Source organism: Carassius auratus, chromosome 4, assembly GCF_003368295.1.
Source record: "Carassius auratus strain Wakin chromosome 4, ASM336829v1, whole genome shotgun sequence".
In the NCBI taxonomy this organism is placed as follows: domain Eukaryota; kingdom Metazoa; phylum Chordata; class Actinopteri; order Cypriniformes; family Cyprinidae; genus Carassius; species Carassius auratus.
In genome coordinates this window covers 24,341,342-24,578,550 of record NC_039246.1, presented here as the reverse complement: position 1 = coordinate 24,578,550, position 237,209 = coordinate 24,341,342, and the positions used below count along the sequence as shown (strand labels likewise).

Genomic DNA, 237,209 nt, shown 5'->3' with positions numbered 1-237,209 from the left:
CTGCTTCAAATATCTCTGTGTTGTGAACTTAGCTATCGGCGCGTATGCACATCAAGTAAACAACATGCGATGTTGTCATCAAACTGCACTTTCCGCATGTACAGCCAAAAAAACAAAAAAAAAACAAAAGACGACATAAAGTGGAACTTAGTCATTTTCCAAAACCGCTAAGCAAATATATACAGTTTCAGTACATTCCACATAGAGACGTCATTGCTGATGCTGCTCTTGTTCAATTTCAGCCTCTGGATCTGATTCTGGATCATAAATATACGCTGAATCTGACTGTTAGCCATGGTTTGTTTTGGATGTTTTTTTCCTCACGGTAATGTCACAGCTTCCAAACGCTCTCAACGCAAAAGCCTACTGGCGCTCGTGATTCTTTAGTTCCGCCCACACATCACACCTCCAGTCGGTCGTGTTTTTCCGGGAAAAATCGGTACAGACTATCTTTCTCTTATGAATATAATTAAACTAAAGACTTTTTGGAGTTATGAAGGATGCAGTACTACTCTATAGGTACTCAAGATTAACAGGATATTGAGTGAAAACGAGCATTTCACCCCCCCCCCTTTAAATAATATAAACCATATTTTTAGATAATTTTTTGTTTGGTACTCCACTTACACACTCAGACTATTTAATTGTATATTTTTATGCTACACATATTTTTTTAAAATCTGAATGATTTTGTTAATCATTGTCACGCACTTTTATGATAGTCCCTTAATTTTCTCAGTGAATGTCAAATGAATGTCAATCATCAAACAAACTTTACAGGAGTTTGATATGCCATCATTTGTTGTTTCTCAGAGAGGTGAGTGACTATTCTGCTTTCTGTTTCTTTTAGCTGTATGGTTTCTTGGTCAGACTTTATTCTGGTATCATACAGTTAGCTGTTAGTTAAGTAAAATTGCTTTTCAGTTCTTCTTAGTCTGTGGTCTGCAGAACCGTGGGATGAATTATCACATGAAGAGAGTCATGTAAAATATAAGTTTTTTATTAAGCAGTTTATATTAAGCAACACCATCAACTCAAAAGAAAAACAAGAAAAGTAAAATCACAAAGATAAAAATGAATAATTGTTTCTTTAACATAAATGGACAAATAGGGGATAAATAAATTAATAATAATATTAAGATCAAAATTAAAAAATAAGGAATAAGAGCAAACTATTTGGATACTTTGGGGTGATTGTTCTGGGAAATTAAGTGATCATCTTAATATTTGATATAGTGGCCTGATACTTTTGTGAGAACACATCTGACTTGGCCATAATTGCTACTGATCTTAAGGACATGTCCAAGAGCTAAAATGAAATAAGTGCTGTTTTTGTTGTTGTCATGATCACACTAGGTTGTTTACTGATCTTTGACTAAACTGTACATCTAAAATTTGTAGTGTTCAGTATCAGCTGTGATACAAGATTCAGTTTATATAATTCCGTGGTTTATGTTTTTTTCCAGCATTTTTCTATATGTTGGTTTACATGACTTAGATTTGCTGGACAAAAGTTTTTCATTTATAACATTTGTAAATATTTTTACATATCTTATTTTCTTTAAACCCAAAATATAATAATAAAAGATTATGCCAAACTTATGATAGGACCATTGTATCACCATGGCATATTTCCATTTACTGACAAATTAAAAACATTAAAAATAGGAAAGGTTTGTTTATGCCATTTAAAGTATGAACTGTATGTATTTTAGATTAAACCAAGATATCACCCTAGTGATTTGGTGAGGACTTTCTCACAGGCTGTGCAACTTGGTTGCTGGCCTCTTATATGATGCATATCCTGTTTTCTTTCTCTCTCTTCAAGAGATGGCGTGGAGGGCCCTGGCAGCGTTGTCCCTGCTGCTGTGTTTCAGCTCATCTTGCTGTGACGATACTCAAGATTATTTCTTGTCTGAAACAGTCATCAACAATGTCGTTCTGGACCCTCAAACTGGACGAATTTATGTGGGTGCCGTTAATAACATCTATCAGCTCAACTATAAACTACAGCTGGAGAGCAGTGCTGTAACAGGCCCTAAGAAGGACAACCCACACTGCACTCCACCCATCACTGCACAGTGCACTGATGCAAAGGATATGGACAACATCAACAAACTCCTGCTGGTTAACTCCGCCAACGGCAACTTGGTTGTTTGTGGAAGCCTTTTCAGGGGCATCTGCTCTTTGTTAAACCTCAACAGCGTGGACAAACAGGTGTACTACAGTGACACTAAAAAGGAGAAGACATACGTAGCCAGCACAGAGGAGTCTGTTACCGTTGTGGGAGTAATTTCTTATTTTATAGATGATGATACTAATGCAAACCTCAGTGTATTTCTTGTAGGGAAGGGCTATGGTAGCTCAGACAGTGCGAAACTCATTAGCACCCGATTGCTGCAGGAGTATGGAGAAATGGATGTCTTTGAGAACATGGTTGATGCTTCCACTGTGCAAGCTAGTCCTTTTGTCCAGCGTTACCTCCACGACTTTCGTCATGCTTTCAGAGACAATGGCTACATCTACTTTTTGTTTTCACGCACTCTAGGCACCAGCGATAGTAGGAAGATCACATTTATAGCACGTCTGTGTGAGAATGACCATCATTACTATTCTTACACCGAGCTCCAGCTCAACTGCTCCGTCAAAACTGAACAACAGGAGAACACATACAACAAGGTCCAAGCAGCATATCTGGCCAGACCAGGAGAAGTTTTGGCTAGGGAGATCATCCCTTCGAATCTCAATGATAAAGTTCTGTTTGCTGTGTTCAGCGCGGATGAGGATGGTGGCAATTCTGCCTTGTGCATGTATCCGCTCAGCAGCATTAATGCCAGGCTTAAGGAGGTGATTGAGTCCTGCTACATAGGAGAAGTTCTGGAGGACGAGAAACCAAAGACTGTTTATTCACCCTACATCTCCAAGCCTGAGGCCATCTGCAAGACCAAAAGAGACGTGAGTTATTGTGTTATTCCAATTCTGGTTCTATTTTGTGTGGGCCTTTTTTGAATGTGGTATGTGTTTTCACCCAACAGAAGGAAATGGTGAAGGGATATAAGTGTGGTGCAGAGTTCCTTCCATCTCCACTAGCCAGTAAACCTGAGTACGCTCTGGCTGTCAAACCCATCTACACCCGAAATGACATGCTGACAGCTGTAGCTGTGGCAGTGGAGAATGAGCACACTGTGGCATTTTTGGGAACCAGTGGAGCAGATGTCTTAAAGGTGACAACAAAGGTTGTTGGTTCAAAACAATAATGGATGCTTATGATATACAACCACTTGAGTAGTGCACTTAATCCCAAGACTTACTTAAACTTAATGTTCATGTAATAGAGTGTATATTTGAAGAGTTTAGATGCAAAAGCCTCTAAGTGTCCTTTGAATTTTTATTATAAAATCTCTAAGGCTCCTATGTTTTTGTTAAGTTATTTTATATTAATTAATGACAATGAAAAGAACCTGTTCATTGCCATTAAAGTGAATTACTGAACCTATTAATGACTATCATTAATGGGAACACACTTTACAAACTCAGGATCGAAGCATTAGTTGAAAAAGGACGTTGCTAATCAGTATCACTACTGATTACTGAACCTACACAGGAGACTGAGAAAAATGATAATTAAGAAGACCTTGGTATCTTAACTCTTCATTTGTAACTCTCTTATAAAATAAAATATGTATGCTACACTGCTTATAAATGCTTTTAATTTTTTGATTTCAGGTGCATCTTGACCCTAGCCACCCTGACCTTTATAACAAGATTCCAGGGGAACACACAGACGGTGGGGTGAACAAAAACCTCTTTTTTAATTCAGCTTTGGATCATTTGTACATCACCACTGGAAGAAAGGTTTGTTTATGAACATGTCTACAACATACAGATCAGGGGCCTGTACCATGAAGCCTGATTAGCTGGCTATCCAGGTAAGTTTGCACCAGTCCTGGGTTTTAGGTACCATAAATGCGGCTTGACTTTTAGCTGCATTCATTGTCATAATGACAACTGCTCCAGGGCAGGTTTTGTTCTGAAATTGAGATTGGACCAATTAGATGTGAACAAAGTGACACATGTCTAATGCAAAAAAGTTACTCACCCTGTTTCTCTTCATCCAAATTAAATAATAATGAATGATAATTATTTGATATGATTTATATAATTGTTATAATTTTAATTTATAATTAATAAATTACAAGCAATTTAAGTTTAACAATTATTATAAAGCATTTATTTTAAATGAATATATTAATATATACAAATCATATGTAATATAAATAAGCTGTAGAATCAATAGATTATGATCTAATAATGACTAATAGTGAACTTACATGTACGAGTCTCCATATATTCATTCATCAACTATACAAACTATATTCACAAGTTTCACTTGTGACTGTACTGATAGAGCAAGATCATTTCATTTACAGTATTTGTCCTCTTTCATAGACAAGTACCTTCCTCAGTGTAAATGTATTTAAATTCCTCATTTTCTTCAATCTTTTAACCTTTACAAAGAGTTTTGGAACTCGCTGGCTTTCACACTTGCTCTGAGTTGCAAGGCATGTGATTTGCCTTTGCTGTCACACATTAATGGGAACACACTTCACAAACTCAGGATTGAAGCATTAGTTGAAAAAGGAAGTTGTTAAACAGTATCATGTTATTAACAAAGTGGATTGGTTTTATCTTCTCAAAGCTAATCTTGTAACTCTGAATTTGTTCAGGTATCATCATGGTACAGGCCTCATGTTGAGTAAGCAGAGATCATTCACTGGTTGAAACCTGTTTGAGTAATGCAGGTTTGCTAAGCTACTGTAGAATGAATACAGATGTCTTGAAATATTACACATCTCTGTGTTATCCCTAAACTCTGTCATCTGCCACAAAAATGTAACAGCAGGCTGGACTAAACTATAAACAGTTTTTATAATCAATTGCATCAATTGGGTTAAAATTATTTTTATAATAAACAAAAAAAGCAAAGGCAAATAATACTCAATATATAAAATACCCTTCCACTGCATTGTCCTGGAGGAGTCCGGCTTTGCCAGGGTTAGACAGAACCTATGTTTGTTACCCAGGGTCCCATGCTTTGGTAGTGTTGCCATTGAAATATATTTATAGCATTGACATTTTTTCTTATTTGGAAGTCAATATGACTTCATGACTTCTCAAGGAACAAGGTTACATAGTAACTTGAGACATTTTATTATCTTGATTGTCTTGCTTTTCTTTTGCTAAGATCACCAAAGTCCCAGTACAGGCCTGTGAGCAGAAGAATGACTGTCAATCATGCATCTCCCAACGGGACCCATATTGTGGCTGGTGTGTGTTGGAGGGCCGGTAAGTCTTTTAGACTCATTTTATTACCAAATACACAACTTGATTTGAAAATTCTTGCCTGGTGAAGGACAGGGCAATGACCCACTATGGCTTCTTCCATCCTTAATAACCAATTTTTTAAAACAGGTAATTGTTTACAAATCCCACTGTGGTAAATATCTGTGTGCAGTCCAGTTAAAGTGAATGGAGTATGGCTCATTACCTGTGTTTGTCTGCTTTGCTCCTGCAGTTGTACTAGGAAAAAGGATTGTGAAAGAGGAGAAGGAAACTTCGCCTGGTTGTGGAGTCCAAAACAAACATGTGTATCTATTAAGTCCTTTGAGCCCCCCAACATCAGCTGGAAGAAAACATATAATTCACAGGTACTAAAGCATAACATGAACATGTACATCATCATACACTCTGTGATAAAGTCTGCCAGTATTTCAAACCCTAAACTCTTAAGGATTGACTCAAGCTTTATATTTTCTGGCTGTATTGTAATAAAAAAATTTTCTAGAGCTGACATAATAAAAAACCAAACAAGGCATCTGAAACTATCAAACTATCATATCACCTTTCATACATTTCTAGTCTGTCTCAAGTGGTCATTTTTACAATTTGATTTCCAGAACTGTAAAAGTTACAGAAATCAATAAAATGGTGAAAAAGTGATTGACAAAATGTAATAATATCTATAATAATAATCATAATCAAGTTTTAAGTGTTTTATTTATTTACTTTTTCATGTTTGTTTATCTCTAAATATCCAGTTTTTAAAATCCCTCATCCAATAATCCCAAACAGCTAGAAAGCTTAAACATTATATTTAATGTTTAAAAGGTTTGATAATTGGTATTTTATATTTTATTTCCCCCTAAATCCTTATTTTCTGGTTTAAACTTGCAGGTGATGATTGACATCCCCTCCCTCCCCAGTATCAGCAATCCTGCTAGATTTACATGTGTATTTGGTGACTATTGTAGTCAGGCAACTATGGAAAATACACGGTTCATCTGTGATCTCCCGCTCTCTGAGTACATACCGCCCATACCTGAGACACAAGGTAAGAGCATCCTGCTTGCATACTGTGAAGCCTTCCTCTCGTTGCCTCCTTTACCCTCTGTCTTTGTATCACAGAATGCCTAAAAATGACATAAAATATGAATGCTTTTTCATTTATTTCTTCATTTTTGGAAACTGATCAGATCCAACAATAACACTGAAGCTGAATATATTGTCAGATATATTCAGAAGTTTGCATGTGTGTAGATTTTGTGGCAGTGCCAGTAATGATCATGATGAATGATGGATTTGAATTGGCATTTGGTGCATTTGAGTTCTACAACTGTGCAGACGTGGTGAAGAGATCGGAGAATACACCGTGAGTATCAGGCAGTGTTTAAGACATGTGTCTTCTGTATAGCATTTCTTTAGATTAATCTTTTGACTGGGTGGTTGTGTTTCCTGCAGATGCATTGCATGTGTGACCAGTAAGTGGGGCTGCCAGTGGAACATTCAGGATCACACATGCAGTGATAGAGATGACACTGTCAAGGGTGATCATATAATACAACACATGCAGGTGAGTCATGTTAGGAAGAGTGCATGCATATGTAAATTAATATGCCTGTTTGTGCTTTAATATATGGTGAGCAATCATCTTTTGGTGACAAAAAATGGACTAATAACAGTTTTATAAAATATATATATGATTCTTGCAGGATGATAGGTGTCCGCAGTTTGAGATCCCAGAACCTCTTCTTATTCCTGTAGGAATTAAAACCCCCATCCAATTTCAGGGCAAAAATCTGGATAAATATTTGGTAAAGTACATGCATTACTTAATATTGTACATTCTGTGGTTGTTACACCTAGTATAATAGTTTTTTAAAATGCATTCAGGTAATATCCTGGAGTATATAGTATGTAAATATTAGATTTTTAAAGATATGTAATGGCTAATGTACAGTAGTTTGGACAAAAAAAAAAGCTGATTGGGATTGCATTTTATCTTCTTTAAGGGGGTTATTTTGGTATAATGACCACCTGGCTGTGTGTTATCTGGATTTTTACACTGATTCTTATTAATTACTGTACATACATTAAGGTATGGTATTGAATTATTTAAGTTAAAATGGTTTTACAGTCCATAAAATATTGCAATATATGAATTTATTTTTCACAGGTGTTTTACACATATTCGATATACACATTTCATTGAGAGGTGTTTTAGTAATTGTCTGGGACCTTAACAGATGTCCAGTTAAATTATGTGTATATTAATTTGACATTTGTCCCTAGTAAAAAGCATGTCATTTCATTATTCGCTTAATATATTTCTAGCAACAACTAGATATTGTATCACATAACCATTTAACAATCAGAATCAAATATTTAGGAGAAAAATTAAGATACCGAAGTACAAACCTGATTCCAAAAAATCCACAATTTGTTTGTAAATATTTACCCAATATCTCCATGAGGCATGATTTTTTATAGTCAAATACCGGTTTTTAGAGTCTACGTAAACAGCGATACTCTTTCTTGATGTTTCTCAGGGAAGTACCTTTCAGATTGGCACTGAGCTCATGAAACAGGTTGGCGAGGTGACTGTGGTGGCTGATGAGTCAAAGTACAGATTTGAGGGATATAAGGTCAGTACGCTCCACTTATTCCTCCTTCTATTATGTCTCCCTCACTTTCTACTTCTTCTCTGTTCACACATCGATTTGTTTCTGGAGTTTGAGCAGCAGCCAATATGGCATTCCCAGCTATTGAGCTGCTGGCGGGGTAGGGCTCAGTCCTGTGTGTGCATAACAAACACACAGTGATCGGGTTCACAAAGACATCATGTTGGCAGGGGGAGAATTTGCTCCAGCTCACAGTTGTTCCACATGCAATGATGTGTTTGTGTGTCTGTTTCTTAAGTGACACCTTTCTACTGTTTTTATGGCAGTTTGAATATGACAAAGAGCCAGAGGTGAATGTGACATTCTACATAGAGGATAAAAGCATGGACCGGAAGATTGACAGCACCCTCAGAGGTACATTTCAATGAATTTGTATCGTAGTTTACAAGACCAGGAAGTTGGACTTTATCCAGGGGATTTTTAAAGTCTGGAAAGGTTGTATAAAAAACATCTAATGAACATCTTAAAAAAAGCATGTTAAAATATTTAGTAAATTTATTTTTGAAAACTTATTTCTTGAATCTTGTTTAAATATGGTACATTGACACTTTTTAAGAGGCCAATATGTATAAAAATATAGTACTGCCAGCCTAAATATTCTGAGCAGTATTTATCTGCCACAGGACAGAATGTGACAGAATCAAACTTGATCAATAAATGAATAATTAAATCACCACATATAACAATAAACATTCTAATTTGCATAAAAAGTGATAAACAGCAGTTTATTTAGCTACAAATCAAAAGGTTTAGGGGATCTTTTTTTGAGTTCAGTTGTTTGAAGTGTTTTTTGTTGAAGATCATGAAATCAGTGTTCATTGTTGTTTTGTTTCCTTCATTTTTGTACTCAGTGGTGCTCTACAACTGCTCTGTTAGACGTGAGGACTGCAGTTTGTGTAAGAACGCTGATCAGAAGTATAACTGCGTGTGGTGCGGCACAACAAAATCCTGCATCCACAGAGACCTGTGCACACAGGAGGAGGGTCAGTGTCCTCCTCCAACGATCACTGACGTGAGGCCCATTCTTCTTGTCTTTCTTTTCTCAGTTCTGTCACTCAACATTATTTTGAATGTATCTAATACTAAATTCAGTTACGCTTCAAGCTAAGCTCAAAATGCATCCAAAAAATATCTAATTTGCGTGATGTCAGCTAATCTCAAATGCAGTTAATAAATTTCTACTCTTCGTCTTCTCTAGAAAACACCATTTCTTTTCATCCTCTTCTCCATTTTTCATGCCTAAATGATATATAGATGGCTGCGCTGGTAGGCACAAACTCAGCCTCTCACTCTAGTGTTTTGTTGAATCCATCTGAGACTCTAATGATCGTGCCGCCTGTCCCTGATCTGGCAAAATATTTTCTTTCCAAAGCAGCTGGATCATTTAAGGGAACAATGGTTATAGGCAGGCATGCACATAAGTGGTGCACAGGTGTGCATGCACAACCAAAATAATAATAATAATAAAAAATGCTTTTCCTCCAATTTTCAAGCAATCCTTTAAACTTTTGTTAGGTTTTTCATGTATGTTTGATTGGGCGATCAAGCAAAACTCTGCAGGACAGTGGATCTCCAGTACGGGAGTTGTCCATCTTTACTCTAGGTTATAGTTTTGAATGTCATAAGCCTCTTTTTACTTTGCTTTTCTGTTATCATTCCAGGTTGTTCCTCAGGAAGGGCCGATAAAGGGACAGATATCTGGCACAACAAAAGGCAGTAACTCGGGCATCAAGCGGGGCATCATTAAGAGAATCACTGCAGGTGAAGTGCCTTGTTCTCATTCGCCAAAAAGATACTCATTCTCTAGATACTGCATGAGATTTTAAGCGTTTTTTTGTAGCAACAGCTGTGTGTGTGATGCTTCATAAATTTGTGATATTCTTTTTTCATTTATTATCTTTTATTGTTTAATCAGTTTATTATTATGTTTAATCATAATTCTTTATAACAATTCATACTCATTTAATTGATTCAAACATTGATCATTCTTTACTGTTATATTATTTCAAACTATTTTTACATTATGGTTTAGTTTTATGTTGTATGCTGTGTTGTCTTTGCATGAGTCTCCATTTCAAGTTTATAATGTCACTGTACTATATTTCTATTGCCAATAATTGTGATATGATAAAACTGGTTGGATTTCTGCTGGTCTGCAGGTTGGATGTGTGCTGGTCAGACAAAGTCTGACTGAGCTTCGGAACAGATGCAATTAAGACTATTCAATAAACTTGTTTCTTCTGCTTTCTGCTCCTAATGGAGTTTTGCTTACTAGACAATATGCAGTAAAACACTGATTTTTAGTACCAGACAACACTTGCTGTTAACAGGTTTTAGGTACCAGAAAAAACTGTTCATGGTTTTTGAGTATTAGAAAAAAAATGATATTTTCTAACAGCATCAGGTGTCCAGGGTTGATTCCAATATGCTTGATGTGGAGACTAGACTTGTCGGCAGGATGTTGATATGATCACCTTTTTTTTTTTTTTTTTGAATGCTTTGTCTTACGGGTTTGTAATGAAATGAGGATGAGTAATTGTTAACTTAATTTACATTTTTGGGTGAACTATCTCTTTAAACATGAACAAAAAACATCTAAATTTATGAATCCCATTTCAATTCTACTTCATTAAACTCAAATTGACAACATAAAAATGTCTTCAGGACACAAATTTAGATTTTTTTATTAATTCTGAGAGCACTCTGGCCCTTCAAAGACAGCAACACAACTGCAGTGTTTCCAGACCCAGAAATATAGCAAGGACATCGATAAAACAGTCTATTTGACATCAGTGGCTCAACTTTCATTTTGTGAAGCTAATGAGACTTCTTGTGTGAAAAGAAAACAAAAATAACATAATTTATTCAACAATTCTTCTTCCTGAGTTACCATCTTCCACCATTTTGGAGAGTACCACGATGCTTATGCATGATTTCCCCAGAAAGTAATTGATGCAAAGAAATTTCAATCCGGGTCAGACGGTGGGTGGTTTTTCAATATGCAAATTTATACAAAGAATATAAAAAGTGATAATACAAATCATTACTTGCAAACACATTATTAAGTATTATAACCAGCTTCAAATATAGGAAATGCAAACCCAAAATTAATATAGTTTAAAAGCAATCCATATATGATAGATTGTGCCCATCTAAAATTAGTAAAATTATTATAATTATCAAAAGTACTCCAACTGTTAAGAATATATGTATTCAAATAATAATACAAATTATATGACAATGCTTAGTATATCAAAAGTCAAAGTATCTGAGTTGAATAAACCTGTAGAATTTCAAAGTATTCAAATGAGCCCGAAATAAAGGATAAAGAAAAGATGAGAAACCGAAGTTCAGTTAGATACAGAGAGACTGAGAGGGGAGGGTGTCTGCATCTCTTTATATATTTTTTCTTATAATTAAAGCTGAAGTCATGTCTCCGGTCTATACAAAAATATCCAAATATGTATTGCAGACGGTTTCACTTCCAAATTTGAGATGGTCAGAACGTCCTATGGTTTTAATGTTTCGATTTTATCTCCCTGCATGGACTAGGGTCAGTCAATACAGAATGGAGAGCCACTGCATTATCTATTTCTGCCCCTTATATTTCTACAGAGAGCCTCTGAGGCCTCATGAGAAGATTGTTGTTCTAGAAGTGTTGTGCTGTTTAGCACGTATCAGATCAACACGTGACAGAAGTCAGAATTTCGATGCACCAGTAATCAACGTAATGCTGTTTACGTTCAGGAGAAAGTGCATGCATGCTTTATCAATGTCCATATGTTTCTGGGTCTGGGAACATTTCAGTTGCATTGCAGTATATGCAGGGTCAGAGAGCTCTCAGATTCATCAAAATCGGATGAAATCTGTTCTAGTTCTAGTGTTCTAGTATAGTTGTGACGATCCTACTTTTTCTGGGATCTTTGACTGAAAAAGGTAAATTAAGATCAGTCTGTAATTACTTTTTGCAGCATAGATAGGGTCTAACATACATGTTGTTGTTTAATATTGCTGTTTAATATAAAGTGTTTCTCTAGAGACCAGAATTAGGAAGCCCTCGCCTGACATCTCCCCCATTAACCACAGGAAGCAGCCCATGAGTGAGCCATCGAAGGTTAGTGAAGTACTGACAGGAAGCCTTTTACACGTCTCTCAAGCATCATGGGTAGCCTATTTATAAAGTCAAGAATCAGAAGAAATAAAGAGAAACAAATGAAGGGTGAACCTGAGAAATTAACAAGCGAAAGAGTGGGAACGTACAACATATACCTCCATTAAATAATCTCCCTTGCTCTCTGTGTCTCGATGAGGTATAACCATATAAAAGATACTTTCACATAAACAGCCCTATACAATAATCAGACCCAGACCCAGATATTACAGTTCAAACCAGAATGAAACACTCGCATCCTTTAGAACACTAAGGTGACCAGATTTCAGAAATCAAAACCAGGGAGATTTCCTATTTCAGTGGTTAAAATACAAATGAAATCCCTCTTGTCATTATCTACTAATTTAAAAATGGGCACAATGTTTTTTTTTTTCCTATTGTTGTGGGTTCCATTCATTAATATAATAATAGTGTTGGGTGGAGTAGTGTTTGAGGATCAAACTTACAATACCCTATTTTTTTAAAATATACAATTCACCAAAAATCACACTGAAAAATAGTAGTAACTGTTGCAAATAGCCTGGGGTGTAAAAAGTCCACTCCCTGGTAAGTAAGTAAGTAAGTAAGTAAAATTTATTTATATAGCGCTTTTCACAGATAAAAATCACAAAGTGCTTCACAATAAGGTGTAATACAATAACAATATAAAAAACAAACAGGAAACACAACAAACAACCATTAAAAAACCTCAACTAACCAAAAGCCTGCATGAAGAGAAGAGTCTTCAGTTGTTTTTTAAAAGAATCAACAGAGTTTTCACAACGCAAAGAAAGAGGCAAAGCATTCCACAGCCTAGGAGCGACTGCCTGGAATGACTGGTCCCCTCTAGTTTTAAAATAAGTACGGGGAAGGACTAATAGCCTTTGGTCAAATGACCTGAGACTCCGCTTAGGGGTATGAAGCTGTATCAGGTCAGTGATGTATGTAGGGGCTTGGCCATGCAAGGCTCTAAAAGTGAGGACCAGGATTTTAAAATGAATTCTATACTGGACTGGTAACCAGTGAAGTGCTATTAAAGTCGGCGTGATGTGTTTTCTTTTCTTAATGTGAGTTAAAAGCCTTAAAGCAGAGTTCTTGACAGCCTGGAGACGATAAAGCTCCTTCTTATTCAAACAGGTAAAAAGGCTGTTACAGTAGTCTAATCGAGAGGAGATTAATGCATGAATGATCATCTCCAACTCACCCTTGGTCACAAATGATCGTAATTTGGAAACGTTCCTCAGTTGAAAGAAACAGTTTCTAACTAATTGTTTGGAATGCAGCTCCAAGGTCATAGCTGACTCGACAACAACACCTAAGCTCCTGAGGCTCGGTTGGACAGACAAGAACATAAACATGATTTATAATTAATGTAACATACAATGCTCATTTAAACACGTTTGGAACATTTCAATTAAAAAAGGTGTCATCACCAAAACATGAATTGCATTTAAATTCTCTTCACTGATAGAATTTGCCATTTTGTGCATTCAGCCAGTATATTACAGCTAACAAATATATCAAATTGGGCAAATGTAAGCTCAAGTGCTTCATGTGGGACACCTAAAGTACATATTTTGGCTTGCTATTAGGCTTGAGAACAGGCAGTATAGTTAAGTGGCTTGGATTTGGGAAAGTATCTTATTGTTTGTAAGATCTCTGTTTCAAGTCTTACAGAATTACATGAATGGTTATGGATCTCTGTTGTACTTAGAATAGTGCTGGTGACATTTTGTCAAATGAACATGCTGTCACCTAATGGTTTGACATTCAAAGTACACTTAACTTGCAAGCACTACATCTCATGTTAAAAACTTTTTTATTAAATCTTATTTACTGTACGTTATTAAATATAAATATATTAAACTAGATTTTCTTATATTTTCATTTCTCATTTTAGTTTTATTTAGTTTGTCATCTTATGTGCATTTTTAAATGTATAAATATTTCTATAGCTTTAATTACTTATTTAATTTTATAGCCATTTTAGTAGGCTTCCTCAACTACATTTTTATTATTTCAGGTAGTTTTCAAAGTAACATTCCTAAAGTTCTTTTTAGATTAAGTTTTTATTATATTTCTATTTTATTAGATTTTTAATTTATTTATTTAAGCATGATTTCAATTACTGAAAACAATTTTTAAGTCACTGAATAACTTGATTTTCTGATTTTATTTTTTATTTACAAAGCCTTCTTGAAAGCCTTGACACTCAAGCTCTGCTTTATAGTAACAGGAAACCAAGGTCTCTTTTAATTATACTAGCAATGAGACAAAAAGTGAGTTTCCAAAAGTGTAATTATTTGCTCACATTTCCTCACAAAAACCAATGTTCTTGTTAGCTGGTTATTCAGTGTTCCATAGCCAATGCAATTTGTTATCCTGGGGACAGTAGCACAACCCCATTATGAAAAAGTCAGTTATTTCCAACTTCTGAAGGTTATCTGAAAGAGCGTTGCCCCAATTACAATTTCAGAAGTTCCCATTGCATTTTTCTGCTCTGTGAAGCCTATTATTTGATACCAACCAGCCGTAAAACCACAGAAATGAATGGATCTGATGTAATCACCTACTGATGTAATAGATTATAGAATCAGGTTTTAATCATTACAAAAAACAAAGAGCTTCCTGTTATGTGTGTATGTGTGTGTGTGTGTGTGTGTGTGTTTGTAAGCAACACTCCAGGCAATTAATCAATCAAGCGGGATTTTTGAAAGCCAAGAATTGATGTAGCTCTTGAAAGAACTTCAAAACAATTGTTTAAATAATTGTCCTTTGAGCATAGTGAGAACATTTACATTGTTTGCATTGGGAATAAACTGGGAATCTGATCAACCACTGTGGACGCTCTGGTACAGTGGCTTCCTGCAAAGAGTGGCTCTCAGTCTTCATTAGTGGCTTCATTATCTTTCTCACATCTCTGATCACTTGTAATCAGGTTGATGCTGAAAACTGGCTATTGCACGGCTCAAGTTGCCAGCCCTGATGGGTCAAGGATACAGTTATTTGATCACATAATAAATAAACACATACTAATTAAAATATGGTAAAAATGCAGAATTATTTTTACATTTTTTTGTAATATTTTAATAGATATATTAAAAAAATCTGATTTTAATAATTCAAACCTAAACTATGTGATTTACATTTAAAAAGTGACAATTATATATTTAAATTTTTAAAATCATCTTTATATTTTATTTCTACATATAGAAAGAGACTCATATATAATTATATAATACAGTATTACATAAAAAAACATCTTTAAATATATGTAAATTAAACCATAAAATAATTAAAACATTTATTTTTGTATTTCTGAAATTAGCAAACTTTGTCCTTTGCCTTGTTCCATTTGGCTGAGCCCAGGGGTGCAGAATTCTAGGTGATGGTCCCAGGACTTTTGGGATTGATGGTGAGAGCACCAGATGGCTCATTAGTGGCACTACACCAAATTAGCACTGCAGGGAATACCAGATACCGTCCACCAAGCTAAACCAACATCTCCAGACGCTAAGTAATAGGATTGCATGCAGTTTATACACAGACAATCGCACAAGCTCATGCACGCGCACACACGGATACGTGCATGGACCACGCACTCATTTCCACACACACTCTCTGTCGCTCACACAAGCAAGTATACACACCTCTTTGATTAGAGCGAGGTCCATGCAATAACTCATATTGACAGCCATCCGACCAAACTTGGCTCGGTGCAACAGGGAAGCAAATCTAATCATTGCACGCGCTAAAAATAACTCCGTTATTTCTCGCTCTCGCTCACTTTTGTTCATGTTTATCCCCCTCCCTCTTCACGACTCCTTCTGTTTGCTGTCTCACAGCATTGTCTTTCTCTGCCAACTGACAGCGTAACTGTTTCTGCTCATCTGTCTTTGCCGCCATTCTGGATGTGCCAAATTCAGCTGCTCACAGACGGGTGCAAAGAAAGTCTGTTTTTTTTTTTTTTTTTTTGTTACACACGGACAAGGTGAGAATATCACTGAGGTTAAATTTTACTTTACGGGATTTCGAGGTGTGGTAGTCTCTTGGTGGGGGTTACACACAGCTCAAAGGCCCCATGAGATTATATATTTTGTGTTGACATTATGATTTCAAACAGTAGAGGGCGCCAAAAGAATGCATCACGAAACCGTTTCATTCGTTCTCAAGATATTTATTTTTTGCAGTGTCTACACGTCAAACTCAAGTTATTAGAAGTCAACACGTGCCTCAAAGTATCTTGAAAAGACTTGAATCGTCACTGGAAGCTGAAGAAACTACAAGTGAGCCGCAATCAATATCTGTCCTTCACATCAGAGTCGCTCAAAACATGCCCAGTGAAGTATAAAATGACCTGCTCTGTGTCTGTACGGTCTTGTTTATGATTTGCCAGATGATTCAGTCATCTATTTCTTAGCCTTTAGTAAAAGAGGTGTGACAGATCCACTCCGAGCAATAGAAGTACGGGACTATTTGAGAGAAAATTGAACAATGGTTGCAGATGACAGCAGGCTCTGTGTTCCACACTCGGGCACAATGCCATCTCATTCCCCCTGACAGCTATCATTATTCTCATTTTCTTTCTGTGATTTTCTGTGTCTTTCCATCGCTGCTCCTGTTTTATTTCTCGTGTTTTGCTCAACTTTTCACTGCATTTTACACTGTAAAAGGGTTGAGAGAGAATGAGCCAGGGAGGAAGGGAGAGAGAATAAATGAAAAAGCAAAGCATCTCTGTCCCTACAGGCCTTGGGGCAAAGACCGCACTCTTTTCCTTCAGACAGACTAATTTCCATAGTCATGAATTATTCAAATCATTCAGCTTTGACACTCAGTCCAACTACAACATACACACACGTGCAAGTGCACTTTCGCTGCGATAACACACTGGGGTCCAAAACAAAATTTTAAAGAGACACTGCATTAATGATGTTGCTCATGTTATCCCGACTGTCCTCTGAAGGCAAAGCCACGAAAACACCTTGCTTCCACTACCTGTTGAATTTGGAGGGTTTATGAAGGTCAGTCTGTTAAATAGCTCTAATCTGGTGGAATTAAAGACTATAAGGTTCAGTAATTAAAAATAAGATGAAGTTTCCTGAGTCAATTGTTTAATGCAAATTATTATTATTTTTTGCACTTTTTTATATATTGAATTTACTATTTTGTTATTGCTGACACCTTTTTATTTTATAATTTTGCTTTTTATTGTATATTGCTTGTTTTTTTAATTTGTACTCTCATTTTATGTCTTCAATTTTTCTTTCTTTTCTCTTTATGTATTGCAAAAATTACTTGTCATTATATCTGTCATTATTCTAAACCTGTATTATTGTCAATCCTCCTCCTACTCAGCCAAACATTAATCTTCAAAATAGCAGCCAATCAAAAATATTGGACTAATGAAAGAGGTGGGCTTAAATATGTTGTTACAACACAATTTTCTACATCCATCCTCAAAATCTGTCCTTTGATTATGATTTACAATTGGTTTGACCTTAATCTCTGTCACAGCATGAGCCAGATTACTGCAAATCTCAAATTTACTGTAAGTGGGAGAGGAAAAGATCATTATTTTATTCCAGCTCAGGCTCCACAGCGGGGGCCCTGTGGGGGGCCTTAAGGGTGTTTAAAGCAAGGTTAGAGCAAAGTACTATCTCTGATCCCTACTTCCACTCTGGAAAATGCTCTTTTTGAACACCTTTGAAGACTGAAACATGCAGGATGGATCTGAAGGGTCTAAACATATCATCTGGAAGAATGTCTCATCACCATCAGAGATAGGAAGTAGAAACAGATTTTTATTCAATGCAGACTCAGCAATCACAGTGTCCATACAGTTATCAAAGTATAAAATAAAGACAGATATAACAAAATAGATATAACAGAGAGAGAGAGATAGTTTGAAAAATGATGACAATGTCTGTTTAAATGCATTCTTTTATTGTACTGTATATATAATGCATTTAAATATTTATCAACTTTACTGAAACTAAAGCATTTCTAGTAATATATTTTTATTTTATTTTATCATGCAATTGTTTTTGTGTATTGATGCTTTATCAACAATGTATGCCATAAAATACAAATTAATTTCATTTTGAAAGTATTGTGTGTGTATGTATATATATATATATATAAAAATACTTATAACTCATTGCTATTTTATTAGATTTTATTATGTTTGATGTCATTGCATTGAAGCCTTGAAGTTGATTCCTGAACATTTATTTAACTAAACTCTCATTTAAATTTATTAACTTTGCTGACACTAATATTTCTGGTACTGTATTTTTATTTTGTCATGAAACTTTTTTTGTGTGTATTGATGCTTTGGCAACATTGTATGCCATACAATTGAAATGTATTTTATTTTTGAATATTGCAGCTATTATTTTATTTAAAATCATTGAAAAATATTTATTTTATTTAAATGTAATTGCATTGAAGTCTATATTAATCCTTTAAATTGAAATATTTTATTACATTGTCCTTTTAATTATGGTCAAACTGTCATAGTACCATGTATTATTTTGTTGTGTGACTATTTGTGTATTGATAATTTGACAAAACTGCATGCCATGAAATTCAACTTAATTTAACCTGTCATATTTTACATTGTATAGTATATTTTATTGTATTATTTCTTTGTATTTGAAAACATGAAATTGAAAGTGTGTGTGTGTGTGTGTGTGTGTGTGAGAGAGAGAGAGAAGAGAGAGAGAGAGAGAGAGCTCCCTCTGGTCAATCGGGGCAGGTCCAGATGAGCCCTGAGTCCTCATACTTCAGCTGTGAGGACTTCTACGTCACTGGCTTTCCTTCAAAACTCACACAGGTATCCCTGAACATTCATACTTCACTCGCACCTGGCGGCTTATCTGAAGCTCAGCCTACAGGGCGTGGAAAGACAGGGATTGTTTTCGACGCTGGATTCCCAACATCGCCCATACTTCTTCGGATTTCCCTAACAAAGTGTCCTGCCGCCCCGGCTTTTCGCAAGGAATACTCTGTTTTTCTTCTAGCCCCAGTGATCCGCTTGGAAGTCGAATGATGTAAAGCTTTGATCGAGATCCCTTTCTGGCAGTTTCCGAACAGAAACCCTGATCTGCCATCGCCAGTTGGTTCTCAGAAAGGTGAGTGAGCGTTCAACTTTCAGTTTGTTTCAACCTGCGTGGTTTACATTTATTAACCGCGCATGTTTGTAAACGTTTAAAACAATGTCTAGTCGCTCTATTTCGTTGAGTCTAACGCGTTCCTCCTCCAGACTTGAACTGTTATCGCTACATGTGTGACATTCTTCCCAATTAAATCAGATTGAAGCAATATAAGTGGATTCGGAGTAACCGCCTTTGAAGCTTTTGTAACAAAAACATCGAGTCTTATTAACATACAACTTTTGTAATGTATTAGTTCAGCTTTCGTTGATTGTTTATGTAAATTTAGCGATAAGAGCACGCGCGGGGGTCGCGAGAATTTGGAAAGATACGTGACGTCGATAACAAAAAGTACCAGTACTGATATTCTTTAATAAACATGCTGTTTACATGGTTTTTCCAAGATTACCATGTCACTGGGTCCAAAGCACACGACTAAAACATGACTAGGCTATGTGAAAAAGAAAAACCTCATTTATTTAAGTGCCACATTGAGTTCTTATCGGTCGGTTTGTGCAGCACATATTTGCCTTCAATCTTAAAGGCAAGTAAAGTCTTAAAGAAACAAGATTTTCAGGTTTACACATGACATGTTATCATGTTGCTGATAACTCAAGCTCTCCTTTGCTCGTTTGCATTAGCCGGATGTTTGTTCCCCTTAACACTGTGCTTGCTGATGCTTGACATATGCTGTCCTAATAGTGTAACTAGCACTATCCCATCTAAGATGCTCTTTGGTAATAAAAATCAAAGGATTAATGATGGGATATTTAGTAATACCTGTTGTGTTTGTTTGAACGTGAACCATTTGTCACGGACTGCGGATGGAGCAGAAAGCAGAGCTACAGTATCTCTGTTCCTTTTGTCATCACTTACCTTCATTTCATTTTCTCCTGGCTTGTTTATACTCCCAATTACACCCAGCTCTCATATTATACAAGCTGTTGTGATAAAATCAACAATAATGAGGTAATCATATTTCCCTCTGCTCTGTAATTGGGTGGCTACGTTGCTGTTGTTTGTATTGCAGTGAAGTTCATTGCTGGCAGTGTTACACAACTGATCACTTCGAATATTTAATGGGTTAATGGCATACTTTGAAGCTTTGCTTAACTGGTGGACCTTTTACTGGAAAGTTCAAGTAAAAGTTAAGCCTACTTTTGAAGTGATGCCCACCCAGCGACAACTTGAACAGCTCATCTAGATGGCTATTCCAAATGGATATTTATGACAAACAGCATCTGATACAGTGAAAAAAGGCATAGAAAAAAATTTTCACTCCGAAATTGCTTATTTTTTGCAATTCATTAAAGTAATCTGCATTTTTTTTTTTTTGTATTTACACAAATACAAGTTCAAATACACAGTGCTATTGGGAAATATCTCTACTGTGTTTGCTTTAGCCCTAACCAAATTCCAACTGCATAAAATCTAAATCCTGGAGTGTTTTTGATTGCATTCATTTCAGTGAGCTTGCATGGATTTGATGACTGTGATAAGTGTATTAGCTTCTTTAATAGGTATTATTAACAATTAACGTTTATTGCCTGATATCCGAGTAACTACTAGGTGGAAATATCCATGAACTGGAAACCTAATTTACCCTGATAATATTTTTAATAAGTTGTATTTATTATAGTTACTGAATATATTCAAACAGCCGCAAAACCTTTTGATTCTTCCATATGAAACGCTCCTCTTGCTTGAGCGATTCATAGCAGGAAGTCATCTGGCCCCCTCAAGGTCAAAGATCAATGGTCAAAAACAGAGGACATGGAGAGAGAGTACGCGCTTTTTACCCCTCTTTCTTCCTCCATTCTTTGTCTCTTATGAACGATGGCTGTGTTTATTTGTGTTTCTTGTTGAGGAACACACACACACACACATGCACGCAGTACACAGTGGCCACATTCATGCATGAGGACTTTGTGTGTTTGTGTTTGTTCATGTTGCCCACAGGACATGGAGCTGGCTTGATTAAAGAATCATGATAATCTTTTGAAACCCTCGTCTTCCTGTTTTGAGTCACTGACTTATGTATCAACAGGTCCTTTGGTCTGTGATATCAGTGTTGACTGTTATGAGAGTGATAATGCTGAAAAACTGGCATTAAGAGAGTTTGTTGAAAGTGCGTACAGTAGCCTATGTGTCCGTGTTTGTGGTTTTGTTATCCTTTTCGTACATCTTCACCGGGCTTCCTGGATAAGCCCATCTGCGGTCTGAATGTTCACTCAGTCCTTTTTACTTCCCGAACAGCCCACTCCGTTATGAGCTAATCAAAATAGCTTTTCTTTCTGCTGTTCTGCATTATGTTTCCCAAAACATACTTGGCGCAACGTTTTTTCTTTTTTATGAAAGTACTTTTACAGTTGCCCATAATTATGTAACTAATGATTAATTTTCTATTTGTGCTGTGGGCATGATTTCTGAATAATATAATAATATGCTTGGTCATGCATAAACAGATCTCAGAACAGCAGGTCTATCTTAAAGGGAAGGTTCACCTAAAAATGCAGATTGATATTTTAATTACCCTCATGTTGATTTCCAACCCGTATGAGATACTTCCGTAGAACATTTTGAAGAATGTAGTTGTTGCTCTTTTTCATTTAGTTACAAAGAATGACTGAAGGTTGCAAAAGCATCATTAATGTGTCATAAAAATTACTTTTGTGCTTTTATTTTTAAATATTCTGAAGCCATGCGATTAGATTTTGAGTCAATCATTAAGTCTGTATAATGAACAGGATCAACCGATTCATTGACTCAAAAGACCTGTACAGATCATTCAGGCTGGTTTAGTGAACTGGATCAAGCGATTCATTAAAACGATTCGACTCAAAAGCATGATTCACTTATGAACTGTGATTAAGGCTGATGTCCCTTTGAGGTCAACAAACCTTTGTAGTCCTGTATGCCCCAGAACAGCCTTCTGCAGGTTGCTCTTTTCTGTCAGCTGTTGCAATAGAAGCAAAGCATCATGTCAGTCTGAGAAAAGCACTTCAGACTTGAATCCTCATATACAGTGACGCTAATGGATTTCTATGGGCGCTAATTTAGACCTATGTCACGCTGATGGATCTGCTATGGTAGATTGTGTGGAGAATAATGAAAAAGCAGCACAAAGGCCGATGTCTATTGAGAAGCTACTTAGCCACAATGCCTGATACAACCTCGTTTCCCCCCTCCATTCTGCTTTATGTAATTCAGAATGTGGCTTTTGGACATCATATTTAATGATTGGGAATGAGGTGGAGAGGAAGTGTGAGATGGAGACATGGCAGGGCATGTTATGATGTCCTAGAGCTCATGTCTTCTGGGGTTGGAGCAGCAGACTCATTTGCTCGCGTTGCCCTTCTTGTTTGTTATCAGGGGACAAATGTTATGTTTATTCAGACTTCAGTGTAGGCTGTTGGCCTTGAATGCCTTGTGCATTAATGGTCACCATGAGAGATGTTATTTTGTAGGATCATGGGAATTTGTGCCTGTGCTTCTCCTAAATGTTGTTTATATTCAGTCACACACTTCAGCAGTCATTGATTTGTGTATAGATAACCACACAGGTGTCCTTCCATACTAAGAAGGCATACACCTGCTTTTCGGAGAGAGGTCTACGATGTAAGAGCTGTTTCGCTCCGAGTTAGTGCTCGATCAATATGGGTTTTTCATCAGCTGATGCCTAGAGAGCAGGGTAGCTGATGTAATGCTAATACAGTACGATTGCAATTCCCAACGTATGTTGGTGCCTTATCGATTATTCACAGATTTTTACAATTTTATTTAAACGTCATCGTATCTAATTATTTTGGCCCTAAAATGCAAATTTCAACAAGGCAACCCTGCCAAAAAACGTATATATTTTAACCCCGGGAAGCCTTTTTTGATCGGGGAACCTCCTGGAAACGTGATTGGGTTAGTTTTGAGAAGCAACTGGGCAGGATTTGTTGTGAAAACCTGGCAATCCTGATCTGAACGCATGTGCTGGATATATACTTCTAATTACAGGAGCATCTACTGATGAGATGCGCATAAAAATCACATCCGATTTTTTTTGCACAGCCCTATTTCTGACAAACTGGATCTGTTTGGCGGCCATCCGTCCTCTTTACAATGTCTCTGTGAATAGGCATGTCTGCTTTGTGTTTTTTTGACCATGCTTGTCTTTAGTGTGTGTGTGAGGGTGGGCAGAGTGTCTAAATTTGGTTGATTGTATTAATTAATAACTCTGTATCAGCCTTATGCCGAGAGTGACGGAGTGAATTGTCACAGTAATGTCTCTGGTGCATTTCAGGGTTCACTCGGGATGGCCTCTCTGCTTTTAAACGGTTTTGTTTAGGAACCTGTCGCCAACCACAGATCCATTAGCTGCCCTTGTGTGCCGTTTTGGCAGGTGTGTACATTTCTGTCAGACTGGGAAAACTGTGTGTGTGTGTGTGGCCAAACATGTGGGTGGTGTCAGCAGGTGTCATTGAGTGTGTGAGGTGAGATCACACTTCTTCTCCTACATCTGAGTGACAGCTGTAATTCTCTTGGGGACACACACACACGCAATGCCACATCCCTCAGTCTCCTACAGTGTCCCACAACACATATGGAGCCCCCCCACAAACCCTGCAACCTGTCGTCCTGTCTGGCTGTCTCTTTCTTCATGGCTAATGTCTGACAAAAGCTCATAATGAACCAAAATGGCCATTAAGATGATTAATTGCTTCATTCATTCATCTATTCACCACCTTTATTAGCCTGAAAAGTGTATTTAACATCATGCCACGATGATCTGTACCTCCCAAGACCATTTCTAATGTAATCACGGTCCCCATTAGGGTTTATTGTTTGTTCTGGAGCAAAACGTCCCGCGTCTTTTACTCTGAATTCAATCGGCGAGCTCTTCGGGGTCCGGTTACGCTTCTATGAACGCTAAATCTCTTTCAGCTCGAAACATGAGGACTTTGACCCGGGTTTTACAAGGTTTTAGAATCCTAACAAAAGTCCATTGACTGAGTGGTTATTGAGCAAGGTGCTTGTCCTTACAGACTCGCTCTGTTTTGAGAGGCCTCCAAGAATGAAACTATTGGTGTTTTGAAGACCCTCCAGCTGAGTTCTCCCTTCCAGCGTGCTTTTTATTCGGGGTCCTGAAAAAGCAAGAACATGTATTCGGCTCTGCCCTAATGTCAGTCAAGTGCTTCTCATTTGCGAAACTTCAAAGCAGATGCTGTTTTCTGCATTTAGCTCCATCTGATTTGGATGATGAATGCACTTGCGTAACGGTGCGACTGGATGAACCGTGCAGGAACTCAATGGTAGCCACAGCCGTGCAAAAATGGCATGCACGGTTTATATAAACACATCCCTTTGAGTCATGTAGGTCTAAATCTTGAATACACAAAAACACTTGGAACCGTCCCATGGTCTTAGGCTCGGGCCAAAAACGAGGCCCATGTGAATTGACATATGGCTGATGCATGGAGTCTTTGTATGCTTTTCCAGACTGTTTCCAGAAGTAATTTTTAACACCGCCAGATTAATCTGTGCTTTATCATTGTGTTGCAGTGTAATTATGGATTTTGAAAAGTTACATATGGTACAGATATATCGTACAGTTTAATTTGATATTGCGGTACTAGCTCGAGGTCGTGATTATACGAAGTGCTTCTTAGAAAATGTAATGCAAATATTTCTAAAATCATCCTCTTTATCAGATGCTTATTATACAAAATTACAGCAACAGGGTTGACATCTTGAGATGTAAACCTATATAAGATAAATTTATAATCTCAAATATATTTATATGATACAAATATATATTTATATTATAATTACTTATTTTAAATGAAATTTGTGGTATATTTACAAAACAATTGCTGTATTTCTTAAATGTGGGACACAAATGTACCTCATTTTATAGCAACCCCATAACCTCTTTTGGATATTTTTTATAAATCTCCCTGGTGGCGTATGTTAACAATTCAAACATATTTTGCCTTTAGTTTTTTCCTGCTGAATGGAAAAGCTTCTTAAAAGACCTGTTAGTTGGCCTTTTGTGTCTATATGATGTGTACTGGTGAATTGCTCCTCGATAACATTGACACAGTGGGATTTAATTCCTCCACGGGCATCAGCAGTGCTGCTGTTAATCCTCAAACAGTCCAATTTCCTCACACTGAGCTTTAATTTTAATTATCATCTTTAAAATACTGCTAATATTTCGTCCTGCTGTGCTGTGCCAGTAGCCCTGAGCTGTAGGATATTTCCTCTTCCCTTTATTCCCGGGATCAGTAATATTAATTACGGAGGCAGGCTGATTCCGGGGCTGAAGGCGTGATGATATATTTGTGAATGGAAAAGATTTTAGAAGTTTGCCTCTTTTTTCCTGTTGACTATGAGAGACTCTAATAACCACAAGCATGTTGCGGGCATGGAATGATGGGATTAGTGTTTGTTTAAACATACCTTCTTACATGTGTTTATATTCGGCAATGTGGGGGGAGAAGGGTACATGAGTAACAGCTGGAGGCCAAGGTCATTTAAACCTCAACTGTCAAATCATGAATAATTGAAGGGGCGGAGTCACAGCAGGACTGGTTCTTATTGTCACATATGTCCACTGTGTGCTGTCAGAATGGAAACTCCCATAGATTCCTGACAGGAATGTGTCACTTCCGCAGTTCTGGAAGTTTGGAAAAACAACCGATGCAATAATGTCAATGAGTTACATGACCTGTCATCTTCCTGATTAGGATCAGGTAAACATTAATGATAAACATGGCTTCTTTAAGACCGATTAGTCATTTAGACAAGATATCAACTAATCAATATTGAAAATAAGTTGTGTTACTCATCCCTTCTGTGAATCGTCACTGATTGTTTATAAACTTAGTTGATTTCTGAAGGGTGACAGGAAGAGAGAGAGAGAGAGACCGAGCGCTGCTAACTTGGGAAGTGAACGACCTGTTAACTGATTGACCTCCACTTGCCTCCAGTTGAATTTTAATGGTTTGTAAATCACCCCGTGCTTCCCCCGGAGCGACCTAGCACAGTTATGGACTTCCAAGAGTGTGTGGTAAGTATGTGCTGCAGTGTTCATTTTGACACATCAATGAAGCACACACACAGAGCGGTTACGCACAGGTCAGAGATGATTATGCATGACCAAAGTAACCTGCTCCCACCCAAACAAATTTGTGAAATAAAATACAAAAATAAAGCAATAAAATAAATCCATATAACTATATAAAAGTTCACTTTCAACAAATACATATAAATACAATAAAATACAATGATAAAAATAACAAGCAATAGAAAAAGATACATAACTGTATCAAATTTAAATTAAACAAGTTAAATAATAGTTTTCTAGTTTTATTCAATTCTGAAATCTGTTGAGTCAGTGTAATCAATATTGGGTATATTTTGTTGGTTGCTATAGTCATGATATTGCCATAAGACTTCTTCATACAACAACTGAGACCTTTGTATGATATTGCATATATGCTGCATGCCGGACAAGAAAAAAAAACTATTTGAAATCCAATCTCACCATTCAGAACGAGTATAGTCCAAAATAATCAGAAATGAAATAGATTTTAAACCACATAATATGGATGTAGACTGGATCAGATTTTTTGTGTTTTCTGCTCTTCAGACTGTATAAATCGCAGCCATTTAGAGTCGATTATAACAAAATATGATATTCATGTCTTTTAGATATGGTTAGTAAAACCAGTAATAGCACACAACTTCTTAACAAACCACATAATTGTAGAAAGCATAATTGTACAGTTCATTTTTAAAGCATAATTGGTGCAGGACGAGTTATATGCTGAATTTTAATACTTACATTTAAGGTTTGTTCAAATCTATAACCCTAAGTATGACAAATATTAGTATGTAATAATTAGTATTTATGTTTTTGGGACATGTGCCCTGTTGAGCTCGGAATCTCCTCTTGCATTTCCAAACTGAGCTGGATGGGACAATTTGTTCTTAACACAGACTTACACACTTCCTATTCCCATCAGCTTCAAAGATACAGTGAACAGATGATGTGGAGCGTGTCCACGTATGCATGTGAGAAAGGAGGAGAAATATGAGTCAATGCGTAAAATGGAGATTTAACCGATTTCACGTATAAATGCTCACGCATAAATAGCATAATTTTGTTGCGTGAATCTGTTCTGTGTATGTTTGTGTGGTCGGACAGAGTCTCTGTTTCAGCTCATGAGCTTAATTTCCTGTGCGCTGGCTTGCTGCCCGTCTGATGTTGGCTGGATGCCTTTCTCTTTCCTTCTCTTCCTCTCCCTCTTTTTTGCTCTCTGTCATTCCCTTTCTCATTCTCGTTGCTTGTTTCCAGCTCTGACCACAGCAGCTTTCCCAGAATTCCCTCACAGCGTCCCAGCGTTCATCAAAGTGGCCCACTGCACCACTAGCTATTAAACAGAACAAAATGTCACAGTCCTGCTCTTGTAGGCCTGACCTCATCTCTTCCTTCACACACGTATAGAGGAGATTCTGTTTGACTGACACATTCAGCAAAAGCATAGCAACGTTTTGGGCTGTAAAGTTCTATTTTTACAAACAAAGCTTGGTAGTACTGACCTACTACTGACTTCAGATCATTAAAACGCTCACGATAGTCATTCTCTCCTTCCTTATCTTTGTGTTCTTCTTTGCATAGTCTGTACCTAATGCCTCTTATGGGGTAAAACACTTTTAAAAACGCCCTTTTTCTCTCGTCCTCTCTTTTTCGCTTTTGCTTTTTCAGTGTAGATGAGACGCATAAATAAAATTTCATGGTTAAAGAAAGCATATTTTCTTAAATTTTAAGGTTTTTTTGGAATTTTCACTTTTTGCACTAGTTATGTTCTGAAGGACTGTTCTGAAATGCCAAATCATCATTATTAACATTAAACAAGGGTGTGTTGAATTCTCAGTGTTGTCAGACGGGGAACTTAATGGCGTTAATGTAAACTTTTCTTCTATGGTTAGTTTTCTCTTTCAGTTTTAAAAAGCCAGTATACGGTCATGGCCTAGCCTAGCCACATTTTATAGCACATTTTATAGAGAATCTTGTGGAGAAAGTAAGTTGAATTGACAATATGTTTATAATTAGCTGCCTGAATAATAAGTAACCTAGATATTTTTCATCCAAACAATGAACTAGTTGATTATTGGCATTATGAGACAAAATAATGTTTAATTGGAGCAAATAACAACAACAGGAAATAAGCCTGAAATACACTTTGCCCAAGTATGTGAAAGCGTCAGTTAATTTATATTGAACATCTTGGACATGTCTCTTATTGTAGAGAATCTTGTCAGTATGTTTATAACTAATCCTGAATATGAAAACTAGGCCATCTTGGTTTTGGATTAAGATAATAGGCGTACAAGGGCAGCAAATACCTATTTACTAGAATGAGGAATGGCTAAAAAAGCAGCAGTAATTATTGTTTATTTTAAATTATGATAAAAAGCAAGACATTCAGGCTGGCCTAGCTAATATGCTAGTCTGTTTAAGAGTAAACAAACAAACAGTTTCTTTATCCCGAAATCCATTGGCTCTTTTAGCTGAAAGGCAGCATTTTCACAGTAATTGTTGCAGTTTTTCCCAAATACTTTTGTGCAAGTTGGGTAGACACTACTATTACTGATAATAGCACATCTGGTTTCATTGCACATTTGAAGATGGCTCTAGGAAGACTGAGACTTGTTACTGTGACAATAACACAAGAAAGCATATCAAGCTTGTAAATTGAACCGTCTCTGTCAGTAAAATAAAATAATCATGTCTTGCAAACTAGAGTACATTTCTATCTTTGAAGTTTTCACTAGTTGGAATGTCCCATATTTCCCTACCCCCTCTTTCCCTCTCTCTCTGCTTTCTTTCTTCTCAGCATGCTGTCTGTCTAGTGAGCCGTACAGACCAGAGCTGACTGTAAATTCCTCAGTTTAATGTAACTAATTAATCCTAGTCGGTTGCATAGTACAAGTAACGGAAAGTACCTTACGGAGTCAGGTTTTGCTTTCATTTTTGACATCATAGCGGTTTGATGATGTGGTTACCATGACCTGGGAACAAGGCCAGAAGATCTAAAGCATCTCTCATCCCCTGAACCGCCTTTAGGAAAGACAACCCTCAGATGTCAAACAAACCTCTGACAGCTACTCAGGATGACACAACAAACGCCAAAGCTAGATACAATGCTATCACTAGAACACGCGTTCAAACGCATAACAAAACTCAAGATAGTGAGCCGGTTTGCTTTGCATCGCCATTCCCCCTTTCCGCCAGGCTGTTGCTTAAGCCCTCGATCGACCTCTGGAACACTGGCTCTTATCAGGCTGTGGTCGGCGCGCATCCCGCCGAGATAAGCGCTCCAGCCGGCTTCTGTCAACAAGAAGTGCATGTGTTTGTGTCCATGATCACTTCTCTTCGTTTGTAGCATGGCCTTCCTGTAGTTAGCCTTCCTGTGTAATAAATGCACCGGTCACTGCGACCTGTTTCCCTGCAGTCTGCTCTCTGTACGTCTCCAAGGGCTGATGGGAGATTATCATAAGGAGTGTTTCAGTGCAACCCAGGCACAGATCAGGAATGATGCATGAGGGTCCACACACCAGTTGCCCTCTGAGCCAGTTTTAATCAATTATAGAGCCGCACTGTGTGTGAGTGTGCTATGGCTTGTCCGACAGAGCAGCCCATGTGCTCTTGGGACTCACTGATACTCTTGCTTCACAGATTGGATGCTGGGTGTAGCCCCCATGGCTCTTTCATAACCTTTCTGTCTTTTGATCAATAATGTAATTCAGTGTGTTTGGTATGAGTCTGAATCCAATCTTAACCTGCTCCACCCTGGCTTAACAAGGTTCCTCTGTTGTGTCCTTGAGCCACCAGGATGCATGTGTGTGTGTGTGTATATATGTCTCTGTGTGTGTGTATATATGTCTGTGTGTGGGGGACATATATAGTGGGATTGGGAGAACAAGAGCAGGGCAGACTCTCATTAATACTTAAGTTGTAGTCACAGACCTGTGATATGGCAACCCAAAACACACACTAACACTATGATATTCTTAATGCATTTTTCGTTACATGTGTGTTTTTTTTTTTCAGAGTAGTCAGGTGTTAAAGCAGAGCTTAGGTGGTGTTTAGGCACAAAATGTTGCATCTGAAACTTAGTTTACTACTTTATACTTTCATGTTGTTCAAAACTTGTAAGACCTTCGTTCATCTTTGGAACACTAAGATATTTTTGCTTAAATCTAAGCGCTTTCTAACCCTTTGTAGACAGCAATGCAACTACCACATTTAAGGCCCAAAAGGTAGTAAGGACATCAAGTAGACCATGTTACATCAGTGGTTCATCCTTAATGTTACGAAGCTACAAGAATATTTTTTGTGCACAACGAAAATAAAAATAACTCCTTTTTTTCTTGTCAGTCGAATGTAATTTATTTATTTAAATACAAACATTTAAATATGCTCATCAAAGAAAAGATTCAAATCAGTTTGTGCATAAATTTTGTTTGTATTTTATAGATAAATTAATAGATCTAGACAATAAAGTCATTTTAAGCATCCATTAGAAAATTTAATTATACATGCATTAAGAAACAATCACTCAGAAAATGATTTAACAGGAATGTTGTTCTAGGAATAACATCTGAATAACATACAAATGTTCATCCAGGAACACATACTTGGCTTTACAATAAGCATTTGTGCAGTGGATTGTGGGTGGAGACCATTTCAGCTTCTCATGTTCTCACACTGTGGCATAAGTAATATGCAGTTAGTCTCAACTTTATTAGCTCAGAGTGTCTCTTTTCTCCATCTCTAGAATTGCTGAGATAAGAGCATCTGCAGGCACGAGGTGTGAGTGTGTGAGTGGAGGACGAGAGTGCTGAAGTGATTAGAGGCTGATGTACCCTGTCTGTTCCATTATACACACTGACCTCCACACACACACACACAAATCAATTCTCCTCACACCAACTGGAGTCTTAACCGGATTTTGTGATGATGGTGTCTGTCTCATCACACCACAGAGCAGCGTTTTCTCCACTCGAGTTCCTTCCCCAAACCTTTCAAAACCTTCATCATCGTCATCATCCTCCTCCGACCATAACAGCATTTTGGTCCGACCTCTCGGAGATTAGTCTGCTGGAGCCGACGCTGTTTATATAAGAATTTTCTTGTTTCCATTGAGATTTATTTTTCTCTCCAGACCTATTTAAATGTCTCCCACACGCAAAAAAAAAATTCAATATATTTTAGTGAACCTGGAACCAGTGGGCAGTGAGATTAGACTCCACGCCTGCCAGAGCTGTCAGCTTTCAAACTTCTCCATTAGACCAGCAGCTATCATGTCACCATGACGACCGTCTGTACCAAAACTCTCAGCAGGGTTCTGGCTCCGCCTCCTCCGGTCTGACAGGTTTAACCTTTGGCCTCTCTGTCTCTTTTTGTTGCTTTGATAGTCACAATTGCGGTGTGTTCATTCTGTAATTACAGGGCTTGTCTTTTTCTCTCCGAGCGGGACAGAAGATTGTTTTATGGACATCTGAGGAATGTGATCAGCTCGGATCACTCCCACACTATTGTTCATTCTGTACGTATAAGTCCAGTTTTGAAGAGGTACGCAGGCAGAGGTGTGTTTAGGAGCCGTGAACTTCTGTTGAATGGCATGCATTCTTTGGCTGCATTCCACAGACCTACTTGTCATTTCCTGCAATTATGCTTCTTTACAAAGAGGCTGCGTTTCACAGCTTTTCACTCTCTACTCCCGTGTCATTGAAGCTTTATGCACTCAAACAAGCACCTTCACCGACTCCATTGCTCTCATTAAAGCCAGCCTGTTCCCTTTTATACATTCACACGCATACACTTCAGTCTTTCAGGTTCAGTTATGAGCTTGTTTTTCATTGTCTGACACTCTTGTCTGTAAAAATGTTCAGAAATTATAATAGAAAAAATGCTAAAAACCTGTAGGTTGGTTGTTAGTTTTTAATGAGTAATTTTAATGAGCCGAAAAGAACACGCGTCTCACCTCTGTTTATTAATATGCACTGGCTACCAATAGCGGCTTGCATAAAACTCAAGGCACTGATGTTTGCCTATAAAACCACCACTGGCTCTGCACCAATTTACCTAAATTTATTACTTCAGAATTATGTGCACTCTAAAAGCTTGTTTTCTGTAAGTGAACGTTGTTTTATTGTGCTATCCCAAAGAGGCACAAAAAAACCTTTCACAGACTTTTAAATTAAATGTTCCCTCCTGGTGGAATGACCTGCCCAACTCAATCCCAGCAGCTGAGTCCCTAGCCATCTTCAAGAATCGGCTAAAACACATCTCTTTCTTCTTTATTTGGCCCTCTAACTCTAGCAATCTCTATGCTAATCCTATTCTTTAAAAATAAATAAAAACAAAATGCCCCTTTTACTCAAAACACACTGCAAGATTTTAGTAATCCTATAAGATAACTGTATGTCACACTGTGCGAAATGGATCTAATAAACTTGGCTACGACGTGTGTGTAGACTGTATGATGATGACGACATCTATTGATTTGTATGATACAACACATGTTTCTATAGAAGAATAAAACGTCATCAGTATGCGCTAGTGGTAAACAAAACAAGCATAATGAATAACACTTTTAGCAGTGGCAACTGTTTATTCTATTGTAAATATGAAATGTCTTTTATTTCTGTGGCAAAGCTGAGTTTTCTGCATCCCAATCCTTTTTCATACAAACCCATAAGACCTTTATTCATCATGACCCTGCATAGACAACAATGCAACTGGCACGTTCAAGGCCCAGAAAGGTAGTGAAGACGTCGTTAAAACATTAGCGGTTCTAATGTAATGTAATGTCTTTTAATTTTAGGTTGAATTGTTATGTCGGTGAATAAAATATATTATCAAAATACCATCCAGAAATGCCTAAAACACCATATTTTTCAACAGTGAATTCCTAAACATCTAACATTCATCTGTATTTGACAGCATGGACCCACTGTTATTTTTCTGTCTGTCTGAGTTGAGCTTAAGCAGCTGTCACAGTTTCTTAACTATGGAAAGTATTCTGCATCTAAAAATGACTTCTGCAGCTTTCCAGTAACAGACCTGGCCGAACGGCACGCCACAAGTGTCTCTTTTGTCTACTCAACACACTGCCAAGTCCACCAGACCTGCCTGATGCTGGATTTTGTGTTCTATTGGTATTATAAAACAGATTCTGCATTACATTTGTGCTTGCTTAGCATATTATTGAAACAAACTGTCGACAGACTTGATATCAAGTACATTGTGTTCAGTTCCGACCTGAACAGACTGAAACCTCCCATAACACAAAAAGCGATTTAGTTTCTTTCTTGTTTATCTTTCAGAGTTTGCATAAAACACAATGGCCAGGAAAAACAGGTCTGTAACTGTTTATTCCAGATATAGTTATATAGCCTTCACTCTGAGAACAGTTCAATTTTATGGACTCCGAGTGGAACCTGGCACTGATGATCGAGTAGAGAACGGACGAGTGCTCGCAGACGAATCAACACGTCTGTGTTCGGAGCGGCAGACAGAGTGTGAGGTCTTAACCGTTCACCTGCAGAGCTAATCATGTGGCACAATAACAAGAAATTCACCACACACACACACTCAGAGAGGCAGACGTGCAGAGTCCGGCCCACTGTCAGATATTACAGCTGATAAATGCGGTGAGGTGTGCAGCACTACTGTACATCTGATTGAGGTTGATTCATGTCACTGCCGTTAATGACTTCGTGAATCATGTTTCCCCAGGGCTATGATAGCTCACCTGATTGCTCTAGTGTGTGCATGTCTGCGTGTGTGTTTATACGTGTGTGTGTGCGCGACCCTGTTTAAACAGGGATGTGGGTGGAAGCCATTAGCAGGTGTGACTATGCATTACCACTTTAATGGACCATTGAGAAATAAATGACAGCCTGTTTTCTTTATGTGCATGTATTTATGGATGTTTTATCATTACCTGTGTCACTTGGAGAAGCGTCTAAATGGTTATTATATTTTCCTCATGATGTTTATATGAGCCTTTTTCATTTTCCTTCATATTTTCTTTTTGATTTTCCTCGACTGCATTTTTTATTTTGCCCTAATGGGTGAATAAAAACATGCTCAGGTCACATTTCACATAAACAAAAAGGGTCATTTTATATATTATTAAATAAATCTGTAATTAGTCTGAATGTTTATTTGTTTATTTATTCATTTTGTCATTTATTAATTCACTGTTATTTGTTAATTATTTGTTCTCATTATTGTATTTTAACCAGTGTTAATTTCGTTGACTAAATATTTTCGTCATTAATTTCGTCACGAATATATTTTTGCGGACGAAAAGAAAACGAAAACTAAAATAGAAGGCACTGATGGAGACTAAAACTATGACTAACTTGATTGACATTATCGTCAACGAATAAGGGACGAGACGAAAATAGACTGTGACGAAAATCAAATCAGCAGATGGGAGAGATGCGAGGAATGAGCAAAAGAACCGGCAAAACGGAACAGGCGAGACTGCGTGAGAGAAGAGAACCAATCCGAGCCTGACTTATTGAGACGTGAAGCGAAGGTTTTCAGTTTTTAAATGAGCTCCCGGGAAGTCGGCATTCGAAGAGGTGATGTCTAAAAGAGCGACAAAATGTCCACAGCTCACTTCACGTTTGACGACGAACAAAACAAAGTGTAAAGCACGCGGAGCGCTCATTCGTGGCAAGAACACAACCAATTTGAAAAGACATTTACAGACGAGCCACCTGGACATTTTCTCAAATGTAATTTCACAACGATGTTCTTTTGTTTATTGAGCTAAGCAAAATCGGAAGACTGCAGTGCGTAGATGTTGTAGCATTAAATATTACGAACTGAAAAGTAATGTAAAATAGCCCCTTCTTCAAGTTAGATGAGAGCACAATACTAATACGTAATATTATGATACATACATTTGATTAATACCAATGTTTAGTATATTTTATAATGTTCTACTTGTTGACAATATCACACATATTTCTATATTAGTCATGTGAAACGTGAATGTTCAAATCCTATCATTATACATACTAATCTAGCAATATTGTAGTATTTAAAACATACAATATTGCTAGACAAATGAATACCTTATAAAATCTTGTTACTTTTTTTATCCACCTAATTTACTTTAAATGTATGCACTTATTGTTCAGCTCAGCTGTAAGCTTTAAGGTCCTGGACCTAACTTTTATTTTTCTTTTATTGATGGTCAATTGGCAGCTAGTTATTGTTTATATTATCATGACAGTGTTTGTTGCTGCATAAAAGCTTTTGAATCGAAATAAAGACACAGTTGTGTTGAAATAAAGTTGAATTTGTGTTTTATATATTTTGGTTAAGTTGTTTTCCTATACCAGCTGTAAAAAATTGTCTAGTAAATCTGTTATTGATTTTAGTCTTATTTTAGTCGACTAAAATACCAAGCAATTTTAGTCGACTAAAATAAGACTAAAATTAAAACAAATCAGATGACTAAAACTTGACTAAAACTAAAAAGAATTATAGTCAAAAGACTAAGACTAAAACTAAATTAAAATTTCGTGTCAAAATTAACACTGATTTTAACTGCATTAAAAGTGCTAATACTTTGTTAATGTATTTAGTCATTTACTACAATAATGTATAAATTTATTTTATTATGCTGAGGGATGTTTTTTTTTTTACACTTTACATTTATTTTCATGATATTTAAACACATTTTTGCCCAAAATTCTCATGAACAGAATGAGTCTGGGTGTTGTACATTTATTTATAATTTCATCATGATAATTCTTTATAAAATGGTGCTAATACTTAAAAAAAAAAAATCTGTACAAAGGCAGTACATTAAATGTATAATGTACAGTAACGCATGAATGCTTCATAAATTCATAAAGTTAATCATTCATGAATAAGTTATTAACTATTTAATTTATTTTTAATAAATTAATGAAATGTTAATAGAAGTTAACTTTTTATCACATCTTAATTTAATAGGGTGAAATAACACATTACGGTATATTAAGTGTTTTATATATATATATATATATATATATATATATATATATATATATATATATATATATATATATATATAATTTTTTTTTAAAAAAATTTTTTTTTCTGAGATTCACCGTCATTTATACAAAACATACAGGTGCACGAGTGCATGTGGTCACATGTTTTTTTTTTTGCCCTGAATTCACAGTAACATCCTCTCTATCTCTTTCTCTCTCTCTCTCACACACACACACACACACACACACACACACCCTACAAACAAAGACACTGGGCATGTTTCCCTGATCCGTAGAACGATTTTTCAGCATTCATGTCCCAGCATGCCGACACTCCCCATGTCCATTACTGTATAACAGAAGCACAACTGAGCTTCACAGGCTCATCTCTGCTTAACCGCCTCATTTTAATACTCTACTCCGTTGCAACCACCATATGTATCTGACAGCCAGAGGCCAAAACAGTCTGTATTATTTCAGAGAGGCTAAATGTTGTCTGCCAGCCATATTTAACCCTGAGGTGAGAGCAAATTCTATAATGTGTTTGTGCAATGACAAACTAAATATAAGGACTTGAGAAGTTGTATAGCAGAGAAATACACAAACTGATATTCAGCAGATAACTAGATATGTTCTTCAGTGAGTCCGTGTGTGTGTGTGTGTGTGTGTGTGTCTTTTCTTTCAATTCCTCGGCCTTAATTAGTTAGTGGCCGGCTCACAGCCCGGGACGGAATGTGAGATATTTAATAAGAAGCCAACAATGGAATGGCGTTTGTGGCAGGCAGCTGGCCAGGAGGCCAAATTATTAAACTGGCTTCGTGAACTTGATTATGTAAATTAACTTGGAGTGTTCGTGTGTGTGCGAGAGAAACTGGTTGGGAGGAGAAGTGAGACAGGACGAGAGAGGCCAATGAGTAGTGTAATGCATGACATTGCATTTCTGAATCCAATAAATCAAGTTTCCCTAGTGTGATACACCACTGTAAGTCATTCTGTTAGAGTTCATTTAGTGTGTATGTCATTCTAAACGGTCAGCTGACCAGCTGATGTCTGTACCTCACTTCATCTGTTCATTTGCATACTATCCACACTAAATATTATACAAGATTTAAGAGTCAATGCATCCCAAATGGCAGTATACTGAAGCAGCCATGCTGCCGGGGTTATGTAACCTATTTTATGATAGATTTTTGAAGTGCCAATCATCCTTTTTGGGCTATTATTGCCCATAGCCCTTTGGGCTACTGGATAAGAGGAGTTTTTGAGTGAGTGACCTTGAATGCGAGACCTGCCTGAAAACCTGAGACCTGAAAGCTTCCAGTGCTGTTTTTTAACTAAAGATGTGACCCAATACTAGAAATATCTTCCATGTAAATCTTGCTTTGATGTCCTGTTCAATCATGATGAACAACAATACTGTGAAATATTATTACATCTTAAAAGAGCTCTTTTCTGTTTTAATTAGTTTTTAAATGTGATTCATTCCTGTGAAGGCAAAGCTGAATTTTCAACAGCCATCACTTAATTCTTCAGTGTCACATGATCCTTCAGAAATAATTCTAACATGCTGATTTGCTGCTCAAGAAGCATTTCTTATTATCAGCGTTATTTTTGTGGAAACCATGGTTTTTGCAGTTTTTATGTATTTGTTACGTCGATGATTTCTGTATTTTTTTTTTAGAAAAAGTGTACAAGAACAGCATTTATTAGAAAAATCATCCATGTCTTTACCATCACTTTTTCTTAGTTTAATATATCCTTGCTGAATAAGTATTAATTTACTTAAATCAAGGATCTTACTGACCCAAACTTTTCAACGGTGGTGTATGTAGCATATTATTGAATAATTTTGAAGGTCATACATTTAGCTGGATGCTAAAGCTGCTATGCACATGTAAATAGTAAAAGATCACAGGCTCTGTGGTATTTTTTGACATTGCAGTATAAAAAATAAAAAATGATTGTAGTATATAAAGTATTATGAAGGAGCACAGCCACATATCACTTCCCAGAATCAGAGCTGCTGATTTTTTTTCTTTTCTTTTGTGAACCCAGTGCTCCTCATTCTCAGACAGATCAGAGGCCGATAAGCAATATGCAGGTAAATTAAATGGGCCTTTTACATATGGTCGTGTATTGAGGTATGTAACTGAACACATGCATGTTTTTGGCTCCGCACACCTGATTGCTGTTGAAGGTCAGGTAAATGATAAATGGTGTGTTGACACGTTGGCAAAACAACCAAAGCTGTGGAAGATCACATGACCACAGCTAGCTAGAGCGAATCAGACTCCTCATCCATGACTAATGCTGAACATCTGTTTAATCAACAGTAGCGTCAGCTCTCAGGAGACCTTACTACAGGAGGAAAAATGTTTATATATACATTTGCGTTATAAATGTATACAATGATATATGAATGAATATATTCTGTGCAAGAGCCATTGAGGTAATGTGAAGGAAGCTGTTGAGTTAAGTTCATGTTTGATTTATCCCTGCGTGTGTGCATATCTGAGTATATTCTGTTGGTTTATTAAGCTCATTGTGCCCCTTGATGAGGTTTTGTTCATTAACAATAGGCAATGAGTATATGAACCTCTTGAACTACTGGATTCACTAGCCAAACAATGACTGTGGATGATCAGAAGCCTGACAGAGGCCGGGGCAAAGTGCAAACAGAAGTAAACACTACAAGTATGGACTATCGTGGTTTACAGCCAAATCTCCCAAGTTTTTATATCCTCTGGGAGAAATCTCCGGGATCTCTCTGCATGGTCATGCACATGATTGGGAAATACCCACTGCTGCCAAATATTCCACATACAGTAGAATGTATGATTATGTTTCTTCATGAGTGTGATTGTCGTTAATCTACCCTCTTAGTAATTAATATGTGCCTTGTTGCTGATATGAACCCTATTACAGCTGGTATTAACATCCGCATGGGGGCCATTCACAAGTGGGCACTGGGCAGCTAAATACAGGTTTAAACATGGTCTGAAATTTTCTGAGGTCCAATCACCCAACCCACATTTGAAGGTATTGTGCATGTGACCCATGTGTGCTGATGGACTGCCTACTCACCTGTCAATCACCTGATGTGCTACAACTAGGGTGTTATACTTTGGTTACATAAATTGTAAGTTATGAAAGTGTCCATTGTGCTCACCAAGGCTGCATTTATTTGCTCAAGAATACAGTAAATCAGTTTAAAATGGATGATTTAAAATGGATTTTTGCCCCCTGTCTTAAGTGCCACATGATTCTTCAGAAATCATTATAAAATGCTGATTATGCTTACATATTGCAACATTCCTGCCTCATTGCCTGTTTTAAAATCAATTTGAGTCTCCTGTGGGTTTTATAATTGCAGTGTTTGGCTTTTAGTTCCTGCCAATGTAGAGCATATCCAAAACACTCCAAAATGGTAAGTTATTTTAGTCAGAATGCTTCCATAGAAGGAATGGAGCAGCTTGCCAGGTGTAGGAGCAAAGCTTGAGCCTCCACATTGAACCCACACTGCCGTGCAAAGTCAAAAGACCATAACTTAGATTTAGATTTACTAGATTTAGTATCATTTATTTATTTAGTATCACTATAACGATTTTGTAAATGGTTATCAGCAACCAAATATTGATAATGTGGAAGCTACTGCCTTTTGCCTTGGTGTGACTTCTCACGTTTTGCAGACAATGCAAAGGCAGAGTACATTAACTTCAAAATAGGGGAAAAAAATCAAGTTTGAGCTCAATTTTTAAATTAAGATAATTTTCATTACTAAAACATCTCATTGTTAAATTTGCAGTGTCCTACCTAAAATTTATTTGGCTGGACAAGTAAAAAACTTTAAAGTTGTTTTTCTCAGTTTCACACTCTGGTAAATTCTTTTGCCTTTGTAGGGCAGCATATATTCACTAGAGGCTGACATTTTTGGGGATTGGGAAAAAATCACTAATAATCATGGGATTGGAGCGGGACAAGAAAAAATGTCAGCGGGAGTGGGCGGGACTGGGAATACACTTTGATCCCCAACTTTATACACACATATAGCCTTCCTTTTATATAAATAAACTATAAACTAGGGGTTTGCGATATGACAATTTTTGATCTTGGACGATAAAAATTTCTCCACGATCTGCTTTTGAAGAAATATCGTAGTATCGCGCTACAGCGCAAATACTGCAGTTCTGGCCCCTCCGTCATATACTGAACAACCCCACATGCATTCACAGCAGTGTTAACTCAGCACTAGTGTTACTCTCCTTTACATGTGCTTTTAAAAGTTTCATTCGCGCGCTGCTCTGACCTGTGCTTTTTCTGAGCGCCGCATACACCCATGTGAGCTTAGCAATGTGATTCTAACTGAAGCTAGGAGCAGATTTTTTAAAAGTTGGAGCGTCGTGGTTCTCACTTGCTCCAAGCATGCTCCACCACCGCTCCATCACGAGTACAATTGGATCTCTCCGATCAGAAGGTTATAATGTCGGCAATAACCAAACAAGAAGTTAAAGGCTATTTCTTAAGGAGTTTGTCTGTTCCTTTTACTGAATATTTTCAGGGTTAAAGCATGATTTAAACCGATTCAGCACACTCATACGCAGTTGCTTTTAAAAAAAGTAGTCTTACAGTGCTTCTTCATCTGTATCTGATTTTGAATGAGCAGAAATCTGTAAGAAATGCATTGGAGCGTGGAGAGAAATTGGTGTTAAAATACTACGTCATTTTTAATCCTACAGATAAAAGTAATCAATCTTTCAAATCCGTATACGTTATTTGTGTGCACTCAGAATTACAACGCTGTGCTTCTGTAAAATAATTAAAGCAAACAAGATGCAGTTTCCATTCCCGTGTTACCCTCTAATATCCTACCTTTGGAGTGATCCTGCAACCTACTGGATATAAACACGACTTTTAATTGGCTAGAGGACAGAAATGCTGGAGTTTGAGTGACAGGGCTTTAAAGAGAGTTTTCCTGTTTAAGCGCAATGATTGTGCAGAAAAGACACTGTGCCACACCTAGACCATTTGGAGGGCTATTTGAGATCCAGAGAGCAGGCTTAATAGAAGAAAGAGAGGGATGGAGAGGTCAATCAGAAGTCAGAGAAAGGGATTGTGGGAAGTTGGACTTGGGAGAAAGAGAAATAAAGTGAGAATGTAGGCAGAACAGAAAGAGAACGGTAATAAGAGAGGGGTGGGGGGGGGGCAGTGGAGGTTCTTTTGGAAGTTCCCCAGAGAATCCCAGTCAAGTCTTGTTTCTGTGAGCGAGGGCTTCTGCCTCTGGGGAATTTGATTGACAGTTCCACAATAGTGTCCGCATATCTTTATCATGCCTGCAGACCGAATTCTAGAATATACTTCCTACTGTGACATCACAGTGCACCGTATGATCTGATCGGATATTTATAGATTCTGTAACTTTTTTCTGGTCGTAGAGTTCTCATGGCTTCTGATAGCCAACTTTTAAGAAATGCATGCTCAAAAAAGTTAAGTGTGTGTGTTTTTGTCATTTCATTTTTTTTATATATATATATATATATATATATATATATATATATATATATATATATATATATATATATAAGAAGTTAATGCCATAGGGGAAAAGGAGGAAAGAAAATAAATACAATAAATAGGGAAAAAATAAATAATTAAAAACCACATCTTTTCAGATTATTTACAAATTTAAGTTGTTAGCCTCAACTCACATTGCTTCTAATTTGACACTTAAGATCATGCCATTATGACTGATCTTTATTTGCTGGTTTTATGGTCCTGTAACCCAAGACACACCAATTCAGTGACCTGACAAAAAGCCCTCAGTGAATGCAAACTGCACACAATAAAAAGTGGTTAAGAGTAAACCTCCTTCATACACAGCCAGTTTACGCTCTCAGCTTCCAATGATCTCGCATTTGAGCTCATTAAGTTTCTTAGAGCCAATTGGAAATCAATGTAGCCAGTCATTGTGGACGAACTTTTCTTTTGAGTCCAATTTATGTCCTCCTTTATCAGTTTCACAGACGTCTCTGTGGACGAACTTTTCTTTTAAGTCCAATTTATTTCCTCCTCTATCAGTTTCACAGACGTCTCTTTTGCTAGCCGGTTTCGTTTTATAATGGAGTGAAATGAGTGCGCTCAGGTGCAGTAACAGAATGAACAAAGAGTTCCCTCCCGGAGTTAAATCACACACGTACGTTCACTCACTCACTCGCTCTCATTAGCTCTCTGTGGTGCCTTTGTCTTTTAATCAATGCAAAGAACATAACTACAATTAGCAGCTTTCCCATATCGATCCCAGCTGAATTAACAAGAGAGATGGAAGAATCGTGTTCCTCATGGGTTTTCTTCATCATGTGCATGCTTGGAATTTATTTGTGGTTGTGTCTATATGCTGTTTGTCAAGTAGACATCATACTGTAGTGTCAGCTTGTGAGTGTGTGTTGTTGTCATCGGTGCGGCACACACTTCATCAGGTTGTCGCGGCTAAACAGTGATGAATGTGTGTATGCTCTCTGCTTTGGTTTGATTGAATGCCCTGCTCTAAAACAGGGGCACACACACGTACGCACTTTATGACAGCCAAGATGGAAAACTGCAGTTTGAAATGTAATGAGGAAATTCAGACACAAACACGAACACTTTTGTACCCCTACACCACAGACCGTAAAGACACTACTGACCTTACTACATTTTTCAACAGTGTGACAGTAGCGCTGAGGTTTTTAAAGTGGTTTAATTTTACTAGTAACAAGCTACTTTTTCTAACAAGTAGTGCAACAACGTTCATGACAAATTGTGCAAGTAGTTCTGCAGCTGAGCGAGATGAGCGAATAATCAAATGCACTGTACTTGAAAGTCTTTAAGCATTTCAATCTACTCTGTCTGGAATATTTTTTTGTAACAAAATAAAAAATAGCTAACTATTACACTGTTAACAATTTTGTTTTTTTGCACAACCAGCCAAATGAGACCATAATCAAACATGCTCTACTCATTTAAATCATCACCCATTTTCTTCATATATTTTATAGCAAAATAAATGTTAAATACTGCTATGTAGCAGCCTATGTGCTAACTGCTATTTACCAGTATCTATCTGCTCTCATTATGTAAACAAATAAAATTTAAGTTTTTAAACTATTCAGCTTCTTTTTTCATAGTAGCTTACTATTTTTCCAAAAGTTAGTTTGACTATATTTGAACCACTTACAAATCAGTAGCTCAGATTTTTTTCAAAGTGGTATCACACTTCCAGTAACAAGCTACTTTTAAACAATTAGCAAGGTAGCATGACATAATGTTTGAAACATTACACAAACAACCTCACTACCAAGCAAGATGAGGTAGTAATCAAATGTGCACTTCTAGAGTTGGTTTTCTTTTTTTTTTGTATCTAAAAAGTTAAATACCTACTACTCAAATGCAATCACAATGTTAGCAGTGAAAAGGTGGCTTAGTTTGAAGTTAGTTTATGCTAAGTGATATTATGCTCTTTTTTTAATTGAATCATAGAATATAACAATGGTATAATTCAAGAGCTTGTAGTTAGCTACTTTTTGTTAATAGCTTATAGCTAACTAAATCTTTTTAATTAGCTTTGACCTGTATTTGAACTATTTTAGCAAGCTACAATTTCAAAGTAGCTTCCCTAGCATTGTACAAAGCAATAATAGCTTAGCCAGGTGCAGGTACTGGAATGCACAAAATATATTTAAATATGTGTATAACATGCACAAACATCACACAAAGACACTTAATTTGCTATCTCCACACGTATACCCGGCTCTTGCATTATCCTCCTGTGTCATTGGTTTTTTTTTTTTTTTGAAACTCAAGTTCATAAAAACTGAATTTTTAATAAGTTGTTTGCGCTTAGTGTTAGACATGACTGCACTGCTGTTTTAATTAATAACCCCAGCCTTCCCAACGAGGTGGAACACAAATGACACTAATGCACGCAGAGAGAGAGAAAGATGTAGTCGGCGATTAGAAGCAAATACACTTCCTGTGTGTATTCGTGGTTGTGTTGGAGATGTCACCACATTTATCAGTCTATAATTCAGTCAGAGCGCCAGATAAATACAGAGAGAGACAGGAATAGAGATAACCAGGGCTGCGGTGGAGTGTGTGGATTGGGGTGTACTCTAAAAATTGAGGTATGATGATACAATCACAGCGATACATGTAGTTTTGATTCTCTATTTGGTGAAGATGTTTTCCATGAGTTACCACATTTAGGAACTTATTGACAAACAGATCTCATCAACTTGTGAATTGGACATAATATGTACATAATATGCCATTACAAGTTATTCAGAATAAAATTTGCAGACACAGATCGTTTGATTTTCTTAAAGGGATAGTTCACCCCAAAATTAAAATTCTGATTCATTTACGAAGCCTCAAGTTGTTCCAAACCTGTGTGATTTTCTTCCTTCTATTTCTTTCTATTAAACACAAAAGATGATATTTTAATGAATGCTGGTAACCAAACAGTCAACAGTAGCCATTTACTTTCAATTGCATGCAAACAAAATTAAAATATAATATTAATATATTATATTATATTACAATATTGAATTGTTAATACTATTGTTTGATGCAACTGCATGCTATATTTTTATATGAAAAACTTTTAGTGCTTTTATATAGTATTAAGCCCTTAAATGTCAACTACACATCAGATTGGTTTCTTGAAATTATAAAAAAGTAAAAATATGAATGGTAATTTAATGTTATACTAAAACTAAGATTAAAAAAATGGGAAAAACCCTTAAGATAACATCCATATAACATAAGTGAACTTTATACGATCAATTGCCACTTTGAACGATTACGTAATTGTGGCATCCATAATTGTAATTGCAAATAGAAATCTTTCATTTTATAAATAAAAAAAACAGTGACTAATAGTTTCAATATTTATCTGATATTATATGCAATAACAGATACAATAATATTTGATGTTAAAATCATTTTGAAGTAAAAATTAGTATCCAGCCTGCAACATGTTCCAATCTCATTATCACTCCATCTCCAGTAATTTTCACTCTCTGTGGTGTGACTAAAAAAGGAATCCCTCACAGGAAATTATTACATCTTAAACTGTGATTCCTGCATGGAAAGTTATAGTGCTTATATGTGTGTGTGTGCTTTAATACTTGAAAGCGAGCGGGATGTTTTGTAGAAATCTCTCCCAGGCCTCTTTGTCGCAACCTTTTGCCCCCAGTCCTCAGGCGGTGGGGTGAATCTCTCACTCTCACATTCTCTCTGAACTTCTCAAATAAGACTGGGCTCTCTGGGTGGTTAATTGGACAAGTTTTGCTCAAGGCTTCCTTATAGGTGGCTTTCTGAGATCTTCCTAACACACACATTTGTTTTCTGTCATGCTGGGGACTTTTCATTGACTTCTGTTGAATTATTTATTTATTTTTATTAAAAAAATTTTTGCCGCTAACCCTCATGGAAAGTCTTTGTTTTCATGAAGACTTTATTTAGTATATTTATGAACCTGTTTTACTCATGTGGACTACTGGTGATGTTAATAATTTCAGATTTTAGTATCCTTTTGGGGACATTTAGTCCTCTCGTTGTGTGCTAAAACGTGACACACACACATTGAGAGGATAAGAATTGGTGTTTAAGACGCTCTAGTGAATCTGCCGTTTACTATTGTTTTGGTTCCATCATCTCACTAATGGAAGTAATAACCAACTCCTTTATTACCGAATGCAATCAATGTTTAATTAGAGAATAACACTGTTGAAGTGTGTGCTTGTTTTCCTGGGCATTTATGAATGTGGTCATGTGAGTCTCAGAGTCGGAGATGTTTATAATTTGTTGTTCTCTTTATCTCTGGTTCCTGCTCTCTGTAGACATTTGTTTAACTCCGTTCTAATGGAGACCATACAGACATGAAATCTGACAGAGGACGTAATTCCAGAAAATTCCAGCCAGGGAGTCTGTTCTGTTCTCTCTAATCAAGACCTCCTACTCAAACCTTGGCACAATCAAATCAGTCCTGAGTTCTGCTTTTTCCAAACCTGGGATAAAATCTGAAGAACAATGCAATTTGCTTGTGATTTGATATGGTTAACATTTAAACCGAAAGCTGCTGCTGCTGCTTGTGTGATTTATCAATTTTAACCATTGATGTAAGATTTCTTTAGGAATAGGATAGGACATTATTTGGCCGGGATACAACTAGGTCTAATTGAAAATCTGGAATCTGAGGGTGCAGAAAATTGCTTTTAAATCTGTCCAAATGTAATTCTTAGCAATGCATAATACTAATAAAAAATTAAGTTTTGATATATTTATAGTAGTAAATGTATGAATATATAATTTTGACCCATGCTATGTATTTTTGGCTATTGCTACAAAAAGACCTCTGCTACTTATGGCCAGTGTTGGGTGTAACGCGTTACAAAGTAACGCGTTACTGTAATAATATTACTTTTTTCAGTAACTAGTAGTGTAAGGCATTACTCGTCTGAAAATGGTAATATTATTACAGTTTTCCCAAGCTAGTTACTTGCGTTACATTTGCCAGTAGCACCTTCATCACACACAAGGCACACAACACAGAGAACAGAAGGGAAGGGAAGGAGGGCGTGAATGGAACAGTGATTGGTCTGGGTTTGGCACGAGGTATCATTTACCATCACTGATTGGTCGACAGCCGGCAGCAGAGCGGCACGCTCAGACAGATGGGGAAAAATGGAAGCGTCAACAACGGCAAGCTCTTTTTCAGAGGAAGGTTCCCAGCAACAGAAAGCTAGTTTCGACGGGTGGAGATTCAGTAATTATTTTGTAGGAGTGCTCCGATCACGATCGGCCGCTCGTTAATGCGCATCTCAGTAAAGCCGGTTCTCTAATCAGCGGTTTATTCCATCAGGTGCGTGAACCATATGTTCATACAACCGTGCCAATAAACGCTGAAAATGAACGTGGATTTGCGCATCTTCTCAGTTAATAACGGCTCTGTGTAGTAACAGCTGCTCTATGTGAAATCACGCACCTGATGGAATTAACCGCTGATTAGAGAACAGGTGTACTGACGAGCAGTAATATAAGTGAGTTGTGTAAACAGTGATTTATGTGACTTCAATTATTTCTTATTAAACTGAAATCGAAAAGTAAAAAGTATTTTTGGGAAAAACCACATCCTGGTGTTAGTCTTCATATGCTGCTGAATAGTGTTAACACGGATATAGAAAAATAAGGAGTGCAAGAGATTGATTCCTAATGTCAGTTTATTTTTAATTAATACTACAGTAGTTCGGTTCCCTTTACATCTTTAACTACCCGTTAATTTATCAATTGAATGGGTGACCTATCCTCATTAATAGAGCAAACATTTGTCCCCCCTGAGAGAATTGGCAGGAGCCGCCACTGATAAAGACCCTAAAGAACACTCCTCCTTTGTATGTTCTCCCTCCATCTGATGCATCTCAGGCAATCATAGAGTAATTAAGAAAAAAAGATGTAACTAGTAATATAACTAGTAATATAACTAGTTACTTTCTCCAGGGAGTAATAAAGTAAAGTAAGGCATTACTATTTTTGAGAGTAATATGTAATATGTAATATATTACTTTTTTGAGTAACTAGCCCCAACACTGCTTATGGCTGGTTTTGTGGTCCAGGGTCACATAATTCCTCAAAATCTCTCTCTTCTTTATATATATTGTGTACATATTTCATTTTATCATATCAGATATCCTGTCCTTAAGACATAAATGACTTTACATGGATTTTGCATCATGAAAACTTTACTGAATGGATTCAGAATCATTGAAGAGAGAATCACTGTTCTTTTTTTCCTCCCACCCCTAGTGACAACCAGACTTAACTGCCTTGTTTTTTTTTCAGATTAAATATAGCATCTAGTCTGAAGTCTAACGATTATGTTTGTGTGAAATCAGTGTTCTAGACTCCTTTGTTCAAGTTGACGTTGCCCTCCAAGGTCTTCTTACTCACTCTAATAGCAGAAACGTCAAAGCTGGTCTGAGATCAGCTTTAAAGGGCAGCATCTTGCTACAGCAGGCTGTCAGGCTTGTTGTTTTGGCCTGAGGGAAACATGATCTGCAGTTTGCTCAGTCGGCATCGAGTGCTCTAAAATTTTGAAACTGACAGCTCGTTTACACACGTGTGGCTAGTTAAGCGTGGGACTTGAGCGTTTTTGGTAGAAGAAAAGCAGTGTTGCCATAGCACCTCTTCCTGATGCAAGCTCTGGGTAGTTGATTTTTTTTTCATGCATATCCAAGTCTTATTTTAGATGTTAATTCTCAAAAGAGCAATAGTGCCATCATTTCTCTCACTATAGTGTTAATACATGTGGCTTGTTATGCGAGATTCATCAATTGCTTTTATAATTTAGTCAGTCAATCCAACATATATGTATTTATTTACATACGGGAAAAAAAAAATATATATTACATCATGGTAGTAAAATAAGTTATGCAGTTTCATGTTGGCTTCAAAGGAATAGTTCACCCAAAAAGGAAAATTGGTATCATTTATTCACCCTCATGTTGTTCCAAAACTTCTGTGGAACACAAAAAGTTAAATTTTTTTTAATGGTTTTATTTAACATGGATGCATTAAATTGATCAAAAGTGGCATTAAAGACATTTATAATTGTACAAATATTTCTGTCAACTTTTTCATGAAAGAATACTGAACAAAAATGTTTAATTATTGCCACAAAACTATCAAACAGCACAGCTGTCTTCAACATAATAAGAAATGGCTTTTGTGCTCCAAATTTATTTATAATTTTTTTTTGTTGCTTATCAAGAAATGTTATATGACTCCTTCTGTAACTGTAACTTGAATGGTGCGTTTTCCTTTTAGGCTTCAGTCACTATTCGTGGTAATTCCATGGAATTCCTCCTCCTAGAAACCAAGTCAAACCAGTTTAGAACAACATGCGGGAGAATAAACTTCCTTTTGAAGTTTTCGCTCTTGATTACAGTGTTACTTGGATGAAAAGGGTTTCTTTAAAACTCAAGCAGGACTATAAGGTAAAAAAAAACCATTGTGCTAAAAATGTATTACAATATCTGGTGTGCAGTGCTACTGTGTTTAGTACCTAAAAGTTCACTGCATTCCGGTGTAGCTTCAATTCACAATTCAGGATCCTTATGTAGGTCAGATAGAGTTAATATGCTAGCTAATTTTGCATGGCTTCTTAGAACTTTGTTTGTGAGCTTTGAATCTTCGGTGTGGTTTTTACATTTCAGAAGCAGCAGGTAAGCGGACTTGACTTCCTGCCGTCTGTTTACCAGAGATTTAATAAAGTGTAGCTTAATGGAGTGTAAGGTTTGCTTTCTAAAACGTTTCAATTTTTGTCTCTGCTGAGCAAACGAGCTGTTAATGGAGGAAGCTTTGATTTCCACACCTAAATCCTGTAGATCTGTTGTTTTAAAGTGTGTGTGTGAGAGAGATATCTGTGTGAGCTGTATTGTTACGGTCTAATCCAAGGCATGGAAGTTTGATTAGCCTCCTGTGCACAGATGGGCTCTTCAGTGTGATTACAATGCTATTCATTAGATTTCATCACATCTTTCCTCTTTCTCCTTTCTTTCACATACACCAGCTCCCCTCTTCCTTATCTTTCTCAGACTCACCTCTTGATTAATCATGGGAGAATGACGGGAGGTAGATGTGACTGATGTGAAGAGGTAATTGCGTCGCAGGTGTGTTGATATGGGGACTGTTAGAGATGCAGTGACGTCGTCTTAACCGGTTGATTGTCAGAAACTCAAAGTTCTCACGACTGTCACCACCAGCCATCTGATCAAGATTATTTAGTTATTACTCCACTCTGGGTTTTCTGTGTCACTCAATAGCATTTACCACTGTAAAAGCTCTTACTTGGATAGTTCACCTAATAATCTAAGTATTGTCATCATTTACTCAACCTAATGTTATTTTAATTCATACCTGTATAACCTTTTTTTTCTTCTTCTTTTTTCTTGTTTCTTTGGAACACAAAAGTATGTATTTAGATTATTATTATTTTTTTGTCTTTTTTATTTTTTATTAAATTAAAATAATTGTTAAATTAATTAGTTTAAATTTAAATTGTCATTTACTCAGATTTTCTTTTCTTTTTTATTTATTTATTTTGCTGTGTTTCCTGGTTTACTCAGTAGCATTTTCCTGTAAAGTTACACATATATCTAAAGGGGTAATACATTAAAACTATTTAAATTTTTTAATATCATATTTATTTGATCAATAATCCATTGACTGGTGCACAGACAAATACACCTTCAAAAACAGTTGCTCATTCAAATAGTTTAAAGGCCAGGGTGTGGGGAGTTCCTGCAAACATTGAAAAGATGAAAAGTTTAAAAAGAGAGTTTAAAAAGGTTTTCCTTTGTCATCTTACTGGTCTCTATAACAAACACTGGAAGTCTGTTTCCTATTGTATTTTATGCCATTAGAAACGTAACCAAAAACGGCAGAACTATTTATGCTTCAATACCATTGCCAAATAGAATTCAGATGTCTGTTTGTACAGGAGCATTAGAGCATGTGTAAGAGCCTCGACTGACAGGAAATGCATAACAGCACCATTCACATTCCTCCGTGCACGAAACAATGACAGAAAAGATTTTAATCTAATAGGAAAGCTTCGGATTTCTTGATTGGTTTTGTTACCGCAAAAAAATTATTCATCACAAACATCATTTCGATTGAGGCTCATGAGGGGTTCTTCATGGTGGTTGCCAGTCATTATAGAATTTTGTTTTTCTTGGTGGGTGTTGTGCTGGTTTTTCTCAGTCTCGCTCTGTAAGCTGAATTATAGACCCATGGTTGTAACGTTCCCTCTCTGCGAGCCAATCTCTCTAGTCCATAAATGTCACTGATTAAAACTGCTGTTGGAATTGTTGCATGGATCACTTGGTGCATGATGACTCTAATCAGCTTGTTCAGTTCATTAGGGGCTGGAAACATAATAGTTACAAATATGGGCCATCGGTAGGAGTTTCAGTGGTTCAGATACACGGAGTGTGAATTGAGTGTTCCTGAGACCCCAATTCTGCTCCATCAGGCTTGTGATTTGTTTGAAATGTGTGTTAATAGGGTGGGGAACTGAGGACCAATTCTCATTTAAAACAAGTTAAGTTTCTTTTAAATACTTGAAACAAACTCTTTATGTTGCGTTACGTTACTTTACTTTATTAGTAAATATAATAGAAAAATTAGAAAGAGATAATAGACAACTCCGCTTTCTTTTGAATGCAACAACACATGACGCATATGACGGAACAAGTGTAGTCTGATTCAGAAACACATGACTCTTATGAGTGGTTATTTTTAGTGAATTACCAAGTAATTTGACTCAGTCATCAAAACAGGTTAGTTTCAGTTTAGTTTTTTCAGATAATCACTTCTCAAAAGTAAAAAAAAAAAAATTGGAATCATTAATAAATCTTTATGATTTCCATATATATTCCCCTAAGTTTTTTTATTTTATTTACATTTTATATATTTCAGTCTGAACTGAATGTAAAAATATTTGAACGATGATAAATAGACCGCTCCTCTTTCTACGGAATGCAACAACATGCACACAGCGCAACCAGTGTAGTCTGATTCAAAAACAAATGACTCGTATGAGTGGTTATTTTTAATGAATCAATCAGAGTGGTTACTAAATTATTCCTTTAATAAACCCTTTTTAATAATTCCTTTCCTATTAGTATTTGATGACAAATATTACGTTTTACTGGCTGATCTGACCCAAGAATTTGTAAAGTTCTGTATTGTGTTTAGTTTGGTTTGTGTTTTGGTAAAGTCCTATGAGGAAGCCGAAGGTGCCACATTCCATGCCTTTACTTAGTCCTTACTGTCAAGTATTATTGAGTTGAATGTTGATCTGTAAACAAGGTCAAGAAGGCTGCAGATGGATTCCCAAGATGGAGTTGTCATTTATATAGGTGTTATGCTTGAGAATGTGGTCAGAAAGTAAGAGTTTCTCAGTGTTAGGTGCAGGAAGATATCAAGCTGTAAGGGGAAGTGAGGTTGGGCACTTATAGATGACCTTTTCATATTGCACTGTTTGAATGGAGCTTTGAGGTCAATCAGCTGAAGGGGGGTATTAAAATATGAAAATGATCGGATTATTGACTTTAGCTCTGCCCTCTTGTCTTTTTCAAACTAATAAGAATGCTAGCTCCTGGTGCACGCCGTCCCGAGATTGTCCTTAGCACAGTGGGTAGTGCTGATCTCAGCTGTCCTACAAATCCATTTTTCTAGCATTGTGTTTACAGGACGGAGTAAATAATTTACATAACCATTTAAAGGTGGTTTGTCTAACTTTTATGATACTTTCCTATCTTAAATCCAAGTTGGCGGACAAACTTTATGGCAGGCTTTTTTTATTTTGAACATGATTGATGACTATCTTGCAGTTCTTCTGCAGATTTCATTTTTTTTTTTTCTCGGGTGCTATCTAAAATCAGTTTTACAGTTTTTCTGAAATACAGTAGATGGAGGCAGGGTATTGACTTGGCAAACCGGTTCTAGATCAGCGAAATGCGGGGCATCTTGCAGCTCGGATGAGTCGCTTTTCACGCTCTGAGACAGCGGAAAATTGCTTCCAGTGATTCCACACCCACTTCCCTCTCATCTGTTGTTTTGCGTGACATTATCTGGGAAGCTGTTGTGTAATTACCAAGTTTGCAGCTAACACAACATCTGTCACATTTAAGTAAATTTACATTTCTCCTTCTTGACACAGAACATGTCTATTGATTTTTTTTTTTCCAGAAATATTTTAGGTTAAAATTTATGGAAGTATACAATTGTATTTTATTTTGGATTGTTTATTAAAGTTTACAGGTATGACGTAAGACATTTAGATTAATGAGGACAATTCAATCACAGGGCATTCGGGTCTCTAGAGTTCAGGAGGAGCTCTTTTTACAAGCCAGTTAGTTAGTCCTACAGCTGCGGTACTCCACCGAGATGTGAACGACACTCATAGATACTAGCGGAAGAAATGGAGACAATATTAAAACCAGACACAAAATGGTTACACCTCCACATCCACATGCAGCTGTCTTTTGAGAACATGTAATTTGGGACCGTTTAATTTAACGTACACCTACGTACAATCTCACACACCTACAGCCTGTCCCGTGCTAGGAGCTCACACACTCACACACATTTACACAATAGCTAATGCTCACTTTCAGAAACAAATCGCTCTCCTCCCATGTACACCTGGCTGTCAGGTGGAATGTCAGAGGAAGACGTTTATATTCATTTAGGCAATGAGAAAAGCTCTATTATGAGTGAGGTGAATGAGGGAGGCAGGGTTTGACAGCTCGGGGTAATGACTACCCTCAGCCCTCTTTTCTAGCGACAGCACTGTAGACAGGTTCATTACATTACCCTATGTCTCAAATCATCGTCTGATCTGCCACATTTTAATAAAGATGAATATCTCCCCATTTCAATTTTTCCTCATAATAAATTGTACATAGATAGAGCTGTAGGCTGCGATGACATGCTGTTTTTGCTTTTCTTTAGCATCTTTTATTTTGCCTCCTTTAGATCCGACAATGGCACTGGGCTGACTGGTTTTGAGCTATGAGTATTTAAGTGGTTATGTTTCTGCGGTGAAGGTAATGAATGAATGGCGATATGAATAGATCGACTTGTTTGAACAACTACATATTGAAATGCACACAAAATGATGCATGTAGAAACCGAACGCTTTGGTTTGGAAACTAAAGACCGGTTGTTATTCTTGGTGATAAAATTTTTGCTCTTTGAGGAAGGAATGTGTGTTTGTGTGTGTGTGTGTGTGTGTGTGAGGACCAGACATTAGAATGAGTTCACTCCCTGTTGCTGCCTTCAGACACTTTCCTAGCCAAGAAAGTGCTCCATTTGAGGTTTATAACTGTGGCACTATCGCAAATCTCTACACACCAGGGAAAACTTTTTTTTTTTTCGTAAACACTGTTAAATCTGACCTTTGCACTCCCTGCGGTCCTTGTCTTTATGTTGTTGATGAGTCAGACATGGACTGTCAAATCTCTGCCCTTTTTAAAGTTCTCAAATTTTATAGGAATATTCTGGGTTCAAGGTTTGTTGTCACAAAAATTATTTCAGCTTTTTTATTCGTTAAAAAAAATGAATAGATGTTGCTTTTGCAGTAAAGCGCTGGGGCAAGACGGTGTGCTGAAATTAACATTAAACACACATATATCCACAACACTGAAACAACCACAACTGAAAAAGAGAAAAATAAATCAAAAGTGGTCAGATATTGAATGACTAGTCAACTGCTCATTCAACCCCTAATGGTTGATGACGATGTGTTTGAAAAATCAGTTTGGGAGATGCTTTAACTTGAAGTGTTCAGGCTGAATAGACCCGTCTCCTCGCCCCTCCTTCACTTGGCACCAAGTCCCCAAACAGACCACAGAGGAATCTCAAACATCCTGAACACAACCAGATGTGTAACCTCAACCCCCAACCCTCGTATTCCTTCCCTCAATCTCACTCCTTCCTCAAGTCAGTCTGTTCCTCTTATTCGTGGCCTGTCCTGACCTTACAATTCGGGGCCTCTTATAAAAACAAACCATAGAGTAGTAGTGATGCTTGCAGGTCAGTGGCACTTTAAGACATTGCAGTTCATTGAGAGCAGATGATCAGTATGACCACTGGGCAATCATTTTTTTGTGCCCTTTTTTCTTTTCCTTTCTCTCTTTTGGATTCTAAGGACATTTTTTTTTTTTATCTTTGACCGATGAGCAGGCCCAGAAAGATTCAATGGACATTACTTTTTTAGGTGTAAAGCTGCAAAATAATGCAGAATAGTCAGTTTGTGTCAAATGGAGGTTAAAGTACTACCTTCTTATTAGTAGGTTAAGTAAATATGAGCAGTTTAAACCCTTTTCACTGTGACCAAAAATAATGCTAGAATAGTAATATCTAGTTGGCTGAAAAAAATGTGACTTGTTAAGAACATTACTGCCATAGAACTATGACTGGATTGATTTACCACTTGTGTATTGTGTAAATACACTGTTGGTCACACTTTTTTTTTGGAGGTACCTTGCTGGGCTGGGCAAATTTGATGAAACAAATGAAAGCACATGATATAAAGCAAATCAAATAAAAGCAAATGAAACTAAGTGAAACCAAACAAAAGCTGACAAAACAAGATAACTGAAACGAAACCAGAAAAAAAAAAACTAAACCAAACAAAAACAGACAAATTCAAAAGAAACCAAACAAAAAGAAATCTAGTTAAATCAGGTGAAAACAAATGAGACCGGATGGAATGAGTCGGAACCAAAGAACAAACTAAACTAAACCAAAAAACAAGCATACCAGACGAAACCAAACAAAACTTAAAGAACTTAACAAATCTGAAAGTTACAAAAGCAAATGAAACGGGGCAAAACCAAATGAAACCAACAAAAGTAAATGAAACCTTACAAAACCAAACCAAAGGTCTTTAGTCTGAACCTGAAGTTTTAAAGCTTGCATAAAACCTTTTCTATAATCTCTACTTTTTATTTTTATATTTATTTTAATGTTTTTTTTTTTCAACAGTCTATGTAGTTCCAAATAGTTCTTTAACCTTTTCTCATTTTCTCTCTCCCTCTAAAAGGTCCAATCTCTGTATGGCATGTGTGTCTTATCTCAGTAAGTTTTCTATAATTTGTAAGGTTTTGTAGGAGCCATGTGGTCATTGCTCTCTGTCTGGCAGAGTTCTCTCTCACTCCTCACTGGGGCATGAGGCGTTATGCTGTGGATCATTTCTGTACTTCCTCTCCTCTCAGGCATGACAGGCTTTTTCCTCTGAACATCCAGCTCACCAAAACCTTGACCTATTGATTTTAAAACCTCTCAAAAAGGCCTCACACAAACTAACTCTAAGTGCAGCAGAGAGTTCTGGGTAGGAGAAGGGCAGATTCAGGTTGCCTCTGTTGATCTGATGTCAACACAGAGTCAGAAACAGACCTGCCTCCCCAGCTGTCCGACACAGACCTGTTCTTATAACAGAGATTATCTGGTGATATAAAATGTTAGATAGAGAAAAGAGAAAAATTTTATTTAAACTTGGAAATGTGTGGTTTTAAGATTTTGTACATTAAATTAATAAGAAATATACAATAATATGCATTAGTATATTATAATAAGGTATGAATTAATGAAAATGTAATGTATTTTACATCATAATGTTTTTTTTTTATTGTTTTTAGATAATTATATATTTTAATAATGAATGATTTTTATTCATTATCATATTATCAGCAGCTTGTCAGTGAACAACAGCTCTGTGTAGTTAATGTTTCTCCACGTGAAATCACGCATGTGTATAATATAGCACAACATAGCAAAATAGAAGCATTTTTTTTCACTAGTGGTCTCAGATGTTGGTCTCAGACCCCCCCCCCCACTATATATTGGCTCTCAGAAGTGAATCTGTGTCATTGTCATATTCCTCAACATTTCCAGAATGTCTGTTATGGAGCTCTGTTGCTCCCTCTCTTTCACTCTAGTTCTTTCATGTTTGGAACATGAAAGTGAAGTCAAAATTAATTGGGTTAGGGGCTGACCGCCGTGGCCGGTGTTGCGTGACAGGGCTGACTGACTGTCGTCCTACTGAGGCAATCTCCAACACCCTTTAAAATATGCAAATGCATTTAATTTCATTGGTTTCCCAATGTTATGTTTATATTTAATGCCCAAACTTCACATTTACATTCAGTTTGTTAAATTATCTAGTAAATCTATCATTATACTCTTTTTATTTTTTTTAGTTCATGGTGCAAATGCATTTAAGATCTCTAATTTAAACCCCCAAGACCTCTTTGAACTCTTGTTTTAGATCTGAACTATTGTTCTTGGAGTTGAGACCCATGTGATGGTGAATCTTTTATTTCTATCATCTCTCTCTTTCTCTGTGACAAGGCATGTGTGAACATTTCCGTGTGTCAGTGACTCTGCTTGGCATAAGTGCCTCTGTCATGTCCAACGGAGCGTTATGGCGTCAAGACTTTGTTAAGAGAGTTTGTAAATGTGGGTGTATTTGTAATACATGTGTTTCTGTATGTAAAATACTGTTTACATCTATTCATTCATCCCCACCAATGCACATTGAAATTAGCCTCTTGTATAATTATGCAAAAAGATTGCTTAAAAAGGTCATTAGTGAAGTTAATGTTCATAATAAGGTGCTTTACTTGATTTTTAATGTCCTTTTGTGTGGAATTTCTCAAAATTAGTTAGTTGCCTACTTAGCGTTTTAGGATACAAAAGCTCATGCCTTATAAGATTTTTTAACAATTCAGAGGCAGTATTATATGCATCTTTGGCGTATTAGAAAATCTCACTATGGTTTGCAACCCTCTCAGTGCTTAGAAAACGTTGTTGTTAGCTTAGCAAAATGCTAACAGTAAACAAATGGAATCAACTGTGAATTAAATCTCTTGTGTGCTACGTGAAAGGCACAGTGTGTATTTATATAGCATGCAGAGTTGTTGCCAATGTCAAGTATTTGAAATCAGTCAAGTATGAGGAACATTTCATTTAGCGTGCTGTCATACAAGGTTGTAGCCTATGTTAGGCAGTAAACAGCGAGGTGGCTCATTAGTTTGTACTTGCACAGCAAGAAAAGTGTTGTCTAATTAAAATGTCCATCTCAAAGTCAAATTCGTCCTTGCAGTTTTCTAAAGTTTCAGTAATTATAATTATGCTTGTAATCAAGAGAAACAGTTCCCCTTCAGGAAAAAAAGCAGTTACACCCTTCATCAGAAAAGAGTGTAATATCCAAAACATCTGTGACTAAACAGTATTCATGGAAATCTTTAGGGCATTTTATGTGGTATTTCCCACCTCTCTTGTGTACAGTCATTTTCATGACACACAAAGAACTTGTGGAACATGCTAACACAACTTTGCCCCTAATGCTTCAGTTTTGTGCTTTCAAGTGAGCTGTTACCATGTAGAATTGTGTGTTGCAGTTTAAATTAAACGTGTAAACAAAACCAGTAATAATTTCTATATAAGATTAAAATTTTTTGTTTTGACATAGCTCACTGCTCGTTCTGCATTGATAGAAATATTTTACATATCTCCACCATCCCAAAGTGAGAATGATTTTAGATCAACTTCCTAATTTATTCTGCTCCAACTTCTAGGTATGAAGTGAGTGCTACACTCCAGGCAGGAAAAGAAGACAAGGATCATTTCTTTTCTGTGATAAAGCATACTGCACACGGGGAGCACATAAGGAGCCACATTTTTATTTCCGCCAGTGTCTGCTAAACTCATTTAAGGCCCCAGGCCGTTGGATTGTTTTCTGTCAGGTAACACATCTCCTTGCTGTGCCTCACTCAATTCAAATGTATCGCATGCCTTTCCCCCAGTCAGGAAATATGACCAAGTAAGGATCCTTTTAAAGGCCATGGCTTCCAATTCCAGACTCTCTTCAGCGTCTGGCCTAAAATAGGGTTAGGCCAAGCATTACTATGCTCCAGTCTGGACTAATAAACCTCCAAAAAGTCTCTATGAGCATCAGACTTAGTTCTGCCGTCAGTGCTCAGAGAATCCAGGTCAGTTGATGTGCAGAGCAGAGGGCTGGCCTTCCTGGAAGCCTCTGTTCAGTTGCCTGAGGCTTTTCCTCCAGCTAGAGTTATTCAAGTATCCAGCACACGGTTCATGGAATACTCTAAGAGAATGTGGATAAGTAGTAAATCTTGTCTTTACAGTATGGGGGTTCAAATGGGAAGACTTCCTGCTTTATTTAGTTTTATATTATTTTATCACTCTGAATTGAACATGCAACTATTAGACAATAGATAGACAGCTCATCCTTTTATTGAATGCAACAACATGCATACAAAGCAACCACTGTAGTCTGATAAAAGAAAAATAAAGAGACTGTGCTATTATTTTTTATGAATCACTTCTGAATCATTCGGAGTAGTTACTTAATCCATCTGGCTACCTAACCAAAAAGAGCTGAATCAAGATTTTTATTTTATTTTATTTTATTTTATACATTTTTCTTATTTGGTTAATTATTTATATTTTATTATATTAAAAAATATATGTATATTTATTACATTTAATGATATTCTTTTTTTTGTTAGCTGTGGATTTGTGACACTGCTAAAATTCTTGTGGTTCATTGCACCAATTACAGCTAAATATAGATGGATATTGTGGGTGCTAAAGTTTTGATCTGAGCATTATTTACTAAGACTATTGTGTTGAATATGTGGTAAAAATTACTTTTGTGACATAAAATTGCTCTTATTGTGATTATGTAAATAATTGTATGTGGAATTGTTGTATGTGGATCTTTCTTTTTATGCTTTAGTTGAGTTCTGCCACGGTGCGTCACAGGGAAAGGTGCTAATGATTACCAGTTTCTATATTTAAGGTGGATTATTCTGCATTTGCTTTGTTCTGTTTGTCAACTGAAAAAAAAGGCGGATGAGGGTGTTCTCTGCAAATATCAAAGATTTATAGTGCTTCAGAGTAAACAGAGAGAGTTTCTGCCTGTTCTGTGTAAATGATCATAATGATGAAGGCTTGTTTCCGCACCAAAGGAAAGCTCAGAGGGCATTACCACACCAGACATGATCATTCACCAAACATGGTCTAAAATAGAGCTGGTGAGAAAATGGTGCCACCTGTAAACCTTTTTTTTTTTGGCAGATGGAAGAGAACATAGTTTGTGGGGAAAGGGTAGCGAGCCCTTCTGCTGCTTATTGGCCATCTGTGTTTGTGTGTTTCTAGAGCATATGGCATTATGCAGTAGACATTTCTGGAAAGTCAGGCAGGGATCTGGTGAAATGACAGAGTGATTTTGTAAGACGTTAAGAGTTGAACGTGAAATCCATTACAGAGCCATGTTATTTTAGTTCATATGGCTGTTCCGAATATTTACTTTGAAAACAAAAAGGTCAGAGTTTATGTCACATTTTTCCTGATTGATTTTTTAATACATTTTTTGTACTTTCTTTACTTTGTACAGGCAGCACATTTCATATTTAAAACTAAACATCCCACAAAAAATGATAGAAATGTTCTCATGGCCACCCTTACTTTCATACTCTACTCAAATGTAGGCCTAGATCAGATTTTCGAAGCAACATTACTAGGTCAAGGGTCTCAGGGGCTGGAATGCATTACGATTTTTCATCTCTAGGCCTTTTTTGATGTTCAAGATCAGTTTAGATGGCCAAGTAAACTGTCTAGTCAGAGTTTTGATCTAAAACTGATCTGCAAACAGCATTTCAGAGTCTATCTGCCCGAGGGAGGTTCATGTTAGTGTATGAAATGATTAAATATTATTTGATGCATCTGGAAATGTGACATTGCAGATCACATTTATTTCACGTAGTTTATTCGCTTAAATATGAATGCTGACAGAAATATGTTGCTGTCAGGAACTCTTTTAAGCAGTGGAAGTAGAAATTAGTTCAGACTACTGCTAAAAGTCTAGAAATGTTTTTTTTCACCCTACAAAATAACTGATTGACCAGCACTAGAAACATGTCTGTTCTGTCAATGTACAAATAAACATGCTTAAAACTGCTTCCGAATGCCAGTTTGTTTTAGCTAGTAGTCTAAACATACCTACACTCAAATTTCACACAATCAGTTCCACAAATGATTCTTTTCCAGCTCATTTCAAAGATAAATTGAGTACCTGCTGATGGACTGATTTTTACGAGTTGTTGAGTTTCTTTCTACTCTGCATACCTGTCAAGCAGGACCAAAAGTGTGTGTTGGATCCTGATCAGGATCTCGCAATGAAACCCTCCAATGAAAATAAAATACAGGAAATGAAAACACATCTGCTTCAAATTCCCACATCTACCAGCTTTAACGGATCAGTTAGCCTCCCCAAAACGAAAATTCTGTCATTATTCATCCTTGTGCTTTTCCAGACCCATATGTTGTGTGTTTTTCAGTGGAACGCAAATGGAGATGTTTTGAAGAATGTTCATGTAGCCCTTTTTTTCATACAATGTCAGTTTTTTTTTTTTTGTGGTCTATTAACCTTTTGAGGAAAAAAAAATAGTATAAATAAATAAATAAAATAGAAATTGGGACAAATAAACACCATGAAGATTGTTTAGACAGATAATTTCGGGTGAAATACTGGTATACATGATTAACCGGTTGAATTTTGTCAGCTGGTAGAGATTTTGGGCTATTGTCTCTATCGTGGTTACATGCGTACGTAACATTGCTGTGCGATCACGAAAATGTATAATTTGCATGCATTTTTTACATTTAAAATGGATTAAAAACAAGCGATTTTAATCTGCTGAAATGCAATCATCAGCGAAAAAGAACTTGGTTCTCTATATGTGCACTGAAAGGCTGTTTCTGAGCGCTGTCATAGAGACGTGTGCATGTGAAGATGCTGCTCATAGAGTGCAGGAGAATTGAATGAAGTTATTTTTGTCGCTTTATAGGTCTTTAAAGGTTAAATGCACACACTTGTGTGTCAAAACACCTGTCTTTGCAAGTTTCCTGCATATATGCAGTAATTTAGGTCTTAAGTGAAAGCAAACAGATGAGAAGGAAAACAAATGTGTGACAATATATTGAATCCTTGCAGCTCTTAAAGTGACAGCAGTCTAATATTCCTGCTGTCTGTCATTCATGTTAATCAAACATCAAAAGAGAGAAAGTCTCTCCCTGCACTTGACTAAATCACACTTGTAACTTGAAAAGAAAAATACATTTAATTTACACTGAAGAATTTGTAGTGTTTTTATACATTTGAATACTTTATACAATGTATGCAGCATTTCTCATTTATTTGCTCTACTAGTTTTTTATTGTCCTATTGCTTGTAATTAGTTTCTTATTCTTATTTTAAGTGCTGACTTCTTGTCTTCAGTGAGATTGAGTTTTATTATTATTATTATTATTATTATTATTATTGAGGCTAGTATTAGTTTTTAATAGAATTATGAAATTTATCAAAAAAATTATATGAAAATTTAGGAATAAAAATTAATCACTCAGTGATATATAAGATTTTGGTCATATCAGCAACCTCTAGCGACAGATATGACTAATTTGCTGTATTTCAAGTCTTCTGATGCAATATGATTACAAATAGTTTTGTTTAGTGTTCCACAGAAGAAAGAAAGTCATAAGGATAGCAAAAAAATGAGGGTGTATGAGTAATGAAATAATTTTCTCTACAACAAGGTTTTAATTCAGCCCTTTTGTGCCAGGGAAAGGTGCCAGTTGACATTTTCTCTCTTTTAAATTTCTTTTCTTTTTCTTTTTACAAGCACAGTGAGGATAACCATGCTTTTAACTAGCATGGTTTAACAGATAGTATGCGGTGTGCAGAGCATGGATGGTGGTTAGCATGTGCTATGAGCCACGTTTGGGTGTCACCGCTTAAACGAAAGCAAAGATGCCTCACCTAGTCAACCCGTGTGAAGTGCTGTCTGCTGCCATTTCACGAGAAATGGATACCAAAATGTTTTTTGCAGCCCTATAATTCCTTTTACACAGATGCATGCACACTCTTACGAACTCCTCTCTCGCTCAATTTTCAGTTAGTCTCTCTCATAGGAAATTAAATTAATTTCCTCTGTTGTGAAGCATTTCCATGTGTACCATCAAACGTTTTATTTTCAGAATTGCTTTCTTTTTTCTAAATTGCCCTCCAAAAATGCACACACACTCACACTGTTCCTTATCTTCATCTTCACACAAGCGATATTGAAAAGTGGAATTTGACTGTGTTTGACTGTGTCGGTCACTCTCTCTGCACCAGTCCCAGGTCTCGGGCTCGTTGTCCTCTCGTGTTAAACCGTGTCGTCTCGCTCCGGCGCTAGAGTCGCAAGGTTCTGGGTTGTTGTTGCCATGGGAGCAGGTTCCCGAGCGATGCTGCCAGCTCTTTCCAGCCTCGAGCTTTGCAGTGGGTGTGTGAGAAAGCGGGCATCATTGGAGCCTGGCCCAGTCGCTCTCTTCTCCTTTTTTCCATCTCCCGCTCGTTTAGTCTTGATATGAGTCTTTAATGCCCCGGTTCCCATATGCCACCAGTTTACTTTGCCATTTCGTCATGGGAGTTGTGCCCTAACATATTCGCATACAGAAACCACACTCCATGTATCAACAGTGGTTATTATTGATGTTTGTGTCAGGGGCTTGCTTAGTCAGTAGAATGTTGTTTTATGGTGCGTTTGATTCTGAGAATAATCATCAGACCATTGATTACATTAAAATCTCTTGCTGGTATGCACTACAAAAAAGTCATTTATGTTATACTATATGCAATATTTTATTTAAAAATAAAATCACCAAGGCTGTATTTATTTGATCAAAGATGCAGTAAACGGTAATATTTTGAAATATTATTGAAATTTAAAATAAGTGTTTTAAATGTTAAAATGTAATTCATTCCTGTGATGGAAAGGCAGAATTTTCAGTATTTTCAGACGATTTCATGGTTAAGAAACATTTCTTCTTATTATTATTAATGTTGAAAACAGTTCTGCTGCTAAAAATTATTTATTTATTTTTTTTGAATTTGAAAGTCAAAAGAGTGGCATTTTTCAGCATTTACCAAATCTTTTGGTGACACTTTATATAGTAACCAATTTTCAATAACTAGTTTTTCATTAGCATACCTATTATTATAATATTAGCTGTTTATTAATATGCATAAAGCACATATTCTGCATGACCATACATCCCGAATCCTGCCCAATACTTAAACTTAACAACTACCTTATTAATAAGCAAAGTAGGAGTTTATCGAGGCAAAAGTCGTAGTTAATGTTTTGTTAAAAGTAACAATTAGACCTTAAAATAAAGTAGCCAACCAACCAAAAACTACAACAACAAAAAAACATTCTAAATGTCACTTTTGATGATTGCATCTACTGCATCTTTGCTCAATAAATGTATAATTTTTTTTTTAAGCCTTAATAATGTTTAATACAAGTTTATCTTGTTCTAAGACCGTGTTAGGATGTTGTACGTACTGGAAAACAAGACCAAAAGCGCAAAATGATCCATCGCTAGCCGTCGGCTGTTACATGCTCAGTCATGTCCTCACAGGTCAACAGGGTCTGAATGTGTGTGATTGTATGTGTGTTCTGCTCACTGTTATCACATTCTCACACACACCCACCTGTAAAAAGATGATCTCTGAACCATGCGGTAGCTTCATGAAGACTTGCAGCAGTTAAGATCACATTTATCACTTAAGGTGGCTTAAGGTTTCAGTGCCTGGGAGCCATAAGCCCCAGAGATGGAGTGGCTAGTCGAGACAGGAAACGTGGAGCTCTGTGATTGTATGTGTGGCTGCTTTTTGATTCACGGTCCTCTGCATTCCTACACGGTCGGATGTGAGTCAGACTGAGATTGCTTTTTGGTATTAATTTGATCTTACATGAAAGTGAAAAAAGTGAATAGTGACGTGACATACAGCCAAGTATGGTGACCTATACTCAGAATTCGTGCTCTGCATTTAACCCATCCCAAGTGCACACACACAGCAGTTAACACGCACACATACGGCGTGAACACACACCTGGAGCAGTGGGCAGCTAGGGGTTCGGTGTCTTGCTCAAGGGGCACCTATTGCCAGCCCAAGATTCGAACCCACAACCCTAGGGTTAGCATTTAAGCTTTCTACTAGGCCACGACTTCCCTAAAGAAGACAAATAGGTAATGATATTATTACCTATTTGTTGCCAAACATGCTAGTGCCTTTGTTCAGTCTGATCCATTCTGTGAATTTGCAGAAGAAATTGTGATTTCAAGGCTCTAAAAATTGTCTCTGCACCCTCCCCTTGCACCTGCTGGTCTTGACCCAGGAGCTATTATTGATAATGTTCTCACGCTGTAGTTTTTGAAACAACTCAATTCAAAGCCAAACTAGATTGCCTCTATTATAATCAAGCGGTACTGGAATAGCTCAATGTGACGCACATTCAGTAAATGGACACACTTGCCTATTTTTGACACTGTGCAATTAGTCCAGCCACTTTATTTTCCCTGTTGATCTAAAATGTATGCATATATTTTTATTTATTTAGTCTTTATTATATTTAACATATTTGAATCAGTTTGATATATTGAAATATATTATTTAGTAGATGTATATACACATGCATTTACTTAATAAATGAATGGATTAATATAAATGTTAAAATGTATTCTAATTTTTATTCATTGAATAATCATGCATAAAAAAATAACATATTACATATGAAAAAATAAAATTGTTTTATATTTTTGACTTTTGAACTGTAGTGTAGTCCGTGTTTAAATCATGTGTAAGAGAAATGAAAGCCACCTCAGAAAGATCATTTGGGCTGTAACCGTATCCTCTGAAAGGTCAGAGTTCACTCACAATAGGTCACAATAAGTCCTGTTTGGAAGAATCTCTGGAATGTGAGGGTCTGAAGCTCAAGCACAGTTGAGTTTCGGTTTGGCAGTATTGTGCTAATTGTTGATGGTGTCAGTTGTAACATTACCTTCTGTTTTCCTGACCGTTTTGACCTCACTCACACACACCTCTCTGTCAAATCATTGTGGCTGTGTGTGTGTGAGGTCACAGATTGCGGTGGCTCCACCAGTGCTTCCATCCAGAGTCGACCTTAAATTTGTATTTTTATGCATATGTGTGTGTTTATAAAGCGTTTGGTGGTCTACAATTGTTTGCAGACTATGTCTGTGTGCGTGTGTGTTCTTGATCATAAAGGTCATCTTGTGGTTCGGTGGTTGCTTCCAGACAGTGTGTTTTGCCTTTTTGTATGTGTGCACGGCTTCTTCATAACTTCCAGCCATAAACTTTCCCAGCCGAGTCTCCGAGTCCATCCTGGCTGAAGATCTTTCCCGACATCACATCATGCTCACCCTCATTCTCACCATCCTCCTCCCTCTGGATCTGATTGGATTGATGCTTGGATGAGGGAATGCCAGCAAAGGATCTGCATTTTTAACTTCCGACCCTGACGTCTCTTTCATCTGTCAGTCAGCGCTGCGCAGTTGCGGTGTGTGTGTGTTTAATGAGTGGTAACTGCAGGTTTTGAAGTTTTTGCCAGTTTTTCGGTGGGTTTTTCACTGCTGTGTTGTGCGCCAGGAGCAGACCGACTCTAGCTGCAGGACAGATTACTGAAACAGCCCTTCACTTCCTTCTGGGAAATATTTTTAGGAACGCTCGGGTTCTGGCACGTCACGCCTCCCGAGTTTTGAACAAAATTCTGAATGTTTTGGACAACTTACTCCTAAAAGCTCTGATTACGGACAGCCTTTGTTCCTCACAGAGGCTTTTTTCCTGGCTCGCTGGCTCCTAAATGCCTCAACGCTGAGTTTATGGAAAGCCCCTTTTTTGGACTTTGTGCAGTTTGTTGATGGAAGTTTTTGTGTGTTTTGTCTACATGCATGGATCATATCATGCAGTTTGGCTTTTAGAAAAAAAGAATGACTTGCCTTTTGGCCATGAACCTGTACGTGCATGTTTGTGGGTGTGTGATTGAGGAGGAAAGCGACAGAAAGGGATCAGAATTCAGAAACACGACTACACACATCTGCTTCTCATTGCTCAGTCCACAAAGGAGCCAAAAATGATGGTGACTGCTGGCAACATACACGCACTGAAAACAGTGAAGGAGAACATACATTGGGGCAGCAGTGAATGTAGCATGACGTTCAAAGCCCATCTCTCAGCCCACACCCAAATCCCTTTGACCCCTGACACCGGGCCTCTGAAATCATCAAACAGCCCAGGCAACCTCAGCATATGTGGAAGACATCAGAATGAATGGACACACACACACTCTCATGGGAGGATGTTGGCAGACACAGATTAGACATTATTAACAGCGAAATGAAATGAGAATAGAAAAGAGTGGATGTTCTAGTGAAATTAAATAATATAAATATTAAAGGATACTTTAGTTTACACAAAAATGAAAATTCTGTCATTTACTCACTGAAACACATGCACACACACACATATGGCTTGTAGCTATTGAATATATATATATATATATATATATATATATATATATATATATATATTAACTTGTTTTCAACCTACCATTGCCCTTTTCCCCAAATTCAGAAGCCTGGATTGGAAAATTATTTACATGACCATTCTATATTGTGAATATAATCAAAGCTAAATGGTATGACACCCATAGGATTTTTGGAAACTAAACATTATTATTTTTCTTTAAAGAGAAGAAGCAGAATTAGGGAGAATCGATAAATTATTAATAATTTACTGCCATTTATTAAATAATCATGCAATCCATAAAAAGTGTCTGAAATCAGATTGAGCATTTTAAATGTATTGTATATAAATATATAATTGCTATTATTATTATTATCTCTTTTCTCTTGTAAGTTTTTTTTCACCCTTTTTTTCCACTACTACAAAAACACAAAACATTAAATTTCACAATAAAAGTATATTTCCCATGGCGTAGTATTTTTTATTACCAGGATGATATAATAGAGACTGGGTGGCAATTACATGTTGTCTGTGGTTTAAAATAATAATAATAATAATAGACATTGTACTGTACTTAGATTATTGGTGTTTCATTCAGATCATTGTCACAGATTCAGAGGAGTTGGCGTATGTGAGCTCATCTTATTAACACAATGATCGCTCTGAGAGAAGAGAGACAGGTGTGTGAGTCCGCATACACGGATAAATGCTCTTCCGCTTATGCATGGAGGGACTCTTGAGGGACTCATCATCTGTGACGTTCGCACTAATGAAAGATGTCTGTCGTTTAACCTCATCACGTTGTTCATCTGTAAGCCACATTCTCTCTAGGTTAAATCCGGCTGTTCTGCTCTTGATGTTGATTACTGTAATTTTCATAACACCACAGTAACCACAGTGAGTCGGGTTCCAAATTGAGTCCAATAATTTTTCTTTTAGTATCGACTTGGTTCCATGGCTTTTGACATCCCCAATTCTACCTCATTTCGGTTATACTGTGAGCTTTATTTGACTCACTTTGGCAAAGCCCGTCTCTATTGTTCTTTTCTGTTTACAACACCCGCTGTTAGAAAAAATAGGCCATGTCCAATAAAAGTTCCTTCTGCATGTGATTCAGCCACATACACACACATTCACAGGTATTCAAAGTAACCCAGACAAGTCTTCATCGTCATCATTCCTCCTGTATTGCTCACTCATTGACTCAGTACTTGACCGTGCTCCGTTTTATGTCAGTATTCAGCAGTTTAAAGTCTATTGTGGTCCAAACTATGCCCTTTTAATTCTCTCATAGGTTTCATTGCAAATTTAGCATTTAAATCATTGAATCAGGTTACAGAATGGGTTAAGCCGAGGCATAATTGACTTTAGCCTCGTCTGAGTGCCTGGCACAGAATCGGGAATGTGCTCATTGGTTTTTTTTGTGTGCGCTTCTCCGTCCATTTAATGTAATAATGCCCTTTGTTCTTTCTTTCTTTATTGTAGTGTTTCTGCAGCAGCATTCAAGAGGATCAGAGGACACAAAAGAGGCGGAGGAGGGCAGAGAGAGGGAGAAAGTGAAAAGTAAGTGGTGAATAAGGAGATGTAGGACTGTGTTTGGCAGTAAGGAGTGGGGATAGGCGAGTTGATCTACATTTTCATCTACATTAATTTCGGTCTTAGCTTTAATGTTTTGTGCTTTTAAAGGGATGAATACCAAGGTGCAAGTTTTCAGAAGAGGGTTTGGCATGCTGACAGATGCGCTTTAGCATGCTGTTAGACTGTCAGCGGTGTAAACGTTCACAGTGAAGTTTAAAGCATCACTGCTGCGTCCATCCAGAAAGCACTTTAACACATTCATCACCTTTAGGAATGAATTTCAAAACAGACCCCAAACTGAACAGCAGTGTAGATCGATTGTGATCATTTGCTCTGTTTTTGAAACAATGCATCCTATGCATATTCTGTAGAAATAAGCAATGCATCCTATGCATATTATGTAGAAATAAGCAAGTCGGATCTCATCATGGTTTAACTTTATAGGGCTTGTCAAGTAATTGTTTAGAAAAATCACCACCAAGTTGATTATGAAAATGTAGATTTCCACATTCCTTTTGAGGTGCAGTGGAAAAAAAGGAGTAATTTAATAAAATAAATAGCTTTTCCTTTCTCTACTTCACAATCTGAGAATCAAACTAAGTAGTAGAGAAGGCGCCTGAGAGCGGTAATTTCTCTCGAGATTGTCTTGAAGGTTTCTCTCGCCACTCCCTGATCTCCTGCCCTTGACTCACGTCTGCTATTGGCTGCTTCGGTCTCTGCTGTCCTTCAATAAAGGATTGGATCCATGCTTTTTATACAAAGAAGGTCAATGAAACATGAAACCAGACCCTCCAACCACAGGAAAAAAATGCATGCGCTTTCAGTACTCTAAACACACTCTGTCTTTCCACCCTCACCTTATTGCATTTATATTGAAGCCTGAGGCAGTCTGGTTTTTTTTCATGAGGTGGCGAGGAAATTCTGATTGCGAAGCAGATTACGAGCTGCTCTTGATTTTGCTATGAGATCCCGACACCTAGTTTTTCTTTTTGCTGGTTATTAAGCAGGAACGGTGGACACTGAGCTCCTATTACAGAAAGAAAGTATTAGCTTCACATACATAAAGAGAGAGCGAGACCTTGGTAAATGCTGCTCTGCTATCGCAAACCATTTTTCATAAAGCCTCAATGCGGATTTTGCCTCAGTCGCTGACAGTGATTAATAGCTCATGTCAGTCACGTCACTATGATAATAAGTGTGTGTACGCGTTTGTTTCTCAGTAGGTGATTACACCCAGGAAGCGCGCGATATTGTGTGTATATTCTGTCTTTTGCAATGCTTGGAAGGTTTTAGTAATGCATGTTCACCAGCTAAACTTTCACCTTTACATAGAGATAAACTCGCCGCTTCAGGCCATTTCCTGAGGCGTAAAATCGTTTTTTGTACTGTCAGTGGTATTGATGTGACTGAGATGAATCAAAAGTAGCTGAATCAGAAGTTTTCCAGTAGTAGCTGAAAAAGTGTTTCAAAATGTTTTGAAAGAAGTCCAAGGCTGCATTTATTTGATCAAAAATACAGTGAAAACAGCAATATTGTAAAATACTACTGAAATTTAAATCAATTTGAATATATTTCAAAATGACATTTACTCCTGTTACAGCAAAACTGAATTTTCAGCAGCCATTAGTGAAATATTACTTTACCTTTTTTTTTCATATTCATAAATGTCACTTTTTTAATTGAATCGCTATATAATTTCTGTATATCTGGTTGTTTAGCATTGAAGCATTAAATCAATATTATTATTGTTTTACAACCAATGGCAGACAGAGGAAGTGTTCTGAAAGCCTTAGTACCATGTTTCTGTAAATATAACATTATCCTATTCCTATTGCACCTTCTAATATAGACAAACAAACAAAAAAATCAGTGGGCCAAAAAGCCTTGAGCAGTTTATGCAAAAATGTGTTCTGCTCCTGGTTTATTAATCAGGCTCAGTGTTTGTAAATCTAATTGTAAATGTAGTATTTATGGTTTAGTTGATTAGCATACAATTATCATTCAGATGGCCAGGGAAAAAAAAAAAACTGTATATTTGGCTAAGAAGCTTCAATCTCCCCCGTCTTGATGAATGTTTAACAGCTAACAGTGGGTTTTGAATATCAATCCTCTTGCTGACGTATGATAGAGAACAAGTGATTATTTCAAACCTGTCTCCATTCGCCTCTAGATTTGGATGAGGTCTGTTTGTGAAGTGCCTCTGGAGACTCAAAGATTTTAGTGTGCACTCATGTATTTGTGCCTGTCTAAGAGTAGAGAAATGATGTGGGTCTGTGTGATTACTTCTCGTCAGCCACCGGGCCATACATCATTTTACACAGAGGTCAAACCACCGTCACCTCCTGTCCAACATGCTTATTTGCTGTAGGTCTTGTCGTTATTAGTTTTAATGGTTTATTCAAACAGCCGTGTTGAACGTAAGGTCTTCGGGGCCCCTCTTGGAGTTTAAATGTCAGGGAACTCTGTTTGAGCAGAAGTCCACTTTCTGAAGAGATTTTGGAGCCCAGAGGGCAAGTAATAACAAATTTACATTAAGTTAACTTAAGTGCTGAGAGACTACCGATGATTTACACCCCAGTTTCACACAAACACACTCAGGATGTGATGGAGACGCGGTGACTGGTGTGTTGTGCTTGGAGCATTGCCAAACACTCCTGTGCTTTGCATGTGTATGAGCAGGATTCAAAATTAACTCTCGAGATGAGTCAAACTATCCCTTTGGTGAAAAAGTACAACTAAATGGCTTGTATTTATTTGTTCATGCTTATTTACATACTTATTTAAATGTATTAAATACATTATTTACCCGTTTACTTCTTTATATAATTTACTTATTTATTTTAAATTGGTTTTGTATTCATTTATTTACACATTTGTTTTTTATTTACTATTTGTTTATACTTTGTTTTATTTACATATTTATTTATTTTAATTCTGTATATATTTGTTTACTTTTGCTTTTAAATAGGTATTTGTTTATTAACATTTACTTATTTACTACTTTATATACTTTTCTTATTTTGCTATATTATTATCCACTTTATACTATGTATTTCTTTACGTGTTTCTTTATTTACTTTATTAAATTATTTATATTCATTTATTATTGTGTTATATTATACTTGTCCACTTTTTACTTATATATTCATTTAGTTTTGTTTAATTGGATTTCTTTGTTTACTTTATTTATATTTATGTTTATTTATTTATTTATTTACAGATTTGTTACATATGTATATGTATCCATGTGTATATTCATGTTTATTAACATTTCTCTTTATTTTATATATTTTATACACATTGACACACCTTCATAAATATTTATTTTATTAGCTTTATTTAATTTTAATTTGAGAATAATGTAAAATACAGATTTATGACTATAAAGAAATATCTATTGACTCAAGTCTTCTCATTTGCAATTAGCAGATGTGGCAAAAATCTTGGACCGTTTGCGAGTATGCATTTTTGCCAGCACTCCATTTTGTTAGGGGCTCAGTTGCATTGTTGGAAGTCATAGTTTAGCCAAGTGACTCTGATAAAGTGAAACTCTACAGAGCTGGAGAATTACGACCCTTGTGTAATAATAACGGACACAGTCAGATGTATTGCCCCTTCCTGAAATTATCGACCCTCTGCTGTGGAAGAATTATGGGCGGTCTCACCTGTCCTCCCCCCAGTTCATAATCTGTGAGAAAGGGAAGCCAGAGCGGAGGGGACAGAGAGAAAACTAGCAGTTTGCAGGAAATAGACCCAAACCCTGGTCATAGATCCAAACCAAGATGGTATCAGCAAAGACGCATGCTACTCGCTTTTCAGAAGCTTTTTTCGTCAACAGATTTATTCTCTACATAGACAGCATCCTAACTTAAATAGATCCTCATACATGACTGATTTACAACACTGTACATAGCAGCATCTTGTTTGCCTCCTCCTCACAGGAGAGTTGGTTGCAGTCGAGTTTGCTGTTAGCATTTTGCTAAGCTAACAGCATAACAATGTGTAGTATACACAGATATAAAGTACTGTTTAACACTTTTAATTACTTTGAACAGTTTTTATCAGTACATGTCTAAATGAAATACAACTTTATTTATTATTTTTTAATTGAGATGCATTCTGACGCTGCATATCTACATCTGGCTAAAACAAAGTATCTTAGCAGGCATCTTAATTAACATCTCTATCTTTTGGCTTGACAACAGCTTGAAAAGTCGATGCGTTAAAATGGTGCTGCAGTAGGCAGCTCTAGGTTTTGGAGCAGAGTGAGAGTTTCTAGTTTGATGGATATATTTGCTCTCACAAAGCAGTAATGGTTGTGATCTCTCCCAGAAGTCTGCACTGCTGTAATCTATCCCATGATCCATGATCTAGCATAGAGGCCATGACACGGCATGCCAGCGGAGGAGATGAAGCACTTCACTGGTTTTGGATGGAGAGGGGAAGTTGTTTTCCTTGAGATCCTGACAGAAAGTAATACTCTTTGCTTTCTGATCTGAGTTCAGCCTCCATGAAGTTTTTCAGACCTGTATTTGGCTCTGGAGTCGATCCTGCATCATAGTTCGATTTAAAGCTTTCAGTGCACCAAAGGAGGGAGAGCATCAAAATCTCGTCATGCCTGGCAGGGGTAATTTGACCCAGAGGAGCTGACGGAAAGATTGGAGGGAGAGCGAGTGAGAGTGCGGTGAATAAGTGAAGGGCGATGAACGGGTAAATGAATTAGAGCTGGTTTCTGTCTGAGCATTTGCTCGGTAAAACATATTCACAGTGGAAGCCTCAGTCATCTTTGATCCTAGTGGATTTACCACAACAAATATACCAGTTTTGATCCTTTCATTTAAAAATTTGGAAATCATTTTTACACATTGGCATGCATTTAGCAAGCATTGCCCAAAAACCCTTAGTATTAAACTTCAATATGAAATTTATCCTGAACTTTTTGTGCTACAGACATGAATTATGCTTCCAATATATACCGCATTTAGGGGAACATTTTCATAGCCTGAGGCTACGCCAGGTTTCACTTTCACAGGATGATAAAAAGCTGGGGGTGAAAACTTTTAAACAGAATGAAGATGTGTACAATTTGCTTATTTTACCTAAACATCATATTTTTAATTTAGTACTGCCCTTCAATAGCTATCAAAAAGTATTTGTTTCCCAGAAGAAAAAAATAGTCAAATTTACCCTGATCTTAATGCATTGTGTTTCCTTCTGGAGCATCAGCGATTGTTTGAACCTTCTGTAATAGTTGCATATGAGTCCCTCAGTTGTGCTCAGTGTGAAAAGATGGATCTAAAAATCATTGTTGGAGAGGGTACAAATACACAAAAATAATGGAAAACCATTTTGTGGGACCTGAAGGATTTTCTGAAGAACAGCAGATAATTTAACTGTTCAGGGACAAACAAGGAACTCATGAACAACTAAACTAAACCAAAAAACACAGCTGTGGATCATTCAGGTAGCAACACAGTATTAAGGTTATTTTTTTTCTCTGTATGTAATCATTTTTTATGTGAAATACCTTTTTCAGGTCAGTACTAAATAACAATAACATGCATTTTGTACAATTCCTCATTTTGGTAAAATAGTGAACATTTTGCAGATTCTGCAAGGTGTATTTAAACTTTTGACTTCAACTGTACTTGACTTTAAAATGGCTTGAGCATTTAAAGTGGCAGATGACATAACTGAAACATGTTAAAAAGCACTTAGAACACATTAAAAGCCACTTAGCAACACTTTTGATTCATTGGAGTGAGTTTTGCACCAGCAAGCACCATTTATTATATTGAAATAATTTGCTAATGTATGATATCCTTTCAGGCCATATGACTTCTATGAGTAAACAGCCTCTTGTCTGTCTACAACTGGGTCGATAAAAGAGAGCACTGAGCAAAGCAAATCAGCAGGCCTCCGTTAGCTGTTTTGACACAGACTTTGGCCTCCAAATTAGGTTTTAATTGACTTGTAAAATTGTTCCTTGTTTGAGTTTTTTTTTTTTTCTGACTCAAGGTCACATCAGGTCTTGGTGTCATGACAAGTGCTTCTCCCCCTTCTCCTCTTTTCCCTCTGTCTTTGACAGACACAGACAGGTATGACACTTAACGATTCTGTTGACCTTTCACTATGTCACTTGGTATTTTGATGATAATACGGTTGTGTTCCCTCACTGTGACAATGTCTTTCTGGAATCTCCTGAGAAACAATTAGCTGTCAGATACGGTGAGGCTGGCCGTGTCCCAAGTCGCCCGCTGAGGAGTTTCAGCTCTGACAGAGTATTGATTCTTCTTCCTTGACCATCTTCTTCCTCCTCCTATCTCAGACATGCATCTTCCCTCCTCCGTTTATTTCCACTGGATGCAAAGTTAAAACTGCAGAAGGGAGGACAAATCTCTCTTGTACACGCTCTTATTCTGTCTCTCCTTCTCTTGATTGAAATATTGTTTCTTTTAGAAATGATTTTCTTAGCCTGGGAAAGATAGTGGGATCCAGGCACATGTCAGATATGTTAAAAGAAAAAGTTATGAGAGCAGAACCAGAGGAAGACGGATCCTTTCAGTTGTACCGATCCTTGACAGAAGTACAGTTATTCTGCTAGTCATCATTTCCGGGGCTTTGACAGATGTCTGAGTACTCGACTGCAAGCTGTCATTAAAGCAAAAGGGGATACTGCAAATACAGTTTTGAAATTCATTATACATTTTTCACTTCAATTTTTCACTTAGGTTGTCGTATATGGGCTAAAATATAATATAATATAATCCTCACTTTTTTTTTGCCCTTATCAAACTTTCAAATCCCCATTAACACTGACACACAAGTTTTTACAAATCCGAAATTGTGAAATCTCTCTCTGAAATAGCAGTAGGAGGAGAGCAAGCCAGTATAACCTCCCTCACTTCTTCTGACAGTCTATTAAAAAATGATGGTGCTCTCTGTGTGCTGCAGGCTGTGTGTGTTAAACCGTCCACCTGCTTCCTGAGGTTACTTTAAATCATAGCATCTTTTTTATTCATTGATGCTCTGTGTGGCTGTGATCACATGCCAGGAGAGTGTTCATGTTATGCTTTTAATTAAATTAAATCCATACTCAATTTTCATTTCTATAATGTTTCATATTTGAAGCGTAATATCATAACGTAAACCCAAAGGTCAAAACCAGATGGTGACTCTGCATGCACGTGTTTTTCATTGCTGATGAGATCACAGGCCAGATTTCTCAGCGGTTGAAACTCGCGGGCTGTGTATGTGCGTGAGTGTTTGGAGGGAGACCAATATGCACACATGCTGATTATAGTAATTGTAGACTAATGGAGATCGCTGCCACCACCAGTTTGAACTTCACTGCAGTCATCAACCCCTAATCTCTGGTGCAATGAGTCACAGGTCTCTGTACCGGTCTCTAAAGTGTTTCGCTCTCTCTCTCTCTCTTTCTCCTCTTTTTGCGAAGTTGTTTCTGCATTATTCCCCATAAGCTGAATTGGTTTCTCAACAGCCTATTAAGAAATTATCAGAGCATTGCAGCCAGAACAGAATCCCACGCAGCCGGTACAGAGCTCCAGGCGGCTTGAAAATGCCCTGCTTTCTTATATCTGCTGTACGGATCAGCAGCAGGGTGTTTAGACCATAAAGTAGGCAATTGTGACTCTCAAACTAGCTCTTTCTCATTATCTCTAGCTTATCTGGCTCAAAATTACTCAAATATTTGGAATGCAAACTCTTTTTTTTTGGTCCTCTCTGTAAACACGTTTGTTGCTTATGCTGGGTTCTGTTCACATCAGAAAGTCGCAATTACCAGCTTCTTATTTAATGTTTGAAATTCCTTAGAATTCCATCATGGAAATTTGGATGGAATCATACATTGATTTAGACGTGGTTATATGCCATTAAGCAAACATAGCAGCACTCAGGGAGCTAGACATGCACTTTTTAAGCAGATTAAAAATAAAAAACATAAAAAAGTAAATACATTTATATCCCATTTAGAAAACAAATTGAAACCGGTGTGTTTAATAAAAAAAATAAAAAATACAACTTTAAATGAACCTTCACATTCGGTAATTTTACACACCTGCATAGCAAGTGCTAGCATTTGCCATTTTGTTTTATTACACATCTGTCATGTGTTGTACAGATGAATGCGGTGTGGTAGATATCAAATAGGAATATTGCATTTGCCGATTTGAATGGAACAAAACATTATTCCTTCCATTCGTTTGGGGAATTTGAAAAGAATGTGTATTGTAATACAGATTAGAGATTTCCCCCTTGCCTCATCACATGAGCTAGCATTAGCGATTAGCCTACTCACACCAGCTTAAACCACACAATGGCTCAAAGGAAAATAACCACTTGCCTTTTACAGTTACAGCTAAATTTAGCAGATAATATTACCGATTTAATATGGCGTGTGGGTTCTGGCCAGCTCTTTGGAGATGTGTGTGGTTATTTTATTGAAGAGAAAAGCTGGCATGGGTAATTCTACTTGGTTTTGTGTCTAAATCACATTGACTCATCCACACTTGGGAAGCCAAAGCTGATTTTCCTCCTTTCTGCTTAGAAGTGTGTGAAAGGGAAAATGCAGGAAAAACCAGGTCATACCAGCCTAAGGTGGTCAAGCTAGTCAAATAGTGAAGGCTGTGTTTTGAAAAATGGTTACATTTGGGTTGCATTGCATGAACCCTTTGTACTACAGGGTAAATAAATCATGAAGTCTGAATTCACAAAGAAAGAATTTGCTGTGCAGTACAGATACGAACTGTCATAATGAGTTGTTTTGATCGACAAATCTTGAGAGAAAGCATTTAAAATCGCATCCTAAGTCACAGTTTGGATTTATTGGTAAGTTACTTGAAAAAAAAAAAACCCTTATCTGAAATTTGCATATTTGGGTCTTAAACTATTTAAAGTATTTTTATAAATAGTATTCTGTTTTAACTTTTAATATTATGCTGTGTTATGTTATATTATATTATATAGTCAAACAGTGAAAGGTGGTAATTAATATAAAATGTATTATAATTTACCCTATTCAAATTTCCCGTTTTACTCCTAATTTGTTTCTCTGTTCAATCTCTGTGATCTCAAAGTTTGTGACACGTCATAGATCATGGTTTAATATTTTTTATTATGTTGATGTGTTTTCTTATAAACTAGGACTACCACACAATTCTCTCTCTCTCTCTCTCTTCTAACAGAAATTATTAAATTTTTAAACACGTATACATATTCAAATGCACACACAAAAAACAAAACGCAACTCTGCATTCCTGTTCCAAACATGTCAGTTTCTCTGATTGTGTAATCCATCCTGCCGGCTGAACCGGTTCTTCTCCGAACCATTCATGATCGAGTCATAAATTAAGAAATTGCATCTCATACAAGCGTCTGCTTATCTTGCTCAAGTATAAAATGAGAGTGTCTTAAGAGCATATTGTTTAATTCCTAGACTCCCTGGCCACTCAACCCCACAATGTTATTACAAAAAGAGTACAGTTCTAAGCAACACTCAATCGTTTGTCTGGCTGATAACTTCAAAATCTCTCCATCTAAATCGGTTGTGCTTTTCCAAACATTCACAAAAACACCCACGTAACGGTCACTGTGTACACGACTGCTTTTCTATAAATGACTTTTTCTTGAATAATCAGAACAAAGCCCTTAAAGCCACATGCATCCACAAAACGAATCTCCTGCTTTGTTATTATAGGAGTATGAACGAATGAAATACCCTTTGATACAGTTTTAATTTCAGCTTTTGTTGTTGCTCTTACAGTTCAGAGGAGCACTGGAGGGCATTAAACAGAGACACACAAAAGATACAGACACATAGTCTGAAAGACTTAATACAAGATGGACAGATAGACGGAGAACAAGTGCACATTGGGAGATTGAAAAGAGCAATGTGCTCTCTGGATGATGAAACATGTGTGTCATTCTGAAAGAGTGCGTATGCGTCTTGATACAGTGGCATGGGTCTTCAGGAGTTTCCAGGAATGAATCGTGTGTGTGTGTGTGTGTGTGTGTGTGTGTGTGTGTTTGTGTTTGTGTTTGCATGCATATGGTTTTGCCTGCATTAAATAGTTTAGGACCATGCATTTTTTTTTTTTTTACCTTTTTTCACCTCTTTTGTGTCTTATTTTGTGTCTCAAAACCTAAGGTTGTTCCAAACTTGTAGTTTTTAGTAAAGTTTTTTTTTTTTTTTTAAGCACAATATGTATTTTGAAGAATGTTGATAACCAAGCTGTTGACGGTATCTGTAGACTTCAATAGTATGGGGAAAAAAAAAACATTGTGGAAGTTGATGTCTAACGTCAACTCATAAGTGAGGTCCAGATCAATCAGTTCCAAAAACAAATACAAAACTTACTAACGGAAAGAAAACAAGTTGTTAAAATATTAAATAAATTGATGATTTAACATTTTTAACATGTACATTAAAAAAAAACATGGTTGAAGTTTTCAGTGTGTTAAGGGGGGAATAAAAAACCATCGTATGCTTTCGCAATAGATGTCAATAGTTAGCTCCCTGATAGAAAACGTGTGTTTCTGCAGTGAATATGGGGATTGCATAAGAAATTGAATGATAACAGAAAAGTTGTGGTCTGTTTACTGTCTACTAGTTAAAATATTGCCTGCATTGCAACACTCACGCACATCTTTCAAAACACAGACTCTGGCATCTAAACGCTGTAATTGGTATTGCATTCATAATGTGGCACGTTCACCTTTTAGAGGACCATAAATCAGCAAACATCTTCCTAATACAGCTCAACATCAATCATGCACTGTTCGTTTTATACACGGGCAAACGCACTCTCAGTGAATGCTCATCGCTTGTTTTAAAAGGGCTTCGGAAAGGCTCTTCCATAATGCTGTGGTGAATGTGCTCGTGGGTGGTTTTTGCTGGCCAATTATGAACCACTTCAAAATCAGAATCGGCGCTCCGAGTATGTAGAGCTGACTGATTAAGGTGTGTGAGGGTCAGCTTTTGCCTACGCGGAGAGGAACAAATGGTCCCCCAAGGATAGTATAACCTCAAATCAACTACATTATGTGGTCCCATGAGGAAAACAGCTTCATAAACCGTAAGTATTTTAATTTAAAATGCAAAAATGCAACCAGGGTACAGTGAGAGTTAAATTTAGGGATAGAGGATAGAAAACATCATTAACATGGCATAAAAACAATAGAAATCAATGGAAAACCCCCATTGTGATGTATTATGTTTTTGTTTCAGAACTCCATTGAGGAAAAATTATTTATTATATGTCAGTGGTTCTTCTGAAGCACAATAATAGTATATTAAATAATAAATAAATATAAATAAATATTAAATAAATAAATAAATCTATTAATCAATCATTTATTTTACTGACCTAGTTGAGCAATTATATTTTATAAACATATATTTGTGTCAGAAAAGAGATATAAATGATCTATAAATAAAATAAAAATATATAGTTTTAAATAATAATAATAATAATAATAATAATAATAAAATCATTAATAATGTAAAAAAGTTTGTGTATTACTATACATTTAACATAATGTAAATATTCGATGTTGTGTAACTTGTAAATAATTATATTTATCTTTTTACACTGAGTAGCCTTAGTGATGAAAAACGAAGGCATACGCTGCAGAACATTACCGATTTGTTTATAATTTTTCATCTCTTTCTAACTGATGCTCCCAAGACTATCACAAGTCATTCTTGCAATTTCAGCAAATCCTCATTTATATTAGCCGGCTACATACATTAACTTGGTGACACATTTAAATCCGCATAATTCACAACAGCACATTCAATAAATCATAGAAAGTTTTAAGCTTGCAAGTCATAAAAAACACATGCACAGGATCATCATGCGTATGATGGACAGGAACTAGTCTGTCTGCTGTCTCAAAACCTGGCTCATCTTTATTATTGAGCCTTGTTGTTCAGGAGGTTAGTTTTTGACACATTTACAATAGATTCTCCATTGTTAAATGACACTTTCTCATCTAACAGTAAATGCTCTCTGAACTTAGTAATATGTTAAAGTCAATAATAGAAAGTAAAACCATCTTCCAGAACTGAATTTGCTCAGGGTGTTCAGTCAAACTGAAGCAGCTCAGCAGGAAAAGGGTTAGCTGGGAACGGCGATGCATGTTTAGAAAGTGAGAACTGACCACAATATTTCTTATTAGTAGGATTTCCTGTATAAAGCCCCTTAGGCATTAAGTGGGTCATACAGTGGGGTGGCCATAGCAGATTTATGAAGTATTAATGCCTGCAGCTGTGGTTGTTGGAGTTTATTCATTATGGTAATTATGTTGGCTTTTTAAGCCCTCTGTAATGAGTGTAGTGGCAGGAGGGTTTTGACTGCATGTTCTACTCTCTAAGTACAAGAACTATGAATATGACGGCTAAAGTCCATTCATGAGGGCTAGGCCGAATAATTTGCCCTTTAAAAATGCTATCTAATCCCCATAATCCACAGAGTTCACCTGATCAACCGAAGCGGTGCAGTTCAGGGTAAAGTAGGCCACAGTGTAGTGGGGAACAGGTTTTTATTACATCTTGGGGCCTAAATATTCCCACAAGTATATGAAAACCTAAAACCACATATACATTATGAAGAGCAGCCAGGAGGAAATCTTAATAAACTAAATAAAAATACTAAATAAAGTCTTAATTAAAGCACAAGGTTTGCATGACAGAACTAAATCAAGATGTTGCTATCTAAAATAAATAAGTTGTTGCATTTCTTTTTCTTTTGATGTACCTGGATAGATTTTTCTTTTTCATTATAAAATATTTATATATTTCAGTATTGAAAAAAATCTTTTTAATTATAGATATTATGCAAAATATTATTTAATTGCAGCAATGTTTTGTATCCATTTTACTATCCAGTTATGCAATATATATAAGCTTTACAGTATATCGGCCTCTGGATTGGCATTGGACAAAAAAAAAAACATAAATGCATGTAATCACAGCAAATAAGATGCATAGATTATTGTATTTATGTCCAGTTCTGCAATATTATATATATTAGCTTTACAATAAGCCTACTCTGCATTGGCATTGGACATAAAAAAAACATAAATGTTAAAATAAATGAAATCATAGCAAATAAGATTTACAGAATATTGCTAAATTAAAATATTAATATTATTTACTTTAGATAAATGTAGTATGTCTAATGTTTAAAAATATTTTTCATTGTTGTAAACACAATTACAATTTAAAAGATTAAGTACATTTAACAAGAAAATAGTATTTTTTATACTTAAAAATTTCACGTTTAACTTAGTTTAATTGAGTTTAACTCTTTATTATATTTGTGAAATTTACTAGTAGTTTCTGATTGAAAATAGTTGTAGTTTATCTGTGTAGTTTAAAAAATGTTTAATATCCATCGATTAGTCAGATTTGTGTGACAGACACATGTGAAACTGCTACTTTTTTTAACTCAACTGTAAAGTCTGTCAGCTAATATTGATAATGTCAAAATATCCACTGCTTATTTGCCCAGTATGTCATTCTATCAGTAGTCAGCAATTTTTTACAAATAAATTCAGCTCTGGGCAAATTGAATTGACCCCTATGTGATCTTTCTGACAGATTTCTGTTGTATTATTAGCTCCCAAAAGCCCTCTTTAGAAGTAATAATCACTTTCTCTCTCTCTTTCTCTCTATCTCTTTCCCCATCTCTCTGAAGACCTCTGAATCTGCCAGCCCTGGTAAAGTTATCGACTTTTACCCACAATCCTGTGCAAAAGGTAGACTTTTCTGTAGAAAAACTCTGGGTGTCGCACCTAATAAGGTGTGTGTGTGTGTGTGTGTGTGTGTGTGTGTGTGTGTGTTGGCCTGCGGCATTAGAGTCTTGGCTAATTAAACCCCAGTGTAATTTATTAATACAATGTGTTCTGGATGGAGCTGCCGGTTGTGTGTTTAAGTGAGAGCAATTAGGAAACCTATCAAGTGGAAAAGATACGTTATCTCTGCAGTAAACTCCATAGCTGGAGGGAAAACTGGGAGAGAGAGGGATGGAAAAGGAAGGATAGATAACAGAGGAAGCTTTTCCTTGCTTCACCGCTTCTGAGAAAACTCTTCGCCCCCTAAACTAGTCAACAAACTCTTCTTCCACTCGTTTAACTCTTTAACTGCAGGATTACACTGCATAGTTCTACTGTGAATGTTTTGTTTGGCTGCATGCTTGATTTTGTGCACCTGCTACTGTTTTGTCTAGTCGAAGTCAGTGGGGACAGAAACAACATTCATGTCTCAGTTTAGTAGTTTCAGAGTTGTTGACACAACAGTTTCTTGCAGAATTTCATACATTTTTTTTATTCCACTTAACATGTTAAGTTTTCACCATATTAACTAGTTTTTTTTCAGTATAGTAATATGGTACATTTCAGTCATTCAATCAGAACATTTCTAAATGTTATTATGCTGAAATCTTGTAGAAATGTAAAAAAAAAAAAAATTATATATATATATATATATATATATATATATATATATATATATATATATATATATAATTTTTTTTTTTCTGTAGCAATGTTTCATATCTTATTACAGTACCTGAAGCTGTTCTTGTCTAGTTGAAGTCAATGGGAACCAAAATAACAATTAATATAAAAAAATTATACCGAACTTTGTTTTTTTCAAATTATTGTAAAATTATGATTATTTATTTATTAAATTTTTTGGGGTGATTTATTTATTATGGTAATTATGTTCTGTAATGAGTGTAGTTGCATGAGGGTTTTGACTGCGTGCTCTACTGTCCAAGTACAAGAACTATTAATATGACGGCTAAAGTGCATTCATAAGGGCTAGGCCGAATAATTTGCCCATTGAAAATGTTTTTTGATTTAAGATGATTTAACTAGAGTATTCAATTACTCAACTACTTAAAAACATATACACATATCACTTCTCAACATCGTTTTTTCTGGTTCACCACAGTCATACATTAAGTAAAAGAACTCCAATAGAACATACTAGACTATTCAAATCTTTTCACATAATTTCGTGTTTAATTTGACATGTTACTTCTAGTGTTGAGCTGATGGTCCAATCCCACACCCCCCTCCGCCCACTGCTCTCCCCCACTGATGTCATCGTCCATCGTGATGTTTCACTATAGACATCATCCAATGCCAAATTTGTAATCATCACCCAACCCTAATTACTTCCCATTTCTGTGTAGTTATTTGAGAAATTTACTAGCAATTTGTGAGATAAAACAGTTTCAAAGAAAATATATTTTAGTTTGGAATGAGATTAGGGCAAGTAAATAATTTTTGGATGAACTCTCCCTTTAATTCAAAAGGACCATCCACATACTGTTGTCCATGTAGTTTATTCACCATCTGTTCATTCATTTTGTTCTCCTCCTGCTTCTAAAATGCTTGTTTTTGCTCTTCTAGCTGCCAAGCAAAGCCAAGTTAGCCAGCCAATAGTCTGGAATGTGGATCGCTGTGTTATTTTACACTCCCATCAGGGGCACGATCCCACCAGCGGACACAGCCACAAAGACGGCCTTGTCGTGGCGGTGCCGAGTCGTACTTGGCTTCCTCTGTCTCTAATTGTCTCCCTCTCTTCCTTTCCAGCAGTCTCTCTCTTAGTCTTTTGTTAACATGCTAGCACACGCTCAAAATCGCTCACAGCTAGCTCTAAGTGGTAACCATCTACCCTAGCATTACTTCAAGGGCACTCTAAAGCGAACGGTTCTATTCAAATTTGTTATATTATCAACAACCTGCCAGATAAAAGTACTTAAAATGACGTTGAGTACAGCAGTGCACGTTGTAAACTATTCACATTCACATCGAGGTTTCAACCGGGCAAAGTCGAGGCACACAGGGGTGCGAAGACAATCCCTTAACTTTGTGTGTGCGCGTGAATATTCTAGGTAATGGCTCGGGGGGGTCCTCTTTGTATTCTTAGCTTGTTGAAGGCGCTGAAGTGGAGAGAATTATAGATTGGGCACAATGAGCAGTCAAATTTAATCAACATGCCTGCTGTTCTCCATGAGCCACTGGGAGAGATGACACAGCTCCACACCACTGTCTGCGTGTGTCTGTGGGCATACGTGCATGCCATGAGTTTGTGTCTGTGTAGCAGACTGCGAAAGAAACCAAACTTGTCAACATTTGTTAGTGTTCGAGTTATTCAGGTGTGAATCAGGCGATGCGAAATTGGATTTGTGGATGAGTCGCCTAAGACCATAGAGCGGTTTTCATTTAGGGAAAGGATCAAGCCACTGTAGCAGTTTAGAATATACTCAAAATTACTTTCTTTCTTAATTCTTGTTGCATTCGTTATGTTGACCATTAGCTGTCTGGACATTTTAAGGAAGTTTTTTTTTTTTTTTTTCGAATTAACTGATGCCAAAGGACCCACTTTCTAAATATAATGGAAGCTACTGACATTATTTTAAACATTGAATTAAAAGCTTCCAGTGATGCTTCTAATTGCTTTAGCTGTACAAAATGTTATGGCACTTGATATTGCAAAATTATACTTTTTATTTCTATAATCATAAACACTCAAAATAGCTTTGCTATAAACGGCACTCACTGTATTATTGTGGTGAATGAATCTAAAGTCTCGCACATTCACTGGAAGTAGCTTTCTTCTATCTTGTAAAATAAGGATATATTTTCATCTAAAATATCCATTTATACTGTGAGAAATACAAGAAGTGTGATATCAATGACATTAATGTCAATAAAAAATATTGGCAGCTCTTTATATTAGAGAACACATTATCTGTGAACTAAGAGTTTCTCTTCAATAAACTCGTAATTTGCTGCTTATTAATAATTAGTAATTTGTTTTTTAAGTTTAGGTATTGGGTCGGGTTAAGGGATCTAGAACACGGTCATGCAGTATAAGGCATTAATATGTGCCTAATAAGTACTACTACTAATAATAATAATAAATAATTCCTTACATTTGTATAGCGCTTTTCCTTTACATAGAAGGAGGTAATCTCAACCACCACCAATCAGCCAATATGTTGCATGCCAACAAACAACTAGTTAATTGTGAGAATTGGACCTAAAAATAAAGTATTATTGACAATCTTAATATAAACAACACAAATTAACAATTAATTGCTTTGAACAACAAAATAATAAGCCATAAAATACAATAATAATTGAATGGAAAATTAGCAATAATAAAAAAAGACACACAAAGCATATATATATTTTTAATTAATATTATAAAGACATAATCCTTTTCATATTAAATAATTGCCTTTTATTGCCACTGTAATAGAAGCAAAACAAATGATTGCATATGATATTTGAAAAATTTATTTGAAAATATTTTTTTCTGCCCACTATGAGTACAGCTGAAAAATAAACATTTTAAATGTAATATTTAATCATTTAATATATTTTTAATGTTCTTTTCACATCTTATATTGTTAATAAGTCTATTTGTTATATTTGTATATATATATTTATAATAGTGTGTGTGTGTGTGTGTGTGTATCCCTATATCCCCAACCCCACCACCCCCACACTCCCTACACACACACCTTTGCTGTTCCTGGCCTCCAAAGTTGCTAGAAAATGACGCCAATTTGTTGATCTCACTCGAGTCAGATTTGTGACCTCGAATCATTACAGTAGTTATTTTCAAGTAGCTGGTGGAATATTTCCAAATTGTGTAGAATGCAGCATGAAAGCCTTAATATCTCTTGTCGTTTTTGGAGATTAATGGGGATGGGCTGATATACCAGGACATTAATGAACTCTGTCCTTAACAAGAGTCGTTTAGATTACATTAGCATAAAACATTCTCTCTATCCTCTTGGCTCGGTATATCCTACGATCTTCCAACATGCACGTCACGCTCGCGCACATGCACGCTCCGCTTTGATCCCTGCCCGTGTAACAGCAGTTGATGTGTTGCTGACAAATTGCATCAAAATTGTTTTTGAGGAGATTTATGAAACTAAACTGTTTTTGGGCATTCTGCGCTCGAACCTGGCTAATGAAAGCCTGGGCTACGTGTTTCACTCACTTTCATCTCCCATTCACCCTCTCTCTCTGCGGCTGACAGCTGTAGAATAGAGTGATTATCTGCAGCACCAGTGATTGAGCACAAAAAAGCATGCGAGCGAGAGGGAAAGACAGCAAGATGCAGGGATTGTGATAGAGATGTTTCAGGAACGCTAATGAGGAAGAGGGTAAATTCAGCAGCTTCATGAAGACACGCATACGGACGAGTCGGTCTGTCTAGAGGAGAGCGTGAGATGCTCTTTCTGTGTTTGTTTGTCCCATTCGTCCTCCTGCTGACCATCAGAGCCCTGAACTAGTTCATATCCAGCCAGAGTAATTACCGTAACCTTTGCACTCGCCTCTCACTTGATTGGGACCATCTGGGTTGTGAACACACTCTCCTTCACTCTCTCTTCATCCCTCTCACACACACACTGGCATGTTATACAAGGGCATTCTTGCTATTAACCTCGATCTGTAAGTGCCTCAGTGCAGCTTTGCTCAGTCGTATCCACTTTAATTGTCTGTCCTGCATCTCTGTCCCCACCAAACACCAAACACTTTAAATACACATCTCTTATCCGGTTAAAGTTATATATTTATATTCTGTCTTAATGTACTCACCCTCATGTCATTTCAAGCTGAATGGCTTGGTTTCTTTCAAGGATCAAGAAAGGAGAAATGTTGAGGAATTTCCTAGCTGGGTCTTTCTCAAATTATGACTTTACATATATATATTAGCATTACCTGATTATTCTCAAAATGAAAGTGAATGGATATGTGGGCTGCTGAAGTCTCTAAACTATATTTAATGTATTCTGAAGTCATTTGTTAGATTTTTCTGAAGAAGGAATTCAAATGTCAGCTGTACATTTAATTTTCATTGATGCACTGACAAAATTCAGGTCATTGACAAAGCAATGGAGTGTATTTTCCACTCGCATTTGAATATCTTGTTTGCCGCTGTCTGGTACATTTAGTTAAGATTAAATGTTGGGTCCTTTTAAACTATAATTATGACACCATACAGTCTCGTTGACTTCACAGACACATACAAGTGAAGGCCACATAAGTCCACTTTGAATGTGCCATTTGGGGCCGAGTCAAAGTAAGAGGCAAATCTTCCAAGAGACTGGGATAGTTTAAATATCTCCCTTTTACATATTCAAAGAGCTCTTTCAGTGCTGGCCTGAATTTACCTGTGCGTATCCAGCCACTCCTGGTCCCTCTGATCCCAGCCTTAATTAGTCTGCCGGTCTCACCTGTCAATCATTCCGAGCCGTCCGTGGAGACAGTCATTGAAAAGCAAAGGCAGAGGTGGCCATGACAAGAGGGCAGAACCTGGCATCCCACTCTGCATTACCAAAAAGCATGTTTTAAAGGTGAAGTGTGTGATTTCTATGCCAATAGCATCACCAAACGGAATCGCTAAAATACTGGCTATTTTCAGTCCGAGTAGATCTAGAACATCTAGAGAAGTCAATCTAACGTCTGTAGTCATGAAGTCATTTGAGAAACTGGTGCTGGGCCACCTGAAGGACATCACTGGGCCCTTGCTGGATCCTCTTCAGTTTGCCTACAGAGCAAACAGGTCTGTGGACGATGCAGTAAACATCGGACTGCATTATGTTCTGCAACACCTAGACAGACTGGGGACTTATGTGAGGATCCTGTTTGTGGACTTCAGCTCGGCCTTCAACACGATCATCCCAAACCTCCTCCTGCCCAAACTAAATCAACTCTCCGTGCCCACCTCCGTCTGTCAGTGGATCAACAGCTTCCTGACAGACAGGCAGCAGCTAGTGAGGTTGGGAAAATACACATCCAGCACCCGTACAATCAGCACCGGAGCTCCCCAGGGCTGCGTTCTCCCCCCACTGCTCTTCTCCCTGTACACTAATGATTGCACATCTAAGGACCCCTCTGTCAAGCTCCTGAAGTTTGCAGACGACACCACACTCATCGGCCTCATTCAGGACGGTGACGAGTCTGCTTACAGACAGGAGGTAAAAGAGCTGGCTGTCTGGTGCACTCTCAACAACCTGGAGCTGAAGACGCTCAAAACAGTGGAGATGATCGTGGACTTCAGGAGAACCCCCCCTGCACTCCCCCCACTCACCATCATGAACAGCACTGTGACTGCAGTGGAGTCATTCAGGTTCCTGGGCACCACTATCTCTCAGGACCTGAAGTGGGACATTCACATTGACTCCATTGTGAAAAAGGCCCAGCAGAGGTTGTACTTCCTTCGCCAGCTGAGGAAGTTTAACCTGCCACAGGAGCTGCTGAAACAGTTCTACTCCACCATCATTGAATCCATCCTCTGCACTTCAGTAACTGTCTGGTTCAGCTCAGCTTCTAAATCTGACCTCAGAAGACTACAGAGGGTAGTCCGGACTGCTGAGCGAATCATCGGTACAACCCCCCCCTTCTATTCAAGAACTGTACTTATCCAGAGTGAGAAAAAGGGCTGTCAAAATCACTCTGGACACCTCACATCCAGCACACTCCCTCTTTGAACTGTTGCCATCTGGTCGACGCTACAGAGCACTGAGCACTAGAACGACCAGACACAGGACCAGTTTCTTCCCCCAGGCAATCCATCTTATGAACAGCTGATAATAACAGCGAACACACTACACTTTATATTTATATACACATACACTTATTTATCTAACACACATACTTAGTATACACTTAAATTTTGCACATAATACACATGTACATACATAACTGCATTTTGTAATATACCTGCCTACAATTGTCAATTTGTATATTGTCATTCACTATCTACTTATTTGTATTTTTTATTCGTTTATTATGTGTTTTATGTTCTGTCGCTGTCATTCTGTTGTACTGTGGAGCTTCTGTCACAAAAACAAATTCCTCGTATGTGTAAACATACCTGGCAATAAAGCTCATTCTGATTCTGATTCTGTTAGCATTGGTTAGCATGTGAACTTTGAAGAGCCCTCACAACTTCTGTTAGAGTAAAGTATATAGTGCTGCGCGATATAAAAAAAAAACTGACAGCGAAATGTTCTTTTTCTTCAATATGAAAAATGAATTTTTTCAAGATAACCTACATAGTGTTATTTAGAAATAATTAATCATTCTGTATTCTGTGATTTTGTTGAGGAATGCATCTGCTTGGAAAAAAATAATGTAAAAGCTTTTTTTTTTTAGGTTGAACGATAAAAGGATAAAAGAAATTGAATAATAACGAAAAATATAAAATTGAGTATTTAAAAAAAATAATTAAAATCCTTTTTATAGTAATTTTTGAATCTTATTTTGTTTTTATACTTTTATTTTTACGTTTGGCCATTTTCCAAATAAAGAGTGTAGCTATGTTTATTTGCATGCTTACAGCTCATCATAAAGGGCTTCAGCATCAGTCAGATTTGCATAGTTTATTTAAAGCAATTAAAAAAATGTAAAGACCCTTTACAATTTGACTATAGCAATAAGCCATGTTATAATGTACTTTTTATATATATATATGTGTGTGTGTGTGTGTGTGTGGTACAGCCCTAAAGTACAATAAATAATTGTGAATTTAATTAACTCACTTTTTGTTAGCAGAACAATGTAGTAACATCCATACACCAGTAAGGGCTAACTGAACCATGCTAACCAACCAAACCATGACAAGTTTCAGACAGGTTTCCCGAACAAATCCCTCTCTGCCGTTGGCAAACCATATGATGTCTCTATGTATACTTACAAGCTGGGACAGGAAAAAGTAAGACCCAGTTTAATGAGAAAAATATGAGGGAATATTGTAAATGATACATGAGTTAGCTGTTAAGAGAATGAGGAAACAAGCTGCTGTGGAGGGTCAGTCAAAGTTTTTATTCGAGAGGGAGGTCTGCTTGGGAGTTTGAGAGAAGATGTGGGGTTTACTATTAACTTGGCTGAGAAATTTCAGCATAATGCCCTGCGGTAAGAGTAGTACTGGTTTAGCACTTGTCTGCTTGTGCACTCTGCTACCAGTCGTTTTTCTTAACACAGAGAGAAGGAATAACACACTGGTGCTGCTGATCTGAACTGCAATACACACTCCCACTCACAATATGAGCATCAAACGCAGGCCTCCTTTCTTGTTCATACTTCTGCTGCATTGCGAGTTAATTTACCGGCAGCTCAGGTTGAGATAGCCCTAAAGTAATTTAGAGAAAATGTGTTTGGTTTGGCTTTGGATCAGAAAAGCATTGAGAAATGAAGGAAATCTCATCTGAGCCATGCCCTCAGTTGTAAATCCAAGGAATACACCAATACAGAAATGTGCAAACAGACTTCCTACTCATTCTTGTTGAAATGTTTTAAAGCGTGATTACTGGTCAAGTTTAGGCAGGATGTTCTGGCAGTGTGTCCTTGTTTTTGTATGAGGGTTGATAAAACTTGATTTTCTGAAGATTACGACTGGTGTTTGGAGAACTCCCTGCAACAGTGCTAGGGTGTTTTGGGTGGTTGCCAGGGTGTTGCTAAGATGATGCGAAGAAGTGTTTTTTAGCAAGTTGCTAAGTGGTTGTCTTAAGGGTGCTTGCTAAAGGCTGGTTCACACGGCAGGATAATTAGGCCAATTTTAGCCCCGATTCACCCCTTCCGACAATCTTAGGATGTTCCGATTATCGTAAAATAATCTGGTCAAATATTCCTGCCGTGTGTGGTGTGTTAAGATTGCTCTCCTCTGCTCGGAAGAATGTCAGGACCGCTCCGATCTCAAATCGGGGATATCCAACATGTTGGATTTATTTGGCCCGATTTCTTCTCATGTGTGGTGTCCCCCGAGGACAAACAATCACGCAGCCTGTGGACTGTGGCGTGTAGCCAATCAGAAAGCGAGGTGACGAGGCGGTGAGGTAGTACCGGGAAACAAAATCAAAACAGCCGGCGTATATAATATAACATATACAGTATTGTTCAAAATAATAGCAGTACAATGTGACTAACCAGAATAATCAAGGTTTTTAGTATATTTTTTATTGCTATGTGGCAAACAAGTTACCAGTAGGTTCAGTAGATTGTCAGAAAACAAACAAGACCCAGCATTCATGATATGCACGCTCTTAAGGCTGTGCAATTGGGCAATTAGTTGAAAGGGGTGTGTTCAAAAAAATAGCAGTGTCTACCTTTGACTGTACAAACTCAAAACTATTTTGTACAAACATTTTTTTTTTTCTGGGATTTAGCAATCCTGTGATTCACTAAACTAATATTTAGTTGTATGACCACAGTTTTTTAAAACTGCTTGACATCTGTGTGGCATGGAGTCAACCAACTTGTGGCACCTCTCAGCTGTTATTCCACTCCATGATTCTTTAACAACATTCCACAATTCATTCACATTTCTTGGTTTTGCTTCAGAAACAGCATTTTTGATATCACCCCACAAGTTCTCAATTGGATTAAGGTCTGGAGATTGGGCTGGCCACTCCATAACATTAATTTTGTTGGTTTGGAACCAAGACTTTGCCCGTTTACTAGTGTGTTTTGGGTCATTGTCTTGTTGAAACAACCATTTCAAGGGCATTTCCTCTTAAGCATAGGGCAACATGACCTCTTCAAGTATTTTAACATATGCAAACTGATCCATGATCCCTGGTATGCGATAAATAGGCCCAACACCATAGTAGGAGAAACATGCCCATATCATGATGCTTGCACCTCCATGCTTCACTGTCTTCACTGTGTACTGTGGCTTGAATTCAGAGTTTGGGGGTCGTCTCACAAACTGCCTGTGGCCCTTGGACCCAAAAAGAACAATTTTACTCTCATCAGTCCACAAAATGTTCCTCCATTTCTCTTTAGGCCAGTTGATGTGTTCTTTGGCAAATTGTAACCTCTTCTGCACATGCCTTTTTTTTAACAGAGGGACTTTGCGGGGGATTCTTGAAAATAGATTAGCTTCACACAGACGTCTTCTAACTGTCACAGTACTTACAGGTAACTCCAGACTGTCTTTGATCATCCTGGAGGTGATCATTGGCTGAGCCTTTGCCATTCTGGTTATTCTTCTATCCATTTTGATGGTTGTCTTCCGTTTTCTTCCACGTCTCTCTGGTTTTGCTCTCCATTTTAAGGCATTGGAGATCATTTTAGCTGAACAGCCTATAATTTTTTGCACCTCTTTATAGGTTTTCCCCTCTCTAATCAACTTTTTAATCAAAGTACGCTGTTCTTCTGAACAATGTCTTGAACGACCCATTTTCCTCAGCTTTCAAATGCATGTTCAACAAGTGTTGGCTTCATCCTTAAATAGGGGCCACCTGATTCACACCTGTTTCTTCACAAAATTGATGACCTCAGTGATTGAATGCCACACTGCTATTTTTTTGAACACACCCCTTTCAACTAATTCAACTAATTGCCCAATTGCACAGCCTTAAGAGCGTGCATATCATGAATGCTGGGTCTCATTTGTTTTCTGAGAATCTACTGAACCTACTGGTAACTTGTTTGCCACGTAGCAATAGAAAAATATACGAAAAACCTTGATTATTCTGGTTAGTCACATTGTACTGCTATTATTTTGAACAATACTGTATAACAAATACAAATAAAGTCGATGGGCATAACTACATCCACAACTGCAGTCCACCAGAGTACATGTAAACTAATATATGAACGTTTATTTCAACGGTTATTAATCTGTGTAGTACGTAACAACATTTCTTTGAGATAAAACAACAACTTATCTCCATATTATTATATAGCAAGTATAGTCCATGCTCGCATTGTCTCCACCTTTTTGACCATCGCTTTTTCTTGTTTTTCTTATGTTTTTTCAGTTAAAAACAAAGCACAAACTATGGCCACTGCATCCTCTTCGTCCGCCATGATTGTTTACTCTAAAGTCACGTTTGATCTTGAGGGATTTTGCGAGATTTCCCGTCTGACCTGGGAATGCTCGGGAGTCAAATCGGTTTGTGTGTTATGTGTTGATATTGCCGTGTGGCTGCACACCACACACAGAATGACCAAAACTGTTAGACCCGTGAATTTTTATCGCCGTGTGTGGGGTCTCTCAGGTTTGGAAAATCGGCAGACAATTTTAAAATCGTCCCGTCAGAACCAGGCCTAGGGTGTTTATGGACTGTTCCACTGTCCATAGGTTTCTGTGATATTCTGGAACCGTAACTTTGGCCATAACAAAAAATGCTATTAAATTACCTTTTAGTCGGCAATAAATAGACTTAATAGGATAGTTCACCCTAGAATGTAAATTCTGTTATTTACTCACACTCATGCTTACTCCAAACCAATATGGCTACTATGACTACTACTTTCTTCACTCTTACAAGTTCTTAAAATAACCATTGTGAAGAACATTTAAAGAAAATCCAAACATCATTTTTTTTTTCTGCTGTAAAAAAAAAAACATTTGCACAGGATGGATGTTAAAGGTTCTTCATGAAACCATGGATTCCAATAAAGAACTGTTTCAAAATTGTTCTGTGGAATTGTCTTTTGAACGTTTTAGAATTGATCCTGAATGTATCCTACTTAAATTATTTTCTTAAGAACAGTGGTTTTTGATCATAATACTTAGGGCTAAGCCTGAGAATGTGCTAGCAATAGGAAAACCTGCCTTAGCAAGCCCCACCAATGACTAATGTTTGTCTGTGTTAACATGCAAATCAAGAAATGTGTCATAAGGCACACTGCATTCTTTTGTGATGTTTAGTCAGAGCCGTGTAGCACACTCAGCACAAATATCAAGTCTATACTTAGAGACTGGCATCATTGTTCCTGTTCATAAGTTTGTCTTGTGTTTGAGGGGAAGAGGGGGAACTGTCAGTCTAAATATTCATAATTAAACTTGACAATTTGCTAAAACCTATCCTCCCGGTCACTTTTTTCTAAAGCTGTACAGTCCAGACAAATCACCCATGTGCTCTGAATCAGTTGCAAAGACTGCCTCCTGTTAACGGTTAACACTAGACTCATACACACACACAAAATGTAACACCCCCCCCCCCCCCCCACAGTAACCTCTAATCTCATTGAAACCCTGCACACTAGAGCTCTGACAGACACCAAGTAAAGAGAAAAAGCCTGTCACTTCTGCCCTGCCTCACATCGTGTCTCTGGAGCCCCGTCATTATAGCCAATAAGCTGTAATACCCGCTAAACTCTTAGCATGAATTCTTTATGAGCTCTGGGCTCAGGATCGTGGTGTCTGAGAGACTCCTGCCATTCGATTTGCAGTGAAAGTATTTGCTCTGGCAATCTAAACACCTCAGTCAGTTATGTGGAAGTCCACTCCAGAGGATTGTCTTCACATCTAGGCAGATAAGTAATGGCATGGGGAGTAATGGAATGGTCAGAAATATTGAGTGAATATGGTTAATATTTCTTTTCCCCAACTTTGCAACCTTATAAACATCTAAAATTAGCTCAAGTATGTTCAAGACTGTGATTAGATTATCCTGTCTAACACAATAACTTTGCATGCTGTGCTGGTTATTGTAGGGGTTGTTTACAGGAAGGAGGACAGGATTTGTTTGGCCCACCTGCTGAGGTTGTACCCATAATTCATTGAGCCACCTTCTGTTATGCTGGAATCAGGCTGGCCTGTGATTGCTTTGATCAGCGTTTGACTTCCGCCCCAGTGTTTTTTAGGACCTGCTGAAGTGCTGAGGGGATGGATGAAAAGGAGAATGAAAGTAGTGAAGGGGTGGAGGACGAGCTTCTTTAGAAATGCTTTGCTTGTATCAGCGTGTCAAATCACCAACCATCTGCAATCCCTTTGAGGGAACAGTTGAGAGGCCTGATCGATTTTTCTTTTAACTTAGTCTTTGTTGGTAGCACTTTTCACTAGTGCTTACTTCAGTATAGTATAATGATGCGTGCTAAAGAAATTCTCCAGTTTCTAAAAAGACTTCAGTTTTCAAGTGTGAATTTATTAGTGGTGCCTGCTAAGACGAGCATCTCTATTGGGTCAATGACAAATGAGATAGCGAAAATGGATGATCTTTTATTAATTTAGTTTAAAACTCATGTTCCAAGTTCTTAAAAATGTATTTTTATGTATTCAAGTTGGATTCTTTTGAAAAAGCAACACATTAAAACTATTTTCAGCAAATGTTTCAATTCAATGAAAAATGTTATATGGTGTAGACATCAAGCTAAAAGTAAAACATCTTCTTTATAAATGCTAATACATGTGACTACACATTTGACAAATTATTGGATAGCTGTATCACCCTGGCATTTCTGACTTTATGCCCCCCCCCCAATAAAAACACTATATTAGAGGTGAATTCATTGTATGTAGGAATTTGGTGTACTATTGAATTAATTAATAAATCTAGGCATCCTAGCAGTTTCGTGACAGTATGTAACTTGTCCTCGTACATTATACATATCTTGTTTTCTTTCTCTCTCTTCAAGAGATGGCGTGGAGGGCCCTGGCAGCGTTGTCCCTGCTGCTGTGTTTCGGCTCATCTTGCTGTGACGATACTCAAGATTATTTCTTGTCTGATACCGTCATCAACAATGTCGTTCAGGACCCTCAAACGGGCCGAATTTACGTGGGTGCCATTAATAACATCTATCAGCTAAACTATGACCTGCTGAAGGAAAGCAATGCTGTAACAGGCCCTAAGAAGGACAACCCACACTGCACTCCACCCATCACTGCACATTGCACTGATGCAAAGGATATGGACAACATCAACAAACTCCTGCTGGTTAACTCCGCCAATGGCACCTTGATTGTTTGTGGAAGCCTTTTCAGGGGCATCTGCTCTTTGTTAAACCTCAACAGCGTGGACAAACAGGTGTACTACAGTGACACTAAAGGCGAGAAGACATACGTAGCCAGCACAGAGGAGTCTGTTACCGTTGTGGGAGTAATTTCTTATTTTATAGATGCTGATACTAATGCAAACCTCAGTGTATTTCTTGTAGGGAAGGGCTATGGTAGCTCAGACAGTGCGAAACTCATTAGCACCCGATTGCTGCAGGAGCATGGAGAAACCGATGTCTTTGAGAACATGGTTGATGCTTCCACTGTGCAAGCTAGTCCTTTTGTCCAGCGTTACCTCCACGACTTTCGTCATGCTTTCAAAGACAATGGCTACATCTACTTCTTGTTCTCACGTACTCCAGGCACCAGCGATAGTAGGAATAGCACATTTATAGCACGTCTGTGTGAGAATGACCATCATTACTATTCTTACACCGAGCTCCAGCTTAACTGCTCCGTCAAAACTGAACAACAGGAGAACACATACAACAAGGTCCAAGCAGCATATCTGGCCAGACCAGGAGAAGTTTTGGCTAGGGAGATCATCCCTTCGAATCTCAACGATAAAGTTCTGTTTGCTGTGTTCAGCGCGGATGAGGATGGTGGCAATTCTGCCTTGTGCATGTATCCGCTCAGCAGCATTAATGCCAGGCTTAAGGAGGTGATTGAGTCCTGCTACATAGGAGAAGTTCTGGAGGACGAGAAACCAAAGACTGTTTATTCACCCTACATCTCCAAGCCTGAGGCCATCTGCAAGACCAAAAGAGACGTGAGTTGTTGTGTTGCTTACAATTCTGGTTCTATTTTGTGTGGGCCTTTACAACCCTTCTGAATGTGGTGTGTGTTTTCACCCAACAGAAGGAAATGGTGAAGGGATATAAGTGTGGTGCAGAGTTCCTTCCATCTCCACTAGCCAGTAAACCTGAGTACGCTCTGGCTGTCAAACCCATCTACACCCGAAATGACATGCTGACAGCTGTAGCTGTGGCAGTGGAGAATGAGCACACTGTGGCATTTTTGGGAACCAGTGGAGCAGATGTCTTAAAGGTGAGTCCCATTCCAGGGTCTGGTTTCTATCCACTTTAATTTTCACTAAATCCCTTGAGGTTTGACTGCTGTGGTGGTCTAGCTTGGTCATTAATAATACAGGCTGGTATCCAATAGGTTGTTGGTTCAAAACCAAGAATGGGTGATTTACAGTATGAGCTACAACCACTTGAGTAATAGACTTAACCGTAGGACTTGCTCTAGCTGTACTGCTTATATAATACAGTGTTTACAGTACAAGTAAGTTGCTTTGGATAAATGTATTTACCAAATACATGAATTCATTAACTTTCTGCTTGCAGGTGCATCTTAACCCCAGTCACCTTGGTCTTTATAACAAGATTTCAGGGGAACGCGCAGATGGTGGGGTGAACAAAAACCTCTTTTTTAATTCAAATTTGGATATCTTGTACATCACGACTGGCAGAAAGGTTTGTTTATAAACACATCCACATTCATATATCACATTGTGTCAATAGAGATGGTGCACTAGTTAAAACCTGTCTGAATGATGTAGGCTTGCCAACCTTGATGGATTTTTTAATGAATTGGTGCAGACAACATATAGAGATATCTTGAAATATTGCATGTGACATCCCTAGACTCTGTAATCTGCCACAAAATGTAACAGCAGGCTGTGTCACATTGTTTTAGCCAATCGGAAGAATTTGGGGCGCTCTTTTCCCATCAGTAATTTTGCTCATTCACATGGCCCATATATTAGAAGCAGGAGGAAACTCAGCCTTAAAGTGGATCACTTAAGTTAACTGCCATAAGCTGCTTCATAAATTGAGTTTGTTGCACACAAATCTTATTTTGTAAGGCAATGCTTCTGATGTTGCTGAGATGATATGGATATGGTAAAAGTTTTGGGTCCTAAAGGTATGGCAAAAACTGCTTGGCAATGGACCTTTTTTTATAATATGAACTCACCTCAAACTCTTTAATACAAAAGCTGAACCTTCAAGTCACATATGCATTAGTTATTAGGCATCTTAAACTAAATAATTTAACAATTTTGTCATTCAAAGTATGTGGCTTGTCTTATTTGCTTCTCTTTTGTTTAGATCACCAAAGTCCCAGTGCAGGCCTGTGAACAGAAGAATGATTGTCAATCATGCATCTCCCAACGGGACCCATATTGTGGCTGGTGTGTGTTGGAAGGCCGGTAAGTCTTTTAGACTCATTTTATTACAAAAAGCACACTATCAATTGGGCATTCTTGTCCAGTAAAAGACAGGACAAGTAATGACACTGCCATTCTACAACAGAGTTTAATATTTCTACTGTCAAATAAACTTGTCATCATTATTACAGCATTCTTTAGAATACTGAGCAGTTTAGTGATCTCAATTTGAAATTGTTTAACTCTAAAATATGGTGTAATCAAAGTCTTAAACGTGCAGTATGGAATTTTTGGCCACCAGGGGTCATTCAATCAAAATAATAACATAAGACGTACTTTGATGACGTCAGGAAAGAGCGTAAGGCTCATGGGAGTTGTTGTTCATTGGAACACGCACTCTGTCGCTTCCCACATTCCTCACTCATTCTAACTTAGTATTTTGACAATCACGTCTTTTCGAATGGAGAGATATATGAATTATGAGCCCCCTATCAAATCAATATTCCATCTAGCTAGTAGTAATATATGTTAAAAAACACGGTCGCCTTTCGTTAATAATTATAATTATGTTATACTATGATATCAAACAAGTTAGTGAACTGCATTTGAAGCTACTTTACCCAGCTAGATATAAAACAAATGTAGATTTACATGAGAGCTAGTCCGTCTGCGTTTTACACAAGACATCATCGTTTCACAAAATATACGGATAGATAAAGTTAGCTGAATGGATGCAAACCTGTTTATCAGAATGCAAGTGAGTTCTGCATCTCTCTGTAGTTTCAGCTTGTCACGAAGCTCTCTCTATCTTGGAAATGCAACTCCAATATTTACCCGTGTCTTGTTGCTTCTCTTGTCCCAAAACCATCTCGGGTCATTTATTTCACCGGTGCGTTTGCGGTTCACAGAACATGCGGGCAAAGCATAATCATGATCCATAACTAAGTTATTGATTGAGGTTTAAATTCGAATATAAACAATATAAATATAAAATATAATAGTCTCGATCAAGGCTAGCTACTACTTTTTCTTCTTCGTCTCTTCTTTGCTTCTGTTCACCTTTGTATTTGGCGGTTCCGCAGGAAGTTAGATAAACTAGAGGGGTCAAAGTTTATATGACTCCATAGACGGGCGACAAAACGGAAATAAAGAGACGTGCGGTGTCTTCTAATTAAACTATAATTTTCTCCGGATTTGAACGTTTGTGGAAACTGTCGGGATGATGTAAGTACACTACTAAAAAATATATATAACATAGATATAGTGATTTCTGCTATTTCTAAAGCAGAAAAATTACATATTGCGCCTTTAAGAGTTGCTGGTTACATTTTAGCAAGCAGTATGTGGAAGATATCTATGTGTAGTCTAGTTAAAGTGAATGCAGTGTGGCTTATTACCTGTGTTTGTCTGCTTTGCACCTGCAGTTGTACCAGGAAAAAGGATTGTCACAAAGGACTAGAAGAGAACGCTTGGTTGTGGAGTCCAAATCAAACATGTGTATCTATTAAGTCCTTTGAGCCCCCCAACATGAGCTGCAAGAAAAAAGAAAGTACACAGGTACTAAAGCATAACATGAACATGAACACGCACACACACACACACACACATTGTGATAAAGTCTGCCATTATTTCAAACCCTAGCCTCTTAAGGATTGACTCAGGATTGATATTTACTGGCTGTAACAGATCCAGTCTGTGAGTCTAATCCTTTTTTTCATGAGATGACATGATGAAGTAACTAAACAAGGCATCTGAAACCATCATTTCATACCACATGAACGCACAGAGCACTTTTCATGCATTTCTAATATGTCTCAGAAGAAACTCAAGTGGTCATGGTTGATTGAAGAGGCTTCCTGTATAACATTATTCACTTCCTGGATCAGTGGTAATGAATAAAGGCAATATACTTCTAACTTGTTTACTACTCGCTAAATTCTATATTATTTCAAATTTCTTATTACGTATTTCAGGGGAAATACAGTTGTGAAAAAACCTAGAAATGTAAGGAAATTTTAACATTGTGTTTATCGCAACAAAAAATTATGGTAAACAATAAAACCTTATTAAGTGATTGAAAAATATTGTTAAAAAATTAAATAAAAATATTATCTTTTAAAACATTTTTTCTTGCTTGTTCATCACTATTCAGTTTTTAAAAAAAATTGGCATTCAATAATCATAAACAGTTAGAAAATGTATACAATGTATATGTATATAATGTATTTCCTGTTCAAAATGTGCGAGAACTGATGTTTTTCCTCATTCGTTTGTTCATTCACTTGTTCATTCATTCATTCATTCATTCATTTATGTTTGTATTTATTTAGTTATTTCTTAAAACCTTATTTTCTGGTTAAAACTTGCAGGTGGTGATTGACATCCCCTCCCTCCCCAGTATCAGCAGTTCTTATAAACTCCACTGTGAGTTTGATAGCTACAAAAGTCTAGCAACTATGCAAGGCACAAAGGTCATCTGTGAACTCCCGACCTCTGAGAACATACCACCCACACCTGAGACACAAGGTGAGGGCATTCTCTTTGCCTTTAACTAAATAATCACCTACTGTGAAGCCATCCTCTCGCTGCCTCCTTTACTCACGAAACAAACAGATGGTGTTTGTCTTGCAGAATGCCTGAAAATTATGTCCGGCCTAAAGTTTTTCATTTCTTCATGTTTGTAATTTGCTAGTATTGTGATTTTTAATTTGGACACTGATCAAATGAAAACATTACACTGAAGCTAAATCTATTACCAGGTAGATTCTGAAGTTAAACTTATTGATTCTAGAGTTACATAAAACTTTTATCAGGTCCTCCTTTCCTCGGGAATCAAACCCACAACCTTGTCGTATCTAGCACCTATTGAGTTGTAGAAATTCAGAATTGTTCATATGAAATTTTCCCACATAAAAGCTGATATCATTCCCATTTCACATGGTTCTAGAGTTACAGAAGTTTTATCAAATCATGATTTTCTGGGTAATCAAACCCATGACTTTGCAGTTGCTATCACCTTTTTGAGCCTTACAAGTTTAGAATTGGCTATATGAAATGCTCTTGCCTAAAAACTGATATGATTCCTATTTCCCATGATTCTAGAGTTAAAAAAGCTTTAATCAGGTTTTACTTTCCTTCGGAATCGAACCCATGACCTTAACGTTCTGTAGTTATAAAAGCTTATATCAGGTTGTTTTTTTGGGGAAATTGAACCCATGACCTTGGTTTATCTAGTTCCTCTTGAGCTCTAGAAATAAAAAATTGGCCTAATACTCCTGCTTAACCCTCTCAGGCTCAAATTAAGTTTTAGTAACTTAGTAAATTTAGTAACCTATAGTAAAGTTTTTAGTACTCCAGATTCATAAAATATGTATCTGGAGTAATAAAGTTTTTAGTTACTTTACTGTTGCAAATCTGCAACGCCTGCCTTGAGAGGGTTAAAAGCTGATATGATTCCTATTTGCAATGATTCTGTAGCTACAAAAGCTTATATCAGGTTGTAGGTTCTTTGGGAATCGAACCCATGAACAGAACTTGCCATATGAATTACTATATTTCCTAACAGCTCAAATGATTCTCATATGCATGTGTGTAGATTTTGTGGCAGTGCCAGTGAAGATCACGGTTAGTGACAGCATTGAAGTGGCATCTAGTAAGTTTGAGTTCTACAACTGTGCAGACGTGGTAAAGAGATCGGAAAATACACCGTGAGTATCAGGCAGTGTTCAAGACGTGTCTTCCGTATAGCATTTCTTTAGATTAATCTTTTGACTGGGTGGTTGTGTTTCCTGCAGATGCATTGCATGTGTGACCAGTAAGTGGGGCTGCCAGTGGAACATTCAGGATCATACATGCAGTGATAGAGATGACACTGTCAAGGGTGATCATATAATACAACACAAGCAGGTGAGTCATGTTAGGAAAAGTGCATGCATATGTAAATTAATATGCCTGTTTGTGCTTTAATTTATGGTGAGCAATCAACTTTTGGTGACAAAACAGGACTAATAACAGTTTTATTTTATCTATTTATTTTTATTTTTATGATTCTTGCAGAGTGACAGTTGTCCTCAGTTTGAGATGCCAGAACCTCTGCTTATTCCTGTAGGAATTAAAACCCCCATCCAATTTCAGGGCAAAAATTTGAAGAAATATGAGGTAAAATACATGCATTACTTATTATTGTACACAGTGTGGTTATGTTTAGTATATTGGTGTATAAGATGTATGCATGGAATATCCTGAGGTTTTCTTGAATATTTTTATGTATTTATTTATTTAATTAATGTATTTTTATACGTAAAGAATAGTTTCTAATCTATTAGACATTACGGAATTATGCTTACTAAATACAGTGTATAAATGTATGTGAGAGATTGATTTAATTAAGTGATTTTACACTATAAAAAAAGTCTTTAAAAATAGGGCTTGTTGTACTGTTAAGGAATTTCCTTTTTTTTTCTAGTATGATTCAATTATACCACTTCATATAATGCTAGCAATAACTACATAATTTATCACAGAACCATAACCATTGAGCAATCAGAATCAAATATTTCAGAGAGCAATATATTTACCAAATATCTCTTTGAGAATATTTGTCAGCTATTTTTGTCATATTTTTTATAGTAAAATACCTGTTTTTAGAGTCTACATAAGCAGCAATACTCTTTCTTCATGTTTCTCAGAAAAGTACCTTTCAGATCGGCACTGAGCTCATGAAACAGGTGGACGAGGTGACTGAGTTGACTAAAGGGTCAAAGTACAGATTTGAGGGATATAAGGTCAGTACGCTCCACTCGTATTCCTCCTTCTATTATGTCTCCCTCACTTTCTACTTCTTCTCTGTTCACACATCGATTTGTTTCTGAAGTTTGAGCAGCAGCCAATATGGCATTCCCAGCTATTGAGCTGCAAGTGTGTGTAGGGCTCAGTCCTGTGTGTGCATAACAAACACACAGTGATCGGGTTCACAAAGACATCATGTTGGCAAGGGGAGAATTTGCTGCAGCGCACAGTTGTTCCACATGCAATGATGTGTTTGTGTGTCTGTTTCTTAAGTGACACCTTTCTACTGTTTTTATGGCAGTTTGAATATGACAAAGAGCCAGAGGTGAATGTGACATTCTACATAGAGGATAAAAGCATGGACAGGAAGATTGACAGCACCCTCAGAGGTACATTTCAATGAATTTGCATCATCATAGCTCAGGAGAAGCCGCAGTAAACATGTGGATTGTCAAGATATGGCAAGGTTGTGTATGAACATCTGATAAACCTCTTATAAAATAAGCAGATTAACATATGTTATATATCATTGGCATCTTGGAGACTGATCTTTCGAATCTTGTTTTTGTATCCAACCAGTAATGGTTTAGACATGTTTAGCAGATGTGGACTTTGAAAATTGCATGTTTTTTTAAATAAACAAGTTTTCATTTGGGGGTGAAATATCCCTTAAACTACTTAAAAGAGCATTTATGTTTCTTCAGAAACATTTTATGTGCATTTTTTTAACTGGAAGATGTCATTTTGTAAGTGCTCATCTACTAAACATGAACTATCCCTTTAAGCTATACTAAGCTATTCTGCAAGGTAGGCTATTAACTAAATGCACAGCAGTTATCTACATAACATTAAAGCCAATATCTTTTAAAATATACAACTGCCAGCCTGCATATTCTGAGTTGTGTTGATCTGCCACAAAAACAATGAGCATCAAAAATCTTTGTGCTAGATGTGACTAATATATCACCACATAAAACAGTAAACAGACTAATTTGCATAACTCACAATTTCAGGAAAAAAAATAGTGATCAACAACAGTCTTTTTTTTTTTGTAAAGACAATGAATTCAGTGTCAGTTCTCTGAATTGCTTTGTTTTCCTTCATTTTTGTACTCAGTGGTGCTCTACAACTGCTCTGTTAGACGTGAGGACTGCAGTTTGTGTAAGAACGCTGATCAGAAGTATAACTGCGTGTGGTGCGGCACAACAAAATCCTGCATCCACAGAGACCTGTGCACACAGGAGGAGGGACAGTGTCCTCCTCCAACGATCACTGACGTGAGGACTATTCTTCTTGTCTTTATTTTCTCAATTCTGTCACTCAACATTATTAAGTTGCTAACCCTAAATTCAGTTAAGCTTCAAGCTAAGCTCAAAATGCATCCAAAAAATATCTCATTTCGTGACGTCAGCGATTACTAATCTCACTATTCTCGGTTCAAATGCAGTTCATAAATTTCTACTCTTCATCTTCTCTAGAAAACACCATTTCTTTTCATCCTCTTCTCCATTTTTCATGCCTAAATGATATATAGATGGCTGCGCTGGTAGGCACAAACTCAGCCTCTCACTCTAGTGTTTTGTTGAATCCATCTGAGACTCTAATGATCGTGCCGCCTGCGCCTGATGGTGTTTTATTATTTGTCATCTGGCAAATGATTTTCTCCAAAGCAGCTAGATCACTAAGGGCACAATGGTTATGGGTGATCTTTGTAACTCTATAGTTTATGATATTGAAGATTATAGACTTCTTTTAAGTGTGCTGTTCTGCTTTCATTCCAGATTGTTCCCCAGTATGGACCGTTACATGGACAGATCTCTGTCACAATAAAAGGCTCGAACTTGGGCATCAAGCAGGAGGACATTAAGAGAATCACCGTGGCTGGAGTGCCTTGTACTCATCAGCCGGAGAGATACTCCGTCAGTACCAGGTACAGCATGATATTAGAATGAGTATTTTGTGTAATGTTATAGAAAAACAAGTAGGCCTATGTTAGAAAGAGTGGTTTAGCTTATATTCTGTTTCTACCCATGTGTTTTCAGTGTTGTGTGCGAGATTGGGCCTAGTATTGGCAGAATATCTGGGCTAGTGGAAGTGGAGGTGGAAGGAGGGAGAACAGGACAGTCGGACGTGTTTTTCACTTACAGGGTAACTGCTTTCTCTACGATTAAATCTTTCTGGCTGTTTAGTATCCTGTTTGCCTATTTTCTGTGTGCATTTCTGAATGTGATTTCTAATGATTGAAGTCCTGAAACAAACAGCTTAGACTCCCTTGCTGATACAGTAGCTGTTTCTGGTCAAACTAGTGAACTAGCATTGTGATGCTTTAACAATTGTGATGTTAAAGGGGTCATCAGATGCCCATTTTCCACAAGCTGATATAATTTTTAGGCTCTTAATGAAAAGTGTTTAACATAGTTTGGTTAAAATGTCTCAGTGGTAGAGTAAAAAACTTTTTTTTTTTTTTTTATCCTGTCAAAAACAGCTCTTTTCAGAGCAAGCCGTTTTGTAGCATTTTCCTTTAAATGTTAATGAGCTCTCCTGACCCCGCCCCTCTCTTCAGAGCCGCTCTCTGAGAGACTGTTTACTTTAGCCACCGCATTCATCATGAAACTTGCAAATTAGCACATTAATAGGAAAAGCAATTTGCAAAGATTCATTTAAAAACCTTATTCTCAATTTTTGTTGTTGGTGAAGCTGGACCACAAATGTTTCGCGCACAGATAAACACATTTGAGTAGATTGGGGGTGCATTCCCTTCAGAAACAAATGTAATCCACTGCATTTTCAGCGGCTCAGATGTCGTGAGTAAATGTCGAATGCTACATTCACACAGACAGGCATATGAGATTGTCTTGTTTTGAGAAAGGAGAAATGATTTGATATGATAAAAAAGACCACTGAATTGATTTTTATCATTATATAGGATGGTTTTGCACACTGCCAACACGCATTTCATTTCAAACAACTTGTAAGTAATGTAGCATCTGATGAAAACCTAGTGAGGATGGTTCATCATCTCGATTTTTTTGGACTTTTCTTTTGTTTTGAGCAGAATATTAAGTTTCAGTCAGAAATAAGTCACATTTTCAAAGTCAAACAGGTTTTTACTTCTGAATTTAGCAAACCAGCATTTAGAGCACAAGGATAGACCACTTTTGTTTGACACAAGTTTTCAAATTAAAAGTATTTTTTTAGTATTTTTGAATTTTTAAGTCTGTTATGTTCTCCAAGTTGCATTTATTAATTACATAATATAAAATTTTTGCATAATTGCTTATATTTTTAGATACTTTTTGTATATGTAATTTATTTTTGTGATGACAAAGCTGAATTTTCAGCAGCCGTTATTCCAGCCTTCATCTTTTAGAAATTTTTTTAAAACCTTACTAAGCCCAAATAATTCTAAACAGTAGTGTATGTGTAGGTTATTATGATGTCTTTTTTTCCAGACATTAATTTTATGTTTTATATCACTGTGTGTTATTAATATTTAATAAAGCTAGACTTGTGTAGAAAAAGGAGCGATTATTGGAGCTGTGTGTGAGCAAATGTTAACAATAGTTTTTTCTCTCCGCCTCTCTCAGAATCCTGTCCCGAAAGCTGTGTCCCCCTCTAAAGGCCCAGCCGCTGGAGGAACCGTCATCACTATCATGGGAGACGACCTAGACACAGCTAGCAAAGATGACATCAGCATCTCAGTGGACAAAGAGCCGTGTAAAGTGTGAGTAACAAGGCAAAATAAAACAGATTTGATTTATCTCAGTCCTATTCTGATCATGTCTTTGTTTTTAAACATGCAGGTTGACATTTGGCAAGAATATCACTTGCATGACAAGCCCATATAAAGGACAGAAGATTCCTTCTGAAAGTCTTCCCGTTTTTATAAAGTATGGCAAGGTCAAATTAAAAGAGTTCGCCGGATTCGAATACTCAACCAATCCCAAAGTTACAGATTACTCCCCACGGGCCAGCTTTGTTTGGTAAGTCTGTTTTTAAGCCTCGCTCACATACAGTATACAGCCTCACTATTGGGCCTTTCAGATTTTGAATGCCATGGCTTTGAAAATCTGATCACAATAAAGATGTCAACATGTATTTCAAGGTTCAGGGATGAAAAAATATGGCTGTGTACATAAGCGTTACATGTCTGTGTGCATGTTTGTGTGTTTCCAGCGGAGGTCGTAAGATCATAGTGATGGGATCTGGATTTGATCAGGTGCAGAATGCCACCATGCGAGTGCTGCCCTCTTCTGACGAGTTCAGTCACAAGTCTAGCAATGTGGAGGTGTGTGTAATGATTGTAGTAATAATTTTTGGGCTCATCTTTGGTAAAGTCAATGGTCCCTTACAATAAGCAAGGCTGGGATTTGAAGTGAAGACACTCGTTTTGTTTCCTTAAAGTGATAGTTCACCTAAAAGTGAAAAATCAAGTTTAGAAATCTTTGTTTAGAATCTACTGACCTCTATGTCGTACAGACCTGCTAGATGCTGTATTGTTTTTGTTAACTTAAATAAAAAAAGATTCAAAATGATTTTCGTTAACGGAAATAAATCTAAAGTAAAATATAAATGTAAATATAGATATGAGATGAAAACCCAAAAAAAAAAAATTTGTAAAAATGAAACATTTTGGCACAACACACACACACACACACACACACACACACACACACACACACACACACACACACACATGCTCAATATTTCGAAGCCATACAATAACTTTGAGAAGGTTAAAATGTGTAAGTTATTATTTATTGAAAGCTTTTTTACTCCGTTTTGCTTGTGCTTTCATTTGAAACCTTCAGGTTTCCTTATTTCTGTTCTGTCGGGTGTTATTGATTGGCTCTTAAAAAATGTCAACATTTCATTTTTATGTAATTTCTTTTTTTGATCAAATGTCTGGCTGTTCAAGCTGAGGAGTTTCCTCTCTCTCCTCTTCTGTCTGCATCTACCTAATATTTCCTTTCCTCCGTCTCCCTTCTCTTAATGTTAATAAGCAACATTCATCACGAAGCTGACATCCTGCTGTCTTATTTCTTTAGTGCTCAGACGTTTGTGAAATATGTTTTATGCAGAGAAAAACTGACATGTTTTTCTTTCCTACAGTTCATTCAAGAATGTGAGTCCAAGAACGAAAGCGTACTGGAGTTCCTCTCTCCTACTGTGAACAAGACATACATAAACCAGTCCTTAAGAACGATCATCCAGCTGGACAACTTGGTAGTGAACTTGACAGAGTTTGTTTACCATCAAGACCCCTCGTTCGTTACTTTGACTGATAAAGCCATCACAGAAAACAGCATCATCAACGTTAATGCAAGTATTTTTGTTAACGACGAATTTTGGATGCCTCTTAGAAAAAATATTCCTTAAAGGGACTTTGGTTTCAGTAACTGCTTCATTGCTTTTCTGTGATGCAGGGTAAAGGTTTTTCCAAAGCCATGACTGCCAAAGAGGCCAAAGCGTTTGTGGGTGATGAACAATGCCTGGTGACAATCCTGGAGGATGATAAGCTGTTCCTCGTGGCCCCCTCCAGGCCTCCCAAATCCACCTCCAGACGCCAGCGCAGAGACACCAGCTCAGAGGCTATAGAGCTGATGGTTAGAAATTGCTCTGCATGAACTTGAATCACTCTTATTCTCACCAATTTTACCTTGCGTTTAATGTTTCTTGTCTTTTTCAGATCGTATTCGGAAAAGGAGAGTGGAATGTCGGCTCGGTTCGCTTTGAGAGGAAATACGAGGTTCCTCTTTACATCATCATTCCTGCTGTCCTCATTCCCATGGTCCTCTTCATTGCAGTGTCAATCTATTGCTACAGGTAACAAACCTCGGAGTGCAGCAGACTGTAATAATCTGAACTTAATAACTTGGATTTCAAAGCTGTGGTCTAGTGAGTAGCGCATCAGCCATATTGCTCAATTTTTTCTTTTTCCAATATATTCTCATTCCCTCCACTTCTATCTATCATTTGCAGTTCTCTCTCTCTAACATAAAAAAAACGTTTTTATTTTACTATTGAAGTCAACACATGGCTAGTTGACTAGTCAGTTAATAAAATTAAAACAAATTAAACGGCAAATAAACTGTTCTCTATATTTCCCCTGCTCTCTTAAAAAAGGCATTGTATTTCATTCAATTAATTATATATAATAAGCAGTAAAATAGTTTAAGCAGTTCAAAATAATCAAACCATAAATTCAAATTCAGAAATTTAGAAAGACAATTTTCCGGTCTTCCTCTCTACTTTCAATAATTTTTTTTATAATAAGCAGTAAATTAGAATAAAGAAATGTAAAAATAATGTTTGTCTTTATATGTGTGCAGGAGGAAAAGCCAGCAGGCGGAACGAGAGTACGAGAAAATCAAAAATCAGCTTGCGAATTTAGAGGAGAGCGTCCGTGATCGCTGTAAAAAAGAGTTCACAGGTGAGTCATTCCTGCTTCACGAAATAGTGGATCATCTTGTACAAAAACTGAATGAGAGTTTCTGTCATGATGGGATGAAAAACTGTTCACTACAGGTGATTTCCTGGTATTTTTATTAGTTTGTTACTACTAACTTCAGCAGATATTTGCTTTCTTGATAATCTGTTAGAAGAACGAGGATGAAGGGGTGTCTGTACCTTTTGTTTCTGCTCTTGTAGCTCCTGTCACCAAGACAAATTCCCTGTATGTGTAAAGCTTTTTCTGATTCTGAGTTTTGTTATTCTGAAAGCTTCGGCTTATATATTACACTTCACTCTCTGTTTCTTAGATCTTATGATCGAGATGGAGGACCACACGAGTGATCTGAATGAAGCTCGAATCCCATTCCTGGACTACAAGAACTACACCAACCGCGTTTTCTTCCTGCCCTCCAAAGATGGTGCCAATGATGTCATGATCACTGGCAAGCTGGACATCCCAGAAGCCCGTCGAGCCACTGTAGACCAGGCACTCAACCAATTCTCCAATCTCCTGAACAGCAAAACCTTCCTCATCAACGTGAGACCCTTAACGTTATTTTCCAGTCTCCACCTGGATGAGTTCGCTCTGTTGCCATGTCGGCATACTACTGGATTTGATGTACTGTATAAGATGACTTATGTGCTCATGTCTTTGTGATTTAGTTCATTCGTACCCTGGAGGGCAGGCAAGAGTTCAATGCCAGGAATAAGGTTTACTTTGCTTCCTTGTTGACGGTGGCGCTCCATGGAAAGCTGGAGTACTACACAGACATCATGAGGACCCTCCTGCTGGAGCTGATGGAGGAATACATCCACAGCAAGAACCCTAAACTCATGCTCCGCAGGTCAGAACAGATTCACGTAAACCACTATTATTGTTGCTCATACTTTGCTTTAAAGGGGACATCGTAAACCCATTTTCCACAAATTGGTCTGATTCTTCAGGTTCTTCACAACATTTCTGCAAAATACTTCCTCAAGTGTTGTGTAAAACAACAACCTTTTTATCTTTTAAAAAAACAGCTCTGTTCACGGTCTCCTCTTTCGGTGCATGTCTCTTTAAATGATAATAAGCTACTGCTCACTCCACCCATCTCTTCTGTTTTTTGTGTACTTAATGGCACATTACCATCACGAGTGCCTCTCTCATATCAGGAGAAAGTGAATGTTTACACTGCTAAGATACATTTATATGCAAACACCACGTGAAAGTGAATTTTGCATCAAGTGTCCCCTTTAATTTTCTATGCAGTCATACTAAAAAAAAAAAAATATATATATATATCTGCTGTTGACAGAAAAATGTATAATTCCTGGACTTTTAACCAAAATTTTATATACTTGACCCTTTTTGCTAATAAACAACCACATTACAACCACAATAAACACCCTAGAAACAGCATGGCTATTGCTAAAACCATTCAGAATACTTTAGTAGATAGTTCCTGATTCCAATTAATTTTGATTCATAAGCTCTTAATTCAGATTTAGATTTATTTTGATGTATTTTAGCTATAATGTCCATTTAGCTTACGTATACTTGCATAGAGAGAAATGTTATTTGCTGCTCATGCTGTAAATTATACAGGACAGTGTTTCGACTGGCAACATGTCTCATTCAACAGAACTGCTCATAAGAGTTGTTTGTGAATCAAACTCACAAAATCAGGCTGCGTTGTATGTTTTTGTACGTGGTTCTCGATGAGTCCATAAAATGTTTTGTGGTTTAGTGCCGCCACTGAACCGTTTGGGATTTCAAGCATCAATGTCAGGATCATTTAGATGAAGATTTTAATTTATCAGGAAGCAAGAAAATAGTTAGTTAAACCCATTGTTTAAGATATTTCCTGTGCTGACAAATGATATTATCGTCCTATGTTTCCTGTTTAGGTCCGAGACTGTTGTAGAGAGGATGTTGTGTAACTGGATGTCCATATGTCTCTACCAGTTCCTGAAGGTGAGCAATTATGCTATGTATAGAATTGCAAAAATTGTTTTCTAGCTGTAAAGTCTGACTAATGTGTTTTTCACAGGACTCAGCCGGGGAGCCGCTCTATAAGCTCTTTAAGGCCATTAAACACCAGGTGGAAAAAGGTCCAGTTGATGCCAAGATGAAGAAAGCCAAGTACACTCTAAACGACACAGGACTTCTGGGAGATGATGTTGAGTACTCTGATTTGGTGAGTACTAGACATAATTTAGCATTTGGACTTTTAAAGTGTGTGGCGTGTCTGTACAAAGATGGTTTCCATGCAATAAATGGACCCATTGAAGAGAAAGCTTGTTAATACAGAATCAGGAAAGCGGAGACATGTTCGTGTGTCCATCATTGCTCTCCTAACACCATTTCATTGGCTAGCACTGAGTCTGTAATCTCATTCACAAGCGTAACACTGTTCCTCAGGGACTGAACGGCCATTATCCGCTGGAGGAAACCACTCTGCAGGAAACAATTCATTGCTCTCAGATGACAAATAAACACAATCCTATTTTGTTAGCAGATTTCCCATGCAACCAAGATTTACGCCCAAGTAATTGACTTGGAATTGGTGATTCTCAGTCTAATGGTTTATTTGGTGTGCTGGTCTTTGTGCAGTTGATGGTATCAGTAGACTAAAGCCTGTTTGAACTCTCTAGACCTTACAGGTGTTGGTTCATGGCGAGGGTCCCGATGTGACCCCTGTCAAAGTCCTGAACTGTGACACCATCTCCCAAGTGAAGGAGAAGATCATCGAGCAGGTGTACAGGAATCTGCCGTACTCCCAGAGACCCACGGTGGACAGCGTCGCACTCGGTAAGACATGGAACAAATTTTCCGTACCACCCGGGACTTTTGATTAATTACGTCAGGAACATTTCCAAAAGCTTCAAACTTTATGAAAGTAACACGCATAAATAGCTCTCTTTATTAACAATGCACTGCATTTAAAAGTACTGGAGGAAGCCTCGCTTCTGAACAGATAGCGGTTTGATTAATGGTGGGATCCTTGTACGTGTCGGTCTGCACTCCTGCAGTTCTTAATGAGTTGTTCTTCTAAATGCGCTGAATTGTTAAAGCCGATGTCTAGCATCATCCATCAGACAGATGAATCTGGTTAAAAGAAGGAGTGTAGTGCGTGAAACTAGCCAGGGATTTTCTTCTTCTCTGGTTTTCAAGTGCAATACGTGCCAAGTTTGTAAGACATACATCCTTTCCTTTCCACAGAGTGGCGCCCTGGGTCTACAGGGCAGATCCTGTCCGATCTGGATTTGACATCGCAGAAAGAGGGAAAGTGGAAACGAATGAACACACTGGCCCATTACAATGTGAGTGTCCGCATAATCACACATAAAAACCCACATAAACACTCACAGTGTGTTGAAAAGTTGTTTCTCACTGATTAATATTGTCTTAAAGATGCATATTTTACTGTGCTATTACTGTCAGTTACTTAAAATGATTTGATTTGGATTTAAAACTTATAGTTAATGCATTTATTTTATTTCATCACAGGGATTTATTTCTTTGTTTCTTAGTTTATAGTGGCTGGTACTCTGCTTAATTTTTATAGTTTTATTAATTTGTACTCTGTCCTTAACTTGAAGAGTAGACTTGGATTTCAGAGTCAAATCATTTTTTATAAAGAAGAAATACATATAAACAATGCAATATTGAATATAACTTATACCATTTTTAGTTACCGGTATTGCAAAGGTTTTCCATTTCAATTTATTTGTGCCCACAATATTTAAAACATTTTTTACCATTGCATATTTTTATTTATTATTATTTAGCTTTTTTTTTTTTGCTTTTTGTTTTGGGGAGGGGGGGGTACATATGTTTATTTATTTATTTATTTATTTATTTATTTATTTATTTTGCTCTGCTTGTATGTAGATCATTTTGTGTAATAAATAAAAATAAAAAACAAATATCTTCTGTTATATTTTTTGTTTGTGTCTGTTAGGTGAGAGATGGTGCCATCCTGGTCTTGTCCCGAGTTCTGCACACCCAGCAGTCTTTTGACCAGAACCAAGACAACCATGAAGAAAGTTAGTGACTTACAGTTTTAAACTACTCGTCCAATTGTATTTTAATGACAGCGGTGCATTGCTTCTTATTGATCCCCCTTAATAGTCTAAACATATTGACAATCCCTGATGGAAAAACACAGAATGACTGAAATCTGCTGGCGCACTAAATGAACAGTGGACTAGAACTGAACCCAAACTAATGGGCCGCTCAAGTACATCTTAAATAACTGTTCTCCAAACAGAAGAGCAATCAGTCCTTCAAATGTGCTTGTTTTGTGATGAACAGGAAATGCTTTGCTGGAGGACGATAAAGTATTTCACCTGGTGAGACCGGCAGACGAGCTGGATGATGTGAAATCAAAGAGAGGAAGTATGAAAGACAAGGCCTCGACGAAAGCCATCACTGAGATTTACCTGACCAGACTCCTCTCTATGAAGGTGGCTTAGACTGAACTTTTGATTGTACATTTAGATGTTTTCTTCATTCACATGTCGATGTGATAGGAACATGAATTAGCCAGTGAGGTACTGTGATGCACTTGTGTTACAGGGCACGCTGCAGCAGTTTGTGGATGATTTCTTCCGCAGTGTGTTGTGTTCTGGGACTGTGGTTCCTCCTGCAGTCAAGTATTTCTTTGACTTCCTGGACGAACAAGCACAGAAACATGACAATGTTGATGATGAGACCATCCACATATGGAAGACCAACAGGTATGTAACACTTTACAGTTCTGAAAAACATTAGTTTAAAGGTTTAAAAAGTTTTATGAAGAACGCGTCAGCGGTTTGATTTTTAAAATTATTATTATACAATTAAATTCTGAAGTATGAAACGTCATTGGACTCATATTATATTGTATTATATTATATTGTATCGTATTATATCGTATTGTATCGTATCGTATCGAATCGAATTGTATTATATTATATTATAATAATTATTATTATATACAATAAATATTATAATTATAAGTTGATGTATGTAAATATATTAATATAATAGTAATAACTATTTGTAAATTTATGCTGGTTTGAACTTGTGATTTTAAAAAGTTAGCTTTCATATTGAACTAATTGAATTAAAACAAAGTTTCTAACTTTTGGGACAGATTCTAATAGGCCCACAGTAAGTATCTATTTATAATTAGGTGTTTGTTCACGTACAGTATACTGTATCTAATCACAACTTCACAGTTCTCACAACAACACTATTAATAAACCATCCTGTGCAGCAGAGATTTGAAAACTCCAAACTCTTTTTAATTTAGCAGATGAAATTCTGCAGGCTTTGTTTAGCCCTGGTCAGATATTCACAGTGTGTCTTGTTGGATGAGCAGTGCGCTTGAAGTGCACACTCCTCTTTCACATCAGCCCATTAATTTATTAAATTACCCCTCTCGTTATTGTTTTGCACAAGGACCGTGACTGTTGGGTAAGTCATGAAAACTGGTTTGGTTTGTTTTCGAGGAGTTTGTTGTGAGTCAAGGCCAGCGGGACTCTGGTATTGACTCTGTATGGGTCACTCACAGCTCTTTTCACATAAGGGCCGCCCGGGACATTGTTATATTAAAATCTCACTCCAAACTCTGAGAGACATTCTTCTGAAAAATGATTTTCTGTGATTGAAAGAGATGCTGCTGATACAGGCATTAGATCAAGCGATTTAAAACAGCTCTGGAGGAATGAAGATAAAGCTATTACGTTTCTTAAAACAAAATAAAATGACATTTCTATTCTGTAGAGGGCTTGTTGTGGTCGCCTTTGTTAAACTCAATTGATTGGTACTTTGTGCTTAATTCAACAGATAGACTTTGGGTAAAAACAATTTTGCCTTGGGTTTTCATTTCGCCTTTAGTGTTTAGAGTTTTTATTTTGATGTTTCACTTTCTTTTTTTTTGCCCTGAGTATCTTAAAACAATGTAATTTGAAGAAATTAATGGCAGACTGTCCTGCAAACTATTTAGATTTATGTAATTATATATTTTATATATTATTTGTATTTTTGCAGTCCTTCACATTTTTATATAAAAAAATGTGTGTATATATATATATATATATATATATATATATATATATATTAGGGGTGTAACGGTTCACAAAATTCACGGTTCGGTTCGATACGATACACTGATGTCACGGTTCGGTTCGGTTCGGTTCGGTTCGATACGTTTTAGATACAGCAAAATGTAAAAACATCTCAACTTTTCAGAATGCCGCAAGCGCACCGCGGGTCATGTGACAAGAACCAACCAATCAGCTTCATCCTTTCCCGTAACAACGTTGAGAGCTCAGCCAAGATGAAGGAACAGCTGATCATAGTTGTATATGGATTGCAATTTTGAAATAAATTCAGTAGCAGAGCTACTGCAAGCGATTTTTAGAGCTGCAAATCCATTTATCCTTCGCTGAAATTTCCGCGTCTCATGGAGAGAGCACGTCATTGTTGCTTAGCAAAGACAGACGCCTCATGAGCGCTTCTGCCCGAGCGCTTTGGAAAGGAGGAGAAAGACGCGCTTAGCGTTTTCCATGCGTTTTTAGGCACGATATGTGAACGGCCCCTAAGGCGCTCGCTCACTCAGCATGCGCTGAAGGCTCGTTGCAAAATGTCTAATGCATTTAACAGACCAGAAATATAAGATCCTAAAATAACCAACAGGTCTGGTGTTTGGGTTGGATTCCCTGTAAGCTATAGTGTCTAAATGCTGCAGGGATAGTTTGCTGCGTGCATGTTTCTCCTTTTTTTCGTCTTTTCCCAGATAGTACTGACGCATATATCCCAGATATTCCCGCTGGTTTTTTTTTTTTTTTTTTGTAATCCCGCTGGTGTACCCTGTCATGTTGCAGATGCGACATACCGTTGTTTTTTTATCCACCACTCTCTTGCCATCACCATTATAGCTTAAAGGGAATCCAAAGTGCACCCAAACACCAGACCTGTTGGTTATTGGAGGATCTTCTCATTTCTAGTCTGTTAAACGCATTGGCTATTTTGCAACGAGCCTTCAGCGTGTACTGAGTGAGCGAGCGCCTGCTGAGTAGCCTAACATAAACATATAAGATGGTGTTTTTTTCTTCTTCGCGAGTGTCAGGGGCGTTGCCTGTTACGTTGTTTGGGTTATTGGGCTACCTTGTTGAACGCATATCATTATATTTCTTTCTCTCTCTCTTTTTTTTTTTTTTCAAATATAATTAATTACTCCAACGAACCGTTCGGTATACATAATGCGTACCGCGTACCGAACCGAAAGCGTCGTACCGAACGGTTCAATATGAATACGCGTATCGTTACACCCCTAATATATATATATATATATATATATATATATATATATATATATATATATATATATATATATATATATATATTAGTGCTGTCAAAATTAGCGCGTTAACGCATTCGATTAATTTGAAATATTTAACGCGTTAAAAAAAAATAACGCAATTAACGCGGTTGCAGTTTTTTTTATTTCCAGTTGTGGCCTATGTGTGTTCAACGTGCAAAGAAATATGCATAAGACCAAGGAAGGACTTTTAGACGGAAAGTTTCAGTATAAAACTCTGCCGGATTACTCTTCAGTCTGCCACAAGAAACATTACTCTTCATTTAGTCTGCCACAAGAAACAGCAACATTAAAATCATGAATTCAAATGTCATTTAAAAAAAACAAAAAAAAACAATGACTGTAACAGTGCGTAAATCAGATCTTTCTGTAACGCTAACGTTAATAAGCTTAAATGAAAATAACGAAATAATTGTGTAGCGGAGTATTTTTTGTACACAGTGCCACGAACTGTCAATCACTCCTGTACGCGTGCATCACTGTCCTCCTCGCAGCTGCAGCAACTTGCGCTCTCTCTCTTCATCAAGCTTTAAAACAAAAAGGGGACGAAAAGATCATATTGTCTTTGTGCATAGGCTATAGATTAATTAGATAAATGAATATCTAAATTTGTGCCTTGCCGTCTACGGTATTTTTTTAGAACTTAGAAAAAAGATGCTGCAGCCAATGAGCAGCCAGCGGGGGCTGCAGGACGACTCAACCTCCGCAGACAGTTTTTAATGTTTATCAGACAATAAATACTCAAGATTTTGCTTTAGTATAACTCACAACGAGTTTCACACACCTTCTCCGGCCACGATGAGTTGTTGACACTTAACAGTGGGAAAAGCGACACATGCGCTATTCACTTGTATAACTTAAGGGTGAATGGGTAATGTAGTTTCTGCTCTGGGTGGGATGAATTAGGAAGCTTGCATTGTGAAGGGCGCTCTGAAAATCGGCAGTGCAGGTAAAAGATTAAAACCTCTATTAAAACAGATGTCCAAATGAGCGTACCGGCTCACTTAAAGCACTGGCAATGACTATACTTTGGAATTTTTTTGCAGTCCACTTAGAATTCAACATGGAAATCATTTTTGTTTTTTATTGGCATTGATTGTTTTGAAATTCAAATGGTACTTACATGCCTGTGTTTTTATTTCTGTAATAAATATGGCTTTCAAGCCAACAGTTAATTTGGAGGATATTGATGATTTATTGCAGGTATGTTGTTTACATGAGAAAATCTGTGTTACAAGTTAAACAAAAATTCCAATAAACAATCATATTTTGAATTTAAATAGTTTCTTTGTCTTGAGTTTACATTAATTATTTACATTTTACATTTACATATCCAAAAAGTGTCAGTCTTTTAATTGCGATTAATCGCGATTAATTTTAAAAAATTGTGCGATTAATTAGTTAATTTTTTTTAATCGATTGACAGCACTAATATATATATATATATATATATATATATATATATATATATATATATAATTTATTCTTGGAATTTCCCCCATAAAGGTTAAAACGAACAAATCTTTTTTTCTTCTTTTTTTTATTGTCTTTTTTTTTTCTTCTTTTTTTATAAGAATGCATTTGCAAAAGATAAACAAGTATGTGGATGTTTGTATTTGTTTCTTCAGTCTTCCTCTCCGGTTCTGGGTAAACATGTTGAAAAACCCTCACTTCATCTTTGACGTTCATGTGACTGAAGTGGTGGATGCCTCTCTGTCCGTCATCGCTCAGACCTTCATGGACGCCTGCACCAAGACTGAGCACAAACTTACCCGGGTGAGCTGAAAGGCTTGAAGATGTAGTTTAGCAATTATTATCATTTCATCTTGACTTTCTGTCTCACGTTCCCTCTCTTGGTCTCACCTTCACAGGACTCCCCCAGCAACAAACTGCTTTATGCAAAGGAAATCTCCACTTACAAGAAGATGGTTGATGAGTAGGTTTCTGTTCTGTTCTTCAGGTGATAGATGTGTAATCACAGTTCACATCACATGTTCTCTGTGCTCTTCAGTTATTACAGAGGCATCCGTCAGATGGTTCCAGTCAGTGACCAAGACATGAACACACACCTTGCAGAAGTTTCACGTGTAAGTTTAAGTCTATTATTTATTGTATTTTTTATGTAATTTGTATTTTATTTTGGTGTTTAGATTTATCATTATCTTATTTTATTGTTTCCCAATTTTTGTTGCTTTTTGTTGTTAATTTTTATTATTTAAAGTATTTTGTATTTGTTTTGTTATTAGAGTCATTTTTATATTTTTGCATGTTTATTTTATTGTCATCTTATTGTCAGATTGTAATTTTTTTTATGTAATTTGCATTTTATTTTATTTGTTTTTTATTATTTCATTTTTTTGTTGTGTTTTTATTGTATTGTATTTTATTTTGTTTCATCCACGCTTTTGTACACATCAAGTTTAACTCTTTATCTTTCTCCAGTCTCATACAGATAAGTTGAATACCCAGGTTGCACTGCACCAGCTTTACCAGTATGCCAGCAAGTACTACGATGGGGTAGGTGTTGTGTGTTGAACGACAGTCATTTCCATACTCTGGTGCACTTTTTTTTTTCTTGAGATCAACAAGTAAACGCTGCAAATTTCTGTCTCTTGCAATGCCATCCATAGATCATCTCATCGTTGGAGGACGACCCTGCCGCCCAGAGCAAACAGCTGACCCTGAGACTGCAGCAGATCGCCGCCGCGTTGGAGAATAAAGTGACCGATCTTTAGTTTCCAGCCCAGACTCAAGAAAAGAGACGGAAGTGCCGCTAAATCTAAGACAGAGCTCAATTTGTTGGGCTCAAAAATACCAACAGCCCTTCTGGAGGACTCTAGTTGATGGAGCCTCCACTCCGTCGAGTGAAAGATAAAGCGCGGGGGGGAACGCAGACTAATTGGGGCCCCTTCCTCTCCACACGGCTTTCAGCTTCGCTTTTGATTCAGAGGGACTAACCGAATATACTCTGACCTGAGGGGAACATCACAACCGTCGAGGAGAGTGAAAACTCACTATGGTACTTCTCAGATCAGCACCTGCACAATGAAAACCCAGCATTTTATTTTTGTGTTCTGCTATCCCAATAATCAGATGTTCAGTATATTCTTCCCGTGTAGATGAATTCAAATAGTGTTATATGTAAATATATTTTTACACTCGAGGCTTTAGACAAAACAGATCGCTTACTGTCTCCGTGGAAGCCCACTATTTTGTTTTCCTGTGTATTTTAAGTGCCACTCTCATTCCTGTGCAGTGATGATGTCACATCCTGTGGGTTCTTTGACGCCATTGGCTCACGGTTCAGTTTGTGGTACCACTATGGGTTTGTGTTGGTGTTTGTGATGCTGACGTCCAAGCCAGTGCTTATTTTGTCCCTCCCAAGTATTTTTAGCATATTGTATCGGTGATTGCATACAGAAATGTCATCAAGTCCAATTCTAATTTAGCCAAAGTGCAAAAGAACAGACCATAATTGTCAAATGACTGTCCACGTCTCAGAAACACGGCTAAAGCACACTTGATCCATGACACACAGACACCACGGAAGCTTTGATGCAGCGGTTGCGTTTTTATGTTATGTACCATCTTTGCTTTTATATATGTGCACTTCGACACATTGCTTGGCTTATTTTATGACAGTTATGATTTTGCATTTTAAATCAACAATATTTGATTTGCATCACTGGTTGCTTTTCTTAAGAAATATTTAATACGTACATTATGGTAGAGAATTTCCTTTAATGTGAGAATGAAATACTGACGATCGTGACTTTGCTTCAACTGCAGTACTGTGGACTGAGAGCGACTCGTATGCCAATTAAATCATGAAATCATAGAGTTTTCATTTAGTTTATTGGTACTAAAATACTTTTTTTATGTCATTTTTTTATTTAGAGCTTACCAAAGTTTAAATAAATTGTTTGCAGCTGTTTGCAACCATCTTACGCTTCTGTTGTTTTATGTGTATCAAATTATCTAGTTTAAAGTGTAATCTAATGAATAAAAAAGATATAATGGTAAGGCAGCTGATGGTAAGACTGATGGTGTAACATAATCTTTTGTTAATGGTATGCTTTTCCTACCTGTATGTTCTGACTCAAATGTGCCAACAGTATATCGTTTCTTCACAAACTTTACTAGTGTGACTCGTGTTGCCTTTGGTAGGCGGTGACAGTCACACTGCAGCCAATCAGAGGCTGGCACCGCCCATTCTGAGCATGATGGACACATCAGGAAATGCCTCTGAACTGTAAATATATCCCAACTGCCAAGATTTCATGTCCTTCTCTCCCTTTTCTCGCTCTTCCTGCCAGTTCTTCTGTGTTGTCTAGCTATGACGGTGTAAATGGCTTATTGTAAAGCTTCTTGTTTGCCTTTATTTACCAGGTAGTGCCTTACAGATATGAGTAATAATGATAAATTGTGTGGTGATTGTGTCTGCATTAAAACTGCAATAGGGACTTTAGTTATGTTTCTGTGTCTTTGTGAGAACCCTTGCTGCTTTTTTAAATGTTGGCTTGTTAAATTATGTTAAACGCTAATAATTTCTAAAATAGCCCTGGTCTGAAAACTGAAATCTCTCCAGGGCCAAACCAAGAGATGTTTGTCCCATATTGAGCCTCATAAGATGGCTTCAGAGATAAGGTAAGAAGTTTTCTTAATCTGCTTTAATCAGTTGTTTTGTTGGTGGTAAAACACATTCATACTGGTTAGTATTGTATTGTCCATTTGATTCCTCTTAATATTTAAGTAGCCTAGCAGTCAGAGTTTGTTCAGTGGCCAACTAAATGTTTGTTTTCAAGCAACAAAAAACAACTGATGGGCCAAATGTTGAGATTTTGGAAATCAATTCCAAAAAGTGTATTTGAAAGCATTTATTTATTTATTTTTTTGGTCTAGAGACCAATACTAAAGGAAGAAGTTTTCGCTGTGATGTATGTAGATTAGGATGCCATCACATGAACTTACTGCAGGAGGTGGGAGTGACTGTAAATGGTTTGTACTGTATAATGTCCAAGCCATTACTGTCGATGTTAATGTGCTGGATGTGCCTTCCAGGAAATGAATGCACCAGTTTAAAATAAATTACAGCATGAATATGTATACACAGTGGTGTTACCGTTAATTAAAACTGCAGCTTAAAAACGTTTTTGTTAATTGAAAAAAGTCTTAAATTAAATAAGACAAAAAAAAAATATATATATTATGTTGCTTTGGCAACTAAATGAAATTTTAGTGACTAAAATAACTGAAATCAAACAAATTTTAAACAATTTAGTATATATTTTAATGTCAATCACAAAAATTTTTAAAATGAAAATCTAAAAATGAAAGCTCATCAAAATATTGCGTACTAAAGACTACTATAGAATGAGTAAAATAACACCGTTTTACAGGAACTTAAATGTAGTTGGACTTGGTGTTGTACTATATGTGCAGATATTGAGTATAAAAACACTCTTGCTTGTGTATTTTATTTCCCCTTTGCCAATAAAATGCCAAATGAAGCCATTTTTATATGTTTGCAAAGAACACCGACTGAAATCAGAGTATGTGAATGGAGCTTTAAATGAGAACGTTTAATTGTTTGTTTATTTGTGCACTTGATCTGATGATTAAAGTGAAGACAGCAATGTTAAAGACATCAACATTAATTGTTGTTTTCTCCTGAAGGGTCCTTCCTGAAGGCCTGAGAGCGTCCAGGGTAAACTGGAACACGGATCACTTCCTGTCCCTGGCGTGAGTCATATGGACATATATGAGTTAACTCCAACATACAGACGATGCTGTGACGCCATTTACTGAAGGGCAACAAGCTAAAGGACATTAAATTAGATGTTATGTGCTGGAGTTGTTTGTTCGCTTCACTCTCCAGCTATTTTTAAAGTGCTTTCCTCTTGAGGTTCTGCCTCTTGAACCTCTTTTTTCCCCATTATGAGAGGTATATTTTGAATGTTGGTGTTTTGTTCCAGGAATAGAAGGCCAGTTTCACAAGTTTGTCTAAATGAGCTGTAAACACTCGTGAACAATGAAGATATGCTGCTCTCTGCTGCCCCAATCATTCATTACACACATTCAAGACTGAAAAGGAGGAGAAAATAAATGAATTGTGTTCCTGCATATCATAAGCTGCTCCTGTAATGGGAAAGTACAAAATAAAAAGAGCAATTTTATTTATTTTTTTAAGTCTGTTACTAAGAATAATGATGACTAATCCTAGGTCTAACTGGAGTAGTAGATTCACTAAAGCATTAAGCGTTCTCAGGGAGTTTAATCTACATGTAAGTGGAGGCACATGTTCAAGGGAAGTAAAGCTTGTGAAAAGACCAGGTGTATGACTCATTTCCGGCTGAATACACACACATAGAGAGAGAGAGAGAGAGAACAAGAAAACAGGCTAGCAGTTAAAATTGATCAACCTTAAAAGGATACTGACAGCTACAGATCTAATAATTTGCATACCTAATAAATAATATATGTGCTTCCAAAGCTTCACTTTTCTGCTTTTAAAACCTCCAGTGTATTTACCCCATAGACTTCCATTCTAAAAGCATTACTATATGTGATTATATAGACTATATAGTCTCAGGATGGATTTAAACATTAGGTACTGTCCACATTAAGTCAGATAAATATGGTAGCTAGGTTCTGCCACCATGGGATAAAACATTAAACAAATGTAAAAAAGTAATTATGAAATGTGCAATTCTGAGGAAAAAAGCTATAATTGCAATTGCAAGAACTCGCTCTATCTGTAAAGAATTCTCAATAAATCGCTTTCTCTGAATACTTAGTTTACATCTCTCAATCTTTTTTTTTTTTTTTTTAGATTTAGACATTAAGGTTTATACATCTCACTAATCTGAGTTTTTTTTTTTTTTTTTTTTTTTTAACCATAAAATCAGATTTTGTCTCACAATATTTTTAATTTAATTTTTTTGTTTGTTTTTGTTTTTTGATTTTAACCAGCCAAAGAATAAAAAAAAATCTCTCACTTTTGACAATCTTGCATAGATGACAGATAATGTACTCTGTGGCAGAACTTCCAGCCATTTATCAGCAAAATGTCCTGTTTTTTCTTTGTTCAGTGTTGTACATGACTCAGAGACCCGTTTCAGCCCAGAGCAGCATGTATAATTAGTCAATGTCCTCACCTGGCTGCTAAAACAACTGGGCACAGACTGAGAACATGGATACTGAGACATTTACTGTGTTGTGGCGTATGCTGCTCCTCTAAACTACAATCCATCCATATCTGTCATTCTACCATTTGTTCCATCCTGCAATTATTGTGTTGCTCATCAGTGGTACTCAACCTTTGTAACTTAAAAGACAGTATTTCTATATTAATGTTTTTGAACTTTAGCATATGTTGACAAAGCTAACATCAAAGCTATTTTCTTGATGGTGCAGATGTTTCTTGGATGCAGAATTTGCAATCATGGATATTCTTAGTCATTTAGACTATTGATATATATATATATATATATATATATATATATATATCAATGCACATTTACACTTGTTTATGTGTTATTATTATCATACTATGTTAATATTTATGATTAGAGGTAGTAATAATGTGAGACTTGCACAGCATACAAAAACATGATTTACATTTGGTTTTACAATTTTAGTTGTATAATAATAATAATAATAATAATAAAAATAATAAAATGCCAAATGTAAAATGTATTGTGCTGCAAAATTATTGTTGTTGTTATATTTATTAAATATGAATATACTTTACATGTTAATAATATATTTATTATTAATTATATGCAAAACATTTAAAATTGCTGAAAATGTCTTAGGATTATTCAAATAATCATTTCACAATCACTCAAATTAAGTTTGTTGTTATTAATATTACATATTATTATACTTTTTCATATATTTTTTTTTATTATTATTTCAAATGTCAAAATGTTAATTTGGTTGTAAAATGTCCTAAAAATAAATGTACTTTTATTATTGTTATTGTTGTTATTATGTTAGCATAGGTCTACATGTTCTTATATTAATAAGCCTCCCCCCCCCCTCCCCCTCCCCCCTTTGGCACCGGTTTAAGAACTGATTTAAAGAGAATATGAAATTGCACACATTGCATTGTTATTGTTGTAATTAGCTTTGCCTTTCTAACAGTGTTATCAGCCCTTTTCCCAACACACACACACACACACACACAGCGAGTGTGATTTCACCAAGTACAACATGTTCCTGCATCAACATCCTTGTTGATCTTGGAACAACATTGCAATCAACTAATCATAATTGATAACTTTTCAGGAAATATCTGTTTTAGGCTTACAATCAGGGTTAGGTGCTTCTACACTCTTGTTAATCAGCTATCATTCTCACTGATTTTAGGAATAAATTATGGGTAGGGTTAGGGTTATATTTTAATGGTACTTTAATTTTAATGGACTTAATAATTCTATATTTTCAAATGATAATGTTGATCCAGGATCATCAAAAGATGTTGATCCAGGAACATGTCTTACTTGGCAAAATCATGGCGACCCACACACACACACACACACACACACACACACACACACACAAACAAAAGCACAATCTCTGTTACCTGGGCAACCTTTTCCAGGGTGGAGGAAATTTCTTACCACCTACATTTCCCTCCTCCTCCTCTCTCTCTCTCTCTCTCTCTCTCTCTCTCTGTTTCTGAGAGACTCAAGGGAAGAGCAGGAAGTATAGCAGCTCAGAAACCTTCAGACTCAGCCATCAGAGCACACTTCCCTCATCCTCACTCTCTCCTCATTCCTCCATTCATCCTTCTCCCTTCTAATTCCAGTAGTCTCTCCCTCTTCCTCCCTTCTCATTGCCCTCAGCACTGTCTGTCTATCCTCTTTCCATCTCTTTGATTGACTTTGACAAAGTTTGAAGCATGGGCTGTGGGAATTCCACCTCTGCCAGCACAGCTGCAGGTACGTGTGCTGCTTTTCTGCCTTCATGTCTCTATCTCTGTGTGTGTTTGTGTGTCTGTTTGTGGGTGTGTGGTCTCTGTAAACAAGCCCACGTCTGCTCATGTGAGTTTAGCCATCAGTCATCTTTCTCTCCTTCTCTAACCATTGGCTGCTGGCCAGCCGCTCTCATGTTGTGAATGGAAGATCTGAGTGTCTGTCAGGACTCAGTCATTCACACATCGAGACTCACTCAATCTGGTCCTTGGAGATTTAACTGGATCAAATATATCCAAACAGTTTTTTAACAGTTAGAAATCGAGGTGTTTTGTGCTTGGAGGTCCATTGAGGCTAAATGATATTCATGAATGGTGTTTGTTTTACTCCTCTGTGAGTGAGGGGATTGCATGATCCGTGAACCGTGTACGAGACTGATGTCTCTCTCTTGGTCGGACGTGTGTGTGTGTGTGAACGTTCTGTCCTCAGTCATTCTTCAAAAATCAGCAGATTTAGACTGCAATCTAAACAGCGGTTCAGTATGAGTCATCTCAACATAGGTACGCACACACAAACAAACAGGAGCCATGGCAGGAATGGGCATGAATCGATATGAAGCGCTTTGTGAGGGTCTCCGTGGAGTCATCAAACACACAGTCATTTTCAATAACGTTCTGAGTATTACAGGGTGATGAAGAGATGTTATTTGCATGGTATATCAACTTGTGTCTGCAGGAATTCATGGATTTTTAGTCATACCAGTACAGACGTTGTTTCCTGTTGTTTCCATTTATTTCAAGTTATAATATGTATCAGTACAGAATGTAATCTAATGATTGATTGTAATGTAATGATGTATGTAAAGACTATGGTCTAATATTTCTGCGGAGAGCCGGCTATACGTGTTTTTGCATTCATAAACAGTATTCTATTAATAGACACCCAACCACTTGTCAGTTAACTTATGGAACTGTACTTGCACACACACACACTAACACTCACACACGTGTGTTTGTTTGATTGACCAGACATTGGACAGAGGTCTTGCCATACCAACGGACGAAACTCTGCCTGACAAAACTTTTATTATAGCTTTATTACATTGTAAGAACATTAATGACATATATTCCACTTATTTTTAATCAATCCGTTTTCTTTCAAACAAAAATGTGGGATTGTGTTTTTAGGTTAAGCAGATGAATCAGATTCCAGAGAGAAATATGTTCTTTTTTTTTACAATTACTCAGTGTTTATACTGTATATTTTATGATCAAGGAACATGCGGCATGACTAATTTGTGTCTTTGTTGATTTCTACAGGTCCATCTGAGTCAGCCAAAGATGTGTGAGTATTGCCAGAACAGCAAAAATATAATGTCCAACCCACAGTTTTCACCAAAATGCCACTGAAGTCATTGTAACTATTAAATAAAACTAATTAACTAATTTAATAAAAACATAAAAAATAGTCATAAAAAAATTAAAATAAGTGTGTGTGTGTGTGTGTGTGTGTGTAAATATGAACAGAAAACGCACAGTTCTGTGTAGATTACTTACAAACTGTAGTCTGTTACTGGACTACAGATTACATGATGGAAATTGTAGTTAGTGATGTTATCTACATATTTTAAGTAATGTATTCTGACTACTTTTTATATTACTATTACATTGCATTTTTTTATTATTATTATTTTTTTTACATAAATTGTTTTAAACCTACTGTTGCCTTTTTGCCCAAATTCAGAAGCCTAAATGAAGCTAAATGGTAAGACACAGTGTGATTTTTGGAAACTAAACATTATTATCTTTCTTTAAAGAGAAAATTATTTGGGCGAATAGGGGAGAATCAATAAATTATGAATAATATACTGCCATTTTATGAATAATGTGCAATCATGTAATCCATAAAATTGTGTTTGTGTGTGTGTATGTATGTGTGTGTGGGTATATAATATATATATATATATATATATATATATATATATATATATATATATATATATATATATATAATATATATATATATATATAAAATACGTATATGTATGTGTGTGTTTTGGTATTGAGGTGACTTTTTTTTCTGAAATCTCTTGATTTTTTTTCAAAGGCTCTAACTTCAGAGAGAGAGAGAGAGAGAGAGAATAAAATAAACAGGAGAGAAGATGCTAGTAATCCTTGCAGTGTCCTTCAGTTTTTTAACTGCTTGTCAATCATTTTCTCTTCTGAGAAATAAAAAACATAATGGGGTTTTGAACCCTGCCTGTTATTTTCCAAACAGTTCCTGGAATTATTCTCTCACATCTGAGCAACAAGCACCCACACAGCAGGAGAGAGTCTTGCTCTCACAGATCTGGGCCTTCACTGCCACTAAAACACACACACACACAATTACCACAATAACACACCATCACTGGCACATCATACATGTTCACAAGTCTCTTTTGAGAGCAATGTGAGCTGTTCAGTACAGTTAAGAGAGTAGCAGCTCTGCTAATTAAATTCTCAGAGCTTCTAACCAAGGTTCTCTGTAGGATAATCTCTTCAGAATCTTGATGCATGACCCCTCAAGACTTATTAAATCAAACAATTCGTCAGATCAGAGGGTGCAAATTTGTTCACTCCAATGTAAACAAACTATCGTCTGAAAGTTTGTTGCTATATTCAGCTTATATTCAACAAAGCAACAATCTTTTCTAAGTTTTGTTTTTCGCCTCTTACATCAGCCCATCGGATCATCTCTTGGTTCTGTTCTGGTTCTGGGCCCACAGGCAGGACGATTCGTCTGTGGATGACGAGAAGAGGAGAAATTATGGTGGCGTGTATGTGGGCTTACCTGCAGACCTCAGCAATGTGGCCACCGGACAAACAGCCTCCACACAAAAAGGTGAGAGACAAGCCCAGCTTTACATGCACTTCCATAGGTCTCTTAAAAAACACCTCACAAATCATGTCCAGAAGTAAACAATCAGTGCTTGCAAGGCAGCAAAATAACAGTGTTTTAGGGATTTTTTTTTAGGTTCTAGCTAATGAAAGAAAATATAAATCCTTTTTTTGACAAGTAGTTTCAGACAATCAAAACAGAAAATGTGCCTAATGAAGGTTAAATAGATGCAAGAATCAAAAGAGTAATTACAATTCAGTGTACAAATAGATGTAAGACAAAACATTACAAAATCACAATCCAGCATGCATATTCTATGATGACATCATTGTTGTGAGTGTAGTAATAGTCAGAGTATGTTCTGCTGATTCCATCTTAAACAAGATCAGTGCTTATCTGTGAACTTGCAAAGCAGCATGATGTTCCAAGTCAAAAATAGACCTACTTATGACTTTTGTAAAAAAAAAAGAAAAAAAAAAGAAAAAAAATTGTCTCCTTACCTTGTTAATGCAATGAAACATGCACATTTTAAAAGAGAAAGAAGGCTTGAGGAAGTGTAAGTGTGAATGCAGTCAGAATGAAGCTTCTTCAATGTTCTAAGAATCACCCTGCTCTTCCTGAAACTCATTACTCGCACAATGGAAACCAATTTCCTCAGTTCTCTCTGGTCTCATGTCAAGAATTAACAGAGAGAAAAAAAAAGATTCTTAAATATAAACAATGCATTATATTTAGGACTGTAGTGTGAATTGAAACACTGTGTGTGTGTGTGTGTGTGTGTGTGTGTGTGTTGGGTGAGTGGTTCCTGGAGGCTCTGGGATGTGTTAATTGGAGAAACATCTCTCCGCAGGGAAAGCAGAAAGTGCTGTGTGCCAAAAAGAGTGCTAACAAAGCTAAAAGTTTGTGTGTGAGGGAAAACACACCATCAGTGCAGTGTAGTTATACATAACTAAAAAAATCATTTAAAATAATGTTAAAATAATTTAATTCAAACGGAAATAAAACGAAACATAAATTAGATTAAAAAACTATTTTTGAAATACTAAAATCAGCCTACTAAAAATAAAGCTGAAATAAGAACTAATTAAAGCTGTATAGAAAAAACGAAAAGTGAGAGAACGGTGCAACAAAAGTATTTAATTATTAAAAATAAAAATAAAATGAAAACTGACCATATAAAAATATAAGTTTTTACAAAATAACAAATATTATAATAGCATATAAATAATACTAAAATAACACTGATGTCTATGTAACTAATGCATATTTTCATCAACAGAATAATGATATTCAGAGTTGAAGGCACAGATAAAGGTAAGCCCATGTTTGCTTTCTAACACAGTTATATCATTATTGAGGAGTCAGCATTGTGGCTTAAAATTCTTACACATTTACGTGTTTAATTTGACATCTTTAAAAAAAGCAAAGCAAACAACACAAATCATGTCAAAACGAGAGCTGCCTATAGAGCCTACATAAGCAGCTAGCTTCTAAGGGAACCTAGATGCAATAAGCTAGACAGCAACTCTGTGTGACATGACTCAATGGATTTTAACATTAGCATGTCGCTAAGCTAACAGCGCTACTCTCTAAAAGGCATGAAAACACACAGCACACACATATTGAGTACAATAGCCCACTTGGAATTATACTGAACTGATTTTAAACAACACTAAATTAAATACAAGCATTTTTAGACTTTGTTTTTTCTTACTTCGCCCATAATCTTGGATTTTCTTCAATGATATTACTGGAGTGCAATCTAGGTTTTCTTACTCCAGAAAAGGTATATGTGATTCTGCCTAAAAACTGAGCTAAAACAAGGTATTTGACACCCATACCTATATGTTGGAAGAAAGTGCTGTGTTCCAAAAGGAGGGTTTTACAGCAATGCCATAGAAGAACCATTTTAAGTTTCCCAAAGTGAACAGTTCTTAAAAGAAACACTCCTTTTTCCTAGTGGAAAGACCATTCTAAAGAATGTTTTCCCACTATAAACTCTTAAAAATAAAGGGTTCTTTATCGGCATCAGTGGTTCCATGAAGAACCTTTAAAATCCATGGAACCTTCCATTGCATGAAAGTTCTTTTAGTTTATTAAAACATTTTACACACTAAGAATTTTTTTTTTTAAACCTATTTTTGATAACGTCCTTTTGTTTTTTTTGTTTTTTTATTGTATCATTATGAAAACCTCCTCTTAGAGCCTTTATTTTTTTTTAAGTATATTGCGGACTGCAAAGGTTTTAATGGATGTTTAAGGTTCTTCATGGCCACTTACCATCCTTATCAGAGAATTATTATTATTTTTGGATAGATACACAATGTATTTGTGTGTACACTGACTGCTCACTTTCTTATTTACCTCTCAGGGCTTTCCAGAGGGAGTCATGTCTGAAAATGGCTGTGTAATGATCTCAACAGGACGCAATTTTCATCATCTCGCCGGAATCCTTTGAGAGCCAATCATCTAATTGAACTCTCTGGAAACTGAACTAGAATTAGATCTGCTGACAAGGTCAGAGGTCAAAGACAAATCATCCCTCAGCTCTTTTAAGGGCAAGTTCTACCAGCACCTTGCTTCTCAGGACAATGACACACAGGTGTTAATGACAATCACAGAGCAATGAAGAAGCTAAAAACGTATCTTTGAACGATGTTGCTCTGTATGTTTTTAAAAGGGTTTTTACAAGGGTCAAGTGGTTTTCGATGGGGAAATGGGACTACTTATGCACTTACGAGTCTGTTTTTGTTCTTCACTCTTTCAACATATACATCCTTTCAGACATTCTCCTCTACACTGTAAAAAAATATATATATTTACAGTAAAATACCGGCAGCTGTGGTTACCAGAACTTTACTGTAAAAAAATATGGTAGAAACATTTTAGGTTTTACAGACTTAACTTAATTTAACTATAATAAAACCTGTTTCATTAACTGATGTAATGTTAATAAAGCAGCATATTGAAGTTCTGATATCTGTTTTGAACCATTGTAATACTAATAACCGCCAAAAACAGTAAAACTACATTAAATGCAATCACAGTTATTCACTGTATATATTATGGAAACTTACTGATAACCAATAAACATGTTTTTACTGTTGCATTTTTGCAGTCTTTTACTGTTAAAATCACAATCCTTTTTTACAGTGTAGTCGTAAAATGTCCATATTATGCCTTTTCGAATATTACCTTTCATGTAGTGTATCATGTAGCTATATGTGAACATAAACTATCTGTAAGTTTTGAAGCTGACAGTGCACGATAAATAAAGTTATTGTCTATAAAAAAATTAAAAACAAGTTTGGTTGCAATCGCCAAAATGAGTCGTCACAAATTCGAATCCTATTCGGTTACGGCTCTACGTCACAAAGTAACACATTTGTATACTTTCTGCCAACGTTCTACATCTCCAATTCGCTTGCGTACAAATGGTAAAATTTCACTTGACACTTACCATTGAGAAATGTCCTGCTCTAGTCATGCTTGAGAACCGGTCTCTTGTCAATCAGCCAGTTTAACCATTTCATCATCAGACTCTGGCTTGAATTGGTAAGCTACAATCCATACCATCTTTACTATGTATTGACAAGTCTTCAGGGCTGTCCTTCCGTCATGGCAATGGGCGTTTAATTTCTGGACATGGTCCAGACCAATCCAGAGCCAATCTTTCTATTACTCTGTATCATTCACAAAGGACTGCGCCATCTGACCAATCACAACAGTGAGTTGTTTACAAATCATTTACAAATGTTATATTATTATTATTTTTTTTGTTGTTGAGAAAACAGTGTTTTTTGCCCAGGAGACTCAGGAGACTAGGAGACTAGGAGACTCATAAAACAATATTAGCAACCTTAAAAATGGCATTATAGGGGCACACTATAAGAAAAAAGTCCATAATGTTTGCAAGATTGCAAAAGAGGTACATGAAGTGCCTTTAAAGGAGCTTGTTGCTGGTCTGTCAGGTGAGTCCTCTTAGTGCTTCTTCAAGCCCTGCACTGTCTTCTGGAGGTGAAATCAAGGGTTATGTGTTTGTGATTGGGTTTAAGGTCCCTCCATCTCGCTAATCCAATTAGATTGACCCAGTGAGAGCCGAGTTTTACAACGAGAGTATCTGTGCTAGCAGCGCCTGACCTGAGAGAACTCCGAGGACTGTGTAAGTAGGCCAGCTGGAACTCACGCTCCTGTGACACAGGGGAGAAGAGATGAGGAGGGAAAGACAGAGAGTGCTTGAGCCAGACGTGTATCACAGCGGGAGCTGAATGAGACACTGATTCCTGAGGGATGGCAGGTTGTGAGCCGATACTGTGACACGGGTTCTAGCTGAACTCCCATGAACCCACTTTCCTCACTCCTTAAAGAGACCCAGAACGAAATGTGGTTGTTAAATATTGTTTCAAAACCTGTATTATTAAAGTAATATGCATTTTAAATGTAAGTTTGGTTTTTTTTATGCTTACCAAGTCTGCATTTATTTGATCAAAAATACAGTAAGTAAATATTGATAAAAATGGTCATCTATTTTAAAATGGAATCAGTCTTCAGTGTCACATGATCTTTTAGAAATCATTCTTATATGCTGATTTGCAGCTCAAGAAACACTTATTTTTATTATCAGCGTTAAAAACAGTTGTGCTTAATATTTTTGTGGAATTTTTTTTTCAGGATTCTTTGATGTTCAAAGTAAAAACAACAACAACAACATTTATTTGAAATGGAAATCTTTAGTATATCTTTACTGTCTTTTGATCAATTTAATGCACCAATATGTTATTGAATTAAAGTATTCATTTCTTTCAAAAAATTAATCTTTCTGACCCTGGATTTTTATATTTATGTACATATACACATATATTGTAAGAGAATAACAAACTGTAAGCGCGTATATGAATGTATGAATCCCTTTCCGTATTTTTAGACAGAAGGGAATATATATATTTTTTCATAAACGTAGTAGGCCTATATTTGCCACCTGTTCTCTCTCGCGCACTTCTCAAGTGTGTGAAAGCTCTTTCACACATCACAGATGAGAGATTCTAAAAATGAATGTGTTTTTCAGGTGCAGCTCTCACCAGCAACCTCACATGTAAAGCAGTAGTTTCTTGGAAAATATTTGACTCAGAACCCTTTTTTTTCTTCTTCTTGAGTGGCTAAAGTGCCACCAGTGACTCTCCTGAGTGACATTTTGCTTAGTTGTTTGAATAGACTTTTTAAGGATAGGCTTTTTTCCTTGAAGAAAGGTGTAGCACTATTGCTCTGTTAAAACTCCGCTCGTTTTTGTTTGAGCATCCCAGCAGCAACACTGGCATTTTCATCATCTTCATCAGCCAATTATGTTCTCAGGAATTCTCAGAAAACTTTAATATATATATTTAATCTCAAAATGTCTTTAGTTTCCACAATATGTTAATAAATGTTCAATGAATGTGATTATGCATTTGAAAGGAATTGTTAGTCATGTTAAACTGCCATATCTGTCACAGTCTCTCACAATCAAAGTGACTGGGTTGTAATGGTGGTACGCTCTCATAATGGACTGTTTTATTCTGAACCTGGCACAATGAGCTCTCTTTCTCAAATGTGCTCTATGATTAGAAAGGGATTATTGTATGTGACTACATGCATTCTTCAAGCCAATCTCTGGTTTTCACTTATTCTCTCTCTCTCTCTCTCTCTCTCTCTCTCTCTCTCTCTCTCTCTCTCTCTCTCTCTCTTTAACAGAGAGCTGGTTAGCTCTAGTTAGATGTGAGGCGGGGGTCTGTCTGAGCTCTGCAGGAGTTCTGTGTTTTTAAGGAGACTCAAGTCTCACTGGTGCTCCTGATGATTCAGTGAAGCCCAGACTTCAGAAGAAGCAGTGGCAGGCATCGTAACCTTTCCTCATGGCTGCGTTTGGCACTTAAAAGGCAACTTTTCCATACATTATCTCTGACATTTCACATAGATTATTCTCACATCCCTGTGGGATTAGAAAGCCCCCAACAGTGTGACTGGCAGAAATGAAAATATATCACATAGTCTAACGTGATTAAGGAATTATATACGGATTTATACGCTTAATCTAGGAGTAGTATAGCTTTAATATATTAATCTAAAGCGATAAAATCTCAATGCATTTTATGCAATTACGCTTTTATACCATCAGGTGGTGGCATAGTGCCATTTTAAATGATAATGCATCTCCATTTCTTCATTGACCTTGATTAATATTACATTATGGGCTGCTATGAGCGTTTTTAGCTTTTCAATTATTAAACAGTTGCCTGGTTGTTGAAGGACATACTTTGGGCTTCAGACTCCAATGAGCTGAAATATTTAAAGTGCTTGCTAAAGAATAGCAAACATGTGGAGTATTATATGTCAGATTTGAAAACTATTTGGCAATTCTTAATGTCCTGAGGACAGGCCCGCAGATGTAATTTTTCCCTCTAACCCACATAGAAGTGTACCAGCGGCCCAAGAGATGGCGAGAGCGATACCGCCCTCAAAATAGACACGGAAAGTTAAATTTGGTTTTCAGGTTATGTGCCTCCTGATTAAAATGCAGACATTGCTGCAGACATGGACAGAGATAGTGAGTTTCAGCAGTGCTGTTCTGTTTACCCAGTTAAAGCAAGAACTTGTTTTAAAATGCATTCAGTTACACTGCACATGTTGTTAAGCTATTACAAATAGATTATGTGCGCTTTGCGCTATAAATGGCATTATAATGCACATATGTTCAGTAATACCCATGCATTTACTTATTTAAGAGCCAATGCATGCACACCAAAATATTATGGGCATATTAGGGGAAGTCGTGGCCTAGTGGTTAGAGAGTATGACTCCTAACCACCCTAATGTTGTGGATTCAAGTCTCGGGCCGGCAATACCATGACTTGAGCAAGGCACTGAACCCCCAACTGCTCTCCGGGCAGCCGCAGCATGAATGGCCCCTTCTAGGCACTTCTAGGCAAATGGCTTCTGTTCATTTCCAACTCTCTGCCACCAGATTTTTGTTATTGAAGTAAATAATTCGAGCGTATACAAAATTCCGCGAAAAGGGCAGATTGCTTTATGGCAGCAACACATGCACATGTGCAACAATCCACTGTAATTAGTGATGTGTTTATGACAGTGGACTCACTTAACTGTAGGGGGCTCTAATGTCAAAAAAATATCCAGTCCAGTTGCTTTAACTAGCCACAATTATGTAATCAAATTTCATTTTATTATTAGTAGACCTATTTAGCATCATTTTTCCCCATGCTGTCCGCAGTCTTGTCAGGACAGACGAGTCGCAACCCTTCAGTCCAGCACTGCTGATCTATGTCTGTCTGGGAATAAAAAGAGCCTTCCAGCAGTTTTGAAAACATGGGTTGCCGAGTTCATTTCGCATTGTTGCTATTCTCAGGAAACCATTCATTATAGGCTATTAAGATGTTCAGGGCTCAAAACGGCCACTCTGGCTAAACACACAAGCACACATGTCCCGTTTGCTGCAGATCTTGATTGACTAGCCTCAAACTATAATTTTTATATAACCTTATTTTCTCCTGAGGAAGCAGAGAGTTCAAAAAGCACATGCATTCTTTGGGAGAAATAGAGGATGATACATTTCTATGAGTTAATGCGCTTGCATCTGTGGGTTGAATGAGCATTAGTCAGATAAATGTGCAGGGGTTAATGGAGAATGAAATGTGTGTGATGGTTGGTGCCAAAAGCATGTTGAAGGATAATATTGTGTATTATGTTATATTTATGCAAAAAAATAAAAGGCTTCATTGGTTAGTTTTGGTTTGGGGGACCGTCCAGTGTTGGTTATGATCAAATTAAAACCTTGTTTTCCCTTTAATTATAATAAAACTAAAATAATATATAAATATTGAATAAAAAAACTGGAAAGATAAGGAATAAATGCTGTCTTTGCTGCCAAATTAATTAAAATAAGTATTACATTGTAAAATAAGTGTAAGTTTGAACATTCAATAGCAAAACATACTTTCATTAGCTGATTCAGAAGCGCAATATTGCCATAGCAAAGTCAGAATGACCCGCTCTTCTCGGTTTACAAAACGGTTCTTCATAAAATGCGTTGCTGTTCTGTTGTAAGTAATCGTAAAGATTCCTAAATGCATTACTTACTTTAAGAAGGCCAAATAAAGTGCTTTTGCTTTTGTCTAAATACACACAGCATCTCTCTGACATGACCGCTTCAATACTTACTGCGTTTCCTGAAACCATGCCTTCTTTCTTTGTGTGAACATTTGGGCGGCATTATGTAAATATTTCCACACAGTGACGTAGACATGTGGGGGCGTGTTTAAATGAGCCGCTTTAAGGGGGCGTGGCAGAGTCTTAACTTTTATAAAGAATATCTCTTTAGTCTCTTTAGACTTTAGTCTTTGCAACTTTACAGATCTTCTTCACACACCAAGAGCTTGTAACACTCCAAAGAGAAAGGAAACATTGAAATCGCATCATATGACCCCTTTAAGGGAGCCTGATTGGGACGCCTTGCATAAGTTTTAAAAACACACCACTGGGCCCGAATTGCTATAAAAAGTAGCATAACGCATGCTATGCATTCATAGCTAATCATAGACAGACTATGGAAAATAAGAGCAGGTCAGATATATCTGATTCTGTTCTGTTGTGTTGTCTGGGTCCCCACAAACTCTCATAACTCTGGAATCTGGCCTGTTTCCTGTGCATAATGAGGCCGCAGGAAAGCTCCCATGGGCCTTGGTGATTGTGGACAAAATGAGGATCAGGCTGAAGAGATTCAGGATAAGTATTAAACCCACTGCAACAAGCACTAATGTAGAATTAATGGCTTCAGGTGCTATAAATAGCATTAAATGCTCTGCTTCTAATGTATTTATTCTAAATCTGATGTTCATGCCAGTGACTGTTTATTTAGAAAGTCAACATGAAATCAAAAGTACCTCTATTTAATTTCTTAATACATGATACTGATCTTATTGTACGTGACAGCATTTCCTTTTCATCTCAGGCAGTGCAGGCTATTAGAAAATGTCAACCAGTAGCCAAATAGCTATTTAGGCTTTTTTAGACACACACACACACACACACACACACACACACACACACACACACACACACACACACATGTACAAAAAAGGTGTATAAAAACTATTTTCACTCAAAAATTGCTTGTAAAAAAAAAAAAAAAATGCTTTCAAAGAACATTAAATGCAGAAATCTTAAGTAGAAAGAATGAAGTTGTATTTTCCTGTTTAACAAAGTATAAAGTGTAGGATTTATATGTTTTTATTTTATTTTATTGCTAAAGAAGCTATATCTATGAAACCATGTGGTCTGATTTTATTGCTGATTTGAAATATTTCATTGCAGTGTAATCTTGGCAAAAATATCTAGATATTTTGATCTTTCTCATTCAAATAGATAGACAAACAAGTGCTTTTTTATATTACTTAGAAGCAGCTTGAGGGTTTCGCAAAAATGGCTGCAAAATGAAAAGACTTGCCTTTAAAGGGACATTGGTATGTGTGAAAATTTGGCTTCAAGTCAAACAAATTAGGAAAAATGCAAACACCATTTTTAAGTGATGATAGAGCTGGATCCAGACTTTGGCTGAAGGGCAAATGACTGTGCATGATTTGTGTGTGTGTGTGCACAGCTGTAGTTTTGTCTTAAGTTTAGTTTATAGTTTTAGCTTAAGTGAGCTTTTTTGAAAAATCTCGTTTTAGGGTTAGTTTATGGTCATTGTAATTAGTTTTATATATAAAACGACAGCAATCTATGATATGTCCCCATTTAGACTTTTACCTGAGTGTGTGTGTGAATGAGACAGTGTGTGAGTGGTTTTCAACACCAGGCGAGCATGAGTTTTCGAGGTCTTGCCCACGCGTGTCATGTGCCAAAGGGTCACAGGTCAGTGGAGATCACAGCACAAGATCTGATCTGCCCTCCCACATTCTGTGTGTGTGTGTGCGTAAGGCAGGTATAGTGATGAGTGAATTTCCCATTAGCCATGCCTGTAAAAGTGTGTGTTATGAGTATGTTGGAGGCCATGTCTTGTTGGAACCTGCTATAAATTTTCTCTTTCTCCTGTTTTCCTCCTGTCGCTTCATCACCGAAAAAGCAACCAAGTTTAGTCATCGACTCGCATATATGCGATAAGCAATGATCAGAAAATGGTAACTGTTACAGGGTCATAGTGTCAGGCTCCTCTGTCATGAACTTCACAGCCCCAGATGAAAGTTTACAGATTAAATTTACAGCATTCTCACCCACTCAGGCCGCTAAACTGCAAAAAAAAAAAAAAGGAAAAAAAAAAAAGTGTTTATATGCATATATTGGGTTACTAAAATAAGTAATTTGGCTTATTTCAGAAGCCACTGGCTCGCTGCCAATCCTACAACAAGGAGTATAGAGGATTATATCAGCTGCACAAATGAACTATTAGCCTTATTAGTCTTTGATTCATTGAACCGAAAAGTATAAAGCTTTGTGTGAGATTATAGTTGTTAAAGTAACTAATTGTTTCACCGCCGTAATATTGTGTAATCTGTGTGAACTGTAAGCTTCTTGAAGGTTTAGTTTAGGCATTATTTCTGTATTTTACGTAGGATATCAAGCTCTTACATCACAGTATTGCATTATGGGTTGCTGTGAGGGTGAGACGCACGGTGGATTCATTAAAATGGAATGAAACTAAATTGAATAAAAAAGTGAAAATCTGAAAGATGCTTATAAGGTTACATCATTTAACTGTCTCCTCCTGGATTAAGATATTATCATAACGCACATTCCTCCGAGATCCCAGCTAATGCAAACCAGAAACCAGGTCTGTATCTGCAGGCCTCTGACTTAAATGTTTCTCAGGCTTTATAAACATATGCAAAGATATTTCTTATGTAACTTTGTGTTCGCTGATTGGCATCTCAATTAAGATCCCTCAGTATTTCGACGGGTTTGAGACTGTTTAGTATTAATTGAGTTTGACCCTTACAGGGTCCGTTTGGCACCCAAAATCCAGAGCCAGCTGGCACAACTGCATCTTTACAGAAAAAGGGCCAGAATGAGGGCTCTTATGTAACCAGAGAGACTGGGACCGCAGCTATTAAAGATGATAACAGCTCTGATGGGCCAGGTAATAATCTCTTTGACAGTATTATTACAAGCCATCAGTTCAACCCTCAGGTATGTGAGGTAAAAAGAGAGATAAGGTCAGTAGTTATGTACGACTAAATTTCATGAATATTTTATAGAATAGTATAAAGAATAGAAACGACTATTTAAGCATTTGTAAAAAAAATTTGGATTGATTCCCAGTGTGCCATTTCTTCTATACAACAGTTCAGAAAATTGGAATTTCATCTAAAATTTATTTATGGCATTATTTTTGACTGTATCCTCACTTTACAGCATTTTTACAGCATTACAGCAAGTGCCTAAAACTTTGCACAGTACTGTAGCTTTGCAACTTATTTTGAAGCATTTTGGAGACATTGCCACAGTTCTTCTGGATTGAGTCTGTCTCAGTTTGTTTTAACAGAGCCTTATGGCATTACACCTGGTCTGTACACTGCCCACTCCCCAGTGATTGACCTTAATGAGTGCAGCTGGCCCTCTAAAATACCTTGTTTCAGCAGATGTTATGTAACACACTTTGGTTTGAATATATGCACCTGTACTTGTACACAACTTGTAGGTCTAAACCTGCCAGCTCAAGTCATACAACATGTTTGAATAAAATGTGACATACTTACAACATATTTATTATGCTCATGGTTATTCATGTCAAATCTAATTCACAAGTGGAAAATGTGATTATTGTTTGGCTAAATGCTGTAAAGGCCATGTGGATAAGAGCATTTACTTTTATACATCTACAGTATGATTCTTTATATATATATATAATGAGTCCTCCCAAGAGGCGTCTTTGTAATTCCTCACATTGGCAGCACTGTAACCCAGCTGCTTATCACAATTTGACCCTTAACTTGATTTTTTGAAATTTATTTATGGCATTATTTTTGACTGTATCCTCACTTTACAGCATTTTTACAGCATTACAGCAAGTGCCTAAAACTTTGCACAGTACTGTAGCTTTGCAACTTATTTTGAAGCATTTTGGAGACATTGCCACAGTTCTTCTGGATTGAGTCTGTCTCAGTTTGTTCTGTTTCTTCATGTTATTCCAGATAGACTGATGATGATGTTCAGATCTCTGTGTGGAGCACTGGCTGCTGTCAGACTCCTCGTGCAAACAAAAATCTCACTGGATTATTACCGTTAATGGCAAAAATAATGTTTGGAAATGTAAACTGATATTTACTACTAACATACCACAGCAAAAGAATAACTAACTTAAAACGTTTTTTTTTTTGGCTGGTGAAAATACTAGTGGCCTAAGACTTTTGCACAGTACTGTGTATATATATAGCCTATATATTTTTTTTTTTGTAACACTTTAGTATAGGGATACATTCTTGCTATTATCTAGTTGCTTATTAGCATGCCTATAATTAACATATTTAGCAAATTATTAACATAGTGGATGATTATTATTAGGCCTACTTAACTGATGCAACCTCATAAAACGTATAAAATGCCCAAAACACTCTCTTTTCATCATCTGATGATACATATAGTGTTGCTAGAAAAATAAAATGCCCAAAACACTCTCTTTTCATCATCTGATGATACATATAGTGTTGCTAGAAAAATAAAATACCCAAAACACTATCTTTTCATCATCTGATGATACATATAGTGTTGCTAGAAAAATAAAATGCCCAAAACACTATCTTTTCATCATCTGATGATACATATAGTGTTGTCAGTAAAAGGCAAGCAAAATGTATGAAAAAAAAAAATGTTCATTGCACCTTCATTTCCCTTTGGTTTAAGTGTGTCATGTTTTTATTGCATTACTGTTTTAACAGAGCCTTATGGCATTACACCTGGTCTGTACACTGCCCACTCCCCAGTGATTGACCTTAATGAGTGCAGCTGGCCCTCTAAAATACCTTGTTTCAGCAGATGTTATGTAACACACTTTGGTTTGAATATATGCACCTGTACTTGTACACAACTTGTAGGTCTAAACCTGCCAGCTCAAGTCATACAACATGTTTGAATAAAATGTGACATACTTACAACATATTTATTATGCTCATGGTTATTCATGTCAAATCTAATTCACAAGTGGAAAATGTGATTATTGTTTGGCTAAATGCTGTAAAGGCCATGTGGATAAGAGCATTTACTTTTATACATCTACAGTATGATTCTTTATATATATATATAATGAGTCCTCCCAAGAGGCGTCTTTGTAATTCCTCACATTGGCAGCACTGTAACCCAGCTGCTTATCACAATTTGACCCTTAACTTGATTTTGCGTCACATGGGGATGTCGTCAGGGTGGGACACTGGCCTCTTGTGTGGTTTGTCCGTTCTGTTTGACCTTGGAGTGGCAGTAGACACATACTTCACTCGCACTGCACTGAGATGTGTGTGTGTGTGTGCAATCACTCTGACGTAATACTGTCCATGTGCGAGCTTAGGGTGTGGTTATAGCAGAGGATGAGCTGGCTAGAGTTTGTCTCTCAAAGGCCAAACATCCTTCCTCCTTAGGACAGCACTACAGGATTTCCTTCTCACCTCTGTGGGAAATTGAAAGCGTTGGTGGCTGCTCTCTCCTATTGCTCTGACATCTAATTTCCTGTAACTCTCATCCGTTAAATTAGGAGAGAATCCGGTCCTAGACAAGTATGAAAGTACAGCATCGACCTAAAGTGGTGTGGATGAACAGGAGCTCCAGTTTTTTCCTCCCTCATCCTCTCATTTTTCAGTCAAGGGCCTTATAATGGTGCTCAAGTTCCACTTGTTTAACTAGTTCCATTGTGCTCTAGTATTGCACAGTAAATGTGCTTTTAACCAATATTTCGTATCACTCTCAAGGCTGTATTGTCTGTTTCTTCACATGTAAAATACATATTATAACCTTACTGAGCTGTGCTTAAATTAGCCCTGGATTTAGTATTTCTTTTTGGAACTGATACGATTATGCACCTCAGAAAACTATATATTTAGTATTTGGTAATAATAAAGCATAACAATAATTTTTTTTTTTTTTTTAGGGGTTGTATCCCGAGTGAACAAAGATCTGTAGGTTTTTGTCCAATGTCTTAAAATTAGCCAGCATTTTTGGGAAATCGAAAATCATCTCCAGGTCAAAATTAATAGAACACAACATTAGAGATAAATGCTGTGTAATTGGAGTATTAATATATAATTTCCTTTTGCCATTTTAGACTAAGACATTATAAAAAGCGAATTGTTTTTTGTTCTTATCTCACACTATGAATTTATATCTCGCAGTGGGACTTTTCAGTCTTACATTTTACAACATTACACAACTTTATACTCTGCCGTGACTTTTTTACTTCATTTTAAGCTTTATTTCTAAATTTAACATTAAGCCGGTCATTATAGCATAACTGATTTTGCCATAATTACAGGCTTATCCTTTACCTAATCATTTATACATTTGTTACAGGATGTGAAATTGAGACACATTATAATGTAGGAAGTGATTAAAAATCATGACAATGCTGTTGCATTTATCTTAAGATGAAGAAATCTGGGGAAAAACAGCTATTTGTGGGGCAATTTTTTGTAAGCAGTGTATGAGTTTGCTTGTGCGTCTGTGTGTGGCCCCCTGAGTAGTAAAATGTTTTGCATTCCATAAACAAATTAAACAGTGGAGATAGTCATTGGAGACCTCCATCTCACTTTTGCACTCACACTTGCTCATAAACCTGTGAAAAGCACTCATTCATAACCACTGAAGGCTCATGTCTGTCACATGTAAACATGATTCTTACATTTAGATCAGAATGAGTCATCAATATTTTTCTCAAGTGTTGCAAAAGAAAGAAAATTTGAAGTGACTTTCTGTTAGTCAGTGCAAATGTGTGATCAACTTGAACCCATTGCGAAATCTGCATGTGGAAATGTTTCACCCTCTTCTAATTTAAATGACATGGATTTTGCTCTTAGATATTCACAGAACAACAGTAAATATCCCACACTTTAAAATACAGACGTCATAAAGTCATAAAACACGGTTAATTTCATGAATTCTTAAAGGGTGACCAACTTGAACCCATTGTGAAATCTCTGTGTGTGGAAATTATTCGCCCTCAGATGAAATTCCAGATTGTGGATTCCAATTTAAATGATTGGGTTCACCGTGGAAGCTCGCAGAACAATGATGAATGTGACCACACACAGACTTAAAGTCACAAAACTCATCAGTTCTTCATATATATTTTCATTAAATTTGTACTCTTATGGCTTCTTAAAAATGGTGCTTATGTTGCATGATACTGAAAGAAATGGCACTGAACCAGTCAAAAACTTGGGAACATACAGTACAGACCAAAAGTTTGGACACACCTTCTCATTCAAAGAGTTTTCTTTATTTTCATGACTATGAAAATTGTAGATTCACACTGTAATGTGTAGTCTGAGATCTGAGTGTTCTGACACGATTGTTGACTGTAAGCAACTGCAACTCTGAAAGATATTTGGGAGCAAGACCATTTACAGCTCTATACACAAAAAGCTAAAATTTAGACTCAATGCGGTACTATTGTGGTAACCAGTGCAGCGAGCGTAAGATAGGTGTAGTATAAACCCATTTGTGACTGGTAATATTGCCCCTATTAGCTGTAATGCAATAAAATATCCATCAATGGAAGCTGCCGCCAAGTATAAACTGTATTATTCAGTCACATGCTAACATTCCTAGCATCACTGTATTACATTCATGCAAACTAATGGTTACCCTCTATCAATGTCAAACAAAAATGGAACAAAAATAAATAAGTCATGGATTAGAGTGGGAAAGCCATAGTATGGGTTTTCTCTGATGCACAGGATTCAGAGTCCGAGCGTTTTTCTTCTCTGTGGGAGTCTGTGGCCCGCAGGCTTGCTGCTGCTGATTTGGCTTCCTGGGAGGTCTGGGTGGTTTGCCTTCGCTGCCTCGTGTTCAGGACCGTCACGGGTGGACGGAGGCTTTACTCTCTGCACGTGAGGCTAATGTGAGTTAATGGAAGGAAGCAAGAAGGAAGTTTTATTTTTTAGTGTGTGTGTGTGTTTGAGTGATGCTCAAATAGGCAGAGGCATGTTGTTGAAGTTAAAGAGCTTTATAATACCTGGAAGAAGCCATCCATTAGCATCTCTGTGGCAGTTACTTTACTTTTTTTCTTTACACTTTTTTTTCCACATAAGGTGTATTCTGGCACTGTACTCTGCTGTTAGAAATGATGTTTGCCTTCGCTCAAGTCAATTTATTTCAGTAATTCAACTCAAAGTGTGAAACTCATGTATTAAATAATTTCAGTGCACACAGACTGAAGTAGTTTAAATCTTTGGTTCTTTTAATTGTAATGATTTTGTCTCACGTTTAACAAAAACCCACCAATTCACAACAAATCTCAACAAATTAGAATACTTCATAAGACCAAAAATATAAATAAATCATTTTTAGTGAATTGTTGACCTTCTGGAAAGTATGTTTATTTACTCTGCATGTACTCAATTCTTGGTAGGGGTTCCTTTTGCTTTAATTACTCAATTCGGCATGGCATGGAGGTGATCAGTTTGTGGCACTGCTGAGGTGGTATGGAAGCCCAGGTTTCTTTGACAGTGGCCTTCAGCTCATCTGTAATTTTTGGTCTCTTGTTTCTCATTTTCCTCTTGACAATACCCCATAGATTCTCTCTGGGGTTCAGGTCTGGTGAGTTTGCTGGCCAGTCAAGCATACCAAACCCATGGTCATTTAACCATCTTTTGGTGCTTTTGGCAGTGTGGGCAGGTGCCAAATCCTGTTGGAAAATGAAATTTCCATCTTCAAAAAGCTGGTCAGCAGAAGGAAGCATGAAGTGCTCCAAGATTTCTTGGTAAACAGGTGCAGTGACTTTGGTTTTCAAAAAACACAATGGACCAAGACCAGCAGATGACATTACACCCCAAATCATCACAGACTGTGGAAACTTAACACTGGACTTCAAGTAACGGGCTATGAGCCTCTCCACCCGTCCTCCAAACTCTAGGATCTTTGTTTCCAAATGAAATACAAAACTTGCTCTCATCTGAAAAGAGGATTTTGGACCACTGGGCAATGGTCTAGTTCTTCTTCTCCTTAGCCCAGGTAAGACACCTCTGACGTTGTCTGCGGTTCAGCATATTCCTTCATATGTCTGAGTGTGGTGGCCCTTGATGTCTTGATCCCAGCCTCAGTCCATTCCTTGTGGACATTTTCGGACATTTCTTTTTCATCAATTCTTGAATTGAGTTTGCTTAACAATCCTCATAAGGCTGCGGTTCTCTCTGTTGGTTGAGCATCTTTTTCTTCCACACTTTTTCCTTCAACTCAACTTTCTGTTAACATGCTTGGATACAGCACTCTGTGAACAACCTGATTCATTGGTTTGTGGCTTACCCTCTTTGCAGGTTTTTTGAGTTGATTAGCTGATTGGCATGTCACCATATTCAAATTTTTTGAGTTCTGAATTGGTGGGTTTTTGTTAAATGTGAGCCAAAATCATCACAATTAAAAGAACCAAAGACTTAAACAACTTCAGTCTGTGTGCATTGGATTTATTTAATACACAAGTTTTACAATTTGAGTTGAATAACTGAAATAAATTAACTTTTGCACGACATTCTAATTTATTGAGAAGCACCTGTAGACCCACAGTAAAATGTGATGCAAGAACAGTCCGAGTTATTCACTATGTGACTATCCTGAGCTGTGATGTAAAAGGCAGGAAAATTTGGCACACCCCAATATAATTTTTCAAGAACGTTGTGCATTTACATTTAATCATTTAACAGACGCTTTTATCCAAAGCGACTTACAAATGAGAACAATAGAAGCAATCAGGTCAACAAGAGAACAACAAAAGTATACAAGTGCCATGACAAGTCTCAGTTAGTCTAGTACAGAACACGTAGCCAGGTTGGGTGTTTTTTCTTTTTTTTCATTTTAAGAATATGAACATGTTGTAATGCTTTCTTTTAGATTTGTGTGACTGCCAATCAACTGAACTCACCTTCCTTCATCTTTATTGCGCTATTCAATTGCAGTCGAAGTTATTAATATAAGATATCTGTGATTTCATGTTACACTTTGGGTAGTTTTCAGTACTACGAATGAATGCAAAACTCTGCTCAGCATCACTGTCAGGGCACGTTGGCTTGAGTCCTTTGTCCATATGTAAAGGCCTAAATTTAGTTCCACGGGCCTGATCTTTCCTGCCCAAAGAAAGGCGCTAAACCCTGAACAAACAGAGGTATATCTGTGACCCTTCAGGCTAGTGAAGTTCCGTTTTCTCTGGGTGGCCATTGTCAGCGATCAGCTTACACATACATACACACGTAGTCTCTCACTCTCATGCCTGCAGGGAGGAAAATGTCAGTTGCACTTCATTGTTTTTTAAGCTTATTCAGTAGTTTTCAGGGGTTTTGACAAGCCATTTTTTATGTAAAGAGCAGCTACTTCTCTCATATTCTGATTGGTTTGAGAATTTTTTGGCACTTATATAAGGCCCTCAGTGATTTAGATGATTTCAACCTAAGCTGATTAAAAACCTCGGCCCACTGTTAAACCCGTCGTCTGAAAGTGTGATTAGACTTTCATTTGGCTTCATACTAAAAGTGTAATTCTAAGTGCCTTGCCGAAAAATAAGCTTTAGTGCGAGTGCATATATATGTATATATATATATATATATATATATATATATATATATATATATAAAATGCATATGCATGACTGACTCAGGGTACGGGACACATCATTACTTTATTTAAAAATCTACCTAAATTAGGCCAGAGATTCCAGAGAGCTGAAATTAGATCCATGTTACATAAAATCTAATTAGCCTCTAGCCTTTATTACTTTCGTGCATTTTAAGGTCGGCACATATGAACTACTGTTCGCTTCATTCAAGACTTTCCTGGCCTGACCCACTTTACAAGAAGCTGAGTGTCACCTCAATACCACCCCCCCCACCCAACGCACACACACACACACACACACTCTGGACTCAGATGTTAGTTTGACCTCAAGGATGAACAAAGTTGCTCTGATCTTCTTTGATATCCCTCTATGCGGTGACTTCTATATTCATGTTGACACCAAAACCTCATTTTCAGGGCTTCTGCACTTTTGAACCGAATGTGTCTTGTGTAATAAATGGGTCAGAGCTTTAAAGGTGTTGTTTGAATGGTTTTGAGAGCTGACAGCTGCTGCGTTCCTCTATGATACTGTCGCGTGTGTGCTGAATAGGCACTTTGGCATGTTACAATTTTTAATCATTTTGGACAATGTTCTTGCAGTTCTGACCGAACTGATGCTGTATTTTTCAGATTCAGCACTTTTTTTGACTTCTGAATGGCTTTTTATTCACAGTTATATTTATTTAGTTTTTGATTGGTTGCTTAACTTGCTCTTCTTAGAATGTGACCAAGAAAATCTTAGTTTCCCCCGGAAAACAGAGAGAGCTGATTCCCCAAACATCATTGCATTCCCCAAACCTCGTTTATTAGGACAGTATTTGTATTGTATTTTCAGACTTTAGAAAGTCTGAAATGCAAGATATGACAAGACAAACTCAGAATTCTGACTTTCATATTTCAGAATTCTGAATCTCACATCTTGCATTTCAGACTTTTTTCCCACTGAATTTTAAAAGTACAGTTTTCCCCCCTACAGAAAATGACTTTTTATCTCAAGATTTGGAATTTTTGACTTCTGAGATATAAATTCAGAATTTTAAGATATAAATAATACAGATAAAAACCTGCAATTATGAGCAAAAAAAGATGGAATTGTGAGATAAAAACGATTCCTACTATTCCATGGTGGAAACAAGATTTCATAAACAAATGGTTATTGTAGTTTTATATGAATTATTTAAAATTATATAAAATGTCAAAAAATGTGTGTGTATGCATGCATGTACTTGATATGACTCTTTAAAAGGAATGAGGCATGTATTACAGTGAATTTACTATGGTTAAGCAGTGATGTAAGGCAAAAAATCACTTTGAAAGGAACTTTTCTCAGACATACTGGTACACACTGGTAATTTCCAGTTCGGCTTCTCTCTCTGAGCATTGCTGGATTGTGTAATGGATGACTATTAATGTGTATGTTCCCAGAGCAGGGCTGAGTTATTGTGGCTTTGTGTGACCTCGACTGCTTTTTAACATTTTAGCCTGGTATCGGCGATTTTTCACTAAAAGCAGTCTGCGGTTTAAGCCACCTGAGCAAACTGGAGCCATTCAATCAGTGTGTGAGTGCATGTGTGTGCATTTGTGACCGGGAGATGTTTATCTTTGCACGGCAAGAGTACATGGTTGTTGTATTAGTCTCTGTCTGAAAATGTTCTCTGAGTAGGGAGGATTCTTCCCGACAATGCTCATCATTAACTGCACTTCTCTATTCTGATTGCCACCCATGAAGAAAAACTCACCTTAGAAGGAAAAGTCTCAATGTCTTTCTCAAACAAACACAGTTCAGACAGTCTGGGAGTCTCTCTGACACACACATCAGTCACAGTCCTACATGTGTCACAGTTTTCAGCTGCTGACCTGACCTTTTTGTACATTTTTTAATCATCAAAGACCAAAGAATGATTTGCTTTATATAAATCACAAAAACAAAAGTGATGTTCATGATTTATTGGTGTGGTGAGAACATTTTGTGGTTACATTTACAATTACACTATTATACATTATATTTACATATTTGTACATGGTGGTATTTTTTTATTGACTCGTAAGACCGATGACAAATGAAGGAATGAGGAACCATCAGAGAAGTCTTTGTTTCTTTTGTTCTCTAACTGCCTAATTATCAATAACATGTTCTTTGTCTACACAAGCTATTAATTTATGGTTTTCCTTTATTACTCTTACACATGAGTGTGGGCAAGTTGTGGGATGTTTTGAGTGTTATCTACTATGATTTGAAATTTTGGATTAATTTTTTTCTAATGCTCACCAATCATTCTATACGCTGGTTTGCTAGTTAAAATGAGATCTAAAATGAGCAACGTCTCACTTCTGATCAATTTAATGTGCCCTTGTTGAATTAAATTACAAATGTATTTTTTTTTTCTTTCTAACCTCTACATTTTAAACGGTGGCATATCTGTCCACAATGAAAGCATGTGCTGTTTAGAATGTATTTCAATTTTAAAACAGATGCAAGTTGACTTTTTATTAAAAATGTAACAATATAACAGTACATACAGTATGCTTCTTATGTCAGGTAAATGTTAGCAATGATTTGCTTGAGGTTCTAGGGACAAAGAAGGTTTATGTCAGCAATGTACCAGTTGTTCATTGCTGGTCCATAGGGACTGTGGAATCAAACCATCAGCATTTTAATAAGCAGCACAGATCTTTAATCGCTGGGTTAACACCTCTCATTATAATTGGCTTCATCAGATCTGCTTTTATTGATGCTTGTTCTGGCAGGCATCTCTACTGCTTGCTTCTACTCAGGCTTAGTGGATTTCTGTTTGACTTGTAACTTGTCTGTTTATGAGCATAAAATATACATATGAAAGAGATAATAAAACCACTGCATTCTACCAACTTGGGATGCAAAGGTCATTAAATAATCATAAACTGTTTATCAAAAGTAAAGTAGTTACAAAATATTTGTATTTCAAATAAATACTTTTTGATTTCTATTTTTCAAAAAGTCTTGTTTTTTAGCATTATAAAAACACACACATATACACACACACATATATAAATGTGTGTGTGTGTATATATATATATATATATATATATATATATATATATATATATATATATATATATATATATATATATATATATATATATATATATATATATAATTTATTTTTATTTATTTTTTTACTTAAAATTAACCTCAAATATGCTGGAAATTAACATTTATTACTAAGTTTAATCATTAATAATTAAATAATTAAAAACATATATTAATATATTACTGATGCATTTAATAATTATGTGTCTGATTTTTAATTTCCAACCTATTTAGGGTTAATTTTAAGCCACCCATATAGAAATTTTCAAAAAACAGTTATAAGTTCATTACATTTAGGGAAAAATTTAACCCAGTTGCTGGGTTTGTGCATATTTAACCCAACTTGGGTTGTTTTTAACCCCACATTTTTTAGAGTGTATTATTACCGTATTTACTGTATTTCTGATAAAATATGCAGCATAAATAATATACTTTGACTTCTTTCAAAAGCACAAAATGTTTCAAACTGTAGTCTACATAATAGTATATATGAAATTTGGTCTTATCTTTTTTTCTGGCCTGAGACAATACCTGATTTAGGAGTAATGTGATCTGTTTTACACTGTATAGATAAGCGTTTGGAAACCGGACAGCAGGTGTAGAACCAGTGATACTTTTCAAATGCAGTCTCAAATTTGTCCATTCAGCCCCGAAAACTTCTGCTCTCTGGCTGCCTAGACAGACAGGCTCCTTCACATGGCCATTCACACGTATTATTCTCACTGTCACCGTCTCAGTAACACAGAAACGCGTTCCCCTCTCACACACACAGATACATGCTATTCATTTCACTCAGCTGATACCTGAGCAGTCGCGACCTCCAACAGTCACTGAGACCTGCTGTCCTGAAATCAACCTCCTACTTCCTCCGTCCTTGTTCCACACATGGGAATTTTCCCAGTCCGACTCCAGCCAGAGAGAGAGAAAGAGAGAGCGGGCCGGCAGATGTAAGATGGGGGTGGGGGAGCAAGCGGGAAACAGACACCGTGGCCTCTCACGCACTGGAGATAAAGCTTCACCTGCCTGCCCTGGCTTGTGCCTTTCTCTGGTCTCTGGGTGTGGTGGGTGTGCCACAGAGAGACATACCTGACATTCCAATAGGCCTATAAAAAACAATTGAGGCAAAGATGAGATGGGGGGGTGCTTGGGCTCAAAGCGGTTTAGTGATTCCCGGATGGTTTACTCACTGGGGGTGAATGGCAGGGGACTCTTAAGGGCTTTTCACACTATGCTTAACCCTGGGTAAATGGATGAACCCCTGGGATAAGTAAGGTTTCACACTCCAGAACATCATTTTTGTTGCCATTACGACCAACAGAGACTTAAATGACACTGCATTCTAAATACATAAACTTTAATATGTATTATTAAACACACACACACACACACACTCACTCACTCTCTCTCTTCTGGGAAGTTTCTGCTGGAAATTGCCCGTTCATCTAGTACAGTACTTGTGAGATCAGGCACTGATGTTGGACGAGAACGCCTGGCTCACAATCTTCATTCCAGTTCATCCCAAAGGTGGGGTTGAGGTCATGGCTCTGTGCGGGCCAGTCAAGTTCTTTAGCACCAAACTCATCCAAGCATGTCTTCATGGACCTTGCTTTTTGAACTTGGGCCGAATCCTGCTGGAATAAAAAAGGGCCTTTCCCACACTGTTTCTGCAAAGTTGCAAGCATCGCATTGTTTAAAATATCTTGGTAGGGTGAAGCATTAAGATTTACCTTCACTGGAAGTAAGGAACCTAGTCCAACCCCTGAAAAGAAAAAAAAAAAACTTATCCCTGTTATACCAAATTTTACAGTTGGCACAATGCAGTCATGCAGATAACATTCTACTGCCGTCCAGCAAAACTCGAATCGCCCATCAGACTGCCAAACAGGGAAAGTGTGATTATTCACGCCACAAAACAGGTTTCCACTGCTCCAAACTCCATCTGACGTGCATCAGGCTTGCATGCAGCTGCTCAGCCTTGAAAACCCATTACATGAAGATCCTGTACACAGGTTCCATGGCAATGTTAATAAAGTTTGAAACTCGTAGAATCAGTACAGCATTGGTGACTTTTATGCACTCAGCACTCAGTGACCCTGCTCTGTGGCTTTACATGGTCTTTCGAAGGGTCAGATTCTTCCACTTTACCATAATACTGCTTACAGAGGACTGTGGGATGAAGTTTTAACATTTATTGCAGTTGTTGCAAAGGTATCATTCTATCACAGTACCACACTTGAATTCACAGGGATCTTCAGAACGAACCTTTTCCCCCAAAATGTTCGTAAATGCATACTACATGGCTAGATGCTAGTTTTTATACACCTGTGGCAATGGGTTTGGTTGAAACGCATGAATTCGAATAATTAAGAGGAGTTTCCCAGTTCTATCATGCCAACTCTCTGAAGATTTTAGCATAGTGATGAATATGACAATGTTAATGTATTTGGTCTTGTATTTTGGAGATTTCCAGCTGAATACTTTATTACTCATTGCGTATAGAAGGCATGTATATCAGCTATTTATAACAATGTTACATGTGACTCAGATTTTACTGTTGAAACTATTTGTCTCATATTTTGCAATAGCTTCGGATAAACCTACATGATATTTCTCCATCATGAGAACGGCCTTTGATGCAAGTCTGACCATGAATTGTGTGTGTGGGAGGGCCAGACGCTCATACTTCATTAAACCTAAACACAGACCCAATTAAAGTGCAACCACGCTCAGTCTCAGCAGGACACGGATGCTTTGAATGAAGCCCTTCACCGGCTCTAATGAAGGGAAAACCCTGAATGTGACCATGAGTTCTCCTCTCAGACACGGGATCGAGATCGTATCAGTCCCTCATGTGAAGCTTGGGGATGATGTTGCTGTTGGGTACTCGAATTCTAAAGGGAGAGCTGTTTGAACAACCATAGTTGTTTTGGAATCCTGATGGAGTTCAATTGTGTAGCTTTGGCAAAGCTCTTTGCAAGTATGAATGTCCATGTTTGCATACCTGGAAATGATTTCAGCTATTTAAAATACTGTGTGGTATCAGTTGCAATACTTTTAAATGTGTGATGGAATGTTTTTTAAGGATGGAGAGGGAAGACAGACAAAATATTTCTCACACATGTCTATGCACAGTTGATACTAAAATAGAAAAAATCTAGTCGGTACATGCATACTAAGTGAACAGACTGCACTCCATGGCAACTAATAAAGGGATAGCTCATCTGAGTTGTTTTTTCATTTGTGTTATTGTGAACTCACATGGCTTTCATCTTCTGTATATTCTGAGAAAAAATAGATTTTATTGATTTGCTTGATTGATTGATTGATTGATTGACTTTTTTTGTCCATTGCAAGTCAAAGGGGTCAAATGTTATTTAAAACTGTTAAAAAACTGCTAAAATTAAAACTATTAAAAACTAAATAAAATCCAAATAATAGATTTAAAAATTTAAGTTAAAATATAATAATAATAATAATAATAATAAATAATAATAAGAAATAATAAATAATTATTGGCAGCTAAATAAAATGAGAACATTGTTGAAATACTAAAAATATCAAATCTGAAATAAAAATATAAATGAAAGCTGTATAGAATATAATAATAATATAATGATTAAAAAACTATAAAAATCTCTAAAATGTAAACAAAAATTTAAATACAAATGTATAATCTAAAAATCAAACACACACATAATAAGTATAGTCATATATAAATTATAAGTAGGCCTAAACACTGCCATAAAAAAAGAAATTCATAAAGGGTTGGAACGACACTGGTAAATAATTACAGATTTTTTTATTTTTAGGTGAACTATTCCTTTAAACACAACAACAAAGTCCAAACAAAGTCCAAACTCACATTGACACGTTTCTCAGAAACCGGCCAAAACATTTCCAACAGCCACCAGGGTTTGTATATTAACATGAAGGAAATGCATGTGGAAGAGGAATTTTTCTTGGCTGTTTTGCATGCAAATGTTCGAATTTATGCATACTGTACACACACACACACACACTCTCTCGTCCCTTTCACCTTCTCTCTTTCTCACCACACAATCATTCTTTATTATCAAGACCAGGTGGCAAACTGCTCTAGGTCCAAAAACATTTCAGCTCATTACTAACGAAAACAAACACTCCCCTCTCTGCACCCTTCTCTTAAAACTTCTGTTTTCATAATCATTTATTTTGTTAGAAATGGGACCTCATGGGCTCTGCTTTTCATCAAATGTCCCTTGACTATCTTGCATAAACACCAAGCTGCCAATAGAGGGCACCTGTGTATATTTGATGACCTAATTGTGCAAACTTTGCTGAAAAATGTGATGTGCCTCTAAGCAAGGCTCCCCTGTTTAGTAATATTAGACCCAATGTTTTATTATGTCAAAGTCAAGTTCTCTTTTCTTGTTTACTATGAGGTAGTCTAATTCAGGCCTCTTTCAAAGTTGACACCATTTCTTTTCAGAGAAAACAGATTTGCTGGTTTCTTTGTTCTTGTCATTTGAATGTTATTTCATAAACCTCTCAGCGTGACCCAGCTATGTCTGTCTTCACGTGACCAATCACATGACACCATTAGGTAAAGTGCTTGCTCTCTTGAATGGCATGTGTTGCTTTACAGAGCAATAACCTCATATCAGCAGCGAAGCAATGTAAATGGCCTCTCAACATGTGAACATACATGCCATACATACATAGATGCTTGTCTAAATGTTAACTCAGACTGATGCTCACAACTTTAATCTCCGATCTGACTGAAACTTTCAACAGTTTGTCACTGACAGTAGACTTTTCATGCCCCATTACAGAGACACTGTAACCCAAATATAGTCTTTCTTAAAGGGATAGTACACACAAATCCAAATTCTTTCATCTTTTACTCACGCTTAAATCTCTTTCCAAACATAGATTCCATGTCATTCTTTCTTCTGTGGAATACACTCTTTTTATTATTATTATTAGTTTTTTTACTTCCCTTTGTTGTTTTTTTTCATGCTGTTCTGTTGTTGTTGTGCCTCGCTGTGTTTAATTTCATGCTGTTGTTTTGTTTTTTTGTTGGCTTTGTTTCTTTGCATTTTTTGTTTTCATTTTGTTTCATGTTCTTTTGTTCGTTTTGTTTTTGTCCGTTATGTCCATTGAAAGCTATTCAAAGTATCATATCATTTTGTGTTTAGTTTTTTGGGGAGTTTTGTTTAGTTTCATTTCTTTGCGTTTCATGTTTTTGCATTTTGTTTTTGTTCATATTGTCCAATTCACAGCTATTCAGATGTTCTACAGAAGGAACAAAAATGGTCATGGATAGACAGGTTTGAAACAACATGTGTACTGTAAGTAGTGACAGAATTAAAGTTGTAGTTTTTTTTTTTTTTTGGCATGTTGCTATTAATACCATTCGTAATACATTAAAACCTGTTTTACCTGTTTAATGTTATTTTGTTTCATGTTTCATTTATTTGTTTTGTTTCATGTTGCTTTGTTTGTTTTTTCTTTTGTTTTGTGTGTGTGTGTGTGTGAGTGTATGGGTTCAACACAGTTCAGAACTATTAAAATAAAATCATATTTTTTGTGTTCCACCGAAGAAATAAAAATCATTAATAATACATAAAAAAAAAAAAAAAGTTTTCACCGGAATTCAATATGAGTAAATGTACTAGTCTCTCACATTAAGAATGTCTTGTTTTGAGGCTCATCATGTTTGCTGTTTTCCTTATCAAACTATTCTTTTTGTTGTAGCCCTGAAACCTCATTAATGTTGTGCAATAACAAATTATGCATGTGCTCATGCCGTTCGCAATATTTTGCCATTCAGCGTATGAACCTGCTGTCAACACAGTGCTGCACTTGTTATATTATTACCCAATACTCCAGACAAACAGAGTGCATTGAGAGTGGAAAAAAACCCCTCTAAACTACAAGTTTTTATGTTAACGAGAAATGGTATGCACCCATTTGGCCAGATTCTCTGTGGTGGTCTGGCAGAGTTGGCAGGCATCGATGGACTCTGACCTGCCTGTGAATTTGTGTGCAAAACATCTATTTAGCTTTTCCTTTAATGGCCAACTCAGTGGGCATAACAGCCGAATAAAAATAGCACATGCAGAACAGCCACATTCCAATGTTTTGACTTTCGCCCTGTTAATGGAATTACGGTTATGCAGGCATGATGGTCAGGAGATAAAGTGATAAAGAAATACCGATAAAGAAACCGGAGATGAATGTGCAGACATGAAAACAGCAGGGATTTTTTGTTTTCCATTTCCCGCTAGCATAACATAATCAGTCAGGTTCTCATGGTTGCACTCTTATCCATCCTGATTGGTGGAAAGTGGAAAAATTGGATTCTGATTGAGATTGTTTTGAACCAGTAATCGGTTGCTTAATTCAGATCACCTGATGGCATGATTAACACTGTGGTTCAATAGCTGCGCTCTTAAGTTTTTTTATATATACTTTCTAGTTTTGCATCTTACATGAGAACTGCACAGGTCACATCAGACCTTCATTTAGTGTAAGTGTGTCTGACTAGGCCTGAATGTAGCATTTTTACACAAACTGAAAACAGAAACATGACTGTTTTGTTTCAAAGATGTAAACTGGAAACACATCTAAATTCTTACAGATGCAATGTAATGACATCATGGGACAACATGTGGCATAGGCCTACTGCTGTTTGAAACTGTTTAAGTTAGTTACATAATGTGTATGAAATTACATAAAGGTTCATTCCTAGGGTATTGTGCAAAAACCTGGCAATTCTAGATTGAATCTGCATTGAAAGCCAGAAAATAAACACATAATTTCCACTGTAGCAATACAACATTAAGAATGGTGATTCTGGGCTACAGAATCAGACCTCTCTTTCTGTTTACCTGCTGTGTTGCAAAAAGACTTTTTCTTTTTCACTCTGTTTTTTTTTCAGTAAAAATATCTGAAAGTTTTTCCCTAGATTTTTTATTCACTTCTTTTTTTTTCTAATTTTTTATACTAGTTTTAGATTTTTATAGTGCTGACAATATCAAAGTTGTTTTAAATAAATAAATAAATAAATAAATAAATAAATAAATAAATAAATCTGCCAGTGATATAAGAAACAAATACACATTGTTATATACCTTTCCAATGTTTGAGGTCAGTAAATTGTAAGGGTTTTCTTCTTTAAATTGATGTTTTAAAAATGCATTTTTTAATGGTTTAAAAACTCTTCTAAGCCAATGCTGCATTTCTTTGATGAAAAGTACAGTATAACGCTTATGTTTTGTTGTATTATTACAATAAAAAATTTTTTGTATGTTTTGTATGTTATATATACAAATATATATATATATATATATATATATATATATATATATAGCAGCTTTTGCTCCAGTTTTCAGTGTCACATGATCCTTCAGAAATCAATAGTTACCAATGGTGAAAATAGTTATGCTTTTTTTTTTTCGGAGGAAAAAGAACAGCATTTATTTGAAAAAGATAAAATAGTTTACAATGTAAAAGTCTTTGATCCATTTAATGCATTCTTCATGAATATAAATATTATTATTTTTTGCTCTAAAATAAATAGACTTACTGACTTCAGACTTTTATTTTTTCTTTGTCTTGTTTTTTAGTAATGTCTAAACATTATTGCATCAAGATATGTTTATTTGAGAAGCAAAATGAATTCAAATATTAAGACCTTTTCTGAAAACATTTTTTTTAGTATTTGCTGAAACAAAGTAAAAAACAAACACATTTATTTTTTCAGAAAACAAGTCTTAGGTCTATCTTAAGTCATTTTGATTCTCATTTTGATCCAAGAATGTATTTGTACTATAAAACAAAACAACAACAACAACAAAAATCTAAGTAAATCATTTTTTGCAGTGAAGACACACCCCTTTCTGTGATTCAACCAGTCATGCAGAAGCAAAGCACCTTTGATTAGAATCTGTAGAGGCAGATTAAGAAGTGAAGAGGCTGTAGAGTCAGATTCTTTAAGAGTCATGCTCTTCATCCCCTGATGCATCTCACTGAGTTCAGGCACTAGGCCGTTAGACTGACCTACTGATTGGTCACAGAGGAATGTCTGGAATGTGCGTTCTCTCTGATCGCTGCGGGGCAATATATTGGCTTGGGAATCTTAAGTCAACTCCCATACATCCTGAGCTATCTTTAAACTTCTTGGAATTCCACCCCCTTCCACGTGTCCTCAGACCTGTTTGGAATTCTGAGGCTTTTGCTCCTGGTAGGGTTCAGTATCCATATGTGGACTCTGTGCTACATGATTGTTTGCATCTTTGATGTCAAGTACCAAGAATGTCGGCCCATTGTTGTCTTTGGCCGATCCGGAGCTGAAATATCCATTAGGCATGGCATAGATCGGAACACACCAATGAAATGTTTGCGAATCCTAGACTGCTGAAGAAAACAAAACAGGGAAAAGAAGGGTGTAGTATGAAAGAGTCTGGGCAAGGACATTGAGTGAGGTTGCTTGTTTTGGCAGTATAAGTCTTCCTTCGCGCTATGAGAGACTGAGAGAGAGTTGTGCTGGTGACCAGAAACGTGATGACAAACTATTTCCTTTCTGTTACATTCTTCCTTGCATCGCTCAGTCTTCATTAGGAGTGTAGACATGAATGGACTTCCATTCTTGCATATGGCTGTTTAATTTTATGGTTAAACAGGAGGAGATTGTTATCATCTAATGCATTTTAGTAAAAAAAAAAAAAAATGTATCAATACATATATATATATAAGATTAGTTCACCCTAAAATGAAATCTTGTTCAAATTCACTATAAAATCTCCATTCAAGGCCAAAATAGATGAGTTTATTTTTTGCATCAAAGCAGATTTGGAGAAAAAAGCTGTACATATTTCTCTCCTAATTCGAGGTCGAGATGACTTTTTCACTGGAGACAGCAGTATTATGAATAAAGAACTCCTAAAAACATCTTGGGGTTAATTGATGGAATGCAGTAATAGTGATTGCTTGTGGATTATTGTTATGTTATACATATGTTACCACCCATTGTTGAGCAAGGGATGTAATGCTATGCCTTCAAATACGTTCTTCCGACAACAAACTCATCTTCATATTGGACGGCTTGATGGTGAGTACATTTTCAGAATTTTTTTTTTTTTAAAGTGAACTATTCCTTTAAATTTTAGTCTTAGGTTAGGCTATGAAGATTTGCCCTTTGCTTGTAGCCTTTGTCTGTAATTTGCTGAGGTGCTACTTTGATACTCAATATTCCACACTGCTCAGAGCTAAATTAGAATGGTTGCATGTTAGCACAATTATTTGTGCCGATTATCATTCCCACACAGCGCCAGCTCATTTCTCTCCAGGCTGTATTTGTCTGTCTAGATTCGACTCTACTTATTTTAGGTCTTCTTCAGTCTGTGGGATGATTTACTCACCAAGCTGTGATCTGTTTAATATGAGACGTCTTCATCAGATGGAATGTGCTGTATTTGGAGTATTTCATCTAATAGAGCCAAACTAAGGGCTTTGATTCAGTCTTGAGCAATCTCTAAAAGAACACACTTGCTTAAATCCTATACTCAATCACATTCAAATTGAACCGCTCAAGAAAAATAATGGGGCAAAAAAATGTACTTTTAAATTCTTCTTTTCTATTTGTTTCACATGAAATAAAAACTTTAAAAATTAAATATAAAAACTATTAGAAAGTAATTTTCACACCATGCAAACGGACTATTGCTTAGTGCATAGTAACAATCCGTTACTAATTACTGAGTATTAGATGACAGCAAATGTAATATAAATCTATACAAATGAGCATGCACAGTTTAAATAAGTTCAATTCAAATGTATGTAAGTCATTTTTGCTTAATAATATGAAATCATCGAAGGTCAGCAGCAAGGATATTGGTTGATAAAGACAATTTGTGTTATTTAAAATATACAATTATTGCCAGTTTGTGTTGTTGTTTTTGAGTTTGCATTTCACTCTTTTTATTCTTTGCGAATCTGTAAAGATGCATGTACACATTTAGTCTATATTCAGTCCTGTATGTGTGTATTATATGTATGTGTGTAACATACTGTATATCAGGTATATGTGGTGCTTTAAATCACACATGTCTCTCTGTGTTTTAGGTTCATTAGGTTTCTGAAGATAAAGTCGTGTGAGAAAGCACAGCATGTACGATCTACACCTATAGGAACATTATCATCATTATCAGGAATACTCTCTGCTGCCACCATCCATCAACCTCTCTTACATATTTAAGCTCAGGTGAACTTTCCCCAGCTTTTCTTTCCCTTCACCACTGAAAACATCTTCAGAATGTAAACGTTCTTCCAGGAGGAGTAAAGAATGAGAGGAACCTTGAGGAAAAATATTTGGCGGGCTTTGCTATTGGTGTGAAAGCAGACAGAGGGAGAGGGGATTATGGGATAGGTGAGAGGATGGAAGCACTTATGACGTCCCCCCACCATTCTTCTCACCTAACAGGACAGGGTTTATGAGGTTTCAGATAGACGGCTGGGTGTCGATGATTGTCAGGCGTCATGGCTGATCTGAGAACAGTTTTCCCAAGGTTCTTGTTTCCAGTGATTAAGGTTTGTGTTAAAATAGTAAGCCCGTCCTAATTCAGCAATAATGGACATCTATCTTTGATCATGCTGCAGTGATTCAAGGTATCTCCTTGAAAACAAAAGGGGGTTGTTTTCAATCAAGACCAGATGGGTTGAGCACTCTCTGGAATGAGAGAAAAGGCTTTTCTTCCTTCAGGAAAGAGAAAGCTATCCTGTTACGGCCTATTTGGATTTAGACGTTCTGTTTAGTTGGACCACACACAAACCTAAACATCAAAACATTTTCACAAAAAGAAACGGGGAAAAAGAGTGAATCTCTGCTCTTCTTGGCCTTCGTTTTGCATAATTCTGTGCTGTGCCTTGGTTTCCATGCGGTCAGGATTCAAAGTGAGGCTTTGACATCAGCTGTCTGATGGGAAGCACTTTCACCTTTTTGTGTATTCGTCTTTCTTTTTTCCATCCCTTTTCCCCTTTTCTTTCTGTGGCTTTGTAGTGGTTGTTGCGCAAAGGCCAGAAATTCCTGAGAGACAAGTAGCCTAGACTTCCAGAGCTGCTCATGCATTGATGCAAACTGTGGGCAGACGCTGAGCTAAAATTAGTTGAGATTTATGGGACGTGTGTTTGTATTTTGAGGAGGTGCCGACATGGAAGATTTTTCACAGATTCTTGCACAATCGCGCAAACACAAACATGCACACACCTACTTAGTCACAGATGGGAGGCATTAGGACATAAATAATGAGTTTCACACCATGTGTCAGGGTGAGTGTCCACTAAAACAATCACACAAACTGTGCTCCGATGGTTGTTGATTATTTTTCCTGCCATATGAAGAGACAGCCCAGTCTTCAGCCTAGTCTAGCCTAGGCTTCTAAATACAGGCTTGTGCTTGCTTTTCCACTCTCAAATCCTCAGCAAATCATCAGCTGAGACTTTTTTTGGTTGTTTTGGAAACAAGTGCATTTTTACAGTTGTTCTTTGTGGGGGAAATATATATATATATATATATATATATATATATATATATATATATATATATATATATATATATATATATATATATATAATGTTAGCCTTTTCCCTTTATTCCTTCTATATGTGATTTATATTGTATTGTATTTTATTGTATTTTTACTTTTAGGTAGTAGTGTAGTTTTGGAAAAAAAAAATATGAAAATGTTTTCTTCATTCTAGAGTGCAATTTATATATTAGCTATTTAAAAAATATATTTTTACATTATTACAAAAAACTATATTATTTGTATCCCTGTGTCTGCAACTATATTAAGCAGCAAATCAGCATATTATAATCATTTCTGAAGAATCATGTACCATTGAAGACCTTCTGAAAATTCAGCTTTGCCAACAAAATTACATTTTAAAAATATATATTAATGTAGAAAACCTCTATTTTAATTTGTAGGATTGTTTCACAATATTGCCTTTTACTATTGTGTTTTTGATCAAAAACTGCAGTCTTAGTGAGCAACACTAAAAACTTCTTTTAAAACATCTTCCCAAAACGCCAACATTTCAAATAATAGTGTATATTTATATGAAATGCCTGTGTGTGACAGAATTTTATTAAGAATAATGTCTATTGTAAAGCAAAGTCAAAGTTGGGATTGGCTATGCTACAATTATTTTTACACTGATGTATATGAGGGATGTAGTTGTTTTGGAAAAAAATTCACGTGAGAAGTAAATGCATTACTTTGTGAAATATGCGCTTGCTTTGCACTGTGATCATGTGGGCTGAGAAAACCAAACAAACAAAAAAACACACATGTGGAATGATATGACAAGGTTACCAAGCTGCAATACAACATTACACAGCCTTTGAGACCGGCAATTTTTGTAATAAAATGAATTATAACACACTTATTTATTTAATTACTTAATTTATTTAAAGCACTTTTAAAGCACTAATCCTATCCTGGTTTGTTGAGTGAGAGGCTTTAAACTTTTATGAGTACGTTGTGTTCTACATTTAATGGAATGAGTGGAGACACACACGTCTTATCTAGATCGAGACATTTATTAAAAGAAGTGACAATGTTTTGCACTGAGCACAAACAGCACAAGGTTTAAAACACCCCCTAACTGTGCTCATAACAAACCATACAGACAAACTTCTTTTCCGTGGATGCCTATTTAAAAACACTTACACAATACTGCAAAATATTTAAACTGAGAATAACATTATTAGGACAATCTTATGTCAATGAAGGCACAAATCGACAATCGTAAGTCAAGAGTAAAAAAAAAAATGTACAAAGTAACAAAGCCATGGCAACATACAGAATATAATACAAGACACATTAAATAACACAATTTAAATATGTAGTATATCCAGTCAAGTTTTCTCAATGAACTATAACAGATATCCTATAGGATAAACATTTTTTTTCCAGTTAATTTTATTATATATATTTAAATGGTTACAATGTACTTCATATAAAACTGCCACATTGACGCTTAGGTTGACAGAAATGCCTTGTAATGTATATCTTAATGCAGTTTTTTAATATTGAGCACATACTCAAAGTTTAAAGCCAGACTATTATAGTTCACACTGAACCCACAGTAAAAATGCCTCATGCAACCAATGTTTTGAAAGCCTGTGTGAGCAATTTAGGAAATTAAACTAGAGGAATAACCAAAAATGAATATAACGGAAAAAAATGGCATAGTATCTGCATTTTATCTTGACATGCCATTTTATGTTGAACAATAAAACAATTGCACATGCACACTATATACCACTTCCTGACAATTTTACGGCTCGAGACGTGACCTTTTGATTGCCGTTTTTTAAGTGAAACCTTTTCCATCTTAATCTTTATTTCTATAATCTACTGCCTTAAGAATATGTGTCTTTTAACACTCCACCTTCTAAAAAGAATAGTTTGGCATCTCTTTCCTGTCTTTAAAGCCCTGTGCTGTTGAAACGCAGGTCATTTCTGGACCAGATCTACACCGTAGGTCAAAGCTTGTCTTTCCACACTTTCATGCTTTCAGGGAGCTCATATAATTGGCCGTGTGCACTTGCATTGTGTGTGCGTGTCTGTGTGAGAGAGAATGTACGGTATCATAACACTGATGCCACCTTTGACCTTTCCTGTCCTTTGTGTTGCACTAGTTGCTCTCTAGCTGATCTCAGAGATACGTCAACATTTGCATGGTTCTGCTTCTGTCACAACAGGTTAAAATGAGCTCTGAGATCATGATATCCTCTCAGTGTTTTTTTTTATTTTTTATTATTACTTTCCTTTCAAAAAAAGTACCATGGTACAGAAAAAGTAATATCACCGCACTTTGATATATACCATAGTACATGCTAAAATTAATATTATACTCTAAGGCAGAGTTATTAGAACATTGATTTTCATTGTATTTAGAATTTTCACATTTGTTTAGTTTTTTCTTTTCTAAATTAAATGGTAGTCTTTGTTTGTAGTATTTTAGGGCTGCCAAAGTTAATGGATTCTTTTTATTTTATTATAATAATAATAAATTAGCATTTTCCCCCAACAATATAATTGTAGTACCATGATACATGTTAAAAAAATAAAATAAACCTTGGTGGTACTGTAGTATCTTTTGGTACTTTTCTGTAGGTTTAATCAAATCTATTTACAAAAGATACCCTAATAAAGACAAAATGCTCCTCTATCTTTTTGTGTGTAATAAACCTACACCTGTATGTCTTTTCAAATTCTCGAAAACATTCCTTTCCTTTAAGTCTTAGCATTACTGATGTACTGCTGTGTATGTACTTCACTGAAATTGCTGGTATTATACAATGATAATTTATTATACACATGTTCAAATGGCCTTTATCTAACACTTTCATAATGCATGAACTGTATCGATGAAAACGCTCTCCCATAAACTATGCAATTGCCTTGGTGTTTCCAAAATGTCCAAACCATGAAGGGCAGATAAATACAGTAACTTCAACACAATTCCAATTCCGGTCATTACGTGCTGCAACTCGGAGAACAGACGATTTAAAGTGCTTCCGTTGTTCCCCCTCGACTGTCGAGTCTAAAACGAGAATATCATGAGAAATGCTCATCAACGAGAGTTGGTGAATGGAGATTTGAAATGTCCCGCTTCTCGACCTGTAAACATTTACCCAGCAGCACTGTGATGAGAACGACAAGCTGGGAAAAAATTTCACTCTTCCAGTCTCTCCGCCTTTTTGTTCAAGTCTAGCCTAGCTGGCTGCTAATGTCCAGGGCTTTCTGGTACACCTGGGTAACATCATCCAGATCGCCCAGCAAGGAGAAGCTCCCATTGTCTCCAGGGGAACCAGGAGGGCTACGGACACCCTTTCCACCATGAAGGGGTGCCACGGTCTGAAGGCCCCTGAACCCCGCCGTCTGCAGCAAGTCTTCGGCCGACAGCGAGCCCCGGATGTTGGGTTTCGGAGAGGCGGGTGGCCAGTCCAACGCCATGTTGGAAAGACCCATCTCCTCGTACAAGATGCTGGAGGGTCTGCTCTGGCTCCGCGGGCCATTTGAGTCTGCCTGGGCCTCTCCATGGACTCCCACGGCACTGTGTGTGGAATATTTCCCATTACGCTTCAATATACCTTTCCTCCCAACAGTCCGTTTGGTTGGTGAGCTATTCGGAGGCTGCACAGTAGCACCCCCTAACAGTTCAGAGGATTCGCTGCGCTCCGGCGAGGAGTAATAACCAGACTCGCGCTGCTGATTGTTTTTCAGAATGCCTTTCTTGGGTAACATAGACACCATTTTGGCTGGCGAGCCACCCAGGGTGTCTTCTCGCTCTGGACTCGAGCCGGACTCGACATCTTGGTAGCAAATGGACCGTCTGAGCTCTACTTCGCATAGACTCTGGGACCGCTGGTCTCCACTGGTCGCCCGAGTCTTCAGGATGCTCTTTGGTCTCTTGAGGCCTGACTTCTCCTCTGCAACACCCCACATCCCAACATCATTCTCCTTCATGGACTTTCTCAGACGGCGGGCTGGAGTCAAGGCTGTATTAGTGCCATTGTTAGTGCTACCAGGCTCTGGGCGTTGAACTTTGCCTGGACGGACCTCTGTGCGGTTCTGCCAGTCAATGAAGCGGGCCAGCATGGGTGAGCTGTTCTCCCTTTGCGTCTGGCAGTCACACACGCTGGTCTTCCAGCCCCAGTTCACCCACCAGTGATTTGCAATGTCTTCAACTGTAGCCCTGCGATCTGGATTAACCATCAACATCCAGCGGATCAAACCACGAGCGTCTGAATGAGATGGAGAGATTTGAACTCGGTCACGTAACTGAGATTTGGGCTTAGATGACTTAGAAATATCTAGTGAGAAGAGACATACCTGATGACTGTGGCGGTTCTCTGTATTCTCCGTTGCTGATCTGGCGAATGAGTCTATGGTGGTCACCTCCATCGAAGGGCATTGTTCCGTACACAAGAGTGTATAGTAATACGCCCAGTGCCCAACTGTCAACCTGTCAAAACAACGCCACATTGGTAAATTGGTCCACTGGGAGATACAGTTTTGGAAAATGGTTAATGGAACATTTAAAATGAAAGTTGCATTTAAATAAATAAACACCAGTGTTCTTTATTACTGGGTTTTTTGTTTAGGCCTTATATTTTTTGTATATGAATGAAAATATCCTTTAAATGTAGTAATATTGATTAATTTGCAAGTTTTAGTCAAACTATGATACTATTTTTATGAGTTACGTCAAATTACACAAAACAAAATATTATATAATAATTATTTGTAATATATAAAAATTAAGGTATACATTTATTTACATTTTTATATTTAAAATATATAATTACAAAATGTATATATTATATTTTATTAGTGCTGTCAAACGATTAATCATGATCATCCAAAATAAAAAAAATGTGTTTACATAATACATGTGTGTATACTGTGTATATTTATTATTTATATATAAATACACACATATACAGTACATATTTTGAAACTTTTTCATGTATTTCCATTTATATATTTATGTACATATAATTGATATTACAGATAAATATTTTAAATGTATAAACTTAACATATTTTTCTTAGAATATATACATGCATGTGCGCCTATTTATATATACATAATAAATATACACAGTACACACACAAATATTATGTAAATAAAAACTTTTATTTTGGATGTGATCAAACATGATTTATCATTTGACCGCACTATGTTTTATAAAACATAACATTTATATAAACGTTTAGTGAATTATTAATTTAAATGATTAAAATATTCGTAATGTATTTACAATTTATATAGACAACTGTATAACAAAGTATATTTATATATTTACATTAATACATAACATTTTTCAAAAACATATACCATTTATCTTTTTAGTAATTTTCTTTTTTACATTTTTATTTAAAAAAAGTTAAATTATGAACAAAATGCTCTTTTTTTCTTACACACACACACACACACACACACACACACACACACACACACACACACATATATATATATATATATATATATATATATATATATATATATATATATATATATATATATATATATATATATATATATATATATATTTTTTTTTTTTTTTTTTTTTTATATATTTATCAACTTCACAAACTGGCTAACCTTTGTACTAGTTGAACATGTGCCGGTAAACACTTGTCGTCACTAAGCAATAGATTAAAAGGTTGTGTTATTTTATTTTCCTGCCTGGGCCACAAAGTCAACCCCACCTATATTTATGAACATTTAATCAAGCTGTCATTGTACACCTAATGCATGAGAACAATAGGTAATCTCACATATATCTGTGCAGCAACAGCCACCATAATTCCTGCCCGTTATTTAATCATTTCTTGTGCCGACCTCGTCTGACCCTGCTGCACCTCTGCTGATTAGCCAAGGGTGCAGGTCAGGAATGAGAAGGTATCGAGGGGAAACAATGGCTGATTACAGCGCAGGAAACGTCCACTCCCCAAACTCCAGACCTGTCTGACCCTGAGTAGATGTGAAGAGCTCTGTGATTGTTGGCCCAGATCCACTGATCTCTGACCAGCAAGAAGATGAACACTGCCTTTCCCATGGTCTCCAGTTATGTAAGGATGATTGAGAGACCAGGGGGATCACTGTGAGTGTATGATTGAATGTCCAAAGTCTTTTAAAGTCTTGCATGTGTCATCGTACAATAAAAAACAAAAAAAGTCTGGCAATTTTTTTAAATCTTCCTGTGTTATATTCCTCCAAGCATTAGCAACCTTGAAGGGTCTATAAGATTGCATGATATCCTGAAAATAGCTTTGAGATTAGTCCTCATTCTTTTTGGCAAAGCATTTGTTTCTCATTGGATTATGGAGGATGTTGGGCATGCTGACTGACTTGGCCTGTTAAGCGATTGCTTTGGGGAGTGACTGAGTTTGGATGTGGAATGAGGGGTGGTCTCACCTCCCTCAGACATGAGTGGAAACGCTTTCTCTTTCTCTTTGTTATCTGTGTTTTGTTCTCTCTTATCATTTCGAGACAGGAAATATGTGAATGTGTTTCCTAGCCTGGATGTTTTAAAAAATGAAGGCCTCTTAAATGGCAACGTAGGGTTGCATAACTGGAGAATATTAGTTCATAATGTACCTCGGGGCCTTTATACGGTCGTCCGTTCACAATCTCAGGGGAGGCGTACAGCGGGCTGCCGCAGAATGTTTGAAGAAGCTTGTCCTTATGGTAGAGGTTGGACAAACCAAAATCTGCAATCTGGAAGTAAAAAAAATAACCGAGTCAGAACAGGCTGATATTGAGTAATAAATCACTAGAGGAAAATCAGGGCATACTGTACCTTAATGTTACCGTTGTCATCCAGGAGGATGTTTTCCAGCTTGAGATCTCGGTGTACTACTCCATTCTGTAAGACATCATCAAAACCATAGATTTTAGATCAACTTATAGGCACCATAGGAACATCACTTTTTATACTGCCACTTAGTTTTGTCACATGTGACCATGGACCACAAAACCAGTCACAAGTTTCAATAAATAAGCTTTCCATTGATGCATGGTCTGTTAAAATAGGACAATGGTTGACTGAGATACAGCTATTGAAAACAGTGGAATCTGAGGGTACAAAAATAATCCAAATAATTCATAATTTTGACCCATACAATGTATAGGTTAGTCTATTGCTACAAATTAACCCGAGCTACTTATGACTGGTTTTGTGGTCTAGGGTCACATATTTGATGTCCTACGAAACACTGTAATGAACAATAAATATACTGTTATTCTTTAAAGACAGCAATATTTTATGGAAGAGAAAAGTGACATTTTCCTTCATCCACTGTCAAAAGGCCTGATCTATGTATCTCCTCTTTCCTTTCCGGGACGACCTCATTGGAATCCCCCAGCTGAGTTGATGACATCATCAGCCCAGCTGTATAGAAACAAAGGCCAAGCCCAGGCTGAATTTCCCCAGGGCGTTTCATTTTCCAGCGGACACGGCCCCAGGTACCGGCTGACCCTTTGTACTGATCTAGGAACGGGATATTCTGCTTTAATCCTACCCTTAACCTTTATAAAACTAGACAAAAATATGCTCCAAAATGTGACATAAAAGGGCAAACAATGCAGAAATATGTGCTGGATCAATGCGAACGGTCAACTTGAAGTATATCACATTCGGAAAGTGGGAAAAATGGGAGAGGAGGAGGGGTTTGGCACCAGGACAGGAGAACACAGCTGCTCTCTGGCTCCACAACCTTTCGCATCGAGACGTTCTTGGAAGTTTAGTTTATCCTTCTCATATCACGTCAAGTCCTCCTTCATGCAGTAAATCATTTTATTTACTCTATAGAGAGCTTGTGCACGGCTGCATGAGAACATTGCACAGATCACAGATGGCAGTTGTTTAGTTTGAGAGGCCGTAAGGTAAGAGACACTGTGCTATAATGTAATTGTAATTAGGGTTAAAGGCTAAAGCACCTTAGCTACATGAGGTTGAAGGCAAGAAATGCAATAGAGCCTATTTTTACATTTTTCCTAGTTATAAGCTAGTTTGCCTGGTTAAAGCTAGTCCCCAAACTGGCTAGACTGGCCAAGCTAACGTTTAGCAGCTTGATTTCTCTAAAACCACCCAAAAAAAAAAAAAAAAACAGCTTAGACCAAATAAGATCAGCAAACTGGCTTTTTTTCACCAAACGGTTATTACAATAAGTATAAATAAAATTACATTTTTTGATCAAACACATTCAATTTACAGTGGCATCTGAATATCATCCACAGCTGGAACTAGCTGTTTTATTATTTCTTGAAAACCTTTGTCTTCAGCTTTTCACCTAGTTTGAAAGAGCATACATTTTGCATGTGTCTTCAGTTTGCTCTCTGCTAACATATCTTCAATATGAATACATAGTCCAACCAAAAATGGCACTTCTACCATCATTTACTCACCCGTATGTTATTTTAAACCTGTATGACCTTTAAGACTTGTTTTTTTTAATGGAACACACACACACACACAGCTATTCAGAAGAATGTTTTGACGGTTTTTGTCTACATAATGTAAGTCAATGTGGTCCAAAAATTACACCTTTCATCATATGGACCAAAAACCCCTCAATTTTCAGAACATCTTCTTTTGTGTTTCCCGGTAGAAAAGGTCAGACAGGTTTAGAATGATATGAAGGTCAGCAAATGAGTTTTTCATTTATCTCCCCACACAGCTCCACCAGTGCCACCCTCACCTTGTGGCAGTAATGAACAGCAGAGACAATCTGTCTGAAGAAGTGTCTGGTCTCCCTTTCGCTGAGCCTTCGGCGCTCGCTGATGTAATCGTACAGCTCGCCCTTACTGGCATATTCCATCACGATCACAATCTTATCCTTATTCTCGAACACTGTGAATAGAAGCAAATACAACAGCGGTCAATTCGATTACTCAACATGATTGCATTATAGGCATTGGCGTGTTAAAGCGACGGCGCATGGAAATTAAAACAGCATACTTCAATTATATCCGGCTCTCTAGCTAAATCTCTCTGTCATTGACTGTTAACAGTCTGGCTCGAGCTTTCGTTGGACGGTTGCCAGTATGTAGGAGTCAAAATTGCCAGCGAGTCTGGCTTTAGTCAGGGTCATGGCGATTAGGAGCTGTCTTTGCAAGCGAGACCACAACTGTTAACAGGTGTTAAGTGCAGAGAGGAAGCAAGATTTGGTGTACGTGATCTTGGATGGTGGCGTAAACATTACCGTTCTAAGAAAAGGTACATGTTTTGCACAACACAGTATTCTTAGTAGCAGCTCTCAGACTAATAGCCATCATCAAAGACGATCAGATAAGGGTTTATCTTACAAATCTCAATGGAAGTAATGGGATCTCAGTAAATCTTTGGATTTATTTTGCAGCAGGAGCATCTCTATAGTGACCCTTCATTGTTTAACCACCAGAGGCTGGTTGTCACAGTGTTGGTCAGTGAACCGAATAGACAAGAAAGGTGGGTTTCCTTTGACTCTCTTGGAGTCACTCTCAACAGCATGTGTATTTGGACACCTGTTGACCGTCTAGGACTAACCGAGCTTGTTGGAATAATCTTTGAAAACCAGTTAAGTTCACGTTCAAGACATCCAAAGCAATGCTAGAAGCTAGCACTGAGTAATTACCTCTCTCGGCTAATCCGTATTAGACACAGGAGACTGAGCACTCTTCGTTTTGGAACTGACTTTCAGACTGATCCAGGGTCAGTAATAATGACCCCTGGCTGAGAGCATGGCGTGAGTCCACAGCCTTGGCGTCTCCCTCTGTCAGTGTGGAGATAAAGCAGCTTTGTTTTGAGTATCGCTGCATTCGGGGCCTAATTTGATGCTTTTTTGATTTATGTTCTAAGAGGCAAAGCTACATTCGCGGGACATTTCAAACATGCTGATGATTGCAGGACTGTAATGACTTCCATCTCCATTTGAGAGTTTACACCCCCAACAACGTTGTTGCCTGATCAACACCCTTGGGCTAGCAGGGTGCGGTCAGATCACATAAATAAAACGTGAGGGCAACTGATCTAGAGATGATTGGATGTTGAGAAAAACCACACGCTGCAGCAAAGGGTGTGGAGTTTGCACATGTTGAGAATCAAAGTTGAAGGGGTTTATAGACTTGTGATGTGTGCTCGGTTTCTGAATAGATTAAGTAAAGTTGTGTTATCTCATAGACAGGGTTTTACAACTAGCCGTGAGAGACACACACACGACACACTTCATTATGGAGTGTATCTGCTGGATTTGGCAGATATCATGATCTCTGCAGCAGTGACAGTCTCCACCCACCGGTGCCTGAGCACGAACACTGAATCCTGAGTTTATCACAGTATGTCTTCCAGGAATACTACAATAGATACAAAACAGCATCTGTTTCTCAGCAAACACTGTATGCAGCAACAAAGCACAGTTACATGTTGACTATGTTTAAAGAGGTCATACGACGTTGCTAAAAAGAACATTATGTTGTGTATTTGGTCTAATGCAATGTGTTAATGCGGTTTAAGATTTCCACATTATGTACAGTACATTATTGTTGTATAAAAAAACACATTAGATTTCAAATCTTTTTCTATTCTATCTGTTTTCTATCTATGCTATCATATCTTTTTATTTATTATATAATTTTTAAAAGTGTACTACAATAAGCCAACTGAGACTTGTTATAGCACTTATATAATTAATGTGATTGTTATAGAACTATATCATTGCTCTTTGGTTGATTTTGATTGTTTCCATTGTCCTCATTTGGAAGTCGCTTTGGATAAATGCATCTGCTAAATGACTAAATGTAGATGTAAAAGACCTACCTTCATATATAGAGATGATGTGTGGATGGCGGAGAGAAGACATGATCTCAATCTCTCTGCGGATGTGCACCATGTCTTGTTCATCTTTAATCTTCTCCTTTCGGATGGATTTAATCGCCACCTGAAAAGCAGCAAGCAAGTAGAATCAGCTATGTGAATCCCATTTGTAACATGTTAGTGTTTAGGCAAAGGACTATTAGTGATTCGTTTGGAGAAATTAGAAAATATTGATGGATTCCTGGTTTAGAAGCAGTATTTGATTGAGCAGTATTGATGAAGATGAGGGTCAAAGGTTAAAAAACTCTGATTGATGATATTTGTGTTCCAGTGGCATCCTGGCTCCGGGGTCATAGATCATAGAAACAGAAGAGCCTACTCCCTTTTATGGTATCAAGGAGTTCACAGGAAAATAACTTCCTGTCTTAGGTGGTCAGGTGACCCACAAATTTGTCGAACTAACAAATCTAGTAGTAATAGCACTCTTTTTATTTAACCTTCAGAGCAGTTTAATATAGGGGGTTAAAACATGGACTTGGGTTGTAACAGTTAACTAACACTAAAATACCACACAAAAAAAGTTTTCATTACAGTAATTAAAATAAAATGTAATAAAACTTAAACTTATTTTATTCCAGATAGTCGCTATACGGCAACATTTATCATTGCATTCAGTTTAACTTGAAGTACTAAAATAAATTAAAATCAATATAGCAAAAACCCATGCAAAAAAAAAAAAGACAAAAAAAATGATAAATGGAATAAAAATGAATTAAAATTATGAACAAAACTACAATAATGTCTGTTTTACAATAAAATTACATAGCATCTTTAAAATAGTGTGATAAAATACAATAAAAATTATGTAAACGAATTATGTAATATGCTTATAATATGCTTTAATTATGATGAACTATGTAGATAGTAATTTAAAAAATGCATATCATTATTTTATTCCCTATAGAAAGCATTAAACTTTATCTCAGTACTTTTTTTTCCATTTTCTTTTTCAAAGTTCTGAAGAGAGAGGTTTTTTTGTAAGCTAAAGGCAATGATGGTCTAGATCTGGAGATCTGGAGGCTTAACCTTGAGCGAAAATGGGTTTCTGTGAAGGTGAATGGCTTTTTTTTTTTGGGAGAAGGCGCACCGCAGGAGTTATTTTTAAACGTCCCATTTACCAGCTCTCAAACAGGCTCATCATCACAGAGATGTGTCAGTGCTCTAAAGCCTGCTTTCAAAGAACCTCTTTTTTATTTTTACATATATATATATATTTATATATATTTAATAATGCAATGTTATCTCGACATATATATGATTGAATTTTAGTGGCTAAATTAATTTACTCAATATCTTAAATTCTTATCCTTTATGTGCATGCTTGAGGATGCTGAGAAGATTTCTGCCATGCCAAGTCTGAGTGGTCATGACTCATGAGGAGGGACTAAAGTTGCAGGAAGTTTGAAGCATGTTCCTCCACTGACTCATAAACATGGAGAAGGGGAAGTAGCGCTGACAGAGCTGACTTCCTGTCCACCCAGTGCAGTTCACAACCCTGCCAACCCAGGCCTTTTAGGGGCAAAATGGTGTTTATGCAATGTATTGTTTTCTTGTCAGATGACATCTACAATGCATACATTGAATGTTACAGCCTTATCAGTGACTTATGTAAGACTCATAGTGCAGCACTTGTGATAAATGTATTTAACGCGCCACTTGGATATGATCTGTCTGGTTACAGTCTGGTGTTTGTTACAAGGCTGGTGTGAGTGCATGTGTTAAGAGCCACGATGTGATTTAATGTCTTATCCTCTCAAACTTTACCCTAATTACAGTGAAAGCATAATGCAGGCTGATTTTTTGACCTCGCTGAAGGAAGCGCACATGGTTGAGTGGTATTGTTACCCAGCCTGTGGCTACAGATCATTAAGCCAGCCTGTGTTTGATGCCTTTGCCAGCTGGCTGTAGGCTTTGCTCTTTTCTAACCCCTGGCTAAAACTGAAGCCTTCTTATTGTCTCCTAGACATAGACCAGCCCATTGTCTGAGCCTCACACAACAGCTGTGTTGTTTTACCTGTCCGCCGTTTAAAGGGGAAAAGGGGAGTACCTTTACTCACCGGAGCACTTGTGCGGAACAAGGTTTTGGAAAAATGCGTTATAGAAAATTAAACAATGAAGGAGCAAAAAAACAAAGCCAGTTATTGCATATGTTGTTTCAACTTCCTCTGCCTTTTCCATCTTTCTATGTCATAATGTTACGTTAGCATATATAACATACTATGTCAGTGTCCTAAAAAAAAAAAAAAGCAAAAAAAAAAACCTGAAATTCAACACAACCCTTGTTGACAAAATTATTTTTCATTTAAATGGAGCAAGCAATCAATAAAACTCTAAAATACTGTTTCAAAATGATAGCCATACAATGTAAACAATATGCTTTTAAAAATTATTTTAGTGTATGAAAAATATTCTTCTAAATTCTTCTGTATATATAATTTATTTTAGATTTTTTTTTTTTGGTTACTGTTTAAACAAGTAATGTATCTAAATTTGTACTGAACCTGTAATATTCCTAATATTCCTTTAGATGTGGTAAAATCCTGGTTTATGCCTAAGATAAAGTGCTTGTTTGTATAAAATATAGCCTATATGAGATCAGCTAAAAATGTATTAGAAAGAAGCACAATCAAACAGTCAGTATATATGTTCTGGTTTAACTCATCCCACAAAGTTCTGAATTCTTTTCTTTGCTACTAGCATGAGTCATGCTTAGCTATATTCAGCCATCTGTCCATTCGGACAATGAGCATGGACTGCGACTCCAGAGTTTTTTCAGTTCGTACATACTACTTTATCATCTGCCCCAGCCCACAATGTCTACATGTCTTTTTGTCCATCACCAAACCCCCATTTAAATAACAAAGCAAATAACTAAAGCTCACTCACATGTGTTGGCAGGGAAAACTTTTAAATGCATATGCTTGAAAATTCTTTACCGGTGCCAAAATCCTCACCAAACAAACACCAGTTGTGTAGGTCTCCACAGAACCACACTGTCTACTGTTTCAGTTTAATCGGACGTTGTGGTTTCAGTAATTAGGTTACCAAGTCCAGGATGTGACTCTGAGAGCATCCTGCGCTCAAGCAGCTGTTGACATCAGGCCACATTTTTCGCCCACAGCTCTGACCCACTAGATCCATATCTGCCCCACTCAAGATGCAGATCTGTCTCGGGATTAATGCACTGACCTAGTTCCAAAACAGAAGTGGTTTATCCTAGTTTTTCCAACTTATCTTGCTCTACAGATGTTGTGCATTTCTTAGCAATGGTGGTGAGGCCAAAGCGGTACGTAAAGGAGCTTAGGTTACTTGCGACATAAATATACCTCTCATGCTTTGAAACCTTTGACCTGCTCAAATTCTAAATGACCTAAATGAGCTGACCCCGTTACTGAGGGACGGAAGACAGCACTTGCCCTGTGAAATTGTGCATGTAATGATGGTCATTTAATGCACATTTACTTTCACCAAATTTCCAAAGGAATGTTTAATTAGGTGAACTGATATCAGGTGAAACCCACACAACATCTCCCATATGAAAGGATAATTACAACCGAGATCTTAGATCCAATAGGACAATGAGATGTAACAGAAACATTCACCTGTCTTCTGCTTCTCCGTGATCATTGCTCACTCTTAAAAATAAAGGTTCTTTAATGACATTGATGGAACTTTAACATCCATAGAACCTTTCCATTCCACAAAAGGTTCTCTGTAGTGAGATGTTCTTCACAATGAGAAAAAAAAAAGTTTTTTGAAAAATGGTCCTTCTGTGGCATCACTGTGAAAATCCCCATTTGAAACCTTTATTTCTAAGAGTGATGGGAAAACACACTATATTTTTTGAACTTCAACACTCCGCTCTGGTTTGACAAGATGCAAAACTCATTTAGTTCTTTCAAAATAAAATATACTATATCATACCTATCTAAAAGATCTCTTGAGCTTTTAAATAGCTTTTTTTTTAATTGCATGTTGGTCAACTCACCGCTCGTCCAGTGTGCCTCTCTATGGCTTTCTTCACTTTTCCATATGTTCCTCTCCCGAGGGTTTCGAGCAGCTCGTAGCGGTGCTTCAGGTTGTGTTTGTGGTGATGTTTCTTCACGCTGGAGCCTCTCCGTACAGCAAGAGAGGCTGGCATCTCTCCTCCGGGATAGTCCACCGGTAGAGGCTCACTTTCATTCGCTCCGTTACTCGCTAACGGGGATGATTCCGTCTCCATGGTTTCCTCGGCGATGTGTCCAGATGCTCGATCAGTCTTAGGATCGGCGCTCAGCCGTTAAAGAAACTCAGAAATATCCCGAACTCGGTGTTCAGTCGATAGTTAATCTAATGAATGAGGATTGGGATTTGTACGGGGCGTCTGAGAAGAGCGACCCGTCAGTCATTCATCGGTGAAGTGCTCGTCTCGCTTCTGGCAGCTCAAATATGCGCGACTCCATGCTTTACCCGTCCATCCCACTCCCACTACCCCCGGTGCGTGTTCCTCCTCCCCTTCTCTTCCCTTTTCTCCAGAGTAAAGACTACAGGAATAAAGAATGCAGCCTGGATGAAGCCGGAGGAGGAGTTATAAGTGCAGGTCTCTCTCTCTCTCTCTCTCTCTCTCTCTCTCTCCTAATGGAATAATGGCATGATGGCGTAATGGAGAACACTTAATTGTATTTTATTAGGTTTGGTCAATGCTTTCCCTTCATCACTGTCCCTCAATTATGCTTCCATTTAATGTGCTTTATTGTCATGACGAATAACTATACATTTCTAGGGCTAAAGCATTTCCAGTTGCATGTGATATGCGTGTGTTTTGCAGCAATTTATAGTTAACATGATTACAATATAACAATAATTAAAAACAGGATTCAACTGAGTAGCGCAACAGTAGGCTATTGCTTGTCTAACATATAATGATTTTTTTAATTAACAAACAAACAAATAAATTATGGAATTATTGCATAAATACATAAATAAAAATGCATTAATGTACTTTCAGCACATTTTAGCTATATTTATTTCTATCTAAGCAAGCTCTTTGTGTATTTATTTTGTGTACTGCATTGGGCAGGTGCAGTAATGGCTTTTCTAATTGAGGAATCTCTGGTTTTTATTTCCTTGAAATCCACTTGGCTTGTTTTTGTTGGCAATGTGGTCCAAAACATTTGTAGCTCACAGGAAGAGTAGCAAACATTACGCACAGTGAGCGAAATATGGCTCAACAGCGCCCTCTAGCAACAGCACGCTATTTCTGCGGCTGTCCTGTCCTGGGATCATTGGGACGTACTGTACTGCCACCACATGGAGAACTGAAAGTACCACTAAAATAGGCTGTTTTGATTACATTCCGATACCACTCATTCTGTTTATGAAATATGTAGCCTATACTGGATACTCAAATTTGGAAAAACGTTCAGTATGCAACAGTTCAACTTAATCTCAATTGGACTTCCGTGAGACATTATTAAAAAAACAGTAGTTATAATGCAGCATTGTATGTATATACTGTTTTCCACCCTGTTATTTAAAAAAAAAAAAAAAAAAACATGCGTAACTGAAGATATTGTACAAAAAAAGTATTTGTTGTCATCTGCCCTTACTATGTTTGACACATGACTTGAGGAAGGTCAAGTTTAGCTCAAGGATTGTTAACAAATAAGTCATTTTGATATTCTATGCATGCAGTTGTATATACTGTACTATTTCCTTCCACCATAGAATAGTACAATAGCCATAGATTTAATCACTAGAGGGTTCTGTGGGCAAAATAAAAAATAAAATGTGTATTTCAACAATTCTGCTAAGTGTAATATAAAATAAGTGCATTAAATATAAATATCAGACCTGACAAGCTCTAGTTTAGGGCAGTTTTCATAGAGTAAATGCTCACACAGTCTTTACTCTGCCACAGAAGTGGCTCATTGTTCTCTGGGATTCTGGGCTGTGCTTTGATGGACAGGCCCTAAAATCAGATATGATGGCTGATGTGCAGCTGAAGTTACCCAGAGTCAGTCTGAGAGCTGAGCATTCTGGGATTGACAGTCAGATGGCCAACAGCAAAAAGATGAGTATGCAAGATCTTTTCTACCCTAAAAAGGTTAGTGAAAGGTCCTTGGTTAGAAGTCTTTGGGGTCATAAGCTCAAATGACATCAGACAGATCTGCGTGATTCAGTCCTTGCGTACAGGAAGTGAACAATCATGGTTCCGAATGTACTATGACTGTCGCTTACTGTCTTGTCTGTGGCGTGGCATAGGTTGCACTGTACATTACTCTGACATTCTTGATTTTCCTTTATGTTTTCATTTCCGTCATTCTAGATTAGTGGTTTGTCTCCAGGGTTTGTGTCATACACACTAGTCACACAGTCAGGAAATTTGGAGTTGCCGTCATTTTATTTGACATGACATGAAAGCCAAAGTATTCAGTTGTATATTAGTATAAATTGCATAATTGCACATATACAGTATAGCCATATATTATCTCTGACAATACTGTAAGTAGGAATGCAGTCTATGGTAGTGATTATCAGATTTCTTACGTTACCTACAAACTGTACTGGAATGACTGTTTCTAATTCAGGAAATAAAATTCAAAGAATGTTTGAAATATTAGCTTTGTAGAAAGAGACATAAATTATTTATTTATTATTATTATACATTTTTCTTTATCTGATAAAAATACAGTAAGTAATATTGTGAAATATTTTTACAATTAACTGTTGTATATTAGATAGATAGATAGATAGATAGATAGATAGATAGATAGAAAGAAATCAATACAGTATATGTATACTGTATATGTAATAGATATACATTAAAAATGTTTTACTTTCACTTTTGATCAATTGAATGCATTGCTGCTAAATAAAAGTAATAATTCATTAAAAAAATCTTTAATCACAATTATATATGTGTGTGTGTGCACATATACCCCAGGGGAAGTAGTCATGATGCAGTATGCTGTATCCTCTATAAAAACGTAACTATTGTTAAAATTTGAGTTTTGCGATATTTATATCTTAATTGAAAGTTTTATGAGAATAACTAATAAACCATTTATTATGCTTGATATCTAATAATCAAATTTATGAGTACAAAATATAACAGCATCAGTATTGTAGTGTTACTGTAGGAAGTGTTGTCACCCTTTAAAGGAAGTTGTGTTTTCCCCTCTGACCCACAGACCCCTGAGTCACTGAGAGACAGTCAAGGCCTGAGCAGTCTGTCATCTAGATGAATGGATGAACATTGCGCAATACACACGCACAGGCCTACTTCGGCATCAAACACACTCACACACCCTCCAGACACACAGCAATATCCAGATGTGCTGATCTACTTTTTTTTTCTATTCTTTGATTCAAAGTGATTTCTTACTTCAGTCTTACATCATTCACATACGTCAGCAACCTTGCATCTCACTTTGAATTCCACTTTAAATTACTTTTTAATTGGTTTTTCTTTCCATTGTGTGATGTATTTCCTGTTGAAATGTGGGCGGGGCACATCAAAAAGCAGTTTTAGAGATGGCCAACAGGCTCAAGTTACATCACAGCCAGATCCCAATGATCCCAGAAGAGTTTGATGCATATATGACCTAAAAACTAAAAGACATGTACTATAAGCTACAAAAGTCCAGTTTTGGGTTCTTGTAGTCTTTACTGTGTTTTACAAGTAATGCCATTTTCAAGGCAGAACTATTCTGCAGTCTTAAAGCTTTTTCCTCCTTGAACATGACAGCGCACCTGATTGCGTGACACATGGTCTGGTAAAATGGTAAAGTTCAGGCGAAAGCATCGGCCCCAGGCTGAGACTGAACTCCAGTGTAATTGAAGGCCTTTCTGTCCTACTGTATGAAGATTAACCTGCCATTACATGCAGAGGGCAAGATAGGGACACACACAACTCCCATCCAGATTTCATTTAAGAAAATAACTATTCACCCCAAAACACGTGTAGTTTTGCCCAGCCCAAATTAGTCATGAGTGAAATGCGTGCGCAGCACATTATTATTATTATTATTTTTTATGTGCAAAACAGCAATAATTAAGCAAGAGATTATGGAATAAGAAAATATTTGTATTAAAAATATTGTGCGCGCACACATACACAGATGTATATATATATTTATATTAGGGGAATATAACATAATAATTTTCAAGCTCCAGAATTGTAGTTGCAATACCATATACATTTTTTTTTTCAAATTCTTTAATAAATACAGCAAACATTGCATCTGTGCTGAAGAATCTACAGTTTTATTGTCATTTTGTGTTGTCAACTCGGTGAAAATTTGCTTTGCCACTGATAAAATCTGAAAGCATAAAACGAAAATATGATTCAGAGGAGTTTAACTTGGTACATAGAAAAATATTTTAAGGAATGAGTTGACTTTGAAGGCGAAACAGTTTCCCCCTCTCCTACTATATGCATTATTATTTTATTTTTTATTTTTTGATAATTACAGCAATGAATTGGTTTGGAATGCTAGAGTATGAAGCCTAAAGTCAGATTTATTAAGTGGGATCTGGTGAAGTCTTAACTGATGGCGCAGAGTCAAACATGCTTGAGAAGTGTGGACCAGCATGTGTCCCATTTGCTGTCCAGTAGTGCAGGTGAAAGGCCAATGTTTTTTTTTCCCTAACAGTCATGCTCAGGTACAATTCTGCACTTCAGGATCTTTAGATAGTTCTGGACTTTGTTCGAATCACGTCGAAAGCAGTACAGGAGCTCGTAGTCGCTCATGGCCTCTCCGCTTTCAGAGAGAGGAAGCATGGCCTCTGCTGCAGACAGACCTGTCACAGAGTTGCCGAGCATTCCCAGTACTCGCATCTGACAGAGGACAAGAGAGAACACTGAATGAATCACAGCGTTTTAGGCAGTTTTCACAAAGGCTACAGAAAGTTCACAAACCAATTATTGTCAACCACAAATGGTCTGTGAAATGAAATATTTGACTTTATTTTCATTTTTGCAACCTTGTTCCAGAGTTTAATTAAATTATATGTTTGATTAATTTGTCATAAAAATATGACCTACGGTAACTCATAAATACACACAATCACACAAGTGTCACACCTTTTGTTATTCCATAATTTGACGTGACTCACCTTTTCAGCTACTTTCTCCACCCCTTTCCTCAGCTCATGGGCCATGTCCCCCATCTCCAGGGCTTTGTTACTGCTGAAGCTGTTGAAGTCCTGCTGGTCAGCCATGCTCTGGTGCAGCTGGAACAGGGGGTCCCTCCAGGCCATCAGCAGTTTAAGAATCACCTCCGTTAACTCTTCACGCTGACACACAAGAGTTTAAGCAGTTCAAAGCTACAGGTATGAAGGAACAGTTGTGTTGATTTGACTGAAACTATATATATAATATACTAATGAGGTTTGAGAGTTTGAGGAGATGGTTGCTGGGTTACTTAATTTAGCAGATGTGACTTTATGTGCATTAATTGATGGGACAGTTCTCTTGGGACAGGCTGCGGTTAAGTGCTTTGCTCAAGGGCTCAGAGGTGATAAGACAGCAGTGGGATCTGAGAATCCAGTCCATTAATGACAAGCAGTGGAAGCAGAATCACAGGTGCTCGATGTGATAAATGCACCTTAGAGCTCAGCTTTGGGACGTTTGTCAGGAAGGGGTTTTTAGCTGATTAGGATGTTATACTCACAGCTAGTTTCTGTGCATTCTCTTTGCCGTTCGGAGTCAAAATGTTGGAGGTGTGACACTTGCGGTAGATCTTTCCAATATGGTTTTTGCTGGGCAGGAAATACTGTTCCTTCAGTCAAAAAGAAAGAGAAGACAGGGGTGAAAATGAAGCCACATTCCTTGCAGAAAGATGTTTAGTTTATTACTTTTGCAATTTTATATAAATACAGTTATATTTAAATGTTAGAATTAAACCATTATTTAGTGATCTTTTAAATGCTATCAACTAATAATATAGATTTTAGATTTAAATTATTTTACTTTTAGTTAAATGCGATTATGCAGTTTATTATGACAATAAAATCTGATGCACTTTTTAAAAGAATCTAAAATGTCTATTATTATTTAAATTCAGATTTTACATCAGCAAAACTAGTTCATGTCAAGTTTCTGCATGTTATTATGCATTTTAAATATCCAAAAAGACTAACACTATTTTAATACATACTAGATATGAACAAAAATAGTAAATTTAGTTGTTATGCATTTTACTATACACCACAAATATTATTTTGAAATATTATTTATAATGTTTTATAATAAGTTCAACTTATAATAGTTCTAAAATATGAATGTCTATTATTATTTAAATTCATACTTTATATTAACAAAAAGAGTTAATTTAGCTGTTATGCATTTTTAAATTTAAAAACAATGCATCTTAAAAGGTTAATTTTGTTGCTATGTGTTTTATTATGATAAATATGTAAATAAATATCTCACAATTCATACATGATATTAGCGAAAAGAAATTAATTTATCTGTATTATCAAGGAAAAATAAAATTTCAGTCTTTTTTTTCCCCTTTTGAGAGAAGTAGATTATTTAATTTATATAATAACTTTAGGTAATATTCATACATATTTGCAAATTTATACACTATGCATTTTGATATACATGATCATTTTTCTAGAAATGCTTTCTTGTATTACAAAATGTGGATGTAATACTGTGGCACAGGCACAACAATTGACAACCTCCTCACTTTACAAAGACAGTTGCATTAACACAATTAGAAGAAGAGACAGATGTGACTCACAAACTCTGAGTGCAGATCGTTGGAGAGGCTGTGCATTCTGGCGGAGTGCTGAATGACCCTGTCGAAGAGATCTGCCAGGGACGGGACATGGCATCCTGATGGCCCGTGTGCGCAGATGGGTGCGGAGCCGACCCGGCCGTGAGGATCCAGGCACAGAAGTGCCACAAGCAGCACAGCCACTGCCGGCACAGACAAACCCAAAGACAGAGAGAGAAATAGAGGAGCAGAGGGTTAGAGAAAATCTAAGTTCCTCTGAGAACAGAACAGTACATCCACAGATGGCGAAAGAGATTTGATTTCTAACTGTAGACAGCCACATGGGCTTCAAAAGCTAGCCGGTCTCCTTGAATCAGAGCCTCTGTCACTTCATAGAAATACCTTGCTTCAGGCTCCTGGACATTCTGAGAGGAGAGGAGGAGGTTGTGGAATAGCAAGGGGTCGGACTGCTATTTAAAGTGCCCAGAGTTTAGGTGCTGAGGGACGAATCTGCCCATTAAAGAGAAGGGAAGAACGAAAGGGGCGGGCATGAAAAGTGTGTGTGCGTGATGATGGCGTGATTGTCGTAGTCCATTGTGTCCATTCCTTCAATCAGGTGGTGACTAATGCCTCTTCCCCCCACCCAAGTCCCTGCAGGCTGCCCGCTTCGATTTTGCGATTCCTCTTTAACCCTCTCTCTGTCCTGTCATCTGCTCCACCAGAATAACCTGGGTGATTGGTGCTCTTGACTTCTGCCATCCAACATGACCCGAAACGCCAGTAAGTCATGCACTTTAAAAAGTAATCGTAAGGAATAAGTGGTTTACGGAAATGGACTGAGTTGCTTTTAGAGTTTAATTAATTCCGCCCTGTCAGTGTTCAGTTAAGCATCGGTGTACTTCCAAAAGACTGGAAAATGTTATGCATGAAAATAAAAATCTATTATAAAATAGGTGCATTTTTTTCATGGATTGAAATTGTTATTTTGAATAAATAAGCTTTCCATTGATGTATGATATGCTAGAATAGGACAATATTTGGCTGAGATATAACTATTTACAAATCTGGAATCTGGTGAAAAAAAAATAATAATAATATTGAGAAAAACATTTAAAGTTGTCCTAATGAAGTTCTTAGCAATGCATATTAATAGTAATATAATAATGCATATAATTGATATATCTATGGTAGGAAATGTACAAAATATCTTCATGGAGCATGATCTTTACTTAACATCCTGATGATTTTTGGCATAAAAGAAAAATCAACAATTTTGACCCATACAATGAATTGTTGGCTATTGTGAAAATATAATTTTTCACGTGAAAGTGTTTTTGGATCACAGTGAACACCATTTCTGTTTTTTTTTTTTTAAACCCAGTGCACTTGGGGTGGACACACTGATCTGACAAAAGCCAACAACCGTTGGAATTTGATGTTTGATGGGGCAAAAATGATTTCCCTTTTTCCTTTATCCCTTTGTGTTTGAATTCAGCTTGCCTTGCTGCATGTGCTCGATAAGAGACACTTGACCTCAGACATTTGTGTTAGTGTAGCTGGATGTTCAGTACCACTGTGACGACCATCATACGCCACCCAACCCTCAAGGCATGATATACATGTGTGGCTATGACAAGTCGACGTTAAACTGGATGGAACTATGACGTCAGACAGCTGGATATGGGTCAAACACAGACAGGGGGACTATTATTAGATATCAAATCTTACAAACTGTCATGAAACAGTGAGTTGTTCTCTCAAATGTTCAGGGATGAAAATAGAATGCGGACAGAATGCCACTTTAAATGATGATATGCGTGAAACATGCTGACAGAAGCGATAGAGATCAGGTGACTGGATAAAACTCTATCTACAACTAAAAATAGTTTTCTTTTGTAACTAAAGTATTTACACTTCTATTCAAAAGTTTGGGATTTGCAAGTGTTTTTCATGTTTTTAAAAGAAATAACAGAATACAGTAACAACAACAACAAAAAACTGTAATATTGTGAAATATTGTACAGTAATATATTTTAAAATGTAATTTATTGCTGTAATGGCAAAGCTGAATTTTTAGCCGTCATTACCCCAATCTTCAGTGATCCTTCAGAGATCAGTTTAATATGCTGATTTAAACATTTATTATTATCAGTGTTGATTAATATTTTTGCAGGAAGGTGTAGAATTAAGTATTAAGGTGTAGATATCAACTAGAAACATTTTGTAACATTATACACGTCTTTACAGAACACTTTAGACATAATGCATCCTTGCTGAATAAAAATATTAGCATCTTTAAAAAATTAATAATAATAAATCTCTCGGACCCCAAACTATATAGTGTTTTTAGTTGATGCTCAAGAACAGAAATGAGTGCTGCCATCATTTATGTGTTTAATTAATTGATCCACAAAACATGATTTTTGCCTGTGCTGACAGTTGTTGGGTTTTGTGTAAGTAAAAGGGGTCAAGGTAGTGTATATTTCAGATATTTTGTCTCCACGTGAGGTTAAGCAGAAGTAATGAGTCAGTATCTGTTCAAACACAACACAGTGTGGTTGTAAAATCAGACCCAAACACCCGGCGGGGCTCCACATGGTCTGTTCAAGTTATGCAACATCTGTTTAATGCAAGACAAAATTCCACATATTGTCCATCTCTCTCAATCCCTTCTCCTCATTTGTTACTGATTGATTTCTATAAGTATGCATTTTTAGCATTTGATTATGTAAAAGCAATAAAAGTTGTATATTTGTAAAAAAAAAAAAAAAAAAAAACAGAAATGAAAAATAAATATTTGGCGAGTTATTAAGCCAATTATTTAACTTACAAACAGATAGTCCCTTTAGCATTACTTATGTGTTCAGTTTAGCAGTATTTTTTCATTTATTATTATAAATAATATACAAAAATCGGGAAGTCATGGCCTAGTGGTTAGAGAGTTTGACTCCTAACCCTAGGGTAGTGGGTTCGAGTCTCGGGCTGGCAACACCATGACTTAAGTGTCCTTGAGCAAGGCACTGAACCCCCAACTGCTCCCCGGGCTGCCCACTGCTCCGTGTGTGTGTTCACGGTGTGTGTGTGTGTGTGTTCACTGCTGTGTGTGTGCACTTTGGATGGGTTAAATGCAGAGCATGAATTCTGAGTATGGGTCACAATACTTAGCTGAATGTCACATCACTTTTATTAATATTATTTTCCCTACATGGTTTGAAAGAATATTACTGTATTTTATTTTGTTTATTTTTTATTTTTTTAATTAAGAATAATACTTCAACAGGGAATTCAAATGCTTAGTTCTGATATAATGACAAACTAAACACAAAACTTTCTTATACTCCCGAAGGTCATTAGTGCTGTCACTGTGGCAGTAGGATAAATGAGTTAAGGAGCATTATTCAGGTTTTTCTGTTGTAATGGGACACAGAAGGCTAAGATGATCCAGCACCATGGACAGCAACTACATGTCCCCTTTTTTTTTTACTTTTGTAAACTTTTAAGAGACAGTACATGTGGACATTTCTCTTGAAAATGAACGTCATTGCTCAATGTCCATTTGAAGTGAATGTAAATATATGCCAAGTCAATGTCCTCATATGCTTTACCAACGACCTAATGATAATTATGAAGCATTTAATAAGACAAACTTTCATACTCTGCAGAAGTCTAAATGGAAACCTGAATCACAATTCATTATGAATCATACATTGAGTGGCTAAATGCCAGAGTAATACTTCCACCCATTAACACAGAAAAAGATGGGCAAATGCACTTTGAAATATACTGTTGACTCTCAGTATAGTCCATATATGTACATAAATAGCATCAGTGCATTTTGAAGCCTTTTAAAAATGAGAGGATTCCAAAAACGACTTAAAACGATTTCTTAGAATTATCCAGCTAATGTCAGTGCCAACATCCTCTTGGTTAGTGCATCGACACAGTGAAACTGTGCTCACGCCGGCCCGAGTTCGATTCCTGTCTCAAGGTCATTTGCAAATACCGATCCCCTTTCTCCTTCCAGTGCTTTCCTGTAATCTCTCTACTGTCGTATCTCAATAAAAATGGCATAAAATGCCCATAAAAATATATATATTTTTAAAAGTCTGCCTAATTACACAATGTTGTTTCCTGACCTCTTGAAACTGCACATGTACTGAAGGCCAGGCTCATGTCCGGCTCATAACAGATCAACATCCTCACCTATACACTTCCTTCTCCGTTGTTCATAGACAGTTGCTGTAAGTTCCAAAAATTATATTTCTATCCAAAAATGATGAGTCAGGTTTTATATTACAATAAATTGGCCATGAAACCATGGTATACTTGTGGTCTATTAAAACCTTTAAATGAAAACAAAGCAAAAGCAGATGCAGATTTGGAACCACAGTGTGTTTATAAAATATCAATAATAATTAAATGTACCTAATTTTAATGCACTCTAAAATATATATATATATATTTCACAGATATATCTCACAGTTAATTCTCTTTGAATGTGAAATTAACAGTACTATTCAATTCTGAGTAAAAAAAAAAACAATTAAATTTTTTCTTTCATCAAGCTTTTGATAATAATAGTAATGATTTACTCCCATTTAATGCTGTAAAGTGTAAAAAAAAAATCAGAATTTTAACAGTAAAAACTATAAAATGCTGTGTTAAAAACCTGTTAATATGTTAACAATAAGTTCACTTACTACATATGATGAAAAAATAAATCGAATGAGACATTTAAAGTAATTTTACAGTAAAATACTGTTAAAATTACAATATTTGGAAGTAAAATATCAAATCCTTATAATTTGTTCTGTGAAAAACTGTAAATTGACATTCTTAGAATTTCCTTTTTTTTTTTTTTTTTAGTTTTTTCTTATTATGGTTTGATGGCATTGTTTAAAAAAAAAAAAAAAAAAAAAAAACATGGTTACAAACATTATAATGTTAGCAGCATACTGTAACATGAAAATAATGGACATAATGTTCAGTTTCTGATTTATAATTTTATCACTTTGATAATTTATTTAATGTGATGATTTAAAAAAATCAAATATTTAAATTCATATTTCGTGTCCAAATACTTTTAGAAATTTGTACTGCTCAGCAGACAAGCGTGGCCTTTGTCTAACATTTCCATCACCCAGAAAGGTTGTGGGTGGACAGTCCAGCATAACATTCTGTACACAGTTCAGATTTATTTGGCAACATTGCTTTTTACAGGGTCTGCAGTGAAGACACTGCTGGTGGACCAAAAATATTCATACGTATGCATACAACTGATCTGGTAGGATAATACAGTATATGTGATCTTACGTAGAACCTGCCCACGGGGGACGTCGCCAAAATGTTTGGAAAAAATGTATGTATTTTAGCAAAGCAGTTATTAAATATGGCATGACACAGGGTGGCAGAGGTCTTCACGTTTGGCTGCATGCTCGTGTAGTGTGCAGCATGCTGCTGAATCACTGAATCACGCTAATGTTGTGGCAGCAATGAGAGTCACCTTTGACCTCTCGCACTGGCTCACATGGCTTATCAGTGAGCTGATGTAAACAAACATGGACAGGAAAAATAGACTATTCATAACAGCTGGGCATTCATTACAGTCGAGTTGTGGATTCTGTGCAATGATTTTCAGATGAGTAGTCATTGCTGAGGTTATGTGCATGTGAATCATTTTGGCCTTTTATGCCAAAATGCCTTTCTTTTCTTTTTTAGCAACAATGAAAATCATGCAAACTATGTTTTAAAACTGTAATATTTTGCTATAAATAAAGTGAGGCAGTTTTGTTGACATTTCACAATTTTTGTTTTGTTTCTGTTCCAGCAGTATAACACATTTTACTGGCACTTCTCTCTGTTTTATCTGTTCATATATATATATATGTATGTATATATATATATATATATATATATATATATATATATATATATATATATATATATATATATATATATATATATATATATATATTTAACATATTATATTAATACTATATATTATATATGAATACTATAAACATACACTATAATAATAAAATAACTATGATCTTTATGTAAATTTCCTTAAGAATTATTCACACACACACACACTTATTTACATTTATATATTCAAATGCACACATATAAATACAAGTCATAAAGATAAATATACAAATAGATATCTAAGAAATTATGTGTCTGTTCCACTAGATGTCAGCATTGTATATATTTATATTGTTGCATAGCCAACTTTGCTTATTTTTTACGTGTCAAGCCTTTCATCAAGCATTAAACAAACAAATCACGTTTTAATATTTGTCCCTTACTCTATATACAGCATTGTTTGATATTATGTTTTTATCTTAAAATGATTGGTTTTATTATTATCTTATTATATGGGTAGTACCCTAGTAAAAACGTAAAAATACATTTATTTTAAACTAAATATAGGCCTAGTTCAAATCTGTTTACATATTTACTGAAAGATAAGCCAAGAGTTGATACAAAAATTGCATGTGCATAATGCAGATTTCTTACAATATTAAAGTCTTAAATGTGTTTTAATGTCACTATTGATGAGTATTGTACGGTCTTTTAATAATATTGTCCTTTAAAAACAAAATATTTAAAGTGTACCTGAAGTAAACCTGCAATAGTTCCACTTTAGCACAATAAAATATACAAAGTACATCTTTAGCTGGACTTCCTCACTACTTCTGCATAATTAAAGTGCATTAAATTAGTTGTTCCGATTTAGCAAACTTTAAGTATAATTGCATTCAACCACTTTTCTGTTCTTATGCTGTACTCTTTATGAATGCTTATAAAACAGCCTGCATTGTAACAGTCATTAATAGTCGCAGTGCAATTTGTCTTTGTATCATAATGACACAGACTGCTGAGGAACATGCTCCAAGCTTCAGAAGATGGGAAATATTCCACCCTGTGATGTCAGGATAACACTCCATCCTCTGTAATTGTACTTGTGCATCAGATAAGTGTTTTCATGCTGCACTTGCAGAGCCGCGTGTGCCTCTCACAGGTTTAGAGAGTCTCATTCTTTAGTGAAGTGGAGACAGCAGTGAGTGGTTGTTTGGGTGAAGAGTAGTCATGCTGGATCTGCAGTCGTTTTGGAGTGGTTGCTTAAGTTACAGTAAGTGTAGGTGGCTTTGTTTAGATTAATTTAAAAACACAGACACGACAGCAAACCTGTCATACTCTTAACAAAATATAAGACTGAATTTTTGCCTTTGAGTCATTTTTATGAGGTGTGGATGGTATTGGTACATAAGGTGTATAGTGCTATCTTTTTATTATAATGTTTTAAGTTTTAACTCTTTTACTGACTGCTGTTGTTTCTGTGGGGGTTGGGGGGGGGGTCAGGGGTCATAACTACTCAGCTGACAAAAATATTTTCTAAAAGCATTCAAGTGTTCTTAAATGTTCTCTAAAATGTTCTTTTTTTTTGTAAATATTTTTTTATTAATTATTAGAGCATTCCATTTGATCATTTTGCTAACTTCTTTGAACATTCTGAAACAACTACTAATTTAACATTTTAAATATATATATATATATATATATATATATATATATATATATATATATATATATATATATATATATATATATATATATATATTCAAAAGTAAAACATTGTAGACAAAACATTCCCTGAACAATTCCCTGAACAAATATAACTACTAATAATAAACTTATTATTAAAGAACTGATCAGTTACTGGAAGAACGTTTGCACATAACTTTAAAAGAGAACCTTGCCAGAATGTTCCCTGTTAGCTGACTATCAATGCTACAGAGAGACCAAAAAGCATTTACAAGCCCTAACCTTTGAGGATATTAATAAGAAAAATATTTTAAAAAGCACTCCCTTAATCGAATAAAGTTCTGTGTGGTTTGTATTTTTCTCTCCAGATAACAGAATGATCACAGCACTCATATTGCTGCTTCATTTGAAGGCCACAGAAATTGTCATGCATGCAGACAGGCTGTTGTCTGAAACACTTGTTGTTGTGTAGTGCCTGAACTGATGTGGAGGACAGCTACCTCCCTGTGCATCGCTTTTTAAGCTGCCTTCTGTCTTACTGATGCCTTGAGCTGTCATTGTGGAAACTGAAAGGTGCGCGTGATGACATCCAGCAGTTTCTCACTCTATTTCTCTCTGTTTTCTCCACTGGTTTCTGGTTTATATGCATTTAGATTAATATCATGCATATCGCTAGAGTGGTCTAAAAACAATAGGTGATGATAGGAAAGTGTAATCAGATTTATAGGTTTGCCATCCAAATGATTCATTAATAATGCATGAGCTAGTATGCACATGCACACACAAACTCCCTGTTTTTTTCTTTTTTTAATGCAATGTGTTGGAACCGCATTCACACGGACAGATAACAGATGCTCAGCATTCTCGGAAAGCCAGCCTTTTTAACACAGTGGAGCAAGTCTGCCACACCTGTTTGATTGCTTAAGCAATTATTAATTCTGCCTCGCATGACCTTCTTCTTTGACCCTTTTCCATATGTAAATGGACTGCAGATGCCATGGCAACATGTCTTAGTTATCTGAGCACCATAATTCTGCATATCCAAGCAACCAAATATTGTCCATATGCCTTTAGTGGATGCATGTTTAATCAATTAATCTCCACTGGTTTACATGAGTTATTTTAGTTTATTAACATGGTGGAGAGGAGTTAAATCATCAAAGCAGCACATTTTTGAATAACTGTCCAGATCTTGATCGCACAGGTAGTCCTACATCATGGAGACGTCTATTTGACGTCTGCATTTACATCTGCAGGACGGATTTATAAAAGTGTTTGCTCATCTGCATCCTCATCCTTTTAGATGTCAAATAGCAGTTTATTAGATACTTTTAATAAGTTTATGATTTAGAATGTGTGTAACACATCTTACCGACGTCTGTCAGATGCTAAACAAAACAGATGCTTTCCAGATCATGCAGTCTTTAGACATCTTGGTGACATATTATACATTTGATAAAACTATCAGAGTAATTTTAAGAATCCTTAATATATTATAAAGTCTTAACTGTATTACGCGGCCATTCGTATCTTGAAATGTGCGAGACTTCCGGTGTCATTGGTTTCCAGTTAATTTTGGTGAACAGAAACAGTACGTTTTGCAGCTGCTTGATATTGCAAACTGGCATTTGTTATCATGTTACTGTAATTTATTATCGTAATCAGAATCACACTGGTTTGTAGCATAAAAGTTTCACCCTTTATTTGTTTCTTCTTTAGCAGCTAATGAATCTGAAGTCTTGCACATTCACAGGAAATTAGGCTAAGTGTTAAGAAAAAAGGTGGATGATTTCACAGGCTACATTTCAGACAAATAAGAATTGGTGTTATTGCTTTTAGCGAAATGTAAACACTTAGGTAAACAACTGTAAGGACAATAAAATTCATGAAACAGAAATACACATTTAAAGCCTACAAGGAAAAATTCAACCATAGGATATTCATCAATGACAGGTTATTTGAGCTATTTGAAAAGCTATTTTAATAAAAGCTATTATGTGTGTTGTATTGTAAGCGTACTGTATGTTTCTGCAAACTTCAAATTTTGTGTTAATTTTGATAGATGTTGATGTGCATGACCAGCAGATGGCAGGATTTGTGAGCGGCAGGTGCGTTTGCTCTCTCTCTCTCTCTCTCTCTCTCTCTGGTTGGTTGTAAGGGAGGACAGACGCACCTGCATCTCTCCGCTGACCGTTCATTCACAAGAGTACACTGCATCTTCAGAAGCTGAATTTTCGCCTGATGGAGTTTTCACTCTTGCTTTATATCTCAGTGTTTATTTGCTAAAGTTTTGTCCAGGTGTTATGGAGATTTGAGGATGCGTTTGTTGGAGATGTATCACTGATGCGCATCTCGCTCAGTTTCCAGCAGAACAGCAGCATGATGGAATAGACGTTTCTCTCACCTCCTTCACAATGGGATTATTCAAACTTTATTTTGCGCTTTGCACTCTCGGATTTTTCTGCGGTAAGCTTGTATTTGCCAAACGTCTTATTGATGGCGAATTTCGGCAACGGGATGGGCGCTTATATGGTTATAGGATGCTTATATTTTGCATAGTGGATGGTTACACCTAGGTTTATAATTTGAGCAACCGAAATTTTAATATGGAAATATTCTATATAAATGTCAATATGTAACGTATAATACAGATAAAAAACGAATACAAATACAACGGTGAATACCTGTAATCAACTGTAAGTTAGCTTACCATAAATGTAAAAAAAAGTTATGCATTTAATACTGTAAAGCTTTAATTTATGTAATTAATAATTATTATTTCGAATTTATTCAAGGCTGCATATTTTAATATATATTAGAACATTTAATATGTATTAAATTTATATTTTCTGTAAGCTATAATCTGTAAGTATAGCTAATATTTCAGTTGAAAAAAAATCTTAACAATCAGTTATATAAATCTGGATGTTTTGATCCACAGTAAATATAAAATTCATTTAGATGTTGTTTTGGAGTTTGTGTGAGTAAAACTGAAAACTGAGTTTATTATGCTCAGTGTAGATTAACTTGCATGTAAATTAATATATTATGCGGTTTTCTATTTTACTAGATGTATTATTATTGTGGTCATCTGTGTATATAAATACACAAAAGCAGATATTTATATTAAAGTATTTATTTTTTCTTTCCGTGACTGTCTATATTTAATTGCTTTTATTCAATTGTGTTTGTAAATGATAACTTCTGTTTATTGTCTTTAGTTTCAGGTTTGGGGGTTGATCCAGGATTACATGTGGATATCTTCCAGGAGTTTGATCTTGTGAGGTCAAGTGCTGGAGTCTCCCAGGTCCAGGGGTTCCACAATGAGAGCAGAGCATATCTGTTTGAAGGTGCGTGTAACTGGTATTTAACAAGTCAATCAAGCAAGCATGTGGTTCTCTGTTTTAGTTTAAGCATCATAGTGTAACTGATGTCACAGCAGCTTTTCAGAAAAAAAAGCATTCACAGTGAGCTTCATCAATTTAGAGAAATTGGAATCTATTGTCAACATCTGGTGAGAGGAAACAGCCAAGCAGACAGCTGGTTTAGAACGGCATAATTCCAGATCCCACTTAATCTCTCATGAAAAATGGATCAACTCAACACTGAAGCATCAATCCCAGGAGTAAACAGGCTCCTGTGTTGAGCAGCAAGTTCTTGCCCATCAAAGAATTGTCATCCCATTCAGGAGATGTAGTTAATGAGGACAGCGAGTAAAGAAGGGAATAACATCTGGCTCCATGGCTCACTCTGAATGCCAGGATGATACTGTTTGTGGGTCAAGAGTTACAATATGATAAATAGAACCAGTTGAATACAAAAACAATTGAACCAGAAATTGGTTTCTAGGGCTTTTAAAATTAAGTTTCTCATGTAATTGACTCCTGTTCTTTACAGTCTTGTATACTCTTTTCCTCTCTCTTACTCTTTCTAAAATTATGATGAATAGAAAAGTTACCAACTAAGGTATTCCGCTAAGTTTTGAAATCAGATTTTTAAATTTTTTTTTTTGTTATTGACTGCTTGTCCCTATTCTATTCTATTCTATTCTATTCTATTCTATTCTATTCTATTCTATTCTATTCTATTCTATTCTATTCTATTCCTGCTTTAGTGTATTCTGTCCTATATTGTTCTATTCTTTGTATTTTCTATTTCTATTGTGTTCTATGTGTGGTCTACTGTATTCTATTATTTTACTCTATTCTTTGTGTAGTCTGTACCTGCTTTAGTGTATTCTGTTCTATACCTTGTCTATTCTATATATGCTCTATTCTATTCTACTCTATTCTGTTCTGTGTTTGATCTGCTGCATTCTATTATTTTATTCTATATTCTTTGTGTAGTCTAGACCTGCTCTACACATGGTCTACTCTGTTTATGCTCCATTCCATTCTGTTCTGTTCTGTTCACTCTACTTTATAAATCAATTTTTGTTTTGTCCTTTTTGTGCATTCTATGCTAGTGAATATGTATTCTATTCTATTCTATTCTATTCTATTCTATTCTATTCTATTTCTGATCTACTGTGTTCTGTTTTTATTCCCTATTCCTTGAGTAGTCTGCTGTATTCTGTATTCTGTTCTGTTCTTGTCTTCTCTTGTATTCTGTTCTGTTGGGTTCTGTTCTATTCCGTTTATTCTATTCAATTTCTGATCTACTTTTTCTTTTTTTTCTCTCTTGCTCTTTAAAACTGTTCTGTTCATTGTTCTGTTATATTCCAATCCATTCCATTCTGTTTATTTGGAGGGCTGTTTTAGCAGATCTGTCTATAGGATCTGTTTCCCTCTGGAGATTTATAGCTGGTTGTTTATCCAGATTGACATCCCGCTTTGATCAGTTTGGGGTTAAGTGTCTTGCTCAAGGGCACAATGGTGATGGTCATTCTCTGCTTTCTGGCTCAACTGCTATTCGGCACCTTAGGACAAAATCACCAATCTTTTAATAACTTAAGCACTATGCTGTCACCACTCCCATGACCTCTGATGATGACGGATTTTTATGCGTGCAGTAACGTTCTAGGTTTGCAGTTAGCCAGCATCTGTGTCATCAGTTCTGTTCCGCACTGCAGTATGAATGGAGTATGAGACATTGCTGCTCTGGGGAAGGTATTCATACTGTATACATTGTGCTGTGTGCAACTGTACACCCATACACATTGCATTAGACAGACTTAAGGGATGCATACATATTTGTTAAAAAAAGTACACAAAGTCTGACGTTTTATGATAAGCAGAAGCATTTGATATCTGTGGAGGCAATAGTCTTGCTCTAATTTGGGAAGATGGCACCTCCGCAGTATTGATTGGCACTCCAGTAAATACCAGTGGGATTGCGGAATTGGGATCTAACAGACAGGCTTTGAGACAAGGTCATAAATGTACTGAATGCAGATGAGAGACCTATCAATGTACGTCAATGACATCCATGCTGTGCTGTTTATACAGGAGAGGAGTGGAGAAAAGAGAAGAAGGGAGGCAGAAGAGGAGGGGGGGATATTAAAGATAATTCAAGGCTAAACATGTTATAGTGCCACTGTAGCCAGACATTGTGCTATTGAGTAAGTGCGGGTGGGTGGAATGAACAAAATCTTCTCTCTTGGTATGAGTATTTTTCTATCAAAGTTACATATTTATCACAGTATGTTCATAGAAAAAAAAAGTACATACAGTACCTGTCACCCCAGAAGGTACTAAGTTAAGTACAAAGATGAAAGAGATCTGTACTTGTCCGGTTTAAGCCCAAAAGGCTTATTTCATTTATTGGTCAGTGGTCACAAAAGTGCAGAATGTTTTCGGGTATTAACCCTTACTTAGTGCGATGTACTTTTGTTGGAGTCTTGAGATTTTTGTTGGTAAATATTTCTGTGTACATTATGTTGATATACTGCAGTTGTATATGGATAATTTTGATGATTTGTAAATGTATTTGCTGTATTTTGTTATATGTTTGAGATTTTTTGCAGATATTTTTGTGATCTCTGAGTAATAAATGAAATAAGCCTTTTGGGCTGAATCTGGACTAGTGCAGATCTATTTCATCTTTGTATTATCATATTTTTTTGGATCTACGCACCTTATGTCATTTGCCTACTGGATTTTTGGACGCGTGTTTGTCACTATGAACATTTCTATTTGTACTTGTAAAGTACTAAAATGCTACTGATATGTACAATTTATAGATCAATAAGGTACAAACATGTACATATTTTAGCTTTTGTACCTTTGTACTCCAAAGACAGCTTCACACCTTTGTTTCTGGGAGTGTAGTCATATTTGTCAACAAAAATAGTGTTTATTTAGGAAAATTTTAAAGGTATAGACAAAAAATTAAAATTCTGTCAATTTTTACTTATCGTTATTATTAACCCATAAACAATTTTTGAAACACAAAATATTAATTTTTAAATATCCTGTACAGTGTTTTCAACGTAATGAAAGTAAATGAGGGCTGAGTCTTTCAAACTCCAAAATAATCCCCAAAAGTGTCATAAAATTGGTCCATATATGAAAGAATGATGAGATTCTTTTCAATGAATCTGTTGATTCAGTTCACAGATCCTGAATGATTCATTCATGAATTAAACTAATAACATACTCATTTTCAACTCACTGACTGAATCAGTTACAACACACTGGACTGGACGATTATCAGTGAATAATGACTTAAATGCTGGTCACATGAGATGTTTGGACCACTATTAATACTTATATAATGATTTTGCATTAAACATGTCTCCTTTTATGTCCTACAGAATATAATGATTCACTCTTACATTTTTGGATAAACTATTCTTTGAAATACTTCATTAAGATTACTTTATGTTATTTCTATTGGATTATTTCCTCTTTTAATTTGAATCTGATGGACACAAAGGCAAAAATAACCTATAGCTGAATCTCAATGACGGTAAACATAAAAATGTCTAATACGCGTATGTAAGTCTCAGTGTGAGTGTGTTACACTGAATAACTTGTTCTGACTGAATTAATTAATGAGCAAAGGGGATGGAGCAGGGTGGAAGCAAACGGTAAAAGAATGAAGTTTGGAACAATTGTACTTCTTCTGCCAGACCTGGTGCTGACTGGATCTTTTAAATGCCAGGATCAGATTCCTGCTCATTCATCAGCTATTTGAGCATGCAACTGCCAAGAGGAACAACAGCTAAGTGTTTCTCCTGTGCACTGATGCCGTCTGGACCAGACAAACACTCTACGTCGCTCGTATCCCTCATCCCCCAGCTGAGATTCCATGTCTCGATTTTGTGTCTGCAGTACGATGACATTTTTTGGGGGGCCTTAAAGGGATAGTTCACTCAAAATTGAAAATTCTGTCATCATTTACTCACACTCAAATCATTTCAAATCCAACTTTTTTCTTATGGAGAACACAAATTGAGATGTTTAGCAAATTACAGTACCACAGGTATGAGTAAACAATAAAATTTTTCCCTTTAAAGGGAGAGTTCACACAAAAATGAAAATGTAATGTTTATCTGCTTACTCCCAGGGCATCCAAGATCTAGGTGACTTTGTTTCTTCAGTAGAACACAAATGAAGTTTTTTAACTCAAACTGTCTGTCAGTCATATAATGGAAGTGAATGGGAATCATGGATTTGAGAATCAAAAAAAAAATAATGCACAAACAAAACCAAATTAAACCTTGCAGCTCGTGACGATACACGTGTAAAGACATGAAAGGATCGGTCTGTGCAAAAAACTGAACAGTATTTATATAGTCTTTTACCTCTGATTCACCACAATGTCTGAACTGTCCTGAGCGCATTCTCAACAGGCAGCGCATGACACTTCTTCTTGCTTTATGGCGGATCGTAGACTAACAAGTGCAGAACCGCCACCTATCTCTCAAATGGACCATTGACACTCTGTCTAAAATCTCAATTAGGAGTGTCAGTGGTCCATTTGAGAGATGGGTCACGAGCCGGCTTTTGAGAACGCGCTCAGGACAGTTCGGTTGCCTTGAATCAGAGGTGAAAAAACAATACAAACTCTGTTCAGTTTCTTGCACAGACTGATCGTTTCATGTCTTTACACATCACTTTTTGTTTTTTTGACACTCAAAGCTGTGATTCCCATTCACTTCCATTATATGACTGACAGACTGCAACGGTTTGAGTTAAAACATCTTTTTTTCTGTTCTACTGAAGAAACTAAGTCATCTAAACCTTGGATGCACTGGGGGTAAGCAGATAAACATCAAATTTTCATTTTTGGGTGAACTATCCCTTTAAGTCTCTGCAAAGAAAAATAAAGCAAACTGTTCCTTAAATGCATGCATCTGTGGCATCTCTACCAACCAAACCACTGCTTTGAGGCACAGAATAATGAACCCATGTCTTCTGATTAATGCAATGTTAACTTGAGGAGAGACACTCGTTCGTTTTGTCATTATAATAGGCCTTGAATAATTCATCAGTTGTAAATGAGTTTTTTTTTACATTGGCTTTAAATTTTCATTAAGGTACGTTAGGACACACTTTTAAGCGCTTGCATCATAAGCAGCCTGACTCTCGATCAATTTAAGTGCTTTTTTACATGTAATTGCTCATATTATTGGTCTCACTGATACTCAGCATCATTAGGAAAACTCACCAGCAATCTTCTTAAAGGTTTTTAATTTCAGTTCTGCCAGAACAGTGTCACCCGAGTTACATAATTTGCATCACACTGTGTTTCTCGCTCCCAGGAGTCCAGTTCTCGTTTATCATTATTGAAGTTATTGGTTCTTTTGAGGCGTAGCAGGGCTCTGGTGTTTGATAACTTGGAGCGATTGATTACAGATTCAGATTACTGAGTTCCTCATTGCTCAGTTGTGATTGTGTCCTCGTGGGCTTGAAATGAGGAACTTAAATGTTCCTTAAATGAGATTAACAAAGTAGCATTCTTTATGCTTATTTAAAAAAATGATATATTGATATTTATATTATATTATTAAATATATTTGATATGTGTTTATTAAATATTTAATTTATTATTTATATATTTATTTCAATATTTAGCTAACAATTTTTTTTTGTTATTAAATTTCAATGTCTGTACAGATCTGTAATTATTTATTTATTTATTTAGCTCTATTATTATTATTATTTACTTTTTTTCTGTATATAATATAAGTTTTTTATATTATATATACAATATATAATATACATATACAAATGTCTCCACAGATTTGTTATTTATTTGTTTGTTTGTTTAAATTGAATGATTTGCTGACTGTATCGGTACAGGATTTTTTTTACTTTTATGTATTTATTTAGCTAACCATTTATTTATTTATATTTCAATATTTGGCTAAATCCTTTTCTGTACAGATTTATTTATTTGTTTACGTTTTATATTTTGCTTACTCTCTACGCATATTTATTTATTTAGTTATTTATGGCTAACAGTTATCAGTACTGGTTTGTAATTTTCTTTTAATAAATTTATGTAAAGTGTCATTATTGGAAATCTGCATAATTTCCTATCAGATAGCCGTCAGGGATTCCTAGCTGTTCTCTGACCTTTAAATGCTGCAATCGAACGACTAGCCTTTGATTTACAGCACATTGATAGAACCCTCAATGATGAGTGGGATAGAAGAATAGCATATCTGAGTCAAAGTGTCAATCCAATGGAAATTAATTAGAGAGGTGTCCAGGAAAAAAACCTTTTTTACTAGCACTTCCCCAGAGGACTTTATGCTGATACTTGTGAACTGTCCTGGAATCCATTACATCAGCTGCGGTGTCCTCTGCGGATTGTTGAGGTTACCAGGTTAGCTTCACCTCACTGTCGTACAGTGTATTTGATTAATGAAGGTGCTGAAACTCCGCCTCATTCCTGCCGTACAATAGGCTCATGACTGCGGCTTACAGCTCCCCTGAGCTTTATCTGACAATAGCTACAGAACATTAGTGTTCCCCAGTTGGCTTTATGTGTGTGTGTGTGTGTGTGTGTGTGTGTGTGTGTGTGTGTGTGTGTGTGTGTGTGTGTGTTGCATGATTTTTACCCTGTGAGAGGACCAGACCCAGACATTTCTTATGTTTTGACAGGACTGATTTAAACATTTATCCCTGAGGAGACAGTCAACTTCCTATATCCCCCTCAGCCAGCTCATCAGCTCTCCCAGTGTGTTTCCTCTTCCTTTCTGTCTCTTTTTTATTTCTGTTCTATGTCACTCACATCAGTGTCACAACATGACCTGAATGTCAGTCTACCATCCTCATATCCTTAAAATTGTCCTTCGGATGATCCAAGGATATCTTTGAAAGCTAGAGGACTGCCACTTTTGCTCTATTTTATTTTATTTTATTTTATTTCTAACCCCTTTCAAAAAACTATCCTGCTTTGATGTCACGTGGCAGCATTTAAATAAAATATATGTAATCCATATGTTGTATTTGGCACAAAATTGCATTAATGGCAAAAAAAAGAAAATCCTTTTTGAATGCAGATGGTGTAATTTCTTACATGCTAACTGGTCTATGCTAACTAGCCAAACTTTGACCCCTTGGTATTTATCATGCTCATTTATTCCGCTTAGTTTAGTATTCACACTGGCTCCAGAGTGAATTTTTAAACATAAATATCACCAGATGGTCCCGCTGGCTCAGAACAGCCATAATAGTTACATAGCTACATCATGGTCTGGAAACTGAAGACTGTTTTTCCCTCTAAGCCACTTTTGCTTGGTACCAGTAGCCTAAAGGTTTAACAAATTCAGTTACTGAAAAAAGCTGATGATTGTGTTGAATACATAGCTTGACAACACAGTGATGGAAGGATTAAATACATCAGCGTGACCTGTTCTGGGATCGTTTTAATATACAAAGCTTGTAAGATCATATATTCAGTTGATCCAAGTTGAATTAGCAAATGCCTCAGAATTTCTCCTTCACTGATTTTGTCACTCTCTCCATCAGGGACATCAAGGAATGCAAGAGCTTCTCTCAAGGCAGTAGAGAGAATTCTTAAGAAGCTGAGAGGAAGATCTGAGTTCACTCTTCTACTGACCCTCAAACAGGAGAGATTCAGCTCTGGAGTGCTGCTGTCCATCCACTATGGAGAACAGAGGTATATATCTATCCATCCATGCATCCGTTCCGCTTCTCTATCTATTGGGCTGTCTATGCATCCATTCTTCCAGTATTAAAACTTTCTTTCTATTTTTTTTCTGTTTAATTTACTGTTCCTCAGAGGAACACATAATCTGTTCTCCTGATAGAATGTCTGTAACACTTCTGGTTGGGGTGTCCACTGACATTTCTTAAACACACAGTATTGATCCTACCACCTCTTTAAGGTCAGCACTCGGAGTCCAGGCCAAGAGATTCACGGATCACTGCTCCTTTTCACATTCATTCAAAACTCCTACATTCCCTTGAGCCGCATTATTCCCTGCTACTTTGGCACATACCAGAATTTAATAACGACCGCTTGGCAGCTTAACCTACAGGAGTCTTGTGCATGGGAACATTAGCACTAACAGAAAACATTTTGGCAGCAGTTATTTCCTGCAGTTCTTAGATTTCAAGCATGATTATGACTTTTTTTCACAAGGATAAATCTGTTTTCTTGGCTTCCTCCTCAGGTTTCTGGAGGTAGAGAGCAGCGGTCTGCGTAATGAGATACGTCTCTTCTTCCAAACCTCAGACCAGCGGCAGCAGAAAGAGGTCTTCCCCTATAGTCTAGCAGATGGACATTGGCACAAAGTCTCCCTGGCATTCAGCGCCACCCAAGTGGTGCTCCATATTGACTGCAACAGGTTAATGGCTTTAGAACTACCAGAGATGGATTTGAATGCCATGTAGTAGTCTGTATCAATGTCCACTAATGTGTTGCTTTTTATTTGTGCTTGCTTTCAGAATTTACGAAAGGATTGTGGAGACTCCGTCTCTGGACTTTCCCAGAGGAACAAACATCTGGCTTGGTCAAAGAAATGATGCCCATGGGTTCTTCAGGGTACACATAATCTTGTACAGTACATTAAAAATATTCCATAAAACATGTAAAATTGCATGTTTGTCTTGACTACATCTCTGTGACTTTCTTTCTGTAATGTCTTTCTGTCAGGGAGTTATGCAAGACGTTCAGTTGGTTGTCATACCCCATGGATACGTCGTCCAATGTCCAGATCTCAACCGTAGTAAGAGCATACTTTCAAACTTTGCAATTTGTTTACTTACTGGTCTGGAAATGACATTAATGTGCATCCACCAATTTTGCAGCTTGTCCCACTTGTAATGATTTCCATGGGCTGGTTCAGAAGATCATGGAACTTCAAGATATTTTAGCTAAAACATCAAGCAAGGTAAGTTCATAAAAATGTTTAATATTGTGGTAGTCTGTGTTTAAAATGTATTTTGCTGCTTGCTTAGTTTTAAAAAATTGATGCTGTTAATTTGATGTGTCTCATTTTATTGCGACTTACTCAATTCTCTCTCCAATACACAACATTTATAGTGTTGGTGTTAATGTTAATACGTTTTTTGTGTGTTATGGTATATTTAATGGCCTTAATAGTGAACACAAATGCTGCCTTTATCATAAATCTCTTATTTCCCTCTCTTTCTAACATTTATTGTTTTTGCTTGCTCTTCTTTTTTTTTTTTGTGTCCCTCTGTATCGATTCATCATTCAATCTCACCCTCTTTTCTTCCTTGTGTCTTCATTGTGCTGTAGTTGGCACTTGCTGAAGAGAAGATGAAGTACCTGGATGGCTGTTACTGTGAGAGGACATGCACCCTGAATGGAGAGATATACAGGGATGATGATGCTTGGATAGATGGATGCAGAAACTGCACATGCTCAGTAGGTTTATGTATTGCCAGGACGGGATGACTTAGTTTTGTTTGGGCTAGGCAATTTTCATGTGCATCTCATCAGTAAAGACACTCCTTTAATTAGAAATATATCTCTAGCACGTGCGTTCAGATCAGGGTTGCCAGGTCTTCACAACAAATCATGCCCAGTTGTTTCTCAAAACTAGCCCTAACTAACTATCGGGGAGGTTCCCCGATAAAAATTGCTTCCCGGTGTTAAAATTGCTTCCCAGTGTTAAAATATACGTTTTTTGGCAGGGTTGCCTTGATAAAATTAGCATTTTAGGGCAGGGCCGGCCCGAGGCATAAGTGAACTAAGCGCCTGCTTGGGGCCCCCTAGCCACCAGGGGGCCCCCCAATCATTTTTTTTTTTTTTTTACAATTAAATAACTTAAGTGATATAAATGAATGAATGAATAATGAACGAATAAATGAATAATTCAAGATAATAAAATTCTGTGTCTGCTAGCGTCTGAGTCAAGTGCAAATGCGCATAGACACCTCGCGTGCATTGACAATTAGCGCCGGCGCGAAAGTGCGCGTCACTGTAATAAATGATAAGCCATGTCACAAAAAGGATGTATCCCTCTGGTGCTGATAAGAGAAAGAAGAAAAGGACAAAAAGGTGGCTTGACGTTGGACGTCCGAGATTCTCAAATTTAGGGACCGTCTCTAAAGTTACATGCGATATTGGTATACACTTTTCTAACGTCAGTAGCATTTGAGGAGAATGACTTACAGTCATAAAAACAACTGTAATTGTTAATCTAGGTGTCAGCTATAATGCACAATTGAATATAATGTTTAATATTTATTCAAATAAACTGTAAATCATATGTAAATTATGCTACTTTTTCACATGGGCTCAAAGGCAAATTTGAAGCTCAGTAGCATTTGAACACAGTAGCAAATTAACCATGGTTTTGTTACTTCAAATAATAATTTACAAATAAGTATTAATATACTGTAATCTTTTTTGTTGTTGATGTAGCTATAAAAACAGACCTATGCCATCAATAGCCTTTAAAATGACTTAAAATGCATTATATTAAAAAACTATGATGCAATAATGATTGGTTAATAATAACACTGTTAAAATACATAATGTAGGCAAATACAAATAAACAATTTATGTACATGTTATTACGAATGCCTGCACAGGGAGCCAAATGCCATGTAATTGCTGCTGCTACATTTTTGCTATAAATGACACAGCCTATATAATTTCCTCAACAAAAAACGTGCATATCACAACCCTTACAAAATAAACCATGGTTTTATCATAGTAAACTTCTTAATTTCCTTTTGCATGATTTCTGAATGCTTAAGACTATGAAATAAATTAGGGTCATAATAAAGTTATAGCCATAGGTAAATGTCGAGAGCTACAATTGTAATTAGTAAATAACACACTTAAATAACACATTAATTTTTTTATTTGATTAAAGTTCTATTTTCACACCTATAGTAGGTGTTTTTTTTTTACATCATCATATTTGAGGAAGGGGGGGCACAACAATACAATCCTGCTGTCCTGGTGTCATGAGTGACTTTGCCTCCTGAAAAGCTAGCAAGGAACAATTTTGAGGTCATTGTGGTAAAATTTTCATTGTTGAATCATAGCTGTTCTTATGTTTGCTTTCATTATTTAAGTTTTTAACTATTTTTTTTAACATTATATTTTTTATTATATTAATGTTTGTCTATTTTGGTTTCATTTAAAAGATTGCACATTTAATGCACATTTGCAAATTATTCATTTCATGTTTTGTGACAGTTGGTATTCAGAAGTTTAAGAGTAAAGTATGTTAAGTATTGACTTTTATTTATTTATTTTGTATTAATACATAACCTCACTGTATTCATTTATAATGTAACATTATAGCGTGACATCGTACACCGTAATTCACTGACAATCTACACAAAATCAATTTTAAAATCGCAGGCGATTCTTTGTCTATTTTGAAAGCGATTTTGTTTCAGTTGTCGGCTCTGTGTAGTAAAAGTAGCTCCACCTGAACCAGTGTTGCAGAGTCTGCGGTTGTTTTTCATGTCCGCGGATTATAGCACCCCTAACCCAATAACGTGATATTTAGCCCCAAAAATGCGAATTTTACCATGGCAACCCTGCCAAAAAACGTATATTTTAACCCCGGGAAGCAATTTTTATCGGGGAAAAATATTGCTTTGTCCAGAGAAATTTTGTTCACTCGCAAAAACTATTACGTTCCCCAGTGAAACTTTGTGTTTGCTTGCAAATCATTCTCTCGCAAAACTATTGCATTCCTCTGAAAAACTTTGTGTTTTCTCGAGAAAAATTTGCATTCTCTGACAAAACATTTGAATTATCTCGCAAAACTATAACCCCCCCCCCCATTCTTTCACGGAACTATTACATTCCCTAGAGAAACTATGTGATCGCTTGCAAAATATTTGCGTTCTCATGCAAAAGTTTTGCGTTTCCCTGTGAAAATTTGCATTATCTTGAAAAACATTTTTTTTTTTTGCATAAATATTACATTCCCCTTAAAACTTTGCATTTGTTTGCAAAACATTTGCATTCTTCCACAAAAGTAATGTGTTCCCCTGAGAGACTTTGTGTTTGTCTGCAAAACATTTGTGTGCAAAACATCACTATCTATTTCTGTAAGTTTATGTTGCAGAATCATGTAATTGTGAAGCTCTTTTATTGATGATGATGGTGTATGTGTGTTTTCCACCTACAGAATGGTACAGTGGAGTGCGAGAATATTTTCTGCCCACCACCTCAGTGTCCCCCTGATACAGCTCCAATCTACATGCCTGGAGCTTGCTGTAAAGAGTGCCAGCGTGAGTGTACACACAACCAAACACAAACACACACAAGTGAGGCCATGCGTCTATAGAGGTGCATATATTTGTCAACTTTTCCCCTCTCTCCCTTTGTCTCATGCTTGCTCCCTCATATCTCCAGCATCTCTTTTTGCTATCTTCCCTTCCACTAAGATATTTTATATAATCATGCTGCGGTCTTGATGACAAACTGACCACATCCCTGTGTTGCTAGGTTACCGCTGCCATAAATGCGAATGTCAACACACACAAACCGCAGTCACACGCTTTCTCTGGTATCATTAATAATTCAAGGCCAGTGTGCAGCGTGTTGTGTTTGAGTGAGCAGAGCTAATGTGCAGAAGCTAATAGCAGTTTGACTGATGACCAGAGCTTTATTTAACACTGCGCTCTAGTAGGCTTAATCTAACATGCTTGTCCGATCGATGCTTTACTGGTTCACATTCCAAAGTGCTTTCTTGTCTGGATCTCATTTTTGCCTCTTTTTCTCTTTATATCTTTTTGGCTTTAGCCGTGTGTCTGTTCAGAGGAAGAGTGTATGTAGAAGGCGATCGCAAAAGCATACACGATTCTGAGGGAAACTGTCTGCTGTTTGAATGCAGGGTAAGTGCTAGGGTAAGTGCCAGTGGTCTGAAGATTTTCAACAGATCCAGACAGAATATGACCTTTTCCGTGTTTTTGTTTTGTACTTATTTTTGGAGCAAATTTTCTGTTGGGTTGATTGGATTGGATTCCCATGAATGATGGAAATCTGAATTCTCCTGGCGAAGATTGTGCCTAGGCCGGATTATGACTTGCAGTCCTAAGCAGCATTTGAACTTGAACTTACATTTTTTCTGGTCCTTGTTATGAATTTAAATTACAGGCTGAATAAGAATTCTCTCTCGGCCTGGTTTTGAATTTGAATTCCAAACAACGTTTGAATTCCAAGCAAATTTTGAATTTAGATTCTGTATGGGCCTGGTTATGAATTTAATTTCCAGGCAGAATTTGAATTCTCTTTCAGCCTGATTGTGAATCTGAATTACAAGCATAATTTGAATACAAATTCTGTCTGTGCTTGGTTATGTATTAGATTTTCAGACAGAAAACGGTTAAATTCCGAGATAATTTTGTAATTAAATTCTGAATTTAATTTAAAATTTTAATTTAAATTCTGTGCTTGCTTATGAATTAGATTTCCAGACAGAATTTGAATTCTGAGCCTGGTTATGAATGTGAATTCCAAGCAGCATTTGAATTTGACATATGTTTTGGCATGGTTATGAATTCAAATTCCAAGAAATATTTGAATCCAAATTTTGTCTGTGACTGGTTATGAATTTTAAGTTCAGGCAGAATATGAATTCTGCCTCGGCCTGGTTATGAATTCAGACAAAATTCTAGACAAAATTTGAATTTAAATTCTGTACGGCCTAGTTATCAATTTGAATTGAATAGCTGGTTTCTAGCGCATCCAAGCGGGTCATTAACTTATTTATCCAAATGTTCCAAAAACCATCTAGACCAGTTGCTTGAACCAGCTTAGACCAACTTTAAAACAGCTACCATGTTTTAAAACCATACGTTTTACTTGCAGGATAAATTGAATAAAAGCCTATTTTGTGTTTGCAGGATCGAAGTATGCGTAGGGTTGAGATCACTTCTTGTCCAGAGCTAAACTGCCCAGAGTCAGAACAGATCACTCTCACAGACCGCTGCTGCAAAGTGTGCAGAGGTGCGACACACTCAGACACATGCACAAACAACACACACCCGCCTCTACACTCCGCTGATTGGAGTCATGTCAAGGGCAGCTACCTCTGACCACCGCGCACACAAACTAGATTTGTGCTCCACACCAAACCATGACTGTGCATGACTGCACTCATTTATTTTTGCCCCTTCACACTTATATCTACACACACATAACACCCAGTTTAACTGTGATACTTTAAAGAGCAATATATGCTCAACTTTTCCAAACCCCAAAGTTCAGACTGAGCCACAAAACGTTTTTATTCTTTATTATTGTTATTTTTGTTAGGTTTGTTTTGCTTTTTTTGTTTTGTTTGGTTTTGCTTTTTTGTTTTGTTTTGTGTTTTAATTTTTTTTACATTTTTGTTTGCATTTGCATGGTTTGTTTTGTTTGGCTTTTTGTTTTGTTTATTTATATGAAAATATAAGTAAAAACATACATCTTGGTTCCATGAAAACATTTTATTAACCTTTTTGCCTTAAATTTTTTTTTAAGGGGTCCTATGGTGTGACATATTTTTACAAATAGCCCATTTATTTAAGTATAAACAAGTAAAGTCCATTTGGACTAAATGCACTGATAATCAAGATATAATCTCTGAAAACAAATGTTAATATCTTATACAAAGTTGCTTCTCAAGTAAGCTGAGCTTGTTTAAGTGAGATTTGTTAGAAAATAAGTATAAAAGCCCAATTAAAAACTCATTAAGAACTCATTTATTAACAATTATAAAATAATTAGTAAAATGCTATTGAAAATGATTTTAGATGGTGTATAGCCTGTCACACCGCAGGATGAGCAATGTCCCGCAAGTATTTCACATCAACTAGCCAGGTGTAGGTGAAAAATAAATATTCCTAATTCAAAATAAAGTGTCTTTCAACTACAAACATGAATGCAAATGTAAATATAATGCATTAATTATAAGTGTCAGATTTAAGCATTGCATAGGAGTTATGCTCTATCTGGCTCATTCTCAGGGCATGATTTCTGTGCTGAGGGTCACAGCCGCAGTTGTGTGGAGAATTCGGACTGCATTAACCTAGAAGCAGGAGCTTTCTGCAGCTGTAAAGAAGGATACCATGCGCTCAGGGACGACAACGCCTACTGCCAAGGTATTCAAATTCCCACTGGCAAACATGCTAGTCATTGATGTGTGTATGTTTCTAAACACTATACAAACAAATGAATCTCTAAATCCATCAAACCCTCCATAGCACCTGTTATTTGACCCCCACCACTGATTTGCACTCTAGAAATTTCTGTTTTATATAAGCAAATAACTGGGCTTTCACAAATCACTAAATTGCCCACAATCACAGATGGAGGACGTGCAGACGAAAGCTGTTGACTGGTGATTACTTAGTGTCTAGCTGAATGAATATTTCAGCACCGCTATTATCCTTACAGCTGTAATTAATGCGTTGTAAACCCTAGAGTTCATGCTGTGCGAGTGTGTGTACAGATGTGAAGGAGGGTTCCTGTGGCTCGCTGGCTTTTAATAGGCTGTACCCTTGTCTAAACATACACGGTAGCCCAGCGAGAACGTGAAAGATATCTCTTTCACACATAAGTCCAATGACTGTTTATAGTTTTACTGTAGTTTTGTCTGCAAATGTGCTTCTGTGGTTTTCTTTTGGTTTTTGAATCCTATTAAAGGAATAGTTCACCCAAAAATGAAAAATTGCCAGGCCATCCAAGATGAAGCCGAGTTTAGTTCTTCATCAGAACAGATCTGAAACAATTTAGCATTACATCTCTTGCTCACTAATGGATCCTCTGCAGTGAATGGGTGCAAACAGCAGATAATAACATCACAATAATTTACAAGTAATCCACGCAACTCCAGTCCATCGGTAACTGTCTTGTGAAGCAAAAAGCATCAAGTCATCATTTATGAGTCCTCTATATGAGTCCTCTATCCATAAAACTGCTTTTTTTACTGAAAAAGTTTAGGGATATATTCATAGAACAAGTACCATTTACAAAAAATAATAAAAAATCATTACATAACAGTTCTAAACAAACATGTCAGTGGATTTTGATGTTAGAGGACAACAACGGATGGACTTTTTCACTCAAGCGAGCATTATTATGGAAAATAGACTCGTACCATAGTCAAAAGTGACTGATTAAAGTTTAAACACCTTTATTAAGGTATTTGTTTAATGTAGCATGCAGATTTTCACTTAGCAGCATGTTAATTGATGGGCAGGAGTTATGTAGATTACTTGTGGATTTTTTTTTTTCTTTCCCTTTAACATTTCAAGGCAGTTATCTGAAAGCATCTCAGCTAAAAACCTTAAACTGTGAACAATCCATTGTGATGACTGCACTTTAAAGTGATGTGAAGATGAACAACTTGCTTTGTCTTTGTCAAACTTTATGACTTTGAGTCACAGTAGTATACCTCCAGAAAAGACAATCAATAGACAATTTTGGGGGAAGTGACAGAAGAACCTTTAGTCACCTGAAATGCCCTGAAAGCTTCTGTGAGTGTCTGAAAGAATTTACCCAGCAAAGTTGTTACAGTAATGTGGCTCCAAGACTCAGTATGACTTGATAAAATCTGAGTCACATCTGAGAGGACCTGCTGGGTCATAATAGCACTCTTTATCAAGCACTGTTGGACTCTTTTAGCATTTGGAAATATGATGATTTTCCCTGTTTTGATACCAGTTAAGAAAGAGCCACAGAAACGGGGAGGGGGACTCTTTTTCACATGTGTTTATGCTTCTTGCTACAATTAACCAATTCATTTTACTTCACTTATAGTTGTCTCTGCACATTGAGCTGGTATAATATGAAGTATTTTAACATAAAAAAAAACCACATCAGTTTTAAATAACTGAGAGTGGCCACTATATGAAAGTTGTGTTAGTGAAAGGCTTGTTAGCTTGTGAAAAATTCTGTATGTTTGCATGGACTGTGCAGTCGATAGTTTGTAGCAGCCTCAGGGTTATGAATAATACCAGTGCCAGTGCGGCAATAAACGTTAAATTATTAATTCAGAATTCATATCTTCTAGAACAAAAGCAGCTGAAAAAGGCATTACATTTTCGGTTACAGAAGTGATGAGTGAGCTTTTCCTTATTTTAAGCACTGAATTCTTCACAGAAGACATATTGGGACAGATAAGCTTTGCAGACATTCTCTCCAATAGTCACTTTTGTACCAAACAGACTGCTTTGATGGATTTATATTATGTTTACACCATCTTTAAAAAATCTTATCAGTTCATTGCTAAAGCAAGTGGTGGGCAAAGACTATTATTATAATTATAACTTCTTAAAAAAAGTGGTTGTCATGCCTCTGCGTAAGTTAATAAAATGTATTTTCAGAGAATGTTTTATTTTATTTTATTTTATTTTATTTTAAACTTTGCTGAGCCTAGAGAGGACAGGTTGGTCGGTTAGATTTTGTTTTGTTTTGTTTTGTTTTGTTTTGTTTTGCTTTGCTTTGCTTTGTTTTGCTTTGTTTTGCTTTGCTTTGCTTTGTTTTGTTTTGTTTTGCTTTGCTTTGCTTTGTTTTGCTTTGCTTTGTTTTGCTTTGCTTTGTTTTGTTTTGTTTTGCTTTGTTTTGTTGACCCTAGAAAGTACAGGTTAGTTGGATTGATTTTGCTTTTGTTTTTGTTTTGTCCCTAAATAGGACAAGATGGATGGATGGATGGATGGATTTTTATTTTAAGCCTGAACCTTTTTATTTTTGTGGAAGTAAGACAAAATGCTGATTAAGAACATGAGTTTGTCCTTAACAGAGAAAAGAAATGCAAGGAATATTATATAAAGTGTTTTTGAGGAGGAGAGTGTGGGTGGACTGAAGGACAAGTGTGTATCTATGAAAAGTGTAAGAGAAAAAGCTGGAGGCTGAGAAAGTGAAGGGGGTGGAGGAAAGGGACAGAAAGTGAAAGGTCTAGAAGTGCTCTGTGTTTTGTTAATGCAGTTTAAGGACTGAACTGAGTCACACATATGGTACTGTACATTATTTCAAAAAGATATACAAATCTATTTCTCTTTATTATAGATGTATTTGCAATCTTTCTGTTATCAAGGCTGCTAAAGGTTCATATGAGTTTTGAAGTGACAAATGTATGATTAAATAGTCATAATTGAATTTGTGTGTGTGTGTGTGTTTAAATATTCATCGAAACATTCAAAGATGGTGTTGATGTTCCTGCTATTTTACAGTCTTAACAGTTTCCTGCAGCAGTGTGAACAGTAATGTTCTTCGTACAACAGAACGCTTATGATGTAATGACTGGATCTTCCAGCACCCTTGACAAATGCTGCTAATTGATCACAGCTGCAGTGTGAATGGTGGTTTTTAGCATTGCTTTTTCCCAAATGTTTTGAAAACTGTGTTTTGTTCCGGTCATAGTACAGAGTGTGTCTTCTGTTCTGCTGTGGTTGCAGATATCGATGAGTGTGCAGAGGGGAAACACTACTGCAGAGAGAACACAATGTGTATGAACACACCAGGCTCTTTTATGTGTGTCTGCAACACTGGCTATGTCCGGATTGATGATTACTCTTGCACGGGTGAGTAAAGAAGTCATTAAAATGTGCTTTTTTTGTCAGGGAATTATTCTGGTGAAGAGAAGAGGAATGAGGCATAATGCAGGTTGGATTCAAACCTGAATCTCTCAAATGAGAACCATGGCTCAATGTTTCTGCAATGATTATAATTAGGTCATTATAATATAATTAGCTCCAGGCCATTAAAATATGTTTAAAGACACCATAAATGAATCTAATATGCTGCATTTGGCATGTTTTCTACTATTAGATTTTCTTTCCTAAAAATAAAAATTATGGGGGGGGGGGGGGGGTGGGGGGGTTCCACTCATTAAATATGATTCACATTTATTAATAATGTAGATAGAATGAAAAAAATTATATTAATAATGTTATATGTTAATTAATATTGTATTATGGCTGCATCTACTATATCTAATATTTTAATAAATTTGATGATATTTTAATAATTCATATAACCAAATATTGGAATATTTTTTTTGGTAACACTTTAGTATAGTATATTTAGTATATAATTCACACTAATAACTAGTTGCTTATTAGCATGTTGGCTGTTTATTAGTGCTTATAAAGTACATATAATGCATGACATCCATGATCCTACCCAATACCCTAAACTTAACAACTACCTTATAAACTATTAATAAGCAGCAAATAAGGAGTTAATTGAGGCAAAAATCATAGTTAATGGTTAGTTAATAGTGTGAATTGGACCCTAAAATAAAGTGTGACCATTTTTTTCGTCTAGAATGTGTCTATTTGATGAAAAACACAGTAAAAACAGTAATATTGTAAAACAATATTAAAATTACATATCTTTAATAGTGCAAACTTTAGTGTCTATACTATACTATAGACACTACAATATAAAATATAGTATCTATGTTTTGTGTGTGTTATTAGCCTATCTTTATATATTAATTTTATGTCCTATGTGTCTGTAATCCATGGGGCAAGAAGTCCCTGTATGTCTTGTGTATTGAACTGTGAAGTTAAGTGCATTTGTGGTATGTGTTATTGTGAGGCAGAGGATGAATTTCCACATATGTGGACAATAAAGATTTTCTATAAAAAATGTAACAGAGGCAAAGCGAATTAGAAAAAAAGAGAAAGCAAATTAGAAAAAAAAAGACACCATATGGAAAACTTTCACTGATGGATAGTACAGATGGTACGTGCTCCTGATCTTTAACTTAAAAAAGCAATTAAATCTCTTCAGGAGTGCAGGATAAGGAAGCAAAACACGAAGCAAGGGAACATCTACGTGATAAACGAGCCTTAGTCCTTCTGTGACCTACTTTAAAAGTGAATTAATTACAACGAAGAGGCCAGGAAGGTTTCTGTCTTAATAAATACACAAAAGCACAAAAAACTGCACCTGGGTTGCAAGGTGCAATCATGGGCAACAACAATTCAGCTTTTATTTTGGAAACTATTCAAGTTTTTTTTTTTTTTTTTTCTGCTGATCATCTTAGAAAGCCTTGTGTTCTCAAGGCCAGCTGCATTGTTATTATTTATTGTCATTATTTTTCAAGTAGTCTGCAATGCTGCATGTTGTTTTCTAAGGGAAAGGGCTGGACTGATTTATGGAAGCAAACTTCTAATGACCTGGTAATATGGTTATGCTTATTGGTTGATGAAAAAGCTTATATAAATTAAACAGCATTGAGCCACAGCCTTTTGTAGAGGTATGGAGTCAATTATTCTATGGTTGCATTTGCATATCTAGAGAAGTATTTTAGAAACCGATTCATAAATGGCTGAAATTCTATTCTAAAATCCCCAGAAATGGTTCAGAACCTGATTTTGAATGTAACTTTCAAAGTCAATCCTTTAAGCATGTATCTTTTTCTTAAAATGTTCAGGTAAGAGATAGCCGTTCATTTAAATGCTGCTTTTATATCTTATTAATGAAACTATTACTTGCAACAGTTAACAGTTTAATTCTATGTGTTTAATCTCTCGTTCTTCCCTCTGGATCTGTTCCCCATTGATGATTGGTTGAAAGCTTTGCATCTGTTGGTGATTGGCTCAAAGCTGTGCATCTGCTTCTGTAATTACCGAGGCTGGCTGTCTGATGGCAAAACATTATTATTTTCAATTATTCATGTGTGCAGTCACACAGAGAAAAATAATGCGTATTTTGCCTGTGGGATTATTATGAGATTATCCGCAGGCTACAGTCACATCAGTCGAAACTGGGATTCATTTCATAGGAAGCTGCGATAGATGTTACCTGATTTAAAACAAGAGCACTTTTAATCAGCCGATCATATTTTAATTTAAAACATCAGAAGTTATTGGAATTACTGCAGTTATTTTAATTGCGCTCCACTGCTTCCATATCTGTTCATTAAAACTTCATGATCAGCTCACTGATATTTACTAATTACATCCTTTGCTCAGCAATGAACAAACTTGTAGGCATAAGAGTTTTTGTCAGTTACATGAACAGTGCTAGTTTTTAGTTAGTGTTTGTTGTCAAACAAAGAATATAGAAAAATAACATTTTGCATTAACAATGGACATTATGGGGTTTCTAGTTCTCCTTTCTTTCCGTGTCTCTCACAGAATACTTCATTAGTTCCCCTTGAGCAGTCAGCAGATGTTAAGCCTAAAATGACGTTGGTCTCCAATCAGTTCATTTATGTGCTTTTCTGGACAGAGCTGTCCATGTAAATGTCCCTTCAAAGATCAGAACGATTCTGCTGGAACATTCCGCTAAACATCTTCTTTTGTGTTCCATAGAATAAAGAAGTCATACACGTTGCAAAAGACATGAGGATGAGTAAATGATTTAACATTTTTGAACGAACTATCCCTTTCATGCACAAACACAAAGAATCGTCTATTCCAAACATGATTTTGTTGCATGCTTGAGAAATAGCATCTCTGTCGGTAAGAACGAATGTGATTTTTGACACCCTGTTTAAAGCGTCCAGACTGAATATGTGATCTGCATTGCACTGGAGAAGGTTCCTTAATTCAGCTGCAAATGCATCCCGAGGTGATCATAGATGGGGAACCGCAGCATAAAAACACACAGCCAATCAGTATCATTCATCAGTTAAAGTGCGTTTTAATGAGATGATTTAATGACATTTTAATGAGAGTGATTTAAAGATGTGTGTTGTGAGATTTATGACTAAAGTTGATTTGGCAGTTTTGCTTCACTGGAGGATGGTTTTGATGAGATGGCAAGTGATGCATTTAAGAAAAACACACCAGACAGGTGTAAACACTGGGATTTGAAGAAATAAATCAGTAGAGAAGGAAAACCTGAGGAGGAAATTCTAATATATATATATATATATAGAGAGAGAGAGAGTGTGTGAAAGAGAGAGAGAGAGAAGCACAATATGAATCTGTTGTTGCTGTTGGAAACTGCTAGATCTGCCCATCTGGAAGATATAAGGTAAATGAATATGTGTGAGGCAAGGAGAGAAAGATTTTTTGTTAATATGAGTAATTAGCAGGATAATTGGTGTCGCTATAGCTGTCATGGGCAGATGAGTCAACGCAGATGAGAAATCAGACCATACAAACACGTCCACTGTGAGGGATTCATCTCAGTCAAATGCTGCTTGGCATGACTTTAATATCACTGATTGATGTAAACAGAGCCTGCGTCAATGGAGCCAGTGGAGCTAATATTGGACCAAATTGTTTATTGGCTTTGATTTCATCCTTTTTTTCTTTCGGATCTTCACATGAGATGATAAAAAAAAATCAATCATTTTAAATGCTACAGTTGAATTGAGGCATCACAGCATTGTAATGTACATGAAAAATGAATATTCAGTCTGAGATTAACTAAAATTGCATTTCAGTTATTTGTGTTTTTTTTTATATATATATTAAGTAAGATTTTATATTAAATAGGCAAGTTGTGCATGAACATTTAAATATCTAATATAAACCAACATATACATTGGCCGATACTGATACATAAATTAAAAAAAATATATAATATCGGCCGATAACCGATATGGTATCAGCATATATTGTGCACCCCTAATATCAAACATAAGGTTAGATTTTTTGTTGTGTTTTAGACAGATCTCTCTCTTTTGATTGGTCGGTATTATATATTAATGAGGTTCACTGAAGTTTCACCAACATTTTCACAGTATCTTCACTATTCTCTCTGAGTGTCTGTCCGATTCTCCTTAACTCCTGGCTGCTGTGGGAACATTTTTCCCCAAAGAGAAATATTAATGACAGAGGCTCTGCAGCGGAGGACCGTTCTTTGACATTTCAAGCAGGCTGAGTGAAGCCTTTCTTTAGTATGGGGTCATCTAGAGGTCATTGTAAAACTGTTACTTTGTGAACCAATATATGGACTGGTTTGCTCTCTTTGTTATAAATCATATGTTTCAATCCAATAATTTATGTTATTTCATTTACGAGAAAACGGAAAATGACTATTAAAAAATTAAGTTAGTTAGAGTGCTAGTGACAAAAAGAGAAATAAATAAGTAATAAGGAATAATAAAAAACGATAAATACATTAATATCTTTATTAAATAAGGATGTATTACACTGATCAAAAGTCACAGTAAAGACATTTTTAATATTACAAAATGTTTCAACTTTAAATACATGCTGTTCTTTTGAATTATTTAATCAAAGAATCCTGAATTAACTTGTTTATTATTTATTATTTATTTATCTGAACATCATGAACCCTTTTACATTTTTTGAGACATTGCTTCCCAGATAGAGAATGTCTAAGGGCAAAAAACTCTTTGACAGCATCTCAAAAGTGCAGACAACCTTCAACAAAGACTGTGGCATATTATTTTTGTACAGTAGTGTCAGTAATTCCCTAAGCACTGTGCTCATGCGCATCTGACTCCTACTCCTTTCCATGTTTTATTCTTTCTTTCTGTCTCTTTCTCTTTCCTCCTGCCTGTTTTTCATCTTTGAGATGGAATCGCATGCCCTCCGAGAGAAACAGCAGCAAGGAAGATGGAAAGTGCCGAATGTGCAAAAAAATAAAGTTTGAGGAAAGTGTGCAAACACACACTGATGCACACTCCTCTTGTGGTTTCAGAGCACGATGAGTGTGTGCATGGACTGAATACCTGTGACGAAAACGCTCTTTGCTTCAATACGGTTGGAGGACACAGCTGCTCCTGTAAACCAGGGTTCATCGGTAATGGAACTGTCTGCAGAGGTAAGCAAAAACATTACACACTAGTCTTGGAACCAAAATTACAGTAAAAATTTGGATTTTCAATAAAAAATGTAATTAATGTCAGTAAGGTAGCTGTTAAGTTTAGGTATTGGGTAGGACTAGGGATGTAGAATATGATCTTTCAGAATATGTGGAACACAGAATATTGAATAATATAGTTTTTTACCAACTTTGGTAATCATTGGCTTCCAATACATGGACAAAAAACTGACATTTCTCAAAATATCTTATTTTTCACAGAAGAACAAGAGGCATATAGACAAAGTATTTTTCAATAAAAAAATAAATAAAGACAATTATACCAAGTAACCAGTAATAAAAACAACGAAACAAATAAGCCAATAAATAAACAAAATGTTTATTAATATATGCATAATAATAAAATAAAAATAACAGAAGAAAGATAGTGCTTTATCAATTCCCCATTTGCATAAATATTAAATGTGTATTTATTAATTAATAAATATTTTATAATTAATTCATATGAACAAATATGTATTCAATAATTTGTCAAGTAATTATTCAGGTAAACAGTTCATAATAAAATAACAAAGAAAACAATTAGAAGCAAATAAAAGAAACAGAACAAAGATACAAATTAAGCAAACAGTATTTAAGGTTTTCTAATTAGTATATTAATAAATTAATTCTAAATATTTTGGAATTGATGTAAATTAATTAATAAATTAATGTAAATAAATTAACACTTACAATACATGTAAATTTTATTTCTCAATTAAGTAAAAAAAAAAAATCCAAAAGTAATTAGAAAGTAAACAAAGTAACATATTACAAGCAAATAAAACAATAATCAGCATTTGCGCTGCATGGCCGAAAGCATGCTCAGGAAAGTAAAATTTTCTTACCAAGACCAACATTTTGACCAAAAATCTGTTTGACCATTCACATATGGATGCATGCTGCAAATTTACAGTTACATTATATTTACAAAATTGTCATCATTTTCCACTTTTTCACTCAATTGCTAGTAAGTTTCACAATTAACTGCAAAGAAATGGCAAGTAACAAATAAACTTGAAATTTTGAAAGCTAAACATGTGAAGCATACTCTAATAATCTTTGTTTTATTGATGAACTATCTTTGTTTTACAGTGCACACAGCCTCTGGTTTGCAGAGAGCCGGTTTTATTGCTGTGGTGTACTCCTGCTGAAATGTGTGTTGACCCCTGTGTCTTGTGTTTGGTGTGCAGCGCTGTGTGAGGGCCAGTGTCTCAACGGAGGCTCCTGCGTCTCTCCAGATACCTGCGTCTGCCAGCAGGGCTTCACTGGAAAGAGATGTGAGACAGGTAAGACGCAATTAGGCCAGTGGAAGGACATTTCCTGTAACCTTTCTGCAGATGCCAGGGCAAGAAATTGGGAGTGGAGAAAAGTGTACAACATATTCTCATGCTGTGATGTTGCCCCTCAAGTGTTTTCATAATATAGTGATGGAGTGAGGTGGTAGAAATGTAGTGCTGTAGGAGCTGCAGAAGCCCTGAGGTGATTTATTTTTGATATTTTCCAGGAGAGTGAGATACTTATCTCAGATGATTTCCAAGAATGTGAACATGATCACAGATGTCTCTCTGTGGACTGTGCCATGTTTCAAGACACTGTGGATATGTATGTTTGCTATATATTTGATGATTAATGTCTAAGGACAATATAAAGTGCTGCTAAACTTATTCACTTAAGGGTTGCTAAGATTATTCTCTATATTATGCTGTTCTGCATAACAGTTGTCACAATACAGAATATAAACTAATGTTATTTATTTTATTTTATTTTATATTATATTTAGAATACAGATTATTATCCAAATGTTATTTTCAGTATTGAAAGCACTACTTATTCTCAATAACAACAAATTAATAATTAAATGTAACAAATGTGAAAAATTATAGCAATTTTTATAAATTATTTAAAAATGAAAAATAGAATTACTTGGTATAACTACTTTTTGTAATAGTGTGAATTATAGCAAAATGATTACTTTGAATTATTATAAAGGTTAAATATTGTTATATTTTACTTTTTTCATATATTGTATTATTATTATAAATTAATGTCAGTAAAATATAAAAACATATCATTAATATGAAAATAAAAATTTAATAATGTTAAATAATAGTGGTGGATATAAAAATTATAATATTATAATAAAAGTTCAATATTAAAACATTTTCAGTAGTTGCTATGCTAGTGGAAATCTATGATTTTTTTTCGACTATTTAAACCTCAAGTTTAAGTTAAATATTAATATAAATAATTAGTTACAATTCGTAAATTATTAATAAAGAGAATTATTTATTTATTTATTTATCAATCAGCAAAAATCAGTGGTCAACTTTCAAGCTAGTGATACATAATCCAGTGCAGCTTATCCTGATATATATGCTATATTCTGTCATCAGTGCACCATTTATTCATAAACCCCCGCATACTGTATACACAAGTGAACCAAGTGTCATTGCACTTTAAATATATGTGTGTCTGATTCTGAAGATAGATGTCACCTGTTTCTCTGACACCATAGATTAACCTAAAGCGATATGAGAGTGTAAAGATATAGATCACATGTCCTCCATGTAATTTCAGTTTGTGTCCTAATCAATCATGACAAATGACACACGACAAGACGTCTTGTTTGTGTTTTGTCATGCTGCATGCACTGACAAGCCCTGCCCACACCTCATAGCTTTATATTCAACATTAAAGATGTTCTGAAGGACTGTGATTTCGTAGCTGCACTCAGTATTGCACTTTGAGGGTTGACAGGAAAATTACTTGACACTGAAAACTTGTCATGTCCCAGGATTCGTGCAGGCAGAAATGAACACTGAAGCAACAAACAAACAATATATTCTTAAATATCTGTGTAAGATACTTTTTCAGATAATATAATTGTATAATATTTCTTTGTAATTATCTGTGAAATTTGCTTGCAGTTTCTGTGTGAATATTGTTTCTACACCAAATTGATTTCCATGTATTTCTAAGGATGTTTCATAATTTGAGTCAACAAACCAAAATAATGATAAGGAGATCGATTTTTCACAGTGCAGGCTTCTGTTGGCTTGCAGGTACAATTTCAAGCGAGCCATTAAACTTTGGAAGAGCAGAAAAGAGAAGGACATGAAGCTTTTTATGGCTCTGGGGATGGGTCTCTGTGTGTGTGTGTGTGTGTGTATGAGAGAAAGAGAGAGAGAGAGATAGGGAGGCAGAGACCTCAGAACCTTTTGCTCAACATTACCCAGCAGGGTATCTTCTGGTGGTTTTCTACAAACCGCTCCAACACCCACTTGCTTCTATGTGTGAGTGACAGAGGGATGATGAAGGGAGAGAGAAAAAGAGGAGTGAGGAGAGAGGAAATGAGGAGGCATGGGGACTAAAGGAGACAGCTGGTGGAGAGATAGAGAGAAGATAGAGTGAGGTGTGGTTTGCGAGACACTGTGTGTGTACTGAACGCCTGACTCACCGTTCTTGGAGGCAGAACTAACTGACACACAGACAAACTCACAGCTATGTTATACATGGGTCAGGTTTTCTTACATTGCAGGGACCAAATGTCTGCACAAGAATGAAAAAGCCTAAAATATCTACATAGGAAAACAGTTGAATAAACATGCCAAAACCTTACGGTTATTTCACATTTAACATTTTATTTATTTATGTATGTATGCATGTATGTATTCATTTATTTATTGTTTTGTTTGTTTGTTTTTGTTTGTCTGTGTTTTTGGTTGTTTGATTTATTGTGAATTGCAGAGCTAAATTTGAAAAAGAAAATGACAAAGATAAATACAAACATTTTACAGAGAAATAAATATAAAAAAATTACAGTAGAAAAACAATTTAAGCCAAAAAAAATTACAGAGGAAAAATCCACCAAGATCACTATATTAATTTTTTGTTCTATTTTTATATTTGATAAAAATTATAAATATTTATAAAGAATTTGAAACCCAGAATGATGAATTAAATTTTTCATTTGTTTGCTCATACTCATGTTCAATTGTTAATTTGTTCATTTAATTGTAATATACAGAGAGCAATTAACAAAGGAAAAAGGACAAAAAAATTTTTTTTTACAAAGAAAAAATAAGGCAAAATAATTCAGACAAAAAAAACACACCAAGATTTATTTATTTTTTAAATAAAAAAACAACAAAAGTATTTTATTTTATTTTAAGACCATTTGTTTGCTCTTTTAAATTAGTTTGTTTGTATAAATAGCATTCATTTGAAATAACCAAAATAAGATTTTAACAAAGGAAAAGAGTAAACCAAAAGAATTCCGAGAAAATAACACCAGGATTCATTTATTTGAAAACAAAATTATAAATATTTCCTATTCATTTTATGTCGAATTTCTTTGTTGAGTGCTTTACCTTTTGGACACCTTGTACTGTATGTTAAAGAGGTCTTATGATTCTTTTGTGTTATTTTTCTGTATGAGCGATAGATTATGCGCTTTAATGAATTTTTTTTTTCTTTTCACTCAGCCGTCTGTAATCCCTCGCGGTTTCTCCTTCATGTTTTCTGTCTTCCTCTGAGGGGAAATATAATGTTATGACAAAAGCACAAAGAGGATAAATATTGCACAAACAAACATGAGAGGAAAAGAAACGTCTGTTCTCCATCCCTTTGAAACCTCCTATCCCTCAACTAAAAGAACTGCATTATTAAACTCTCCGTCTTTGTCAGTAAGCCCCTCTCTCTCTTTTTTTAATCTATGCCAGCTTGACGTTGGCACATATGGCCAACTTCGGTAACACTCCCCACCAGTTCTTTAAATACAAAGCAATCCATTAGTTCAGGGGATATTGTTCTCCTGGTAAAATAGAGAAATGATTTGATAAGAGCTTTGTGTTTTTATTGTTATTCTGTTCTTTAATGAGAGTAATCGACTGAAGCACAAAGACTCAGAATTATCTTCTCCATCAAATATCCTGTGGCAGAGATGCTTTCTGAATAAAAATGCTGTGAGGGAAGCTCTCTCTCGCTCTCTTTTTATCTTCCTCTGAAAAGGAAGCTGTAGGGAGTCGCATTTCCTTTCATATTCCAGCTCTTACCTCTTACTATCCATCGGATTGGCTCAGATGCTTCACACATGCTCTGTTCATAAAAGAAACCCAATTACAGCAGGTCCTCAGGGGTTAAACGCCCTGAGCTCGGGGGTCCTTCCTCTTAAACAAGACGTTTCTGCAGGCTACTTGTTAATTCTTTATGTGATGGGTGTATAGCAGGGGGATGTAAGCACCTTCAACTTGCAGTCTTGCGGAAAAAATGGCTGCAGTGTGTCGCTGAACACCTTAACTGTGTCCTTACTCATCAAGCTAGAATGGAGCCCTACCCCTGTGAAATTTGAACGAGAATATCTTCAGAAGGGGAGGAGCGTAACATTGTGTGTACAAAGAGATTCAAAACAACTGCTGGTTGGGTCTTCCGATAAAACTCCTCCATGTTTATTTAAGCGCTCTGATTATGTCTGCTTCATAGGGTTCATGTATTCCAAGGCGTTACTCATCTTGTCTAATGAGGTGGAGCTAATTAGTGTTTAGCTGTTGAGCGTCCTCCCTTACTGTGCAAAACAGCCCTCTGTTTAAGAGGTAACAGAAGAAATATCAAAGTAACACTGAAAACTAATATGTAATGTTGTATATAGTATGAAATAAAATATTTTCGACTAGTCTCTTATATTTTTAATATCGTCATGTATTATTGTGCATTTTAATTTTAAATACAACATTTTCTTTTTAACAAATGCATTCAATAAAATAATTAATCTGTCTAATTAGGTTGAACTAATATATGTTTAGTTGTTGAGCATCTTTCTTTTATTATTCATCCTGCGTAACATTGAAAAATTATGTATAATATTATGTAGGTATTATTTTGTATTATTTAGTTACACATTTTACAATACAAATATTATAATTATTAAAATCTTTAAATATATTATTTTAAATTGTTGAATATATTGTCATGTTTATATATATATATATATATATATATATATATATATATATATATATATATATATATATATATATATAAACATGACAATATATTCAACAATTTAAAATAATTTATTTGGAGTTTTATATAATTTTATATACACTGTGTTTAAAATAAAAATGTTGTATAATAAATTTAAATTGAAAATGTTTTTTATTTAGATTTATTTTAATGTCATATTTTATTATAAATTTTAATTTATAATTTATAAAAAAAATGCTAATAGGGTCAGAAAAATAAACAGGAGAAATAAATGTATTGTATCTACAGTATTTACTTTCTATGGGCTCGTGTTTTTCTCACTTAATATTTCTAAAATGCATCACGATCTCCAATAAAATGGGTTGTGAAAAGCAATTCACATTGACTTTAAAGATAATACTTTCCTCTGAATTGCCACTTTTATTGGGGAAGCTCTGAGAATCTGCTGTCTGCCTTCTCAACAAGAAAAGGTGCATGTTTGAATATCCTGTTCAAAAAAAAGTGCCAGACTTGTTTGAGAATGGGACCAGACTTTCATGCACACACTCTTGTTTGCATCGAGGCCCTTCTTCAGTACTGAGCTCCCCAGTGAGAACCAGCAGTGGGTGTGAATCTGTTCATTAGTGTGAGGATGGAGAGGGAGGATGAAGGGAAGGGAGAAAAAAATGAGAGCAGGGCAGATGAAGGAGATAGCTGGGGTGGGAACAGCCGGGACATTAAAGGACTGAGTGGATTGATGACTTCCTGCTTGAAGAATCGTCCCTGATGAAATTGACTTGAGGATTCCACTGTGGACCCATAACTATTCCCGTCTGTGCTCATGGGATTGGATAATCTGTTTTACTTGGCACTTTGACTCGGGAAGTGTTCAGCCTGTTCTGCTAGTAAATTACACACCCTGATCCTCTTGATTATCTCAAAAGAATCTGCTCTCTTAAAGGAATAGTTCACCCTAAAATAAAATAAAAATATTACATTTTGCATTACATCTCTTGCTCACTGATGTGAATGGGTGCCGTCAGAATGAGATTCCAAACGGCCGATAAAACCATCACAATAATCCACAAGTAATCCATACAACTCCAGTTCATAAATGTCATATGAGGTGGACAGATGTGAGGTTGAAAGAAACAAATCCATCATTATGATTCTTTAGATCATTGTTTCCTACAGTACTCAAATACGACCATAATATTAATAATATTGCTTTCTCAAGTGAAAAAAGTTGTCTCATCTGAATCAGCAGAGATATATGCACAGATAAATCACCATTTATAACATTCCAAAACAGTTCAAAATTAATATGTTGGTAGATTTTGGAGTGAGAGAACATCAGGGAGTGGAATTTGTCACTGGAGGAAGCAATCCTATGAATTATGAACTTGCTGGTCTTATAAATTTAAGAAGATGGATGTTGGATTTGTTTCTCATAAGCAGCTTTTCCCATCACAAGATATTAATTGAGGAACTGGAGTTTACTTGTGGATTATTGTGATATTTTGATCAGCTGTTTGAACTCTCATTCTGACGGCACCCATTCACCCATTGATGAGCAAGTGATAATGCTAAATTTCTAAATTTCTCATTTGCATCATGGATTGTCCGAGTGTGACAAATATTCATTTTTGAGTGAATTTTTCCTTTAAACTGACCTTGAGCAAAACTCACTGCTGCAGACAAATGGAAATAATTGAGGATCCCAAATTTTGAACAAATGAGATGGAGACTGTGTGCTGTGCCGTCGACTTGTGACATTCCGTGACAAATTAGTGGCAGGGCTACAGGACAGCGGGAACCCTGGGGGTTTGCCCGTGAATACACAGTCAATCAATACTCGCTACTTCTAACTGACAGCACAAATGCCAGCCATTCCTCTGAGGGAGATGAGTGCAGTGTGTGTTTGTGCTCAAGGAAGAAAATGAATAAATGTCATCAGTTCTGCCTACATCTATGTATTATTCAGCATTGTTTGTGTTATTTTCGCCGCTCTTTGTTTAGGAGGGATGGGGGATTTAGTGTTAGGCAAGTGAAATCTTTAGAAAAAGTGTGGAAATCTTAGTCAGAGGAGTGAAAAATATTCAGAACCTTTGCATGAAAGATTCTCACATAAGACATTCCGCTTCTGATCAATTGTTCCTGCAGAAGGTTCTCTTAAAGGGAAAGTTCACCCAAAAAAGAATGTTCTGTTATCGTTTATAAACTCAATTTTAAAATGACCCTATATGATAATGACCCCAAATTTAATTATATATTGTTTTATTATATATATATATATATATATATATATATATATATATATATATATATATATATATATATATATATATATATTATGAATTTTGTAAATGTGAAAATGTCCAATGTTAAGCATTTTAATTAATGTGATGTAGTAAAGGTTAAACAGTTTAATCTCTCTATTTTCTTTCTTTAAAATGTAATGCTTTTATTAAGCAAGGATGCATTAAAGGGTTAGTTCACCCCAAAATGAAAGTTTTGTCATTATTTACTCACCCTTATTTTGTTTTAAACCTGTAAGACCTTTGTTCATCTTCGGAACACAAATTAAGTTATTTTTAATTAAATCCAAGACTTTTCTGACCCTCCATAGAGTGCAAAGTAACTACCAGGTTCAAGGCCCAAAAAACGTAGTAAAGACATTTTTAAAAAGTCTATGTGACATCAGTGTTTCAACTGTTATATTATAAAGCTATGAGAAGCTCTCGGAGTTCATCAAAAATATCTTCATTTGTGTTCTGAAAATGAACAAATGTCTTACGGGTTTGGAACGACATGAGGTTGAGTAATTAATAACAGAATTGTCATTTTTCACTTTAAATCGATCAAAAATTACAGTAAAGAGATTTATAATGTAAAATATTTCTAATACATGCTGTTCGTTTGGAAGAACGAAATTCTGAAAGCAAATATATTATGGTTTCCACATATATTTTATATTTTCATCACAGCATATTAGAATGATTTCTGTGAGATAATGTAACACTGAAGACATTTATCTTCAATATTTTATAATATTTTAGCCCTATACTGTATTTTTTTTTTATCAAATTGACCATTTTCTGAATATTTTAGTGGTGGTTTTATGCTGTGCTCTGTTCATTTAGAACATGAACGCGAGTAAGTGATGTTGAATTTTTCAGTTTCGAGGGAACTGTCCCTTTAAAGATTTCTCAGCCCGTGCAATACTAATATGCGACACTTGCAAACCTAATTCACAAGCTCCTTTCGGCGGTTTCTCATATTCTGTGCTCTTTTACAAAGACTCTCAAGGCTACATTTTTTCCCTCTCTCTTGCACACCCACAGAAACACAGTATTTGTCAGTTTTTGTTTTACCCTCTCAGCCTTGCCTTCACTTCAGACATTTCAATTGGCATTGAAATACAATATAATGCACAGTCTGAGATGGGTGAGGTGAAACACATTTGGTAACCTAAGGTTAAAGTAACAAAATCATTTCTCACCCAGTATGCCATTGTGGTTGAAGTTATCATTGAACTGGCTGGATCTTAGGGACGCTCAACATAGCTTTCTGTGAGAGTGTATTCCAAGGACAAGCACTGAAAGTTGAATAGATTCTGAAGAGCATCATTATCAACAGCTGTTGGATACGCTCCTTTTATGACGCCCATGGCAGAAGCTCTATTTATCTCCCTTTCTTTGTGTCTGGTGTGAGGACAGACATCAAATATACTTACAGTATATAGATTTGCATCCATTTAGTAATTTAAAAAGGTTGTGGAAACACGATAATACATTCTAGCATAACTCAACATTAAGAATATGCACTTTATGGCATTTTTAGAATGAAATTATGGTGATAGATACATTGTATTGCATTTAATTGGACATTTTCTGCTTTGTTATTCGTTTGTGGGCATATTTTACACACACAAAGAAACCTCTTACCGTCACAGAAAATTTATTTGAAAAACATTTATTTAATGCTAAGTATGCTACAAATACCTTTACATATTTATTGTACTTAATAAAAATGTGCTGCAACTGTACTAAAGTATACTAAACTGGAACAACTGATTTTGTTCTTAATGCACTTTAATTGTGCAGAAGTAGTGCTGAAGTCCAATTAAAGATATACTGAAGTATCTTTGATTGTGCTAAAGTGGAACTATGACAAGTATAGTTCAAACACACTTTAAATATCTTACATTTAGAGTCATTACATTATTTAAAGATCATGCAATCCTCATCAATAGTCACATATTATTTTATATCAGCAAGTCTCAAGCAATATGTCAGTAAACAGATTTGAACTATACTTACAGTAGTATGAAATAAATGGAATTTAAATATATTTCATTTTTTTTTACTAGGGTGTATACACACATACACACACTCTCTTTAAATATCCTTCTGGCTTCAAATGCCATAACAGATCATTCTGAATAATATTTCATACTATTTTTATCACTTTTTTTCATGATATTTTTGACGTCGTTCAGGTACAACTGTGCTCACCTGTGCTTCTTCCACACACTTCTTGAGTTTTCTCATGCGTGTCTCCACCTTGTCTCTCCAGACATCGACGAGTGCTCCGATGGATTTGTGGAGTGTGACAGTCGAGCCACTTGCGTCAACCTTCCTGGCTGGTATCACTGCGAGTGTCGCGATGGCTACCATGACAACGGAATGTTCTCGGCCAATGGAGAGTCATGCGAAGGTAACCTGTTTCGAATTTGTTTCTTTTGAATGGAAGTCAGTGGAGAAAGATGTATGGTAGTAGTTAACTAGATCATGCCAACCAGCTAAAGACTCCTTGGATGTAACAGGTGACTTAATTGGTGTCTTCTTTTTTTTCTGGTTGGTAGACATTGATGAATGTGAGATGGGGCGGCACAGCTGTGCTAATGACACTGTGTGCTTTAACGTTGACGGAGGTTATGACTGCCGCTGTCCGCACGGTAGGAACTGCACGGGCGACTGCGCCCATGACGGGAAGGTGAAACACAACGGGCAGATTTGGGTGCTGGATGACGACAGATGCTCGGTCTGCTCCTGTCAGGTGAGCCGAAGGGGCTTATGGGAATTGTAGTTAAAGGAAACCTGATTTTCTTTTTAATCCGACTCTTGTCTTTCTCTCCTGCTTCAGTCGGGGTTGGTGATGTGTAGACGGATGGTGTGTGATTGTGAGAATCCCACGGTGGATGTGCTGTGCTGTCCTGAATGCGACCCTCGTCTGAGTTCTCAGTGTTTGCATCAGAACGGTCTGCTGGCGTACAGTAATGGAGAGACCTGGGTGGAGAACTGCCAGCAGTGCCAGTGCATGGTGAGTGGCAGCATGTTACGCCAACTCGATGTGGTAATGCGTTTTGATTGCCAGTATATATTTATAAACTAGTATATGGTGGACATTAGAAACAAGTATTGAAATATCTCCACATTTAGAAATAAACAGTGGGGCCCAAATGTCCAATACCACTAGAAAAAATGAAAAACATTTTTGTAAGTGTGTTTTGCATACATTACTGTGTGGTTTTTGTCATTATAAAATGTTAATGAACCTGACATACTGTATTATAAAACCTAGTGGTTCATACTGTATGATCTGAAAATGTTCAAAATAGCACCTTGTGTATTTCAGTTGAAGCAACAACAAATATAATTTGTTTAGTAGCATATATTATATTATTTTATATATATTTTAATTGTCAAAAATCTATTATGAATATATATTTAGTATGTAAACAATTTAAAATATTAAAAATAATATAAATATTCAATTTTTTATAATAAAATACAATATTTTAAACATTTAAAACAATATTCTATTTTAAACATTTAAAACAATATTCTATTTTAAACATTTAAAACAATATTAAATATAAATATTAATTTAAATCAAAATGTCATTAAAATATTCTCAGACTTTTGGATATGATTATATTTCTACGTTATTTAAATATAATTGACTTATTTATTATGAGGTAAATGTAAAATTGTTATATTATTTTCTAAATTATGTTTTTAATGTTTAATATTTATGAGGTAAAAATGTTTAGATAATAAAATTCTATATTTAAACATTCTTACATATTTTTATCATAGTTTAGCTTTGTTCTACATTTTAAAATCTAAATGTAAAGATAAATAAATAAAAAATTAACACTTTCTCAGACTTTTGCATATTATTTTTATTATTTGTGATAACATATATAAATTATTTAACAGTAATAATAATAATATCTATTTGTAGTAGTAAAAGTATTTTGAAAACTATTTAGAATTTTTTTTTTTTTTTTTTTTTTTTGAGTTTTGGAAATTATTTTAAATACATTTTTTTGCAAACCTTTTAAAGTCAATGAAATGAAAGCGCTTTTAACTAATGATTAACGTTAATATATCAACAGCTCTACAGTATTCAGCAGGACATCCTTGATAAAAATATGAACCTCACGTATGAGGAGATCAGCTCATAGCATAAGGTGTCATAGTTCTTGTCATAAGTACATTGACAAAAACAGCTGAAGAGTCAGAGTGAAAATGGTCACTTAAAACTGAACTGCAATTTTTTGGTTCAAGCAACCTTGACCTACCATTATAACTGAACTCGAGGAAAGGAATATGATGCAAAAGTGTGAAATATGTTCCCTTTAGCAACAATTTAGTTTGCATTCACACATGCACAACGCTCAGAATAAACTCCACTGTCATTCTGTTCCTTGTGTATTAGATTCAGATTCAGAGAAACTGCTTGCCACAGTGGAACTTTCTGCAATATCTCAGTCAGGAAACCTTGTGCCAAAACCTTGAACAATGCAGTTTTCAACCCCTCTGGTGTTTTACTCTCCTGTGTGCTGGTGTTCAGCACTGAACTTTCATCCAGAAGCCATTTTTCTTTCTTCATGCAGAACTTTTTTCACTCTGTGAAGAATTGAGTTATGAAGTCCAGCTAACTCTATCTTTCTCTCTAGTGAAAATCCCTACTTCAGTATTTGCTGAGCTGACAATGGGTTCAAACAGCGCTCCTTAACTTGTCAGAGGTTCTTCATATGACATGCCAGGCTCCCAGCTTACACTTCTTTGTCTCACAGAGAACTAAACCTTTTCCTCAGAGTTTAGGACTGCTAAACTTGTAGGTCTATAATGAATTCAGTTAAAGACCTCTAGACAGTTGTGGATGGTTTAACCAACGAAGGGCTTGTTTTCCACACTAAAGCCAGCCTTTGGATTAATTGCTCAATAACTGACTTTCAATTGAAAGTCCTATTTAATCCTAGACAAGTGTGATCTGTGTCCGAGAAAGGAGCACGATCAAACAGCACCAGATTTGCACAGCTATATTGCAATTTCATTAGGTTTCAGTACAGTTGCTTTTTGTTTGTCTCTTTTCTGTTGTTCTTATACTGTTATCACATTCTCTTTCAGTCAGCGCTTTCTTTTAGTCCTTTTCAACCCCCTTTACTCTTCGAATCCCTCTTCTCATCAGTTTTTTCCTTCTTCCCTGTGAAGTAAAAAGAACACAGAACTTGAAAGAGCGGAAGAGACACCGAAAAAATGAGAATGGGGCGGGAAGAATGCTTTGTGTTTTAAGAATACAAAAGTGTGAGGAGTGAAAGAACAAAGAATGTTTTCCGGAACAGAAATCTCCAGGAGGGGAGAGAGAGACATTCAGAGAAATATCTGCATTCCCTTTGTAATCAAGGTCTACGTAACCTGCTCAGTCTGACTCAGGATCTGAAGAATATGTTGTCTTTCAGTGATATACGGCAGTCGGTTCACCGTCATTTGGTTTTGAACCTGTATCTTTCTCAGAAACACAAAAGGAAAAGATTTTAATAATGCACAGATCAACTGTAAAATAATATAAAAGACTTTTATGGTTCAAAACCCAAAATGTCTATTGAAAAAGTCTAAATTTAAGTCAGTCAGTGAGTTGAACTCTAGAACTGAATTTGTCCAATATGTAACCGAGTCTTTTAGGTCAGAACAACAGATTCATTAGAGGAAATCAACAGATTCATTAAAATGACTCGACTCAAAGAAGAAATTAATACTTTTATTCAGCAAGGACAAAATAAATAGGTGATATTTAAGACTTTTATAAAATTTTATAAAATAAATGCTATTCTTCAGAACTTTGTATACATCAAAGAATCATGGAAAATCATGGTTTCCACAAATAAATTAAGCAACACAACTTTTTACAACATTGATAATAATATAAAATGAAAAATGAGCAGCCAATCAGCATGTTAGATATATGAAGTAATGGCTGCTAAAAATCAGCTTTATCATCACAGAAATACATTGCATTTTAAAATATATTAAAATAGAAAATAGTCATTTTAGCTGTTAGCCACATGCATACATTTTTTTTATATACAAACACGCACACACACACATTCATTTTTTCACACAGTGAAAGTAAAGTGATTTAGTATTAACTGAAAGGCGGGAGTTTCTGCCAACATATTAAGCATTTGATCTCCTCATACTGTCCCTAGATATACACACTGTTTCTTCTCTGTCTGTCTTGCTCACACTTACTGTGCAGTGTTTATTCGGACTGACCTTCACACACTTTTATGTTTGTCATTCCAAGTACACCATCACTTTATTCTTGCACCTGTGGAAAGCATCCTAAAAGGATCAAAGTTTTGATATATCTTGACACATCGCCTGCAGTCCAGCAGATGTTACTCAGCGTTTTAAAGAATGCAGGAGGAAACAGAGCCCTGTGTGAGACTATATGAAACCAGCTCCGACCTAGTGTCGTATCGATCCTTCATTACACACTCCTCTCTGGATCAGTGAGCGCTACACATTATTTGTGATTTGCAGCATGTTAAAGCGGAAGTGTATAATTTATGTGACACTAGCCTCTGCTAGTAGCACACGGAATTGCAAAAAATATTGATTCTGTTCTGTATCAAATTGAAATATGTCTCTGTCTGTGTGTTTCTCAGAGGGGGGAAGTGGACTGCTGGCCGATATCGTGTGCGCCGGTGGCTGACTGTGAGTTTACAGTGGTTCCAGAGGGCGAATGCTGTCCACGCTGCGTCACGGACCCCTGTCTGGCCGATACCGTTCGGAATGACATCACCAAGACCTGTGTGGATGAATACGGGATCACTCGCTTCAGCGGCTCTGCTTGGACCAAACACGGCACGGAGTGTTCCCTCTGCCAGTGCAAGGTACTTGACACTTACATAACCACCCGCAGACGCACACGTTGCAAATCACCAAGATGTATTATTGAGTATTTAGATGTACACCCCTGTGCTTGTCATTATTTTTAAGCTGGATCCTTTCACATTTTCACAAAGGCAGCTTCCTCAGGCCCACTAAGGGTTTCATGGACATCTGGCTAATTTATTTTTAAACAGTTTAATACCAATTCAGTCAAAGGCAAAGGCTTTTGGTGGTGCGCCCAGTCACAGCTTTGAGTTTATTGTTTTGGTGCATATAAATATTATTCATAAAACACTTACAGTGAGATCCAAAAATCTGAGACCCCACTGAATAGACACATCTAGAACCTAATTTAAAACTTGAAAAAAAAAAAGATCAAAGAAATCAAAGGAATTTTGTGATAAGTGAGCATTAATGGATCTTTTTCACAGACTTCAATAACATTTTACATGGTTATTAGCATTATCAATATATATATATATATATATATATATATATATATATATATATATATATATATATATATATATATATATAGTAATGCACATTTATAACACTATACTTTGTGTTTTCCTGTCTTTTTTGTTTTTGTTGTTTAAAAAAAATCTTTTTTTTAAAGGTATTTGCAATTTTTTTGCTCACAATTTTGACCTTTTTTTCTATATCTCGCAATTCTGAGTTTATATCTTAAAATTATGATTTTTAATATAAACTGAGAAAAAAAGCTTGAAGTCACAAAGAAGATAAGTCACAATTAACTATTTTAAATTTTATTGGAGAAATGGGCTTCTATACATCTTTTATTTTTGCTGCATGCCATGATTGGGGCTTCTTATAAAATATAAATTGTAATGAAAAAAAATCATAATAATTGACTTTGATAATAAATAAATAAGATATATATTTCACTAGTGGTCTCTGACATTTAGACACCTCTCTAAATGATGTGCCCAGTCATTTATAGATAAATAGCTAAGAAACATGGACAGTACACAGAAACCGTTCCCGGATGCTGTGAGATTTGTCTGTGTGAGATGAATGTAAGAATAAAGAACAGAGCTCAGGGACAGGAGAGAATTCATCTGCTTATTAAAGCACCTTATGTGACTGGCCAAGGTCATCAGCATCATTTAAGCTGAGCGATGAATCATGAGAGGCTGTACTGATGCTTATTTAATGCGTTACACACATACAGTATGGAAATGCTTGAGTGAGTGTCAAATTGGCTACTTTCCTTTTTTGACTAATGTCTCCTTCCTTTACCTTCCCTCCCTCCCTCTCTTTTTCTCTACAGAATGGTCACATCTGTTGCTCTGTGGACCCTTTGTGCCTCTAGTCCTATTCAAAGACAAAATGTCTGACTACTTTTCTTTTTCTCGCTGTCCCTTTGTCTTTGTCTCGGCTCTCTGTACAGTTTCATCCCCTTCAGATGATCATTTTATACCAAAACCTCATATGTATTATAACATAAACAATATACAGATAGCTCAGTCGAACATAACAAAAGATAAAGCAACCAATCGTTTTAGCTTTGAACGGTGTTTCAGATTTGCTTCTCTGATGTTCATTTGTCATTTATCAATTATCATTGGAAACCATGAAACAATATTCAGATAAAGTTTTGCGAAGTCCAGTCAATTTCCAGGTTTCAATATCAAAACTATGTTGAAAAACTTGTCAGTGATCGCAGTGTTTTGTGCTTGATGGGTTCAATAGACTGCAGACATGGTCAAATCCTTTGTAAATGACCTTACAGTGTTTACTTCTTCCAGTATTAATGGTTGTTCCGCTCCCTTCCATGGAAAATATGATCTTGATGTTGTGAATAGTTTATTTAATGTGTTTGTTTCTCACGTCTTTTGAATTCTGTCTTTACTTTGATGTTTCTGTTGCACCTCTTGTCAAATTGATGTTTTGTTTCCTGGCTCGGTGCACTATTGTGTCATGGTGAAATAAAAGGTTTCCACTGGAAAATATGCAGATGCATTGTTGTTCTTTTTTCTTTATTTAACACAAAACAGTATAACAACAAATGGCATTTGTTTATCAGAAAATCTCATCTCCATCTGAAACATTTTTGTTGCCATTTACTCAATATTTTATATTTAGGTGTATATCCGAAAATGTTAGTATGTATAAATACATTAAATCTATTCATGTTAGATTTTCAATAGAGGTCTACGTTGTTTTCAATGTTTGATGCAAGTTGAAATTTTGAAATGCAAAGTACTGCGATTTGTAAAGGTCAAAGTATCATTTATAAGAATTGCAGTTTGCATCCTATCTTTCTTCCAAGATGTGAAGTATTTCAGAGTGTTATTATAGTTTGACTGAGATTAAATATTACAGATTACAAAGATTTTTCTTTGGAATAAGCACAGATGAATCTTTCACAATAAGACTAAATAAGATTTTGATTTCATCTTGACTTTAAGTATATTTTTTGAGAGGCTTTGGGATCCTTGAGGCAGCTGGGGGTTTGAAATAGACAATGGATCATCAAAATAATGTCTTCTTTTCCACATCATTATTTTGTCCACTTGTTTCCATCCTTGCTGACATCATTGACATCCTCCATGTATCTTTTCCCTTTCAAGTCTTTATTTAATAGAGCTTTCAGTCTCTATCCATCAATAGTTTCTTGGTTTTTCTCATGCAGGCTGAACTTGGGCTTATTTCAGTGCCAGTAATCCTGTGCAATTACACTTGCTTTGAATAGTTGGTTGATAGTGGCTGGTTCTGTTTTCCCGGCCTCTACAGCCTCTCTCATCTCTTTCACACGCACACAGTTTTCCCATTGCAGGAGATTACTGCAGTGTGATGCCTCTCATTTCCTTGATTTTACTGATCCCACAGATTAGGGACCATACTGCAGATCTGATGTCACTGTGCCAGCCCTCGCCTCGCCATGTGCCAACCTTTATCTGACCTATAGTGTATGCTCGTGTGTGTGGACATATGGGTGTGGGTATGTCTCTGTTTTCTCTTGATGAAATACGTGTCTAATGTATATATATGTTATTGTTATTATTATTAGCACTT

General features: G+C 36.4%; 7 protein-coding genes across 11 annotated transcripts; 5 read left to right on the top strand and 2 right to left on the bottom strand.

Moving 5' to 3' along the window:
- The first annotated feature begins 1,830 nt into the window (after positions 1-1,830).
- LOC113056906 (plexin-B2-like) lies at positions 1,831-4,760 on the top strand. The gene is made up of 3 exons (XM_026223832.1): positions 1,831-2,955; positions 3,036-3,224; positions 4,728-4,760. The coding sequence occupies exons 1-3, from the start codon at positions 1,831-1,833 to the stop codon at positions 4,758-4,760; spliced, it is 1,347 nt and encodes a 448-aa protein (XP_026079617.1).
- Positions 4,761-6,951: 2,191 nt separating this feature from the next.
- On the top strand, positions 6,952-9,844 carry LOC113056896 (plexin-B2-like). The gene is made up of 6 exons (XM_026223821.1): positions 6,952-6,957; positions 7,050-7,151; positions 7,887-7,982; positions 8,285-8,372; positions 8,870-9,030; positions 9,680-9,844. Exons 1-6 carry the CDS (start codon positions 6,952-6,954, stop codon positions 9,842-9,844), a joined length of 618 nt encoding a protein of 205 aa, XP_026079606.1.
- Positions 9,845-18,931: 9,087 nt separating this feature from the next.
- On the top strand, positions 18,932-121,997 carry LOC113063466 (plexin-B2-like). Of its 3 annotated transcripts, XM_026233913.1 has the most exons (38): positions 18,932-19,301; positions 68,881-68,958; positions 74,992-75,071; positions 96,403-97,529; positions 97,619-97,807; positions 98,110-98,238; positions 98,875-98,975; positions 100,358-100,490; positions 101,303-101,459; positions 102,529-102,640; positions 102,728-102,839; positions 102,990-103,091; positions 103,622-103,717; positions 104,023-104,110; positions 104,838-104,998; positions 105,503-105,651; positions 105,764-105,869; positions 107,309-107,445; positions 107,525-107,704; positions 107,898-108,009; positions 108,834-109,043; positions 109,148-109,327; positions 109,411-109,547; positions 110,054-110,154; positions 110,483-110,712; positions 110,838-111,019; positions 112,065-112,131; positions 112,208-112,354; positions 112,812-112,968; positions 113,380-113,480; positions 114,122-114,206; positions 114,475-114,626; positions 114,739-114,899; positions 119,158-119,305; positions 119,401-119,465; positions 119,541-119,616; positions 119,972-120,046; positions 120,160-120,264. In XM_026233913.1, exons 4-38 carry the CDS (start codon positions 96,405-96,407, stop codon positions 120,262-120,264), a joined length of 5,568 nt encoding a protein of 1,855 aa, XP_026089698.1. In that variant the 5' UTR covers positions 18,932-19,301; positions 68,881-68,958; positions 74,992-75,071; positions 96,403-96,404. The 3 variants fall into 3 exon arrangements, with proteins under 3 accessions (XP_026089698.1, XP_026089691.1, XP_026089681.1); XM_026233906.1 differs by lacking the exon at positions 74,992-75,071; XM_026233896.1 differs by lacking the exons at positions 18,932-19,301; positions 68,881-68,958; positions 74,992-75,071 and having other exon boundaries at positions 96,405-97,529; positions 120,160-121,997.
- Positions 121,998-126,210: 4,213 nt separating this feature from the next.
- LOC113063854 (overexpressed in colon carcinoma 1 protein homolog) lies at positions 126,211-132,689 on the top strand. 2 transcript variants are annotated; one of them, XM_026234259.1, is made up of 5 exons: positions 126,211-126,477; positions 127,770-127,794; positions 129,218-129,333; positions 130,610-130,644; positions 131,702-132,689. In XM_026234259.1, the coding sequence occupies exons 1-4, from the start codon at positions 126,438-126,440 to the stop codon at positions 130,612-130,614; spliced, it is 186 nt and encodes a 61-aa protein (XP_026090044.1). In that variant the 5' UTR covers positions 126,211-126,437; the 3' UTR covers positions 130,615-130,644; positions 131,702-132,689. The 2 variants fall into 2 exon arrangements, with proteins under 2 accessions (XP_026090044.1, XP_026090036.1); XM_026234251.1 differs by having other exon boundaries at positions 129,173-129,333.
- A 31,067-nt stretch (positions 132,690-163,756) lies between these two features.
- Positions 163,757-178,146, bottom strand: LOC113063664 (NUAK family SNF1-like kinase 1). The gene is made up of 7 exons (XM_026234002.1): positions 177,597-178,146; positions 173,552-173,672; positions 171,456-171,607; positions 169,556-169,621; positions 169,354-169,473; positions 167,080-167,212; positions 163,757-166,991 (listed from the first exon to the last, which is right to left on the bottom strand). The coding sequence occupies exons 1-7, from the start codon at positions 177,828-177,830 to the stop codon at positions 165,955-165,957; spliced, it is 1,863 nt and encodes a 620-aa protein (XP_026089787.1). The 5' UTR covers positions 177,831-178,146; the 3' UTR covers positions 163,757-165,954.
- A 3,696-nt stretch (positions 178,147-181,842) lies between these two features.
- Positions 181,843-184,814, bottom strand: LOC113063810 (prolactin-like). The gene is made up of 5 exons (XM_026234149.1): positions 184,720-184,814; positions 184,342-184,520; positions 183,265-183,372; positions 182,708-182,887; positions 181,843-182,429 (listed from the first exon to the last, which is right to left on the bottom strand). The coding sequence occupies exons 1-5, from the start codon at positions 184,739-184,741 to the stop codon at positions 182,238-182,240; spliced, it is 681 nt and encodes a 226-aa protein (XP_026089934.1). The 5' UTR covers positions 184,742-184,814; the 3' UTR covers positions 181,843-182,237.
- Positions 184,815-194,016: 9,202 nt separating this feature from the next.
- On the top strand, positions 194,017-236,146 carry LOC113063618 (protein kinase C-binding protein NELL2-like). Of its 2 annotated transcripts, none has more exons than XM_026233979.1 (20): positions 194,017-194,331; positions 195,087-195,215; positions 202,791-202,941; positions 203,459-203,632; positions 203,733-203,829; positions 203,941-204,013; positions 204,096-204,178; positions 204,550-204,678; positions 207,416-207,518; positions 208,033-208,124; positions 209,136-209,238; positions 210,240-210,374; positions 213,672-213,797; positions 218,851-218,973; positions 220,206-220,301; positions 229,555-229,695; positions 229,844-230,037; positions 230,125-230,301; positions 233,942-234,169; positions 235,462-236,146. In XM_026233979.1, exons 1-20 carry the CDS (start codon positions 194,280-194,282, stop codon positions 235,501-235,503), a joined length of 2,448 nt encoding a protein of 815 aa, XP_026089764.1. In that variant the 5' UTR covers positions 194,017-194,279; the 3' UTR covers positions 235,504-236,146. The 2 variants fall into 2 exon arrangements, with proteins under 2 accessions (XP_026089764.1, XP_026089763.1); XM_026233978.1 differs by having other exon boundaries at positions 208,033-208,136.
- The last annotated feature ends 1,063 nt before the right edge of the window (positions 236,147-237,209 follow it).

Excerpts from the sequence above, each read along its gene's own strand:
- LOC113063466 (XM_026233896.1), top strand. The coding sequence starts at position 96,405 with ATGGCGTGGAGGGCCCTGGCAGCGTTGTCCCTGCTGCTGTGTTTCGGC. Across the intron at positions 105,870-107,308 it reads ACGTGTTTTTCACTTACAGG|AATCCTGTCCCGAAAGCTGT; the intron begins GTAACTGCTTTC and ends CGCCTCTCTCAG. Across the intron at positions 119,617-119,971 it reads ACCTTGCAGAAGTTTCACGT|TCTCATACAGATAAGTTGAA; the intron begins GTAAGTTTAAGT and ends ATCTTTCTCCAG.
- LOC113063810 (XM_026234149.1), bottom strand. The coding sequence starts at position 184,741 with ATGTCCAGGAGCCTGAAGCAAG. Across the intron at positions 182,888-183,264 it reads AGAATGCACAGAAACTAGCT|CGTGAAGAGTTAACGGAGGT; the intron begins GTGAGTATAACA and ends CTTGTGTGTCAG. Across the intron at positions 182,430-182,707 it reads TGGAGAAAGTAGCTGAAAAG|ATGCGAGTACTGGGAATGCT; the intron begins GTGAGTCACGTC and ends GTCCTCTGTCAG.
- LOC113063854 (XM_026234251.1), top strand. The coding sequence starts at position 126,438 with ATGGGCTGTGGGAATTCCACCTCTGCCAGCACAGCTGCAG. Across the intron at positions 126,478-127,769 it reads CTCTGCCAGCACAGCTGCAG|GTCCATCTGAGTCAGCCAAA; the intron begins GTACGTGTGCTG and ends TGATTTCTACAG. Across the intron at positions 127,795-129,172 it reads TCTGAGTCAGCCAAAGATGT|CCCATCGGATCATCTCTTGG; the intron begins GTGAGTATTGCC and ends CTCTTACATCAG.
- LOC113056896 (XM_026223821.1), top strand. Across the intron at positions 7,152-7,886 it reads AAAATCTGGATAAATATTTG|GGAAGTACCTTTCAGATTGG; the intron begins GTAAAGTACATG and ends GATGTTTCTCAG. Across the intron at positions 7,983-8,284 it reads ACAGATTTGAGGGATATAAG|TTTGAATATGACAAAGAGCC; the intron begins GTCAGTACGCTC and ends TTTTTATGGCAG.
- LOC113056906 (XM_026223832.1), top strand. The coding sequence starts at position 1,831 with ATGGCGTGGAGGGCCCTGGCAGCGTTGTCCCTGCTGCTGTGTTTCAGC. Across the intron at positions 2,956-3,035 it reads TCTGCAAGACCAAAAGAGAC|AAGGAAATGGTGAAGGGATA; the intron begins GTGAGTTATTGT and ends TTCACCCAACAG. Across the intron at positions 3,225-4,727 it reads GTGGAGCAGATGTCTTAAAG|GTATCATCATGGTACAGGCC; the intron begins GTGACAACAAAG and ends GAATTTGTTCAG.
- LOC113063664 (XM_026234002.1), bottom strand. The coding sequence starts at position 177,830 with ATGGAGACGGAATCATCCCCGTTAGCGAGTAACGGAGCGAATGAAAGT. Across the intron at positions 169,622-171,455 it reads CTGTTCATTACTGCCACAAG|AATGGAGTAGTACACCGAGA; the intron begins GTGAGGGTGGCA and ends GATGTCTTACAG. Across the intron at positions 167,213-169,353 it reads GACCGTATAAAGGCCCCGAG|GTTGACAGTTGGGCACTGGG; the intron begins GTACATTATGAA and ends TTGTTTTGACAG.
- LOC113063618 (XM_026233978.1), top strand. The coding sequence starts at position 194,280 with ATGGGATTATTCAAACTTTATTTTGCGCTTTGCACTCTCGGATTTTTC. Across the intron at positions 210,375-213,671 it reads CGACAACGCCTACTGCCAAG|ATATCGATGAGTGTGCAGAG; the intron begins GTATTCAAATTC and ends CTGTGGTTGCAG. Across the intron at positions 213,798-218,850 it reads TGATGATTACTCTTGCACGG|AGCACGATGAGTGTGTGCAT; the intron begins GTGAGTAAAGAA and ends TTGTGGTTTCAG.